The 251025-nt window shown below is 40.9% G+C and overlaps 22 protein-coding genes and 1 long non-coding RNA gene across 29 annotated transcripts; 11 read left to right on the top strand and 12 right to left on the bottom strand.

Annotated features, from left to right (window-relative positions):
- Positions 1–10066: 10066 nt before the first annotated feature.
- rpl13a (ribosomal protein L13a) lies at positions 10067–13118 on the bottom strand (the record flags this gene model as incomplete). Its single annotated transcript, XM_079175244.1, is given in 8 exon segments — positions 10067–10324; positions 10719–10778; positions 10990–11075; positions 11628–11729; positions 11955–12020; positions 12292–12364; positions 13029–13085; positions 13089–13118. Coding segments are annotated over 8 exon segments (684 nt in total). The 3' UTR covers positions 10067–10114.
- A 3293-nt stretch (positions 13119–16411) lies between these two features.
- On the bottom strand, positions 16412–19386 carry LOC306707605. The gene is made up of 7 exons (XR_013767428.1): positions 19360–19386; positions 18732–18790; positions 18358–18443; positions 17814–17898; positions 17543–17602; positions 17174–17257; positions 16412–16961 (listed from the first exon to the last, which is right to left on the bottom strand). It is a non-coding gene; the product is annotated as an uncharacterized lncRNA (long non-coding RNA).
- A 2877-nt stretch (positions 19387–22263) lies between these two features.
- Positions 22264–23612, bottom strand: atp5if1b (ATP synthase inhibitory factor subunit 1b). Its single transcript, XM_079175053.1, has 3 exons — positions 23482–23612; positions 22797–22909; positions 22264–22578 (listed from the first exon to the last, which is right to left on the bottom strand). Exons 1-3 carry the CDS (start codon positions 23548–23550, stop codon positions 22437–22439), a joined length of 324 nt encoding a protein of 107 aa, XP_079031179.1. The 5' UTR covers positions 23551–23612; the 3' UTR covers positions 22264–22436.
- A 1175-nt stretch (positions 23613–24787) lies between these two features.
- Positions 24788–30725, bottom strand: zmpste24 (zinc metallopeptidase, STE24 homolog). The gene is made up of 9 exons (XM_079174542.1): positions 30325–30725; positions 29366–29512; positions 28930–29133; positions 27754–27906; positions 27499–27640; positions 27161–27330; positions 26654–26758; positions 26404–26547; positions 24788–26245 (listed from the first exon to the last, which is right to left on the bottom strand). Exons 1-9 carry the CDS (start codon positions 30430–30432, stop codon positions 26021–26023), a joined length of 1398 nt encoding a protein of 465 aa, XP_079030668.1. The 5' UTR covers positions 30433–30725; the 3' UTR covers positions 24788–26020.
- Positions 30726–31566: 841 nt separating this feature from the next.
- rlf (RLF zinc finger) lies at positions 31567–43854 on the bottom strand. 2 transcript variants are annotated; one of them, XM_079174882.1, is made up of 9 exons: positions 43674–43854; positions 41591–41745; positions 40669–40750; positions 39465–39600; positions 39142–39344; positions 37609–37745; positions 37360–37501; positions 33995–36712; positions 31567–33880 (listed from the first exon to the last, which is right to left on the bottom strand). In XM_079174882.1, the coding sequence occupies exons 1-9, from the start codon at positions 43851–43853 to the stop codon at positions 32093–32095; spliced, it is 5541 nt and encodes a 1846-aa protein (XP_079031008.1). In that variant the 5' UTR covers position 43854; the 3' UTR covers positions 31567–32092. The 2 variants fall into 2 exon arrangements, with proteins under 2 accessions (XP_079031008.1, XP_079031007.1); XM_079174881.1 differs by having other exon boundaries at positions 31567–36712.
- Positions 43855–44454: 600 nt separating this feature from the next.
- On the top strand, positions 44455–46313 carry znf593 (zinc finger protein 593). The gene is made up of 4 exons (XM_079174883.1): positions 44455–44508; positions 44694–44901; positions 45642–45704; positions 45857–46313. The coding sequence occupies exons 2-4, from the start codon at positions 44702–44704 to the stop codon at positions 45981–45983; spliced, it is 390 nt and encodes a 129-aa protein (XP_079031009.1). The 5' UTR covers positions 44455–44508; positions 44694–44701; the 3' UTR covers positions 45984–46313.
- A 983-nt stretch (positions 46314–47296) lies between these two features.
- selenon (selenoprotein N) lies at positions 47297–179645 on the top strand. The gene is made up of 13 exons (XM_079175373.1): positions 47297–47589; positions 48329–48446; positions 48558–48688; positions 48932–49144; positions 49224–49348; positions 50096–50233; positions 50320–50401; positions 50975–51163; positions 51252–51357; positions 51854–51966; positions 52074–52175; positions 52395–53834; positions 179630–179645. The coding sequence occupies exons 1-12, from the start codon at positions 47401–47403 to the stop codon at positions 52560–52562; spliced, it is 1674 nt and encodes a 557-aa protein (XP_079031499.1). The 5' UTR covers positions 47297–47400; the 3' UTR covers positions 52563–53834; positions 179630–179645.
- On the bottom strand, positions 53926–66812 carry LOC306706964 (oxidation resistance protein 1). 2 transcript variants are annotated; one of them, XM_079174225.1, is made up of 16 exons: positions 66736–66812; positions 65832–66045; positions 64271–64467; positions 63959–64038; positions 62493–62639; positions 61903–62067; positions 59920–60051; positions 59647–59831; positions 59170–59552; positions 58911–59070; positions 57701–57890; positions 56539–56655; positions 55470–55622; positions 55272–55367; positions 55086–55159; positions 53926–54979 (listed from the first exon to the last, which is right to left on the bottom strand). In XM_079174225.1, exons 2-16 carry the CDS (start codon positions 65930–65932, stop codon positions 54844–54846), a joined length of 2316 nt encoding a protein of 771 aa, XP_079030351.1. In that variant the 5' UTR covers positions 65933–66045; positions 66736–66812; the 3' UTR covers positions 53926–54843. The 2 variants fall into 2 exon arrangements, with proteins under 2 accessions (XP_079030351.1, XP_079030350.1); XM_079174224.1 differs by having other exon boundaries at positions 61903–62070.
- mtfr1l (mitochondrial fission regulator 1-like) lies at positions 67384–72417 on the top strand. 3 transcript variants are annotated; one of them, XM_079175379.1, is made up of 8 exons: positions 67384–67491; positions 68274–68387; positions 68551–68658; positions 68767–68876; positions 69131–69342; positions 69740–70109; positions 70248–70411; positions 70996–72417. In XM_079175379.1, the coding sequence occupies exons 2-7, from the start codon at positions 68373–68375 to the stop codon at positions 70363–70365; spliced, it is 933 nt and encodes a 310-aa protein (XP_079031505.1). In that variant the 5' UTR covers positions 67384–67491; positions 68274–68372; the 3' UTR covers positions 70366–70411; positions 70996–72417. The 3 variants fall into 3 exon arrangements, with proteins under 3 accessions (XP_079031505.1, XP_079031504.1, XP_079031506.1); XM_079175378.1 differs by having other exon boundaries at positions 70248–72417; XM_079175380.1 differs by having other exon boundaries at positions 68572–68658; positions 70248–72417.
- Positions 83060–108440, top strand: stac (SH3 and cysteine rich domain). The gene is made up of 13 exons (XM_079174193.1): positions 83060–83155; positions 83286–83500; positions 84772–84804; positions 86379–86700; positions 93799–93932; positions 97130–97211; positions 97422–97528; positions 98328–98409; positions 99535–99602; positions 102692–102789; positions 105156–105207; positions 105712–105849; positions 107052–108440. The coding sequence occupies exons 2-13, from the start codon at positions 83387–83389 to the stop codon at positions 107148–107150; spliced, it is 1329 nt and encodes a 442-aa protein (XP_079030319.1). The 5' UTR covers positions 83060–83155; positions 83286–83386; the 3' UTR covers positions 107151–108440.
- Positions 114833–116459, top strand: gnly (granulysin). Its single transcript, XM_079174279.1, has 5 exons — positions 114833–114918; positions 115001–115086; positions 115674–115751; positions 115849–116003; positions 116249–116459. The coding sequence occupies exons 1-5, from the start codon at positions 114870–114872 to the stop codon at positions 116319–116321; spliced, it is 441 nt and encodes a 146-aa protein (XP_079030405.1). The 5' UTR covers positions 114833–114869; the 3' UTR covers positions 116322–116459.
- tonsl (tonsoku-like, DNA repair protein) lies at positions 117277–127324 on the bottom strand. Its single transcript, XM_079174240.1, has 28 exons — positions 127149–127324; positions 126971–127066; positions 126227–126369; positions 125882–126065; positions 125633–125762; positions 125315–125486; positions 125070–125184; positions 124825–124976; positions 124551–124703; positions 124325–124450; positions 123953–124151; positions 123788–123843; positions 123582–123671; positions 123302–123374; positions 123045–123208; positions 122689–122812; positions 122333–122574; positions 121498–121984; positions 121206–121399; positions 120813–120919; positions 120467–120623; positions 120294–120372; positions 119896–120203; positions 119476–119647; positions 118632–118807; positions 118403–118476; positions 117984–118117; positions 117277–117779 (listed from the first exon to the last, which is right to left on the bottom strand). The coding sequence occupies exons 1-28, from the start codon at positions 127171–127173 to the stop codon at positions 117580–117582; spliced, it is 4332 nt and encodes a 1443-aa protein (XP_079030366.1). The 5' UTR covers positions 127174–127324; the 3' UTR covers positions 117277–117579.
- LOC306707816 (gamma-aminobutyric acid receptor subunit rho-1-like) lies at positions 130129–141728 on the top strand (the record flags this gene model as incomplete). Its single annotated transcript, XM_079175449.1, has 10 exons — positions 130129–130235; positions 135601–135651; positions 135739–135845; positions 136737–136804; positions 137471–137694; positions 138383–138465; positions 138857–138997; positions 139452–139604; positions 139995–140191; positions 141426–141728. 10 exons carry the CDS (start codon positions 130129–130131, stop codon positions 141726–141728), a joined length of 1434 nt encoding a protein of 477 aa, XP_079031575.1.
- LOC306707730 (peptidase M20 domain-containing protein 2-like) lies at positions 144956–148438 on the bottom strand (the record flags this gene model as incomplete). Its single annotated transcript, XM_079175313.1, has 7 exons — positions 147974–148438; positions 146762–146910; positions 146514–146656; positions 146049–146203; positions 145598–145724; positions 145301–145408; positions 144956–145131 (listed from the first exon to the last, which is right to left on the bottom strand). The coding sequence occupies exons 1-7, from the start codon at positions 148382–148384 to the stop codon at positions 144956–144958; spliced, it is 1269 nt and encodes a 422-aa protein (XP_079031439.1). The 5' UTR covers positions 148385–148438.
- On the top strand, positions 166582–168012 carry LOC306707599 (cannabinoid receptor type 1B-like; the record flags this gene model as incomplete). The annotated part of the gene is made up of 1 exon (XM_079175114.1): positions 166582–168012. One exon carries the CDS (start codon positions 166582–166584, stop codon positions 168010–168012), a length of 1431 nt encoding a protein of 476 aa, XP_079031240.1.
- LOC306707213 (akirin-2-like) lies at positions 169699–172142 on the top strand. Its single transcript, XM_079174593.1, has 6 exons — positions 169699–169849; positions 170181–170354; positions 170481–170624; positions 170739–170888; positions 171301–171372; positions 171516–172142. The coding sequence occupies exons 2-6, from the start codon at positions 170183–170185 to the stop codon at positions 171524–171526; spliced, it is 549 nt and encodes a 182-aa protein (XP_079030719.1). The 5' UTR covers positions 169699–169849; positions 170181–170182; the 3' UTR covers positions 171527–172142.
- orc3 (origin recognition complex, subunit 3) lies at positions 172582–178439 on the bottom strand (the record flags this gene model as incomplete). The annotated part of the gene is made up of 20 exons (XM_079174141.1): positions 178324–178439; positions 178138–178195; positions 177960–178057; positions 177397–177535; positions 177192–177296; positions 176932–177098; positions 176713–176852; positions 176467–176626; positions 175438–175551; positions 175213–175346; positions 174915–174978; positions 174697–174813; positions 174499–174578; positions 174016–174149; positions 173778–173872; positions 173566–173663; positions 173336–173477; positions 173139–173255; positions 172792–172871; positions 172582–172687 (listed from the first exon to the last, which is right to left on the bottom strand). The coding sequence occupies exons 1-20, from the start codon at positions 178345–178347 to the stop codon at positions 172582–172584; spliced, it is 2172 nt and encodes a 723-aa protein (XP_079030267.1). The 5' UTR covers positions 178348–178439.
- Positions 179515–191414, bottom strand: znf292a (zinc finger protein 292a; the record flags this gene model as incomplete). The annotated part of the gene is made up of 8 exons (XM_079175372.1): positions 179515–186036; positions 186185–186326; positions 186734–186870; positions 187253–187455; positions 187602–187737; positions 188083–188161; positions 189070–189224; positions 191265–191414. 8 exons carry the CDS (start codon positions 191412–191414, stop codon positions 179893–179895), a joined length of 7146 nt encoding a protein of 2381 aa, XP_079031498.1. The 3' UTR covers positions 179515–179892.
- Positions 191415–192758: 1344 nt separating this feature from the next.
- Positions 192759–194064, bottom strand: cga (glycoprotein hormones, alpha polypeptide; the record flags this gene model as incomplete). The annotated part of the gene is made up of 3 exons (XM_079175250.1): positions 192759–192827; positions 193576–193778; positions 193971–194064. 3 exons carry the CDS (start codon positions 194062–194064, stop codon positions 192759–192761), a joined length of 366 nt encoding a protein of 121 aa, XP_079031376.1.
- A 5092-nt stretch (positions 194065–199156) lies between these two features.
- On the top strand, positions 199157–207214 carry LOC306707772 (heterogeneous nuclear ribonucleoprotein Q-like). 3 transcript variants are annotated; one of them, XM_079175374.1, is made up of 13 exons: positions 199163–199281; positions 200380–200458; positions 201035–201194; positions 202161–202279; positions 202521–202628; positions 202884–202997; positions 203212–203388; positions 203520–203655; positions 204045–204250; positions 204347–204496; positions 204598–204719; positions 204832–205160; positions 205702–207214. In XM_079175374.1, the coding sequence occupies exons 3-13, from the start codon at positions 201047–201049 to the stop codon at positions 205728–205730; spliced, it is 1638 nt and encodes a 545-aa protein (XP_079031500.1). In that variant the 5' UTR covers positions 199163–199281; positions 200380–200458; positions 201035–201046; the 3' UTR covers positions 205731–207214. The 3 variants fall into 3 exon arrangements, with proteins under 3 accessions (XP_079031501.1, XP_079031500.1, XP_079031502.1); XM_079175375.1 differs by lacking the exon at positions 200380–200458 and having other exon boundaries at positions 199157–199281; XM_079175376.1 differs by lacking the exons at positions 199163–199281; positions 200380–200458 and having other exon boundaries at positions 200469–201194.
- A 1498-nt stretch (positions 207215–208712) lies between these two features.
- LOC306707607 (sorting nexin-14-like) lies at positions 208713–222808 on the top strand. Its single transcript, XM_079175120.1, has 29 exons — positions 208713–208829; positions 209136–209209; positions 209640–209718; positions 209814–209857; positions 209968–210055; positions 210144–210228; positions 210311–210467; positions 210647–210722; positions 210977–211021; positions 211166–211246; positions 211468–211582; positions 211939–212094; positions 212209–212333; positions 213055–213113; positions 213631–213657; positions 214497–214643; positions 215360–215492; positions 217097–217283; positions 217659–217742; positions 218017–218117; positions 219459–219570; positions 219758–219798; positions 220011–220130; positions 220435–220558; positions 220832–220996; positions 221093–221188; positions 221326–221417; positions 221863–221919; positions 222681–222808. The coding sequence occupies exons 1-29, from the start codon at positions 208722–208724 to the stop codon at positions 222720–222722; spliced, it is 2820 nt and encodes a 939-aa protein (XP_079031246.1). The 5' UTR covers positions 208713–208721; the 3' UTR covers positions 222723–222808.
- Positions 222199–229176, bottom strand: LOC306707297 (snake venom 5'-nucleotidase-like; the record flags this gene model as incomplete). The annotated part of the gene is made up of 9 exons (XM_079174690.1): positions 222199–223624; positions 224941–225141; positions 225507–225656; positions 225761–225869; positions 226128–226282; positions 227640–227837; positions 228080–228268; positions 228460–228682; positions 228838–229176. 9 exons carry the CDS (start codon positions 229174–229176, stop codon positions 223461–223463), a joined length of 1728 nt encoding a protein of 575 aa, XP_079030816.1. The 3' UTR covers positions 222199–223460.
- A 7909-nt stretch (positions 229177–237085) lies between these two features.
- htr1b (5-hydroxytryptamine (serotonin) receptor 1B) lies at positions 237086–238219 on the top strand (the record flags this gene model as incomplete). The annotated part of the gene is made up of 1 exon (XM_079174486.1): positions 237086–238219. One exon carries the CDS (start codon positions 237086–237088, stop codon positions 238217–238219), a length of 1134 nt encoding a protein of 377 aa, XP_079030612.1.
- Positions 238220–251025: the final 12806 nt, after the last annotated feature.

Consider the following 251025-nt stretch of genomic DNA (forward strand, 5'->3'; position numbering starts at 1 on the left):
ACACGAAAGAAAATTAATCTTATCTGGAAACTTGCTAACATTTTCATATATATTTAAGTTACACCATATTTTGTGGAAAACCTTGACAAAGGGACCATATTCTCACAAAATCCACTGAACAGTGAAAATCTGTACTTCCATTCAGGGGAAAAGCAAATACTGTGTAACGATTTGATGTGTGGAGGTAATTGGCTTGCTCAATAACTCACTCACTCACTCGCATAGTTCCAATTACCTTTTGAACACTTCAAATATCTTTTTGTCTTTGCCTTTTGCTCACACTCTCTGTGTCTCTCTTCATCATAACAAAAAAGTACAGAGTGTGTCGCTACTCTGCAAACATAATACTGGGTTTTTAATGAGGTTTGAAGCGACCAGTAGAACAACTTAGACACCATCATCAAAGAATAAAGGAGAAAGAAAAGAAGGTAAGAAAGAATATGAGGGAAAGCATGTTAGGTTGCTTGTTTGTTTTGTTTAAAATCAATATCTTGACTTACTTATTTTATACCCTGTCAAAGACAATCAGTGGTCAAACAAACAGGACTTTTACACGGGGGACCAGCGTTCGTGAAACTAAAAGTAAAGTGATTTTTACTGATGTCGCATGATGCTAGGTCACTGACTCACATGGCGTTACTTCCCTAGCTTGAGTTACATTACAAGTGTTGCTGTTTTTTAAAACTCTAACAAAGCTGCTATGTTTCCTAAACCTAACCGCCATCGTTAACCACGTGTTACAACGTTAATCGCGACCATTTCATAATGTTAACCACATGCAACCCTTCTGCGTCTAGATACTGCATAAAAGGCGGCCCCCTGGGGGCTTCTGCCCAAGCGGCACAATGTGACGAGTAGGGATTAGTTCACATTGACTACGAACACAAGGACAACATTAGATTATCCTCAGGTCAATGTGTCCACACCATCCTTGCTGTAACAGGGAATGATCAGAAGAGCAGTTATACTGTTGTCTCTGTCCATTCTTTTTCTACCCCAGTGTCAAATGGTATGACTTTCAACCCTTTTTTCTCAGTGTTTTAATCATTAAAAATAAGGAACAGCAGAAAAGAGGATAAATGGGACGAAGAGAACTGAAGTGAGAGGAAAAACAGAAGGTCTTACAGGCTGTTGCGAGACAAGCTCTATGCTTATTGGAGAATTGATTGATGGAGGTAAAGCCAGAACAAGGAAAAAGCAGAGTCCCTTGTGACTGTACTGCAGTACACACTGGCGATAGAGACGCTATTCTTTTTGGACAATCATGAATGATTGTGAAAGAGAGGCTTCATTATGACTGGAGTGTGTTACAGGAGAGAAAATCAATACTGAATGCACCACTCAGTGAGTGTCTATTACTGATTATCACGACCAATTTACAATTCTCGGAGCGCTCTGTCGCCCTTCCTTATAGATATCATGTTCCTATTTGTTAGAATCAAGGAAAAATAAACTGGAAAACATACTTTCAAAATCATATTTGCCAGCTTGCAGTTGGGTATGTGGGAGGATAGCTAGCGCCTTGCTCCGAGTACAAGGCTGCACCGCTGTTCTCGAAAAACAGCCTCATTAGAGATGTTCATCACTGTGTGGGTTTCTCTATTTAAACGTCTCCCTTTGCCTCTGTATGTGTCATCTAAGATTCCCCGACAATTTTTTGCAGTGAACGAAAATAAAAACCCAGTTTGTCAACTGCTTGAAGTCAGTTAAACTCTTCTCATTTAACCACGAAAGCTCTCGCTGCTATTTTTGGTTTGTCAATGAAATGTGCCTCTTCTCCTCTGGTGCCTGAGCATCTAATGTAATTAAAATCCCATACAGGATTTAAATACAGATACAGCTCACTGTCTAGTGAGCTTTTTAATGCCTTAAAAATCACAGTTAAACAGCAGTTAGAGCGTCTTTAGCTTCAGTGAAGTGATATACACTTGCGTCATTATTAGACACTCACAGCAACGGACAAAGTGAGTTATTTTGTGAACACAGAAAAAATTACAACTCCCATAATAAAAAAATGGTCTCGTCTCTTCTGCTGCACCATGATTTATCAGCCTATAAAGGGAAATGCTTTTGGGAAACGTGGTTCATAAAAGGCTAATAAACAAATATATTTATTTTATCTATTAAACATCTATATAAGATACTTGTTTTAAACACCGCCATTATCTAAAGATATGAAGCAAACCATACAACATGTTGTTGAGAAGATTTAAGATTTTTAGATGTTAGCGTGTTAACAAATGTCAGTGGGATTTTGATATTGCTCTGTTTCCTACCCACACCACCGGTCAAGTGTGCTTCTATACTGCACTAGTGCACTGCTTGTTCGTAGCGGCTTCCAGCAGTATAAGTGAACTGCAGTCAATGGGCGCTTTTCATTTGTTTATTTAAAATGTATTCATATTAAACATGCCGATGTCCAAATTGCACCAAATTTGACATTGGCACTCCCTCGGATCTCCAACAACCACCGAGTGTGACTTTGATCGGATGAACGGTTCTTGAGATAAGTGAAGAACGTACAGACAGAGATTCTTTGCTGTTAGGTGATGGGCTGGGGTTGGTTTTCATGATCACAATAATAGGATATATTTATATGACTGCCCCCAAATTGAAGATGTGTTATCGAAAATATTAGTATGATTTACAGGAAAAGAGAAAGATTTTGAAATAAAATACTACATATTAGCATTTAACAACAAATACATTATTATAAATGAAATATAAATTTCATTTCAGTGTGTCTTGAAATAGCTTGAGGGATCCTTTCAGCAATTTTGTAATATATAAGCCACATGTAGTATATTCAACACCTGCACACAAATTATTTTCCTACGACCATCTGCTGGCAGCATCCATCACACACTTGGGATGTTATGCAAATGGTATGCTTCAAATGGTGTTGAGTGTTTTAGGGAGTGAACTTCTTTCAACTCCAGCTTTCAGAAGAAGTCTAACTCTTAATACTGACAGTATAAGCATAAGGACGGTATATAGACAACACAGAAGGACAACTGAAGTCCATATCCATCCAGCGGACACAGATATGAGCTGCTTGAGCGCAAAGCAGATGGCTGGAAGTTATGAGGAAGATCATTATATTTGCTGTGGCTTATTATGACCTTGGTGAACAGGGAGTGTATATAAAGAGCTGTTGAGGGTATTGCGTGCCCTGGCAGTGGTGGATAACCAGTACACTCAGGGGGATTTGTACATTGACAGATTTCTTTAGAGCAATTCCATATCTTGCTCATATTCCCAAGTGTGTGCATATATGCTGATTAGTTGGGGGGTAGGAGGGGATGACTGCATATTTGTGTTCGTTGTTCATCCCACAATTCCCTCAAGACTGTTTTTATGTACCGTCTGAAAATCTTGTATGTGCAAAAGCTGTACTTCTGTGTTGACTCTCCTCAGCTGGTCTGCACAACATTTGATCTGAACAATGGTGGGGTTTCTCGAGTGGGTAAGGACATGTATTGGTGTGAAATGTGTTCCCTGACATCAACAGCCCCACTCTGTATCTCTCATTACAGGTAATTTCACACACAGCCTCTTCAAAACTGCAACAACAACAAAAGAATGTTTACAGTCCACACTGAGCAGGGTTCAGATCGATTAATTAGCGGTGGAATTTGTTCTGGATGCGCTCCATCGGTCGGGGTGGTTCATGTGTGTATACGTTTTTTTTGCTCGGAGGTGGATGACTGCGTCTGAAGCCTTAATGGGTCATGTGCTGTGCTGCTGAGAGGTCTGCTGTGCGGTAGGACCAACACATTCCTAAGTACGTGTTCAAATGCCAGTTTTAAAGCCCTGTTCGTGCTGAAAGAGACTGAAGTAGGCAGCAAGAATGCCTCCCAGATGCGTGTTGAAAGAAGCATTAACTCCACGTGAAATGCTTTCGTTTCGCGTAGCTCCAGGGTAAATGCCTTCTCATTTCAAGATCAACCATTTAAGGCGCTGTTTTACAGAATATACCAGGGTATTTATTTGAGGAAAACTCATTAAATGCATCAATTGCTTTAGATGTAATATCGTTATATATATATATATTGCCTCTTTGTTTGTGGGTGTAAACAGAAAGCTGCCCTTTATATACCAAACCAAGAATCAATATGCAGCAATTGTTTACTGTACCACAGAGACCAATAATGAAAAAATACCCTTTTGTCCTTCAACTTTAATAATCCTGCTCTTTACACTCCTGTGGAAAATCAGGTTGCATAATCAGTGGAGCAGCAGAGCAACTCGTGAGCCTCCCAAATAATCAAATGTTTACAAATGATGAGGAATTCAGAGACAATTCAGGCCACATTCTCCTTTTATGCTTATTCCAATATTGCTGAATTGAGAAAGCCATTCCTTATACTTATTGCATTCTCATTCATTGTGTCATTAATGATCTTGTCTTTTCTCTCGTTTATCTTTGTTCTTGTGTCTGTATGTGACTTGATATGATGTCAGCTAAAACTTTGAATCATTCAGCATCCATTTTTTGTGTTTTACCTTCTAAAACTGATTCATTTTCATTTTCTTTGTCACATACATGTATGTGTGTATGTATGTCATATTTCTTTGGATTTCTGTCTGTTGCAGTTCTTTAATTTGTGAAAGAGAGGGTTAAAGCTGCCCACAAGGCTTCTTGTGATATCTATTCTTTTCTGGGGTAAACCCCATTGAATTCTAATATAATGTTAAGTGATAGATGAATTCAAAAACATAATGTATCTAATAATTCTTAGTTTAACTCATTTAACTCACAGTCAACCTATTTACAATATTAGACGCCCAGAGGCAGTAAAATCAATGTCCAAATGAGAGTTGCAACACTCAAAAAGCTGCTAAATTGCCTTAAGAAAATAGCCCATACTTAATGATGAAGAAGAAAACTGCATCCACGTCATTGATAAACATAATTAACATGATAATAGATAAATAGCACCAAAGACCTCAGAAATTACCAGTGAATTGAATCAATATCTGTGTGAGAAAGACTCCACATTGGGAACTTCACAAAGCTGCTTTCTTATGTGAGGCGACCCTGGAATAAAGAGAATAAAAGCAGGAGCCTTGAGCAACGGAGAAAAAAGTAATATAGTACAATAACTTATATTTCCTTTTTCCACAATCATAAAGGGTTTACATTCATGTTGGAGGAAACAATCACACGGGAGTCAGTCCGATCACTCCACTGTTCAAATACAGTATATGAGACTATTTTTCAGGACAAGGTACACTCGGACTATTATGCGGCACCGTGTGTTCCCATACCCCAAGATGATAATGTGTTTCAAACTTCAGCGTTTCATACCCACCAGGATGAACTCAAGGGTCAATCATCACATATAGAGAAGAGAAGTATTTGTCAAGTTCATTTACATGCTGCTCAGAGAAAGTGATAGTGTATTACACACGATGTGATTTGTTTTTATCATGCGTCCCCCATAAGACACGTGTGCGTGTCTGTTCAACCAGACGAAACGCTGGTTTCGGACATCTGCAGCTCCTGAAGATTTGAATTTTGTTTAAGGACACCCGGGTGTGTACACACATTGGATGCCACAGAGAGTAGAAAGGCCAACTTTCCCTTGTCGTTGGTTATGAGCTTATGTGACCGTTGTATTGCGTGTGCGCTTGCGTCCGAGGTGTTTCATTACAATGAACGTGATAAAGGTCCCTGTGATTGGTCGTTCCCAGATCTCCATTTCTGAATCCAATCGGTGCCTCTGCGAGCCCAATTGCAGTCTCTCACCGCAGCAGTCTTGTCTGAATTGTACAGCTGCTCTTATCTATAAATGGATGTAATGACGTCAGCATGACTGAATGAATCGAGTTGCACTGCTGTCATTCTAAATCAATTCAATTCCACTCAGAGGTCAGTGAATATAAACAAGGCGGGGACGTGCCTTACTCCATCGCATGCTTATAAAAATGCATTACAGTGCTGCACAAGTGCATACATCATGTAAAGAGGTTGTTTGAAAGGTACTCATGACCTGCCATCAACGGCTCTGAAAAATGTGTGTTTGTCTATAATGAAGGGATAAGCAATCTCGTCTTCACATTTTTCAACATATGTAGGTGCATAATGTTTGTGTATACGATGATTCCCAACCGAGGGTCTAGTATCCCAGTTACTTCTTCACTTGCCAGAGGGTGTATATATTAAAATATATTGTAATAGTGCAGATAAACATGATTAAACCAACATTGTCAATTCAATGGTATGGAAAAAATATTGTGAAACAGTATCCACTTTGATATAATCAGTGTTATTACATAAAATTCAGTTTAAAATAATTTCAAATGCAATTTCTTTTTTTTAAAGGAAGGAACCACAGATCATTTTAAAGAGGTGTTATTTGTGAAGAGTTTAGGTCAGTGCAACGTCACAACAAGGAAATATAATAGACCCTTTAGACATCATGATTGATCATCATTATATGAAGGCTAAAGATAAGAATATGACCAAAGACTGTACCTCAGCGACCAGTTTTGCAGTTTTTGTTTTGCAGATTTATGGATGCCGGAAGTTTGCTTCTCAGTCAGGTCTGTCATTTTCTGGATTTTCTCCAAGGTATTATTTGTGTGACCAAACTCCAACTCTTTTGCCTCGTTATCTTTTTGTTATACTTTCTCAAAGCCAGTCTTCGAGATAGAATAAATTTGTTCCCATTCAAGGGTGACATCAGCAGAGACCGGAAAAACTTTACTCTGACTGTGGAAAAGAGCGAGTCAGCTCGTCTGTGGCACTTCTTTATAGACCCACACACAGACATTTTGCATATTTTCATGAGGAATAAATTAGGTATGATGTTCAAACTGTGCACCCCGATGTGCTCCTCTTCGCTAATCTGATTTTAAAGCTATCTTTGGTACCATAATGGCTCAAGAGCATAAGCTTGAGACAGACTCTGTAGTAATGAGACATTGCTGAAACATCAAATAAAGGCTTAAAATCTAATCAGCTCATGCTGGCATGTGGGAAATCCTTTACATCTTCCTCATTACTCACACCTTTATGTTTAGAATGCACACTGTGGTAACCTGCATCAGATGTGGTATAATCTTTCAGGTGTGTCACAACAAGAGCAGCTAAATAAAGGTTAGTGTGGTTAGGCTAAAATGAAGAGACCTGAAAGTTAAAATGAGTCTTTGCTAAGAAATCTGTATATATTTTTGGGGGGTTCTGATGTGTAGGCCACTTCTACTTGATTACCCAAGAACAAATCTAAATGTTCTTTTCTTTTTTTGCCACGATAGTGTTCGACTACACACATTAGTCCCTTTGCGTCGCGATTCAAATCACAGAATAACAGGAGCTGTCACTGTGGGTTTTGACAGCCTTGAAAGAAATACAGCTAGATTAGCCCCTCTTTGTATAATATGCTATAGGGCAAACACAGTGTGTGGGAGCTGCCAAAGACTCAGCAGGTGTTGATATAAACATGAATGACTGTAACATCTGTTATGATGAGTGGTAATATTAGCAAGCTAGGCTAATTAGCCTATTCTTAGCCTAGCTTGCTAGCTTTTCTGAGTGAATTACAGACTGCACGAGCACATGTCTTTATATTACATATGTAAATATTGAATGTTGTGAAGGAACAGTCTTCAACTGCTGACAGTAGATTGTCAGCACTACGGGCTTGCTGGAAGACAGATGCTGTTTCTACTAATATGAACTAATATGTCAAATTTGAAAAATATGCATCATTATATTTGATATATCCTTCAAGTTTCAGTTTGGCTTTTAATCTCATCCAAATATGTATCTCCCACACAGATGGGACGCTCCCATTCTGGAACTGAACACCAAACACCGGCCAGTCAAAGGACGAGGAAGAGGAGGAAGAGGAGGAAGAGGAGGGGGAGAACGTCTCTAGCCTATGATTTGTTGGAGCCCATAACAGGCTGGGCCCGCGGGACCAGTTTCAGACAATCATGGTCTTTTCAGCCTGTCTCAGATTGTGTGATTAGAGAGCCATCTACTGAAAGCATCATCCAGAAATCTCATTTTTGGAGCCGTCACAGTGATTTCTCCATCTGTTTGCTGAAGACACAGCTTCCCTCCTTAACGCAGGTAGACAGGCGTCAGATTGGCCTCCCTCCTGATCCTAAGTGGGCCTTTCTTTTAGAAAGGGCATGTGTATTTATATAGTATGTGTATATCGACACAGAAAGAGGAGAGACAAACATAGAAAGTATGGGATGTCTTGCCAGCTTTGGATAATACATTAAATCCTCCATACAACATAGGCTTTCATCAGAAGATAGCCAACGTTTCGCCTCAGTTGGTGTCACTCAAAATGAGAAATGCCATATGACATAAACACAATGCCCACACATGCGCAACTAATTACTTTAAGACATCGCAAGATGCTTGGAGGAAGTGCAGAGGCAGGCGCATCGTGAGGTTTTTGTTGAAGGATGTCTTTCAAGCGTTCGTCTCAGTATCAGAATCCAACTTTAACCAATAGATATAATAGGATACATGCTGGGTCTGAATGCGTCATGTTCTGATATATTAAAAAATTCTTCACACATCTTCTATGGTGTCAAAATGAGATTAAGAGGAAAGAGCAAAAAATGGAAAGCGAGGAGGCGACCTCAGAATACAGATCACCATTTTGAAAAGAAGTCTTCAGAGTTTATTGGGATAACATACTGAGCAGTTATGAGGATTGACAGTCAAAAGTCTAATTATCTCAACGAGGAGTTTTACACATCCAAGAAAGAATTCGCTTTTTTTTGGAGGGTAATCCCTAAAACATATTATTGTACATGTAAACACATGTAAAGTCCACATCATCAGAATTGTGTTTTTAATTATTGAACTCATTCATTTTTAAACAGGTTCTTGGAGGATTGCATCATATTTCTAATTTCAAAAGTACACACTTTTCTGACAGGGATCAATCAGTAGAAATAAAAAAATGTTTTTTGCTTGAACTCCTCAGTGCAGGAGAAAAACAGTAATCTGTATTAGTTTCTTTAATTTAGTGCTTTTGTAATCAAATTATAAAACACTCGATTCATTTTTCATTTTCTTTTTTTAATCATTACTTTGAAGACTTCCTATCATGATCCCACCACATGAAGTTAAGTGTAACACTGCTCCCTGCTGGTAGGAAGGTTCAACCGCAGTAGGAAAGATGAGTTCAGTTCATCGTGTCAGCTAATTTTGATAAAACTCTACATTTGTCATTATCTTGTCAACTGTCTTTAATGTCTTGTCATCTGTAAAATAAAACAATGCAGCAACCGTGTAATAACTGCAAAGGTAAATATACATTGAACTCCCATAATCCTGTTCTCACGTTACACTACATCTGTAGCAGATGGTGAAACTATTGAAATTGATTGGCCCAGATGGCAAATACTTAGATCGAGATAAAGAGGAAACAATATTTATCAGTAATCAGACTCAAAGCTCCTAAAAGCAGCAGGTAATGAATCTCATATTTTATTGGTATTTCAAAAAAATCCTATATGGTTACTCGAGATTCAGTCGACATTTTATTGCAATCATTTGAAGCGTCAGATTTCTTAAAGAGTGGCTCTCACAGCTGAGAACTTACTTGCAGCCTTGAGAATTCAGTATTCAGTGAATCATTTTATTTCTGAAGAACATTAAACCCTCTCATGCCTGAAACAATTATGTTCACACATCTCATGGTGTAAGGTTTCAGTCAAGCTCCTCAGAGGATGCCTCTGAGCTGATAAGACTATAAACTAATTAATTCATTTGCCAAGAGAGCAGAAATAAAATATTGTTCAGCCAAGTCTGGAAATATGAAGCATCTTTCCAATTACATGCCCGATAAGGTTTAGAGTGACTGAAGTGCTGCAGGGTCTCCAAAGTAATGCTGTACATTACACACTTTAATTATTCAAACCCACGCATGTGTGATGTGATCATCGCTCTTAATGCTTTGTATCTTAATTGCAGGACAACTCAGTCATAAGTGTTATACATTTCTTAAGTGTAACTAAACTGCATGGCAATTCAACTTTAATTCAACTAAAGTGCCATTTTTTAGCAAAGAGAAATAAGAAATCAATACGCTTTTTATAAACATTTATTCATCTTTATTGGCCAAAGACAACCAGCTCAAACAAGGACTCCATATTGTTTCAGAACGTCTGTGTATTTTGTGATTTTACTCTCGACGTTCTTCTCAGCCACCTTGGTCAGCTTGATCAGTGTCTTTTTCTTGCCGTAGCGGAGCTTCGCCTTCTCCTTTCTCTTCTCCTCCAGGGTGGCTGTGATGGCCTGGTACTTCCAGCCGACCTCATGTGCCAGACGCCCAAGGAGGGCGAACTGAGAAAGAAAGTGTCAGAGTCAGTAAGTGGCACTGGCAGGTCTAAATTTAATACAGCAGATATTTCTAAAAGTTAAAGGGGATAGGAATTCCACACAACACCACATTCTTTGATGTTGAATTTAAAAAGTTTACATTCAAAGCTTTAATATATAAAAAGGCACAACTTTTATCTAACTCAACTCCGAAAAGTTTGTCATCAATAGATGATCAGCTTCGGGATAAGGTTTTCATCACCGTCAAGAAAGAACCGTTGTGGCAGGTAAGTTCAAGCAGGTAAGTTCAGGCAGGTAAGTTCTGTACATATTTGGAAAATCTACATTTCAAATTAAAGTGTGTCCCCCAAAACCATCTTTATTAAGTCAGCACTGAAATCAGTTATATGAGGCTCACCTTGCGAGTGGGTTTCAGACGCACTATCTTAAGAGCAGCTGGAACAACCATGCGCTTCCTCTGTGGAACAAAAGACAAAATCAGACAAAGAAGAAAACTGCGTGTGTAGCCACTGATAGGACAGCATGTCTCAGATTATCGCCGTCTTTTCAGTGGGTATTCAAATAAGGCTGGTAAGGGAAATTGGTAACATCACCGACAGCAGAGTTTAACATGTAAGGGCCAAACAGGGATATATTGTGGCCCTTTGAGGTTGATGTAGAGTCATTACCTTGTCATAGGGCGGGGGGATCCCGTCAAACACCTTCATCCTCTCAAGAGCAGCCTGTCCTCTCTTGGTTTTGTGGGGCAGCATACCTGTTCGCAGAGGAATACGTGTAAGTTCAATACATTTTCAAATAGCAACAATTGCAGTTGTATCAAAACTCTAATTTGTCCGAGCACAAATGTCCCTGCTCAACTCAGCAATCAGATCCGCAAAGTTTCTCATCAAAAGATCAGTTTCGCGATAAAGTGCTCATCACTGTCGAGCAAAGAACTTGTGCCGGTTCAAATTAATCTCTATACACTCGATACAACACAACAACTCAGTATGATTTCAATCCAACACTGGTCATTGTTGAGTTCTCTTTAGGGCCCACTACTAGACTAATAGGGGATTTTAGCCACATTACCGGAATAATAAATATTTCATGGTTCATGTTAAATGAAATGCTCGTTCTACTTGCAGTCTACACTTAAAGAGCATTTTTCACTTATCTTGAACTGAGCTCTGCAAAGAACGTTTGAGCACAATCTACAGAGTGATGGTAAATTACATTTACACTATATATATATGTATGCCACATGCTCTGTAAGAATCTTTTGTCAGTATTGCAATAATTTAATTTCCATGTGTGACCATCTCACCTCTTACAGTCCTCCAGAAGATCCTGCTGGGGGCTCTGAAGTGGAACGGTCCACGAGAGGGGTTGGTGTTCATCCTCTTACGCAGGAAGGCCAGGTACTTCACTGTAGAGGGGCGCATAATAGAGACATTTAATCTGAGTTACAAATACTTTAAGGCACTAGGCAGTGGCTGCCATTACTTTAGTATGCAATGTCTCAGATGGTAGTGCATGTAAGGTTGTCTCATGGTCATTGAAACTCGAATAACAGTGTTAAAACATCACTGACAAGCATAACAATACGGAACAATGAAAGAAGCTTTATTTAACTGGCATGTACCCTACTTACGTTTGTTGCGGTAGAAGTTTCCAGAAATGTTGATTCCTTCACATCTCACCACCACCACTTTGTGTCCTAAAAGACGACATTAGTTCAGCGTTTGGACATCAAATAAATCCAGTCATGTTGGTGATAACTGTCATCCCGTCTCAGATGGTAGTGCATGTGAGTTTTCTCATGGTCGTTAAACTCAAGCAAAGCTGTAAATGTATCATCATAGACTTCTGAGAATATTGTGATGCTCAGTTTTTTTATTCAGTATTCACATGGCCAGTATACATGGCTTTAGCAAAAACTGTTAATCACATATTAACGTTCCACCCAAATATTAATATTTAAAACTTACCGAGCAGAACCTGTTTGGCCACAATGGCAGCAAGCCGGCCCAGAAGGTGGCCCCTGCCATCAATTAGCAGAACCTGCAGGTTATAAAGAAAGAAAAGTTTAACTGTACAGTTTGTTTTTTTCACATAACGTTAGCTTTCCTTTCAACTTAATTGGCAACATTGCTTAAATCAGACGGGTGCTTCACACTGTTGCTCAAGTTTCGGTCATATTTACTACAGCACGCACATTTAAAGCAATTAAACGTTGAAGGACTTTGAGAAAAGCGTGTTTCCTACATGAGCATTTTAATAACTGCCACATGGAACTTGCCGATGAGGACATAGCATTAGCTTAGCATCGACGTAACAGCACGACACGTTAGCTATTCTCATTATTAACGAGGTTACCGAGCTTGAGCAAACTCGTTCAACAAAATGGTTAAAAGGAAAGCTTTACAGTTAATAATACATTAGCGCGTACATCACCCAGACCTGAACGTCATCAAGACACAAGTTTAAGCTAGCATGCTAACGACGTTGGCTCGCTAGGGAGGCTGCCATGATGAAGGCATGTACTCAGCTTCCACGAGCCGTCTCAAACATGTCTTTAAATCTAGTCTTAGGAGTAACACCGAAATAAACTAAGACAACACCAATAAGTACCGTAGTTATCACCTCTAAATTATCTATAAATTACAGGTTTCAACCTCCACTAAATAGCATAAAAATACATTATGATTCCGAAGCGGTTGCACACCTTATTGAACCGGTCCGCCATGACGTGCGAAAAGAAAGACAGACGGGGTTGCCCGTGCTAAAAGGCAGGGGTAGACGGAAGTGACGACATTTATATTGCTTTCTCGTGGGAAGTATGGACAAACGTTCCACCGCCGCCGTTCGTATGGAGGGAGAAGTTTACATACAATATACCATATTTTTTATTCATACAAATTTGATGCTCTATTGATTCCCAACTGATAATTTATACTTTTCACAATTCTTAATTTGTGTTTTCAGATTTAAACCTGGACCGTTGGTGAATCGAGTTGTTCATGCTTGCCAATATTGTGCTACACTGCTTTCACACTTTCGAGGTGGTGCTTTGTTTCTTGTTGGCCATGAACTGTAGGTTCTCATGGGTTCTACACTGACAGGTTTCACGATCAGCCTCTGTGGGCACCACAAAACAATGGTCTCACGGTGCAGAAATCAAGAATAGGAGACCTGATGTTCATTTTCTGAACGGTGCAGATTTTTCATTGTGTTTTACATTGAGTGACAGTTTGCTTTCTTACTGTTGTCATACGGCTGACGTCATCCTTTAAAAAGAAAGCCTTTACTTTCTCTTTGCATTCAGCAGGTAATCTGTTGCTTGCCTTCCTTTCCAAGGTTATGAGCCCTCCACTTGGTCTGTGACCTCGCTTCTTTGAAACGCCCAGAGTCACTTGTGCAGCCCTCTGCAGCCTGTATTTCTTTAAAATGTGTCCAATTGTTATTTTGCAATAATGTGTTTCTCTCGTTCCTTGTTTGTTTTTTTTTGTTTTTTTATTCCTGATGTCCTCAATTATTGATCCCTGCAATAACAACCTTCTCCTAATGGTGTTCTTAACTGTTTGATTGCGCAGCAGTCCATCCACTATAGAACGTGGCGACCGCTGGTACCTCTTCTTGTATTTTATTTTATTTTTTATTTTCCTTCTCCAACAAGGCCTTTAGTTGTTCAATTTCCTTCTGCAGCCTCCTTCTCCCACGCCTGACGTTCCTCCGTCCAACAATATATTGTTACAATTTACAATCAATCTAACAGATATTTGGTTCTGTAACCGCTCTACTACCTTTCTACCTTATTATTGTAAAACCATCCCTTTCTTAACCCCCTAAGCTCCCCTAACCCTAAACCTTATGTATTCATTATTTTATATCTGTATGTATATATATGTATGTATATATATATATATATATATATAGATAGATATATCATTGCGCTCCCTGTGTCATGTTGATTTGCTTTACTTAACAGTGGCATCTAAAATAATTATAAAATATTATCATGAAAAAGGTTAGAAATTATATTGTATCTTTAAAGGCAGGGTTGGTTATCTTCAAAAACATTTGATAATTTTGTTTAAATTTAATTTAAACGTTACATCCTGACAGTTAATGCTCTGACCAATAATCTGATATCTGTGTCTGTCTCAGGACTGTAAGAAGCTCGTCCGATCATTTCATTCAGCTCGTATATAATGATTGGACGGCTACCTGACCTGTTCCTGCCTCCGTGTTCTCATTGATCGTATTTAATTATATATATATATACTGTACATACTGTATATACACTCACCGGCCCCTTTATTAGGTACACCTTGCTAGTATCGGGATGGACCCCCTTTTGCCTTCAGAACTGCCTTAATTTTTCGTAGCATAAATTCAACAAGGTGTAAGAAACATTCCTCAGAGATTTTGGTCCATGTTGACGTGACAGCATCACGCAGTTGCTGCAGATTTGTCGGCTGCACATCCATGATGCGAATCTCCCGTTCCACCACATCCCCAAGGTGCTCTATTGGATTGAGATGTGGTGACTGTGGAGGCCATTGGAGTACAGTCAACTCATCGTCATGTTCAAGAAACCAGTTTGAGACGATTTGAGCTTTGTGACACGGTGCATTATCCTGCTGGAAGTAGCCATCAGAAGATGGGTCCACTGTGGTCATAAAGGGATGGACATGGTCAGCAACAATACTCAGGTAGGCCGTGGCGTTTAAACGATGCTCAATTGGTACTACGGGGCCCAAAGTGTGCCAAGAAAATATTCCCCACACCATTACACCACCAGCCTGAACTGTTGATAAAAGGCAGGATGGATCCATGCTTTCATGTTTACACCAAATTCTGACCCTACCATTTGAATGCCGCAGCTGAAATCAAGACTCATCAGACCAGGCAACGTTTTTCCAATCTTCTATTGTCCAATTTTGGTGAGCCTGTGTGAATTGTAGCCTCAGTTTCCTGTTAGCTGACAGGAGTGGCACCCGGTGTGGTCTTCTGCTTCAAAGTCCGACGTGTTGTGTGTTCAGAGATGATATTCTGCATACCTTGGTTGTAACGAGTGGTTATTTTAGTTACTGTTGCCTTTCTATCATCTCAATTCACTCTGCCCATTCTCCTGATTTCTGACAAGGCATTTTCGTCCACACAACTGCCGCTCACTGGATATTTTCTCTTTTTCGGACCATTCTCTGTAAACCCTAGAGATGGTTGTGTGTGGAAATCCCAGTAGGTTAGCAGTTTTTGCAAGACTCAGACCAGACCGTCTGGCACAAACAACCATGCCACGTTCAAAGTCACTTAAATCCCCTTTCTTCCCCATTCTGATGCTCGGTGATGAACTTCAGCAAGTCATCTTCACGTCTAGATGCCTAATGCATTGAGTTGCTACCATGTGATTGGCTGATTAGCTATTTGTGTTAAGTAATTTAACAGGTGTGCCTAATAGTGTCCGGTGAGTGTATATATAGTATGATTAGACGGCTACCTGACCGGATCCAAATTCATACATATTTAAATATAATATAAAAGACTTAAACGATACAAAAACATTTTCACTGCCATAAAGGTCAGTTGAGGTCCTCTTGATGAAATGTGTTTACTGTTGTGCACTTTAATTTTATAATAAAAATACCATAGTTAGTTGCGCCACCCGGACATTTAAGAACATTGAAATTATTCGACAAAGGTGTATACTGATCTGTTAAACGGTTTGTGAAATTGTTTATTTGAAAGAATAAAATCATGCCATTAAAACTTTTTTTTTTTTAATAGTTTATACATTTGCTTGGACGGTGGCGTCGCAGGACATTTTCTGGGTTTGAGATGCCAAAACAAAATGATTTGAATGTTCTGGAAATGTAGTCAAACAACTTTTATTGAATGACATGAATTGATAAAATTTTAAAAGGAAATAATGAAGTCAGACACTAAAATATGGACATCATGTCATTGACCCACATGCCAGATCACATGAGTGATATTAAACCCATTATTGAAAATGGTCTTGTAAGACCTAAATGATGTAGCAATGCTCAGTCATGTTTAGATACACAAGATTACTTTTTATTTAAAATAAAACCATGTAAGGAATGCGTTGAAGAATTTTATTCAATGCAGTAAAGACAGTACACATTCACATCGTATTCCATTACTCCAACTCATTTAAGTTACACATGTACAGGTATGGTCGGAACCGTATCAGCAAACATATGCTTCAGAAAAAAACAAACAATTTCCCCGCAGTGTGTAAAAAATGACATCTAAACTAAAATGAAATATTCTGTACTGCTCATGAGTCCATCATCTGAATAAAAACAGAGTCACTCACATTTGTTTCACCATGTCTAAGCATCGACATAGTTCCTTTGCAAAATTGAGAATTTGCATTGATGACTAGATTAACATTTTTACTCTTGATTAACCACTTTATAAGCAGACTGTTATCAAACTCAACTCTGATCAGCTTCGGGATAAATTTTTCATCACCGTCAAGAAAGAACTGTTGCAGCAGGTACATTTAAGCACCTGTACATATTTGCAAATTCTACAATTCAAATTAAAGTGTGTCCCGCAAAATCATCTTTGGAGTCGGTATCAGACGCACAATCTTAAGAGCAGCTGGAACAACCATGTGCTTCCTCTGTGGAAGAAAAGACAAAAATCAGACAAAGAAGAAAACGGCGTGTGTAGCCACTGATAGGACAGCATGTCTCAGATTATCGCCGTCTTTACAGTGGGTATTCAAATAAGGCTGGTAAGGGAAATTGGTAACATCACAGACAGCAGAGTTTAACATGTAAGGGCCAAACAGGGATATATTGTGGCCCTTTGTGGTTGATGTAGATTCATCACCTTGTCATAGGGCGGGGGGATCCCGTCAAACATAGTCAGCCTCTCAAGAGCAGCCTGTCCTCTCAGTTTTGTGGGGCAGCATACCTGTTAGCAGAGGAATATGTGTAAGTTCAATACATTTTCAAATAACAGTTTTCTTAAAACTGTAATTTGTCCAAGCACAAATGTACATCCCTTCTCAACTCAGCAATCAGATCCGAAAAGTTTCTCATCAAAAAATGATCAGTTTCGGTATAAAGTGCTCATCACTGTCGAGATCTAACAGTTGCGGCAGGTAAATTTAGGCGTCTGTCCATATTCAAATCAATGCATGTCCCCCAAAAATCATATACATTAAGTCAGCACTGAAAACAGTTATTTGAGGCTCACCTTGCGAGTGGGTTTCAGACGCACAATCTTAAGAGCAGCAGGAACAACCAAGCGCTTCCTCTGTGGAACAAAAGATAAAATCAGACAAAGAAGAAAACTGCGTGTGTAGCCACTGATAGGACAGCATGTCTCAGATTATCGCCGTCTTTTCAGTGGGTATTCAAATAAGGCTGGTAAGGGAAATTGGTAACATCACAGACAGTGGAGTTTAACATGTAAGGGCCAAACAGGGATATATTGTGGCCCTTTGTGGTTGCTGTAGATTCATCACCTTGTCATAGGGCGGGGGGGATCCCGTCAAACACAGTCAGTCTCTGAAGAGCAGCCTGTCCTCTTGGTTTTGTGGGGCAGCATACCTGTTAGGAGAGGGAATACATGTAAAGTCAATACATTTTCAAATAATTGCAGTTTATTAAAAACTAAATGTACATCCCTGCTCAACTCAGCAATCAGATCCGAAAAGTTTCTCATCAAAAAATGATCAGTTTCGGTATAAAGTGCTCATCACTGTCGAGCCAAGAACTTGTGCCGGTTCAATTTAATCTCGCCAATTCAACACTGATCATTGTTGGCTTCTCTTTAAGGCCCACTACTAGACCACTAGGGCATTTTAGCCACATTTTTGCAAAGCACTTTCACATTACCTAAAAAAAGAATTTAATGAATCATGTAAAATTGAATGCTCGTTCTATGTGCAGTCTATATGCAAGATAATTTGACCACTATCTACAGAGTGATTATAAGTGCCACATGCTCTGTAAGAATGTTTGGTCAGTATTGCAATAATTTAATGTCCTTACGAGTGTCAAACTCACCTCTTAGTCTCTTCAAGGAGCGCTGAAGTGGTACGGTCCACAAGAGGGGTTGGTGTTCATCTTTCACAGGAAGGCCAGGTACTTTACTGTAGAGGGGCGCATAATGAGACATTTAATCTGAGTTACAAGATACTTTTAGGCACCAGCAGCCATTACTTTAGTATGCAATGTCTCAGATGGTAGTGCATGTGAGTTTTCTCATGGTCGTTAAACTCAAGCAAAGCTGTAAATTTATCATCATTGACAGACTGAGGCAACACAGCAGCTTCTGAGAATACTGTGCTGCCCAGTTTTATTTAGTATTCACATGGCCAGTATACATGGCTTTAGCAAAAACCGTTTACAACTTTCACATATTAATATTTAAAACGTACCCAGCAGAACCCGTTTAGCCACAAGGGCAGCAAGTCGGCCCAGAATCAAGTAGCAGAACCTGCAGGTTTAAAAGAAAGATTTAACTGTACAGTTGTTTCATATACCGTTAGCTTTCCTTTCAACTTAATAGGTAACAGAATGCACATTTAAAGCAATTACATGTTAAAGGACTTTGAGAAACGAATCTATCCTACATGAACATTTTAATAACTGCCACATGGAACTTCCCGATGAGGACATAGCATTAGCTTAGCATCAACATAAAAACACGATACGTTAGCTAGTGTCATTAATAAGATAACGAGGCTGAGCACAAACAAAACAAAAAAACTTTACAATTATTACATTAGTGCGTATATCAGCCAGACCTAAACTTCATCAAAACACAAGTTTAAGCTAGCATGCTAACGACGTTGGCTCGCTAGGGAGGCTGCCATGATGAAGGCATGTACTCAGCTCCCACGAGCCGTCGCAAACATGCCTTGAAATCTAGTTTTAGGAGTAACACCGAAATAAACAACACCAATAAGTACCGAAGTTATCACCTCTAAATTATCTATAAATTACCGGGTTAAACTTCCACTAAATAGCAAAATAAGACGTTATGATTCCGCAGCGGTTGCACACCTTGTTGAGCTGGTCCTCCATGATGCGCGGAAAGAAAGACGGACGGGGTTGCGCGTATTTAAAGGAAGCGGTAGACGGAAGTGACGACATTTATATTTCTTACTCGTTGGAAGTATGGACAAACTTTCCACCTCCTCCGTTTGTATGAAGGGAGAAGTTGACTTACATTAAACCATCATTTAAACATAATAATTTGATGCTCTATTGATTCCCAACTGATAATTTATATATTCAAATTTATTTCCAGACACATGAGTCCATATAGCAAAAACAAAAAAAAAAATCTAAATACAATACAATACGAGGACACCAAGACGCAGGTATAATCATTGCAGTTCAAAAGTCACTCGTGGTTAAAAAACATACAGACATTTGTCTGTATGTTTTGTTTCCAAAAACAAGAAGAATACCTTGTATCACTCTGTGTTGGCTCAGTTAAGGCCTTTATGATTACATTTTTTGATTCAGTCAATCGACAATTAAATTGAATTCCTCAACACAGCATGATAGGTGGGAACATTCCGAGTCACACACATATTACTAGCACTTGTCCATCTTGGAGGCATCATTAAATGCCACCTGAATCTTTTTCATTTTTGCTTTACTATAACCACCGCAAGTGGGCTGTATTCAGTGGAGTACAGTAGGCTCTAAAGAGAGCTGTTTTAACATCATCTGTACACATGTGAAATTTATGTGCCAGCATGCTTGTGCATACAGTTTGCAACACTGTCGCTGCACATCGTCATCATCACTTAGGTCATTCCTGATGATGTGACCCAATTATCTCATTTTGTGCACCACATTTAGCTCTTGGCCTGCCATATAAAACGAAGGAAAATGTAGCTTCTGATCCTCCTTGGTTTTAGCAATCATGATAACACTCTTTTTAAAGCTGAATTTAATGTCATACTGCACACCATAACGTGAGCAGACTCTGAGCAATTGCTGTAAACCAGCGCTATAGGAGACAGGACCACTAAGTCATCAGTGTACATCAGATGGTTAATAAGACTTTCCCCCACCATACAGCCTGTCTTACACTCTTCTAACCTTTTAGAGAGATCATCCATATATAGATTGAAAAGAACAGGTGGCATATTCCACCTTGTCGGACCCCATTGGTTACTAGGAAGGGTGCAGATACACTTTTATCCCATCTAGCTCGCATGGTTTGATGCGAATACCAAAAGTGCAAAATCCAAATCAAATAGAGAGGGACCTCTTGCTCTAGTTTGACAAACAATTTCAAATGAACTGGTCAAAAGCTTTAGATCCATCCAGGAAACACATACATATTGTAGTGTTATGTATCCTATACTTTCATATATACATATGTCTGTACTATGTTTATTTAAAAACAAACAAATTGATTGTCAGTGGTTATCATGTATTCTTGTAGCCTATCTAAGATAATTCGTTCTAATACTTTAGAAAGTACGCTAGCAGGAGCAATTGGTCTGTAATTTTCAATGCTGGATATTTTACTGGTTTTACCTTTGATTACTGGCATTAATAAAACAGTCGGCATAGAGTCAGGAAGTACGACAGGCTTCAACAATCCAGAAAAACACAGAGCAAGTAACACTGGAAATCTATGGCTAGCATGCTTCAGCTGTTCTGCTGTTATCTTGTCAAGGCCACATGCTTTGTTCACTGCCAATTTCTCAATGGCATACAACACTTCATCAGGTCTAATAAACACACCACCATTATTCGGAACATCACCAACATTAAATTCATCGCTGTTAACACTGTTAAAAATATCCCTATAATGTTTACTCCACAATACTTTCCGAACCAGTGGCCCCATCAATATTGGATGGCAAGGGCATCTTAATGTTATTGGCAACCTTAAATCACAGACATTATAACTTGGACCTTTGGTGAAACGAAATGTTAATGCTTGCCAATATTGGGCTAAAATAAATACTTGTACGGGCTTTTGCTGAAATGAGGAAACGACTTTCCTTGTCTTGGGTCATGTATTTATAGACCATGCACACTGGAGTTATACTTCTGTGTGATTTATTTAGTTCGGAAATCCAGTGTATGTGACCTTTGAGCTTCAAGGACAGATTACTACTCCAGGGCCCTCACTGGCCCCATATTCACTATGCAAGTTAGTTTGTAGTTATTTGATTACATTGATATTTGGTTTGCGGTAACCTCCACTAAAGCAGAATTATGAACTGAAATGACACACAATCACATATTCACAAAATATGTGATTTCAACCCAGTAGGGCTGTGTGTCAAAACCAACATGGTGCATATTCCTAAATATTCCCCAATATCAGTTATTATATACTTTTGACCATAATTCATTATTGACCAATACATTCATATGATTTTTTTACCTGCAACTAATGAATAATCACATTATCAGTTAATATGACAATTATTTAAACTGTTAATTGGTCATTTATGAAATGTGTATGAAATTATGAAAAATTGTAATCCCAGAGCCCACGGAGAAGTCTTCAGATTGCTTCTTTGTCTGACCAACAGTCCATAACCTTAAATATATTTAATGTGCATCAACATAAAACAGTAAAAAGCAGCAAAGTTGAAATTAGAGAATGTTTGGTAATGGTCCATAATAAATTACTAAAACAAGTAATTCATTATCAAAACCATTGCATTTCCTGTTGATCAACTAATCGTCAGAGCACTAAATGATAGAGCTACCAATGCCATTTACATTTGCAAATGTATTTACACATCACACAAGGAAATACGTTGATGAAGTTGTTGCCATGTGAAGCATTACAATATTTTGTTTTCTTCACTTTGGTGTTTTGCATGCAACATACATCACACTGTTCCACCGACTACCAAAAAGGGAAAAGGCTTGAAGAAGTTGTACAACTTGATTCATAGCATGCCATGGAAACACGAATCACTCTATGAACGGTTTTAATTTAATTTAACTCTCAAGCATTTACAGAACAATTACCCATAAATTCATGACCGTCCTGATGACACAGTGCATGCAACAATCTGAGTAAGTATAAGATGTCTGGCTGGGTAGGTGAGCATACTGAAACTTCCCTCCCCCCCCCCAGAGGGTTTCACTCAGTCGTCGTGCTTCAACTTCCGGATCTTTCCCTTGTGGCGGTCGATCTCGCGTTGCATACGTTCAATCTCCTTCTTGTGGTGGTCAATTTCCTCCTGGTGATGCTGCTTCAATGCAGCCAGCTGCTCCTGCTCCTTACGCCTGATGTGCAGATGGACAGATTAAGTGGTGGGTGACAACAGAGGAGCAAAAGGATAAAGAGTGTGAGAAAAGAGAGGGAGGGAACAGAGAGTGGACAAAGAGACAGAAGGAGAAATTAGGTCAGTAAGAGAAGATCTTAATAAACAGACACTTATACGGTTGGTATACAGAGCTATTTTAATCCGCATTTTGTTGCCGTAAAAGAAAGAAATGCATACTTAAAGTACATCTCCTCCTCAGCCGCCTGCTTCTTCCCCATGGCTCCACCTGCCTCTCTGATGGAGCCTCCACCACCACCACCCTTTCCTGCACCTTTACCCAGCTCACCCAGCTGAAACAGGGCAGGGACAAGTTTAGTACAGGAACAAATGCTCTGTAGAGATCATTTTAAGAGACAGCAGCTTCAAATTACACAATTACAAAGATGATTTCTTCCGTGGGGGTTGTTAACAAGACTTGCCTGTGTGATATTAAGGCAGAAGCAGTTGGACCATGAAAATGACCCTATTTTAAAAGGTCAGTAGCACAGGATTCTTTGTTTACTAATAATAGAGGCACTAGGAACAGACCAGAAACTGTTTGTGTAACAATGCAAACACATCAGAGGACAAAAACAAATAATAGAACTGGATTCCTTTCCAGATAAGGTAGTTTAACACAGCTACTGGTGTTTTATTTAGACAATTCTTGCTATGATTTAAAATAATCCTTCGTAATTGAGGGCATTGTTGTAAATCGGTCCCTGAATTGCATTAGCTGCAAAAGTCTTCTGACCTACAATCATGTCACCAACAGTTGTTTCCCTACTTGTCAGGCAAGCTTTCAATTAGCTGAGATTATTAGGCTAATTAATTTAAAACGGTTCCCACACAGCAGTACAACGCTCAAATGTACTTATTTTACCTGGTCGGACGACATTCTCAGTTGTGAGGTGACAAAACTCCTGATGCTAGGCCTCAAAAACCTCGCCATGTTTAATGCTCACGTGTGAAAACACTTCTGACAGTTATTTGCTGGGGCTCGTGTCCTTGTCCTCAAAATACGCCACAGGACGGCGCCATTATTTGCCAGACAGGGGGAGGGCGACACCAGCAATAAGTGGGTCTAAGAGGATATTGAGGCAAGCAACAATTCATATATTACCATACATACACCATGTAACCAAATACATTTTAATATCAGTAACAAGTCATTTAATATAGTGTAAGGGAAACCACTGGGTCCCTTTTTCGAAATGGTATGGTCTCAAAAGTGGTCCAGCTGGTTTCCGTACGTCCGCACTGATGACATCACGTTTATTTTAACGTTTAATTTTTTTTTTATTAGCACGTAGATTTGACCAAATATGACCATAAACAGATCTAAAATGTTCCTGTTTTCTTAAAGCAACCAATATATTAAAACCACTGAATCATCCGTTTATATGAATGAATGTCTCTAACCTATATATAGTTTTATGGATACTTAGTTCTTTTAATTTGTCAACAATAAATTCTTCTTTTTGTCTACATTACGATACTAATAACTGTCACGGACTTTGTTTTTATTTCTTCATTATGTTCATTATTCGTTGTAATTACATTTTCAAATAAAGTTGTGGGGACAAAAGAAAAACCCCCAAAAGAAAAAGAAAAACCTTGGATTTTGAAAAAATTATGTTTAAAGCATATGTTGTAATTAAAGTTAAATATTAGAACGCTACAATGAATTCATGAAAAATAATTTCAGTTCACAGGCCTAAAAGGTGGATGAGCCTTAAGTGGCACAATTAGTGCATTCATTTAAAAGTATATGCCATATCACATGATTATTGACATTAAACTAAGATTCATCATTTAGCTCATTTAGTGAGAGACTGTGTTCCAGCAACAGTTAAGATTTTTTTAACAAACACCTTTAGATGTGGTTTTTAGACTTAGCATCTTTCTGACGTCAATCATGCTTCATATGGCATTTTCTGGTGTTATTTATTCTTTGTAATGTGTTTTTTGTCTGTTGTGCACTGTGGACTGTGTCCATTGTTGTCTGTATGAGTTTCCCCACTGGGGATTAATAAACTTCTCTGATCTAATCTAATCAAGGCGTAGACCTATTACTGAAAATGGTCTTGTAAGACCTAAATGATGTAGCAATGCCCTGTCATGTTTAGATACACAAGATTACTTTTTATTTTAACTATTTAAAAAAGGAAACAATCAGGAATGCTTTGAAGGATTTTATTCAATGCAGTAAAGACAGTATGCAGTTCCCTCCCTGAACAAACCAAACACTGGCTTATGTGGTGAAAGGAACCTCGCGGACCCCCTTTCCCCCCCAAGTCCCCTTAAAGACTTTGCTTGCCAGGCAACTCTGGGCTCACTCCGGCGCAAAACCAAGAGAAGAAACTAAAACACAGCATCAACTTAAAATTTCAAACCACATTCAACAGTTTTCACAATTCACATCGTACTCCATTACTCGAACTCATTTAAGTTACATATGTACAGGTATGGTCGGAACCCTATCGGCAAACATATGCTTTAGAAAAAATAAAACAATTTCCCCGCAGTGCGTGTAAAAAATGATGTCTAACCTAAACTTAAATTAAATATTCTGCACTGCTCTGTTCATAATGCGTCCGTCATCTGAACAAAAACAGATAATCAGAGGCACTCACATTTGTTTCACCATGACTAAGCATCTACATAGTTCCTTTGCAAAATCGAGAATTTGCGTTGATGACTAGATTAACGTTTTTACTCTTGAGCTTGCCCGCAGGTAACTATTAAAGAAGCTACGGCCGCACTTGAGACAAATCCAATTGTGGCCTGTGTATTTGCAAAAAACATTGTCTCGAGTATGTTTGTAGTTTTCATATCCGTTTGTTTTTCAAATCCACAATAAATAAAATCTCAGAATTCTGTAGGACTTTAACAGTTGGATGTCATGAACACATCACAACAGAAACACATCAGTCTGTAAGTTAAATTTCAGGTTTTAGAATTAAAGTCTTTTTTTTGTATTTTAAAAAGGAAATGTAAATAAATTATACAGAAATAGAATCATTTCAGAAACTAAACCTTCAGGTCAATCTGCAAAATGTGACCTGTGCTCCAACAATAGTTTTTGCTAAACGCACATTGCCCAGCTGTATTGCTCTCAGCAAGTGCATATTAGGTGTCTCTATAGAAAGAGTGCAGACATAAGTTCAGGCTTAAGATATTTTTTTTAGGCTGGCTTGTGCTGATATGTTTTGGTTTTGTTTGAAACAAAGTTTCAAAAGGGAACAAAACAGAAATTAGGGCAAGTAGAGAAATGACTAAAACAACATTGGGTGGGGTGGGTTCGGGTGGGGCGAGCGGGCAGATGGTTAGAAAAAGGCCAGGGTGCATCACAGGGCCAGGAGCGGTCTGCGGAGGCCCTTTGGAGGAGGCAGCAGTCGGCCCTCCCCCTTCCAGCCCCATCAGTCCTGCTTGATGCTGCCCAGTGCCCTGAGGCGCTCCAGCAGGGGAGGGTGGGAATAGTGCCACATGGAGAACAACCAGTCAGCCACGGGGAAGCCCAGGTTGTCCTTGTTGAGCTTGATGAGGGCAGAGCAGAGCTCGGAGGCTTTGCCCATGCCGCGTGCAAAAGCATCTGCCTGGAACTCGAACCTGCGACTCAGGACCGTGAGACAGAAGGACAGGAGCTGCGAAGAAAAATTATATAAAAATCTAAATTTGCAAGGACCTCTTTTTATGAAACTATATATATATATATATATATATATATATATATATATATATATATAAAAAACTCAACAGCTCACAAATGGATGGAAACAATGTAAATATATGCCACACTCACCTCATTGTACGGGGAGAAGATGAACTGGAAGATAATCATCAAGCCTATTAATGTGGGTTGGCTGTCATTGAAGCCAAAAGCTACAAACAGCTCCTTGCGTCCGATCAGAACAGCAAACAGGGAGAAGCACAAGAAGGAATTCATCTGCAGAAACAACAGAGTCAGCAGATGTTATTTGCATATCAACGGATGTGTAATCAGGCCAACTTGTAATCTTGGTGCCAAAACAATTATGAAGAAAATGAGTCACCTGACTGATGACGATATTCTTGACCATGTGGCCGAGCTTCCAGTGGCCGAGCTCATGACCCAGGACAGCAAGGATCTCAGAGTTGTTGCATCCTTGTTTCTTGTTCTGCAAAAGTAAATGTAAGGGAACAACTGTTCAGACATTACAACCATATGACTGCCAGGTCACAGGTATCCCTACAACAGGCAGATTCAACATTAATAGCTATACGTGCTGTTGACTCAGCGTTAATGGTGAATGTAGTCGATTGATACAATAACTTCCTCAGTGTGCACTTCATTGAGAGAGAAAGCAGAGACTCTTTGCTTGCATTGCATGACAAATATTGGATGGAGACGTTCAAAGAGACGATGCATGTTGATTAGTTTGGGTGCTGTTATACAAAAACACCAAGTACTGTCAACGAAAACCAACAATTCCTAAAAACACTTTACAAGGCATGTACAGAGCCCTGGTTCGTAAGAGTGCAATAAGAACTGTTCTGAATAAAGTTCATGGATATGTAACCTTGGCTTTGGATTCGTTGGACGCGTCCTCTCTCTCCGGCTGCTCGGGCTGTGGCTCTCCAGACTTGTTGAGCGGCGAGTAGTCTTCCAGCAGGGTGTCAAACAGTACAATGCGTTTGTTCTTGAAGAACCCATAGAAGTATGCATTGCTGTGTGACGAACGCTTAGAACCTGGATACAGATAAAAAAACATTCAGGACAATTTAAGAGCGGTTTAGAAATATTCATCTGAAAAACTAAATATATTTATAATGTGATAATGACAAGTTCTCAAAGAAGAACATGCAACTTTGATGATTTAACAGGTATGTAGCTTGAGATGAAGTTGTTTTACTTTACCTTCAACTACATAGACCTTAGTGAGGGGGAAGCTGATACTCTTGGACATGGACTCAATGTCCGTCTTCAGCTCGCCTTCTGGCAAAGGAGCAAACTTGTCAAACAGGGGAGCAATGTAGTCCGCATAGATTGTGACAAGCACCTGAGAACACAGGAGAAGAGGATTGAGGAGTTTTTAGGACCAAACAACCAGCCAAAGTGCAATTACAGAGTGAGTCCTTCATGACAGAAGAACACGAGTTGAACCCCACTAACCAGAGAAACAGCCAGGGTGAAGAGCCAGGCATAGATGAAGAAGTAGTCTCCACCAATCTTGATGATGTAGAGGAGCAGCGAGGTGACGGGCAGCAGGATACACTGGGTCACGATGAACTTCTTTACAGCATCCTTAAGGAAGAACCCCAACGTCTGAGAGGAGCACAAGACATTCATATTAAAAAGGCAAAAGGTGGAGAATAGAAAAAGATGTGTGTGCATTTGAATGCGTGACTGTAAAAAGTTTTGAGTTTAGTTCCCGGAGAAAGCTGCTTGAATTCATATCAGTCACAATCACTTATAATGGTGAGAAGCGTTCAGTTAAAAATAATGACGTCCTATCGCATTATTTCCTCTTTGCTCTCCATCTGCATGCTTTTTATGCTTTTTATACTTCCACTACAGTGTTTCCCCTACCATTATGTTAGGGGCCCCCCCAACGGGCCCTCCTGCCCCCCCTTGAAGGTCTAGTTAATTTTGTTTAATTTTATTTTCTATATCGCGCCAGATCACAACAGAAGTCATTAAGGTTCCTTTCCTATAGAACAGGTCTATACCTTGTTCTTTTATTAAACAAACTCTCCCACCAGCGGATGTGGTGAAGATGCAAAAGCCCCCCGCCAAGGGCCAGTATCCGGTTTTGACCCAGCTTGGCCGCCGGAGGGGAAATACTCTTACTGGCTGTACACGACTGATCTTAGTAAGTAAGTAAGTAAGTAAGTAAATACATTACATACATACACACGTAAATAAATACATATAAAGAGGCTCTGGGAGCCCAGAAAGTTACACTGCAGTGACAAAATTGTCATCAAAAGAAATGTTCCGATGGTTAGTTCAAATAATTGTTCAGGTGTTGTATTGACTGCTGTCATTAAAAGAAACACATGAACACCATGAGTCCTTTAAGTGTCTGTGACGGTGTGTGCCCCCCCCCAAAAAAAGCTGTAAACCAAGGGGAAACACTGCACTATTCATTGTTACAGATAAAACACAACTTCCATTGCAGCTTTGGAGTTCATAAGAGGATGATAGTGCGACACATCTCAAACACATGTTGGTTCCAATACATTATAGCTGATGAAACCAAGATGATTGCAGCTGCTGCTCTTCTTCCTGAGGAAGGAAACTACAAACATTTAACAACCACATGTCAGGCCTACAGAGTCAGTGTACCTGCTGGTTAAAGCCATGCTTCTCCTCGATGACGAACGTGTTGTACACACTCCAGGGAAGTCCAGTAAAGGCACTGAACAGGGTGGCAAGCGTCAGAAACACGAGCGACTGAGTGATCTCGTACTCTGAACCAAAGCCTACGCGAATCATCACAGAACCAGCAACGTCCCACAGAAATGGGATTCCACCCAGGAGCAGGATCAACTGAAACATGTTAGCATAAGCCCATTACATATCAAATCAAACACGGGGCATTAACATAAATAGTGAAAATTGGTGACATAAACAATACCCCTTACATAAACAATCCATTCTATGTCCATTTGAAGTGGCATAAGTTACGCACAGCTCACATATATTAAACACATCCCCAGTGACTGACTGTGAGAGTACAAGTCAAGCGATCGATGGCGTTTTATTTAAATGGTTGTATTACCGTCCCCTCAGTCTCAGAATAGAGTCCAGACCAGAAGCTGAAGTTGCTTTTATCCAGCTGATACAGACGCGACTTCTCAAATGTTTCAGAATCCATGATCTTCCAGAGTTCCTGTGGCACACTTGTTGTCGATCTGTATGTCCTCCTCTGTGAAAAGGGACGAGATCAGCACCAACGTTACACATCAGTTTGTTTATACTGTTAGCTCAAGATACAGATTAGAGACCAAAGGGACATCATGAGGAAAAATAATGTAAAATGACCTCAACGAATATCCAATCTTCTTCTTAATCTTTCTTGATTTTATACAGATATATGCTCCATTTAATCTATTTGCATATATTTTTTAAATACTTTTAATGCTAATTTATCAACACATAAAATCCCACGTTTTGAATTAACTAGTTTCTTTGATGGGTTAATTTATGTTGAATTCATTACCATCTAATATTACTTTGGGAAATACACTAAATTAAGCAAATTGCAAATAATTACTGCTTTTTTTTCAAATTTAAAATGAATTCATCAAACTGCACTTTTGATTCAGGCTGCCACAATATCCTGTTTCTTGGGGAAATACACCCAACTCAGGAAACCACTCCAAATATGCCATTTTATTGTGTCTTCACCAAACTTGGCAAAGAAAAGACTTAAATTACATAATTCAGAACGTGTAGTGTTTCAACGTGTATTGTAGTAGAAACATACATGTCTGCCAACATCTGTCTACTTAACTCACAACACGGATTTCATATAAAAAAGGTGAAATATTACCAAAGAGAAGTTTGGCAGAGGAAATGTTATTCGTTGTCATAGAGAAATGACATTGCAAAAAAACATTGCTGATCATTGGTGAACTGACAATGTGTAAGTTGATCTTGTATAGTCACAGTACATTTACACAGGCTCGTGCACAGGCTAGCTACAAAGCAGGAACTTTGAGTGTGACGCTGTCTTACCTGTCTGTAAGAAAGGTAAGCTTCCCATAGATACACCGTCCACGAGAATCCCAAAACAGCATAAAATATCTGCTTCTCCACCGGCAGGTCCAGTATATGTTCAACCATCTTTGCTCTGCCTTTGCTCTATGTTGTTGGAGCAGGGCTGACTTAGCTCGCAGGCTAACGATGAGGTTAACGTCACCTAGCCTGACTGCTAGTTTTAGGCTAGCAGCTATTTAGCTTCCACTCTACACACAAACAAACAGAGACAACTTTAAAGTTGAATAAAGGATACACTGTTTCCACGTTACATCGACAGATACCGACTCAAAGTGCAAACTATGACATCCATACATCCAGTTTCCATTCCTAAATTAAGTCTTTTACAGCTATCATTCCATTCATGCGAGATGCGAATCTGACGGCGAGGTGCGTCAACAAATTCTGCCCCTGTGGAAACGACTACTACAGCTTTAGTTCCGCCACTCATTTATTGTCGTTACACATTTGTAAGTTAACCACAAGTGTTAATACGAACTCATATGAGCAGATAGGCAAAATACATTTTTGTTTGATACATGGACTTTTATTTTCGGTGTTACCCAAAACGTTAAAAGACGTTATCCAGAGTCTTGTCGAATAAATCAAACAAGAGAAGAGTAAACGAGTAGGTGTAGTCGCAATCCACTGATACATGTAAATTGCTTAACTTCTCTTGGGACTGAACCACCAGATAAACGGTTGGTGTTTTGAGAGCAAGTGTGGCAGAAGTCGTTCACTGTTCAAGGCCTCGATCGTTTGGAAAAAAAAAAGATCCATGTTGAAGGTCAGTGAAGGCTATTATTACCGCCCCTAGAAAACAATCAATGCAAAAGAGAAAGAAATAACCTGCAAGGAGCCTGACCTTAACTGAAAGGTTAATGTGTGTGTGTGTGTGTGCGTTGGTATCTTATCAGAGACACTGCAGATGATGTGAAATCAATCTCCCACTGTGTACAATATTGCACTGCATGGCTCCAGATGTTATATGTGAAACTTTAATTCAACACAGATACACTTCTCTGATAATAGCACCTCATTGTGTACCATTAATAGTAAATACTATATTCCAGGCAGTGGAATAACAGACACACACCACACATGATATTAAATTAATTTAAGTGTATTTTAGCAAACAGCTCTTACAATGCCATTCCACAGAGACTTTGTATATATAAAAAAAAACAAGTCACTTACACAATTCAGAGAGTAAAAGGGCTTTATATTGGTTTCCACATGTATTTATTTAAAAAGTATGTCAACATCTGTCCACTGCATCCCAACACTCATTTCATATAAACTGAAGTGGAAAACAACCAAACATATTCCTCACTATTTCTTTAGTAAGGACATGATTTTTTTTTGTTTTGAAAGTCACATTTTTACACAATTGAGAAGGCCTTGCAATACGGTACTGACCATTTCTAACAATCTGAAAATCTGTACATCATCTTGGGTAACTACAGTATATACACTTGTGATCATGATGAGTGAACATAACAGGTGTTATCTGAATGCTCTCATTTAACAGACGTCTAAAAAAACAATCCACTTGGATTCAATGTGCACCGTTTAAGCTTGTTTGTATCTTAATGCTAATAACATTTCTATTGATTATTCAGTTTGGCAACTTAAAAAACAAACAAACAGCCAATACTAATATTTTGGGAGAAAGAAAAATACTGGTACAGATTGTGAAAATACAAAGTAATTTGACATAGCTATGTTAACAAGGTGCTCAGGTAAACTAACTTCCAAGAAGCAGTTTGCTGCTGTTGGTGTCTGATGGGAAGAGGTCTGGCAGGGTGGTGCTGCACACCGGCCTCCCCAGGACCACCACAGGTCTGAGGTACTGAAGCTGCTTAATAGCCAGGTCCCCACACCCAGCCAGGGCTTTGTCCAAGATGGACTTCAAGTTTAGGATTGATGTGAAGTCTCCCGTCATAGCGTGGGGCTTCAGCAGCGGGGAATGAGTGCGCCTGCTGCGGGTGTGAGAGATTCCCAGCTGGTTGTTCTCCTTAACGGAACAACCGCGTCTGAAAGAGTCTCGCCGTTTCCCCGACACAGCGTTTTTGTCTTTCGGGCTCGTCTCTTGTATGAACCTCAGGAACGAGGACTCGAAGCCAGTCGGCTTGTAGGCGGCGGTGTCGAAAGGGCTCGGAGAGGGGCTACGAGGCTGAGTGTCTTTCAAGATCGCAGGTGGTTCGGACAATTCGTTTTTCCGTTTTAACGGCTGGCGAACAGGAGGTGGGGGCAACGGAGCCGAACCGTTCGACATTTTACCGCCGTCCTTGGTGCTCGACACGTCCTGGAAGCCCTCCTCGGCAGTGAAGCGCAGTGAGCACGGTGGGGAGAGGTCAACGGTGAGGGGACGAAGAAGAGGTTTGATTTTATCCAGACTTAACCTCTCCTCCGCTTTCTGACTGTTCTGCGGCGCTGCAGCCGTGTCTTCAGGGTGCCCACCGGTGCTCGGCTCGCCGTAGAGCACCTCATCCGCACCAACAAGGACGCCGTTTCTCTCAACAGGTGGTGGCTCCTCCTCTTCCTCCTCCTCTGCGAACCCCAGCTGATCGTGATTAGCCTCCTCCTGTGGGTCTGCCTTGATGGAGTGTAAGCTCATGGGTGCAGGCAGCCCCCCTGTGTTTTCTGGCTCCGCCTGATACTCCATCTTGCGAACTCCATTGGGGGAACACGCTGCCGTGACCGTTGGCCTGGCCGACTTCCTCTGAATCAATTCCTCCAGCTGCTCGGCGTTAAAAACCAGCTCCCCTCCGTTCCTAGTAAGATATTCCCGCCGCATGCGGTGAACCCTCAGGTAGTGACGCTCCAAGCTCTTCAAGTACGTGACGACAGAATCGCAGTCCTGGACCATGCACGGGTAGGCCACGCGCATGCAGCGATCTTGGCACATCTGCAGTGCTTCTTCATGAGACCTGAAGACATAACGGATGTGACGACTGCTTCTGTCTCTCTTTTTTGCTCCTGACACCTCACCGTTCTCCTCCACAGCCGCCTCCTCCTCGCCCATTTCCTCTGACTGGGGGGTCACTTCGGGCGTTGGACTCGATCCCTCCGCCTGCATGGCGGCTGAACCGGGTTCTTCTTTCGAAGGACTCTGTGGTGCGACGATGAGCTTCTTTTGGCATCCAGTTATTGACTTTTTGTGAGTGCTCTGCAGACGTACCACCAGCGAATCGTAGTACTCGCAGTGACTATAAAGTGTGTGTTTCTTAAGTGCATCATTGTGGCTGAACACTCTTGTACATCCTTCAAAGTTGCACCTGACTAGCTCCGGTGGCTGCGAGTGTGAATCCCGAGTGTGACGCACAAGGCTGCTTTTCAGGTGGTAGGAAGCGTTGCAGTTGGCAAAGTGACACTTGTACTGGGGCTGAGGTTCATCGGAGTTCGGGAGAGGCCTCTTCTTGGCGGGCTCTTTTCGGACTTCTGGACCAGGATGCGCGTCAAAATCTTTTTCCAACAGGAGCTGAGAGCGATTGTAATGATGGATCAGCTGGAGGTGGCGTACCAGGCCTCCCTGGGTGGAAAAAGCAGCGTCACAGTTTTTTGCTACACAATGAAAGGGTTTACTGAATTTATCCAATATATAGCAGAGATTACTTTTGGCTACCAGACGCCTCGTAGTTCTGACCTGTTGTGTGCTCGTCTCCTCACTCTCTGCCTTCTGCTCGGTGTCCTTCTCCTTCCCTTCTGCTTCGTCCTCTCCTTCCTCCTCAGACGGAGAACGATTGTCAAGGTTTAGTCCATTTTCGCTGACCGCGGTTGAGTTTTTTTTCTCCGGTTGGCGTTGCAACTTGGGGATCTCTTTCTTCCATACTTCCGCCAAGTGCTGAGATGTATGTTTTTTAGATGCACAGCTCATTTTGTCCACCAAAGTCCCAGTCAGTTTATGTATCTGAATATAGTGAGCCCTCAACACATGTTTTTCTCTGTGACCCTTGGAACAAAGGTGGCACACGAAAGGCTTAAAAGACGTTGTTTTCAAAGAAGTCATCCATCTGGCCTGCTCTACAGTGCGGCCATGTTGGGTGTTATAGTGCCGCTGCAAGCTGTAACTCTGAGCCGTCCTGAAGCCGCAATCTTTCACCTCACAGACATAAGGCTTAGCAGAGGCTAATGATTGAACGCCGTCTTCTTCATCGTCCGATGTCGCTTGTTCAGTTTTGACTTTGACCGTCTCCTCAGGAGGGGGCTTCTTCTGAATCAACACAACCGGAGGCTTTGCCATGATGGCCTGATGAAGAGATATCTGGGATGCGGTGGACTCTGGGTTGGACTGCTCGCTTTTCACACTGTGAGGCGACGAAGAATTCAGGTCCAGTTTACTGAGCCCAACAAGGATCCCACTCAGAGCGTCGTTTTCAGTTTGAAGGCCTAAAGAGTTTGTTTCATTATTGTCGGGGTGAGTGGCGTCTTTGCTTTCTTTGGCAGCCTCCATGGGTTCTAACTCCTCTTTTCCCTTCTCCTTACTGTCCGGCTCAGTTTCAGTCTTTATCCCTTTGGACTTGGAGCCCCGCTCTTTGTCGTGCTTGTGCTCTTTGTTCTCCAGTTTCAGGTGTTCTGGGTGGGCACATTTAAGATGTCTCTGGACATCTCTGGCTCTGGAGAAAGTCATGCCACACTTCTCAAAACCACAGGTGAACTTACTTCCATCAAAACACACGGCAACTAAGGTCACCGTGGCTTTGGGCTCCTTGCTGTCAGGTGTTTGCAAAGATGAGGCACGACTTTCTGGAGAAGCACTTGGGTCTTCTCCATTCTCAGTCTCCTCTGCATCGACGGACTTATTAGGGCGGATTGTTGCTTCAGTAACCGCCTTGTGAAGTTTCCGCTTCGCCTTCCTCTGAGCCTCAAAGTCTGCTTCGGAGAAGGTGATGTTGTGCGTGGATAAATGCTTCACGAATTCTTTTTTGGATAAATAGTATTTCCTACATTCGGCGCTAGAGCAGGTAAACGCTGCGTCTCTGAAATGCTGCGCTTCGTGGTGATAAATCTGTCCCAGGTCGGAGCAGGTGACGTAACAGTCTTTGAGGCCACACTGGTAGCTCAGGTGGTAGCCGTGGACCTGTTTGTGTGTGACAAGTTCATTGGAAGTCCTAAACTGAGCGCCGCAGCCCATAACCGCACACGTGTAAGGCCGATCGCCGTAGTGAACTCTTCGATGTTTGCGGTGATGATATGCGGAGACAAAATGGCGTCTACAAAAAACACACTTCTCCCGCTGGTCTCTCACCTGATGAAAATGTTTCACATCGTCGTCGCCGTTGTGCTCCGACTTTAAATGGACATACAAGTACTTGGAATGTTTAAAAGTCCGAGTGCACGCGGTGCCTGGACACGGGTACTCGTCCCGGTTCTGCACACTGAAGTGCTGGTCGATGTATTCGAACGTCACATGCTCGTCATTGTCCACGTTCTTCTCCTTCACCGTTTTGGCTTGTTGCACGATGTGTTGCAGCACTTCTGGATCATGTGTGGATTTGTAATACTGCATTAAGGAAGGGTCAACGGTGATCTCACCTGGTTCTATATCTATATCATCGTCCTCGTCCGCCCGCCTCTGCCCGTCCTCTTTCTTTATGTTGTTTTGGTTACGGTGCGTTTCACTCTGCACGTGGTCTCTCAGGTGAGGAACGAGATCCTTTCTGCGCCTGAACTTTCCCAGACACAGCGGGCAGGGGTGGCTGTTGTCCTCCGCGTGTCTTTTGGAGTGGTGAATGATTTGGGCGTCGGTGACCGACCTCTTACAAATCTGACAGCAGAACCTGTGTTTCTTTGTCTCCGATTGGCCCGGGATTTCTGCCGAGTCAGAAGATTGCTTGTTATCAAGCTGCTCATGACCGTCAACACTTCCATTTATCCTCATTTCATGCTCAGATTCTACTTTCACTGTGACTCCCCGTGGCTCATGTTGTTTAACCTTCTCTTTTTGGTCTACTACCACCTCCTCTTCTTCTTCTTCTTCCCCCTCGGACTCCGGCATCAACCCCAGCAGGGAGATGCAGTGACACTTGAGAGTTTTCCAGTCCCAGAATTCCGGGTCAAAGGGCCAGTATGCTTTCAGAGCGAGTAGCAGCTCGCAGCGTAGCGAGTTGGGAATGACCTCGTTTTCCTGGTCGTACTTTTGGTCGGGGCGTAAGTAAAGCACCCGAAGGGACCCGAAGACGTCCTGGCTGGGGCCGAGCAGGAACTCCGTGAGCAGGCAGGCACGCAATACTTCAAGGTCCACTGGAAGTAGGCAGGACACCGTCTGTAAGACGGAGATCCTGGATTCTGAGTCATCCTGCTTCGGAAGTTGAAGGGCTTTGACACAAAGTTCTACTGCGGCAGGTACCCCCATCGCCTCCGTCTGAAAATAAAAGGGATATATTATTAGAATTAGTCTCTTTAAATAATCATTGGGTATCTTTTTTTTTTTTTTAAATCACACACTGTTTAACATTCATCCCAAAATGATCAACACATTCTGTGCGGAACTTCGCTCTATATGCAGGTTCACACCTTTAAAATGCAGATAATCTATTGTGAAGACAGTTAGTTTTCAGACTCCCTTTCCACCTTTTTATGCCTCCCTTGTCATAAAACCCAAACATGCGTCAAACAGCAAATACTTGAATGTGTGCAATTTGTGTGTCATTTTCTAAAATAGTTATCAGACTGATATCTTGACATCTTCAGATGTGGTGGAAACACAAACAGAAAGTGCTTGATAAGAAAGCTTTTAGTTCCTGTGGCTCCTCCTGTGGTCTCATCTTGTGCTAGAGACAATTCTCTCTGACCAATCAGCTCACTTGGAACCTCAATCGAGTTGGTACCAAAAGTTATATTCGTACCATCCACAATTTTTGCAAAGGGAAACGCAAAAATAACCGTTGTGCTGAGTAGCGGACTGACCTGACCTGGACAGCCTGGTGGAAACGCGGCCTGACCGGTTCAAAGGGAACCTCATATAACCAAAGCACCGAGTCAAACAGACAGCATGGCTGATGGGCTCACCTCTGTCTGAATGACGCGGACCAAGCAAAGCAAATGGTGGACGGTTTTGGCAATGGCACCTAGCTGAAGGCATCGTTCCAGAAGAGACATCGACGAGGGGTCGATCCTCTTCTGAAGCTTACTCCACAACAGAGTCAACTCCCTTTGGGTGGAAAAAATAAGAAAATAAAGTTATTTTCAACTGTTTTTTTTCTTAAAACTATACCCAAATTAATTACATAATGGACTTTACATGCAGTCACTACTCACCAGGAGCAGTAAAGGCTCTGCTGCTGGAGCTGCTGTGTCAGGAAAGTTGTGCACAAGATGAAGGCGGTGTTCTCCTCCCCCTCCGTCTCCAAATTACACGTGATCTCCAGCACATCCTTACAGTCAAGTCTGGATATCTGTTCAGGGAGGAAACACAATGCTGACAGCTTAGAAAACAACAGGACAGACAACACACCCAAAATACAGATGACAGCAGCGCAATTCTCCAACGTTATTCAAGATTCTTCACAATGTTAAGTAGAAAGGACAATATTTAAACAATAAACAACGTCTTATATTTTGTGCATGTTAATGGTTCCCAAAATGATTAAAATACTATAAACAAGTGTGTAGTAAAGGTAACACAAAAAACAATGTAGTGAGGTATTAAGATAAATACGCAGACTAAATACAATATTAAAGCTTTTATATGTAGATATGTATTTAACTCTTTATAATTCAATATATTGGTCTATTATATGCTTTAAAAGTAAGGAAAGGTTAGAATACGGTGTTGACGTGTGATCCTTTAACAGCTCTGAAAGCACAATCATTTAAAACTGGACAAACAAGGTTTTTAACTGACAGCGTGACAGCATACCGAGAGATGTGGGGGAGTGGAGACAAGACGTCAGTACAGAGGCGAGACCACACCTTGAGTCAAAGGAGAACTACTGCCTCACAAGTATCTCTGGTTTAAACAAATAAAGCAGTGGTGATGCTGAGCCTCAGTCTAAAGACCTCTTAAGCCTTTTTAACAGAAACCTCCATTTGCATGGGAATTTGGGACTCTATTTTTGGAGACGGTGCATTATATAAATAGACACCATTTGAATATATATTTTTAAAAGATTTGACTCACAAATATGTCCACATTTGAATAATATCAATGTTATATTACCTGTAACAAACTAATGTCCCCTTGCAGGATGAATAAAGTATCTATCCATCTATCTAGAGAGAGAATTACCGTTCCTGTGGGTGTGTGTGTGGGTGTGACTCCTGACAATAGATGCTGCTTCATCTGGACTCCGACAGAGTCTGACAGCCTGCTGAAACCCCTCAACACATCCTGCCAGAACCATGTGTCTCTTCGTGCATGTTGAGCAGAAGACATTTCAGCCAGTTAACCGTCACTTTGAACCGTTTAGACCTCTCACGCGATCTAGATCGCAAAATGTAGCGAGCAGCTTTCACAGCCAACTCAGTGTGTGGATCCATTTCTCTTTGTTTCAACTCAGCTGAGCTTCGCTAAAAAAAAGTCCCCTCTGGTTGGAAGTCAGTGTTTTAAATCCTTCAGATTGGTTTGGCAACTCGCCACAGACAGTACATACTGTCATCATACTACTGTGGAAGCTAAGCTCTAAACAGCGCCCACATAAGTAGCTGGCAGAAACATTTAATCACAGTTATCAAAACTTGACAAAAAGGAGGCTCAAATGTATGACTCTGCTAAAAGAGCATCACACCAATAACTGAAGGTCTAGTGCAAGTATTCCTCTCCCGGTTCACAAACACAAGGTGTTGGAATACCTCCGTGATGGCCTCTTCATTGGGCAGCAGGTGACAAAGCAGGGAGACAAATGTTTGACGAAAGGTAGCTTGGTTGGAGATGACGCTGCATTCGGTGCACGCTTTGGCCAGCACCACCGCCTTGGCCACTTCACCCATCTTCTCCAGGTGCTTCACCCGCATCTCCATGAAGCCCTCGCCCTCCAAGCTGATGTATGCATCCACTGGCGACAGAACGCAAAGATCTGATTAGCAGATGACCATGACACGGCCAACGTGACAATAAGCGCTAAAAAAGGTAAAGTAGCCATGTCCGAATGAAACGAGTGAACTATGTTCCAAACCTTCTTCGAGGTTGGTGGGCTGGCCGGTGAGCAGAGATGTAAGGACGGGGTTGCTCCACGCTCCTCCCTCTCCTGTGATCTGGAGTAAAGCTTGGAGGTCTGTGCTTCCATACTGTAGCAAGGTATCATGGGCAATCTGCAGTGGACACACAAACAATGTTAGAGCTAAATACAACTATTTGTTTCGCTCCTTCTACAAAATTAGACAAATAATCAAAAAAAAACCGAATACATTAAGCCATATTTTGTTTCTCTGCGTCTCTTACAGAGACCGTTTTACTTCCTCATTGATTCCGTCCGTGCTCGTATCAAAGGTTTACTTTATGGCACAATCAAAATCCTGTTTCAATAATTTGTTACTCCGGACTATCTGAAGCTACCGCTTTTATGTGTTGTCAGACATTTCTTTGAACATTTTTTTTGTCATCACATTCAAGTATTACACAGCATCGAGTCACTCTCAGCTCAGACGAACATCTCTGCATGTCCTTTTTGAGAGTGGACGATGTTTGTTTGTAGAAACATAAAACACTGCGACTCTGTGCACACAGACATCTGTCATGTTATATTATTTGAGATTATATGTTAATATTTCTGAGTGAGCACGATCGTAGTGCAGCTGTAAAATGTAGTTGTAAATTGAGTTTGTTTTTTAAACAGGCTGTGTGAAGTCTGAATGTGTGTTAACAGGATTTCGTTAACTGTTTAAATCTACTACATTTGAAGCTGAAATAAAGCCACTAAATGCCGTTGAGCCAAGATCCAAATAGATGCTGACAAAAATGCAACATTTTCTTATTTGAAATGAGATCAAACTATGTAGTTCTTGTGGATAATAGGCCAATATTAGCACTGTGCTTTATCTGTTACAGGGACTCAGAATGGCACAACCTAACAGCAAATAACAGTATATTTTTCAAAACCTATATTCATTAGATTAATGTCCGTGTGGCAATGAGTTCACGTGGCTCTTCATACCAAGGATAAGTTAGATGTTATAAACACTGGTGGTTTAGACTCAACAGAAATGAAACACCGCAATCTGCACCAGCTCGGGGCAGTTTGTCCTCAGCCGGCTATCAGAAGGCTTTTGATAACACCTGCTGAGACCCGAACTAACTTTTTTCTTTACACCACATTATTTTTCCTCGAGGAAAAGTCTGCAACCCATCAGCAGACAGTGTTTTGAAATAAGGTCCTCTACCTGAACAGAGTGGTGGAACTGAACCCAGGCTTCAAACGGGATTTCATTCTCAGGCACTGACAGCAGCAGTTCAAAACAGCTCCTACAAGAAATGACAACAAGATTACAGTCATTTCTATTCATTATGATCATTCCGGAGAGTGTTATTCCTAACCCATGAAAAAAGAAAAAGTGCATCTATGAAGTCTGGACATATTAATCTGATACTACCTAAACGTCTGGTGGTGCAACAAAGTGTTCTCTAGCTCTGTATCAACGTTTCAGAAGAGTCAACGTCACATACCCAAACATTAAATATGTCAAAAAGGATTGTTTGAAAAAGGAATGAACAGTGGCGAAATGTTTTTTAGGCTGCATCTATACTTTTCACAGCTGTCCCCAGTAGTTAAATTTAACCATTACACGGCAACTATTAAAAGATCCTTCATGTACGACTTTGTATTCAGCTTAAAAACACTAAAACAACCAACGTTCCTCACGGCAAAACATCTGCATATGTTAGGAGGGTGATGTCAGCAGTAGTGTGGGCTCAGCGATGAACCAATAGACATTATGAATCTCTGGACGACTGTATCGGTAAATAATCATTTGCCGCATGAACCCTTCAATGTACAACAAGAATCACGTCTAACCAGGAGTAACAATCCATCACTGTCAGTATGTGCATGTGAAGAGCAGAACTGTCTATTATCCAGATAAGTGAAAGGTTCAGAGCAAATTATTACTACATTAGGTAAACTAATAATTGTAGGCTGGTGTTGCCAGGCTATTAAAGACTGAATAAAGACAATCTTTTATCCTTAAATCCAGATGGTGCACAATTAAAGGGCTCCACAACACAAACTGCTAAGTATGCACAAAAGATAAACAATACTCGCTACGATTAATATGCTTTTTATTGGATCCATTGTTCAGTACTCACAAAGCTAGCCTCTTCAAAACGAGGGCCACTCTGTCCGACTCTGCGGTGAGGTGAGATCGGGCCGCAGCGAAACAGTTTATGGACAGACAGTAGACCTCCAGAAGAGGCAGACCATGCTCCATGGAGTTCCTGCTCCCAGCATAGTGCATCAGTGCCTACAAAACAAACAACAATGTAAACAATGAGGAAAAACAGTTATGGTAAAAGTAAAATACTCTCAAAAACGCAGTGAGATCAGGTGAGCGAGACATCTGTCTGGATAAACAGGGCTTCTCCACCTGAGGGAGAAACCAGTCTGCAGCTGATTGATCCCAGCTGACACTCAGTCTGGTGTGAGATGCTGCTGATTGGGCCTGAGGGGACTCGACTGTACAGCATGTGACACACCTGCACCTTCAATAGCGAGCGAACATGCACGAAGACTACTCACGTACACAAACACAACATTTAAAAATCTGTTACAGATCATGAGAAATAGTACAGTACACAAAATGTAACAAGGAGCACAATGTTGTTTGTAGTAAATATTGTCTCAACTGTCCCTAAATGCAGAAGAGTCCACATGTGTCCCCTGTTCGGAGCCTGCTGCATCACACATTAAATCATCATCACTATCAATGTCCCAGGAGTCCCGTTTCCTCGCTGGTTGCTGCTCGTGTCTACAGAGGCACTACATGAACTCCCTTCAGTCTAAATATATGGTGCCCTCTCAAAGGGAGCCAGGAATAAGGCCTCGACCCTGGAGACCCGAGTCAGTGTGCTAATTACATCCAGACTACTTCCGACTTCAGCAGAAAATGAATACAACACAAACAACAAACACATTTATCCAAGTCAGTAAACAATAAGATGTGTCCATTTAAATAGTTATTGCTGTAGAGATTCATTTCTAGCATGACTCCAGTGTATGACTGTACAGAGAAAGTTACACTAGATATTTTATATTTCTTTGTTTATATCACTGCCAGATATAAATCTAAGCTGCTGTATGTACTGAATGAACTGTGTGTCCATGCATATACTGTAAATATCCTACTACGCCATTCATATAAAGCAACATTAGTCATTCATCATGAGAGCAAAATAACCAATCCACTTGTTGTGTTAGTATATCTCCACTTCAGCAACAACACACTGTCCAGGAAATTACAAAGTGAGAGTTATCGCAGTAGAGATCAATATCTCTTTCAATGAGTGCATATTCATGGAGGAGAAGTATCAGTTTAGGCAAACTTAATATCCTTTAAACAACATCCACCATCCTAACAACTACCACAGTGAGCTGGCTAATGAATAACTATTATCTACTATCAACTTTGGCTCGTGACCAAGTTTTATTGGAAGACACATACATAGCCTTGAGCAGTGGGAATGAAGGAGCTTTGTTTAATAAATCAGGTAACGGTACCAGAGGTGGAAATCAAGGTACTTCCCCTATTTTCAACGGGAATTTGTTTTGACACTACTCATGTTATGATATTAAAGAATAAGAACGTCTCCATTGTTATCAAGACAAGAATCATGTCAGATCCACAACATTAACACTATACCATTTGACACGGTGACTAAAGCTAGAGAATGCAAATGATTTGGTAACAACTTCTGAAAATTACCAAAATGCCCCTTTTTCCATTTGCATAACGTTACGCCGCAACTAGCGAGTACATTTGGATAAACATGCCGCCCCGCCCCACACACATGCAATCACGCATGATGTACAAACTATGTCATGTGTAAACAAGCATCCGTCAGGTTTATGACAGTGTGTTTTGAAATAAGACGAGGCTACTCGAGTTAACATTATTTCACTTAGCTTACCGTAATAACTTCAATCATAATATATTACTCATCTGACAATGTAACGCTGCATTATCATTAGCCCAATGCTATTGAGTTATAGTGTTGAAGCGTGATATTACACGCATACACGAATATTAATAAAAACACACAGTGCAATAGCTCCACGGGTGTAGACCAACCCTAAACGTCGCAGATTAGCTGCGATAAAAACACAACCCCGGGTGAGCTAACGCTAAGCTAACGTGAAGCTAACGGTAGCTTCGGTGCTGCTTGTGTACATTACCTGACAGAAGTTGTCGCAGTACTCCGTGGAAGATGCCACGGATATCTCCTGTTGCCTGAGCACGTCTTCAAAGGCTCTTAGTGTGGCCAGCAGGGTTTCCATTGCAACCAGAGTGTCATCGGCCGTGTCCAGGGCCCGGTCGCTCCATTCGTGCTCCGGTTCGACATTACTCTCCGCCATCTTCGCTCTCCGCCACGGCGCGTATGCAGTGCAGTCTGACGCCGCCTTCAAGTGCTGTTGGAATATTTTATATGTGTCAGTTGAACTTCGCTCAAACATAATGGGGAAAGGGGGCGACTTATAGAACTGGTTGTGTTGAGTTTATTTGTATTATGTGTTGTTTAGTAAACGCAACCCATGGTCCGTAAACAACCATATACACTTCTGTTACATATTTATTTCTAACCATAACAACACCTACATTGGAAAATAACAAAGAAAGAAACTTAAACTAAGAAAATAAACTTACTTAATAGCTCCATATACATTATTGCACTCAGCAAACGTGTGCAAATCAGTTTAAACAAACACGATATAACTGTAAAAGGGTCTTCCTAATTTAACGCTTTTTCACTCACTACCTAATTGAATATAAGAGTGACGAAACATAAAGAGTAGGCTTACGCAAATGGTAATGTGTGTATTGTGTGGTTTAATTTCAACATTAATGGTGTTTACTACTCATATTTCATGATTATAGCACTACCATGTTTATTTTCTTTTTATTGTCTTGTTTACCAAATAGTGGTGTTTGGCGCCCCCTGCAGTAATATGTTGTTTTTACTTCCCTTGACCCGGAAGTACAATTCAGTCCTCTCGGCCACGCGTGTGAAAGGTAAGGAAAGCTAATATACGAAGGTGTTTTTAAGGAAATCTGCTGTATCAACTTGTTTTCTCGAGCTGATCATTTCTGATGGCCACACATTGTACTCCACAAGACCTGATGTAATGGCGTAAAACAGCAATTTCGAGTTTAAAACGTCTACATTGGCTGATATCTGGATGTTTTCTGCTAACCAGGATCTACCATGGGGAAGTCCAGACAAACGGGAAACCACAGTAGTGACAAAAAGAAGCACATTGCAAAGACATGGAAGACCAAACGCAGGACTAAAGACCTGGACCAGATCCACGCAGACATGAAGCCCGAGATAGCAGCCAAGCTGCTACGTCAGGAGGTGGACATCGATGTGACGGGATGTGCGCAACACTACTGCTTACACTGCGCGTAAGTTGAGATGCATTTGTCTTAAAAGAGAGGTTGAATAGAGTCGTTTCCTAAGTTGACTGACATTAGGTGTTCCCTTGTTGCACTGATTCTTATCTGTAACAACAAATGATCAGGATAAGTCTTGTTATTGGTCATTTAGTCTCATCAGTGCAAACTGTAGATGAGCTGAACTGACCAATGGTGGAGGGAGTACTCTTTTACTGAAGTAAAAGTATTATTATCTCAGTTTTAATTTACTCTGCTCCAAGTAAAAGTGCTGCATTCAAAGTATTAATAATCTTAATGTACTGAAAGTACTCATTATGCAGATTGGCATGAAATAATGTAATTATTAGACGTTAATTACTGACACATTAGTGTGTAAGCATCACATTTTGCAGCTGGTAACGGTGGGGCTGATTTTAACTACCTTAGATACTGCAGGGTATTACTGCAGGGTTGCTTAATCCGCAAAAATACATCATAGTTTATTAATTAATTTATGTTTTGTATTGATAAGCAGAATAACAAGAAGCACAGATATTGGACATCTGGAAACGGACAGAATGTTATGCAGATTCTGAAAAAAACTCAGCTTGTTTCTGTGTGACTGGTTGCGATTTGTTGTGTCTTATCTCTGTTATTTTTTCTCCTGCTGTGCTCAAGACCCATTGAGATTACCTGATTTATTTTAAAGGTTATAATAAAACTATATGTTGCAGTTATCTTTTAACACTGTCACACTTCATGTCTTGCAGGAGATATTTCGTGGACATGAGATCCCTGAAAGAGCACTTCAAAACTAAAGTGCACAAAAGACGGTAAGGCACCATATTTCACCCATGCATTCTTGTATTATACACTCACGTTTCTTAGCTGAAAATGGTTTACCTCATTTCTGTCCCCCATAACTGTGCAGTGGCCAAGTATCCCTGCGATCTTCAGAGATTCCCTCTTCTGTTTCTCTATCCAGGTTGAAACAGCTCAGAGAGGAGCCCTACACACAGGCAGAGGCAGATAGAGCAGCGGGTATGGGCTCCTACATTGCTGCAAAAAAAGTTGAAGTGAAGACACAGACTGTGGAAGAGGACATGGACTGAAAGCTGCTTACTTGAACCAATAGACTGATCGATTACATTTACAGAAGCATTTACAGAATAGATAATGCTTATATTACCTCTTGCTGTCACAAATGTTGAGTGCATCATTACATGTTGTTTTTGTGACACACTTCATTTGTCTGAGTCTTTTCAGCTGTTAGACATCTGGCTATCAAAAGAATAAGGAAAGGCTTATCTTAATCTGGTTAATGTAATGCAACATGTGCCTAAATATTGAGTATTTGTGGAATGCTAATAAGCTATAACATAGTCGATTTTGATTGCATTCATATGGGACTACAAAGTTTGATTAAAGCATTGTTTCCTCAGTTTTTGTGTACATGACTCCTGTCCACCCTGTGCTCATAACTTGAAATTAAGGGTCACACATAGACTTAATTTTAAGGGATCACAAACTAAAAAAAGGTTGGGACCAACAGGGTTAAAGATAATTTAGTTGGAGGCCTTGGGTCCATGTTTTGTAATAGGCAACATCACATGTATGGATATATTAATTTAGCATTGTAATGGTCAAACACATGCCAGATAACGACAGCAGTCTAAATCTATCTTGGAATTTGTATTGCATATGGCTGATATACTCTGTTTATGCCCTTATTTCTCCAGTAAATATGACATTGTTATTGTCACTCTAACATAACACGGCTAACATGGATGTGTTGAAATTCTAAAGGCTAGTCAAACAGAAACAGAGCCTTTACTTCCACTGGTAAACATGAAACTACAAAAATAATGGCAGTGTGCATTGGCAGAGAAACATATAATTGAGGCTTTTAGCAGACATTCCTGGGATGAACAATATAACACTGCCACTTTAAATGTGGCTTCTGTGCCAGTAACTGTCACGAAGTTAGAGGGAATGTAAACAAAAACTTCCGGTTAGCACTTTCAAAGTAATGTCATCGACGTTGAAACGTCAGAAAGCGGGAAAGTTAAGGAGTATGCCCGGCCCAAAACCAACGTTTAAGTCCTTTATTTCCAAAAAGATTGCAAAGTTGTGACCTAAGCGATACAATGTGTGATAATCTGGGAATTTAACCGTTGAATCACGGCGTTCAGTGTGCGGAGTAAAGCATAGGGCTTTTATTTTGAACCCATATCCGGGGGTTCATCCTGGCTATATTGCCATCACTTGATCGCTTGACTCTTTTTAACCACATCCATATGGTTCTAGATTAGATGTGGGAAATAAGAAATCTGTGCTGCTAGCTAACATTTCACAGCTGTTGCCAGCGACTGCAACGGCCGGAACAGACGCGCGGTCCCCGGTTACATGATAACAGAAGTTCCGCTAGATTCTGAACACTTTACGGAGAAAGTATATTCCTGCTGGTTGGTTTTTTTTTTTACGTTTTGGACCATGTCCTCGTCCAAATAGCCGCGTTGGCGGTCGAGGATGGCCGCAGACGTGGATAAAACAATCCCCGAGGATGAGAGCAAAATGTCACAGCGGAATGGGCATCTGAGTCCGGGCTCTGGATCCTGGATCTCCTGGGGGATCTGGACGCTGCTCATAGTCGCCGCTGTCCCTCTTCTCGCCTTCGGGATCAAGTCTTATCAAGATGCCCAGCTCCTCCAACGTCATGTGAGATCTACATCTGTGATAACATTACACACGTCTTATAATGTAGCAGGGATCTTAACTTGTAAAACAACTGAAAGAAATAAAGATGCTCAGAAACCTTAAATTAATTGTAAAATGCATGTCTGTATTAATAGAAAGTTTGCATTAATTAACCTTTAAGATACGTTATATGACCTATATTACTGTAACACTACTGTAGGCATATTTAGTTGTTATATTTCAATGCTATTCTCCTAAAAAGGTGTGTTCACAGTCACTATTTGTTGCCACAAAACACCACATCTGCAGTTTTCCACCCATGGTGTTTTATTAGGGGAGGTGGATGTGAGTCACAGCTGGTGAAACTCAACCCCTTGTGTAAATCCGCTCTTGTTTGGTTACAGAGGGTCTCCAAACTGTTCTTGTTCTTCCCTCCCCCCCTCTCCCTCCATTGTACAGGCGCCAGTAGGCACACATCAGTCAGACAAAACACATGCTCAGAATCTGTGGCCTCTGGGCTGATCTTTATTCAGGACACTGCTGAGGTTGAATGAGGGACAAAACACTATTATAACACGGATATATTTGATAGTACTCTTAAACGTAAGACCATGCATCTGACAGCGTTTTAATTTCCCCAAATATCTGTGTTTTATGTGATGAGACGGCTCATTGTCCTATTTTTGATGATGCGTCAAAAATCCCTGAAGCATGTGAAATCACAATAATGATCCGTCTAACGCATATGCTCCTGCAATAGGAGGAGAGTGTTCGAACCCTGGGTGCAGAGGGCCTTTTTCTTTTCTCCTCCCTGGATACCAACCATGATCTTTACCTCAGTCCGGAGGAGTTTAAACCTATCGTTGAGAAACTCACAGGTACACCACGTTCTCATTTATTCAATACCCTTTTCCTCTTTCATCAACAAAAGCCTCACGTCTCACTGGTCACACATAACCCCCCCTGTGACCCTTATGGCTTCCTCGCAGGAATCACACCCCCGGTGGATTTTGAGGAGGAAGTGACCCACGACCCCAATGGAGAGACTTTGACGTTGGAGGCCAAAATGCAGCCTCTGCTGCTCGACTCCATGACAAAGAGCAAAGATGGTTTCCTCGGGGTAAGACGAGGCCAAACTGTTCTCTCTCTTAACGACTGGATAGTAATCACGGATGAGTCTGCATCAGGGGTTTTAAATATAGTCACACATTTACTGGGTTTATAATCCAAGCAAGAATTGAATCAATAATGAAATAACAGATAATTCACTTGTAATCATCTTAGATTGATTCCATTTTTTAAAGAAGCAGATCTTCTAATTTTGATGCACTGATTGATTGTTTTGTGCCTCTTGGTCTTGCAGGTGTCTCACAGCTCTCTGAGTGGGCTGCGCTCATGGAAGAGCCCAGCAGTGCCTTTTTCCTCCTTCTCTGCCACCCAGTTTAGGGCCCTCTTGCCCCCAAAGAACAAGGTGGGAGTGGGTGACACGTGGTGGGTGATTCCTAGCGAGCTCAACATCTTCACTGGGTACCTGCCCAACAATCGCTACCACCCTCCCTCACCGAAGGGCAAAGAGGTATCCTGAAAACTAATCGTTGTTTCGAGACTTGTGACAATCCGGCTGCATATTGATAGCTGTTCTTCTCCTGCTGCAGGTTCTCATCCACTCCTTGTTGAGTATGTTCCACCCGCGGCCCTTCATCAAATCACGCTTTGCTCCTCAGGGCGCAATCGCCTGCATTCGCGCCAGCAACGACTTTTATTATGACATTGTGTTCAGGTGAGAAGCAATTTAGGAGGAGACATAAAAGGCCATAGAGGTGCTTATTCTCATTTTAGCCCATTAGCTACATTATGCATACTTCACATTAGTGCTGGCTAATATCCAGAACATATTATACTTTTTAATGTAGTCCCTGGCAGGCAGCCACTGCTTTCAGTTTAAAATCAGCATGCTCAGCCTGAGTGCACTTTACTTTGTTGTCAATGTTACATTAGTATTGCGTGCTAATGCAGTTTGGAGTACTTTGTTCCTGTATGTTTTGAAAGCTTTTCGTGAGATTTTTAGAGTCAGCTGCTGGAGAGCAACTTTTTTTAAATGCAAGAAACTTCCAGATCCACACTGCATGCTGAAGTTCATGTTTGAGTGTTCTTTTTTTTGGTTTAACTTTCTGACAACTTGCAATGTTTTTTAGCTGCAGATTCAAATACCAGATGTCCGAATTTGAAGGCGTTTTAAAACAGTTCTCTCTCACAACTGCATTTCCATGTGACAGTGATGTAACATTAGCAAACAGAAAGCTGTTTATGAAGCCTATAACTGCCTGGGAAGTTTGGAATCAATCTAAAACGGGTGGTTTGTTCTGGAAAATGGTCAGCAGTAATGTTAAGTATAACGTTATATTCACATCAAATGGCTGGGTTGGTCTTTTATAAGGTTCCACCAAAGTCTTCCTGTTACACATTGACAGAATACATGTTGTCTCGCGGTACAAACTCAACTCCTCGTTCTGTTCTCTCTCTGCAGGATTCATGCAGAATTTCAGCTCAACGACGTTCCGGACTTTCCCTTCTGGTTCACCCCGGGGAAGTTCACCGGCCACGTTGTTCTCTCTAAAGATGCATCTCATGTCCGTAACTTTCACCTCTACGTCCCCAACGACAGGTAAATCCTCCAAACACGCAACGGTTACCTTTGTGCACGCAGTCCCCACTCAGTGTTATTTAGCTTTATATCCTGTTGTGTGTCAGGTCTCTGAATGTGGACATGGAGTGGCTGTACGGGGCCAGCGAGAGCAGCAACATGGAGGTGGACATCGGATATCTGCCACAGGTACAGCTGCAGTGATTCATTGACACTTCAGAACGCACTAGTGTCTCTACTTCTTTATTTATGTGATATCCCAGCACTTCCCGATTTAGTTCTAGGTCGTTAAGGCAGTTAAAAACTCATTCAGCACAATTGCTCTCCCATTGGGTGTCTTGTTTCAGGATTTCTGTCTCTTTAAATGTTCCCTGTCACTGTTTCGACTTATTATTCTCATCACAGTGTTTGAGAGCAACTACTCTTAAATTACTTTTTGTTTTTGGTTATTAAACCTGTTAAGGAGCATTAGGTTAGAGTCCCATATCCTTTTAACTTCAATTAGTCCTCTACATATTTAAAGTATACTTGTATATAATATTTCCATGCCTCGTTAGGCCATTTTCCCTTTTTCTGTTTGGACTTCTGCCAAAGACATATCGTATTTCACAGATGATGAATGGACTAATTTCCCCAGAAATATATCAAAGATTACAAAATCATTTCTCAGAGAAAGAATGTCACAGCCTAAAATATGTAATAATAAAACAAAAAGATTATATTAGAGATAGCTTGTATAAAAAGTTCTGAATGTGTTCACAGTTGGAGCTACAGTCCACGGGCCCGTCCACTCCCTCCATCATCATGGATGAGTCGGGCAACATCATCGACAATCGAGACGGCGGCGATGAGCCGATCCAGTTCGTCTTCGAGGACATCCACTGGACCTCAGAGATAAGTCTGCAAGAAGCCACCCGACGCCTCGAGGTCGCCCTCTACCCCTTCAAGAAGGTAACCATCCATGAAGCATTTCATCAAGACACGTTAAAACTCTGTGGTTTCACAACTTTGACATTGTCCTCCTCTTACTCCCTCCCAGGTGTCCTACCTGCCTTTCTCAGAAGCCTTCGAGCGAGCTGAAGCAGAAAATAAACTGGTGCATTCCATTCTGCTTTGGGGGGCGTTAGACGACCAGTCCTGCTGAGGTGAGATCATTAACATGGAGCTGATTTCACAGCATTGTACGTCATTGCTAGTATGGACTACATCCAAACAATGACATGCATTTATAGAAGAGATGCATTTTTTCAGGCAGGGGTTTCCACAAGCTGGGAGCCTGGTGGGGAAATATGGAGTTACTGTAGTCTCCAGTCAGTAGGAACATCTTCACTATTTCTTAGAAGCCTCTTATTAAATCAATTTAGTATGAGTGAAGATTAGCTCAAATCTGCCATATTATGTTGAATTCACAAGTAATGAAACGCATACTTCATCTTTAATTCAATACACCCGGCGGCTTTGTGGCTGCAGCCTTATTTGGTCTGGTGTAACCAGGAACCTGTGGTGGTTCATGTTGGTTCATGTTCAGTAAAGATTGCCATATAGCTTACAATACTGACTCACTCTGCCGACTCTAGGACTCTTACGTTAGTTAATATTTTGAACTTTTTCAACATCTGTCTCCCCTCCTCACCTCTGTAGGTTCGGGGCGAACTCTCCGGGAGACAGTCCTGGAAAGTTCGCCCGTCCTGGCCCTGCTCAACCAGAGCTTCATAAGCAGCTGGTCTCTGGTCAGAGAGCTGGAGAACATGCAGGTTTGAGCAGTTACACGCCGAGAAACTCAGCCAGTGATTAGTCGACTGCAAAAAAAAAAAAAGTTTCATTCTCCATTTACAGTTTCAAATGTTCTGCTTTTAAACAGGCTGATGAGGAGAACCCTGTGTTGAGTGAAAAGGCCCGGTTACACCTGGAGAAGTACAACTTCCCTGTGGAGATGATGGTGGCGCTGCCCAATGGAACTATTGTAAATATTTTACCCTTTTATCAGCATGCAACTTATGAAACATTCAGGGCTCAGAAACACTCTCGCTGTCATTTAATTTATGCAAGGATAATGGTGGTTAAAATCATTGTTTTAATCTTTAATTTAAAAGACGGAATGCCTTTCTGCTGGTAGTCACATTTTCAGTGTGGTAAAAAGTCAGATTTCAAACTTGCATCTACTTCCTGTGTTTGGCTTTAGGTCCACCACATCAATGCCAACTTCTTCCTGGACCAGACGGCCATGAAACCAGAGGAGGAAGGAGCAACTTTCAGCTTCTCTGGTGGGTTTGAGGACCCCTCTACATCCACTTATATCAGCTTCCTCAAGGAGGGGTTGGAGAAAGCCAAGGAGTACCTGGCACAGTAATTTGTGTGTGCGATAGAGCGTGAGAGACCACGAGGGAGGAAACGATCGTCATTCCTCTGGTTAATGATCAAAGATAAGGAAAAGCCTCCAGCAATTATGTAGAGAAGCTTTCTCATCAGTGTTGGCGGCTGAAAAATGCGTCCTTTTTGTTGCTATTTATTTGGGCGTCTCTCTCGTCATATCCAGTGACAAACATAACAGGGAAATATTGCTTCTCAAACCTAATGATACTGTCAATATTGTATACTTTACTGAGATACTAAGCAGTAACAGATATGTTAACACATTTAGATCAGCTCTCTGTAGCTGCTGATTCAAGTTTATATAAAATGTAGACAGAAGCTCATCATAATCCACCGAAAATCCTATATTTCTTCTTTTACATCCCAGTGTCTCATGTGCAATATTTAATGACTTGAGTGTGGTTTCCTGCTGCTGAGCGTACCCAGAAGCAGGGCGGGGGCTGGTGCAGATGTTGCCTTTAGTTGTGTTTCAGCAGTTTGTGAAGACGTTGCCTGAAAGCTCTCTTCTGGGCCGGGCGACGCCTGATGTTATTGCTGAGGCTGCTGGAGGGAACACCCCTCTCTGACTCAGGGGACAAAAGCAGCAGGAAAAACTAAACTGGGCGGCTGTGGCACATAAAACTATTAATTCTGTTTGTTTAATTTTTAAACCAAATGTTAAATATTTGGAAGAATTGTATTTTTTCTTTTGAGGAAGTTGTAACCACACCAAAGAGCATTGTTTTAAATATGTACAGGAGCTGGCCTGCAGCTAGAACAGCTGTCGAGGTTCATATTTATAGAACTAAATGGAACCAAATGCTGTACTGCTGTACTGTCCGTTTTAAGGGTCCAGTCAAAACAATGTATCTGCTCATGTCTTTAGCTAGACGAGAGGAAATCCTTGATGTTTTCAGAAAATAAAAGGTAACAATCTGGATCTACCATTAGCTATTTTTTCACAATGTGTCTCATTTTCACTTTTCACTTTTTTTCACAAACAATGTTTCCTCTTCAGGTCCTAGTCTCTGTTTCTATGGTGAAAGTCCTGAGCACAGGGATCAACAAAAGTAATTTTAAATAGTAACAGTGAAATGTAATAACCGAGTAACATTAAGTCTGATTGTGACTTTGTGAAAGTTCGTACACGGTCCTCTACATGTGAAACATCTGACTGATTGGAGCCTTTAGGGTGGAAACACTTATTCTGTAACATACCAGTGCCATTTGTTTCCACGAAGGTGAAATAATTAAAATGTTTTGTTATTTTGTACAAACTGAATTGTGTGTTTTTTTTGGCAACACAGCTGCACAGTTAGACAACAAATCATGCAAGCCCTTTTAGATGTTTAAATGTTCACTTTGTGCTGATTTTATTTACTAATCTATAATACTGTACAATGTAAGCAAAGTGGATTTGCTTTGTTCGAGCATGGAGCAAGTTATGGATACAGTTGAATTGAGACAACATTGCGTAAATTCAAAGCTTTTTCTGTCACGTCCAGAAACCACAGCGGTGAATGAGTCAGCACTTGAAATGAAAAGAGTTCAGAATAGTCATGAATGAGACTCTATGATCCATTACAAGTACAGTTTCAATTGAAAAGCTTTTCTTTAAGTGGAGCTCCAAGTATGTGCACATGATTAATTCCAGTATTTATTTATGCCGTCTATGACACTAACTGATGAAAACCCATAAAAATGATCGGTGTCCGATGACAGGAGCGCGTGTGTGTGTGTGTGTGTGTGTGTGTGTGTGTGTGTGTGTGTGCAGTTTGGTTTTCAATAGAGAAATCTATTCATAAGAAGACAAATGTGCGTTTTAAACTTCCAGCATTAACTGAGCACAGTTATATGAAAGCTTTACAGACGGGTGTACCGTCATGTTCACATGATAAATGATGAGATATCATGAAGCTACTCATTCACATTCAGAGCAAAGTGCAGTTTCTGAGACTCACTTCTGGGACTCAAAAGAATCCAATTCAGGTCTACTCAGTTCACAGTTTTTCTGCCAAACCAACAATGAAACAGTCCACCATTAAACCCCCACTCCGGGAGATCGGGTTGCCTTGTTCAGTTCAGTTCAGTAAAATCCTCAGCACTTAATCACACGGATAAATCCAGCAGTTTGTAATAGTTTTTTTTTTTTTTTTACATGGATGTTACCATGAAATGAATGAGTGGCTGTATTTGTTTCTACTCGGTGATACAGTAAATGCAGTCTTGATAAAGCTGATCAGTGGCAACGCGAGTCAAAGAGAAACTCCGCGACCTTTTCAGGTGAACGTCCACACCTCCAGCTCCATGACCCGGAAGTCGTTGGTTTCTGAGAGGCAACAGTTGTTGAAAGTGTAGCAGGGGCTGCTGCGACCCAGGTACAGATTCTCATCCACCCAAAGACCAAAGTGACCGCTGTGGAAAAAGAGACATGGAGTCGTAAAGGAAATGAAATGACTGAAATGCCGATCCAGTTTCCTTTTTCTCCAGACAAAATAGAAAGGAAGTTGTAATGCATTACCTGCCTCCACCAATAGCAAAGGAGTCCAAGTCTCCTTTAATAAAAAAGGAGTTCTCTCCAGTCCATCTGAAGCACTACAGAGAAAAAGGCAGAATCAATCACCACAAAACGTTCGTATGTTATTGTGAAAAACTGGCTAAACTAACAACAGAACCACTCTGTAGGGCTGACTGTTAGGCGCCTCACCTTGAAGCGAGGATGCAACATGAAGAGGAACGTTTCTCCTGTGCCGTAGAACGTCTCACTGGGCCTCAGAGGGTGAGAGAGGAAGGCCCCGAATATCTGATGAAGAAAGGTCACGAGAGACAGCAACAAGACACAATAAATTAAAAGACATTACAACATCCAAAATTAATATTAGAGGAAACGTGCTGTGTTTTTTACCTCATCGAGTGCGTCCTTGATGACAACAAGCACAGGGGAGTCCGTGGCACTGAGTTTCCTGTAGAGGGACTTGAGGCTGGCACCGTGACGGGACGTACTGTAAGTCAGCTGCCAGCTGTAGCCAACTGTCCTCGGAGGAAGCTCCTTACAGAGCTGAGAGAAGATTAAAGGAGGAAGGAAGGAGCACCATTATGAACAGCGCCAGATGCTGAGATCTAAATCTGTGCAGCAATCAGTGTACTCTTCTACTCTGGCTCTTCTGAATGCATCCAAGTGTAGCTTTGAGCACAAGTGTTTACAAAATGGAGATCTACTTATCTCGAAATTAAAACAAGCTGCACCACACAAACTAGTTATTACATAGAAGTTAGTCAAATATTCACATCTCCTAACTCCCAAAGTGTAGCTAACTGTTTGCAAACTGAACAGCAGACTGAACCAACTGACAAAACTCTCTTGTTAATCTTTAAGCTGTATGAAGTGAAGGACATATGGATCATAGTCGGGTAAAAGTAAATATTCTGATTTTATGTCATTTAAACATGCCTAGAATGTTTAATAAGCTGGACAGATTTCACTTAGAATGTCTAAAACATTACAACATACCTTAAACAGATCTCTAGTGTGCAGGAATACAACACATATTTCCCCTTGTATGCACACATATATAAAACAAAGTCATACCCACATTTACAAACTACTGGCATTTAAGCTTAGTATCACTTCAAACGGTTTTATTTTTATGTTACATATTTATGTTACAGCCGGTAATGTTGCGGTTACTCGATTTATACATTACTAAAGTCTCAAAGTACCATTGAAGTCACAATTAGTCATCTCTTTTGCAGTTCATTATTAATATTTGGTAATTGTTGAAAGTAAGAAAGTGGTCTCAGGAGAAATATCAGAAAGTTTTGACGGTGCAACGTGATTTAGACGATCACAGTTACTAAGACACAAACTTAGTGTTGGATTTACAAAGAGCTGGTGCATGTGTGTGATGAGTTTGTGTATATTGCTGTATGTGTGTGAGTGTGTGTGTGTGTGTGTGTGTGTGTATGTGACCCACCTCTCTGACATGTGAAGCCTCTAAAATGTGGCTGCTCTCTACGATATCATTGAGCCCGTCAGGGTCGCGGTCGATGACCAGCGTTGGCTTGTCCCCGCTCTCTTCCATCAACACCATCTGCAAAAAAACATTGATTAATTAAAAACAAAGAGAAGGGCTGAGCGTGTAACACTCCCACCCTAAGTTTGTGAAACTAATAAACAATGCGACCTAATTATAAGCATGACAATGCATCAGCTATGAGGGAGTGGGCCAACACAGGCAACAACAACCCCCCTAAAATGGCCAGGATTGGATATAATGGGTTGATGAAATCATGTAAATATTTATTATACATATATTGTTGGTATCTATATACTTACCCGTAGATGGTATGTCTGGGCTAATTAGAGTGACAAGGTGTATATAAGGAGCTCATTTTGTTTGGGGAGAGAGACTGGTGTGAACTTTGGTGTGATGTTAGAGTATAAAAATAAATGAAGCTTCATCTGAAACATCTTCTGGACTCCTGATCTGCTCATTTGCCTCCATGGCCGGTCGGGCATCCTAACACAAAGTACTCCTACTTCTGCCCTACTGGACACACTGGGGTGAGACGGCCCGCCCGAGGCACTTGAACCTCCCTTGAACCGGTTGTCACTAAACCTGGGTTGCGTAACAGACCTCTCACCAAACACTCATGAACGAGTACATTTTCCTCTGCAAGAACTGCAGCGTCAGTCAATTTTACAGCTTTCTGCCTCCTCAGATAAGTGGCAGCTCTCTCGGGCACACAGTTTTTAAACACCTTAAGATCTGCCAGAATTTGAGCCCCTTGTGCCGAGCACCATCGAGCAAACAATGACTCTTCCTCACGAGAAAACTCAAAATACGATTGAGATTCCTGCCTTCTCTATTTGCAAAACATTCTGCCGATAAGCCACCGGCACAAGCCCATATGCCTTCAAAATGCCAGCCTTGACCTGCTCATAATCAAGGCTAGTTTCAGTTCACTCTCTCTGGAGATTTGCTAGAGTCGTCCCAACAAGCTCAAAGAGATTTAAATATTAATCCACATCTTCCTCACAGATGACTGTCCACAGTCGTGGATACACTTGCCCCAAGGGCACCAATGTCCAAGGAATCAAAAACTGTCCCGTGAGACTGAAATGAACCTACTCACCTCCCAGTCGTCCCCCGAGCTGCGGTGCCTCTGGAACACCTCCTCGTCCCCTTCCTCTTCTTCTTCCTCTCTGTCCTCAATGAGTACAAACTCCTCTTCATCCCGGTCCGCCTCCCTCTCCTCCTCCCCTCCCTCAAGTATACACAAGTCTGGTCGACAGTGTGTAAGGTAGGCGTACAGTTCGTCAGAGCTGCAGGTGGAAAACAAAGCAGTCACTCAGACAAACAATCCCAACAGCTGCGTCAACAGAAGAGACATAAGCAGGAGGAGCTTTTGAATGCTTTTAATTAACGTTCATGAATATATTCTCAAATTAGAAATTCTACTTTAACTGAGGTAGAGTTTCTGATCTAAAAAGTAACTAGTAACTGAAGCTGTGAGTTAAATGAGGGGAAAGCACAATATTTAGAATATGTAAATAATACTCAAATGCAGTATATTACGTAACTGTGTTAGTTACCTCCCAACAGTGTTAAATAGTTACTTTTTGGATGCCATATTCACCCTTTCACTAACCTTTGTACTTTTACTGAAATGTTCAATGAATGACAAGAGAGTAGCAGTCAGAGAAAGTAAATATTCAACTGAAGCGATCAGCTTGAGCATCACAAGTAGACGGAGTGTGTTCATATCAGGCTGAAGTGGACAGGCGCTTCCGTTGAGCACAACACAGCCTGTGAACACTTTTGTACACAGTTGTTCTGTGGCTCTGGAGGAGCTTTCCAAAAAATGACCCAGATGATGTCATAGTGATGTCGTCGGGGTTATTTTAGCTTGGGCTTGAGACGTTAAATTCGTAACCAGAAAAGCTGAGGTAACAACTGGATATGTAGGGTTTGAATGAAGTTTGTATTTAATGGTGGGGGGGGGGATTCTGATGAAAAATGCCACCAGGTTGCATTGTGGGAAATGTAGGATTAAGTTTTAGGATACTAGAGGTGTCTCAGTCACAGTTGCAAAAGCTTTAATCTCACAATTATTCAAGTTTCAGATGAGAAACACCCACAACTAAAAATAAAGCACCAATGGTCAAAGATACTGATATGGGAAATGAGGAAAATATTCTGCTACACAAACAGCAGGTCAACTTGACGCTATGTGAAAGTAGCCTCAGCTCACTGGACTTAAAATTAGGCTCTAGTGAGTCCCCCAACTATGATATAAAATCTCTGGTCCATGTACATTTCTCTGTCATTAGTTACTGCAGTACCTCTCTTGTGAAAGGACAATCCAGGCATCCCTTCTAGGTAAAGGTTTTGACGACCCCAGCTGAAGGCCTCCTGCACCCTTTTTCTTTGCTGCAGACGGCTGAACCCGCAGCCGCACAAACATCAGACTCCCAGGATTTCCTGCCGATGACCTTTGAGGCACTGAAAGTAAACAGAGAGCAAGGGCTGACTCGTGGCGAAGAGAAATAGCAACAAAAACAATAAGCCATCTTTGAGACAGATCCCGATTCACATCCGTACCTGCAGTCCGACTCTTCTCAGAGGACGTCCCTGTTTCATCGGTGTGAAGCGGCTCCGTCTTCACTTTACTCACCGCCTCTTGACCTCCACAGCAGAAGGTTGCAGCACTGCTCAGGACAGCCCCACCCAGGTCGCCCTCAGACGCCTCCGACAGCACCTCCAGAGGGCTGCTATCGAGCTCCACCTCAGCCTCCGCCATGTCTCTGCTCTCGGCCTCCTCCTCCACCCCGGAGACCTCTTTGGTCAGGCTCAGAGCCAGACGGGACAAATCTGATGCAGCCACGGACACCCGAGCCGGGAGCGACTCCCCCTTTGGGTTTGGGAACCCGCCTGCTCGGCTTTTGGCGGTTTTTAAACTCTGGAAAATGTTCTTGCCTTTTCTCCTAATAACAAATGAATACAAAAATGCTTGTATTGCCTTTTCATGTAATCTGTGTGTGTGTGTGTGTGGTTGAGGAACAGTGAATCATTGCTGACCTCTGCTGGGACGTGTTGAATCGAACATGTGAGATGTCAGAGAAGAAGGAGACAGATGCCAGATTGTCAACAGAGCAGGACAGGAGGTATTCCTCACAGCCGTGTTCCTTCACCAGAGCATGTGTCTTACATGGGTCAAAGAAGATCTTGTTCGACGTCACCAACAGGATTCCTGAAACTACACCCTAACAGAGACAGAAAGGGATGATGTTAGCGTCCAGACGTCTGCTGCCGTAGAGAACTGAACCGGACAGAAGTGCTGTTCACACCGACCTTACGGTCTGTGATGTAGCGGCAGAACAGTTTGAGGTACCGCATGGCCTCTGGTCCCTCCCCCTGACAGCACTCTGGTGGCAGAGCCAATAAGCAGAGCTGTCCATCGGGCATCGGCACCGCCTCCACATCCTGTCAGCGTCACAAATCGTATCAGAGTTAACAACAATAAAATGTGCCTTTTTTTTTTTACTATTTTCTGAGATTTTATAGCCCAAATGATCAATCAATTAATGAAGAAAATAATCAGCAAATTAGTCAACAATGAAAACAATTGTTAGTTTCAGTCCTTGATACAATTTAAATATACAAAACAAGCTAGTAATACAACTGTAGCCCAGAAATTAATTTTCTTAATATATCTATCTCTTGTGCCTATTAATTCTTGTGACTTTTATTTATTCTAACATTGTATTGTTTACTGTTGTAATGTTTAGTCTTTATTTTGTCTGTGCTGTTTTTAATCTTGCTTTGTGAAGCACTTTGAGCTGCCTGATTTTATGAAAGGTGCTATTTAAATTAAGTTGAGTTCCATATGTATGTGCAGTAATGTTATACCACTAAAGCTAAAGTCAACTTCATTGTATTTCTGTAAATTGAGTCCTAGCACATCATTTTCAAATGTCAAAGTTTGTTGCTTGTTCGCTGTCTATATCATTTTGGAAACAACAAGATTCCTGTGTCGGCCCTCAGCGCTGTAATGTTGTGATGACTGTTTTGTAAATATTCCAAAAGCCCTACAGTCAATCCTGCACAAGTAAAAGTACAAAAGTATTATCAGCAAAATGGACCTTAATATCAAAGTAAAATGACTTATTATGCAATAAAATGTCCCCTGTAAGATACATTTTACTATATATTACATTATTAGATTATGAATATTGATGCATAAATGTATTTTATTTACAGTTAGGTAAGTTTAGTTTGCAGGTTCCCAACCTAGGGGTGGAGCCCCTCCTGAGAGTCATGAGATAATATGATAGGTCAGATAAGTAATATGGTAGAAAAGAAGAAAAATACAATGTTTTGCACACATTTTCTTTTACTTTCTCTAACCTTTACTTTTGTTGTGAAATAATGGATGAATTTGACCTCTTTGAACAGTTATTTACATGAAAGCATCTGAGAAGTTTAGAGGTGAAATCTCTTTAGTGAACTGATAACAACAGTCATGGTTTGTCTGTCCCTCTTCCTCTTTCCCACTGTGTTTCTGTGACACCCCCCCCCTTCCTTGTGTTTCTCGTTTTGTCCGCTGTTTGTCCTTCCTCTGCCTGTGGGTGTCTGTCTGGGCGTGGCACTCAATCTCTCTCCTGCTGCCAATCAACCTCCACATCAAGCTCCTGCTGTATATCTACGGCAGCACTACCTTCCAGTCTTCTGCCATATTATTCAGTATTTCAGCATGGTTCAATGGGGTTTAGTCTCTAATAGGCCCTTTTCACAGCAGCCTGTTTTGACATGTAACTGCAGGGTAAACACAGGCGTAATTGATAAAACTGATAAAGCTCCGATTCTATTTAGTGTCACAGCCGTTACAGTGAGCCAGCATGCCCAATACCAGGGCCCCAGCCCACCTAAATGGAACAGGGCCATAATTTATTTATTTAATCACACCTGTGTTTTCCCTGCAATTACATGTCAAAATGACTGCTGTGAAAAAGGGCCTAATAATCCTTGTGTCTGCCTGAATCCTGTGAATCCCTGTGTCTCAGGTTCATACTCTTGGCTGCCTCGCCCAATGCCTTGCCAGAGTGCTTTCCCTGCCCAGTTCCACCGCAGCCAGCCGCCTTTCACCCCTTATTTACTCTGATGAAGTTGCTTAAAGACTTTGTTCAAACCTGTGTCCGGATTCTGCTCTTGATTCCTAAATCCACTCAACTTGACAACAACTCAAACTCATTTTTTGAATGCATGTTTTTAGGCGCTCTTCACTTCAATTTGAAATGCAGAACATGCAGTAAAGGAAGATGTTTTTTTTCTTACCAGTAGTTTGTCATATTCTGCTTCTGGTGAGGGAGGCTGAGGTTGAGCAGCAAGTGTTTTCAAAGACTCTGGATCGGCCTCTCGCTTCGGTTTAGAATCTGAGTCCAGTTCTTGTTGAGACGATCCTTGACCAGTGGAAGTTTTTTTTCCCTTCGGGACGACCAGCTGCTTCAGAATGGAAGCCATGATAAGAATAGCTCTGACATTGAAATAGGCACAACTCTGTGACAGCAGTGACTACTTCCTCTTTATACAAGCCAGCATTTCCCCACCTCTCTTTGTTTGTAGTCAAATCTTAGCTCCATGTCACACATGAGGGTTGTGGATGAGGAGCTGGAGGCATAGTTTTACAGCTAAAGAAGAGTTTTCTGACAAGGATATGTTTTGTAGTGAGGTATTGATTTCCTGACTGGGTTAAAGATGAAGCACTTCCTTCCTAAAGCTAAATATTTGCAGCTGAAGTCATGAGACAGATGGGAAATGTTCTGCATATCCAGTCAGTAACAGCAGCAAAAAACCTGTTTAATATCTATCCTTTTCCACACGTAACATACACACAGTGCCATCACCTGCTTACGATGAACTCTTACCTCTCTAGGGACGAGGATAGCAGACGAGGAGGGTACATTTGAAGTGCAAACGGAGGGACGGTGACCAATTTTGCCCTCTTCTACTGAAGATGTGTCGTTACTGTTGAACTGAGATGAGACGCTGAACACCGTGTCCCCGGGGAGACCCTGAAACACAAACCAGATCTCAAGAAGCTATTCTTCACTCATGCACAGTATGGTCTTGCATCCATCTTTATGCATGCAGCAGTCTATGGAAGAACTCTTTCAGTTGTGCAGGAGCAAATCATATGGAAGAGCTCTAATAACAGCTACTTTAATATAATTACGGGCTCAGATACCCACTGCTATTTGTTTTGCAGGTCTCACGCTCCCACTCTAAATCAGTTCATGTTTCAATCTGATGTGAACCTTTATATCAAATAGATCATAGCTGGTGAGTTGAAGAGTTGAAACAGTGAAAATTCCACAACTGACATCCAATGACAGATGGACCCATCGACCTAAATTAGATTACTGGCTGCTAACAGATTATGACCACAGAGAAACTGTGTGATTTTAATGTGTCTGCGAGCATGTGGATGTATTTGGAGTGTGCGCTAAGGCATAAACGATGTGCTTGTGTGATCGTACATGTACTATATATGAATAAATGGATGAATATTATCTTAAACATGCACCCCTGAGACAACCAACAAACACAAGCTGCTCAATAGTTAAAAAAGGAGGATTTGCAGCTACTGTCAATCTCAACATACATTTGATGCAAAATACTTGAAGTTGAATAAACACTTCTCTGAAACAGCTTCAACAGAAACTGGACATTATAACCTTCATGAAGTTGAGATATACTGCAGGGCTGCTGTGTTAGAGTACATTACTTTTAGCTTGGTATACTTAATAAACTGGCGACAGAGAATACAGTATGTGCTTTACTCTTCAGCTCAGGAACTAGGAACTAAGGAACACTTAGTTCTAAGCATTAACGCCCTTTCCACGTTCATGATAAATACAGGGATTATCTCAGGCAGACAGACAAAAAAATCCAAAATCCAAAAAACTTGCTTTCATATTTAGCAGCTCAGCAGAAAAATATAAAAAAAAACAGCAGACAAATACCTTTGAATAAACATCTGAATCTACATTCCTCCGTCTGTATTTGTTGTAGAGGCTCTGAAAGAGACTCTGCTTTCCCATGGTGTTCGGGAACGTCTCTGACAGCTCTGACGCTCAACTCTGAACCTTGGACGCTCTTTATCAAACTTGTTCATGACCATAAATTGTGAAACCAATCACCAGCCGCAAAAGGCTTGCTCTAGCATACCTCATCAGATGATCTATAGATGCAGCAATAATTCCATCATCTGTCTGTCACTTCCCAACTTCCCAAATTTATGTCTCACTTGTTCCCACGAGCTGTGTTCCTCAAAACACGCAAGAAGTACAATAGTCTGTGACAAAGTCAAAAACAAAAACATGTGACTCACCCTGCTGCTTGTGCAGTCATCTGACGGCCCTCTCATATGCTCTTGCTTCACTGCAGTATTGTTATGGTCCCATGAAGTCTCTGTGAGAGGAAAAAAAAATCATGAGCTCCAATGCCTTATCGCAGGATACACTTCAGCTCATTTCCCTGTATGAAAATAACTTTATGCAAAGACTTGAAATTGCCAACAGACTCAGTATGAGTGTGATAAAATGTAAAATTCAAACTAGAAATCATCCTGCATGTTGCCTCTACTGAATGCAAACCGTCTGTTCCCTGCCCAGGGGATAGGTATCAAACACTGTAAGCGCACCTTGCAGGTAGTACTGTCGCAGTTTGGGGTTTCTGATGTGGGGGGTGTGGTTGAGAGGCCGGCTCACGGTGGGTTGGTGCTGACGCTGGCCGCTGGCTGCGGGCTCCTGCATCACTCGCGCCTGAGGTTGAGTCTCCCAGGGCCGCTTAGCAAACTGTGGAGGCTGAGAGACACCAGGAGGAAGCTTGGAACCCAGCCTGAGAAAGAGCAGAAAAGAAAAAACAGATTATAATCACGCTATACTTAAGAAGGTTACACGTCTGCTGAATGTATTCTAAAAAACACTGAGAGTATGTTATAAACTAACTAAGGTAGAAAAATTCCCCCTGAAACTGAATTTGCATTTGGGTGGTAACTAACTATTATTATCATTATTACATTATCATTCTTAATTCGTCTGCTTTGTTCATTTATTTTTATTTTTTATCAATCAATTAATCTTTTAGTCTAAAAAAGGTTCCCAAGTTCACCGAACCCAAAGTTCTTTAAATTCATTGGATCATTTACATGTTTTCCAAAAACTGCTGCCGCAAAGCTCTTGACTGTTGTTCCTCAAAAACTTCTCATGTGACTCCAATCTTGATTCCTTGTAACTTTCCATCCAACTAGTATTGACTTTATGTCGCACACAGCCATATATCATAACATCTCCTCTTGTTCCAGTACATCACTGTATTATTGCACTGGGATAGCGTGGTGATAGTATCATAGGATTTATGTCTTTATTCAGTGTCTATAAAGCAGCTGCTAGAGTTCTACATTTGTGTCATGATCTCTGTTACAGGTTCAAACTCACAAATGGATGTGAGTACTCATTTTCTCAATTCATCAATTATTTCTTGGTCTGTAAAATAAAATAGTCACTAAATAGTGAAAAATGGCTATCACAGTACTATGAAACCCAGGGTGGCATCTTCAAAGTGCTTAGTATGTCTAACAAGTGGAAACCCAAAAGATATTTAATATAGTATCATACAAAGACAGGAAGGCCAAATTCAAAGGTCCTCTTACTTGTGTTTGTAGCTTTCCACCAAATCACATTTAATTCATTAGGTTTCCATTATTTCTTGAGTTCAAGATTGAATTGCCACGCTGACACATACATATTTCAGGATGGATTCCCCTTTAATAGCAGAGATTGAGGGATTTATTTGTTTTAAGAATTTGAAGTGTGATTGACTGAACAGAGCAGCGCCCACAGTCTGATCAGAGTTATTTATAGGGGGAGTGGGTGTCGTTTGCGCAATGGATAGTTCCTGTTGTAGCTCTCCCCCACATGATGCTCTTTGATGGAGCGTGGAGTCCTTCAGTGACAGAGGATGAAACCAGCTGATGAAAATGTGCATTTTGTGCCAAACAAGCATTGCTATTTGTATCGTAGTCTGGCATGACACATTCTTCATGTTTACCGTGACATGTTACCCTTTTTATGAGAATAATGAAAGACTGAATTGTATCGTGCTTAAATCTGAGAAGCAAATGCCAGCCAAACTCGTCACATGTCTGCTTAGAGCTTTCCCCTTGTTTTCTCTCCAGTAATCCACGTATTTAGAGGCCTGACCTGGTCTTGACGTTGCCAAAGTAGCTGGTCCTGGTCTTGTCCCTCTGGGGCTCATGGTCCATGGCTCCTTGAGTTTCCGGCATCCTCACGGACTGAGCCATTTCCTGTCTTTCTTTAGTCTGACGCTGGCACTGGTTGCAGAGGGATGAGGGACTCAGCAGGCATCCTTCCTCCTCCTTTTATTCCTCATGCCTACCTTGTGCCCCAGTTACACCTAGAAGACAGGAAGTCATATGACGTGGTATCATTTTACAAATATCTAGGCAGTGGGGGGGAGAAGGGATGGTAAAACTTCTACCTGCAGCCACATGACCGCATAAAGAAGTGAGCTATACATCTCGCAGGGTAATGGAGCCAGGTTGTCAATTAATCCATAGAATCAGTGTGTGTGTTTACAATCAATTAATGATTGCTGACTAGGTACAGTTTACACTTCCCAATAGCTTAATATTTCTGTAATAATGTCTGATATTACACATAGCCCTAGGTTGCTTTAAAATGGATAACAGACTGTACTTTAGCTCTTAGCAGCGCACAGCTCTGTTTAGACATGACCTAAGACTAAGTTTCTATGAGCACATATAGGAATGCATTCCGGCTGCATTCCTGTTTCGGCATCTCATCCGGCATTACAATTGCTCACACCCTGTTGTCTCTGAACTAACAGCAACATGCTGTTGTCCTGCGTCCTTCACATGATTATACCCATATGGTCATATGATTAAAGGGACCACGGGCTGCTTCCTGTTAATGCTGGGCGTGCAATAACCACCGTGAAGTAAGCATTTTAGACGACATCGCAGAATGATCGAGTCTGCTGCAGAAGAAAATATGACATCAGCGGCTCAACAGAGATGAAGAATTCATGGCAGCATCATGTGAACTGAGCAGTATATTTACAGACCTGTGCCTTGCCCAGGGATGGAGACGGGTGGCGGTCATATGAGCGTGTCCTCATATTGCAGTGTTGTGATATCACTGCAGACAACAGTTACAAGTTCAATATTCAAGCTCCGCCCAGTCAAGATGCATCCCGGTCGGTCTGCTGACAGCAGTGAAGGCGGAAGTGGTTGGGAGTGAAACATCTTGAGTTATATACACTCTATGTTGAGGACCTCTTCTCTTTTATTTACTTATTCTTAAGTTATTCATTTGTTTGTATCAGTTTGGATACTGTGCACTTTCTTTATCTATTATCAGATGTTTTTTTCCATTGTGAAATATTTCTCATGTAATGTGCCTTGTTGTTTTCCATCAAATCGTTTTCTAGTATCTATCTATCTATCTATCAATTACAGAATAAAAAAGTGCTTCTTCGACACGTAGAAGTCCACAGAAGTTGGGTAATTTAAGGGGTTTACAAGCATAGAAATTGAGATCGTAATAGATATTTATTTTGTTCCATTAAAATGTGTTATTTACGGTTTAGTATTCATCATGTAGTAGCTGCTCACCTCCACCTCTGGGGGGCGCTGTTGTACAGGTTGAGATTAAGGAAGCTCACGGGGCTCCAGCCAATCAGATCACAGGAAAGGGAGGAACAGGTTTTCCGGCCTGATGAGCGAAAACACACAACTCCAAGCTGAAAGACGAAGAGGAGAAGCGGCTTCTCGTGAATAATTGAACCGCTTAGCGTTCCCATTTGCGGGCATAATCTAACGTAAGTTGCGCTCTTTGCATCGTTGGTTGCATGTTCGTGAGGGAAATGGAGACACGTTGAAAAATAGGGATGTTAGGGTCCGTTGAGGGTCAACCGGCGGTCCGTTATTGGTGCCGCTAAAGCTAGCTAACGGTCACTGTGTGTCTTGACACCCGTAACGTTAGCTACCGACTAACGTCTCGGTTAACTGAGCAAAGGTATGCACAAACCACCGCACTAAAGCTTTCTGTCGATCATCGTTCTCCTTCAACGGTGTCGTTGGTCAAAGCAGCCTGTAGCGGCACCGTCGATTCAATTAAAGCTAACGCTAGCTATGTTAGCACGGATTATTGTTACCCTGCTCATTAATGTTTATGTAGCCGTAGTAGTCACGATGAGGTGACAACATGTTACCAACACTGGTTAGAGTTGGTTTGCCAAACATTGGCTAATCATTTAATGTTATTAAAAATGTGAACTAACCATTTGCTTTTAATTTGGACACGTATGTTTCATGCTTTTTGTAGCTAGGCCATGTTTGTTGTGAAGCCTACCTATTTATTGTCCAGTACTCAGGCCTCTCTAATTTATAATGATAATGTATAACAACAACATGCTGTATCTGTCCACCTCATGCATTTTACCATACAAAAGGTTACCTGCAATCAGTCATCAAAAACATATTTAAGTTTTGCAACGCTTAGTTATAATTTGTAAGCAACTTCCTTTATGTTGTGGGTGAAATAATGCAGTGTTGTTTCTCTCAACAGATGCTCTAACTAATCACTAATTTATATCCCAAGGGTTGGCAGTCGCCGTGACATGGCATCAGTCCTCTGAACTGCTCTGTGGTCAGCCACCGTCAGCACCGAGCATTGGTGTGCAACTGAACCGTCACCATCATGGAAACAGATGCAGTACGTTTGCTTCATTGGCTGTTAATGATGTCTTTTTAACACTGTTTAACTTAACACTGCCTTTCTCAGGCATGACTGCATTTATGCAAATTGTAGACGAAGAGAATGGCATTAAATACTTTGTGTCGAGACTGTGTTTTTTTTTTAAATGTATGCTTTACAGGAAGTTATTCCTATCTGGCAGAATAAGCCTCATGGATCCACCCGCAGTGTTGTGAGAAGAATAGGTTCCACTCTGCCACTCAGACCTCCACAGAGGGCGTGTTTCCAGGTAAATATCCCCTCCTAGAAGTCCTGCATGTCATTTTTCAATACTATTCCCCTTTTTGTAGTAGAAATGCTTGTAAATGCAACATTAACTTGTGTACTTGTGCATCAGGAACTACCAGGCATGCCCAGTCTTCGGCCTATGGATGGCCCCATTGTTCCTACCTTGGCCGACATAGCCTGGATTGTCGCAGATGAAGAAGAGACATATGCCAGAGTGCGGTAAATATCCAGTCACGCCCTAAGAGACGACCACTAAGGTTATGGAGTAGTGCCAAGTAACTGATCTATAACTGCATTATTCCATACTCTCTGAGCTGTAGAGTACAGCCCAAAGAAATGCAGTGCACTATTCAAGTCTACGCTGATTCGGTAAAGGAAAAGAGAGACATGAGATAACCTACTTCAAAAGCCGGACTCGGGTAGAATATAAATGAAGGTACAGTAACGCTTATCGCCCACTCTTCTCTTTCCAGGAGTGACAGTCGACCTCTGAAACACGAATGGCGGCCCACGCCTCTCCTGGTGCTCCACAGGAACTCATCTGTACCCAACTTCCGCCGTGAGGGCAAAAGGATGGAGGGGCTGAAGAAGCCTGGGGTGACGGCGCTAAACCGGACTACCGCCCTGCAGGACGAGCTCAGCAGACTCCGGGCTCAGATCGCCAAGATTGTGGCAACTGATTCTGGTAGGTAAACCGATAATTAAAGTGTACCCACAGCATAGATTTGTCCACTGCAGATCTTGAACTTATAATCTAAGTGATAAAAGACTCAGGGACATGAGAACTGGTTTCACACTTAATTTAACACACGTTATTGATACTTCAGACCATGATACCTGTTTCACCGCTGAGCTACTGTCTTTGTGTCACTGTGATCCTTTTGATAATCTCTACGGTTCAGTGGCAGTTGTGTGTCACTCATTGAACATTTCAACAGTTGTCACAGAAAGCTTGTCTTAAAGATTTAAAATAAAATAAATTCAGATCAGCTCTGTCTGTTTCTCTCGACACTGTCCAACGCAAGCTTCATAAAACAACCACAGACTCTTTTTCTCTTCGCTACTCTTCTTCTCTCCTTCAGGCTCCAACCCAGAGACCCCTGACCTGCTCTCCCCCGACGACACAAGCATGAGCTTCTCCATGGCACCTTTCGAGACGGTGCCCTACCAGCCGGCCGCCGCAGCCGCCGCTTCCTTCGTCATCAGTGATGTCACGGAGGAGGAGGAGGAAGAAGAGGAGGAGGAAGACGTGGTCTCTGTGGTGTCGGAGCTCGTCCCCGACCCTCTGCCGCCTATTTCCATGACGGCATCGGCCACCTTTGACCTGGACAGACCCAGCATGGACTTCCGGGAGGCGGAGGAGGATACGGTGTCGCTATCAAAGTCTACCAGCTTTGCTGACGTTATGGACATCTTGAAGGACATGAACCGCATGAAGATGAGCAAGGACAGGTAAGAGTTGTCAGTTGGACTTTTAATATTTGTCTTATAAAGTCATGTTTGCCATACAGACACGAGAGTGGTATCCGTCTTCTAATTTCACAATATTCAAATATTTCTTGATGAATCTAACGTTGTGTATCATTGCAGGTACAACAGAGGCTGTACGTCCCTCAGAGAGGAGGACTCCGCTTCTCTAATTTCAGAAGCTCTGAGGAAAAAGTTCGTCCTGAAGGAAGAAGATACCGACGCTGTGAAACGGAAGTAGCCCCCCATCGCGTGTTTATCATCAATACCCGATCCCGCTGCTCCATGTAAGTCAGGACAGGGTTGTGGAAAGTAGTTTTTTTTTTTTTAATATTTTGTATATTGAGCCCTTGAAGGCATGTGGTATGTTATCATTGGTAATGTGTTCAGTGGCAGAATGTTTTGGCTCACTTGTGGGTTCTTAGTAGTTGTTTATTTTCTCTCATTATTTTGGGCCTTTGCTTGTGAAATGTGTACCCACGGAGCCACAACTTTGCTCCTCAGGCACAAGGCGACAGCTGTCGGCCAGAGCGAGAACAAAACACTCAATATCTGCTGGTGCAGTGAGGCGGATCCGCCAACTCTTTAACAATAATCTCATATTGTATCCAGTTTATTTCAACGCTTTCATATTAAATTAATTTTGAATAAGTTCTCAACGTACTCTGTGTCTGGGCTATTTAGATGTTAAAGGACATTGTGGAGGGGCTGATATCCAAACAAACATAACGTTTTTTGGACTTAAATTCAGGAATGTCTCTTTTTTAAAAAAGCCCTTTATCCATCCAGCTATAAAGACAAGTCTTTGTTCCTTTATCATTTTTCACAGAAGAGACGCAAATAAACAATCTTTTTTTTTTTGCTTTTTCAGCGTCAAGAAGCCCTCTAGCATACTTGAAAATATTTGATCTACAAATGAAACGGATCTCCTGTACAAGCAGAAATGTACTGTATCGTATCACATTGTGTGTGTGTGTGGAAAACGTCAGATCTTTGCTGTTGATGTTTGCATCACAGGTGTGACTTTGCGAATGTGCACAGCATCGTGTACACGGCGTTGCTTGCTCCACTGCACCTCTTATGCCTGTCCTCTTGTTTGTGATTAATATACAGATTGATAGTCACCGAACCACAGGACTGATTTTGAAACCCAAACTGAAAGGAGAATATATATATAAATGAGTTAACTGTGCGGTGTGAAGATCAACGGAAGTGCGTGAATGAAATGTGCATCGTTGTTTGTCGTCATCTGTGTTTCCAGTAAAGGCGATGACAGACACAAGCTTATACAGGTCTTTTTAGACACACATTTCCTGTTTTCCAACCCGTGTACATTAACAGTACCAGCTGAAACAACCTTTTTTATGATGCAACATTATAGAGCATTCTGCCTGCAGAGTTTTGCTCGTGTGAGTCTCGATGATAACGATGAGTATTCTTGTCGACGCCTTACCGCGGATCTGTTGCCTGTTCCAAAGCCTGATATTTATCCCTTATTAGTTCACGTGCCATTGGTTTGTTTGACCAGCCCACCCCTCATTGCTTGCCCTTTGCTAAATGTGCCCTCCATCCTCATCTTTATTTAGATTCCCATGTTTTCCTCTCACAAACAAACCAGTTGTGTGTGTGTGTGTGTGTGTGTGTGTGTGTGTGTGTGTGTGTGTGTGTGTGTGTGTGTGTGTGTGTGTGTGTGTGTGTGTGTGTGTGTGTGTGTGTGTGTGTGTGTGTGGTGCTAATGCTGAATCTTTGTTTAAAATAACCCCGAACAAGCAAGTACTTGCTCTTAAGTCACTTTTACCTCCACATGTCACTCTGTTTTCTTCATCCGTCACGTTTATGCATGCATGACTGGGAGTCCTTTCGTGTAGTTTTGCAGTGTGAAAAGATAAGTGTGTGTCGCTGTATGCAGTGGAGTTAAAGTGTGTTCTGTCCTGCTAGAGTCTGCCTTCAACGTGTCCGAGGGGATCTTCTCAATAGTTAATTTCCTCATTAAACAGAATGAAGTATAAAGTGGCTGGATGAGAAAACTACTATATGCAAGTTTAAATATATTAACCGTGTGTCTTTACCTACGATGTTAAACCTTACACAGCATACTCTGCCAACTGCTTCATAGTCCTGCTAATAAATAGAGGATTTAGTTCATGAGGGGTTTCCACAGAGAATTTTTGACTTTGTTTCTCTTGACTTTTCACCATTTCACTTGTGCAGGGTTGAACCTACCACCACCTCATGTATGTTTATTTTATTTTGTCATATTAGGACTTGTAAATAAAGATTGTTTTGAAACGGACCATGTTGTGTCCTTGGGAACGGTTCATTTGTCTTTGCAGTGCCAATTATCACCACATGGGGACACTGCAGGTCAACGAAAATAACATTTGCTTTTATTCATTTGTTTCCATAATAGAGTACTGAGCAACTTACAATGCGTGTGATCAACTTTTGAAATTTGATACAAACGTGTTTTCTGTCTGACTGGGATTATTAGAAGCGGTATAGAAAGTATGATGGGGATAAAGGCTTTTACTGAGTTTAATTATTGTTAACCCACATTCTCTCCCATGACGATCTGGCCCTGTAGTGAGTCACAGTCTATTTTCTGTGAGAGTCCTTGGCCTACTTTTTCACTCTTTACCTTCCACAATGGACTACCTATTTGAGCTACAGGGAGCTGTCTGTGGAGAGCTCAATTAATAGAGCTCAGCGTCTTTTAACGAGGCTTCGGTAAACCTATAAATCCAGGCCTTCAGTTCAAAGTGACATTGGCACATTTTCATCACTACGAATATTTTTCACAGCAGATTATTACACATGTGTATGAGAAGTTTCTGGAGGTTCCCGAGCTGCTGAAAGGCCTCTCACACTTGGTGGCTATATTGTTGTTCTGTAAAAATTACAGTTAAATTAGAAGGAAACAGTGTGCTGTAAATTGAAAAAATATAATTTGACCCATCCACCTCGTCTCCCAACCTATGTGTTTTTTATTGTTTATTAAACTATATGTCATCGTACTCCTGGATCATTTTCTCTGAGCGTCTAAATATGACACTGCATGAATTTACATTGTACTCACTTGAAATCGCGGTGCGTCTCACTCACTCAACGCCCTGTGTTTGGGAAGAGGCTGAACAGACTGACATTAGAGCCACACCTCTATGGCTAAGAAAAACCATTAACAATTTCTGTATTGTTATTGTATCTCATTGTTTGAACATTTAAAAAGGAATTAAATCAGGCGAATTTGTGAAGTTTTGACTTTAGACTTGACTCACTAATATTTGAGACTTACTTTGTCCCACCTGGTGATGTGTCTCTTCAAGTGTCTCCACCATGTGCGCAGTCACTCCAGTCGAGTTCCCGCTCTGTGATAAGTGGCAGTGAAGCAGCAAACACGCCGACGGGTAGAGTATCTGTCACACTGACTGGTCAGCGTGGCCGCTCCATCTCCCTGAGCCTCAGAGCTTTTTTTTTTATCAATGTCTCCTTATGTTGCTGGAAACTCTTCACAAGGAGACACATACATTTCCCTCCATGTCCTCGATGTTTTCCAATGCTGCCCGGAGACTGCCAGGTTTCAAGCCCATTTGTTACTTTCAGGGGCAATACGATCAAAGGAATTGCTTTTTGGTTTCCCTTCGTGGAGGGAGAATTTGTCTTGTGTCTTAGAAGTTTTGCTCTGGACAGAAACAGTGTTAGGGTTTGTGGTTTTGATTAATCTGCCTGACAAATGTTTTCGAGCGAGGCTGCAGCAAGGGGGTTCAATTGTGAAGCTACAGATGAGCTGAAGAGAAACCAGGGGAGCACAGGATCACTCTATCACTCTCAAAGAGCAGGTGTTACAGGAAACATGTCACCGTAGGAAGCCTATTATTTATTGGCACCCTTCTGGGAGTGACAGGAAATGCCTTCATTCACAGTTCACATCTTAAAATGCTGCGTTAGCATTTTCTGATTCAAAGTGAGAGTTGAAATTGCACGGAAATGGTTTTTCATCATCAAAGAGAAGCAACTGAACAAAGTCTTATTTAGGAAACACAAATGTGTTTTTCCAAGATAATATTTTTAGCTTTCCAGATAACAAGATAAAAAAATGAATCACCGGTGAAATATTTTCAGGCAGAAACTTTGAATCTATACTGATGCCGGATTGAAACCACTAGTTTTCATGACCTTTTATTTTATTTGTGCATTTGAACAACATGTTATTTATCATTTCCCTTCATAAACAAGTTGCATGCATCACAGTACTGTATTTAAAATAGATATTTCCAAACATTCCCAAATGTTTTTTATTGTGTTGCTCGTGTTGTAGATTGAGACGACATTGATGAAATGTTGAAAACGTTTGCCTTTATATAATATATCTATTTTTCAACATTTAATCTGTGACCTCTGCTGATTTTTTTTTAACCTCACAGACATAGAAACCGCTCTGACCATATCTCAATGTTGAATTAATACATTTTTATATCTGGGTACAAGTTTAGAGTTAGTTTCCCCAGTGTGGTTATGAAGTTGTGCTTTTTTTTGGCATAAATAAAGGTTTTATAGACTGAATGGCCTTCAGCTTGGGAAGAGGAAATACCAGAGGGAGAGTGCTCTGAGCTTCATGATGATTACACCAGCTCCCAAACTCCTGTCCTCCTCATCATCCACATGCGATGAAGAGAACCCGAGAGCCTAGAGCTGCCCTGATCACCCAGAATACAACTCATCATGCTCTCCATTTGACCAACAAATGGCCATCATAATATGCTGACTGCTGCAGCAAGTTGTCAAGTGTTCACAGCTAAATGTTTCTGGTTTGACTCAAGACGAAGTTGAAAACTTGGGCCGGACATTTCTATAGTTTCAGAAATATTATCAAAAAATCTCAGAATGTGTAAAAACGTGACAGCTTGTGTGTGTTTGTCTTTGTGTTGAGATTGAGTGTCATCTCCCATGTTGTATCGTAGCAACAACCAGCTGAATGAAGCCGAGACTGAGTGGATGACAAGAGGGTCTGGGGGAACGCAAGCGATGCATCTGCTGCTCTCCCTCCCCCCAACACCCGCCCACCACCCATCCCTCCCCCACTGTCACCCACGCATCCGTCCGCGTCATCAAGACACAAAACTAACACTTATGACTCACAACAGGAACAGCGCCACAAGAGCGTCTGCTGCTCCATTGAATTCACCCTGTTGTTTCTATTTTAGGACCTTTGTAGTGTTTCTGTCTTATTAGTGGGTTTGCCCTCTAAACAGGATTGCTTTGTGATGCAAAGTAAATTGCGTCCATAAGTGGAGCTGCTGATGGCACCTAAGTGCAGCGTTACTCTGCCTCTCACTGGAAACCTGTTGCTGCTATTTTTAGTGCTTTTAAGACCAACATGTTTCCTGTTAAGCAGATTCAAATATCTATAATTCAAACATGAGATATGAAATGAAAACTTTAATTTAGCTCAATCTGCTTTCCTTAATCCTAACACTGCACGTTAATGAAATACAGTATAGTTTTAAATTTGGGGAAATATACTTATTTGCTTCCTTGCTGATAATTTGATTAGAAAATCAAAACCCCTCTCAACGTCCAACAGCATAAAGACTGAACATGGAAACAGCTGACTAGCCCTGTAACAAAGTAACAAAACCCACAGCACCTCTAAAGCTAAAAGATTAATATACTTTTTCTCGTTTCGAGTGTACAAATGACATATTGTGTTTTCACGTGGGGCTATTTCTTGACCGGGAACAATGCCTCTGCTCTTAATGCTAACCTAAGCTAATAAACCTTTGTCAATAGCCTTATATTCAAATGACAAACATGAGAGTGGTATCAATCCTCTTATCTAACTATAGCAAGAAATATCCTGTTATGCCTTTAGTTCACAATACACGACTTTAGCCCTGAGTTTTTGTTTCCAAGACAAAGTGTATTTTGGGGATTCCTCGAGGTAAAAGATCTTGTAGAGTGTGACCCCTGTTGCCGGTCATGTAGTGTGAAAACCACAGCAACTTTCTAGATTCCCTATTACAAGACAGCACGTTCGATCTGACGGTTTTATAAAAACGTGTGGTGGGAAGTTGGCTTTAACAGTGGCCTCCAAAATGTACAAGTTTACAGGATGGAAGAAGTGATAAATGGGAAAAAAATAGACACAAAAGTGAACGGCGTAATGACGAGGGATTCCAGATGAGGCTGATGGGATCTGTATTAGGACTGCACAGCACCCAGATACCTGCGGTGTGTTCATATCCATCATTTTACTTCCTTAATTGGAGCAAGTTATCACCCTGGCCTTGTTTCAGACTGCCAGCTCCTCATGGGTGGCAACATGGCGTTCATCAGCTATAGGAAAATACCCGAATAGCCTCAAGAAAATGATCAAGGAAAGAAAAATGATCCCAGGTTCATGGCAGTGTTGAAGAAATTCACCCAAAAAGAGGGAGACGAAGAAAATATGCTCCTTTCCTCATCTCTCTCTCTCTTTTCCCTCAGCTCAGAGTCACGATTTGATAAGAAATGGATAAGAACCAGTTTGTGAGTCAGATGGTACCCCAGTACCATGGCCTATGTGTCAGCCATTCATAAATGATGCAGTTTTTCTAGAAAAAAACAAAATGACAGAGGCCAATATGCTCTCCAAGTACTGTAAATACATTTGTGAAACACTATTTATATATAGTGGTTCAATCAGATAGTGGATTTCAAGAGTGCTGTTTTCAGCTGACACTGGTGATTAAATAAACAAGACCGGTGTTGCTAAGTATTATCATTTTTGTTGGGTGATTATTTCTAAGCTGATGAGCTTTGTCAATTAATTGAAACATCTTTATCCCATTTTGATAATTTACCCAAATATGACCAACAAACTATGGACCCACGAGCAATCTTTGATGTCTCCACGGCCAGATTAACCTGCCTGCTGTGAGCCCTGTTTCAACACAACATTTCAGTTTATCGCGCTTTAGCTGTGAATATTACCAAATAAAACTGTGATTAGTCAAATAACCACAAGTGCTACAAAGACAAAAAAAAAGCCATTCTTGATTTGGGGTAATTGGTTTAAAACCACCAGATGCATCAAATTCCAACATTATAGGTAAATCTGGAATGTGGTGCTTGAATGGTTCCAACCAGAGATGAAACAACTGGTGCCAAATATATGATTAAAACCGATATGATTAAAGGCAAGACCAGAATATAAAAACAGCATAGAGTCTTCATCATTTGCACATTTCCCTCCAAGGCCTGTGGTTGTGGTTGATTTCGTCCCTATTGCATCCGACTGGCAGCGCTCAAAACACTCGAGGAATGTCCTTAGGCCAATAATACGTATCTCCAGAAAAGTGTAAATGTATACTGTATAAGTCAAAGACAGGAAAGAAACAGAGAGATTACTAACCAGCTCCCACGTTACCACAGGAATTGGCAAAGCAACCAGTAAAGCCGAGCTATCGCCATGTTTTATTGGGATTAACAGCACAGTTGGATCCCGTCTTTAATACATCAGATTGCTTGGCTGAAGCGATCCGTGGTATGAATAAAACAGCTCACTTCAGGCAAACTGTATGAAGACAAGACTGGTGGTCCGACATCAATTGAATGTGTATTGAAGTATGCAGCCAGTGATGAAATTTGAGTTAAAATACAACAGTCAGATGACGGCTTTTGATCCAGTATTCTTCATGTCTAGTTGCCTCATTCATACGACCTCAAAATTATATATATTATATATTATAAATGACATCGTAATGAATATATAGTTTTACATTTATATATAATGTATCATATATATATATGATGTAATCTTTTTCTTCTGTCAACCAATAACCAAGAATAAATTGATCCTGTGCAGTTTATTTCTCTGTGCCATTGATCTCCAATAAAATATTATATTTCTTCTCCTCAATCAACACAGACAGAAGTTTAGTTTGAGTCAATCGCATGTATAATACATACGTTTTACTATACATGTTCTATAAATCTTATTTATAGAGTAGATGAGTAGTTAACGTTAAAGTCTTCTTTCAACTGACAGTTTCATGATGGTAGTTGATGATAGTTTTTCTTTTTAACCCTTTAGTCACCAGTAATGCAAAATGTATTTTACAACACATATAGAGTATTTAAAGGCCTTCTTCTCAGACTCTGAGCCAGAAATCTCCACTTCAGTAGCACTTACATACACCAAACTTTCCAGTTTCAATGCTCTATATATTCTGAAGGTTTTTACAGAGGGGTTTGTTCATACAACATCCAGAACCTCATTTATACATGTCATTTAGTACATGTTATTCCTAAAAACATGTCACTTTTTAAAAAAGTGAAACTTGATTCCTTGTACAGGCACATAAGGAATTTAAGGAATTTGTGTTTATTTTGCAAAATATGTTGTGACCACTAACAATTGCCAATCGTGCCACATGTTCAAAAATAAAACTAGCAAAAGCAAACCCTCTGTAGGTCTGACATAAGGTCAACCTGTCTGAAACGTGATGCTCCCAGCGAGGCAGAGGATCAGCTGCTGTTCTGTGCTGTTTTTAGCCTCTGCTGTCTCATTTGTTCTGACCAGCTGGAGACCCGTTACAGGGTCATAGGGGTGTCAGCATTGTGTCATATGGAGCAAGAACGATGCTCCAATCTGAACAGCTGCACTCACTTACTCTCACTGTCCAATGAGATAAATGGACAGTGTTTAACATGTCAGTTCTACACCTTTGAAATTCTGAAGATTCATGAATCAGTCGAGACATGCTGAGAAAAAGTTAGCATTTCCTAATCTTTAGAGTGTTAATATCAACCTGCAATGTTCACACACACATTTCAATTATGGTGATTTTGGGAAATACACATAGTCGCATTCCTTTGTTGAGAAGGTCATATGATGAGATGGCTCTATCTGAAGATAACAAAATCCACCTTAAAAGTTCTTTAATTAACACATTATGTCTCATCTGATTAATTTGTTACTGGCTGCTGGCTGTAGCTTTTATATTTTTCTTCATCAACTATAACTCTTGGTAAGAAAACTTAATAATTAAATAAGTGTATTTACCAAATTATAAAAACTTTTACGTATCCGGTGAAGCTACGCTCACTGCAGTGATCCAACAATAGTGTAAATATTTTGATTCATGAGAAATTTTAATTTTTAAAAAGATTTCTTTTGGGGCTGTTTTACCATTATTGGACATCTGACAGTGTAGATGAGGACACACAACATGTTACAGCCATATCAATCAACACCATTCTCAGGTGTGTTGGGCCATTGGATACCCATAATTTAACTTTTTATCTCTAAAGTGAAATCTCTCTCCCTCAAACACACACACACACACACACACACACACACACACACACACACACACACACACACACACACACACACACACACACACACACACACAGCATACTTCTGTCACTCATTACTCGTGTACCCTGCAGAGACTAGGATGTCTCATAATAAGATGGGCTAATTAGCTTTGGTTCTTAGGGAATCCATTTGCCCATTACTGTAACACATGCTGGGATGTGTGTGTGTGTGTGTGTGTGTATAATGTCAGGCTGGGTCATTGGTAATTGCTAACATTTTTAGATGTCAGGCGTTAAAGGGCAATCGCTACCACTTAATATAGTTTTACGCTTTATACACATCCATCACTTTGCAGGACATACGATCAAAGTTTTCATTATCGTGCTTCATCTATTTGCTGTTTGCTCTGAAATCATTCCATCGACAAACAGAAATGTTTTGCAATGCCTTATGAACCATATCAATTATAAAACTGCTGCAGTGTTAAATTAGAAAGCTCCATGGCACAGAAGCTCCACTGATACAATAAGAATTACAATAACCTCCCAAAGTAGAAAGTTACCTTCTCATCAATTTCCAATGGAGTTGATAAAAAGTACAATCATACGTTAGCTATATGACTTTTGCCATGAATGTGATACCGCTGATGGCAGAAACTGATGCGATCATCATGTGTGTGAGCAGGAAACTTCCCTCCAATAGCTGGCTGACAGGTTGAGTCTCCCAGAGCAGCTGAGAACCAACCACAAAGATGCATCATGTGGAGTTTGGCACATGCAAGCAAGCTTATAACCATTATGATTTAGAAACAAATCATCCTCAATTACTACAACTTTCATCACTCCTGAATCCAGTTTGATTAATTCCAACCAGCAACAACTCAGACAGCTGGAGATCTTTCTGAACTTCCAAAGACAGAAATAAGCTCCAGTGACGTTTTTTTCTCTCTTTTTTTAAATCAATGCAACACCTTTACTTGTGAAATCATTACATATGCAGCAAGATATTCAAACAACCATTTACAACTCTGTGGAAGCGACCTGCAAACAGCTGGTGAAGCATTTACTGCAGAGCATTATTCACACAAAGACACATATTTCAGCACATCCTAATATACACGACCTCATCAACAAGTCTGCCAACACACGTGCACATCCGAGCGTGATCCTGACAACGTCATGGATAACTGCACAAAATAGACATTGTTGTTTTATTTTATGTGACATTTATACATTATTATTGACATCATCGATAATCAGTTTCAGCTCCTGCTTGAATATGAAAACAATAACAAGTTTTAGATTAATAAATCATTATAGAATAGACAACTTCTTCACAGTCTGCACTCAATTCCACTGGTGAAGATTTCGATCTTATGATCTGTTTGGTTTAACATTTCTGTGGCAATCAGACTTTCAAAAAAAATACCTGCAGGCATTTACATGTTTAATCATCATATTCCCTGAGAAAGTGACTACATTTCTAAGAAATGCATGAAAACAACCAGAGCAGGTTGTAGAAACAAAACAGAAAGCTGTTTCTGGAAAGTTTGACAAAGATCCTCCAAACGGAAATGTCTGCTGGAATGGAATGTACTTTCTGATATAATCTGCTAAACATTTCAAATATTTTTTTTTTTACAGACAGGTAAACAACAGGACATACTTTAAAGTTAGAACAAATGGAGGAGGTCACACTGGTGGCTTTAAGACTTCTATTGTATATAAACGTACATAATTATTATTAATAATTCCATAAAAAGACATTGCTGAAACCTCCCACTTGGAATACTTAACCACTATCGCTCCAATCCTCTGTCCTAATCTCCTCCATCGCTCCGTCTTCCCCTCTCGTCTTTCCATATGATGGGCCAGCGGCTGAGGATATTAGAATGTTCTCGCTCAGGCTGTCATCCCCTCCTTTCACACCTAGCTCTCTCTCTTCTGCCTTCCTGGCACCACTGTTCATGCATTTCTGCTGACATGATTCACAGGAACCACACGCACACACCACGTGGACATACATGCACAAATGCAACATTGACTCATGTTCTGGTAGTCTGGCTCTCTGACTGACTCGGGGGATTTTCTTATGCACTCTCCAGGTGGTGGGCTTCCGAGTGAATGCGTACAACCTCAGCTCATTTGTGATCTCAATTCAAAACCAGCCTTAGAAAACTCAAAAGGTGCCCTGTGACAAATTAAAAAGTCCAAGGCAGACCCAACTAGTGAGAATAATTTAGACAACATTTTCAACAGGTATAAGCATGACAGCTCACTCTTGGCCTTTGAGTTAGTAGTTTGAAAAAAACAACAAATCCCATAAAAAGGTTCACTTTTTTCCCCAGTCTTCTCTCTCAGAATACACTGTGGGTTAATACAACCTCACCCAAGCCTTCTGAACTATAAGCAGGGTAAACAACCTGTAGCTTAAATGACATCACTGATTTACTGTAGATATATACACAGGCCATCACCCATACATCTGCGCTTCATTCACTCCACCTCTCTTTCTCTGATTTATGGCTCTCTAACACTAAATGCATCATCAGCCCCTGAATACTTGTCAGTCAGGTGATGCTTTTTGATGATGCTGTAAATGGTAGTGAGCTTGTTAATCACAAGTGGCCGAGGAGTGTTAAATTAATAGATACAACATAATCTGACAAAATGATTCTAACAAAAAGACCCAAAATGATTATTCTTTAGATTATACAAGCTGTAAGTCTCGAGTCGGGGGATGTAGCTGAGTTTTTGAGGGGGGAACCCCTTCTGATTTCTAGCAGAAACTGAGCTGGATGTGTGGACTCACTTCTTGGGACTGTGTTGGTGTTTGCATTCCTGTCAGAGTGAGGAGGCTGCAGTCTGGCGCCTGCCTCGTTCCTCCCGCAATATAACTTCAAGGACATCACATCACAGGGGGGCCTTCAGGAGGCAGCGTGATGTATCTCTACAGCGGGCATCACATCCAATCTGAGGCCGGTGAGACGCCTCATATTTCAAGTGTCATAATAGTGTTTGTGTCCTAAAGAATGGCTTGTTGATGTGTTAATATATATATTTGACAGTGGCTGACTCTTGAGTCTCTTGAGAAAATGTCAACACATAGCCTACACCTTCCAGTATATTTATGAATTAAATAATAATCTGACGTTTTGGAGAATATGCCTTCTTCATTTTCTTGCTGAGAGAAAGCAAGGTGAGAACATTTATAACAATCATTTACAATGGTGTCAATCTTCTTACCTAGATAACCTTTTGACAAGAAAGCCAATACGTATATTTTCCCAAATGTCAAAATATTATTATTATAATTGATAGTTTGTGTTACTTTCTTACTTTTGTACCTAGAACTTTATATTTTCTATAAATTGTCTTTTGGGGTTCTATTCTCTCTAGATTTGTTTTTAGTCTTTTGGTTTGTTGTCGTTTTACTTTGTAGTGTATCAATTTGACCATATGGGTGTTTTACACTGAGCGTGTCTTCCATCTGAATTTTGGCAGGACAGAGCCGTTTGTGTCACATCTCTCCTCCTTCCACATCCTTCCCTCCCTTGCTCGCTTACAGCTCTCCTCCCATCAGAGTATTGGCAGTGTGTGGAGCGCAGCGTGGACTCGTGGAAATGTCTTGGCGGCATTACGCACGACGACACGATAAACGCGAAAGCCTCATTTAGAAGGACAGGGCACTTTCAAGCTGAACTGGACTGGCTTTCAACTTTTCATTTTGGGTGAGCACTTATTTCCCAGCCTCTTCAAAACGTTTTTTCTCATCTTCTCATTACGGCGGATGGAACTCGGATCTCTCCCTTCGCGACAGCAGCAGTGGGGCTGAATGACTTCCACTTTTCTTATCCGCAGGTCACGGTGACTAGAGGAATGGAAAATATGTAAAGAGCTTTGGGGGAAAACAAACTCTACAGAGCAACAGTTTTTTTTTTAAAAGATCGCAAAAAGAGAGGATGATCCCACCGGCCAACATGATTCAGGACGAAAGTGGGGGCAAAGAGGACGAACAGGACCAGAATGAGACACCCAAATCCCCGTCGGCGAAAGCCAGCCAGCAGGAAACCAAGGTAGGACTGTCCTGTTGTTATTTATTCTTCATCAAAACCCCCTCAGATAGACGGATAGACTGTGGGATCCGTACTGTTCATTAGTACAATAACTATTATTAATAGAGCTGGGCAAACAAACTCTTAACACTGAAATCGACTCAACAGGGACCAGCTCCCAAAAAGAAAAACATGCATGTAAACTATGTTTTTTTTTTTTTATATCAATGACTCAGACTGATCACCCTTTTAAAACAGCGTCATGAGCCTAAACTGAATACCTTTAGGGAAAATACCATACCAGCTGTACAAATAGGACAGAGAGAAACCCGTTTAAAGTGCCATGAAGGATCACTGACTCATTATTAGTATAACAGACCTCAGCGTGTAAGAATACCATTAGAATAACATCATGATAATGTACCATATAAGAAAAAAACCTTTAGATAAATCAGGTTAAACACACACTCTTTTTATGACTTTAGTATACATATAGTGTGTGTGTGTGTTTTCTCTAGGGAAGAGGCCACAACCTATAACTAATAGGGATTTATGGTATTTCAATTAATTGTTTTGCGAGATCAATGACGGTGGAACGGCTTTTTAAAGCTCTTGATGAACCTAAAAACATGTTCACAGTGTGCTGTAGTGGTAAAAGAAGTAATATGGTGTTACTGTTATGTGTATATTAATAAATAAGTGCAATATGGTATTGTTATTTCAACTCGTGGTTGAGTGGAAAGGAGGCTGTGCGATAGAGATCCACAGTTCCTGCCTCAGGCTTTTTGCCATCTATGTCGGTCACATGTTACTCAGACTACTACAACTTGCAGTAGAATATTGGACTATAGTCATCATGCTAGTTAATGGCTACATCAGTCCCGAAGCGCATATGAAGGACAGATGAGACACATACTTTATCTTTATTATTTTCGAAATTACGGTTTGTGAAATTCAGAGAAAAAGTTGAAGCTTTCACCACGATCATAGAGATGCCCTCCTCTTTGTATTGTGTCTTTTATAGCTTGTGCATGTGAGCTCTTGCTTTGGCACATCTGGTCACTATGTATTTCAAGAGAGTCCTGGCTGACATTTCACACAAAGTCTCTGCCAAACAACCACACTCCTTTCCAATATCTCACTTTATTAGAACACATCCCAACAAAAAACGTGATTATAGAATTGTTTAATCATCCTTACAGACAGTACAAGTAGAATGAGTTCCACAATAGGCTGAACACATGTTCCACCATCAAGTGAAGCTTTGTTTGTGTTTTTATTCCTCCTTTAAGAATACTGTGAGGCCTGAACATCACAAGCGCAAGGTGAGCCTCCACTCTTGTGTAAACTGTAGCGCACTGCTGATTGTAGTCCATTGTAACATAACAGCATACCTGCATGTACATAAAGATAAAGAAAAGTTGTTTTGCGTTACAACTTGTACTGCTCTTTAAGGTAGATCACTTTGGTGACATCCATGCCACATAAGGTTTCATCCACCATCACTCATGTTTCTAGAGGGCACTCTTTGTTTAGAGACTGCATCATTAACTTTATTTATTAACAATGATTTGATATATCAGCTTATGCCTGGCTTTTATAGCCCGCATTAACCCTCTCTGCTTCGGATAGAACTCAGCTCCCACCGATTCGGTGCCATCAAACACAGCATGAGCTCCTCAATGCATGCACACATTGCCTCACTTTGTTTATTTAATATAGTTGTTTTTTTTAAGTTTAGATATATAAAACCACCTTACAGGAAAGATGTATAGTATCATTTACCATTACAGCCTTTTAAAATAACACATGCAGAATGTCCAGACAAAAATTGCTTATGTATATCATTTACTTATCAAGACCTAACTGTGTTAACATTATTGTTATGTGTTACCACCAACATTACTTTTCAGGGTGTGTAAAGGCCATGCAAGTGAAGAACTACAAGAGGTTGCAGTAGAATATATGTGTGCTGTCTGCTGTGCATTCCTGTGTGTGGGTGGTAATGGGAGAGAAAGGGTCCAAATTGATTTTTTCCAGAGTGACCCGTACAATTGATTGATCTTCACCATACCAAAGCTTCAATGATAAGCTGTAATTGTTCAGGCATTTTAGCCAACAACATCATCAGCTAACAATGTGTGTTTGTTTTTTCCCTTATTTGTATTGTATAGTTTAAGTCTGGGGTTTCATGTTAGTATCTCAACTCAAAATCTGTTATAATGTTATATATAAACTGTGTCAGTGTGTACATGACACATACTTTGGAACAAACATAGAAGAGGACGGACTGTGTGTTAAGATATAATAGATCCTTAGGAGTCCTTCCTTACCCATCAGTCACATGAAACATGATATAATTCTTCAATCAGAGACCTGCAGTCACACACCAGCCAGAAACCAGAACCATAAAATCACTCAATAGAGTAGCTTAGAGATTCTTTATTGCGTGTTTGAGCCCAGGATTAAGTTGGTTTCACGGAGGAGGAAGTACACACTGAGAGGTTAAATGAGGGGCTGTCAGTGTGGAGTGTTATGAATAGCATTACTGTAAAAGAGGAGCCTAAGGAGATTGATAGAGGCTGCAGCCAGTAATGGCAGCACAGCGTGTGAGAAATAGTGTTGATGTGATGCATTGCTCTAACCAGCAAATCACATTACCTTCCAGGTAGGGAATCTCAAAGGGTTTTAATTGCGCAGTGATAAGTTGCCCCTCTCAATGGTCTTTTATCAGCCATCGGACACTGAGATATTTGCCTGAAGGTTTTAGAGACTAAGTTTGTAATTTATTTAGGTTATCACAGGAATTGATTTACGCCACTGAATTATTCTATGTCCTCTGTCATCCTCTCCCCCTTGCTCCATTTTACTTCAACTTTTTTTTAAATCTCTTTTTCAGCTGCAGAGACTCAAGCGCTCCTTATCCTTCAAGACCAAGAGCATCCGCAGCAAGAGCGCGGACAACTTCTTCCGAACGAGCAACGACAACAAGACGGAGCTTCTCTCGGATGTGAGCAGCAGCACGGGCCATCTCTGCAACATCGGGATGGCCCCGCCGCACACCATTCCTCCGGTCCCTCCAGCCATCCCCTCTGCACCTCCACCCACATCGCGCTCCCAGTTACGCAACCCGCTGCAGGTAGACTCGGCAGGACACTGCTTCATGGAGCACATCTTCAAGAAACCCACGTTCTGTGACGTCTGCAACCACATGATCGTAGGTATGGTTACAATGCCGCCCTCCTTCATTAGTGTGATCGGAACATACCAAAACAAAGAGACAGTGACAAGATCAGAGGAGAAAGCAAGGTAATAAAAAAAGTCCTGCACATTATCTAAGGAACGTTGCAATCACAGCATTGAGAATAACCTTTTCATAATGAGACCTTCATCAGATAACCTGATGGAAGGTATTAGAAAACTTTTCTGTCATCAGAATCAAAATAATCGAGTAATGAATATGCAATAATATGCACATATGGTATGGACACAGCAGGATGTAAGTGGTTTTCGTCTCCTAAAGCACCTACTTTTGTTTTAATTTGCTAACGTTTTTTTATTCAGAATGAACACACAAGCCATATGTATTGGAACACTCTCCGACATTTAGGCACCTGACAGTGAGCATCCAACCGGACCTGCTGACGTGACCAAAGTGTCTCAGTCGTCCTTTTTTTCCGCACGCTGAGCCAGTTCCCTCCATCTGTCCGCTGGGGTGTCAGATAGCCAACAACAGTGCCAGCTCCTCTCCCTGTTCTCCCCTCGCCAGATGTTTCCGGTTTCTCTGGTTGCTCCCCTCCTTGTTAACCATCAGTACTGAGGGACCACTTAGTCTTTATATCTCAGGGCCTCTGCAGCACAATAATGACATGGGCTGCCCGTACCATCTGCTCAACAATCCCCTGATTTCATATTTGGTAGCTTGTATACAGCATGTGTGTATATACAGTATACTGGAGTAACACCAGCGCTGTATCAGTTTGCCAGTCTTTGATTTTCTTTGCATAATTGAAATCATTTAGCTTTGTCCCGTGTACCTTAGTCTGAGCTTTAGATCTCCCTCTTTTAACCGTACAAAAGCAAATTCAACAGACCCTTTAAAGTTCTTAGTTGGGAGATTGAGTCAAAACTCAATTCTAGACTTTGTTTGAAATAAACATGTCTTTCTACAGAGTAAAAATATAACTTTTTAACACATTGATTTTGGACGTTGTATTTATAGCGAGTTTTAGCTCCTTGTTTTGTTTTTAAGGGCCACAACTTTACCATTTTAGTTCACTCTCACCGCTCTCATTAACGTTGTTTCCAGCCTCAGCAGCCAGCTCTGTCCACCACCAAACAGCAGACAGACAACATTACAACTACTGATGAACAGAGTGGAGCTTTTAGCAGCTAAAGAGAGACAGATATTTCACCTTTCATTATCTGCAGGATCCGAAATAAGCCACTGTTTCTTGACAAATTCGCAATGTCAACTTTAAAGTTGATAATGTGTCAGTGTTGTGCTTACAGCTGATTTTCGCTGCTCCGAAGTGGCCAAAAAAATCAGTTAATGCTGGTTTTTATGTTCGTTGGTAAAACCTGTACACTTCCAAGTTTACAGACAAGCACATTTGTTACCTCGGGTATCTGTGTTTCTCACCGTTGTTGATCGAATGAGGTGTTCCATCACATTTGACCTCCCCGCCACACCAGGTGACTACGAGAAACAGAGATAGATGCAGTTCAGAGGCTTGATACAATTCTTCAAGAAGCAAACATTTCTTTTCATTCCCCATTAGGATGGAAGACACGAACAAATCTACTTGCTATCAGTTTTGGTATTGGTCATCAGAAATTCATACTGGCTTTAATACTACTCAAGTAAAACTAAAGTTCAGCTCACCATAAAACATATTTCTACATATTTATGACCACTGTTTCTTTACACTAGTCTGTTGGTGTGGCCAGTGAGCCTTGAATGGGCCTCTGGTGGTCTGTTGATAATGAAAGTATGATGTCAGGCCTCCCTGGCTCTGAGCCCCTCTGGTCCACTCATGAAAAAAGATGCTGCCCTCTTCTTCATTTGTCCTGCTTTAATGAGAACACAGCAGAGAGACAGAGAGTAGAGGTGGTTTTTCTCTGTGTGTTTGTGTGTGTGTGTGTGTGTGTGTGTGTGTGTGTGTGTGTGTGTGTGTGTGTGTGTAATGAGCTTCGTTGGTGCTGTCAAAGTCTGACTCTGTGTCTCAGAGTCAAAGGGCAGCACACAGGAGAGAGAGAGAGATACATAGTTGTGGTAGAGGGGCTCGAACTGATAATACAAGCATACTATGATTATTAAATCATAATGCCCAGACATTAGCTGCATGTTTATGGAGTTAAAATAGTGCAGTAATTGTTGACCAGTGTTTTATAACATTGATGAAGGTGGACAAGATTGTGCTAAGTGGAAGATACTTGTAATTGAATGAATGTTAGTGCACAGCAAACTAAATAGTGTGCACAAAACCACTTTGTTGGTTCTCTCAAGTACAAAATAACTGTTTTAAATACAGATTTTCATTTGTTCATCCTGTTGATAAAACCAAATAAAATATAGAAATACACCACTGAAAATAAATGAAAATAATATAATATTTTTGGATTTCTATTCAGTATAATTTAAAAGAAAAATGTTGTGTGTGATATCTGGAATGTTTGTTTGTTTAACTTTACGTAATAAACACAAGTTGAAAAGATAAATAATATAGTATAGAATCTGATATGGAGTTCTTTAATTGGATTCAATTAAATATACACTCGTTTTACCTCAAGGGGCAATCTCATAATTAATGTCACTATTTGAGTCAAAAGGGTTTTCAATTCGTAACGCACCCTAATACATAGATTAATACCAATATGCTAATATTGCAAAAGGCAGCCTAGAAACATTAAACACCCACCTTATTCCTATTTGAGGATCCTTTATTGTATTGTATAAAAGCCTGTACAAATTAATTGTGTCATCCATAACCAAAATGACTGAATTATATTAAAGTGCTCACTGACTCATTCATTAGGTGTACTAGATGAAGCAGAGCTAGATTATAAATATTTGATAGAGCAATAAATATATTACCAGTTTTTTTCTAGGCGCTCATCTTTGTTTTGAAACCTCTTGTTTATAGGAGACTAGCTCATACACTATGCTCAGTTGAACAGGATAGTAAAAACAGTCAAGATGTTTTATTCATTTATTTATTTTCTAACTAAGATCAAGGTCAACACTTCATCTGTTTGACTCTGCTTTGTCACAAGATACAAATAAGAGGAGACTCCTTTTAGGAAAAAGTGTCATCATTGTTATTAGGTCATAAAGTTAAGCACAGCTGCACCCAACTTAGCCGACTAATCAGCCGGAGTAATTGCAAACACCTGTGTGGGTGGAGAGAGCCTTTAAGAAGAAGAAGTTAAGAGTACTATTGCAACTTAACTAAAAGGTGTATTCAGTGTGCCTGTCTCGCCACATTTTCCTCTATTTATGCCGAGGTTACTCTCGCTGCTATTGTGTTTCACTTCATTACACGGGCTAAGTGCTATGTGCAGTGTTCAGCTTTTGTCCATAAAAGCAAGTGTCTTTATTGTGAGGCTCACAGTGAATTTGTTTCACTGGAACATAAAAATGCTCTGATAGAGTACAGGCTGATGATGAGATATTGATTCCAGGTCTTTGCAGCAAATGGCTTATTTAATAAATGTCTACATGAGTGAATGGGAGAGTTCCCTGTGGCTGACAGAGTGTAAAATATAATTATTAGGGCAGTCTTTTAAGTAACAAATTCCACACAAAGAGCTTGTAGGACTATACTTTGTACAGTATACAGTATGATGAATATATGCAGATGGAGAATACAGAAATGTAAGCTTCTATTACAAAGTATTACAAATTAGTATCACTGTCAGTCAGTAATCACGGATATCCTGCATCAACATTTAGGGATTAGGCAGAGATTTACTTACACAATCCCTTAAATGCCTCAAATCAAGGCATCTAAATTCCTGGATTAATTAATCAGACAAGTTGATATTCACCACGAGTGAGAAAGTAATCTCACTTGATTAACATGCACTAATCTGTGCTATGAAATCCCTGAGATACACATGACAGGTTTGGTGGGCCCTAGGGAGAAATAAATCTGAGGGGTGAGAGGTCAAGGTGGGGTAGCAGACAGATATGACTGTGATGCTAACTGCTTCTCGCTGCATTATAACACACGGTGCACAAACATGTCAGACAAACACACACTTACTGTGAAAGAGGTGTATACTAGCGGGTGTCAGTAGTGTTTTCTCTCTTTCTGTCACACAAGCTACAACAGCCGTGTGTTGTGACGACCTTGCACTTCCACTGATACCCCATTGATATATTTTCCGTGTTACAACTAACAGCCGACATTGTCTGCCATGTCTTGGAAATTTCTATTAGGGTTAGGATTATTAAAATGTAGGAAAGAATGTCAAACTGCATGGGCGCCAGCGTGGAAAATGTCGGCTGAAAAGAGCCCGTTCATAAAAAGATAAAAGAAAGTGACATGCTGGCGGCAGGGTTCACATGGTGAACATTATACCTGCAAAATATCAGCTTGTCGCCATTGTGAAAATGTTAGCATGTAGTTCTAACTGTAGTCTCACAGAGATGCTAGCATGATTGAAGACTTGTAGCCTACGTTTCAATGGCAATCCCTGATCTCAGATGGACACATAACAAACAGCTATACTCCACCTTTGTATTCACCATTCTAGGCCTTAGTTCCCCATCTCTAGATAGGTAAATGGGATATTATGTGGTTTAAAAAAAAAAATCCAATGGCCGTGGGAGAAACTAATTAAAGTATGTGAATTAGCCAAGGGCTGCTGCTCAGGTCAGTGTTTTGGAGGAGCTTAATAAGAACAGGAGGTGGAGGAGTTTTTGTCATGATGAAGGTTATTTGCACGAAAATTCAGGAGGCGTGAAGTAAGAACAGTGGCTTAATGGATCAATGTGTGGCTGTTGTAAAGAGATTGTGCAGCGTGAGAGAGATACTGGAAGGAGTAAGATTGGCAAATTAAGGAAGAAAGACTGTGTGGGAAAGAAAATGTAGGCAAGAGGTATGGGAACTCTGGAAGGAGTCTTGTCCTTTACTGTTGTATAAATGAAGAATGGATTAAAAGCAGAGTAGCCAAGAAAGAGCAAATGCCACAGAGAGCCACTCACTTTCTTCACAGCTGTAATGTCCTGGCCTCCTCTCCAAGCCTGGAGGAAAAAGCACCTAAACACACACACATGCCACTAACGTCATTACCCAGCCATTACTGAAGAAAGTCGACAATGTCAGTTTCTTGTATCAGCCTGCGGAAACACAGTGGTTTGTTCCCTTCGTAGCTGTTACGAGTTAACATGGAGTTATCTCATTATTCCTCCATGTTGGAGTGAGTAAGCCCAAACAAGCCAATCAACAATTCACAGACGCAGACAAGAACTTGAGTCACGGTGTCTTAAAGACGACTTAGAATGAAACTCACAAGTCTTCATTGAACATCATCAGTCGATCTGGGGCTGACTGTTGAGAGGTTCAGGCCAGGATCACATTTCTCTCGGTTTCCATCTCAGGCAGTCAGGCTCAGCCAAGCAACACAAGAGCTTAAAATGGGGAATATAGATCCAGTTTTCCACCCATTACTGAACCTGTCACTGCTGCCGAGCTCCAGATAGCCGCGACACCAGTTCACATTGCAGCACGTGAAGGGCAAGCAGAGATTTTGTTCCCCCTGTTGGCTAAGTAAACTACACGAAGGGCTTTGTACCTTAAGTACACAGTGTCTTGTGTTTGCTGTCTTGTTCGGGGATCAGGTGTTCTGCTTGGTTTCATAGTTACAGTGTTATCTCTGCTCACTAAACTCAATATGCTGCAGTCGAGATTGAAATGCTGACAGTATGTGCTTGCCACAATGCCCATTCACAATGCACAAAGAAACTGTACAACACTTGACAATTGCGAACAACGTTGATAATCTTTCAGTGATGATTGCTCTCTGATTGTCCCCTCTGCGCTCTTAGCGCATACGGATGAAGATCGATGAATCCCTTTGCACGTCAGAATTTTCAAATGCATGCATGCAGAGTGTAGGCCAGGCCAGGGCTCATGCTCGTTGACTGATCAATAAAGAGCTGGAGGTGCATATCTGCCAGACTACAACTAATAACAGCACTGGGACTTGTTAACACTGTCGTCTCTTGTTAATGTGGAATGACTGATACTCCACTGCTGGCTGCAAGTGGTGTTTTTGTTTGTCCTGTTATGTGTAACATGATAATGGTTTAGAGATAAGTCTTCTTAGGAACCCTTCTTTCATTTTATCTTTTGTGAGGATGTATCATTTGAAACGTCAAAATGACATAATTTCACATTTTTATATATTTGGTCTTATACCGCACTCTTCCTCGGTCCAGTAACAGCTGGCTCTTAGCCTAAGTCAAAGTCAGTCAGTCAGCCAAACGTATTGTTACATTTATCAATACTTGGTGTTTTAAGTTCCGGCCACATCACTCCCTCCAAGCATTGAACAATTGCTAAAATTTGATTAAATATAAGATGACCAGTGAAAAGCTGGATTTTCCTCCAGGGAAATTACTCTCCCCGTTTACTACCCAATCATGGCAGTTTTACACACTTACTGCATGCTGAACCTGCCCATTCATCTCTCACCCTTTTGTTGTGTTTCATTCTGTCTCACAAACACACACAATGACAGAGCCCCAGCCCAGTGATCCCCATTAAAGATTGCATTGATGCAATGTGTTGTGGTTGCCATGTGAGCTTTTATTCTCTGCCAACACCTTTCTCTTTACAATCTCACATCTCCACAATGTCTTGTCTCCTCATCTATCTCTCTGTCCATATTCATTTGTTGCTCATTCACACACCTCTGTGCATTAATGCGTGCAAGCATGCTGGATGTTTGCTGTTGCAGTGTTGCATAACTTTGGCTGGCAGATAAGTCAGATTAATCTTCATTTATTCCAGCAACTGTGAGCCTCACACATGCAGCAGTTTGAAATGGGTTATCATGGTGTTGATAGCACCTGCTCAATTACAGTCAGTTTGTTTTAAATGGATTTGCAGAAATGCACATCATGTGTCACGTTTGCAAAATGTTGTCCCATGTCTCTTCGCAGGTTTCCCCCAGTGCATAAAGCCTAGGCTACGAATGAGCGCGTAAAGACAATTCTTCGACATGTAGTTTCCTGTTCACGTAGGGACACCATTTGAATCCAGTTCCTGCAGGACATATGTGAACCTTTTGCCTCTTTTTCATATCAGGCACAACAGCCAAGCATGTGGTGTTCCTGGCGGGAAACACGGCAAAGCATGGCCTCCGCTGCAAAGCCTGCAAGATGAGCCTACATCACAAATGTGAGCATGGAGTGGGACAGCAGCGCTGCATGGGCAAACTGGTAAGATGCATGACACCAAATAATACAGACACAAAGACATAATATAGACAGTACATGTTTCTCTTTGCTATCAACAGTTTGGGAGCATATAATTACTATGTCAGTATGATAGAAACCAAAACAGACATATTGAAATTGGCTTTCTGACCGTTTCCCACTAGAATGTGCTTATTCAGAAATCACACTTTATGTGCGAGTGTGCTGGTACATCTGTCACCGTCCATCCTCTTCATCATCCTCATAATCGTTATATCATCAGTCTGTCCGTCTAAGTGTTAGATAATAGCAATGTAACTCACTGTTTACAAAAATGCTGACCTCCTCCCCTCTGTTAAGTTCTGCCGGGCTGCTGTCAGCATAAACCATTGAATCAGAATCAATACGATCGCCCCGAAGCAACTTCATTACCTCTGTTGAAGATGTCACATGTCAGAGTGTTATGATGTGTTTGGCATTTCACTGTCCCAGCCTCGATGTCTGCTTTTTAATATGCGAGTCGAGCATTTGGGTTGTTTGTGAAATAAGGAGGTGTAAAATAATATTTGGAACAATTATCACATCGTTAATTATTCAATTTCAGCTTTTGAATCACTAGCTGAGGCAATGCGATTGTGAAAACCTTTCAGTATCACAACAATGGGAAAGTTGGCGGTATTGATCGGTGATCAGCTACTGATTTTAAATGTGCTTACGTGTTGACATAAAGAACTCATTGAGTAGGGGGAATTTATTTAATAGTTATTTGCTACAGTCAATGAGTCTTTTCAGTGTTATTACCTCATGACCATGATCTGTAATAACCTCCTCACTTAAAAATCATCAACTGAGAGATCAAGCCTCGCTATCATCATTGTATATCATTTTCCCTCCCAGCAACAGACTTTCTTGGGGCCTCTCCTCATTTCTGGGTGACGATAATGGAAATTGTGGGCTATTATGTGATTCACAATCATCACCGTCTCACATCATAATGTGAATCTGCAGTGTAATGAGACCATTTGGTTTTGGACTTGGTCTGTTGGGAAGGGCTGAGCGTTTTCACTGGGGAGGATCCAGTTACACCAGCGAAGGCCAGCTCCAAGAACGTCTTTTTTTTTACTTTGATGGCAGTCCAGCAAACTGGCAGTCAGGACTGAACTGGGACTCTTTAGTCATTCAGCACACATCCCACACTGAGGAGAAAGAGATTGTAACACTGTCAGGGCATATTATGTGTGATTTCCTACCTTGTCTTACCTTGTTCCCCACAGTATTTGGCTACACCTCTATTGAGAAAATGTGGCTGGAATTAGTTAAGGCCCTGTGACCTCTCTCCACTAGATGCCTGAGGGATGAGGCTTGAAGATGTGATCGGCTCTTAGGAGTGGAAAATGAGGTTGAGAGGTCAATAGATAAAAAGGGAAGTTCTCCCAGTGGAGTACAGCTCTAAATTCAACTTACTCCAAACTTGGAGACTTCAGCAGCCATGCTTGTTTCTCTTGGCTTGAGAACTCTTTAGCATAGAAATCAAGTAACCTTATGCTCTGCATCTTTATAAACCATGAAACCAGTGTTTCTCCATTTGTTCACTAGGTTTCTGTACTTATTGAAACAATGACAATAGATTCATAACACATAGTTTAGAAATGGTGGTATTAACAGTCAGGCCTGTGTGGTTCAGCTATTTGGTTACATAACATTACTTCACCTTTAGCTTTGGCAACAATCAGCTAATGATGCTAATGTTTTATGATTTTCAAAGACTGTGGAGGAATAGTTTGGTTTTCAGTGAAATTTTGAAACTTAACTGGAATCAAACACACAAGGTTTTTATGGTTGTGTGTTCATTTTGGTTGATATTGGTTGTAGGTCACTACGCTGACCATTCACTAAAATAAGTTGCTTTAGCTTCTCCTGACACACAGTTATGGTTTAGATTCAGTCTTTACAACTCCAGTAACAGTTTTTCCATTTTCCAGTTTGCAGCCACAGCTTCATCCAGATTCCTTTGTGTTTCCTTGGTGCCCTGTGTATACGACACAAGTTTGATTCAGTGTTTGACAGAGACGAGATCAGTGAAAACATTCACCATATGCATGTTCTCTCCCAATATTTAAAAGCGTTTGGATGAATCTCTCAATATATGTGAGATCAAACAGCAGCAACAGTCAAAATGTGGAATGGGGAAACACACCTTTAAGCGTTTATAAAGATTGATTGCAGCTTTAAGTGTAATGCATAACCATGGCAGATGAACAAGAATGTATAAATGACCATCCTAAACTCTTTGATGTGTGGATGGGTGCTAAATCCTCAAAATCAAAACTCATGAAGAAGACAGCTCAGCATTCACAGATTCAGGCAGATATTTTTTTCCCTAAAATGCAAACTGATAACAGTGTTTTTGTACAACTTTCGTATGGTTGTAACATTATTCTGCGCTGCCTGAAACAGCTGTGCATGAATAAATAATTTAAGTGGAGTTCTCTTCTCCCAGAGACTTTTTAATGAACAGAAAAAAGCATATTGTGAATTAAAGACACATTAGAACAAACGGATAAAAAGCAGTCCTATGAGATGTAGGTCTCCAACGCTGGACAAATAATTATCGAGGACAATCTCCGGAAAAAAAGAAAATGCCAAAAAGCTGAAGATATATAAATGATTCATCACCCAATGATTGAGGCGTCTTTCAATCTCCTGTCTTTCTTCTTTACTTAAGAAGGATTCAAAACAGATGGGGAAGTATTGATTGGATAGGATTCAGGTTGGTAATGGATATATAAATGATAAATGTTTTAGGGCCTTCGGAGATGGAGGGAGGACATGATGAATAAAGATAAATTAAGACAGTGACTTTAATACCATTTTTTTCCGATCAGGTACATGTCAGTGGAGCACCTGACCTCCAACACATTTTCTACTCCTGTTGTCCACGTTCAACTCTGTATGTAACAAATCAGTTAATATGTATGATGGCCATGCACGATTTAAAACTGTAGTCCTATTTTTTCATTCGAATAATAATTCGATGTCTGTTTAACATTAACAACAGTGATGTCCGACACCCAGAGTGGCAGAACTTTATCTCTGTCAGTTGTGCTCAGAAACGTCAGACTAAAGAGAGTTGGGTGCAGTATTTCAGTGTCAGGGTGCTGTGGGGCTGCATATTGATTTCTCCGTCACTTAGCTCTCTTTTTCCCCTCTCTGTCTTTCAGCCAAAAGGCTTTCGACGTTACTACAGCTCTCCATTACTGATCCAGGAACAGTATGGCTGCATCAAAGAAGTCATGCCCATCGGTGAGCAGCTTACATCTCCATAACAATTTCAACTTTGTGTGGGATGACATGCTCTTGATCAAAAGCTGCACTACACTCATCTAGAACCACTTATCCACTTGAGCTGTTTTACAAGATGTACCTGTTTTTTATCGTGTTGTAAAGCACCACATGGCTAACTTAACAAAGCTTAACATTTGTTTACCATCACGTCTTCATTCTTTTCTAAAGCCTGTGGCAACAAGGTGGACCCTGTGTACGAGGCCTTGAGGTTTGGGACGTCGCTGGCACAAAAGGCCAAGAGGGCCAGTGGCTCTGAGTCTCCAAACAGAAACTCGGTAATAAAAGGATAATTTATCATGTTTGGTTAGTGTTTGTTTTTACCCTGTCGACACAAAATATTCGGTCCCGAAAACTTTCTGTTTTATTTATCTTATTTCCTATCTCAATATTTTCCATCATGCACATACAGTGTATCACAATCCAGTCAATATATTATACTTGTTATGTTTTGTCCAACTGCAACAGACATACTGTAGCTGATGGTCTAAATAGATAACTGCCACTGCAGGGCTGTAAACACTACCAATAAAGGCAGTCTGGTGCAGGCAGTAATGAAGGGAGACGTCGGGGTAAACACTCATGTTACAACTCTGAAGATGGACTGGACCGATTGTAGTGTACAGCTACACTCTCCAGCCTCCTTTCTGTCCCTGTGTAATACACAAGGAAATCTGTTTTTCATAGCTTATCACTTTTAATGTAATCTAAACTGTGTTTGCGGTCTGGATACGTCTCTGTATGATGACAAGTGAAAGCTGTTGGGTTTGGGCCTTCCTGTCCTGTACAGCTGTTAGTGAATGGACATGTGTGTCGGTGGAGGCTCACAGAGACAATGTGATCTCAACAGGGGTTATGATAATAGTTTCCAAATGCAGACTTAAGAGCAGCATGTTTGCTACACTGCAGTTTCCTGCAAAACAGCTGTTTAGACTGTGAAAGTGACTGAATATTTAGGTATTTTAAACTGAATTACTGAATTGAATCTCTGTCTCTCTGTCTTTATATCTCTCTATCTACCTAATCTGTTGTATCTCTTCTATCTGCACTCTAATCATCTTTGAATGACCTCTGCAGACCAGTGACTTGGATAAGGTTCCAGAGGAAGTGGTGGCTCACAGCAGTAGGCAGGAGCTGTCGAGAAAACACAGCGATGATGGTGAGTGTCTTTAGCGGTACAATGTGTGCATCTGGATTACGGCCGTGTAGTGACACAGGGGAAAAAAACACACTGCCATTGCTCTTGCCACAAGAGAGTCTGAGAAAGTTGCAACATCGAATTTTCCTCCACTGAACCATCAAAGATTCGTTTTCCACTATGTCCTCTATTTGCTTGCTCGCTCTGACCCTGCTATAGAATAGCCTTTAGAAAAAGGCCAAAGAAACATGTAGCTGAGTTTTTTCATCTTAACAATGGTCTCTGTAGTGAAGGGCAAGGCACTGACCCTTTACAATCTGGAACATTCACTGAGCGGTGAAGTGCACCAAGGAACTCCCTTGTATTTGAAAATGCTATTTGGAGCGTGGATACAATGCTGCTGAACAATTTCCTTCAGAAAGCAGCACCTAGCCCAACCAAAAGAGAGATTAATATGTTCTTAGCCTGGGCCATGTGTATATATACAACTGATATAAGTAGAAACTATACAAAACTATACGAGAATGAGCAAGAGCAAATAAAGACAAACTTGCGAGGTAGTGACAAGTTAGATTGACAAGTTACACGATAAAGTCTAGTATGTTAGCAGTGTAGACCAGAATAATATGTACTGTGATTATGTAACGATACTTTGTGTTGTCTGTATTAATGTAGCAAATAGAACTATACTATAGTATATGATGTGGTAAAACAGTATGCGATATTGACATGGTATATATGAATTATGGTAGCAATAATAATAGCCATAATAATACATTATTGTATAATATATTATAGTATACTGCATGAATATACATAATATAATATGCTGCAGCAGTATAACAGGATTGATGACTCTGATTTAGTGCCACCAAGCTAGTGTTTCCAGCTGCAGACGAGCTATCTCACCGGTTAATTGCTATGAAATTTGTCTTTTTGATTTCGTAGTAATTAATCATGCAAAAAGATTATCAAGGTTCTTAAAGTAGCAAAGAATCAGAATGTTTTTCTGTGTCCGGCATATAATCTAACAAACATGGCAGCTTTTAGAGGCTGCAAACAGGGCTTTAGACACATTATCTTGTTTATTTAAATGGTTGTTGATATCTTTTAGGAATTAGTTACTTTGTTTATTTTATCTTTCAGTTTTCACAGTTATTGAGAATGGGACAGATTATTACCTCCAGCCAGAAAGAAAACCTGACGATCTGCTGGTAAGAAACTAATCTATTATTATTATTTATTATGTAATTGTATTACATAATAAATATCTAATTCTGTCAACTGTGTGTGAGCGAGTACATTATAGATGCCTGAGCAGTACTGTTCTTCTAACGTACACCTGTATTTGAGTAATGTCAGCAAATCAGACTGAATTGAATTGAAAGGAAATAAGATTGATTCAAATGTATCCTTGCTTCCTTACTCTGGTGATATTTAATTATCTTGTGTAAAGGCTTTTTACAGTAAGGTATCTATTCTAGTGTAGGACCTCTTTATAGGTTGGCCTCTTTTGACAAAAATATAATCCCAGTAAATATGAATAGCATGTGTACACAATATTTGAGAATTATCAGATGAAAATGGCAAAGTGTGAATTTTATGAGCAAAATATTCCAACAGTTGTAGAAAAAACACACACAATGAATTCTGTCCCTCCAAACAACATGTGGGCCTTTCATTTATGTCAAATGCAAATATCAGCACATTTTGAGGTCAATATTTTTCCAGATAAAATTAGTAAATAAAAAGGTGTTAAGCAAAAAAAGAAACTGGAAGAATAAGAAAAAGAAAACTGAATGTACCGAATATTATTTTAGAGGAATGGCAAGCTTAAACTGTACTGGCAGCAACTTTTCACACTGATTATGTTATTATGTTATTATGTTATTCTGCAGCTCAGAGTCTTACAGTAACGTGTATTATTGGTGCACTCTGAAGCCCTCAGACTTTGTCCACTGACCAGTGCCTGAACTCTTTGTGGTCTCTCTGAGAACTGATACCCAGCCAGTCCGTTCTGTGTCCATTAAGCACGCTGCACTTTGCCCTTGGCCTCCATCGTCACTGCTGAATTTCCCAGGACTCTGAGGGAAAACTTCTCTTCCTGCTGAAACAAATCATACCCGATTTGACAGGACCACTGGCCTGCACTAATAGAGAGAAGCCTTGACCTTTTGGTTTGGATCTGCAGCTCTGTGCTTCTGTTCTGATTCTCTACAGCGAAGATGCGGTGCTGATGGTGCACAATTCACGCTAGTGAGAGGAAAAAGGTGATAACCCTCTGTGAATATCTTGGCACCCCCTGCAGAGTAACGATGAATATTTCATGAGCAGATTTCAAAACGTCTCTTTTCCTTTCTATCTTCCATGATGGGGTTTATCGTATAAATGCTATTTGTTTCCATCTCCTATGTGCAGCCATCTATTGTGTTTACTTTTATAGTTGAACATGTTTATCTCCATTGTCAACAATGGAAAAGGACCACAGATACTTGGGACAAACACAAAAATGAACAAATAACCATACAAGGCAAAAAAAACACACACACATGCACACACCTATCTTCTGCAATACAATCTAGCAGTCCAGCCGTCCATTTCGGGGAAGAGACCTGAAGTGCATTGTGCTGTGTTATCAGGCTGGACCGAGCACAGCTGGCAACAGGCTGTTTGTCTGTCAGCCGACAGGTCCATTAGCTCAGGCTGGCGGACAGACAGATGGAGGCTCTGCAGGGTAATGAGCAGAGAAAAACGCTCGAAAACAGCTCCAATTTGAGATGAGAGGCTCACACGCACAAATGGAACACATGCAGTCACACACAGGATCCCCCATCTGTTCACGCTTTTCAGGTTTTGTGTTAAACAACCTGAGATCAATTGACAGTAAAATAGTCTGGCTCATGCTGTGATTTCTTTTCGGTTGGATTCTCTGTTTGGGAAGTTTGATTTTGTTGTTGGTGGCGTTTTTTGCTTTTTGTTTTGTTTGTCTGTTCATTTGAGCCAGCTTCTGCTTATCCAAAGAAACTTCTGTTGCTATTGCAGGAAATGTAAAATGTGTAACTTCCAACAGCTCTTGAAGCTTCACTAATCATTATTTTGATAAAACAGTGGATCAAATGACCATGTGCAGCGACTAGTTAGTGTTCATAATAAAGCAGTTTGCTGCTATATAGCAAGATATTCTCTGAATATTGGACTTGCAATCGTCAGGTGGCCAGAAACATGACTCCAAATTACAGCTACAATTGCTCTGTGTTTGCTGGACATGTAATGTTATGACACATTCATCATAAAAAAGGTTTTTAAAGTGATAATATGTCAAAGTTGTGTTCACGTGTTACTGTAGATTCAAAGGAATGAGCACTGCTCTTCCATTTCCTTTTTTTTAGTTTTTCCTTCACCACACTGTCCCTCACTTTAAATACTGCCTTCTTTTACAATAGCTCAGTCACAAAGTTATCTCAACCTGCCCGACCTCTCGCTCAGTGTTTTAGGCTCCCACAGCATCAAAAGCCTCTCAAGGCAGTGAGCAGCTCTTAGTTAGCGGCAATGGATTGCCGCTGCTTGATGTTGTTGTTTTCACCCAGAGGCCACAAAGGCAGTTTGCCTCGCGGCTGCTTTCATCCATCAGGCACATTGCCTGTCCACATGGAGGATGCTCGGAGAGCCCCAAAAGACCAGAAACACTTCTCTTCATTAACTACACCGTGCCACAAAGACAGACATTAGTGTATCTTAAAAAGTCATTCTCATATCTTTTGGCAAAAAAACGCCCAGGCATTGTGCGGGGACAAGTTATCATTTGAAAGGATTTCAGGGACACAGCAGGCAGGATTCAGACTCAAGGTATTAGTGATGATACAAGAAGACGCCCACCAGCTTTGTGAGCAGGTGTGAAGAGCCCCAGAATGGCGGCTCATCTCCCTGATAATTGTCCTAACACCTCTCTGACAACTTCCTCTCCACCCACACCCCTGTCCTGTTTTAACTTCCTGAGCGTTGAAAACCCGATCCTGGTTCTCCCACTCGTGTTGACGGTGGATTAAGAGGAACAGATTGCAGAACAACTTAAGCTGCTCCCCGTTCCAGCAGTGTGTTCTGTAAACAAGGGCTTCTCCTGCCTATGTGAATGCCAAAAGACTATTTTGAGATACGAGAAAATTGACAATAGAGAATATGTTTTTTTTTGTATGTGTGACTATAAGCTTTGTTTAAATTGTCCGCAATGTTTTCCTTTTCCCAAGAGACTTCTTCAAAACCAAATCTGTGTGTTCATGTCTTTCCACGTTTGTGTCTTGTCTAGTTGGAGCAGAGCCAACTACAGAAGGATGTCCTTAAACTCAACACCTATGTGGCCTTGTTCAGCTTCACTCCCCAAGACAGCCATGACCTGGACATGAGGTTAGTTTACACACGGCACATCCAGCACACGGACCGAATCTCATGTGACTTGTTTACAAGATGGACTCCTTTAGTCGCCTTAACAATAATAAACTTCATGTAGGTGTTGCACCTGCAGTTTGCAGTTGCTCTAAACTTGCCTTGTATGCTCTGCAGCACACATGTGATTTTGCAAAAACAAAACCCCAAAAAATGGTGAGATGCAATCCTACTGTACATTATGCTGGTATACAGCCATACAATGCAAGAGCGAGGCACACAATCACAAACACACAAAGTACACGTGTACACATAGTGTTTAACTTATGTTGGTAAATAAGATGACATGCTGGTGAAGAGCTGTCTACTCTTAGTCAACATTCATCTGTTTTTTAAAGCCAAGAAATTCTGTTTTCTTTTAATTACTGTGTCTGTGTTTTATCTTATGTAATCAGTGTATTAAGTCAAAAATTAAAAGAATAGATTTAGAACATGAACTAATTAGCTTCCTCTTTGTAGGTAATGGTCCTCAAAGATTAATTTCTCTGGAGTGGCCTCATTAATAGTACCTGTGTGTGTGTGTGTGTGTGTGTGTGTGTGTGTGTGTGTGTGTGTGTGTGTGTGTGTCATAATGGTCTATTATTAATATCAGTCAATCTCATGTATTCTTGGATTTATCATGAGAGTCTTTGGAAAGTCTATTTATATGAGGCATACACAGTGTACCAGTGGCTAAGCGGGGATATATTATTTTTGAATGCTGGTAAAAAAACAAACATATTTTACTTTGGTTAAAAGTTTTGGCCGTTGTAACACCGAGTTCATCTGAGTACATCTGGAATTTCTTACAGCATCAACACTTACACAAAAAAATTCAGTAAGTTCCGAGAAGCTATGCAGAGTTTGTTTGTATGTACTCATTAAATAAGAAAACACCTTATTTTATACAGTCTATGGCAACACCGCAAACCCAGCAGTGAGGGTAACCATCTAGCATAGAGTACATATTGGACACATTTAATCTGTAGTATGGACTTGGGTCTGTGTTATTATCTCCAATACAATCTGAAACTCAGGCTACAGATCGCATCCCATTCGTTCACCATGCTTGAGTGGGCCTCACCTGTAACATGCTTAGAAATAAGCCCTCAAGAACTGAGTATTCATCATGAGCAGTCCTTCAGCCTAAGTATCCATTTGCTCCTGGTTCTCTTCGAGGATTTGAGGATATGAGAGCGCACTTGTTCTCTCCCTCTTTCTCCTTCACACACACACACACACATACAGGGATATGTCTAGAAAAACTTCCATCGTCGGCATAATTTATCATTCATTGACTCCTCCTCTTGGACTCCCTGTCCACTGATACAAATTCTAAATTCACCAAGTTTTGTTTCAAATGTATTTCTCTTATGAAAAATGTTTTTCTATTCTGGGTTTCGCTGCAGACAGTAATCAACACATGAAACGCTTAGACATAAAGCACAAATTATGGGAGAAATAGAATCTTTAATCAAAAGGTTCAGTTTTCATTTTAAGCGAGAAAATCCGGTTTGTGATTAGTTTTAGTCGCAGCCACATGCTCTGATTACCTGATTACTTTCGGCTATGTGGTGATTGTAATGATGATGAGTTCTGCACTTTTAGAATACAGAATTTGGAAACCCACTCTTCCTTTTTGTTATTTAATAGACAATCATTTTACCAATCATTTTTTGTCACTTTCATGGCTCTCGTTTTCAGAATTTACTTGATTTGAAAGCACAGTACTTCTAGGATATGCTCATACGGTACATTTCCTGTTATTCTTTAAAACAGCATGTGTCTACTTTGTTTTCATCTTAGAAGTTTTTACAATGGCAGGTGCTGTGCTGTTTCTCACCTACAATAAAGAATGTTTTCTGAGTCATGGGGATTATACCAAGCAAAGGACAGTCAGGGCTGTAACTGAACCACAAGAGGAAGAAAAAAGGGAAATTGCGTAAAACAACATTTGACTCAACTGTGTGGCCCTTTTGATTTTTATTGGTAAAATTAGCCAAACTATGACAGATGCTAGTGATTATAGTACATGCGGCAATGGGGTAAAATGAGTCATTAGTTTCCTGGACAAAGAAGAATTACTCACATCAAACAGGATTAAGGTGTATTCAATAAAAAAAACCCACAAACGCCTTCTCTAATGCTTGACTATATGGCATAGGCGTATAAAAGGGCATCTTAAAGAGATCAAGTGGATAAGTAAAGCTCTTCTCATTGTCAACACGTACATTAACTTTTAGGTGTTGCTTAGTTCACCCTCTGTTAAGCCCTGTACCTTCCTGCTTACTGTTGCTATAAACATGGTTTCTTGAGTATTTTGTCCTTTGCTTTGCTCTATAATGCAGAGCGGGAGACCGAATCTTGTTGGCTGATGACTCCAATGATGACTGGTGGAAGGTAGGTACGAAACCGACATATTACCCCACATAAAAAAGATGGATTGATAAATTACAGGAAGTCGAGCTGTAAATTATAGGAGCGAGGCAACAGGCTGCCTCGGGACACAACTGCATGACAGATAAATTAGGGAGACAAAAGGGCCAAACCGTGACTGCACAGAGGCAGCCGGCTGCCACCAGACCATGAAGAAAGTCATCACGCATTTTAACTCTGTTCTTGCTCTCTACAGGCTGTGGATAAACAAAGACATCTGGCCTGGTCTCTGAACAGTGATACTTTACCTGATTTAACACATGCATACAGTACAATGCATAAGTACTGAAAGTAAAGACATATACAGTATATCTTCTTCATGTCTGATCAGCTATATATAAGTTAGTATGATACAAAATAAAACTTCATACATGTACTGTGACCGACCCCCAGTTTGTAATCCTCTTATGTATTGTGCAACTCGAACATGTGTCAGCTGTTTTCATGTTTGTTGATTTTTTTTTCCAGGGGGTAATTGAGGACAGGATCGGTTTCTTCCCAGCAGCCTTTGCTCATCAGCTGCGGGTTGAGGACCAAGTGTTCAGGTGTAGCAGGACGTTCATTGGCTGTAAAGAACAAGGCCAGATCACCCTGAAGGAGGGACAGGTACTGTACAAACCTTGATGATGAAGATGATGATGATGAGGATGATTATAGGCAGATGAGTGATATTTTAAGTGAAAAGTCTATATTCTAAATCATCCCGCCCCATTATTATGGGTTTTCTGTGTCAATGTCTGCATCTGCAACGACTTGTTGTAGAATTTAATCACATTCAAAATAAAGACAACTTGTGTAGAATGCTTTGTAAATCTAAATTTAATTATGCTTTCTTGCTTTTAAATTCTTTTAAAGGTTTTTCACAAACGTTTTGTGAATAAACGCCTTTCAAAAACCTGAAAATACCTGACAATCACAAGGGCTAATAACAAGGACTTAGTAAGACCAAACATTAGCAAGCTTCATCACACGAGCGACCTCTTCATCATGGGTTGGAGAAGCAATGACAATGAACATTAAAACGTCCACCTGTGTCTAATTCATGATGGCACCCCAGCCATTAGAGCACATCCGATTCACATTAGCCAGCAGCTCTTTAGCCATCTTATTACCCTCTTGCAGCTCCCACGTTGCCTCTCACCTCCGGCGACTCTACCCTCGCATGTGCTTATTTACTGGAAAGCTCGACTGGAGTTGGCTGACAGAGAATCCTTCCAAGGAATTACCATTAGATGAGCATTTTGGGTATATTGGCTGTACTTAGATACTTTTTCCACAATGCTTTCCAGGGCATGTTGGAACTCATTGGAGACTTAAAGCAAGAAACCCCCAGTGGAGACGAAACCACCAAAAACAAGATGAGTCTGTGACCCGCTGCTTTTCTTTTCCTGTCACACAAACCCAGGGGAAGATATTGAGAGTACTCAGAGTGAGCATGAAAATACAATATGTTCTGGTCCATCATGAGGGTCAATGACTGAGAAAAAGATCACTTAATTAGTGACGAAAAAGAACATCAGAACATCCCAAACCTAATAATGACCACATAATCATAGCCAGATTATCAACAGGCATGATTGCAACTATAGCACCTTTACTGGACTTTAAATGTCTCACTCACATAGGCAACTTAGAACGAATCCGTGCGTACGTGTTGTTCTTGCATGAGGCCCATTGTGTCAATCAAACACTCACGTATATTGAAATATTCCATCTAATGTTTTGTACCATGTTTAACTGCAATTGTCAACTTTACGTTCTATTCTTTGTAGTTTTCAGATTAAAGTAAGTATCATTTTTTCCCTCAGATCTGTGTGAGCAGTGAGGGCGAACGCAGCGGCTTTCTCCGAGTGGCGAGTGGAAAGAAGAGAGGCTTCGTGCCCTGTGACGTTCTGGAAATCATCTGAGACAAACAGACAAATGAGAGAGAGAGAGAGAGAGAGAGAGAGAGAGAGAGAGAGAGAGAGAGAGAGAGAGAGAGAGAGAGAGAGGTAGGATCAGTCATCTGGAGGTCAGAGGAGGAGGGAACTGAACCTGCAAAATGGCTACAAGAAACCAGTGAGGGCGTTCGCCTCATCAGACATTTGGAGTTGGACGATGGTTTTGTCAATGAGAACTCCACTTTGTAGCAGGTCAGCGTGTCAGTACCTTCATTACTCCCTCTCAGCACAGACACAGACCGTTTGTTGTTAGCAGAGGGACATGAGATTTCACTGGATTTGATTTAATTTATAGAGCCAATGTGTGTGTTTCTTTTCCCTTTCGTTTTATTCCGCTACGAGCTGTTTATTTTTTTTAAAGGGGAAACTGCTGTCTGGCTGTTGAAGCCAAAGAAAAGGAAACAAGCACTTACTGCAATGATTATTTTTCAAGGTTACAGCATATACAATGGCATTCCTCTTGCAAATAGTTTAGTTTCTCATGCTTTTACATTATGTTCCAAGAAAAAGTTGAGCTTTTAATGCAAATTTCATTCCAATAGACTCCAAAATGTCTGATTATTGTGGACACAATCCTTTAATGTCAGAAGATGATGAAAACATTAGATCAGAATAAACGATGAAAGAAGAACATTTACTTCCTTTGAAGCCTCAAATCTCCCTTAAAATCCATCAACAAATATAAATATATTTTCCTGTCCTAAGACAGAAAAGAAAAAGGTTCGTGTTTGAGTATTTTCAGAGGAGTTTGACACATTCAAAGACTTGTCAGCCTCACATTCCAAAGGTTTAGAATCAGAAACAAAGATTAAAGAGGAATTAAAATCTGTGTTTCAGTGGACACAAAATGTAACGTGTTGCAGTGTGTCCAATCTATTAGATTGTATTAGATTTATCTTTTAAGGCTTCTCTTTAATTTAATTTTCTCTATTTTAAGTTGTTTTTTGTCAAAGATTTTGCAGCTTTGTTGCTATAAAAGTGAACGAAAAGGAAGGAATGCTCTGTGAACACATGATGGCACCTGTCAGACAATGACACATGTTAGAAAATGATACATTTCTAGTTTGCATGTTGACTTTAAATGTGATCACTCTCATGCGTTTTTTTTTTCTCTTTCTCAGCACAGACAGTTCTGAACAGCACTTGCTGTACAGATTCCACTTACGTGCGTTTATGGAGAGGTGTTGCATCATAGTAGATATAGTATATCTCTTGAAGGTTGTTCTGCACTGAAACTTGGCTTTATTGAATGTCCAATAACTCCACATTGTATATACTGTACATACAAAATTAAAATGTCTTCTTTATCACAACAACCGTAAGTGTATTATGATGTTTTTTGTCTCCCTTCTTCTCTTCTTTTGGCAACAAAGAGTGACTGCAATTATAAAAACATATGCTTAATATTTCATATATCTCATCCTACGTCTCTCAGAAGGATTCCTAAATCTCTCTCCTCTCTTGGGCATGAATTACCTATCAATAATAAGCTCATCATTCACTCAAGGCCCCTAGAAAATAATGCAATTATGCATATTATGATGTTATTTAGTTGACAGAGAAAACAACTGGATTGTGACTGAGTTATTCACAGTGCATAAAGACCCAAAAGCATTTTCGCAGGAAAAAAAAGACCAAAGTGGGGAGAAGACAAGTAAAACATTTAGCTGTAATGCACAGAGATGCACAACGATTCCTTTGTCTCAGTTTTCACATCAGTCCCAATCGCTCAATGCTAAATTGTATACTTCCAATTCTGAACTGAGAAGCACATGAAACCTTGATGCCTTCTCGATCAGGCAGCCACTATGGAATAACGCTGTCAAAATTCATCAAAATAGCATCTTGAATTCCACTGATAGCATTTCCTTTGTTATTATGATCCTGTATGCTGATACACGGCATTATTAATGTACTAGAGCCCATCCTGAAGCCAGTAGGGCTCAAAAAGGAAGACTGCAGCTGTCTGAATTATCCAAATAAATAATACAAAAATGGTAATATCAGCCAAAACATATCTCTATTTGAGATAGACAATTCATTCTTGAACTTGTCAAGCTAAATTGTTATGCAAACATGGCTGATGAGTCCTAGAAGTGGTCAGAGTATTGATTGTATATTTTTACTGTACAGTTTTGTGCCACACACAAAAGATAAGATCAATCAATCCATCAACCAAATGGAAACAGTTTCTACAGAACAAAGGAGTAGGTGGAGCTTGTTTTGTCACTATACTGTATCTGTTTTGTTGCACATTCAGACGCTTTGCAGTCTCACTAATTCAGGTTTGTACAAAGTAATTTGCTCACATGCTCTCTGCTCAATGCAAAACCTTAAAAAAAAAAACTGTGAAGTGCTGTTTCCTTTTATGACTTATCTTTATCTCAGGACACTTTATCATCTCACCATCTCACAGTTGAGTAAGCCTTGCTGATTTTACCCTTTTGATCTGCGAGACCTCCTGACCACAGTCTGCACCCTGCATGCCACCACGAGAGAGTCTGGTTCAAACTCCAGAGGCTTTAGCAGCTCCGTTAAACAACTGTTTGCATGTTTAAATTGTCTCTTGAGGCACAGCAAAACTATAGAAGTTGAGACAATCACAGACACTTTGCTATTTCAGAGTTTGCCCATTTTCCTGTTCTATGTCTGTGTAATGACAAATCCCAGGCCCAGGTCTCACATACTTGACTTTGACTCTAGCACCACTTGTTGGTTCATTAGAGTAATGGCAACATCCGGTTACCTGAGCGCAGGGGTATTCAATTAAAATTACAAAAGGTCCGGATTGAGAAAATCTCCTCGGGCAAAGGTCCGGAACATTACAATAATATCTAACTTGCGCTATTTAGTGCCATATATATACATATATATATATATATATATATATATATATATATATGTATATATATTCAAGAAGCCTAGTAGTAGTAACAACGTGTCTGTGTGGTCAACAACTGTCAAATCAAATAAAGAAAGTACACATCAATTATATTTGAACAATTATTATTGTGTTTTCAAATGTAACTGGATGGATTATAAATAATACATATAAATACATAAATACATGTTCTCATTTCAAGTAAAATAAGGGCTGGATTAAAGAATAACTGACATAACAGAAAGCTTTTGAAAAATTTGCATCTTAAAATAAAGTAATTCATTTCAGAAAAATGAATTTCACTGAATTGCTCTGCAGCTTTCAATTCAGTTCATTCAGGTGTGAAGTGATGTCAATCAAAAATCAATATTATATTTTTCTCATCTTCTAAAAAGTTCTAAAAAGTTTTGTGCCACACACAAAAGAATCAAAATCCATCAACCAAATGGAAACAGTTTATACAGAACTAAGGAGTAGGTGGAGCTTGTTTTGTCACTATACTGTATCTGTTTTGTTGCACATTCAGACGCTTTGCAGTCTCACTAATTCAGGTTTGTACAAAGTAATTTGCTCACATGCTCTCTGCTCAATGCAAAACTTTAAAAAAAAAAACTGTGAAGTGCTGTTTCCTTTTATGACTTATCTTTATCTCAGGACACTTTATCATCTCACCATCTCACAGTTGAGTAAGCCTTGCTGATTTTACCCTTTTGATCTGATAAACTAGTGTGCATGGACTTTATCTGTGGTAAATAAACCACTTGTTTCTGCTCTATTCCTCTCTGTCATCATCATTGTAGGACAGTGAATTAATGTGTTAGGATTCTGATCATACTGGGCTCTTAGGTTTATTTTCACGGTCTCTGAACATGTGAGACACACTGGCTTTAAACTGCCCGTGGGAAGAATTAACCTATAAGAGTCTGTTCATTAATGATTAAATACTCTGGTCAGGAAACTTGTCAAAATACCCATTTTTGATTGGCTGAGCTGCATCACGTGATGTGATTTACAACGCATTGGTCGGCGTGTGTCTTGCACCGCTGAACAAGGCTGAAAAAGATTCGCCGGTTAAAATAGAAGCGCTCCGTCAAAAATAAAATCGGTTTTCGGTCCTGGGTCCGGATACAACGGCGCCTGGGTCCGGAACCCGGACCGCCTATTAGTGACCCCTGCCTGAGAGCTTGTTGAACAAGAGCAGCAGCCTCTGAACTAGTGAGACACAAAATAAGTAACACCTGTGACTTTGGAAATTACACCCCTGACACCCGGCCCGCCACGTCATTTTTGTCTTTTGTCACTTCTGGTCCCATGACAGTAGGACTCGAGGACAAATTATCTCTCGGCAAAAGCTCAACTTAAAACTGCAATAATCAATATTTGTATACAAATAATGGATTTAAGTGACCCACAGATTATTATCACCCAATTCTGCAGTTCCTCTCTACTCTACAGAGCATTATGGCATCTTCCATCTCATGGATTTGGTTGTAGGCCTACGCCCCACAACTTTACTGTTTTACACTCTAAAAACCCACTGTACACCTGCTCAGCACCACACAGCAGACAGACACAGCTATAGCCACTAGCTAGTGAACATTGTTCAGCATTTGGAAGTTAAAGTTTCCCTCTGGAGTTGGTAGAGACCAAAAGCAGAGCTAAAAGAGAGTGAATTAGACTTACATGTGTCAGGTGGCCAGAAACAAGAGTCCAAATGAACTCTAATGTTGCTTCATGGATGCTTGATGTGTAGCTAAATAGGCAATTGTTTGCCAACACATAACAACTTTATAAGGTGGTAATGTGTTTTTTTTTACAGCTTGCTGCAATGCCCTCAAGAAGACCCACCCAAAAAGAAAAAAATCAATAAATGCCGGTTAAAAAAAAACTAATTCCTGGTCAATATAGTGCAAAATACGTTGATAATAGGAACAATGATGTCATAGAGTTTTAAACTGTTAAAGGGAAAATGCAGGATATTTCAGCAGGTGTTTCTATATATAAAAAGTGACACACAATACGTATTTATCTACTTAATTAAACAATGACATTTTTCTTATTGTGAGTAAGAAAGACTGCATGGGTTAACTGTGAGTGTTATGATTGAGTGTGAAACAGGAAGAAACACACTTACAGTTGTTAGTGGTTTCACTTTTAACTGCAAACTAAAAGAGAAAACAAACTCCATTCTGAAAATGCCCCTGTTCACATTTTAGCTGGAACCCTCAGCTGCACATGTGGACAAAACAGCAAGTAGCAACGTGTGGTCCTCCAAAGTTAACTGAACTGCAGCAGTTTTCTAATGCCATGTTGTTTTCTTACTTAGTGGAACCATGAATTGTTAATAGCACATGTGGGCGAAGAAAACACCTAACCTGCTCCACAGCTGCGGTGGGACCAAGGTTACATGAAGCTGAATTTATGCTCCGTCGCGTGTTTGCAGAGGAGTTGAAACGTAACTGGTCACTTGATATTGGAGCTTCTGTGGTCTTTCAATAATATTCTTCTGCAGTTGCAGCTCAGTTTGCACAGTGCGGTTTGCAAGTTTCAAGTCCCTGACAGCTGATTTCATAAGGCATATATTATAATGAATACAGGCCAGTGGTCGGCTTTGAACACTGTGGTACACTTTTGGAAATCACTGGCAGCACCGTAAAGTCGTTTAGTCTTGTAGAAAAACAAATACATGCACACAATTATTTCAAGGGGAAGAGAAACAGAGATTTTAGTGATTATGATTGATTTTTCCGTTATAAAAAATGTCTCATTCCCAAAGTGTCTCATGTGCAGCATTACCAAAAAACATCTAATGACTGCACTTTACACATGTTAATAATACACATTTACTAGTTTGAAACCATTTATGAGATTGGGTGTACTTGGTGCTGAATTAGATTTTAAAATATGACTCAAAGAGCCATATAGACAACTCTGATGAAACAGAGTGCAGAGCTATTCTCCTGCTCTCTACAAATAAAAGCGACATCATTCATTGAAAACTGTTTTTCTTTCAGCGGTTGTTAATTTGTGGAAGTCTCTAACGGTCAAAACTGAAGAGGAGAATTTTCCACTCACACATTTGAAATATGATGTAGTGGAGAGAGCAAACCTCGGTACAGAGGAGGTGAGAAACTGTGACACACACACACACACACACACACACAACCTGACGAACATCTTCTTTTTCAGCAAAAACCCAGCGACAAGTCTGACCTTTCATTTTGTTCAACATATTGTCTATTCTTATATAAATATAAGAAAAATGATGTAGGTGCATAAAAATGTACAACTCTTTAGTGATAATGGTTCTCACAATATTGTTATAGAACTCAATATTTAACAACAGGAAACACAACAAAGCTAATATAGTGAGAAAATAAATACTCTTGTCTGGGTTGGTCTGTATAATGTTCCTCTTTTTCACAGATGTTATCCATTGCGGCCGCAAATCTTAGTGTGTGACAAATAAAAGCACCTGTCTTCACATGCAACACAACTGACAGTAAAACCACACACAAATTACACAATAATGCACGTTTAGCATTAACACCGGAAAGTGGAGAATTGCAAAATGTTCTTGAATGAAATGACAAAGATACGCAGGATTCGGAAAAACCTTGAGACTCTTCCATAGTTAACATGGACTGTGTAAATACCAGTCCACCTGCAACCGTCTATACGATTAAACACAAAATAAATAAAGTCAGAATTTTGAAATATTCCTTTAATTTAATTTCCATTCATTAATTCATTATTTTAATACAATCAAGCTTGTATGAAAGTTTGTTTTTAGGACACTAAATGATATAATGTTACAAAACAGCATGTTCCTTCTCACAATAATCTCTAGTGTTTGCCTTGCATCATTCGGATGAGTTTGAATGCTGGATGGGTTTCTTTATGCTACAATAGGCTAAAGTTAGCACGTTTGTCACAGTAAGAATGGAAGCATATGCTCAAAGCATGTGTGATCACAGCCTCACAGAGCTGTTACGATGGCCGTCGACTTTTAGGAAACCTCAAAGCTCAAAATGTAATTTGTAAGGAACCATGTACAATATTAAACATTAATGTTACCATCTGCAATCCCTTGGCAGGTCACAAATTACAATAAACGAAGAATGAAAATCAATCAAAATATTGAAAAGTTTTTCATGGTCAAATTCTCAACATCATGTGTTGGCGGGCAACACACATGAACTGCTCAATGACCTTTTTGGTTCAGTTTGGAAATAAAAATGTTGGTCTTCATACAGATGAAAGATTAGATTGTTGTGCAACCAGTGTGTGAAATACAGGGGGTCTCTGGAGGACCGAGACCCCCTGAAAGCCTCAATAGCAACATTTTGAGGGGTTTCTAAAATCACAAGACAAATAGTTTGTCACTTGTAATCGCCACTGAAATGTATTTTAAAGGCGTACTAATGCCAGCAAAACACGTTTTCACAAATATAATCAGTGAGCGCAAGAGACGTTATTTTGCGGGACCCCCAGATTGACAGCAGGCATTTCGCACTTCTATGGGTGCTGCACAAAATGTATTTTCATGCCAAAGAGTGAGTGCATTGACTGGAAGACATGTGTCTATATGAGTGGGAGGTGAGAAGAAGGTTTCGTGTGATTGTGGTCTCAACAAAACCACTTAAAAGTTAGACACGAACTGCTGGTTGTGATTTGAATTTCCGTCTCCGGGGGCTTGCGTGAGAGTTGTTCTGCAGCCCCTCTCACCTCTGTTGTGTATAAAAGGTGCTATCACCACACACACACACACACACACACTCAGAGATCACCGCTCACTGCCAGCAATGGAAACATCTTCAGTCCTCCTTGTGTGCATTCTGGTGACATGTTCAGGTGAGCTGATGTCTTTTTGATGGTAACATTGTCTTTATCATGTGAAGTGTTCTTCACCATTGTCTGCTTTGTCTCTTCACAGTTTGGACAGTCCACGGGAGAAGCTTCAAAGTCACCATTGATGATCAGAAGCAGGTGGAAGTGGAAATCTCCGTGAATGCCGGCAAGGTAATGTGGCTGTTTTAAACACTCCGTTAGTCTGCATTCATCTTCAAATATGTCAAAATTTGATGTGATCCACAAAGCGTCACTTGCCTATTTGGTATGTCTCTGTAGACTGTGTAACTGTTAACCAACTTTAACCCTGACTGTATTTCTCAGACTTCTCTCAAACTTATGATCAATGATGATGGAAGTGCTCAGATGTTTAGCTTAAGAAAAAGAACCACTGCAACAAGTCAAAATACAGAAGCAGAATGTAATCAAAGTATGAAATGTCATTATAGGATTGTTAATACTGATGCATCATAAGTGGTATTTTACTGTTGTAGCTGGTCAAGGTGGAGCTAGTTTTAATTACTTTACATACACTTTGGTACAGTGGTGCACAACCTTGTTAAGGCCCCTCCATAGATCACAAGATAAATCTGAGGGTTAGTGTAAAAAATAATCTGCAAACACTTAAAATTGCCCCTAATGAAACCATTTATTTTTGTATTTACTGCTTATGTAACACTTTTCCATCACTGAAAGTATTACTTTTAGGACTCATCCCTTTGCTCAGTATTCAAAGTATGTGTCACTTTCATCTGCAGCTTCCAGGTGTGTGCTGGGCGTGCAAGTGGGCTTTAAAGAAGGTGAAGAAAGTCATCGGACCGAATGCCACTGTAGAGGTAACATACAGTCTAAAAGTCTGACAGCTCAGTGAGCAGGATGATCTAGTTGGTGCTTTGTGTTATGAACAATAATGATCATCTTCTTCTCTCACAGAGCCTGACATTGAAGTTGAAGTCCATCTGCAAGGAAATTGGCCTCTTAAAACCTCTGTGCAACAAATTTGTGAAGACACACCTCGCAGAATTAATTGAGGAGCTCACTACTACGGACGATGTGAGGACGATCTGTGTCAACACTGGAGCCTGCAAGTGAGTTACTGGCCCGCCATTATATTATTAACTAACCACATAATGTAAATATAGTGTATCTTCACAAAGCCCTTCCACAATAATTATTATTCTGCTATTACAACAATTCATAAATGCTATTTTTTGAACCCTGAAAATGAGCATAATAGGCCTTTAAGTAAATCATTTCAATACATTTTTCTCCACTGATTGTTACATTTTAATCATTTTGTATCTTTCCCTGTTTTTCTGATGTGTCTCTTTAGGCCAAAGGAGTTGTTGGACCTCTTTTATCCAATGGACGAGGAGTCATCAATTGAAACTAATGAATATCGCTAATGTCGTATGCATGAACAATAATTAAGATGCACTTAATTTGTTTGACTGATACTCCGCGCATAAAAAGTATATGATCAAGAATCTCTTTCAGGGTTCTTTCTACTTTGCAATGTCTGTAACGTCTATTTCTCTTTCTGTGCACAGATGATCAATAAATGTTTGCATTTCAAATTTTCAAGAATATTCTTTGTCGGCCGAGACACTGTGTCAATCCAGACATCTTCACCCTTAACCCTTGTTAAAAGTCACATTTTAATGCATGCATCTGAATGGTTTTGAGAAAATGTAGAAAAAAACTGGGCTTTGAAACTTCTTGTTCTACAATTCTAGTGTTTTTGTGGCGAAGCTTCTCAGATAGTTTCTATACTTGAACTCCACTTTTACAAACAATAGCAACTGTAAAATGCATTCAGCACTAGATGCATTTTATTTCATCAGCAAATTAAAAAAAAGGGAGGGGTGAATTTAAACTGCACCTTATGGCATCCAGTCTGTGTGTAGCTTTTAAACAAGCAACCATTGCCCACTAACCTTCCTCTGCACCAAAGCAATGAAAAGGAGAAACAAAAAACATACTTGAAGTTGGTGTTAAATAGGTCATACAGGCCGGAATACAGGTGAACATGTAAGAGCCAAATGTCTTGAGGACAGCACTGTCCTATCACAGCTCATTAGCCTCATCAAACAGCAGGTCATCCTCACCTCTCCCACAGGTTCAGTGTTGAAACTTTGCACCAGCCATGAGATGACACACTTAGCAGGGTTGTGTGTGAGGGTACAGCAGGTTTTATGTTCAATCGGTTTTCGATATTGTCAAACAAATGAGTTAAATGTGTTGCTGTTCAGGATTTATATAAACCAGAAAGAATCCCTTCATAGAGATGAACAAACAAAAGCCTCATGAGTCACTTTAATTGTTTTTTTTAAATTTTAAATCATACAATCCAGTGGGTGCGTTACGACACAAACACACTAACATAACAAACTTAAGACTTTGACAGACACACATAAATAAGGAGTACAAAATAGAAACACATAAACCATTCACACAGAATGTCCGTGGATGCCATGTCACTGGCAGTTTGCTCCTTTCGAAGATTTAAGATCTCAGCCTCAAGCGATCGCTGCTAACAGAGCAGACCCTTTACGGAATAGCACCCTTATCATACAAGTTGTGTGTTGATGTTTTCAGATGGATCAAAATCCAGCGATTAACGATCAGCCATTGTGTCTCCGACACATTTCACTTTTCCCCTCTTCACGAGGAGGTGCCAGCAGAGAGCAGACACTTGCTGTTTCGGTCAATGAAGTGTCCACGGGACCGACTCGTGTCCCAGCTCTGCTTTAAGGCCTGCCGGTCCAGCTTGTTGAGTCCCTGAGAGCAAAGACGGAGGTCCTTGACCAGCTCTGACAAGCCATCCAGACCTGCACTGTCCCAGGGGCCGGACACCTCACAACCTGTGGGAGACGCAACAAGGAGCTCGTATTAACTCACAAATTATGATACAGAAGGACAATAAAAAATACAATTAATTTAGTTTTCCAGCAAATTAAATTTGAACAATATTCACATTTTATAATCTTCAATAACCCCTTTGAACCTGCCAGTTTAAATATGTAGCGGTCATGTTAGGCTCAATACACACAAATACACATTGGTACCTTGAAGGTTTAGAAGGGTCAGAGGTCGACAAGCCTCTCTGAGTGAGATCAGGACGTTGTAAAGTGCTGCTGAGGTAACAGACGGATTTCCTGACAGGTTCAGACTCACCAGAGTCGGACATGAAGGCAGGCACCTGGGAGGAGAAACCAAAAACTTGAATAGAGAAACTGATGATTGCAGACAGAGGCAAACAAAGGATGACAGACCAAACCACAGAAATCCTAAATTAAAGATAGTTCACAGTGAAAAGGAGGCCTTTGGCTTTGTGTTAATGTACGAGGCATGAAATGAATCCAATCATAATTCTGAACACATGTTCACAGACGTTTTGGCAGCATACTTCAAAAACGTGATTACACTGTAATTATGATTAAAGTTATGCATGTCCTCACAGAAAAATGCAGGGGCACACACTCACCTGGCCAAGGTGGCTACACTGCTGTCCGTCAACCCGTTTGCTGCCAGACTCAGGTGGGTCAGTGAACACTCATCCTAGCACAAAGACCAATGATTTGATTTGATTGTATTGTACCGACGTTACACTTAAAGCTCTCAAGTGTTCCACACATGAATGATGGCTGTGTATTAAATAGTTTGTGTGCAGAGTACCGAACGTGATTTAAGTGTGTGTGTGTGTGTGTGTGTACCTGCGACAGGATTTTGCTGAGGTGTTCCAGCGCCGGGTAATCAGCCGGACCCCTGCAGACAGCAGACAGGTCCAGGTGTGTGAGACAGTGGAGAGGCAGAGTCTTTAACACTAGCTCAAAGCCAGTGGAGCCCAGTGCATTGTGGGATAGACACACTGATTTCAGGTGGCCGGTTCCTGAAAGATCAAAAAGGATATTAATCTATTTATCGATATATAAAAAATAAACCAAAACATCTTTCTTTCAAGCTGAAGGAGATTATATGGTGGTTCCTTGTACATGAATAATACTATAATATCAGCCTTTGTCATTTCTAGCAAATTAAAAAACACGACACTTCTTGATTATTAAATCTCTCAAAAAAACGGTTTGATTAACAGAGGACACTCATGTTGAGAGCTTTATGGATTCTGCTTATCACACACTACAAGCTCTAATTTAAAACCTATTGAAGCACACACAACTATATCCATCCCATTAAGCAACCTGGTAAACTCTGACTCTGCCTGTTTAAGTAAACTCTGACTCTGCCTGTTAAGCCTCTTTCACACATGCCATGCAAATGCTGGAATAGATGGGGCAAGGGAGAGACCAGCAGACGACGGTAATGCAACACTTATGGATGCCGATCCCCATAAAACTCAATAGAAGAAGAAGATGGGGGAAGTCCGGATGTGTGTGTACGTTATTTTCAGGAACATGACGGGTGAGGACCTTTGAAAGCATTGGCGTAAATGCGAAACTAACAACAGGTCGCGGAATCAAATACGTCCATCGGACGTAACGTGTTTTGGGCTTATCCCTACAATGTTACTCATTCACAACACAGTCTTTAGACCGTCACCTGTCAGAGCGTTGGCCAGCAGCAGTCGATGCTGCTGTAGGAAGCGGGCGGTGAGGCCACAGGCCTGCAGAGACAGCTTGGCTAACAGAGGGCAGCAGGACAGCAGACAGGACAGGGTCTCGGACACACCGTCCCCCAGCTGGTTCATGCTGAGGTCAAGCTCCTCCAGGCACTGTACGAGGAAACAAACACAAACAGCATTTTGTTGGTAGTACTGAATCCAACAGCAGCACGTCTTTCCACTACTGTTTATAATCCACAGATCTCGCTGTGAACAGATTGCTGCAGGACTTTTAAAAATTTTAATTTTTCAGTGCTTTGTTGGAGGCAAAATCGCTGCACAATAAAACAGAAACTATCTGCAAGGATAAGAGTAAAAAGAGTGAGCAAAACAAAAACTCATCCAGCCTGGCTCTTTACCGGAAACGCAGGATGACTGTGTCCCTTTAAAGCATTTATTGCCTTCTCCAGCCCTTCCCCTGTAATGCTGTTGGCAGAAATGTCCAACAGGCGAAGCCGAGGCATGGTGATTGTAGTGGCAACCAGATCGGGAAGAAGGTTGTCATCGAGACGGTTGCCGGAAATATGCAGCTCGGTGAGGCTGCCCTGCAGTTTTAGGGCGCGAAGGAGCGGGTTGAGGGAGGAGGCCGGCAAGCTGAGGCCGCAAACCGACACAGAGGAGCTCCCGTCCTGCACCTCACACAGCCGGGTGACACGCTTGTTCTCATCTGCAGGGAGACAAACAGATGCTCCAGGACGGGTTATCAAAATATGTGTGTGTGTGTCTGTGTTTGTGGGCATTTGTGTGTGTTGCTCACCCACTGCCAGGCTGTTACAGGCTTTCTTATAGCGCTGAGGGAGAGGAGGAAGATCCCAGGAGGAAACTTCAGCCAGAACCTACAACAGAACACAACACACGTTTATATTTCTATGAAAATAAGTCATATTAAAAAGATACCTTTCTTAAAGCCAGCCCTCAAACTGGCCTTACCTCTTCATTGGTGTGTAGGACGGCCAGCAGCAGGTCCTGCGGGGAGAGCAGAGCACCTTCCTTCTGCAGCGAGAGGCGAGGCAGGAGGCCACATTTCTGGTAATAACGCTGAGCGGCCTGCTCACACAGCCACGACACGGTGCAGGAGTCTGCCTCACTGGAACACAGAGGAGTGAGGATATGGATCAAAAAACAGGCAAACATTTTAAATCCGCAAAAATACATTACTGGTGTCTTTTAAATCACTTCTTAAAACCCATTTTTACAGACTGGCTTTTATGTGATGTCGTCGCTTTACTGCTTTATTTTGTATTATTATTCATTAAAAAGTTACATATTCACCCACCTTTGTGGAACTGGGATGAGGAAAACATCCTCCTGAACTCTGACCCTCATTCTGATCGGTGGAGGCAGTGATCTCGGCATGGGAGCAGCAAAACTTTGAGCTGGAAGCTGAAATAAATGGACAAATAAAAACATACACATTCGCAAAAAAAGATTGGAAATCAGATCCAGATTAGAATCTGCAAATGCTGAAACTGTGCATTGTGACTCGTGCAAAGTTACGATGTAAAATAAACGGTCAGTTTAGATCCACGCTGAAGATGATTTTTCTTCTCGTCCAGAAGGTGTTGTCCGTCTGCCTGACTCCGTGTGAATTGTATTTTTCTATAGTGGAACTGACTCCATCTCTCACTCATCAGAACACAGGGTTTGATCCAGAGATTTCTTTTCTCACCTGCATGATTGTTTGTGGCCGTGGTGGCGTTTCGGGTCTTACGTCCTCATCGTCTGTGACTGTGGGGCTGTGTGACCTGTTCACCTCTCGTCTGCCCAACCTGACCATCCCGGGCATCTGAGTCATTTTGACCTGGTGAGGCTTCGGAGAGCTGTTCTTTTTCACAGAGAGACTCCTGCTGGAGAACGAAGGAACTGCAGAACATGAAAGAAAAGGGGAGCATAATGACGGTAAAAAATAAGCAAAGAAATGAAGAGGAAAATAAAATGAGACAAAAGAGTGAAGTCATTACCTCGGCAGGCTGTGTCAGAGTTTAAGAGCCTGTTTTGGCCTCTTGCAGATGAGGACACGGCTGCGTCCTCCCCTCTCAGCTCACTCTGATCCACTCCAAGCCTCCTCTTCTTCTTCGGCTGGATTTCCCCCAAATCATCCTCCAGCCAGTCTTCAGCCAGATACTCCTCCTCGGGAACCAGGGCTGATTTGTTGCTGGATGAAACAGCTGGTGTGCTGGAGAACTGAGGCTGGGACAGACCCTGGAGAAGAGTTTTGGCGCTGCCTAAGCCTCGAATGGCACTGTGGTACTCCTCTCGGGCAAAGACAGATGGCGCGGGAGCCTCCCTGAGACTTTCTAGACCGGAGTTGGGGATCGGGTTGGTTTCCCTGTTTGCGGGGACTTCCTTTTGACTCGGGGCTGCTGGGAAACTGCGTCGAGGGCGGACGGCATGGAGAGGACTCAGCTGGCAGTCAGAGTCGTTGTCTTCTGAGGAGCTGCTGTTATTCTAAGGACGACATACATACAAATCACGAACAGTACTTGTAGATCTAAAGAATTCAGTCTCAGTAGCAGGGTTTCTGCAGGGCCAACCAAGTTAATCCAAGACTTTTTCACATAGAATGCTATTTAATACCTGTTTCACCTCTGATGGCCTAAACGGATGTATTTATATATCAGATAATTATTTTCAGTACATACAGACAGTTACTCCAGGATTAAACAGCCTCTTGTAGCACAACTTTTAGTTTGAAAAGCTGTATAAAGTCTCCTGACAGGTCGTAATCAGATACAAAAACATCATAGTATTAAGTATTTCTATCGTCATATAAAAGAGGCATTTGGCAGACATTACCCCGTACAAGACCGCAGCCTCTGTTCCTCTGGCTCTGTGCCGCTGTGATGAGCCGTTGCTCTTCCACCGTTTGGGGCTGGCAGGTACTGCCTTCACCTCTGAGCTCCTGCTGGTCCGGGGCCTGTCTTGGCTGGAGGAACAGCCCCTTTCAGAGGACAGCAGCGGCTCGGAGAACTCAGCATCAAACAGCTGGCTGTCCTGCAGCTCTTCAAAAGCCTTGGCTGGGGCCGGAGCAGCGGGCACTGTGTTAGACAGAGATAGGTGGGTGGGGGGGGGGGGAAACAAAACTGTGTCTGAAAGGATATTTTAAAAAGGCAAACCGAGGCTAAACTGTTGCGATGATGCAAAGGCCTCACCTCCCCCTGCAAGAGCCTTCCTTAGCAGTCTCTCTGTAGCGATGCACTCCTGCTTGGTGTCCTTGTCCAACTCTCTGCTGTACGTCCTCTGCCAATGGCGCAGGGTGTCCATGGCGGTGTGATCCTGACAGAGGATGGTGGAAGCATGAGACAGACGTTAAGACCCATCGGAACAGGTTTGGTTGGTTGGGACCCCGTTATCAGCGGTAATAACGCAACGCAGAGGGGCGGCAACTATTTCGCCCAGAAGGACACACGAACAGGGACTCACACGCACGTGCGAACGGCCGGAATACCAAAAACAAGCAAGAGAGAGGCTCGGATCACAACACACACACACACACACACACACACACCTTAGAGTTGCGTTGGGTGACAGAAGCCCCTCGTTCCACCAAGAGTCTTGCAACTGTGAAATTGCCACAAGAGAGGGCGTCGTGTAGAGGTGTCACTCCATCACATGAGGGTCCACCAGGATCATTAATGTTAGCGCCGTGCTCCAGAAGCACAGCCACAATGTCTGCATGAGAGAAAGGGTTGCTCTTTTTTTAATTTTTTTTTATAAAAGCAACATTTAAACCAGGTTATATTAAGTCAATATGAAATCAGTTACCATAGTGGCCGTGGTTGCAGGCCTCATGAAGAGGAGTCCAGCCACAATAGTCTCTTGGGTTCACTGGGTGACCCTGACATACAGACAAGCAGAGCATCGCTAATCATCACACCATCCAGGTTGTCTTTTTTTGGTAAGATATTTTACTGTTAACTGAGGATTTAACTGCCATTTGTCTGGATGACAGTTTTGTCTTAATTTAACTTTTTGGGCCACATTTAACATAAAACAAAAGTGCATTATTTCTTGAAGCAAAAATTACAAATGTTGTTTTTCTCACCTGTTCCACCAGATACTGGACCTGCTTCAGGTTTCCGTCAATACAAGCCCTGTGCAGAGTCGTCTCGCCCTTCTCGTTCCTCTTGTTCCACTGAAGTAGGAAAACAGATGCAAAAAGAGCAGATGGTAAAACACTGAAGAGGGAGGACACATAATACAAAGATCAGATGATTGCTGGGGAAAATGACAACGGATGTAATCACTCACCCTTCCCGTCTTCCTCCTTCCTGACACCATCTTGTCATAGCCTTCCAAATCATCATCTAGAAACCACATGAAAAGTCATACGAGACACACATAAACAAAACGGAAACATATAATAACTTTGGGAAATAGTATAATTTGTCTAGAGAGACAGAATGCCAGTTCTACCTGAGTCTGAGAGAACGACATCGCTGTCATCCAGAGGTTCACTGTTGTCCATCTCCTCCTCTTCATCGTCCTCACCATCACTCCCATCTGGACTCCAGCCCTCAGCAGCACACAGCTCCCGCAGCCTCGCCTCCGTGTCGTCAATCTTTGGCGAGGCGTGTCGTCTCTGCGACGCCAGCCAGAGCCTCAGCGCGCGTTTCTGTTGGCGAGAGGAGAGCGTCTTCACACAGTATCTGCTTTTAGAACCTTTAGAAAGCATCATTCTTTAAACATGGCATATGGATTGGCAGCTATTAAAAGGGCAACTGTGTATGTATCAGCCTTTCAAATCCAGTTTGACTTCCCAACTTCCAGCTGCTCATTTCAGCTCACCTGTAGTCTGGTCTGGCCAGACTTCTGAGCGCAGAGTGAGGCCGCGCTGTAGCTGCCGTCTACTTCCTCAAAGCCACAGCCGCTCTCCTCCTGAGCTGTTGCGATGTTCAACCAGGTGCTATACTCCTGATATAGACACAAACAAGCGATTAAAGTGCGTAATAAAGAGAGTAATGTTGGATGAAGATACATATACAGTATATATATACGTATAGTACATGTATACCTCAGTAGCGCTGCCCTGTCGTAAGGCCAGCTCCTGTCTGTAGTGCTCCACTGCCTTGCTGTGCTGCCTCAGGTCTGTGTAGGTCGCAGCCAGGGACACATGGATGACAGCCAGCTCCCTCGCAGGCTTTCCCAAAACTTCAGCGCCCTTTAACTGCAACACATAGAAATCACAACTTAACATAACTCATTATATTCGGTGAATAAACTTGACTGGGGAGAGGTTCAAATGCAGCCATGTTGGGTGCTAAAGTAAACACTAAAATGTTCTTTACCTGAGCTTGATACGCATCCAGAGCTTTGCTGTAGCAGCCGATCTTACAGTAAAGGTCCCCCAGCTGCTCTGCCAGCCCCACGGCCTGATGGGAGCTCAGTCCTTTGCCCTGGTCCTCCCCCAACTCTTCCTCCAATTTACAACCCTGGTCCGCTATAAAATTCAAACAAACCACGACATCAACGCAGCTATCTTTGTGAAAAAAAAACACACAAATAATCGACAAGACAGAGGGGATAAACAAACCATATTTAAAAGCTTTCTTCACTGTTTGCCTGTCCAGTGGCTGCTGGGAACCCAGAGAGACGGCTTTCTTCAGAGATCGTCTAGCTGCTACAAAATCAGGCAGAGACAGCTGCACCTGTGGATGAATGTCATGCAGATGCACTGGTTACAAAATGTACAGCCGCAACAATAAGAAAATGGGTGCTTGGTTGAAAATGCAATTTGACTATTTTTGCTAAAGCTTTCTCACGACTGGGTTTTTGTACCTTGCCAATGCAGTGAAAGCACTCGCTCTCACTGAACTTGTCTTTGATCTTCCTCGCACACTCTTTGGCCTGTTGAAGGCAGCGCACAGCATTAGACTGCTGACCGTGACGGAAGTAAATGTTGCCCAGGTTAAAGTTTGCACGGTAGAGATCCTCCAGCAGATGACTCTTCCTTTACAGGACAAGAATGCAGAGAGCAGAATTAACAATAGTTTATGGTAATCTTGTGGTTTATGGTTGTACACGGTCAGTGAAGAGTGCGAAAAAATTAAACTTTTTTTTCAATTTTTACATTATTATCGTTTCGGATGTTCTTACTCTGCAATGAAGACACTTCGTCTGATAAACTCGCTGCAACGTTTGTGTTCCCCTAGATGGTCACAGACCAGACCAAGATTGAGGAAGAGGCGTGCCTTCATCTCTCTAATCTCTCGCTCTGGCACAGTCCCTGGAAGAAAGAAAAACATTGGAACAGACAAACGTTACAAAAACTATGGGCGCTAGATCATTTGATAGGCTCCATAAAAACCCTGAGGATAAAAACAAGCAAATAAAAACAGTGCAGACCTTCAAGAAGGTCATCCACGATGGCCAGGCTCTTCCTGAAGGCCTCCTCCGCTTGCTCCAAACTGTTCCTCGATTGGTCCGATTCATAACGGAAGAGGTAGGTTCGACCAATAGTGGCGAGGGCCCTTTGCTCCTCGGCATGATCTCTGACAGAGCGAGCTAGGTCCAGGTGACATCGCTGGTGCTAAAGAAGAAAAATACAAACGACCCCTTAAATGCTTTTTTGAAGCGCTTTTAATATGAGCCGGCACGCTTGTATCACTGCAGTACTAACCTAAATAGTTTTAAGTATTGGTTTAATGGCCACAAAAAGGCATTCTGTATAAGGCAGACCAATCTACTCACTTTCAGAGCAGCTTCAATGTTTCCCATCTCTGCGTAGCATTCTCCTATCTTACGATGGGCCACAGCTCGTCCAATCACATCGTTTAGCACCTCAGAGAGAGACAACTCCTGCTGGTGCTCCCTGATGGCCGCCTCATAATCACCTGAGATGCACAAAAAAACAGGAGGGAGGATGGATGAGTAGATTAGGAACAGGACACAGTAATGTCGGAGCTGCACTTTACATTACTGGAAATCGTTATATGTTGGGTTTTTGTGATAAGTGCATAGGGACACAAGAAATGATTGCAGACTGATTAGGACTAAAATAAAAGACAACTGAATTGATTAAACTACTAGTAGCAGTTTAATTATTTAAGAGGCAGCAGAAGAAGAAGACAGTGGTGTGTAGGACTATAAAGCTTACGCAGATAAGAAAACTGCTGATTGAAAACAACTTAAAACTCAACAGAATGGCCAATATTATGTGACGGTATTGTGAATAAATTGACGTTTAGTTTGTAAATTAGGAGTTGTGTCTAGTAAAATAACCTTGATGTGTATTTATGAGCATTTATACTAAGTATAATCAGCATTATTTAGACACATCACTGCTATCAACTCTGTTTCAAAACTCTATGTCTACATCACATCATTATGCCTTTATTATATATAATAAATGCAATCTGCACAGATTCCTGTTACTGTGGTACATTTCTTAATTCAACAGTACATTGCATATTGTGACTATTATGAACCACTTACCACTCCTGGACAGCAGTTCTCCCAGCTGATTGCAGATGGTTGCTTCCTCTCGTAGATTGTTGCTGTTCTGCACTTTGCTCTTTGCTTTCTGCAGCTCTAAAGAGAAATCCCACATTGAGCAGATCCCACAACAACATGGTAAACAAACAAAGCAAAAACGTGCTTAATCAAGACTTACGTTTTATCTCCCGTGAGGAGCTCATCTTGATTCGGCACTGATGGGTAAAAGCTGTGTTAGCTAACCACAACGCAACGCCATCCGCATTAGCTTAGCTATCTGGGTGACACCCAACTGGCAAATTAAAAACAACTTTCTTTTAATTTATTTTTACTTATACTTGCGTTTGCATGTCAATTAATGTCCTCGTTGTAATTGTATTTATCCGATCGTGTTCAACATGTCATCAAACAGCGCTACCTGGAAAACATGTCAGTAAACATCTTTATACTTCAGCTATCAGTCCTCTGTAAACTTTACAATGGCCCGCCAGTATTGCGCGAGCCAATGACGACACTGTATTCAGTCAGTGTGCTATCCCCCGATCATTGCCTCTCAGGCACAAATCCCGTCTGGCTCAATAGGATTATAAAATGTTGTGTTCGACACTGCCCTCAACCTTTACCATCGCTATAACTTAGCACTTAATAATAACCTATATGATTTGTAAACGTGTCTGTGGATGGTGTACTGCAGACAACTGAGTGTGTCTGTCTGACAGACTAAACTCAGGGCAGAGGAACAACATTTCTCATATGACTACCGTTCATTGGCTAACGCCAGAGCGTGACGTAGTTCTACATGGAAACAAAGAGACGGGTTAGTTCAGGAGAAACCTTCTGGTGACTTGATGTGACAGTTTGACAACTGGTGATTGTCGATGCACTCAAATCCCACACACACAAAGCTATGGTACAAAAATTTAGGAGTATAATAAAGTTTTGTGAGGGAAACAACGCATACAGACGTAACAAAGGGCCCAGGGGCTCGTGTTGATGAGTAGCTGGTGCCTGTTTCCTGGTCGAACTCTTCTTTATGTGGGCCAAGCGAAGTCACTTCGGTCAGAAAGGTTAGGAGTGACATTACTTCCGGAGCCAGTTTTGACCTAAATTATCACATAAACCCGATGTCACTGTTGGCTCGACCATTATGCTGTAGCAAGGGAGATAATGAGATCTGTTTTGTGTATAGGTAATAGTAAATATGCTTCCATTCTGCTAGGGAGATAAAAATAGATATATTGTATTATTTGAATTGGTAGGAAAACATATTGAAATACCTCATAATCCTGACAGGATAGGTTATTTCCGAGCTGAATTTGCAATATTTATCAAACATGTTTTTCATGTTAATAAATGTAAAGATACACGCTTCACTCTCTTCTTCTATGAAATATCATGAACGCCTGCTAGATATACAAGACAAACTGAAACATCTGCACAGCGCGTCTCCTGCAGAACATTTTACTTACCATTAAATAATAAGCACATCTTATTCTGCATTAGATATTATTTCCTGCAGAAGGCACGGTGTACTGACTTGTTTTAGTTTCTTGTGTGTTCATGTTAAAAAGTAAATATTGCCCGATATGACATTCTCAGAATTCTTTCAAGCTCAAATATTGATATCGATCAAAGTGTAACTGCCACTAGTGTAATAATCAGTTTTTTGCTGCCAACTAGTGGTAACGGCATGCCTTTTCCTTTGCCTTGAGTTACCCTTTAAAAATCCAGTATCAGTCAGGCTCTAATACTTACTGTGACTTAGTAAACACACAATCATAAGATGTAGTGAGTTAGATGCAGCAAGTTAATTATGAAGTTGTTAGACAGAATTCTGTTCTATGTCCTACTTATGAAAATATTCTGGAGAGGTTTTTATTTAATTCCTTATCTAATTATATTTTAACACCACTGCACAATAACAAAGAGATCTGTGTATGAATCATACATTGTTTGTTAGTTTGTGTAATTTGGTAGCTGTTATTTGCTCGGTCAGCAGGACTCAAATCCGCAAATCTGAAACACAAACAATGCCTAACGTTACTTACATCAATTTTCAGATTGACGTCCATGGAGATAACCCAAATTCATGATCTTATAATCCAACTGTTCAGACTGAAAAAAGGAGGCCACATGGCTGGTGACGCGCTGAGACGTTTTCTTTTTTTATTGGCTTATGCAGATTGACAGCACGCCTTGACAGACAAATAGTGGTGCAGTGTCTAGTGCGTTGATAAACTGAAAATGCACCCGTTAATTCTCCTCTTGAGTTTGTTAAAGCAGCTTGATAGGTGTGTGATGATCAGTCTGCTGTAACCAAATGCATGTAGTCCTGTATTTATTATTCATCAATCATCTGACAAAAACAGAGGAACAAAGCATTGTTGAAAATGATTAAGCAAATATTAAAATTCTGTTGCTTTAATGGCTTAATATTCCATATTATATATCCTCTAAATTATGTATTTCTAGGTCTATTTTGTGAAGAATTCAGTTGGATTTGCCAACACATCAACCTGTGTAATGATGCTTTCTTTTTTTTTGGAGCATCCAAAAATATTCCCCTGAGAAAAAAACAGTAGACAGACACGAAAATAAATCCACATTCAGAAAACCCTACATTCACAGACGAGGCAGAGATTTATTTTGACATGCCAGACACAAGACTCCTGCATCAGAAGGAGCCGAGAAGCCTTTCACATCAGACAAAGAGCTCCCTCTCAGCCTCTGTGAGTCTGCATCTCTAAACCGTTGACCTTACAAATGAGTGCGCCGCATCATTGTGAGAATTGGTGTTTCTGGGCGGTGCGAAGTGGAGAAGAGCACATCAGAGTGCAGGATATCTGAGCAGAGCAGAGCACAGAGAGGCAGGCACATCCGCCGCTGGAGGGATCAAATCTGTACCATCTGACGCTCAAGGATTTATGGGTTTAGTCAAAATTGCTTTTCCCACTGTGGAGATTAAGCACCGTAGGATGTTTTCCACTCAGGCCGTAGAATAGCTCAGTGTGGCTGCTGCTGCTGCTGCTGTTTTTCCTCCCTCTTATCGGCTCCAGCGCTGGAGAAGGGAATGCCTCAGCAAGGCAGAGTGCTCCGAACCCTTGAGGGGAGCAGATTCTGACTGACAGGAGAGGTCCGTCCTCTGGGGAATGTGAACCATGCAGGTGGATGCTGTCCTTGTTCTCTTCTGTGTTTGGCTCGCAGGTGCAGCTGGGAGGATGGCCCAGTCGAGGGGTCACAAGCTGGAGACCTACAAGCAGAGCAGGTAATGTCAAAGGACTCACTAGCACTGGAATGTGTGTTTCTATTGTCTCGACGGTATGTACGACAGTTTTAAATGGAACATTTATTGCACGTGTTCTTTTTTTTTAAAGCTCTGTTCCCCGTAATGGCTTCAGTGTGTTCTGATAGATGTTTTTTGAGGTTTACACAATGTTGTCCAGTGTTTCCTGTGTCACCTGTGCTGAACCCATACCCTTCTGAAAACAGACTCATTCAGATGGCAGATTGGAGAGCGGAGAGAGAGGGAGACCTAAATCCCCACATCTATTTATGCACTACTCGTGAATGGTGTGTTCTCTTGCCCCACAAATGCTGCAGGCCAGTTATTGACTGTTTTCCCCGCTGGCAGCAGAAACCAATGTCATTTCCAGGTTACTATTTAGGCTAATTGCTGCCTTGTTAATGCGTCCAGTGGATTAGATGTTTTAGTCGGCGACTGAACTCGATCTGGGAATCGTTAAAGCACCCTAAATTCTACACATTATCGATTGAGTTGGCTTCAACATGGGAAGGGATTGAAATAGAAAGGTTTTTATATGTTTGTTAATCAAATGTTTTATCACTGCTGTTCAGTGCAGGGAGCAGTTTGTGGAGGGGCAGTCTGACACATCTCTGGTGGAAGAAATGTCACATTTGCACTACAAAACAAGCTATTGGCTTCTTAGTCTTTTTGTAGTCACATCAGAAATGCTGATAACTTGATGCTGGTTATTTCAAATTGATTAATGATTCAGTTAAATTTGGGGCACATAATCAAATAAGAGAAATTAATATTTTGTGTATAAATATTTTTAGGAAGGTGAATGCTTAACTACATGGCAAAATTGTCAGAAAAAATTATTTCTGAATCATCATAATATTAAATACAGGTATGAACAAATTATTTTCACAATTGATGAATCTGCTGATTATTTCCCCGAATAATCTTTTGGTTTATAAAACATAAGAAAAGAAAAACATGCCTTTCGCAAGTTCCCAGTACCAAAAGTGACATCTTACAATGCCGTGTTCAGTCCCCAACCAGAAGATATTCAATGCATTATCATATAAGACAAAGAAAACCAGCAAATATTCACATTTAAGAAGCCGGAAACAGTGATTGTTTGTCATTTTTGATTAAAATGGAATTGATGATATGAACAAAATGTATTGATTGTAAAAATGATTATCTGTCAAAGGACTAATTACTTCAACTCTAATGATAATATTACATGTTATATCACGACTGTTAAGTGTAGGGAGCCGTATGTGGAGCTGCCGTTTCACATATTGCAGCGTAAGAAATCTGGCTTTTACTCTACAAAACAAAATGAAGCTTCTTAGTCTGACGGACATTAGAAATGCAAATGTGATCATTTCAGTGAGTCAGTTACATTTGGTGCACAGTTTGAAGCATAAAGAACATCTGCAAGGTATTCAAAAGATGAACGTTTACATGCTCAATTAAATTGTCAGAATGAATATAAATAACACCCTCACGTGTTTTTGAACACCTGTCAAGTGCTGTGAGCAGAGAAATAACTCAGTGAGGCTGCAACTAATGATTATTGTCATTACCGATAAATCTATTGATTTTTTGTTGTTAATAAAATGTCAGAATTGTTTTGAAAATGCCCTTCACATTTTGCTAAAGCCCAAATGGATGTCTTCAAATATCTTGTTTTATTCGAACAACAGTACAAAACCCAAAGTTATTTAATTTACTGTCATAAAAGACAGAGAAAAGCAACACTTTTTGACATTTGATAAGATGGAACCAGCAAATGTTTTCTGTTGTCAAAATAGTTGCTGATTCATTTTGTCAATCTAAATGATTAATCGACTAATCTTTTCAGCTCTAGTACGAAGTCGGCGCTTTGAAACTCTTCCTGAGAGCAATATGGTAACATTTGCATTCATCTGACACATAAAAAATAAGCAGAAAACCCATAAATAAAAAGCATGGATTGGACTCTTTTCCACCATCTATATCTACAAATTCAAATATTCTCTTGTAGCAAATATCAGCAAATAGCTCAACTGTATCCTGAGGTCCTCCAGTGAGACGTGATAAGATTTTCCCAAGCAGGCAAAGAGCGCCGTACGCTTCATGGTGCAATCTGCGTTAAATAATTTGCATCCACTTAATATACTCAACAAACCCTGTCAAATCATCCCTCTGCCTTTAGATACAGTCTCACGTTTCATGCTGTAACCGTTGTTATTCATAGAACAGAGGAGACGTCAAACAGCATTACACTATCAAGATAAATGTGTTCGACGTTACATACTTGCTGGTTCTTAAGTACGTCACGTCAAACTGTCAGAGCGCTTGACAGGGCAAATCGGATATTATTGAATATACATTATGTTAAAGGGTTCAAGCTGTCTTCTTACATCCAAACACTCCTCATTCAAAGTGATCATCACAGCCCTAAGGTGGTTAAGATGATCATTAAGTAGAAGAGGAGCACAATCGTAATCATCTGTGGGAAATCTTCAAAAGACAGAAAGCACAAGTGGCTCAAAGCTGCATTGTAATCTCAGAGCACCAGTGTTGCCTTGTTATCAAATCTGTTTTTTTTACCCCAACCAGTTAAGAGTCCTCTCACGTTATGTCGCTCTGCTGACACACAGGCTGAGAATACAAATCAAATGTAACTATTTCATTCCTATTCCAGCAGGAGAGGGGGGAAAAAAAATCTCCAACGAGAAGAAGTCAAACATTTCCTGTCCCTGTTTCTCATCACACCCCTCCTCTTCTCTCGGAGTGTGAAATTGGGAAAGCGGCTGGATGCTGCTGGCATGTGTAGTGGGAGTTTTCACTATATTACTTACAATTTCCCTTTTTTTCGCTGCCGTGAGAAGGAAGCAGAGAGGGGGATAAGTGTATGGATAGCAGACTCCCACACAAGAAAACATCTGAGGAGAAAACCCTCATGAGGTTTGAAGGATCATTTTTAGTGGTGGCTTGATGATTATTGAGACATACAAACACATTCGGATGAAAAAAGAATCAACATGCTTCTGTTTTTTCTGATCTCCCTATACATTTGCTTTTTTCACACCTGCACATAAACAATCTAAAGCAGTGGTTTTGGTGACTGAGAGCCTATTAAGGGAGCCCAGCGTTGAGGGCCACACAAATTGAGGTTCAGGACCTTTTCACCAAGCCGACCCACACAAACTCTCCATCATTTAGCGGCTTACCGCGCTCAGCAGTTTTGTGAGATTCCACATGGTTTTCTTGTGTTTTACAGCCTCAATACTTTTCACAAGATTTGTCAAGACTGACTGTTGCGTAGATAACCCACGTTCAGCTGTTCAACTTTATGTTTGTGCTCTTCACCGGTGAACCTTTCGTGGGATTAGCTATTGGTCTCATAATGGCATTAAAGATTTTTATTTCGATATATATATATACAACAATGGGCTATAACAAGCAGAGTAGGCTACCAGTTGCTGTCTTAGCTTTCTGACTATATGAAATCATGATTCATATGTAAAGGTGTAGAATTGTAAATCAATTGTTACATTCATTTTATTCATACAAAACAATGAATATGGCTGTTATTAGTACTCACAGATGTAAATCTAGCAGTTTGTGGAAGACTCCGAATGACGCCCAATGAATGCACGAGCAGAGTGTGTGCAGGCAGGCAGGTAGACAGGCAGGTAGACAGGCAGGTAGCCTGGCCAAGCAGATTGGACGGTTACAGTCGGTGGAGGTTTTTTTTGGCAGAGCATTTGATTTATTGATTGCTGTGGGGATTTTTGGGAATTTCAACAAATATAACAAACCTTTTTTGAAGAACAATAGCAACCCCAACTGCAAGTGAAACTGTCAATGCCACAGGGTATGAGTAAAGGTCTTGCATTCAAAATCTCAAGTCCAACCAACTTGTTTGGTAGCTAATGTTGGAGTAAAAGGTGTAAGGTAGCATGAAATGGAAATACTCAAAGAAAGCACAAGTACCTCAAAATTGTACTTAACTTCTAAGTTACTTTCCACCACCATGCTTGTAGGAAAATAAGTCTGAAAATACATAAAATCAAAACATTAAACCCTCTTCATCTGTTATAGCCTACTCAGGCAGCCTATATACTTTAATTCCCTTTTTTCTGCCACGCTATCTGCATACATTAATGTGTCCAGAATGATCGGAGTAATCTGGCCCATCAAACGCTGTTGCAGCCGCCGCAGTGGTGTGTGCATGCAGGTCCTAGCCGCAGAGCAGAAACAGCGAGCAGACAGGCGGTCTGCTGTGTGGCGTAGGCAGGCAGAGGGGGATTGGAGATGCATTCCTGCCAAGAGGATTAGGAACCAGCTGCTGGATGGACACAGACGAGTAGCACCCATTGCCCATCAGAGCTCTGCAGCCAGAGAAACCCTCTTCTTACCGTTTCATTTTGCACGATATTTTTCTTCTGCATTCGTGAACACCATTCATCTCCCCCCCACCCCCCCTCTATCTCTCTCTCTCTTCCTCTGTGGTATTTCCTTAATGCATGTCTGTGGTTGTCACAGGGATTTGTCCCTGTCTGTCACAGCATGCTCTACTCCAATAATCCATTTTAGGGTTTTAGGGAAATCTTTCTTTCTCTGTTCGTGAACTGAAAAGGCTTCCTAAAAGACAAGTATAAGGAGGCAGCACTCCTTAAAAGTGACACCAGAGCTGCTTCCTCTCAATAAGATGTGAAGAGGAAATGCTCTTTTGTCCTTTGTGCGATTTGTGGATGAAATGTGTTATTTAACCGGATGTACACCTTCATAGGAAGTGAGAAGTATCAAAACAAAACAAAGAAAAGGCCAAAGTTTTGTCCATTATTGTCCCCACTCTAAAACATGTACATTTATGAGCACAATCATTTCTTTCTCAATTAAAGCAACAGGTAATGATTTTAATGATTAATTTATCTGCAGATTACTTTCTCATTTAATTGATATCATCTTTAAGTAATAGTTTTAAATCTACAGTGGAAATAGTGAACAGTGACTCGTATAGTTTCTCATAGATCAAGATTTAAGTTGCTTGTTTTTTTCCAACCAACAGCCCCAAACTCAAAGATATTAAGTTTAACATCGTAACATATAGAACTGACGGATCTAAACATTTAATCATTTTGTCAATAAAAAATAGCGATTATAATTTCCCACAGTCCAAGTTGACGTCTTAAGATATCTGGTTTTGATCAGCCAACAGTCCAAAGCCTAAAGATATTCTGTTTACTATCACCTACAACAAAGAAAAGACACAAATCCAATTTGATTTGACTCTAAAATCTCAGCAAGCTCAACTACTTTGTATAATGTTGCTGCCATGTGACGGATGTTCTCTTCTTTTTCTTTACTGTCGTGAACGTATCAGGTCGCGAAGAGAGACCATGATGGATGGAGGTGGAGGTGAAAAACCTGGAAAGTGAGTTTTTTCAAAATCTTTAATTTGAACAGTATCAGAGTTCTTTTGATTCTTTGGCGAATTAATTTGGACTTTTTTGTTTTACAGCCCAATCTACAAACGAAGTCCAGACATGACAAAATCTCTCGTGACAAAATCTGAGCAGCTCCTGAGAATTGACGACCACGATTTCACCATGAGGCCAGCGTTTGGAGGTCAGAAAATGAATCTTACTTCAGTGCTTTTAAATGAAAGGGTTTTATTCGTAGCTCAAAGTGTTCAGTGCATGCTGTAGAGGCTGCATGCTCAGGAAAAGATCCGTGCAGCGTTCGTTGGTTCGGGCCAAATGGTCCCAGGAGCATTAAGCTCTTGGAGATCTTAATGCTTAATGATGAATCAATGCAATCTGTGCTGGGGTTTCCAGTTGCAGCTCAGTTCTTTACATCACGCAAGTGTTAATTCACGACTTTTGCATCATCATCACTGTGTATTACAGTGATTCGATGTCAGAAAGATTTTATTTTATTTTTTTATTGTAATGAAGTATACATTCATAATCCTTTTAGCTGTTTTTATCTTTTTATTCCTCATTTAAAAAACACGAGAGCTGTATTTAAGTACAAAACAAATCAGCCGTGACACGTGCTGTTTTTATCAGACCCCGACTTCTTTTAATCACACGATAATCTGCTGCTGAAAACACACCAAGTGACCTGCAGAATCCTTTAGCTGTGTTTGATTTCCAACATCAAGTGTGTCTCAGCTGGAAGTGGAAAAGAGAGCTAGATTTCATCCATCGCTGCATCATCTTTGATCCATTATTGTGACCTAATTGTGTTTTTGTACTATTAGTGGATGATGATGCAGAGTAGAAAGGATGAAATAGGTCAAAATTAGAATCCGAGCCAGACCGACACAGTCAGCACGCAGTTGCTGCTCTATATTTGTGTGAGTCATTGTTCTTTTTGGAAACATGAATTTCAAAACAAAAGATTTAAACAGTCTCTGTTGGCCACCTCCAAAATCAGGCAGAGCTCAACAAGCTTCTAAGCGGAGACAAAACACATTTCTTCATACATTTCTGACATGAGTCTATTTTCTTTTAGGTCCTCCAATTCCCGTTGGAGTGGATGTTCAGGTAGAAAGTCTGGACACCATCTCCGAGGTGGATATGGTAAGTATGAAATAGCCTGTTGGTATCATTTTTAGAATGATGCAGTACAGATTACAATGTAAAACACCGTACTTTTATTTCACTTCATTCATTTGACAGAGTTGCTAAGATTTGTAAGATTTTACATTACCTACATATGATAATAAAACACAATAGAATGTAAAACTATTGATTCATATTAGCCATCTGTTTGGCTTGTGAATAAAAAACATTGTCTAGTTGGGGCACAGTTATTTGTCACATTTCAGACAATTCCACCGAATGTCTCCGATGGTATCAAATCATCCAATATTGCACAAAAACAGAAAGATTAGAGAAAAGTCTAAAAAATGAGCACAAATGTGGATATAAGTCCTGTAGTTTTTATTCTCTCCTTCATCATTAATCATCTCACAACCCCACAGATTCAACTTGAGCCCCTGTGGAGGGGCTTAACCCATAACCTAAACAACCTAACTGTATATAAAGTAGATAAACGACGTCCCCGTCACATCCACTACTTTTACTTTCAAACTTATGCTCATAATACTGCACTTTCATTTCAGTAAGATTTTAAATGCAAGTAAATCATGCAAGTAAAAACTTGTAATGGAGTATTGTACATTGTTGTATTGTTACTTGTACTTTAGTAAAGCATTTGAGCACCAGCTTCTTTTCTTCGTGCAGGACTTTACCATGACACTGTACCTGCGTCACTACTGGAAGGACGAGCGGCTGTCGTTCCCAAGCACCAACAACCAGAGCATGACCTTTGACAGTCGCCTGGCGAAGAAGATTTGGGTTCCTGACATGTTCTTCGTCCACTCCAAGCGCTCTTTTATCCACGACACCACCACCGATAACGTCATGCTGAGGGTCTACCCCGACGGCAACGTCCTCTACAGCCTCAGGTAAACACATGGACAGGAGCCTTAACTTAGCCAAGGAGGACTAAGTCACACAAGGAGATCCAGATCCTTCCACAAGCAGTTTGTATATCTATAAAAAATACATTTTAAGATCAAGATATTGGTCATTCATCACTAAAATAGAAAAGCTTTTTTACAACAACATACCACATAGAAAGCTCAAATAGCAGTAATTAGAAATGCTAAAGGTCATCACTGATTGGCTTTGATGATTTTCACAGCAGGTGATGCATTTTGTGGAATAATAACATTTCTGTGTCATTTGCTAATTTGCAATCAGTGTAGCAAGCAAATGTGACAGCATCAAGTTATCAGAGAATGACAAATGTGTGACTTTTGTCAATTCACTGCAGGGACTTCGTAACTGCTATTTAATCAGGCAATATATATATATATATATATGAACATGTTAAATACAAAGAACGTGTGAAGGCTACGTGATGGGTGGAATTGGGGGGAAAGGGGAGGTGAAACATCACTGCTAGAATAAAATAACATACAAAAAACAATACAATCCCTGCAATAAAAAACAATTCTTCTTCTATTTCTTTTGTTTTGGGTCGACTAACATAGCAGCCAATATCCAGAAATTTGTAAATGTACCATTGCCGTTACTTGAGGAAGCTGAATTACAGTGTTTTCCTTTGGGTCGCTGCTGTTTTCCCTGCAGAATCACTGTCACCGCCATGTGCAACATGGACCTCAGTCGCTTCCCTCTGGACACTCAAACCTGCTCGCTGGAGATCGAGAGCTGTAAGTAGAAATGGAAAAAAATGATTCATGTTTCCCAGAGTATCGTTTCCGACCTCGCCTCTAGCACCATCATAGTGACAAATATTTCACTTATATAGGCTACTGAGTTCATACACACCTTTTTACCATTTCCATTTTGTTGATACTATATGAGCTTTTCTATGGCGCTCTCTCCTTGTTGCCAAAATGTTAAGCTTGCGCACCAGATATCTCATAAAATCTATCATGCCATAATATGCCGATACCTATTCCCGTCAGTGGTGCTTTGGAATTGTCGTCTTGTTAAATCGTCACACATCTTGATCACACTAACATCCAACAATGTTCGTGCTAAATCTGTCCTGATTTGGTTTGTTCCAGATTTGCTCACTTCTACTTCTTTCCCCTTCAGATGCGTACACAGACGACGACCTGATGTTGTACTGGAAGAAAGGCAACGAATCCCTGAACACGGACGAAAGAATATCCCTGTCCCAGTTCCTCATTCAGAAATTTCACACCACCACCAAGCTGGCTTTCTACAGCAGCACAGGTACTGTAATCCACAAGCACTTCTTATACAGTAAACTGAACTGATTATGCAAATGAGGCAAATGTGTGCATCATGCATGGAAAATCTAGATCACAATTTAATTACACCTTCAATGAATATGATTTTATTTTATAAGCCTTTTCCAACTAAAGGATCAAGTCCTTTGAACGTCACACCAAGAAGAATGTACTAATATTTAATCCTTACAGTGAAACAAAGTGAATCAAACTATTGCCAACCACTTGTAAGCTGCTGGAAAGCCACTGTGACCGCCCTGCAGCCTTCTTATAACCACATGTCACTTTCTCGCTCCCAAGAGCAACCTCGAGCACAAAAAGGATTTCGTGTCTTATCTCTCCCTGCCACATTAGCTGGGAACCTCGGCTTCGAGTGTTTGCACAGTGTATCGGCAGCTAACATATGACAAAGTGATGGTGATATTTCTTCTTCCCAGGCTGGTACAATCGTTTGTACATCCACTTCACCCTGCGGCGCCACATCTTCTTCTTCCTGCTGCAGACCTACTTCCCTGCTACTCTGATGGTCATGCTGTCTTGGGTGTCCTTCTGGATTGACCGCAGGGCCGTCCCTGCCAGGGTGCCACTAGGTAGGATGGTTTCCTTTACAGGGCACGGCCCCAGCAAAGAAATATAGCTTTGCAAAAAGATGATTTAGTTCGAGAATTAAAAACTCAAACCGGGTAACATAGAGCAGTGGTTCCCGACCTGCAGGTTGTTGTGTATTGAGTAAGTCATTCAATAAGTCGGTCATATAATATCATTTGTGTTCCCGATGAAGTGGGAGAGCAATTACAAAACGTTCCTACAGTGATAAATTAGTGGATCAGATTAAAAAACAAGTACACAAATAAAAAAAATGATTACAGCAGTACAAAATGAAACAAAATTACATTTCCCCACGCAGCCCTTTCTATGATGTTTAGCATTGAGTTTTAGCTTAACTAGCACGACTAAACTGTTTGCGTTTTTCACTCCAGGCATCACCACAGTGCTGACCATGTCCACCATCATTACCGGGGTCAACGCCTCCATGCCGCGGGTCTCTTACATCAAGGCAGTGGACATTTACCTCTGGGTCAGTTTTGTCTTCGTCTTCCTGTCGGTGATAGAGTATGCGGCAGTCAACTACCTCTCCACCGTACAGGAGAGGAAAGAGAGGAAACTGAGGGAGAGAGTAAGTGTTATTTAATGTGACTTCTCTTTGTGGTTGTTCATCGCCTGCAGCTAAAAACACAGTTAACCTCGGAAATGTTGATTTACAACATTTGAATAACAGTAAAAACAGCTTTATTCTTACCGAGTGATGAAATCACATTTCCACTCATTCTCTTACTTTTTTAGTTTTGCAATAAAAATAAGCAATCAAACATTGTGATGTTTTCATAAATTATGAATTACGACCTATTGACTGTGAAACAAACATTTTGGTCTTGTTTAATGCTGTTTTTTCCCTGAGTTAATCCTCGCCGCATAGATTTGGATCTGTGCAGAGGACATCATGACTGTTACAGTTCTAAGTGGTTCAACCCTTTAACAACCACCCCATGTTTACGGTTTGAGTCGTATATTCCCCAATGCATTGTTAGTTTTTCTTGGAAGCGTGCACATTTTCAGTGTTACTCCTGTATTTTAAAATGTGACCACCCTGACCAGACATGCAAGAGTCTACATGATCAATACTTAAGTTCATATACTAATGTAAAATGTGTCCCACGGGTAAAACAGGAGTTGTTAAATGTTAGAAGTCAATTAAAACTACTTCATGCTCAAAAAATCTAATCCAAATTTACCATATGATTTAAATCCCCCTATGGGAATATTTTAATTCCCTTAAACTGTTAACTGATAGAACTCTAGTTACACCATGTAATAGCTGCAGATAGGATTTTCTCATTAAAAGTAAGGAAGGAGACCGCTGAAGTGAAATGAAACAGACACATTAATAGCTCTCTCTAAGTCAACACAGGACAAGGCTGACCTGAATTTTCATTAAAATATTTTACACATTAATATATTTCTAAACTGGTAGAAACATGGATTAATGCGCATTTCCAATAAACAGATAAATATTTTTCTAAATTGACTCACTTTAAATTGGTCCCGAGGCTATGGCAAATTATTTCTGGGACTACAGCTTGTGCACTATATTACTATTCTTCATCTGCCAAATGCTGCAGCATATGGAGCCAAATTGCCCACGTAGCCCGAGGAACATTTCTAGCACAAACATCCTTCCATAAATGTTTCATGCAGAAGTTATTTAAAGGCTACATGCGTGCAGCAACATGCTAAACATTTAACAATCTAATGTATTTATAATCTTGTTTTAATTTATGGCTTTACAGAAAACAGTGTTTACAATAAACACAAAGTGTAACAATTACTTTATCTCCTTTATACCGCTCTAGCTGCCGTGTACATGCGGCATTGGCAACCCAGACGACATGATGAACGACCCCCAGATCACTGGCTACGGGTCCATGGATGTCAACAACACAGGGAATTATGGGATGCCAGAGAACGGCGGTCGCCAGGATCGAATGTTGGCCCAGGTTTCCCTGAACGACCCGCAGATCACAGGCCAGGTTAAGCCATCCAGAGGCTACGTGAACGTCTGGATAGACACCCACGCCATAGACAAGTACTCAAGGGTTTTGTTCCCTGGTGCGTACATCCTCTTTAACATCATCTATTGGTCCATCTACTCGTAACCCGGGATGAAGAAGTAGACTCGAGGAGCTTGGCTCGATTGGGAAAGAGCAAGAAAAAAACAAAAACATTGCATGTGATGCTTTTCAGACAGAGAAACTGCATTTAAGATGCATGGGGACCTTTGGCAGATTGGTGACCATTGCCTTCTCGACCCAGCCACTTAAAACTTGAAGAGTTTATAAATGAGTTACTGACAAACAGGACAATCATTGTTGTCGCTGGTTTTGTCAATGGATCAAATCGATGTGGTTTCATATTGTACCTATAACGCTGTTGGTGGAAAGATTGGACTGACTGCACAGAGAGATATTATGCTGTGACTCTGACCATATTTCAAAACCGAAAATGAGAACTGAAAACGGATTTCTGACACTGCCAGGGTACGGACAGATCCCTTCTTCTTTGCATATGAACTATACTTGACAATCAATGGTAAACTTAAAGTACTTTAATAGTTTGGCTTATTTGCTTTCTGGTGGAAAGTTAGATAAGACATGAGAGTGGTGTCAATCCTCGTATCTGACAAAATAAATCAGCACCATTTCCCAAAATGTGGGACTGTTTCTTTAAAAAACTTGCTGATCTGATTATTCTTAAAATCAGATTTTTCTTTTGCAGCACAGAACGAGTCAGTATGTGTTACATTTTACTTGTGATCTTTGTATCAGTGCGATTGTTTAGCTCTCAAGCTACTTACTGCTTTGCATTTGTGATCTGATAAAGCAAAAATAATGCTGTCTATTAAAAACACAAAAATATATGTTAAGTAAATCCCAAACACTGATTATGGTATTGACTTTTTAAAAATGTCCCTTTTTCTTCTTTTATTGATACAACTGAATCTCATCTCCTCTGTTTGGTGTTGTGGGGCTTTGAGGTTCACTGTGACCTGTTAGTTGCTAGTTTTATCGTCCTTTTCAGCTTAAAACAACTTTATACACATGTTAAATTAAACTCTGGAAAAATGTTATATATATATATGGGGAAAATGTTTAATAAACGTTTTGTTTTCTGAATATGGGAAAATTATTTGAGCAGAGCTTAGGTGCTGAACAACACCAATACTGTACATTTTACATCTCCATGTAATACATTTAGGATGTACAAATATAAATGGATTGAAATGCATGGCTGAATATTGCTTTTTCTGAATATTGCTTCTGCAGACATCAATTAAAATCTGCTAAAACATTCTGGAAAGACCTCTGAAGTCTCGGTGCCAAATGTTCCTCCTATGTTCCTACTCTCTGACACAGAATATTGAAACAGTGCCGGAGAATAAGCTTTCACAGTTGTCAGACATTGGATTGCCGCCATGCTGCAGGGTCGCTCTTCTTTCTACAGCACAGGTCTGATTGCTGTTGAGCTTTCATACCAAATCATATAAACTGCATATTCTGTAATACCATTATCTGCTCACATGTGTCGTGAAGGGATAGGTTAAGCCAATTTTCAGATTTCTCCCAGCCAATTGTGTGGATTAAGTTGAAGAACGTTTCTTCCTTTTTTTAAACTTTTCTTTGCGTCAAAGTAATGTCCCAAAGGGAACGTTGACAACTCAACCTTTGTGCACCATCATCCTTCAAAAAAAAAGAAAACTTGAACAAAGGCATCCCTGCAGATGAAAGACATGAAAAGGATCAAGCATGAAAAAGATGCACAGAACCTGCTGTGCCACCACATCTGTGACCTCTCAAGGGAAGCCAAAGTTTTGAATCGACCTGTGTGCTGGTGAAGGCATGCCTGGAAATCTAAATTAACGAAAAGATCATGAGTGGCAATTACATATAATTATAAAGAAAGGAATCTCGGTCTGTCTGTGTATGTCTGTATTTGGGCTAGTTCTCGCATATCTCAAGAATCCGATCTACTCCACACTTGGTGGTTGTATTCCTGGGGACCAAAGGGAATGCTCTGTCAAAATTTCACGCGACACATTCAATATTAATAAAAAAATAAACAAGTGCTCTGATTAGCAGCAGGGGCAGGCTTCAGGGCTCTGCAGACTGAGTCCAGTGTGTCGTCTGCAGCTGGCCTTTGTCGATCGCAGCTCTGCAGTTCACTTTTGCTGCTGAATACGTGTCATGGATGCTGACTAATTAAAGTTACGACCGCACTCTTCTTCATCTCCCTGGTGTCAACACGACCGGATAGCCAACTGAAAGCACAATTGAAGCAGAGTGCATTCACCGATGTTTCTGACCGTTGAGTAATCCACGGCTTGGGTGTGTTTTTCACCCGTGAGTAAGACGGTCTTTTACAGGGGAAATACAGATACTAACTCATAACATTATTAATGTTACTGCTAGCGAAATACCTCTGCTCATTAAATCCAAGCTCTACTTTAGAACTGCGGTGGTTATGTCACAGAAAGTGCTAATTCTGCTAAAATTACCTCCGCTAAGTGTATTTCACCAATGTTTTTAACCGCAGGTAACAGCAACTTGTGAGTGCGTTTGTCAAATGTGGATTCAGCGATCTGGGAGCCCGAGGCAAACGGCGTCTTGCTTTACTTTTCACCCATTCTCTAACTGGGAATGTTGATATTTGCAATAGAAGAAGTAGGCCAACTCAAAACTTTTTTTTCCGAATTAAAACTATTGGCTATTCTCACCACAATTTACTTAACTATGTTCAAGGAGGAGCTTTTAATATGATGCTGGATAGTGTAATGAATTATAATAATATGCAACATAAATTGTAACATTTCTCTATCAGGTAATGCAGTGCTACTGTTTTCCTCTGAAGTAGAAGTACACAGTAAGTATACAGTTGAATTGCATATTTTTAAGTGGTTTTTGTAAGTCATTTTGGGGTACAATGAGTTAGAATAGTGACACAATTCAATACTTTTCATATTTATCTAAATAACAATAGGTGGTGCTTGGCCACTATATTTAAAATATTGGCATTGATCATTTACTAAATTATCATTTCATTGTGCAAACGTAACTATTTTTCCAGTTCCTGGCACCACACAACCTATATAACGGGTACCCATGTTGATAGTGAACCTCGGAAACCTAATGACAGAGGTATTTGAGATACTCAGAGAGGCCCTGTTGTCGAAAACATTACACACCACACGAGTTGTAGTTTTACGGCTCCGTCCTTCAACCGTAAACATACAAACTGTTGAAATGTGCTCTTGAGTTAAAGCCCAACACAACCCTTAATAAATTATCAGCTATAAAATGTCCTATAATCATTACTAAATGAATTGTATTTATGGAGCTGTCAAAGCTGTATTGCTGCCTTTTAGTTGTTTCTCCTGTTTGAGTTTGGCCAGGCTGAAGTCCTCCCTCACTTGCCTCAGCAGAACAGGGCAGCACACTACATCCACAGCTGTCATAGCCAGAGCTTTGGCTGTCCTCAGGGTGAACAACTGGGCCTTTTCAGCTCCTGGCACAGGGGAAAGAGCAGAGGAGGAAAATAAAGCATCGAAGCAAATAGAAACTTAACAGACAAACCGAGTGACCTGGAAAGAGTCTGAAATCGTCTGATCGTAGTACAATCCAATTTCATCACAAGAAAAACAACATCTGTTCCCAATGGACACGCGCTGCCGTACCTGCTGCTTCGGTGTATTCCTCGGTGTGGTTAAACGCGTCGGTGCCGATGTAGAAGAAAGGGTGGATACCGGGGACTATGAATGATACGTTGCCAAAGTCTGTAGAACCTGCCAAATAATTATAAATACACTGTGATGACGATTCTTTGTTAATTAAGTGAACAACAACAAAAACAATCTGTGGAAAAAAACACAAGTTCTGCTGTTTTCTCCACATTTCTTCTGCACAAAGCAGGTAAAGAAAGATATTCTTAAGTGTAAATAATGTAGGTTTCTGTAATATTTATCTTCACATACCAGAGAAGTTGTCTGACTGCTCTTGAAACTGAATCCCCAAAGCTTTTCCATTATTTTCATACAGTTTTGCCAGTGTGGCATTAGGCAGAATGTTATAATAGCCATGGCTTGGGTAGATTATCTCCACCTGAAGGAAACACAAGTATGCAGTCATTCATAAAACGAAGGGTGCAACGACTAAAGATTACTATAACACATCAACACAATACGGAGCCCCATGCATGCTCTGCAATGTGAGTTTAACCTGCCTGAAGCAAGTGCGGACGTAGGAGAAAAGCAGCCTGAAGAGAACGGTGAATTATGTTACAGAAGAACAACACTCGGAGCATAATAACAGGGCTTATGTAACGGAAGAGTCAACTCCAACGTTGCATTGCTCAGCTATATCAACGTAGTCTGTTTGTTCTCGCAGCGCTGCTAGAGGGAAGACAATATTTTGAGGCAAGCTTACTCGGCAGCCGGTGGCAACAGCAGCTGCCCTGAAGCAAGCCTCCGCTTTGGCCTTCAGGTCACAAAGATCCTTAACCTGCGGCGTGCGCAGATAATAATTTAACTCAGTGTAGACGGGGATAATGTTGGGCTTCTCCCCTCCATGTTTGATGATGCCTGTAGTGGAGACATATAGAAACAATAGAGGATAAGATGGGATGCATCCATAACACTGAACTATTCCACATTTCATCTAGGTTATATTGTCATTTCTGATTACCATTAGAGGTAAAAGACAAACAATCCCTCTACATTTCAAAAGGCAAATGAAAATATGTAATACTTGGAAAAATTGCCCTACATAGAGTTTAAATTTTCAAGGACTTCTCGTCCGTGCTGGTTTAAGCAATAAATGGACTTTGAGATGAGGTTGTTTTTGAATGAACTTTGAAGCTCAGCTGATCACAGTTTCTGCCCGTTCCCTCACCGTGAAGCCTCCACTCCGGCTTGAGTTGCTGTCTGAGTGCAGAGAGATTGTTGTAGGCCAGCACAGCAGCATCCAGAGCGTTTATTCCCTCCCAAGGGTATGCAGAGGCATGAGATGCCTTCCCGTGGTACTTCACTGACACCCTGTGTAACATCAACACAGCGGCTTAAGGGTGATCTGAATTACGTAGAGGTTAAAAGGACACAGAACACGTTGTAATTCCATAAATGCTGTAAACAGGAACTTACTCATCGAGTGCAACGCAGGGCAGGAATGACGCATCTCGCTGAGCTGGGTGAGCCATGAAGACGAGGTCGACGTCAGCGAAGGCTCCTGCCTTCATCAAGTCAATCTTTCCTCCTATATCTTCCTCTGCAGGAGTTCCCAAAACTGTTATCTGGTATAAAAAGTGTTTCATTTAGTCATTTGACATCATCATGTTGACAGCTCATGTGTGTCAGTCCGTCTCACTGGACAAATAAGTCACAAATAAGGTGGACGTTCACTCTTGACATGGAAACAGTGGTTTTAACTCAAGGTCCACTTACTAGCTTTTGCAGAGTGCACTAAATTCAGAGTATACCGTTCCTCTTAGTGGATGGAGTTTGCTTCAAACGCAACTAAAGACCGCCATCTTTAAGCAGAGACAGGGGTTACACATCTCTTCCTTTCAAACAGGACCACATGTCTTCACCACACCTCAGCCATCTCCTAAACAACTGACTCAGCAAACACCCGTCAACTGAGGAAGACTGCAAGATACAGTTGAAAGCCCCAAAAAGACAGAAAAACTTGAATCAGAATCATCTGAATATGCCAAGTATGCGTGCACCATACAACAAGGAAGATGACTCTGCAAAGCCGATTGTTTTTTTCTGGAGCTTTCAACTGTATCTTGCAGTCTTCCTCAGTTGATGGGTTTTGTAATATGTTTATGTTTTGGTCATATTACACATGTCACATAGTTTATTCTGTTATGTTTTACACACACTTTTGTACAAATGAAAAGTAATACAATCATATTAATAATCACAACAGTTGTTAACTTTTCAGAGTAATTACTGGAAGTGCAAATGTTGCTTGTTAGTGGACTCTCAGAATATAGGCATGTCATTGGGATGTTGAAAAATATAAAAGATTAAGGAATACATTTTAAAAAATGTATATCTTCCTATTAGAAAACCTCTTGTGGCCAAGTTATGCATCAACGCATCTTGTTCTCATTCGGTCATCTATGAAATAAATACATTTATGTAGAATAAACATATGTTCTACTATTATATGGGCAGTAAAATGTAATTTGCTCGGGGGTTTCTTGCTGCTGTCTTTCATTGCTTGAGAGAACAACGTTATTCTTCAGAGGTGTTGACAGAAGAAGTTATGGAGATTTGAAATCATTAAAATAAATGTTTGACTTCTGGCTGTTTGTTGATGCATTAAACCTACAGTTACCTATTTACCTTCACTGGTTGAGGGAGTTCCGTCCGGATCTCTAAAGCAGCTTTCAGCCCCAGAGCGGCGGCAGCTCCCACCTCCGCTATCAGGTTGTGACCGCACGCGTGCCCGATACCCGGAAGCGCGTCGTACTCGCACAGGAACCCCACATTCAGCACCGGCTCTCCCTCCCCGCCGCCGCCGCCGCCGCCGACCGGTCCCCAGCTGGCCCGGAATGCGGTCGCTAATCTGTAGTGAGCTTCGACCGTCCACGTGTCGTCCCGAGAGAAGAAGCGGACCAGCCGGTCGTGCGCGTGTGTCTCGTTACCGGCGAGTTCAGGACGGCTCCAAATGTCCCGATTTAAGCTGTGCAGCTCGTCTTTATGTCTGTCTATGCACCGCTGCACGGCGTCTTTCCCCTGCTGTGGTGTCTCCATGTCAGCTCCCCGTGCAGTGAGGGGAGGTGGGGAGCTCCTGAAATAAACTACCTTGCGTGACACGTGGTTCTGCTTTTGGATGAATAATTGTTTTAGTTAACTCTGCCTGACACTTTAGTGTCGGGGGTGCAGAAGTGATCTGTTATCCCGGAAACATATTTGCACCGTTCAGACAACCAGAGAGTGGATGGACCCGGAAGTCGTTTTACATAAACGTGCATTTGAAAGCTTTGTTAATCTGGGTCGGTACCTATGGTCAGTACTAGATTGACCCAGACCTGGGTACCACGACTGACCCAGTATTTTTCACTATTTTTTACCATACTGCTTAGAAGTGTCATCTATAACAGTATATCATAATGCATTTGTTTATTTATATACTGTGTTAACAATCTTAGTCTACAACTTAACTAAATCTGTCACATAAATGTAGTGGAATAAAAAGTACAATATTAAAGTGGTACATTTTAGAAGCAGCATAGAGGAACATAAAATGTAAATATTTTAAGTACAACGACCTAAAAATTGTACTAATGAACTGTACTTGAATACTTGTTACATTCCACCATTGCCTGAAATAAATCATAAATAAAAAAATGTTATAATAGGTTATAGAGTCCAGTTGGTAACTGTATTTTGGAGGCTGCTGTTGAACATAACCCTTGACAAACCAAAGTACATTTTTTCAATGTTAGTCAAATCAAATTGATGCTTCTCCACTGTGTTTGACTTTATCAAGATTAATCACAAGCCCTCTATCAGGCCCATGTGCTGTGCTGTATCCAATGACAGTAAATGTAGGCTGAGACTAAAATCCATCTGTTACCACACTAGAGGGAACCAGAGTGACACACTTTGATAGAAGGCTCCTTCTGCACAGGGTTCTGCATTTCATTAGCAGTGAAAATAAATCTGTATTCTGCTGTGTTTCACATTTTAACCTTGGAGATTTGAATGAATAGAAAAACCTTCACAATATTCTATTACTATTCTATGTATTAATTAAATGATTGCCTTCAGCTACCCGTATAACTGTACACATGCAGCAATCAAACAATGCTGCCTTGCTGAGGAGGGACTAACTGAGAGCCCTGTAAAATAAGGTCAATTAGCGCTGAATGAATAAAGACAAAGCTCCGCAGCTGTCACACCCAGTGAGTGTATGTGTGTGTGTGTGAGAGAAAGAGCAGGTGTACTTAGATGTGTTTTTCTGTCTGTATTTGAGTTGGAGGTTAATTGGGGGCAGTTGTCAGTCACAGGAGGAGACATGTTGAACAGCGCTGAGCAAGCTGACATCTGACATGGCCTGTCTGTCAGCTTACTTTACGCCCCGCCGGTGATGCCGACACTCCATTGTGTATCAATTAAGTGACATCGAAGGGAGGCATCCATGTGTCACTCCATTGTCTTATTCAGGGAGTTGCATTGTGAGCATGTGCTTAATTTCACATGATTACGCATGTTTTGAAGCAGTGCTTCCACAAAAACCAGCGATTTGTTGCGTAAATGTTAATTTAAGACTGTTTTTATTTATTGCAAGATAACTGCCTCAAATAGTGCATCACATAGATTGTGATGATAAAATAGTTGCAGGAAGAAAGCCCTGCAGACAAAAGTAAAAGCGATTGCATCCCCTGAGTGATGCAATAAATAAAACCTTGCATGTCACTCTAAGCTCATGATACATGTGTTAACACGGGTTACATTTTTCAAGCAGCACAGATATTTTAAGTTGAGCCACATGGCATCACACCCTGCCGGAGTGATGCATGAGTTGTGATATATGTGTCACAACAGCAGGAAGGCTGGTTTTGACAAGCACAGTGGATGTGCTACCAATGACAGTATTCAGTCTCTGAAATGGGAGATGAAGCAAACAACAGGCTTTGCTTGGGTGTGTTTGCGTGTCTGTGGCCACATCACAGAGTGTGGTCCACATATTAATGTGTTTGTGCCTCTGCTCTAGCCTCCATGTATGGAAGCCCAAGCTAGAAAAAAAGAATAAAATGAAAATGCATGGTAAGAATATATTCTTTTTAATTATAATTATTGTTTTGACGAAGAGAGTTAGGGTGACCATTTGTACAGCAACAGTTTCAACCTATTGATAGTCTGATATTGGACATCATGGCGTAACAACCCCCCAATTCAATATTGTTGCACCAAGCTAATCTTTTGCCCATCAGTTGTGTTACTGATACAACATTCTTTACTGTATGGCACTTTAAGAAGTGTTTTCCAGGAATGCTTTGAATAAACTCATCTGAGTCCCTTCTGCCTGAAATACATGTACCAGTTGCCCAAAATTGCATATGCGGTTATGTGTGAAACCAGATAAAGATGGAACAAAACCTGTGAGCTTTAACCTGGTAGTACATTTTCTCCTTGCAACTCATCACTGTTACATTCAAATTGCATTTAGAGGCCAGTAAAAACAACAACATACACACAGGGAAGTCTGAAAAAATAGTTTGGGAACCTCTGTTGTAGCCATTAACTGCAAGTCATGTATACTTTACATTACAGCTAACTATTGTGCAAACCATGTGCTGCTGTGTTTTAAAAACCTACTAATTTATGAACAAGACATTTTGATACACCTTGAGCATTTTTATTTTTTTAATGAAACCTTGTCATCTTCGTTCTTTTCCCTTCATAAATTGGCTACCATATCAGCCTCAACTGTATCCGTTCATTTCCTTTCCAACAGACAAATATGAACCCTGACAAGTCATTGATGAGCCTGATTTTAAACATGAGGTTCCAGCTGACTGAAGGAAACTGACAACGTGTCAGTCGTGCTTGCTCTGTCAGCGTCACTACTTAACCAAATGCACCCTGAGAGGACTCCCCTGGAAATCCAGCCTTCAACGTTCAATATCGCACAGCTAGCTGCTTGGTAGTTGGAAAATATCACCCGAGGGCCTCCGAAACATGAGCCTGCATGTGTGTGGGTACATGTGCTACTCGACAGTCCCGTTTCTGTCATTAATGTCACATCAGTGCACACAGTGTGCCTCTGCGTTCTGCGAGCTGGAATACATTAACACCTCGGTTTAGCAAGTCGTCCTGCATCGTCAGGCGGTGGAGTGGGGGTGGAATGGTGCCGCACAACATTTGTTCTTGTTTTTGTGATGGTTTATGATTGAGTTTAGGTTCAGACTGCTCTCTGAATCATGTAAACCGCCATAAACAACTATTTTACACACTGTCAGGGCATGTGAATTCTAGTAAACAGTAGCTTACTGAGAGCCGTAATCCACATTGTCCATATTATTGTCTTTGTTGATTGTAAATTAAACAGTTTATAGCTGCTTCAAGTCATTTCCAGTAAATACAAGCTTATACATTTGGTGTTCCTAACACCCTTGTAAGAAAAAATCCTGTGGCACACTGATAGTAACACGATTTCTCATCTCGGGTTGCAACAGACAGGAAGTGATTTGTTTGTAATGGATGGAGGATGAAGTTAATAGTCTGCATAGGCAGGAGAAGCCATGATTGCTCTGCAGAAAAAGAAAGGAGCACAAAATACAATGGTAGATGTGGATGAAGAGCTGTCATAGCGATATCCACACAGTGCAAAGACATCACAGTGCAAAGGGGACATGTCTCATTAAAATACAAAACCTAGAACACATTTTCCCTGTCTTCAGTCTGAATCGTATGTTTTCTTGTCTGTCTGCGCAGCTAGCGGTGCCCTTTCTTTGTGCGACAATGTTGAAAAGGCTGCTGTCTGCCCCCATAACATCAACCTTTGTGGGCAGTGTGTAGAACAGTGGGAGTGCGAGGAGTCCCTCCTTCGGAGGGGCTGCAGTCAGACAGCAGGGTGTGTGCAAAGTGGAGCTGAAGTGCCGACTTGAACTCTTACTAAATTGCTGTGCTGGAGGGCCTTTTATGATTACAGCAAATAAATAAGTGGTACGAAATCTGAAATGCTATTATTCCTCAAATTACACTTACTGCACATCAAGCAGATACATCTATATTATGGTTTTCTTTTAAGTTACCCCTCTTTTAACATCAGTAACAGGAAGCTGTCGTTGAAAAGGAGGAGACTTGTTGAAAATAATTGCTAAGCCCAGAGACCAGTTGACATATTGATTGTGCAGAACAGACCACAGCGTAGCCTGATTTTCACAGGACCCACATGTATTGCGTTTGAAAGGTTTCATACTCTCCTTGGTGCACTATAAGCTGAATGTCTTCATTCCCTCTGAGTTCCTGAGGGGGAAGGATTCATTTCAGTGTTCTGCTCCAGAGGAGGGAAGAAACACCTCCGTCTCTTCAGAGGATACCCCAGCTCTGAAAATTGCCACAAGCACAAACCATTTAAATAAAACATTGACTGGTTAGATGCCAGACAACAGGGGGGGGGGAGAGAGGACTGTGGGATCAATTAGGGTTCAGTGTTTGTCTCTAATAGTGAAAAGGTCTGAGACAACACAAGAGAAATATCAGTTTTTTTCAACCCTTTCAAAGGGGCATGAGGGAAACCGCTGCGTCAGAATAAACCAGGTTCGACAGTCTTTGTGAAGCAAAACACAAGAGGAGGTGCTGTTGAGGAGATACAGGCAGATAAAGATGAGCCTGCACAGGGCGGTTTTACCACGAGAGTCATTAAGACAAAAGAAAAACAATACAACTAATAAGACAGTGATTGTGACAATATTCAGAATTTGAGATGGCTCATATAAACATCATATTCCTTTTGGGTATTTCGAATTAGGTCTTATTCCGAAAGGAGCAATTAAGACGTGTGGGGTTTGCTGATATTATTCAGGTTTTAGGAGCATTCTTTGTGTATAGAGCACATTTGGAATATGGGTCTCAATAGGTTTTTATTTACGACACTTTTGCGACACACAACCTCTGTCCTGTTTTAGACCGTCTCTGTGCGTTGGACACAAACCAACTAGCCAATAGTTTGCAAAGTTGGAGTAGAAATGCATGCCCAAAAGAAAAGCCCACATTTGTAGTCATAAGGACAAATACACCTATTTTAAGCATTATGAAGGACTTGGATATCAACAGGTTTTTGTATATGCGTAAATATCGCAGTGCCACCTTCTCAAGATGCAAAATGGCAGAAGCAGCTCCTGCCATTTCACTTTTCCATATTTTGACATGATAAACGACAGCTGTGTTTGACCACATGTACCTCATGTTGGCGCTAAAGGAAAAAATGTAGGCTCCCCCAAAGTAATTAGGATTTATCCTCTGGGGACCATAAAGGTCTGTACAATCAAACTAACAGTTGTTAATAAAACCATGTATTCATATTTTTTTTATTTCAAAGAAAAGATTCACAGTGTGCACTAGTTTTCTAAAGACCATAAATCTCATAGAGTACATATCTTTCGCCTTTACAAATGAATGCTTTCCCTCCCTGTGTGTATGCCTGAGCACTCTCTCTCTCTCTCTCTCTCTCTCTGCATGTCCTTCCATCTCTTCACATTCTTGAGCCAGCCATCACGTCAGAGAGAAAGCTTGAGTGTTAATTGGAAGCTCTCCCACGGGAACTTGTAGGCGTCTTCCTTGTCCTCTGTGTTTATCGGCTAATGTGATTGCCACGGCTCTCTCGGATTCATAGCTACTCCTGAATAATGAACATGCTTAGTATTCCTTTCAGACTCTTGTGACCTGTTGTGCGTGAATGATACTTTAGCACTGAACAAATTTGTCCCCAGCTGACATAACTGGATTTATTGTTCTACAACAGACACAGTGGAATGTTGTTTTTCTGATGGATGCTCTGTTGTAGGGTTAAATGGAACCAGCTTTGATGTGTGCCCTCTTCTGACACTACTAGTAATGTGTTCACAAATGTGTTTTTCTTGCAGAGAAGTAGATGAAAGATTGATACCACTCTCATGTCTGCATAGTAAATAATATCTGACCTCATATTTTCCAAAATGTTCCTTTTAAATGAGCTCAGTAATGGCTGATCTTGATAATAATATTATACTGGGAAGCACAAGATTAATATTTGAGACTGAGCTCACTGTAAGACGACAGTACACATTGTGTAGTTGGTGTTTTAACCTCAATCTCATCGATCACGCTCTTTTGATTGGCTCAGTGGTGTGATTTGCATTTGACTGTAACGGTTAATTGATTAATTCCCTCGACAAAGATTTTTATAATATATTTCTTGCTGCCTGCGGGTCCAGAGGTTATATTTCTGAAGCTGAAAAGTGAAATCTGTGCATGCATGAATTACACCAATAGCTAAAGTGAGATAATGTGGGCTCATGAAATTGCTTTTGTCTAATTGGATTTCATCAAAGATTGGTGTCACAAGAGGCTAATCCGCACAAGACTTTTTAATTTGTTTTGTAACGTTTGATGGGGAATACACCTGATGTGTGTGAGTGATATGGTGTTATCAACTGAGAAATTAATCTTATTGTTATTTTCAAACAGCATGAATCAATTACATTTTCCAAACAGACCATGATTTTAATATGCACTCCACACCCCTGGTATTGATTTTTCACCCTACAAGCATGATTTCAGTTTTTATGAAGTTCATTTATAGATTTTGAATTTTGAGTTAGAATTACACCGATGTAATTATAGGTGGTCAGAAAATGTCTCAGTATCATAACGGCTTTAAATGATTAATAATGCTGTTCAAATTGCGATAGATTACCTGAAGTGTAATAAAGATGAAGACAACAATAATTAAAATATAAGTTCCTGCAGCTGTAATTTACACAAAGTCTCACTCAACAGCCATTTGATTACTCTCTCAGCCCTAAACAATCAGACAATCATCATGCAGGATGTGAAGAAAGGGTTACTCACCACGGGACACCGTTTACAGCCTGATTAAAATGGGAGGCAGCAGTTTCAAATATGGAGCCTGTTGCGAAAAGAGTTTCCTGCTTTACAATCACTGATTATCCCTCCAAAAAAATAGCGTAATAACAGCTTGCTTTAACAAAAACTAAAAACAACAACACCACAAAATGTGTCCAGTTAAGACCCTCATCTATTTTCCTCTTGGCTCATTTATCATCTTTTTTTATGTTCTCTCTATTATTTGTATCCGCTTTGTTGTAGAGGTATTTTCGCGGGATGTTCTTGGTAGGTTGGTTTCCCGTAGCATGGAAACGTGCAAAGTCAGGAAATTGTCTGCTTATGTCTTATGTGTCATCGGATTAACTGTGCATTATTTACAACAGTATTGCCTGTTATTGTTCACAATGAGCCCCTATACTGTTGTTCAGCACCACAGTGAGGTCATATTTCCTCTTGCAAAAACTTTGGTTTAAAGTGCAAGATCCGAGATTGGTTTCATTTCGATTGCCTCTCAACGGCTCTTTGCGGCACATTGCTAACGGCGCTAACAATGCAAACAGTGTTTACCTGAGGGTAACCGGAGGCAAGGACGCTGTTGGTCAGGACTGCATTTTCAACTTTAACACACTCACATGGAACTAAAAGCATGCGCGGGCGATCAGCAGATAATTACAATACTGACACTGCATTCTATTGCCATCCTTTGTAAAATCGACCTTGCATCTGCGACTAAATAACAGATGGTCATCTTTGTATTCTGGTGCAGTGAACATTCTTGTGTGGGGTTGTTTCTATCTTTTTTTTTTTAGATAATTGCATTTTGCATTTTTAGGAGGCTGTCTCACATTTCTTGTTTGCTTTCAGCTTCAAGGTAAAACAACTTACAAAACAAAATAGAGAGCAACAGAACAGAACGGTGATGCTTAACACGACCTTTCATTACACCACTACTTCCCCTGTATCTTTTCAATATCACTGAGGCTATTTTTCAGGAGAGAGTTAGGTGTCCAATTGTTGGATGTATTACTGTTGGCATATCTGTTAGTTTGTATTTTACCAACACAAAAAAAAACTCTTTGGGAGAAATCGAATGTAATTTTGATACAAATAGAAGCATTGTTGATGCTAGCAGGGCATGCAAAGTCACGCAGGCACAAATAAAAAAAAAGAGGAGGACAGGAAGAGGACAGGAAGCTTTTGAAGCTTTTTTTGTAGATGCTTCTGATATTTTCTGAAAATGACAGACATACTTTATCCTTTGATACGTCAACAGTGCCTTTTTGAACAGAACCAGATGGCTGTTCGGACAGTAATGACACCTCAAAGACAAGGTGAAAAACAAATCGCTACTAATATATTTACGTCTTCAAATGATTATAGCCAAAACCTTTCGGCTTTAATAATGTAATATCAGGCTGTCTGTCCCAAGCTCCCAAAGCTCATACATCAAAGAAGTAATCTAGACACCTCCTCTGACGCCACAGACCACTAACTCTCTCTCTCTCTCTCTCTCTCTCTCTCTCTCTCTCACTCTCTCTCTCTCACACACACACACACACACACACACACACACACACAGACTTGGCAAAGCAAACTGTGAAATGCGCAGAAAGCCTCACATTCAGTGAATCCGAATTTGGGAATCATTAGAAAATGAAATTGATAAAATGCTGATTTCTTTGTAGGAACAGGTGTTGTTGCGTGACACGTCATCAATCAATCAAAACTTAACAATGAACTCACAACTCTGGTGGTCATGATCTTTGACCTCATACACAAACATGTATTTGAGAAAGACTGATGAGGGTTGAACCTGCGTGAACCCAAAACTGGTTGAAACCGCTGAGCCGAAACTGATATAACACGTTTGCTAATGTTACTCATATTCTGAAAAGAGGTGCAAGAAACCTGCAAATACAAATCGGGCAAAGAGTGTATTTATATTTGAGAACCATGTTTTGTGTGACTTATAATACAAATGAAAGGATAAATGGGCCACAGAGCTCCATTGTTAGAAAAACAACAATGAAACACAAAGTTCCACTGTGTGACATTTTATTTTAACACAATGAACATGGGTACTGTTACCTGGATTTTATTCCACGTGATGCTGCTCACCAGAGCACCAAATATCTTTCTGAAAATAGTCCCCAACTAATTTACTCCTGTTGGCTGAATTCAACGTTTCTTTAAAACCAGAAGTGTCTTTTTGACTGCTTGGGGGCCAGTTTTGAAGTTTTAGTTTTAAAATATAGACAAAAGCAGCTTTTAAAATTGAAAGCATGGCGAGTTCAGCATGAAAAAAGAAGGCTTGGAGGAGAGAGCCACAGACCAGCTGGATAGTACCGAGAGAATGATGAATGCATTGTTGCTTTCTTTTTCTCCTCATTGGATTGGTTGTATGAATACTAACCACTGCTGGAGATTTAGAACCATGTTCCTATAAAAGTTCATACTGAGATATTGGGATACATGTTTATGGGAGCACGTTTTTAAAGCAGTGAGTCATCCTGACCCTTTGATGAAACCACACGGACTGATACAATGGCAAACATAAAAATTTGATCTGTCACTCTCATGTTCCCCTAAAAAAAAAAGCTACAGGCACACAGCATCAATAAGGAGAGAAGAAGCAGTCGAGCCTGAAGCATCACAACAAGCCTGACGTGTTGATAGACTCAAATAACAACAGAACCCGAACATGACACGTTCATCATCCACAGCCTTTCAAATACGCTATCATCACACCAACTTTGGATTACTTCTTTTGTGTTGTCTCAAAGTCCCTGCAGAGTTAAACACACAAATGTACACACACACACACACACACACACACACACACACACACACACACACACACACACACACACACACACACACACACACACACACACACGAACACACACGCTCGCTGGTGTAAGCCGGGCGACCTTGTGCAGTTATGGCGCAGCAGTGTCTCCATGGTGATGCACCTGAAATGCTTACAAAGACAGGGTACAGTTTATATAATCCTCTCAGCTTGTAAATCAGAAAGAAGATGGTTCATCGTTGTTGTCTAGACACAGAAGCGTTGTTTTCTGCAGGTCTTCACTGTTATTACTTGAGGGATGGATGAGAATACATACAAATATCAATGCAAGAAAAAAAACAAATCAGTGAAAGGAAAGAAACATTTTAATTTTCAAGCAGCCTGAAAGATATTCATTCCATTTGGCAAAAGTGCACTGCAGACAAATTACATTTTAGAACCAGGGGAGAATAGTAAAATTGCTAAAATAAAAAAAAAGGCTCCTAAAACTTAATATGTATTGCTGATACTTGTTCTGTAATGCAGGGCTGTCTTAGTGCATAATATCCACAGATGATTCAAGGTTTAGCCATATACGTGTAAGTCTGAAGTCAATCAGGCCACAAGCTGTGAAGTGATAAGAAGTGGGGGGGGTTGTATAGGTACGAAGTGAAGGAATCGTCACCGCTCGCCAAGTTCAGCATGATGGCGGATGGCCAGCCGGGCTGTTTATGCTCTGCAGCCGTCAATCTATTTTCCAGCCCAGATGGCTGTGATTGCTGTAGGAGGGGGAGATATGAGCTCTACCTGACGGGGATTATCATCAAATCTGTCTTCATGGGCTATTACTTTGTAAAAATCTGCGTCTTTACAGACACGTTTACACAGATAGCGTATTTTGGTGATAATCTGCTCATGTTCAACTGTTGACCCTGCAATACACCAGGACATGAGGAAAATGTCAATAATACACAAACAATCTCACAATAAGCAATCTTTATAGACCTGCATGCATTAGCTGCATCCATGACACTACAATAAACTAAGACACAAATGCTGGATGTGTCAGTCCTAGAGCCTCCCACAACGCTCTTGATTTATTTGTTAACATTGATGATTTTGTGGGCAGTTACAAAATTGCATAAAAATTCCTGATAGTTTTGAAATACTTTCCTTAGATGTTTCCAGGAGAGAAGTACATGAATGTAACTTGTAACTATGTGTACATGTCGGGATGCAAGGAGCAGCACAGGCAGGTACGTCCCAATGCAGACTCAGACTCAGGCTGATTCAAGGAAAATACTTTCATTCAATCATTTAATAAAGCAAAGAAACGTACAAACCAAGAGTCCAAGACAGGTCACAGAGACTATATACACAAGGAAAGGAGTAAGATAAGGAGGGAGAGGTGACAACAGGGCTGGTGAAGAACAGGTGAAAGCAGTAAGGGTGAGGCAGACAATCACACAGGGGGGAAACAAACAAAGGCAGCAAGTTAAAAAAAGATCCAAGAGGAGAAGGACTTTTAGAATAAAATAGGAAACAAACTACAACCAAAATCCCAGGACCGTGACAGAATAGTTGGTACACTTCTAAAGAGTTTATTCCAATGAAATGCTAAGCTAGAACAACCAAGAGTCTTTTACTCAGAACATAGCAGGGCCGCAGAATGTCCAAAGAGTGATAAACGGGAAAGCATGAAATTGAACTTTTAGATTTAAAGTAAGAGTAAAGATTTCAGTAATAAATAAATGATGTGATGATGATAAAATAGCATTCTTGTCTCTACATTTCCATATTATTAGTACCCTTACATTTTACTGCTCTCAATAAATTATTCAGAAATAAAGGACCGGTAAAATATATACCCACTCACTTCATGCATTTACGTGCACTCTGATTAAACTGGTGCGATTTTCTGCCGCGGTGGTCTTTCTGTGATGGTGTACCAGATACTTGACCTGATTTGGATGTTTCACTTGTACAATACAATGTAAGGTATCTTGTCACAGCAATTAAATGCCATTGAGAGTTAAAATGTCATCTGTCACTAATGTTCATCTTTGACCCAAGCCTTTTATGAAGAAGGTCTTGGCATACAGTATCTGCTATTGCCCTCATGACCCTGATACTTTGTTCCACCTCCTGTGGATATGCTGCATTGCCCAGAAGATTGTGCTTGAATAAAACATTTTTGGATCAAAGGGTTTTCATAATTGAGTGCACAATAAATCTAAAATTATCTATTTGCCAGACACGCTTTTAAGTATGAAAGTGGGCAGGCAGAAAGTTCGAGGGAGAATGACAAATATTAAAAGAAGAGAAGAAAAACTTTTATCAGCATCAGATGGAGCCTTTTTTTTCCCTTTATTAGTCAATTCAGATTTTGTTCTCTCAATGCTGATGAGTTCACACACAACCCACATCCTACCAACAGTCAATACAACAGTAATGCCTCATGTTCAAGTGAATGCAAAACACTTGCTAACATCCAACGACCAACTAAGTCAACCTGCTCTTTACTGCTTACCACAAATGCATTTGGACAATGTCTATACTAGACTTGAAATATCTCGCTTTTCCTGCAAAATGCAAGCAAATGCATGCTCGCACCAGAACAGAAGCATATTTTAATGATAAACCTTTATGCTGCATTTAAATTCCTCTGACTGCAGTGAATTCAGTGAGCACAATTTAAATAAAGGCAATGTAGATGCTATTACCTTGCGCTAATCGAGGAACACAGTAAAAAATATCCCAGATCAATTTTAAACCCTTTGTTCTTTAATGTCGGCTTGTTTGTGTTGGAGTCTCTTCGTCTTGTGATGAAGCTAAAAGCTGATACACAAAGTAACTCTGTGATGAAAGAACTTCCTCTAGGATGTGAGCACACTCTGAAATCATTTGCTGGATGCATTTGCCAGTAATGGGTGAATAACCATGATGGAGTGAGCAGAATGAGAATGGATGAGTACTGTGGTGGGTATGAACCATTTCCATGCACGTGGTCTGAAGCTCAAACTGTGATACCTGAATATGATGCAAAATAGGAGTGTTAGCCCGACCACTGTGCTGCACTCTGAATATCATCCAGTCTGTAATGCATAACTTTTACATTTTTGTACAATAAATATCTATCTATAATTAATTTGATTGTTTCATTGACCCTACATTAGTAATGTTTAGTGATTACCAACGTCACTTTAATTCCTCATTCAGTATTTTGTGAAGAAAGGAAGCCACTGTGTCCAAGCCCTCTTTCACATTACTGTATCACCAGAAATCTGTAGAGTAAACCAGCAGTACATTATTTGAAATAAGGATGTAAAGGAGCTTATCAATATTTTATACCACCATTGGATCACATGCCATGATTTGTATTCCCCTCAGCTAGAGTGTTTTCGCATCTTTCAGCTCATAGTTTGGGTTTTTGGAAACTTTATTGTTTTGGTTCACTCTCAAGCAACGAATGGCAGACAAAGTTTGACATAGGTTGGTGAACATAGCGGAGCATTTAGTAGCTAATGAGCCACATATGTCCCTCAGAGCTAAAAGGAGACTACATATTGCACTTAAATTCATCGAGTGGCCAGAGACATGACTCAAATAAAAGCTTATGTCGTTCCTTATCTGCTGGATGTCAAAATAGGCAATTGTCAAACAAGCCATATCAACCCAAACGTGATAAAATGTCAAAGTTGTGTTCACGGCTTGTTTCCAAAGCCCTCAAGTGGCCAAAAGACCAGTTATTGCAGGTTTGAATACTTAATTAAACGACTGACGTTAAAGTATTTCAAATACTAAATGTTAGCATCAATTAAGATGTGTATAAAAGGAACGAGGGGGCGAACAGCTAAAAATACATTTCATTTCACAACTCTTCTTCCTCATGACAGAAAAGGGCCATGTGATTGGAGGTGACTGTTGGTCTCATGGCAGTCAGGTCCATTCGGGGTTCTCGTCAGTCTCTGCAGCTCTGCAGCTGGACGTAGGGCAAATGAATTATTCTCTGGCTCTGAATCAGCCAATGACAATGCAAGGTGATTCCAAAACATGCTCTTACTATTTGGGGTTTGTTCCTTTGAAGCCACAGGGCTACTAACGTAGGTACCAAATCACTCTTCCTCCTGAAAACGAGAAATAACACTGAGAAAAACAGTTCAGCTGGGCTGTGATTTGTAGCTCTGCTGCCTGAGTAATTCATCTGTGCCCATAGCGTTCATTTGCATAGTGTTTGCGCAAGTGAGCACTCACTGAACCACCTGCTAAATCTTTGTGATTACCACTGTGTTCTACTGAGATAGCCTAAAAAAGGTCTTTATGTGATTAAATGGTGCATGAAGGGGATTCTACCCTCTGACCATTACGCTGTTAGTCTGTCTATTCTAAGAAAATCCACCACTTCTGCAACAGGAAGTCACGCATTTCCACTGATCGGGGCAAAAAAGAAATGTATTGAACATTGACAATCTATATTTTTGTATCATGCCGGTTTTGGTGTTTTGATGCAGACAGTAAAAAATTCAGTCACAGAAGGTATGAAGTAACAACTTTTTCATCCTCTCTGCTGTGCGTTTATTCACTGCAAGGACGATCTGTCCTGATAATGTGATGGAGGATAGAAACATTGTGGGGATCTTCCGTACTCAACATCCTCCCTGTTTATTCCTCTGATGTTGTTTCCTGGGTGAGGAGTCGTTTGTTCAATTAGAAGTGTTAAAAATACATCAGCATATCCCTGTGATTTGCCTTATGAAGCCAAGTTGATACATATAAATTGTTTGATGAAGGGGTTAATGAGGATCAGACAGCTGATGACTTAAAGGATAAAGGAAATGATGCACATGAGAAACATGTAAAACGATATTGAATACATTTAGTAAACACTATATTTGTGTCTCTTTCTTTTTGCTGAAATTATCTGAATTCAGATTGGCTACAGTATGAAGTGTCTCCAGCTGGGGAGGAACAGAATATAGAAGTGGCAGTTTAGGCAACTGTCAATGTTCAGCCACAACCTCCTCCCCTTCTCTATTTGTGCATCTTTTCCTCCTCACCCGCCCTCCCTCCGTCTCTCTCTCTCCCCACTCTCTCCCATCTTCCAACCCTTCGATACAAACACATCAGAGACTGCTTCAGTCTCGTCTTGTAACATGCTGCGTGTGTAAAACACTTCTTGTGCCCTGAGTTCACAAAATAAGTAAAGAACGGTCTTGTGCAATAGCTTAAACAAAATCGGATAAAAATGTACTTTAATTCACATGTTTTTGCGTGCAAGTATATTTATTGAATGTGTCTATTTTGGAGGAATCGAGCCTGTGTGGAGTCAAAGTAATGATTTTATAATGAAGGCAGCCACTCAAATAACAACTGACTGTAAGTGGAGAAGGATCAATATTAACTGAGATGCATTATGGTGCTTTTCGTGAGGAATACTGCTAAAAATCAATCACTGTAAATCACTTGCAATATTCACCACCAAGACAGATGGACGTGAAACAACAGCGGCAGCCTCCCATAACTGCAGGGCCCACATGGTGGAAGAGGATTTAGACAAATTGAACTTCTACGAATCGCTGTAACAGTCGTGTTGGGGCCTTTTGTCATCGCACACAGCTTTGTCTTTGAAATCTCTCCCTCGCTCACTGATGCCTTGGTGAGAATGACACTGAAATATTGATGATAATTATTGTGATGAATGCGGATTGCAATACCCTCCCCCTGCTTCGAGAGATAATAGATGCAGCTTTCAAGCCAATACCGCATTAAAACTTTATCCTGATGAAAAGAAAGATGCCAATGGACTATGAAACAGTCGATTTACACATATCTAAATGAAATTCCACAATCAACAGTCGTTAACGAGACATTTCACTCACTTTGTCTGAGTAAACTACCTTCATGTTGGACGTACTGCTCTGCCACAAGTAATCAATAGCTGCTTGAATCTGCTTCAAACGCAGCATAACAAGTGTTCAGTAATTAGTTGGATGACTCCTCAGCCTCTTCTGTTCTGCCAAAACTGGATGCACTGGCATCATGTGCGCAGTCTTTCATTGTTTTCCCATGATGTTGCATCGCCAAATGTCATGTATTTTCCACAACAAGATACATGTAATTTGGGAGATAGCTCTGCCGGGAGTGCAGAGTGGAAATAATTGCCCAGCTGCGCAGGACAGGAAAAGGACTCTTAATAGTGTGCATGTGACCCCTAACTGTAGTAAAAGAAAATTGATTAATGGTGGAGGAAATTCAATGAGGACTTTTAATAGCACTGTGGCTTTTTAATTGCACTAAAATGACACTGTACAGTGTCTTTTTTTAAATTCTACTATGAGATCACTGTAACATTCATATTAGAGAAGCGGTTATGGAAGAGGTATTCACATCTTTTACTTCATTAAAATCCTAAACTACAATGTAAAGATACTACGTGACAAGTTAAAGTATCAGCAATATTACTCTTTTCTGAGTGATATTATGATGTTTCATATTACTGGTGTATTTTTACTGATGCATAATAAAGAGCATGTTAATGTTGTCACGTTAGAGCTATTTGTAACAATACACTTTTGGTATAGTGCATCATAAACTCATCATATCATTTGTATTTAAATTATTGATGTGTGAAGTAATATAGTTGCCACGTCAATATAGTGGAGTAGCATTAAATGGAAAATAAAGCATAAGTAACTTAAAAAGTACAATTTGTGAGTAAATGTACTCAGTTACTATCCACCACTGTCCAAAAAGGATCATTGTTGGGCTGCGATAGTCAATTTGTAGATCAATAATAAATCCAATTGATTTTCAAATGCTCTATATCTGTGATTGATTTAGACAGTACTTTTAACACAGCCCTGCCCCTCCCAAATCCAAAATAAGTTTATTTGTATTTCTGTCATTGGATATCTATAATATTTTGTTTTTAAAAGATCGAACAGGGAGTTAAACTGTATTTCTTAGTTTGTCACTTCAGTGGTTTTTAGAACATCTCACCAAAGGACTGCAGTTGAGAATGAACCAGCTGGCTAACGCTGGCACATTTACAGAAATGTTGATTCATGTGTGATGTTCTTACAAATGAAGAAATCAGATAAAACTGACATCTAAGTGACCCAAAACATTAATAATGTGACTGTGTGGGATTACATACTGTACATTTATTTGACTGTGGATGACAAAATAAGTATGTATTCATGCATAGCCCATACATCATACAGACCATAAAATATGTCCTTGTTTGGTGTATAAAAATAAAAAAAGACTTAGAATTGTGGCAAATAGAAGGGTATTTCAAAATATTGGGTTTTAATCAGGAGCAAAAGGGCATTAAAAGAGAAATGGTCGATATTGCAATTATTATTATTATTATTGATAATAATATTATAATTGGGACACTGAACTATGAAACACATGAGACGAAGGCTGGTTTTCATGTGTTGCCAGCAGCAGCTGTTTTGCTCTTGTATAAATACGTGCGGATGATGCTCAGGGATGCACTTTCGACAGCGCTCAAACACCTCAGACCACGTGACCAGCAGCGCACAAAAAGGAGCCTTTACACCGCCCGCTTGCACAAACACACACACTCTCTCTCTCTCTCTCTCTACCAGCTGCCTGCCCGACTTCACTGTATTTGACATTGTCAGCAAACGATAATTCCCCCGGCAAATCAGAAAAACAACAACAATTGTAATTTCTCACTCTCGCTTCCAGTTATTTGAGGAGTTGCTGCAACTGTTGGTGAAGAGAGTGAAGACAACAGACTGGTTTACTCCCAGTTTAATTTTTTTTTTAAAAATCGTCATGGATCGTGGAAAGATGTTTGTTCTTACAAAATCAAGGTACGTTTTTTTTGCGCTAATTTGTTATTTCTATTTTAATTTCTTTGTCAGTGGTTATTTTTTTATTATTTGTATTATTGACCAATATATTCGCCGAGCTTTGATCCCAAATGGTTTTAGACACAACGTAAAATATGTTTCTTTAAACGCATTTCATTCTCAACGGGCCATGTCTCGTTCAATTGTTAGCAAGCACTGTTTCTGCTCTTTGTCTTGTTCATGCAAACTTAACTGTTGATAATTGATATCATCATTACTGGCATCAAAATGTAAATGGTTCATTGGACAGATATGTGTAATCTTTATCTTGTTTCTCCCTTGATGCCTAATTAATCCAATGATTATTCTTAATGACCTGCTTTAATTAATAAGAAAGCCTGTCTGTCCTACATACTTAATGCAATGATTTCCCCTGAGGCTGCAAAGGTTTGTCATCAACTGTTCAGTTTCCCACTATTGTCTGGGATGCATCTGTTCTAGAGTCAGCTGGCTGATAGGAATATTCCCCCAGTATCTCCCAGCAACTAAGATATTTTCTACTTTAATAACCATTGTTACTTCATGTATTCAAATATTTTAATATAGATCTATAATTGTTATGTCATAAGATGTATTAAGTAATGTAATGGATAAAGTATCGTATTCCTTATAGAAAAAAAATCTAATTTTTTCTTCATAGACGTCCTTTTGCATGGATCTAATGCTGTTACACCGCACTCCTCTCCACTGAGCATCTCTACAGCCACAAACCAGCCATGAAGCTGGCTTTGGACAGGATAGCAGGCACCACCATGAGTATATTAACAACAGGTGTCCAGTATCTCGGCTCCAACGACGCCAGCTATGGCGACACCTCCATTGACTCGACTCTAATCAAGAACCGAATCCACTTTGAGAAGCCTCACTCTGCCTCGATTAGTAACTCTTTCCCCGGACTCGTCCCTGTAAATAAGGAGGTCATTTTCAGCGGCCTCGCTCCCATTTTCCCCACCAACGTATCAGACTTTCTGTTGAACAATGCCACATCTGTGGGGAGTGGAGGGGCAACACAGTGTGGGGAGGACATGGTGGACAACATGGAGTGTTTTATGATTCTGACTCCCAGTCAGCAGCTTGCAGTCGCCATCTTGGCGCTCACCCTGGGAACATTTACAGTGCTGGAGAACCTCATGGTGCTGTGTGTGATCCTACACTCCCAGACGCTTCGATCTCGGCCTTCCTACCACTTCATAGGCAGCCTGGCTGTGGCTGATCTGATCGGCAGCATCATTTTTGTCTACAGCTTCCTGGATTTCCATGTCCTCCACAGGAAGGACAGCCCCAATGTTTTCCTGTTCAAGCTGGCCGGGGTCATCGCCTCCTTCACCGCCTCTGTAGGCAGTCTGTTTCTCACTGCGATCGACCGCTACATCTCCATCCACAGGCCAATGGCGTACAAACGCATCGTCACGAAGACTAAAGCAGTCATTGCCTTCAGTGTGATGTGGGCCATCTCTATCGTCTTCTCTCTGCTGCCGCTGCTGGGGTGGAACTGCAAGCGTCTCAACTCTGTCTGCTCTGACATTTTTCCTCTAATCGACCAGAAGTACTTGATGTTCTGGATCGGGATGACAAGCATCTTGGTCCTTTTCATTATCTACGCCTACATGTTCATCCTCTGGAAATCCCACCACCATGCTGTCCGCATGCTGAGCCGCAGCTCCCAAAGAAGTGTGATTGTCTACACTGCAGAGGGGACTAAAGTGCAGACGGTGAGGCCCGAGCAGGCCCGGATGGACCTCCGCCTGGCTAAAACCCTGGTTCTGATCCTGGTGGCCCTTATCATCTGTTGGGGCCCACTTCTAGCCATCATGGTTTATGACCTCTTTGGGAAGGTGAATGACTTCATCAAGACTGTGTTTGCCTTTTGCAGCATGCTCACTCTGCTCAACTCCACCGTGAACCCTGTGATCTACGCCATGAGGAGCAAGGACCTGCGCAGGGCCTTCCTCAACATCTGCCATGTGTGCTGGGGAGCGACGCAACCTCTGGACAACAGCGCCGAGAGTGACTGGAACAGCAGGAGTGTGAGAGGCGCAGCAGGCGGGGCGGGGAAAGATGGAGCCGGCTGTGGAAAGCCTCGAGTAAAAGTAGCCCAGGTTACCGTTTCTGGATTGACTGAGACTTCTACTGCAGAGCCGGTCTAAAAGAGAAGCTGCCTTGCTCTGATACGACTGTGAAGTTATTGTAGAATAGTCCCAATCCTCATAGTGCACTGCTCTGTAACTGTGAAATGTGCCAAAAAAATGACTTAGATGCAGAACTGAATAACAAGTTTCTGTTGCTTTCAAGCTGAAATCTGTAATTATTATTAGTGTTATTATAGCTGTATGGTGGAGTGCAATGAAACTCTAAAAACTGTGCATTATCTCTTTACTCTGTTATTGAAACATGATTTGTTACGTTGCACAGGTCTGATGATGATGATGCCAATTGGATCAAATGTTTATCAGTAAACCATATAGTGGTATTCACAAGAACCAGTTTGGTTCTGCATCAGCCGTTACAAACCCAACGCGCTGCTCTGTCACCTTTGCTGTCGTTTGAATATGCATTAAGTTACAGATTTCAGCTTCAAGGTAGACAAATATGGCGTTCCATTTTGTTCTTTGTTTTTTCACATAACATCATAGTGGCATTAATGCAAGGTGAAACTGTGTCTACCTTCATGCAACATGTCAGTTTTGAATGACAGCACACTGCTTGTAAGTAAAGTTAGCATCCCATCAGTGATTTGAAATCAGCTATTGATGAAGACCATAATATTGTGAAATTTATTGTAATTTTACTTTATTTATTGCATATTTGTTAAACTATTACTTTGCAACGCAAAATGGTGAGTCAAACTTTGAAATATGAACAGCTTTTTGATCAAATCAAAACTTTATTCTGTCGTGATTTGAGAATGTAACATACTTGCTTATAACGTGTGCTTGTGAAACAGTTACAGCATTTTCTGAGGAGCTACACTTTGGTATTTCCGTGAAGCATCCATTGTGCCATTGTGTCTCATAACAGTGTGTATAAGCAGAGACATGAGTTCAATAAATATATGAAATTTGTCTATTTTTATCATAATTTTGTCAACATATCAGGTGCCCTTTTTTTCCAATAAAACAATGAATTATCAGCAAAACATCACATCCGCACCTGCGGCAAATATTATGAGAGTATGTGACTATGTGTTTATAGCTGTAGGCCAGACCTTTTTGGCTTGTTTGATTTGATTAGATGAAACTTAATTGATGAGATTAGATGAAACTTAATTGCACAGAGTACAAGCACTGAGACAGCGATGTGTGTTTTAGCATCAACCAGAAGTGCATAAAGCAGTGAAGTGCAGAGTAATGTACAAATCTATAGTGGTAATATATATAATAAGCAGCAGGCTAAGGGGTGGATATGAATACGCCAAGATAGATTCAGTATTAAGGAATAAGTACAGGTTGTGGCAATTATTTGTGACCCCGCTTAAGCAATCTGTGTTGTTTCTTCATGTCAGAAATGGTCATAATGTTTTTTATGTAACACTGCCCTCCTGTGGAGACATAAGAGACACCAGTCATCCATTGTCTTTATTATTTCCCATGTACTGATCATACTGATGGTGTTACAGCGTAACGAGGCTAAAATATAACTAAGTTAAAATAAACACGAGCATTGTTGACGATGTAGGGAGCCTGCATCAAGGAGGTTGTAACGAGGACGACGTTAACCTTCCATTTCTCATTATTTACTGTTTAAACTACATGACCCAGAATGCCTTGTGGCGCATCTCGCATGTGACGTCACAAGCCAGAGAAGCCGACAGCCCACAGCCCCATATCAAAAACAAGCAGCTAAGTTGCGTTGGCTAGCTCCCCTCTATAACGGCAGACAGTTGGCCCGCAGCCGGCGGATCGTCACCTCAACTTTTGGGAAGCAACTTTTAGAACAACACGAGTTGTTGATCGCAGTTTGACGGACTAACTGTCCACCCTAAAGGTAAGAAGCAGTTTTATTCAAATGTACACCGGAGCGCACTGTTCTACCAACGGTAGCCAAAGCTAACGTTAGCTTTGTTTTCTTTTTGATTATTTGCTAGCAAAGCACAGCTAGCGTTAGCTTGCTAGCAAATATTTAAAAAGCCTCAGCTGCGCAGTATGGTTAGCATGTATTGCTGAGCGAAGGAATCTGGTTTTAGCAGAACAATTCACACTATAATTAGCAAGGCGTGTTAAAGAATAGCTTTGGTTAGCAACTTAACAGATGTTATCGCTTCATTAATGCTCTGTTTCGTTGTTTTGCACCCCCCCCTCTTTTTCAAACCCTGCAGTCATGGCGTGTGGAGCCACCCTGAAGAGGACCATGGATTTCGATCCTCTGATGAGTCCCACGTCCCCTAAAAGACGAAGATGTATCCCCGTGTCCCACTCGTCCTCATCCCCTAGGAAGTACCTTAGCATGGAGCCCTCGCCATTTGGGGAATCGTCGTCAAGGCTCAGTGCAGGTAATGTTACCAGTGTTGGGTACCAGGGGCTGGAGAGGCATTGGCAACACGTTGAACCACACTAGCAGAAAACGGATAAGCTTACCTCTCTCTGTCTTTCATTTTTACTTTCTTTTGTCCCACTAGAACAAATCCTCAACAGCATCAAGCAGGAGTACAAACGCATTCAAAAGAGGAAGCATCTAGATGCAGGCTACCAACAGCCAGAGTGCTGCTATTCTCCAGAGTCCCCATCCCAGTCGTCTACTATGAATGTTTCCAGCATGCCAGGTCGGTAGAGTGACACACTGCATACAGGAGAGACACACGTGACATGTACTCAGGCCACTAGAAATACCATACAAGCCATGATAATTAGTTTTTTTGTTTGTTTGATTTGCACAGGAACGTCCTCTGGAGGCGTTTCTCCTACTAGAAAAGAACAGCCATTATTCACCCTCAGACAAGTTGGAATGATCTGTGAACGCCTGCTGAAAGAAAAGGAAGAGAAGGTGCGGGAGGAGTACGAGGAGACCATGACTTCAAAACTGGCAGGTTGGTGCACATTGAGCAAGTTGTTATGATGGTCAACTTTCTTTAAATTGATTATTGCACTTATCTTTGCATCACTATTATAGTTTTATTTTGATTGTAAAAAAAGTATCAGCATACTAAATTCATAATTAAATCTATGAAATATCAATTTCTAATTGCCTACGTCATGCCTTGAAGTTATTACATTACTGTGTATAAAGTAAACAAAGCAAGCAAATCCTCAAAATTGTGACATAACAGGCAAATGTTTTCTTTGCTTTTTTCACTTCACAAAGCCAGCTTTGATTCCTGACCACAAGTGTGTGTGATCTGTATCATAGTTAAGATTTAACCTTGAAGACTAATTCCAATAATGTACGTAAGTCTTCCCACTTTGTTGCACAATAGTAATTCTTCTATCTGGTCATTTCAGAACAATATGACACCTTTGTGAAGTTCACACATGATCAGTTGATGCGACGATTCGGCGAGCAACCTGCAAGCTGTGAGTTCTTCCATTTCATCATTTCCACATTCCCGCCTCACTGGCAATACTTTGCGAGAAAAGTCTTGGATGTCTCTTTGAGCTCCGCCTTCTGAAGTTTAAAGTCTGGTTTTTGTATTTCGTTTCATCTCCCTCTTCACCAGATGTTTCCTGAGTGTGGCCCAGAAATCTTTTGCAAGACGTGTCTTGCTGCAAGCTATCATGTGATATCTCAAGAAAGAAGAAAAGAAAAAAAAGCTCATCATTGTAAGAGATTCAGTTTAGCTAGTTTAAATGAAACTTTTCTTACTGTGCCATATTTCTGTCTTTGGGCAAAGGTTTATATGAAGCTGTTGTCAGTTGTTACCACTCTGTTGTTAGCAACTAGGTGCTTCCTTATGTAAATGAATGGACCCTATCTCTACCAGTGGCCTATGTTCCTCCTGCTGTACGTGTACCTACAGTTATCTCACTTTTGTAATGATTCCCAGCATTCCAGGCTTTGTCACTTGTTTTCTGTTTGTTACATGTAAATATGATAAAGCAGTGCAAGAGTTTTACTTAAGGTTTGCTGGTCAATCTGAGAGGAAGGGGAAGAAACGGCAGAACAGAGCGAATGTGTTGGCAGTTTGTCCTCTGTTCATTGCTTTTTAAATTGAGCATAAAGTGGGCTAATTGGATTTTTTATTTTGTTCTCCCTACCAGTGTTTTATTTATTTTGACTTGTTTTGCTGGTATTACTTTGAAACCAATGTACTTATTGGAAAAAATAAAACATCTTAAGAGTTCAATTGTTTTGATGCATGTTAAGACATTTCTATGGTACCGGTGTGTTTTTTCGTTAACTGATCTTGTCTTTTTGTAAGAAAATTGGATCAAATTAGGTCCATTACACCACAAGTTGTCTGTCAATTAACTTCTATGCATCCGTATTTGAGCTGTGCCTTCAGTACAGGAACGTTTGCTCAGCCTTTCTGAGATAAGTGTCTGGAGACTCTTATCACTGCAGGTACTACTGTAAACATCTTGTGTACACAGCACCCGATGTGATCTCTGTACTATATCATAGATGTTTCCCTTAATACACAGCAATGAGTAACAATAAACATGGCACCATGATTATCAGATGCTACTCGCATATATTTTATTAGAGGCAACAATACAAAATATAAATCCACATTAGGTTTCTTCTAGGAGCTTGAATGACGGGAGACTGATGTGGTTTGTTGGTCAGCAGCCGCCCCAGCTGAGTCGAGCCACGTGGTCGGTCTTCTGTTTGGTGGACTTAATGAAGCCCAGAAATTCGAGCTCAGACACGGCTCGGATAAAACGGGCGCTGGAGAACATGCTAAGGAACACAAGCTCTGTTGTGGATTATACATTTTGTCAGTTAAAATGGTGGGAAAAAAATATTTGTAGATGAAGTTAGAGGAAGGATACTGTTTGACATCATCCACTTTCCCAAAGTCATCAGAATCTGGTTCAATCCCCTCGGCAGCAGAAACCACAGTGGCATACGCCTGAAAACAAATAAACAGGTTCTCTTTCATGTCAGTATCTGGTCATTCTGGACCGATAATCAATTCGTAGATCAATAATGTGAAACATTGATCCTTGAGATCAATAATGACTCAAGAGAATGAAAAACAAAGTTTGGAGGGCAGACGGTGTTGAGACTAAATGGACCGCTGTATAAACCTCTCGTTTTTTTCCTTAAAAAGACGTTGGTTGGTGTAGATGAATTACCTCATCAGACAAATATCACATTATTTTGTAGACAAACTAACCTCCAGCCAGTCGTAGAGGTTTATCAGCCTGCCGCACTCCAGGTGGAGTTTGTACACGATGCAGATATCAGGAGCAGCATTAGAGACGACCCCATCCTCGGTCTTTAGGCGCTCATTCTGGAAGAAGAAGAAGAGGCTCCGATGAGTACTTCCATTGCTCATGTTAAGAGAGCTGAAACACGTGATAAGACGTGTACCTGGAGGTAATAGATGGGACTGTTGAGTGCAGCCTGAATGGAGGTGCGAGGTGTTGCGTTCAGGTGGCGTCTCACAGTGGCAGAAGAAGTGTAGTAGCAGACTTCATTCAGCGTCTGAGACTCTGGGGGAGACAGGTGGCTCCTATGTGGGAGGGAGGGAGGATGAATTTCTATTATGCAATTAAATAATTGTACGAAAATCAGCAGTGCAAGAAGGTAATATGTCTGACTTCACTAAGCTGTCGATAAACTCCAGAGCTTCATTTCGCAGAACCTCGAACGGACTCAGTTTTTTGGATCTCCGAGACTCGTTCATCTCCAGCAGCGTCTAGAACACGAGAGAACAACAGTCAGTTTAGGAATCAAAGACATCAGCGAGGTGGAATATCTGTTCACAGAAATGCTGTGAAGATAACATTCATCTTAAAGCCATAAAAAAAACCTTCTGCAGCTGGAACAGATCGGTTTTCTTTTGAAGATTTTTCAGTGGAGAGGTGATAATGTCTTCCACGCTGGGGGGAGGTTCAGCCGCTCCTGCTATTAAGAACACGGGGAAGATAACTTCAAGGAGTGTTGCATGTTCATTAACTAAAGTAATAATTATTAGAGAACAGAAACTATCCCAGGGTGAGCGCAAAATGAGGGAGTGGAAGAATCTCTGCTTCATTGTGACTACTTACTGTCCAACTGCTTCAATCTGTGGAGCATGTCTTCCAGCTGGACAAGAGCGCTCTTCATCTTCTTTGACTTGGCAGACTGCAGAGTCTCCTCACACCTCTGTAGCAAAGCAATCAGCTGATCTTTAGCCAGCATCCTGGAGGGAAAAGCACAGGAGGTGAACAAATTAGTGGCTAACGTCAGACCGGGATGTTTGTGGACTGACGTCTGGTTTGTTCACAATCAAAGCCCGTGTGAAAGGCACAGTTCTGTATTACTATATATATTAATGGCCATTTGGCCACCAGGAGGAGCAACAATAATACAAAAACCCTTCAATATGTTGTCATCTAGTAGTAAGTACAAGAACTGTACTGTATATGACTACGAATGAGACATGGTTATGATAACGCATCACAACTGGAGCACTTCATCTTATAACAGTCTACAGCGAGGAATGATTCTGGTCCATTCGTTGGTCCGACTGGTTAAATATCCATACTTACTTCAGAAGCTTCATGGCTGACTGGTAGTCTTCATTCTCCCATATGTTCTTCTCCAGACATATTAAATGCAGCTCTCTGATCTGTAACACACAGACAATGCTGTGATACATCAAAGCACTTTGGAAAAACAACAACCTGACACCGTTACTTCATTTTCAAACCTTTGCAATGTACTCTTCTAAAGCCGTCATTTCTTGCCTGTTTTCCGAGGGGATACCGAGGTAATGACGAGGTCAGAGTGTGGAGACATCTCAGGATGGGATAATAGTCCTTGTGATATTTGCGAAGGTCCTTTATCAGCTTCTGACACACCTCCTTAAAAAAAGAAAAAAGAAAAAACATAAGCGTTTGCATCCAGGTATGCGCACTCGTTATTGGCTAATGCGTCAGTAGAAGAGATAAAACAAAGAATGTACCTTTAAATGAGTATCATCCGTCAACAGGTGCTCTTGTTCCTGAGGTTCCTGCTTCTCTGCATACCTGGAGAAACACAGGTTAGACTTGATTTAAAGGCTTCGTTTTACAGTTGAAAAGGTAAACCGAACAACAAGCTACCGACCCACATGAAAAACATAAAGTTACTTGTGTTTTCACTGCTTGCAGCCAAACTAAATGGTATATTTACACAGCGTAATGACAAGTCCACTTTGAGTCGATGCACATGTGAAAACCAATTGTATATGTGTGTGTATGCGTGTGTGTGTGTGTGTGTACCTCTTGAACGACTGCAGCTGCCTGACCCTCTCCAAGTCTTGGTGACCAAGCTGCATCACATTGAGCAGAGCCGCCTTCTTCTTACAGCACAGCACACTGAGAGGCTGAGAGTGGAAGTGCTCCAGCAGGGCCAGCTGCACCGAGACGGAGCACAAAGTTTGTTTAGCACATCTGAATCAGTCAGTCAGTCACCGGATGACGCATTTTAAAAAGGCGACTCTGTACCTGAATGCCCTTGATGAAGTTTCTCACGGAGAAATCGTGGTAGAGGAAGATGCTGATCAGCACCTGCAACACTTTACCGTTCAGCTTAAAAGGGAACTGATGTGTGAGGATCAACTGGAAACAGAGACAAGACAAAAAAATCTAAAAATTTGATTGAAAAAACAAGCAACTTAGCCACTGTAATGGATTTCATTTTATGGTGCAGTGGATCATAAATACTATTGTGTCAATCGCCTATATCTGAGAAGCCAAATCCAGATGACATACTGCAAAACATTTAAGCATAATACATGTTGGAGCCATTTCATTATTTTGTTGTTATTTGTGTATGTATTTTTGTTGGCACTCAGCACCAGGTGTCTCGGTGAAGGGATGTAGGTAGCAGGTGTGCGTCAGTGTCAGGTGATGCACCAGGAAGAGACAAGTTTATGTTTAAATCACAGCAAGAGAGAGACTTCAGGAGGAATGTCTGCTTTTGATCAAAACAATAAAAGTAACCTCAACTGAAAATCATGACTGGACATTGAACGTCATGGCTGAGTTACAATCCGACTGAAATGGTGAATCAGTGGCCTTTTGATGAAAGCTTTGTTTTTGAGATAGATACACACACCAGGCGAACCGGTTACGGTGTGACACTCAGGAAGACGTCTATACAGTCCTGAGCAGAGGTCTAATCTGTTATAGTAAAGAATAGCAGAAAGGATGTAGATGTTGTGCTTCACAAAGCAAAAAAAAGGTTATATACCTGCAGAAGTAGAGTTCATTTGAAAAATACATGAAAAACTTGTTTCAGTGTTATTCAATACTCAGTATTTTACAGTGTAGTGACTGCACGAGTACCTCAAATATGACAGATTTTTAACAGCAAATGCAGGAAAACCACCTTAATAGTACGATATTGGATGGAAGATTGGCAAATGTATTGATTGTAATGATTCAATGAAATATATAATAAGCTCATAACATGATGTAACTTTCCACCATGTTTCCTGAATGCATGTACTGTGTGCGAGAGTGAAACACTACCTTGTCTATGACTGTGGCCAGGTGCTGTGTGCAGGAGAGGGACTGGAAGAGCTCTATACACAGCAGGGAGGACACCGAGTGGGGCAGCATGTGCTGGATGGTGCTGGGCGACGTGGCGATACCGAAGATGAACATCAGCGGAAGACGTTCAATGTACCGGCTGTGGAATGAAGAACATGTTCATGGAAATTGTAACAAAATAAACAAGGAAACAGTGACGTTCTTCAGCTCAACGTTTCTAGTTACCTGCAGATGAGTATAAAGTCCTGAAGAACTTTTGGGTTGAAAGCCTCAAAATCTTTGAAAATAATCACAACAGGCGGCTGCTGCGGATCATCTCTGACAGCAGAACTACGCTTCTTTCCAGGAGTGCCAGTGTTGGATTTCTGAAATGCAAATTATTTTTTATGCACCTAAATTTACAAATGCTAACCAACGTCCTTTAGTTCTGCTTTATGGTCCCACCTTTGTATTTGTATTGTACCACACACAGAGTGTACTGAGGGAGCAGTGCACACTGTTGTTGAGCCGCGCACTAGTCTGCTCGGCCTCCTCCTCTTCCTCCTCATCATCCACGGTCACAACGGTGTCCATTAACCTCTCCAGGACCCTCTTCATCAAGTGCTTCAACGCTGAAATGATAAATGCAAACAAACATAAGGGCTTGAAAGCAGAAACTGTAATGATGGACGAATATTTTAAAAGATACATTTCAAGTGCCTGACCTCCGCACTCTTTGGCCTTCACAGAGGCCACATGAGGAGAGACAGACTGCTGCAGCAGGTCAGACAGACTCTGGAAGGTCATGTCATGGTCCGGGACATTCACACCTACGGAGGATATCAAAAAGGACAAATTCCAGTATTATAAATTGGCCATTTGGATAATCAATAAGCAAAATCTCAGAGGCAACTGCCTCTTAAAACATACCGAGCACGAGAGCCGCCGTGGGGATCTCACTGGCCCTCATCTGTGAGGCCCAGTCACTGTGCTGGCGAGTGGAAGAGCACTTCCTCGTGAAGTCCAGCAAGCTGTCCAAGATGTTCCTGTTGAGTTCGTCCTGTAGAGCCTCACGCACAGCAGAACATATATTGGTTAAAAGTTTTATCTACCAAATTCATAAGTTGTTTATGAGACCCTGTTGAGGCCTAACACTGTAAGGCTATTGTTTTACATCACTGTTGAGCCATGTCATAGCAGGGTGAACACAGGTGGAATTGATTAAACGGTCATTCTGGTCCACCTAAATGCAACAGGGCGATAATTAATGTGAATAATGACACCTGTGTTTACCCTGCAATGACATGTCAAGATGGCTGCTGTGAAAAAGTGCCCACTAGGGAGGTATGTCCCGTTTTTGTCAACACATGTGGTTGTTTTTGTGACACCACCATATTTGAGATGAAAGATATTTTCTGAATGGATTCACCTCACACTATTAACTTTTACTGACGTTTCATTGTTGAGCAGCAGGGTTGAATATCTGTTCTTACCTCTGTGTCAGTTTTAATTTCGTCCCACAGGTCATGACAGAGTCTGAATCGTAGTTCACTGTTCTCAGCATCTTCACAGCCACGGATGAAATGATCCTCTGTGGAGAGAAAGTGCAAACAACGTGAGTGCAACATATCACGCTAGGGAGCTTTTAGTTGAAACATGAACATAACTCACTCAGACTGAGCGTGGTCTTCGTCTTCTTCTTAGCACTTGGCTTGAAAACAAAGCAGCCCTGAAAATATCAACGGACACACGTTACAAACGGTGAACTATGAACTCAAACACAGACACTAGACTTTGACATGTTGTGTCAGGTTTAAGAATCTTAACGTTACATGCAACGTTATAATATCACGTTACCTTAGACACAGATGACGTAGACATCTTTGTCTACGTGTAACGGCTCTTGTATTTTTAGGAGAGCGCTGCCGTCCGGATAACAGTGAAATATGTCTTTATGGAATTCTGCCTGTGCGGTATTTAACAAACCAGCGGCTACTTCCCGCCAATGTGACGTTTACGGAAAATGTTGTGTTCAGCTGATAAACGGTCACGTGCGTGTGTTCATAGCTGAGCTTGCTCAAGTTTTAAGTTATCAGGCATGTTTTTAAAGCTGTAATGAATACATCTATACATCTAATACAACCTTAAAGATATTAGCATGATTTTTGTTAACCTACGTTATTATTTAACTTAGTTTTAACTGCGGTGGAGTTTTTTTAAACAGTGCTGGTCTTGAACACCCCCGATCCTTACAGAATCCCTGGTTTCCCTGTGGAGGTCTCTGCCTGCAGGTCCAAATCTGTCCTGTTGCAGTGTTTAATGTTCATTTTTAGAGATGACGAGCATGTACAAATGATGCTCCCTAACACTACTAATAACGTAATTATATATACAATAGTATAAGTAATAGTATTTCATTTTAAAGATTTCTATCAGGATGCAAAGTCTATTTAGCATGTTTTTAGTTATAATTATAACACGAGCCTTTTTTTTGGCTCTTTTTAAAAAAAATATTAACTATCTTTAGTTAGCATTATGCATATTGTATACTGTTGGGTGTCTGTACCTCTATACTTACACCATGTCAAACATCTTTTTATCTTTATGTTAACAAAAATGTTTTTACTTTGATTTGAAGTGTTTTGAATAGAAAATGCTCTGGTGAAATAATTTAATCGTATACATTTCTGGTGGTTCCTATGCAGATGACAAAAATAAAAAACGAAATGGTACAAAAAAGGCATTTATTTGTATGCAAATTAAGTCCAGTAAATGTGTAATTTGTGTTAGGAAACTCAGCAGACAAGAAGATTGTATTTAAATGATCTTACTCTAACGTTTTGTCTGAAATTCAACAATGATCAAGCTTATTATGACATGCTGGGTATTATTTTTCTATTTTCCATATATGAAAAACTGTGCATTAAATCCAGAAAGAATATGTATACATATATATATAAACTGCAACACAAAAACGTCTGCAGGCAATATTTTACAAAAAGAAACAGTAACATTTTATTGAACACTTTGTGGAAGACATGTAAATATTACAGATAGGTCTACTAGTGTTGAAAAAGGATGAAATAAATACAAACATAACTTGAAATCCCATAGGGATATATAAAAACATAGTTTTTCTTTAAAAGTCTCCATTTAGCAAAAGGAAAAAAAAAAAAAACATCTTCAGTACTAAGCATAAATACAAACATGTTTCTAAAATCTATGCCCTATAGATTACCTGGTTATTATAACTAACATACATACTTAAAATCATCCAAGACATTTTTTCATTAAGTACAAAATAGGCCATTTCATCATTAACTGCGACCATTACTGTTACCAGTTGGAAATCTGATGCATTAACAAACCATTCCGCAGCATAACTTCTCAAATCCTGAGTGAGATCGAGTTGAAAACAAAGTATCGCTATGATCCGCTATAAAGCCACTTTTTTATTATGACTATGGGCTTCATGTCTTGAAGCTGTTTTAGCAAAAGATCAGCACCGTCTGAAAATGTTTTATCGACGACAATCTTGACATTGCTCACTGATTTGAGATTAAGGGGATTTCTGAAGTCTACCAGATTCTCACAGCCTGTTATTTTACCTTTCATTGCAGATTTCTGTCTGTGAGTTTGTTGTCTTTTGGACGGCAGTTCAGCACTAGATTTGTCATTTAATTTGCGTTTGGAAGAGTGGGTTGACTCTGAGGTTTCCAAGAACTTAAGGAAAGAGTCCTCAAGTCCTAAAGGCTTGAAAGACCCCGGCATAACCCCGTCGTCGCGTTGTTCTTGGGCTGTAGGGGTCCCAGGATTTGAGTTCTCTCTTGAACTGTTAACAGTCGAACGAGTCCTCAGGGTCTGCATCCTCTCCAGACACGCAGGTGTAGGATGAGCAGGCTTTCTGGGACGGCCTCTTTTAGTTCCCCCTTCTGTCCCGGTGGAAGCTTGCGATTCTGCACTATCGTCGTTGGACAGCTTGCTGTCGTCATGGCCTATTCGATCCTCCAGCTCATCGGATTTCTGGTCACTGGCCTTTTCGCCGTCATCTGCCTCCGTCTCCTCGGAAGATGAGCTTGACGCGCCCTCAGATTTGCTTGAATCTTTGAATCTGGAGCGCGAGTACTTTTTGCAGAAAATGAACTGGCTCCTGTGGTCTTCAATGTATCTCTCTGTGAGACCGTGAGTCGTGTAATGCTTAAATATACTTCTCTCAGCCCGCTCCACTGCATCGCAGCCTATTATCATGCATGGGTACTGCAGTGCAGACTTCTTGGTGCACATGGCTGATGCCTCTTCATGTGACTTTAGTGTCGGCTTTCCAAAACTAGTCCAGTGTTCGATGGACTTCCCATCTTTCTTTTTAGTGTTTTTCTTCTTCACTTTGAACTTGCTTTCAACATTTTCTTTCCCATTAGCCCCCGGGAAGAGCGCCATTGATTTAGTCCGCCTTCCGTCAGTTGTTTTGGGATCATAAACATACTCGTGCTTCTTTATTAGGTGACGCAGGAGGTTTGATTTCGTAGTGTAAACGCGATCGCATTCCTCAAACTCACACCTGAAAGTTTGATCGACTAAGCCGCTCTCGGAGATGGCGATTTCCTTGTGGTAATTCTTAATGTGCTCAATGTACTTTTCCACGGAGTTGAAGGGGATAGCGCACTCCGGCCGGTCACAGTTGAACGTCCCTATAGACATGCTGGCCATCATGGCGGTGGCTTTGTCCCGACTGAACTTGTGGAGTAAGAGGTAATGCTGCACTAGCCTTGTGATTCCCATGAACACCCGTGAGCAGTTTTTCACCTGACACCTGACTTCATCGTCTTTGTCGATGCTCTGATGGCTCTCCTGTCCATTTTCAACACTCGTGTTCTCGGTGTCGGGTTCGGGTTTGCTCGTGGGCAGGGATGACTGATGCATGGCCCTGTAATGCAGAATCAAATTTTGCTGGATGGTGAATGCGGCAGTGCATCCTTCATGAACACAGCGATATGGTCTATATGGACTGTAGGCGTTGTCTGTTTCACACATTTTGAGGCTCAGCCTTTTCTGAGCTTTCTCTTTCCTCTGGGATTCATCCTTCGTTGGTGTGTTTTTGGAGCTGCTGGGTTTCTCTGGGGAGGATGAAGCAGATGCACTCGAAGGGCTGGACATCGGCTCCTTGACTTTGCTAAACGACGCATCTGATCGTCCGTGCTGCTTCTTTGTTTTGCCAACCGGGCTGAGTTTCTCTTGTGCGCCGAATTTCTGCTTCACATCTGGACTCTTGTTTACAACAGCCACTTTAGGTTGCTCTGGGGCTCCTTCGTGAACCGATGGTTCCACCTCACAGAACGACCTCTCAGTCATGTAGTGTTGAGGTGGTGGTAGTTGTGCGACAATTGATACCTCAGGCACGAAGCTCTCTCTAACCGCATCTCCAGGTGAAGTGATTTGAGGAACTTGTGGATTGTTCTCATTGTCTGTTTGAGATGCAATTGCAATGTCAAGCGGTTCTTGTTTGATGAAAGGTAATACCACTGCCGACTGTGCTGTGTGACTGGTGTTAGCATCAGTGGTCGCACGGCTAATAAACACGTCATCTTTGTTCAGTCTGAATGCGCGCCTGTTTCGAGCACTGATCTTTAGCTTCTGGATGTCGGTCTTTGACAATCGGTGGACTTTTTCATAGTGAATTCTCAAACCTGTCGTTCTCGTGAATGTCTTGGGGCAAATCTGACAAGGATAGGGAGAGAGTTTGGATGGGGTTTTTTTCAGATCTTCTATCATTTCATGAGAGTAATCGTGCATTTTAGATAAGTGTTTGAATAACGCCTCCTTCGTCATGAATGAGTACTCGCACTCATCCTGGTCACATTTAAAAGGTTTGGAGATCTTTTCAAGGGGCTTGTCATCACTTTTACTCGGTATCTTACTCTTTTCAATGCCCTGGGCTGTATCACGTTGACTGGCATTTTGCTCCAACAACAGAGCACTCCGCATCTTCACTTGTGCAGCCTCGATCAAATCCAACTTTTGGAAGGCATGTGAAATTTCCATCAAGTGATCCTCTTGGTGATGTCCAGCGAGGGCTGGATTAGCCAACTCTCCGGCCTTCTGTTGCTGGTTTTCAGGGGAAACGCAAATGGAGTTTGAATAGTCCATTATATTTGTATTTTGCGGCTCCTGTTTCAACACCATGGGTGAAGTCAAAGTGGTCAGGCTAGAAGATTCCTGTGAGAAATCCCCATTTGACATGTTGAATATTGCTCCGTTATTATCAGGGACACTGGGGTCATTGAGAAAATCAAGAAAAGATGACGGCAGATCAGCGGTTAGGTCGATTTCATCTACAGGTCTGCACTGTGAGCGTTTGGATAAGTGACCTCCGAGAGACTTGGTGCTCGTGAACTCTCTGAAGCACCTCCTGCAGATGACTTTGCCATCCTTGATGATGGCTGGCCATTTGGTTCTCTTGCTCAACCTGCCGCGTTTTCCTTTCTGAATGTCGGGATCACAGGCCTTCTCGTCTGCCGGGGCGGCCTCGCAGTCCGCACTGGGACAGTCCTCTTCGTAAGGGAAATCTGTGTGAGTGACACTGTTTGGACTGAGCATGCCGTCCACAGAGTTGTCCATCTGTTCATAACAAGGAGTGGACACATTCTCTGTTTTGATTATTTCATGTGGAGCTTTTAACGCAACTTGGGCCTCTGGGCTCAGACATTTTATGGGAATATCGACTGACGAGTCTTGAGTAAGACAAGAGTTTTCACTCTGGGCATATGGAGTGTGGTAACCTCCATCAGGGAGGCTATCAAATGTTGAGAGACTGTTTCCATTATCTAACTGGCTAGTCACACTGCCACTGCTTTTCCCCACATCCACGCGGTCTCCACTGCCCTCTGGATGCATTAGTCCATACTGATGCCCTCCGTTATGTATTTGCCCTCCATTGTCAAGCATCAGAGAACTGGACACGTACTGAGACATCAAACTTGAAACTGAAGGAGCGTGTGACGCAGAGGGCCCATGTGTAGCTGCCATTGAATGATCTCTATCAGGTGGGAGGGATGCTGTGGTTTGATAGGCGTCTGCCTGCCATTGAGGATAGCTCCGAGGGGGGTACTCATTGACGTTGAAGGCATCTGGATAGGAGTTATTCAGAGGTGAAGACCATGACTGTGACATGTCTGACTGCATCATTTCGGAAGGATTATTTGAGTTTCCCCACGATGGGTACACTGTGGGGTTCACCATTGGAGTGATAGGCACAGGCTCCATTGATCCAGGATAACACTGGGCAGGTGAGGTTGAAGATCCCATTGAGTAATCCATTTGCTGCATCCCAGGTTTGTTGCATAGTTTTCCCGGCTGATTTGACGGCCTGTTACCCTGGTTCTGAGACGGACTTGGTGAAGCGGGCCCACTTGGTGCCTTTTTTGATGTAATTTTGGCCACTTTGTTATATTTCTTTGCCAATTTCCAATCTTCAAATATTTCCGGGTGTTGCTTCTTCACATGCCGTGACAGACTTTTGTTTGTACTGTATGCCCTTGTGCAGTCATTATACGGGCAGCAATGCAGGTTCTCGTCATTGCCGGCAGTTACAGCAGGCGAGCTGGAAGGATATCCTTGCAGTGAACAAGGAATTTCGGTCTTGATTTGACTTGAAGAAATTATTTGTGGAATCGCTTTTGTGAGTTCATTGCCTTGTACATTATTAAGCCCCTCTCCCTGTTGACTCGCCAAAGGGTTTGTTGCACTCGGTACAGGATTTGCTGGAGGGATCTCACCTTGCCCAGCAACCTTAGGGTGTGCAGGAGGAGCCTCCGGTGTGGGTTTCGCATCGGAAGGTGCTGGAGTGGGGTTTGTTAGCGGAGTGTAGCATTTCTCTGGTTCTGTGATTTCACCATCTTCCGCAGAATTCAGCATGCTTTCAATAGAGTGTTTCACTCTCACAGGAAGAGGTTCTTTAGCAAGCTCAGCTAATCCGCACGGTGATGAGTCTGACTTTGATGCCTCCATCATGTATTCACTTGCATTAATCCTTTCAATGCAGACAACTTCAGGACAGGTGTTTTCATTGCTCTGGGTGCCCTCGGGTGGTGGTTCTACTTTCAAAGTATCAGGAGGGTTTTGGTTTGGGATGGGCAAACTGTTCACTGCATTGTTTGTACTATGAATCTCTTGGTGGGACAAGAACTGAGACTGTGAGTAGAATATTTTGCCACAGTTTTCTGTTTGGCAGGTGTACGTAAGGTAATGCTGAGCCTCGTGATCATACAACAGGTAGGCCTCACTGAAAACCTGGCCACAGTTGGGGAACATGCACTGGGCCTTAAATTCAGGATGTGTTTTTCGATGCATTAGAAGCTCAGAATTGGAGTTAAAGTTGGCCTTGCAATCCAACTGTATGCAGATGTACGGCTTGCTGCCACAGTGCATCTGCAAATGATCATTAAGGTGTCTGACGTTTACAAATTGCCTTCTGCAATACTGGCACACCACTTTCTGTTTTTGTATCTCTAAAAACCTCATGGCCTCTTCGTCGTCCTTGTGAGATCTGACGTGAGCCATGAGGTTGCGGAAAAACTTGAAAGCCTTGGAACAGTTTTTGACAGGACAGAAACAGTCTTGACTTATGTGTGTGTCCGATGTAGTTTGTTCTATCTTAACAGCAGACGCCAATTGGTCGCCAATATGAGATTCAATTTTAACAGGACTAAAGTTCACCTTGGCAGCAACTTTTGACATTTTTGATGGACTTTTAGGGGACTGAGGTGGCTTGGTTACCTTCCTAGCAGCTTTCATCGCGGCTAGTCTCTCTTTGCAAGATTGCTTTACATGGGATGCTACATGTGGCTCTAAAATCTCCCTAGTTTCAAAACTGTCAGCACAAATTGGACAAAGATACACTCCGTCTTTGAAGTGCTTCTGCGCATGGCGAACAATTCTGTGACCCAAGAACTCCTTGTCACACAAAACACAATACTGCATGTAGGCTCGCCAATTTCTGAACCGGGCCGACACAAAACCCTGCTCCCGAAGTTTTTTAGCTTCTCTGTTTTTCTCTCTTTCATCCGTGATTTCATTGAGTTCATTTGTAGTGGTTAGCAGAAAATCCTCCAAGTCTCTGTATTCAGGGAGTTTGCCAAGTGCACTTTCCACCTCCTGGTCATCTGTGTCATTGAGCGTGTCAATAGATGACACAATAGCTGCCTCCTCTCCCATCAGTGCCAAACAGTTGCGTTTCAGTGTTTTCCAGTCCCAGAACTCTGGATCAAAAGGCCACTGTGTCTTGAAGGCCAGCAGTAACTCGCAACGTAATGAATTGGGCACTGGTAGACTCTCGTCCTCCTCTGGCTTTTGGTCTGGTTCGTTGTACAGTGACTCCACGGCATAATATGAGTCAACGGTAGGCTGGAGGAGGAACTCTGTCAACTGGCATGCACGCTTAACCTCTAGATCAGTTGGCAAGAGGCAGGAAATGGTCTTGCACATGGTGGACTTGCTATCTTTATGGTCACTGGATGTCATTTTCAGAGCTTGAATGCACATTTCCACGCACACTGGAAGCCCCACCTCTCCAACCTACGGAAATAAAAAAGAAAGGTAAATGCCAAGGGGTTTATTTTCAGGCCCAATTAACAGATCTAGTTTCACATGAGTCATCGTTGCTGTGAATGGTTATGTGTACTGGTTCAGCTATCAGCTACAAATGTATAGACATTTCTCTTACCTCGTTTTGGATTACTTTGATTAGGAACAGAATATGACAGAGGCTTCTACAGAGAAGAGCCATCGCTTTGCTGTGTCCAAGAAATGCATCGGATGACGACTCTAAACGCATAAGTAGCTTACTCCAGAACAGTGTGAGTTCCCTGCAAAACATCACAAACACAACCGTTAGAAACAACTAACAATTATTTTCATTACTGATGAATCTTTTGACTATTTTTCCGATTACTAATATTGAAAAATATGTGAATTGAGATTACAGATGACCACAAATCTAAAGGTGTACTGCATAGTTTTAACTTCAACTGTTGCTGTATTAAAGAGTGCGAGTCATTCATTCACAGGTGGCCTATCTTTCCTCAAGTACTAAACACAGAGTCTGCCTCTGCAATGTGCTCAACAGTGAGGGTCTTTGTGCATATGATTGTGAGAGATTGCTTTAGGTTGGATACAAGTCAAATGCATTATGTATTTTCTGCATGACCACTGTGTTCCTGAGAGTAATTGTGTAAGTGCTCCACGACTATTTGAAACAATCAGAAACACTCACCAGGCACAATAAACATCTCCTTGAAGTAGCTGTCGCTTGAGAAAGGCTGAACATAAGCAGAGAGCTCCTTTCTCGTCTCCCTCTGACTCCAAGTTGCAGATCATTTCGAGAGCATCTTTACAGTCTATTGATGCAATCTGTTAGGAATAAAGAGAGAAAAGAAAATCAAAGAAACTGTAAATTTAAATTAAATCCAATGACCATCTGTCACATCTGACAACACTGCTGGGATAGTTTGTGATAAAGAATAAAACAAATGTTGAGTGTTTGCTTGTTTGATTCAAGTTCAGTTCAGTTTTTTGAAAATAACAGTCCGTCTTCAGTCCAATTGTTGGTTTGTTTAAATGATCATGTCACACAAAAATCATTTAAGACTTAAAAATAGCCGACAATTTCTGTTTGCAGATTGGTAAGATAAGATAGAACACCACTGATCACAGCTTTTGAGCACTTGTTCAAACGGTAAACGTAATGACTTTGTGTGTACAAGTAACAGTGTTACTGTGAGTCATCTCTTACCTCGTCCATTAGCTGCTCCTGACTTTTTGTCATGCAGATACAAAGCAAGTAGGTTTGCTTGAAGTTTCCTTTTCCTTCATATCCCGGATACTCTGAGCACATTTTTGCGAGTACAGCAGCTTTATCAACACTGTCCACTTTGATTAGATGCTTTATTCTCATATTCAGAAGCGTAGCACCTTCCAACTCAAGATACTCATGAACTATGAAAGAACAAAGTCAAAAAAGATGGAGGCAAAGGGTAAGAAACTGCACACAAGTATAATCCACACATTTAACAATTATAATTTCATGCAACTACAGCTGTACAAGTCGGCGCGGTGCATCCTCAAAGCCAATAAGAACTGACCTTGCTCAGTTTGAGGGATTTGATTGGACAGGATGCTGCTTAGTGTGTTGTTGGACCAGACGCCGTCCTGTTGCGCTAGAATTGAGAGCAGGCAGAGCTGTGTGCTCCCACTTTCTTGCAAGAGGCTGTGTGCCAACTGCAACAGAAGATAAATAAAGATGTAGTAACCTCATTACTAAAACCTCAGTGAGTCATACATACCGTTAGACAGTCTACATTCTAAAATAACTGTTCAAACAAAGTTACTGTAGCGAACGTGTCGCCATGCAACAGTTTACATTTCTTGAAAAGCAGCAGTGAACAAAACATTTCATGAAATGTCCTACGTGTCAAGACATTCCCACAGATCCAAACATTTAGCTCATATGTTTTTATTACCATTCAATGATGAGCTAAACCAAATGCATTCTAATAACCAAACAACTTTCATTGCTTATCACTGCAGAGATAAGCCTCAGGAACAGTCCCTGAAAATACTGACCTTCATGGAGGACTGAAACCCCTCCCATAAGGCACCAGGGACATGCTGGGGCATCAAGAGCAGCAGCTCCGCACAGCTCCTGCGAATCCAACACAGTTATTTGTTAAAGCCACATTTAGGTCAAGGCTGTGCACACACTCCCAAAATTAAGGAGAGACGTACAAGAATAACTATTCACGAAGTGTCGGGCTGTAAAGTCAGTGTGGCATTTTGGAAATATAATAAAGATGACGAACGGGAAAAATAGGGGAGTCAATCAACAGCAGTGAGATACTTTAGTTGCACGGATCGATGTAGGTGTAGGTGTTATTAATTAGTCCCTGTTGTTTTTCATATGGTAGTAATGGAAAAACAGCTCAAAGTGGGCAGATCAGTAATTGATCAATAATTTATCCCCAAAAAAGTAACAACCTTGACATTATTAATACTTGCGTCTGTATTTGTGTGAGCAAAGTATAGTCTGTAGCTCATCCCAAATATGTCAAAGCTCCCAAAGAGCTAGCCTACATTTCTACTCCAATTACAGCCTCAAGGACTTTGCCTTCAAAGTACTTTTAGAGCACATTGTGTGAAAAGCGGACTAGTTCCTGTAAAAGTATTTCAAAACTTTAAATTTCAAAATTTACTTGGGGTTTGGGTGTGTTTTTGTTTTATTCTTATTGTCAAATATTGTGCATCTTTCGTGGGAGATTGCTGTCCGTCTTTGCATTCCCCATTGAGGAGCCAGCCGAAGACAAAACTACATCAGTGAAACTGCAGAGCAAATGTTTATTGTCATGTGCACATCCAAAACCAGTAACCCATTCTTTGCCACATCTACTTACACTACTACAGGAAAGACTTAATGGAGATGGTTTCCCATTATGTGTCATTAATGTGTAACTGATATCAAGTTCAGAAGGAAGATGCCGTTAGAAAGAATAAGAAAAATACAGGATTATGGGAAATCTTATTTCCAGTAACACCCATGTCAGAGTTCCTACTCACAGTGCTAACTTTTCAAGTAGGAGTGGCACGTTTTCACATTCGGAGGAGAGACAGGAATTAGCCTTAGCAAAGCTGAGGATGGCCACAGTGTAGACCTCCAGTAAAGGCAGTGGATCCTCATCGGTTTTCCAACGGCCAGCATTTTCCACAAGGACCTGGGAAACAGAAAAAAACTATAATTACAATAAAGGCACTGATGGAGTGATTTTTTTTTTTTTATAAGGCATCCTAGTATATTATAGCAAGGTAAAAAAATATCTGGATAATGGAAATCATGTTGGTAAAATCAAACGGTGTATTTAAATCCCAAATATATTTATTTAACACTAAAAAAATGTGTCCATCAAGCAAAACATGCAGAATATTCTCTGTTTCCAGCTTTTCAAATGTGAGAATTGATACTTTCCTCGATTTTATAATCATTTCAAATGATATATTTATTTTTTTTGCCAACTGTCTGGGGAAAAAAATATTTGGAGACATTACCTTTCACACTGGAAAAAATGGCAAATCATAATTGATAGGCACTGTTCACTATTGTCTTATATTTAGTAAATAATCAATTAAACTGGCAGATTTATCAATAATGAAAATAACATTTAGGGTTTCAGGCCTATGCTTATTTTTATCATTACAGATGTTTATACTTTCTAAACTCAGCAGTTGTGTAATTACATATAGGCACATAATGCTTAGTGACACTCCTCGACCAATAAAAAAGAGCCGAGAAGACTTGAGGACAAAATGTATGCTTCATAATCATGACCGTATAAAAATCAAACGTGTTTAGTGAGAAAAGAACGACATAATTATTCTGTTCTGCATACAAAGATGTGATGGCAATTTAGATTACATGTAAAAAAAAAAGTCAACTTTTAAATTTGTGCTTTAATTTCAAAAAGCCACAACTAACTTTTTAGATGAAGGAAAAAAAGCCATACCCTCACAAACTATCAAGGAAGTAAAACAAATCCTGTTATTATACACTGATTACATAACACAGCCGAGATATAGACACCTAAGACAACAAAGCACCAAAGTTGTGTGTGGCTTGGCTGACTTTGGCATCCTCCCCTTTCTTCCCTTATGACCCAGCTCGAGTAACGCCTCACCTTCATCAATGAAAACTCCCTCCATTTCTCACACACACTCGCACACATATTCATAGACATCCATTAATGCCTCCATCATGACCTAACTGATCAAAACCACAGCATGCAGCCCGGGGCTCGTCACCTTTTTTTGCTGAAATAACGGTTAAGTTCAATGAATTCCTGCGTAAATGCGATATAGAAAACAAACCAATAACCAAAAACGAATTTGGTGCAATGAGAGCGACCCTTTGCTGTCTCAGTAGGATGTCAGCTAAATGGAGACCTCGCATGATATTTTCGTGGCCAGGGCAAATTAATGAGGAGGATGTGTAATGGAGTCAGTGACCACTGCCACACTTTCCCTTTTTAAATCACTGCCTCGGTCAGCTGCAGGCGGATCGCTCGCTCTAACATTGGCATCAATCTAACACATTTAGCCGGTGCTGGCTATATCGCTGTAATAAACATTGATGTGGTTCGCTGGATTAATTAGTGCAAAAGGCCTAGGCTAGCACCTTGGAAAAAAAATCATTGATCTTTCCGTACAATAAAACAGCTTTACCAAAGTAACCCCCTTTCTACACCCAGCGAAAACCTAAACCAGCAAGGAGATGCAAGCGTTATAAAGTTTGAATGGTATTTTCTACGATGAATGCAGACGTATAATTCAGTGCATATCAATGCAATCGCCCTGAAAAATCTCGCTAACGTAGCTACCCATTTTTTTTTTTTTTTTGCACAGCATGACCACTGCACAGGGCAGGGGGACCCTGCATACCAGCTAGCAACATTCATCTGCCATTAGCTATCTGGCCTGGAAAATACGAGTAATACATGCACGGCGCGCACACACTGGTGTGACTTGTCGCCGCGCGGATGGTGAGACTTTGCAAATAAGTTCATGCCACGGACAAACATCCTTGAAAGAATGGCTGAAAATCACGGAGGAGTTTTTTTCCCCATCTTGAAATGCCAGAAAAAGCTAGCCAGGCAGCTAGCTCCTTAGCTACATTGTTGTAGCAAACGTAGACGCGCATCCTCGGCCAGGAAGCCAGAGGGGCTGCAGGCTGCCCGGGATGAGCTGCAGGAGAACGGGCTAACCTGGCAAAACTCCTGGCAGAAATGCAGAGAGGCTTCCAACGGAGACTGCGAGCTCTCTTTCAAAGCTGTGGTCAGACCCTGGAACCGCTCTCGGAGCTCCTCGAGAGCTTTCCGTGTGTCATATTCCTTCTCTGTCTCCCCCTCCGCCATCTTCACAACAATCACGACCGCGTACGCACAGATGTTACGCTGCCAGACCCGCACACGCACGCGCACGCAGAGGGGGGAAGGGAGAGCACACAGTGTGCTCCACATACACATACCCCTGATGTCAACAAAGCATCCATGGCCTTACAGTGATTACACTCTGCACACAGACTGGACGTGAAATGTTTACTTAACAGCTAGTCTAAGAAGGATTGGACCGCTGGATGCCCCTGACTCCATGCTATTACCATCCACGCAAAGACCTCCAGGCACAGCATCCTCAGACGAACAACCTCCAACATGAGGCAAAATCTATTATATTTTCACCCACGTTTTATTCAATATCTCCAAGGTACGATATTCTTGTCTTCGCCCAGAGTAGTCACATAAGTGCACTCAAGGATCAGCTTCAACAACATCCCTGATGTGCAGTGTGACTTTGTCAGGGACTCTTCAGCAGGGCACGTGTCTTCTCACAAGCGTCAGTCAGTTGAAAGATGGCTGGTTAATCACCGGGCCTAAAAGGCAGCATGTAACTTAGCATGTTGCTCGATAAGTGGCGTTAATGCATTCATGATTATGTTTGTATATTATAAGGAGCATTAAAAAAAGCTTTTAAAGAGTGAGGCAGTGATACCCCTGGTTATTATATAGTACCTACAATGAATTCTTGCTAAATGCTAAAATTATTTCCACAAAAATAAACTGATTGGTTTGCCTACATTTCTACACATCACCATCTAAACACACTATAAATGAATTAAGCATTTAGTTTAAAAATGATTTGAACTCTGAAGCACTGAGTTTTTTTGTCATATCACACAATCTCTAGCAGATGAGATTTTCTCAGGTTAAAATCACCATAACTTTTTCCTTTTTTGGGGCTTTTCAATGAATTCTCTCTGATGATGGCTTAAATATCAGTTCTGTGCAGCTACTTGATATATATTTTGGCTTCCACTTCTGATTGGAGAATCAGATTTGCCATGGCGCAATCCTGTTATCAACCTAAAAGCCAAATGTCCCTTTCAGACAGTTACCTGTGTTACTATTCCTCACATTTAGTTGCTTTAACACACACACACACCACAATCCCATGAATTTCACTGTAAGAGACGTTCATGAAAATGCAACATCTGGGTTGCACATTTTAATTGCTTTTCAATCTACAATGAATACATCTATCAATGCAAATATAGGCAAATTACACAAACACACAATTGCTACAAAAATATGATCTGGCATCATGTGAACAGACATTTAAAACACAAATGAACTTGTGCAAATTAAAAGAAACACAATTCATTGCCAAGCTGAGCGCTGCAGAAGGGTCTCCGGTTCCTGTCTTCATATCTTGTGAAAATAGCAGGTGCTGCAGTGGCACTCTGTGTGGTTTCTCACCCGTATGTTGTCTCTCTGAAAGAGACACAGATGAGAAGGAAGACACAAGAGTGATTATTAACAAAGTCAATCAGATCAAAATGCTGTTTTTAGCAGTGTGAGCAGTCAAAATATTCTGAACAACAGAACCCCAGAATTAAACTGCAAACCAAATTAAATCTAAACATCTGGAGAATTAATAAAAGTTCTTCGGGTCCTTTTGAATGTAAAAAATATTTATGTATATCTGTGTACACATATCTGAACCATCTGAGAAGTTTGAGGGTAAATATCTCTTTGGTGGAACTGCAAACAACTAATAGATCTCTAAAACATGGCAAGGGGCCCAAAGTACACACTGCTTTATTTTAAAACGAAACCACTGGTTTATTCTTTAGCAATACAATGTTAGCGTGTCTTTTCTGTTTTACAGTAGAAGAATAAAGCATACAATTGAATTATTTAAGTTACACCTCACAATTGTACTCGATTAAATGTACTTTCCACAACTGCGGACTGAACATGACCAAAGCCACTGAAATATCCCCAAACTAATCTGAACAAAAATCTAAAAACTATAGATCTATAAAATAGAATTTAGACTAAAAGTACAACAATAATATTCTAGACTATTTCCAACATGGAGCATTTTGTTTCAGAGTATTTCATCTGCAGATTTGGGGAACATATTTAGTCAGCATAGGTCTAAAGTTTCCCACTTAAACTCATTTCCATTGGCACACCATTTACAGAAAAGTTTGCCTGACAAATCTTTTGTCTGTACCTTTAATTGGACCTCGTAGCTGTGCTTTGCGACACAGCATGTTGCCTCCGAGGTGATGTTCTTTGGGATCGTCATTGTCTTCATGGCCTTGAGGGGTGTTGGGTACGCTCTGGAGAAGCAGCAGCCCATGCACTGGTAGATCGGTAGATGTTCCTTCGAGGAGAACAATTTGTTCCTGCTCAGTGTGCACTCCCCACAGCCCACTGGAGAAAGACGAGACAGTTGATCATCTTGTTATACAGGGACATTTCAGATCTAAAGTTAAAAACACAGTGTACAATCTTTGTGAATAGAGATGAATTAAAACAAATTGTGGCTAATTTACTGAAGTAAATCCTTGGTTTGTGTACTAGATTTCAGAGGAGAGTACTATTTGTATTAAAATGACATCTTACTGTTTGGTAATTCAAGGTTGGGGTAAGAATCTGCAACGTAAATAAGAAAAGACAACAGAAGAAGAGACAGTCCAGCTGATTTCACTGAGCCCATGGTGGTTATAGTAGTTATCTAATGATACAGAGACAAAAGAAAATGGTCAATCAATGGTCTTTTGCATCGAAGCATGAGTAACTCAGAGATAGAGTATTACCGTGTTGAAAGAAAGTTCCTTCTTCATCGTGCATCTGTGCAGGAGGGCTTTTTATTGAGGACTTCTGCTTCCCTTCAGCGCCGTTTTATATCGCGTCCCTCAGTCTGGGGCCACTTCCTGGATTAGGTGAAACCTACCAACCTTATCAACGATCTCAGTGACTCACTGGCCACTTTGCTACCTTTCTCATAATCCCTTTAAAGGACACAATGATGAGAACAAATCAGGGAAAGTCAAAACATAATTCCATCAACCTTCCATCCTGACTATGGATGCTGCATGTAATCCCTGGGATTTTCTTAACTGGGGGATGTTATTATTTGTCATGTCACAGCAAAGGGAGGGTCATTAGTTGAGTTTCGGTTTAATGCAGAAAGACCAATTGTTGGCTGTAAGTGCATAAAAGTAAAAGTTTTCATTATAAAGAGTGTAAAAGTGCGATGCTGAAATGTTTAAAGCAACGTCTTCACTCAGTTGTTGGATCCATTTGTCTCTTCAGTGTTCATAATGGCATAACTTCCTTATATTGTCAATATTCTTATATTATATTTCCCATGACAATGACCTGTATTTTCCTTCCATTTTCAAACATTCATTGCCCCAATTTATTCATTGGTAATCGATTGTTCAAAACAATTATGATAATTGATACATTGTCAAATTTGTTTTTTACCCAAAAAAAGGTGAAACCTGTCAAACATCCTGTGGTTCCAGCTTCTCAAATGTGGTAATTTGCTTATTTTCTTCGTCATATATGAATCTAACTTGAATATGGTTTGGTTTTGGACTTTTGGTCAGACAAAACAAGACATTTGATGATGTGATTTTTCACAATGCTTTGATATTTCATAGACTAAACAATGAATCAGTTAATTGCAATCTTTATGAAAGTTATTGTTTTAATGTTATGCATGCCCTACATGCAGTTTGACGTTGGATACTGCAGATATATTATGTAATACATAATACTGCCCTGTTATCTGATCACTGACTTTTAAACTGGAACGCTGCCATGCATCTTGTTTCTTAACAAATATCATTAAAACAAATATTGATAATAAATCTAAATGAACTTCAATAAAACATCACAGCATTAATTTATTTTGGGTGTATTCTTTTCATCCATAGTTTTATATTAAGGCAAAACTCTTTTGGATGGAAGAAGTTATGAATAAATGGAAAGATATCTGATAGTTGTTGAGGAGTCTCCATCTGTCCGCCTCCCACATCCGAAATGTCAAGGATGAATATGAATTTATTTTGCATTTCATCTGTCTGTTTACTTAAGTATCCATGTCCTGTGTCCTTGGTTGTGCTGGTGATAAATCCGTGGCCTACGAGTCCTAATTCAATAAGCGTTGAAGACGAGATGTTTCAAATCACAGAGATGTTTAAAGCAGGTTTTTGGCTTCTATCGCAGCATTCATAACATTGTATTTTAGATAATAATGTAAAAACTACTAATAAATGGAATTCATAACCACCAATATTTTGGGCATATGCATGTACGTTTATTAACAACAAACAAAATGTACTGTCAATCAAATATACCCTCGTAACATTATTTGAGTACATTGGCCTATTTACTACTGAAAAATAAACATTCAGGCATAAAAATAGAATCTCAAACATCAACCGATAAAAATGAGTAAAATCACATACGCCAGCATCTGACACGTTTTCATCATTATCTTTTATAAAAATCACACTTGGCTATTTGCAGAAGTGTCTAAAATAATCATGGAGCTGACTGATGAATTAGTTGAGCTGGGTAAGTCTGTTTAAGACGTACGAGAGATGAGATGTTATAAGAAATATGAGACACCCGAAAAGAGTGCTGCTGTACATCAAAGCCCGGCAACAGTTCACTGACAAGAAAGGCAACCAGCACAGAGGATTAGTTTGAGGACATGTGCAACTTCCGTCTCCTGAATTCTCGCATTGGCCTGCTTCATGGCCGCCTGATTTATGAAACAAGGAGTGGTGCTGAGTTTCTTATGCTCTGTGTGAGGCACATTGATCTGGCTGGATGAGGATGAGAATCACAGAGATGTGGAAAACCCCAGTTGTAGAGTAAATTGTGCAGCCTACACAAGGCACGCTCGGTGAAACACTAGTCCGATTTTTTGTCAGGGGCTCCGGTGTCGACGCTGTCACTGTTGCTGTAGAGGAGAGAGCATGGGTGACAGTGAGGTTAGCAGGTCATGTCTCAGACAGGCTCAATTCAAAGCCATGGTGATCTAGATGCTATTGATAAGTCAGGGAAAACAAACAACAACTGAATGAACCAGCGGCGACCTGTAGTTTTCTTGGCTATGACACAAATGAGGATATTTGATGGAGCAGTAAAGAGAATGATGATTGAAATCAAATCCAAGCATGTTAACAGGCTCATTACCAAAACCGAGGGCTGACTGAAACTAGTCATTAGATGAAAAATGTTTTAAAGCCGAGAATCGCAGGCTGACTTTGGGATATTTAAAGTATATTTGGTACCAGAAGATGCCGATTTGCTTGCCGTTGCAAATTTTAGAATGTTGCACTCCGAACCAGAGCAAAAATTCACCCATCAATCTTATTTGCTGCATCAATACTAAATCATTTTCTTCTGAAATATTATATAATATATTTTTTCTCGAAGCAAAGCACCATTTTGATGGAATATAACTGTAAGAATGTATCTGAGTAAATACACAGCGTGCAGGTGGCCATACATATATATCCTCTATACATCAGTGCAAAGATGGTGCATCGCTAAAAGGAATACAAAAGACTGAAAGGGATGAACTGAGGTTTTGCTAAGTTGTTTAGGAGCCACATCATTTTGCTTGGTGAACTCTCTCCACACGGTGGCATGAGAGATCTGTAATAGGCCTGTAGGTACAACTATGGCTATTTATCTCATTCAAGAGCCATAAAATAGTGGCTCTGCTGCATCAGAGGGACCAACAGAAACAAAGCAGACATTGTCAGAGACAGACTAACATAACCATAATGTTTCATCCTTCTTATATACAGTCTATAGTTTTCATAGCATGCTTAAGATGGCCACATTAACGAAATAAAAAAAGAACAGCAATACACAAAAACCTACCATGTAGTCGGTGTTAAAGAGGCAATATTAATGTCAATAAAGAGCTTGTCAACATTGTTATTGTGATATGATCAAATGTACCCACTGAAACTAATGATTTTAACCTAAATTATATCATGGAGCTCTTTTTACATTATTATCTTAGTAATACCGCTGTGAATATTAGCTGACTTCAGAAACTGGATCTTCATTTGACTTTTTATAGCAAAATGTTCTCAGTTTTGGCTAATCCCTGAAAACGTACAGACGACCTCTTCCACAGTCTTAGCACCTGCTGCATGTTGTCATAAAGCTGAATACAAAACTTTATGAACCAATTGTATTGTTCTCAAATATCTGTCTGAGCTTTGTTTGTTCTCTGAGGAGTCTTCACGGACATGAGCAATAAACATATTGTAGACCCATAAAAACTACACTTGTAGAGTCTGCAACAACCTGTGGATAAGACATGGAAGACGAAGCTTATTAGCAAAGTGTTTCTGGAAGTATTGAATACTTTTGACAATACTGACCTTTGTTATGCTTTGCCATTGTCCTTATCAAAATGTTTGTTTGTTGGGTAAGTTGTATATAACATTATTACTGATTGGGAATATGCAACAGGAAATCATTATGTTGCTCTTTTCCTCAACAGCTGCGTAAGTTATTCCTCAAAATATTCCAGCCCTCATCATCCAGCCATCCAATCCATCATTAATGTCCTACCTGTGGGAGTCGTTGGAGTCAGTTACCTGCTAAAGTTTTATTATTTCAGCCATGAGCCAAACATTAAATCCATGATTCACTCTAGCTGTGATGAAAATAGCAGATATAGCCAAATCCCAAATTCATACTCTGCATTGTATTGCCACTGCAATGCATTTGTATTTAAAACAATTGTCATGGATCAACACTGACACAAGTACTTTCCATTGCTCATAGAAAGTCATGTATCAACCTTGACTGTCCAAACATGCACCCAGAAATTGTCATAAAAAGATAACACAACATGGAATTTGACTAGTTTTTTTACTTGCAATGGACTCTCACTTTCAACCCCATCGTAAGATATTGAGAACAAATTGTTTACAAACTGGATTTTCTACAACAAACATAGACGCAAGTAACGACTTTTAAATCGGATTGTAATGCACAAACAAAAACAAGAACAACTTTTCTTTCCTATGATAATGTTGCAGATAATCTTGGTTACCAAACCAATACAAATGGCTACGTAGTTTGGCATAAATAAACATAAAATGTCTCTGCTGTATCAAACAAATAATCATTTAGGTTTCTATATACTCTGACCGGTTCTTTTGTTCATGGAGCAGAAGAGTGTTTAATCAATGGGAAGAGTGACACAGTGTGGTGGAAAGTGGGATCACCCTGCCTGCTTCCAGCCAAGCACTCTGCTGAAATATTGTCAGAGCTGGTCTGTTAATGTCACACATCTTGTTTTAGAATTGAATATATGAGGACTGGCATTTGGTACAATTTTACACAAAAATACTAATCATCTCTAAAATGAGTTATTGTTATTATTATTAGTAGTGGTAGTAGTATTGGTGGTGGAAGATTATCAGTAAATTATTAATAATAGGCTAATTTATTTCATTGTTATACTTCTTTGTTTTATTTCATTGGTGTTTACTTATACATTTGAGTTCAATGTTTTGTTTCTGTACCAAATCTTTTTACTGTTCTATTAGTCAGCACTCCTAACTAACCCCTTACAAAAGCAGTACTGCTGTTGTCGTGAAATTACTCTTCGTTAGCGGTCGTTAGTAGTTATGATGGATGCTTTGAATGACCTGCTGCTCCTCTGTGAAATGCATACAAGGCAAGCCCGTGCAGGGCTGTCCAAGAAACCCCTTCGACGAGACAAAACTCGAGGCGTGAACGTGGCAGCCATTTTACATCATCAAGAGTGAATGACTGAAGCCGGATCAGTGCCGGGAGTTTTACACTTTTTCTGTCTTTTAAATATCACATTTATCTTCCTAAATAATCAACACCATACACGTTGGTGATCCAGCGGCAGGTAGGGCGAATGCTACTATTTGGTCACGTTATTGTTGCTTAATGTATTGCTAAAAAGTCTGAATCGTGCGGGTGCTGTTTCAAACAATGTGGAAACTGGTGTTGGTTGGGAACGACTTCTCCAGACCGGCTTTTTGAAAATGGACTCTTCCTATCTGGCGGCACGTTGACAAACCACGCAACTAGCAGTCTAAACCTCTAGGCCTCGGTGAATGTAATTGCTTACAAAAGCTACACTTTCGTCAATAGCTGAAGTCCTTACTGGCAAATGTCCTAACAATGGCCTCACTGAAATTCCGTTCGAATTAGCATGCTAGCTTAAGCTAGCCTATTTTGACAGATCATAGAATTGACATGCTCATTGTCATCGTGTGCTAACAGCAGCTAGCTGGTTAAAGCCTGCTATCTTAGCAATAAATTGCTTTCCCGCGTAACCACTGTACCAACGGACGAACCACTTCCCTACTGGTTTATGACATTTAATGCAGACGCACTCGTAGAAAAAGCATATTAGCGCGTCATGTTATTGTGACGGTTCATGGTTAACTCGATAGCTCTAACGTTAGCTGTGCTAACTAGCCCGCTAGCTAGCTAGCTAGCCTCAACGTGTGCGAGCCAGTCCCCGCTGACGTTAAATATAACGTTACCATACACATCTTTTGAAAATAATTTATTCAGGTTTTTTTTAACGGTTCAAATTTAAAAACCCAAGATTAATTTGCACGCTACGTTCACGTTATGGTTACTTTTAACGTTGCAGAAACGTTTTTAACCACTGAAAGCACGTGCTTGGCGATATGAGTTTGATTAGCAGACGCTGCAATGTGTCGGTTGTGTGATATATTTAAGCCCATATTGGCTAAAGGGCAACGTTAGCGAAGTTATTGAGAGGCCGAAGCAGAAGATTGCTGTCCACGTTTTGCTCAGTCCAGCGTTGGCGGATATATTAGTGTGCTCAGAGCAGTTAGATCGGTGTTTGCCTCGGTATCTGTCGATTCAAAACAAACAAAATGATTTTTAATTTAACTTAGTGTCACAATATGTGCTGCCAAAGTGTCAAACATAAATGCTAAAGGGTGCATACTTGCTCTTTGGTCAGCTACCGGAAACTGGGTCTCACTCTCGGATGGAACACGTGTATCAGCTATCTAGCCTGTGCTGAAGTCAGCAGTGAGAAGGTAAGTTAACATGTAATTTAGAGCCCAAAGCAGACAAGGCGTCTGCACCAGCAGTGACCAAGAGGACTGCGATACAGCCCATAACAAGTGAACTTGGCACCATTTGCACAAACTTCTGAACCCAGAACAAATCAGAATGGGGGAAAAAAACTGCCACATGGGCACAAACTCGGTCGTTAAACCATTTTTAAAAGATGTCATTCAATAGATTCTTGCGGTAATTTTCGGTATGTGGATTGTCTGTCTTGCTTGCAATGTTCAAACATCTGTCAACTGCCTATACAGGTTTCTGGGTTTCTACCTCATGCAAGCTGAAAGCTGCAAGTCTTATGTCAGAATAGTGAAACGTCTACCGACTGTACAGGACCACACGACTATAATAACTTGTTTTGTACACAGCGACACCCCTGTTTATTGTTAGTTTGTGCTTATTAATACAAAAGACACTCTGTATCCAAGATTAGAAATGGTAAAAACATTATTTTTCCTGACTAGTCTGAGACTTTGCACTCTTCTGAACACATCCCAAGTCTTGCCCTTGACCCAGGATTAATTTGGCTCATTGCATTTACACAGATTTCTGGAGACATGGCCACAGAACATATTAATGGAAATGGTCCAGAAGAACCAATGGACACCTCTGCTGCAGTTACCCATTCTGAGCACTTCCAGACTTTATTAGAAGCTGGTTTACCACAGAAAGTTGCTGAAAAACTAGATGAAATTTACATAGCAGGTAAGGCACAAAGAATATACTTGCATATTCAAATATGCAATTTTTTTTGTTTATCAATTTCTTGCATGTACTGTCATTTTATCACCTTTTTGAATGGGGGAATTGGGATCACGAAGCAACTTTTTGTGGTTTCCTACCAAAATGGGTACTGCAGTGCTACAAAATATAAAATTACACATTACCAATGTGAAAATGTGTAAATGATTGCAGCATTTGCATTCCCAACATGGTTGCATGATCACTGGTGTCAGGGCAAATTAATTGTCCTCTCCCTGGGAGTGTCTTGGTAAGCCCGTCCAGTCTCTCCATTCATTTCCATGACGTTTCTCCGCATCCCATAAAATAATTGCAGATGGATAAACTGGTGTAAGTATGTCAGTCACAGCTTAGATATCTGTTGCTTTGGTTAGATCTTTACCAGTCTGGGGTGAGCTGCAGTGCAAAGTTTTGGGGTCATTTCAGGACTTAGTTTGTTCGGTCAGATTTGAAAAAATTCTTGGTCTGGCCTTTTCAGCCAGATGGAAGCGAGACAGAAACAATGGCGGCAGCTGTCTGGTGTGTGGCTGCCTTGGACAGGTGACGGCCCCTCCATGGAGGAGAATGCAGACCAGCTCATTAGAAACTCCCAGCTACAGTATAGAGGGGAACTAGCATATCAAGTTGCATTGTCACATCTGTTGTGATTAGTTCTGCAAAAACTTGCTGGTTGGAGAGTAAAGTGCAGCCTGACTACTGAATACAGCACTATTAGATTAGCCTGCTCCTCCCTTCCAATTGTAGTGATCATTATCCATTACACAATTTAAAAGATTTGTTATGCAAAAATAACTCATGCAAATATTTCTCTTTAGTCCTTTCAGTTGTACTTACATGACACGGTAGTAATCAAGTAAGTAAGTACGGACTTCCTCAGCCTGGTTAGTAGCTCACTGTTTCTCCCTCTGTCTGTCCCCCCCCCTCCTCCAGGTTTGGTGTCACATAGTGACTTAGATGATCGAGCGATTGAGGCTCTGAAAGAATTCAACGAGGAAGGTGCTCTGCAAGTCCTTTTGCAATTTAAGGACAGCGACCTCTCACATGTTCAGGTATGCGTGTGGGTTGTTTAGATAACCTTTATAATTTCTGATGTCTTCATACAAAGTGGATGATTGTCCTCTGTGCAGTGTGATGCATCATGGCATGTAGTAAAATATCCCTTAGCTGTCATTATCTACAAGACAGATTATTCATTTTGTGTGGAACTAAGAATCAGAAGTTGTCCTAATTATCATGACACATTTAATGGACATAATTCTAGTATTTAATAGTTTCTCTTCCTTCTTTCAGAACAAAAGTGCCTTTCTTTGTGGCGTGATGAAGACGTACAGACAGAGAGAGAAACAAGGGACCAAAGTGTCAGACACCAATAAAGGACCAGATGAAGCCAAAATCAAAGTGAGAACTAATCCTGAATTTAATTAATTGTGTCCGATTTAATGCTTGGGACAAAATATGCTGATGCAATGCTTATAATTTATTTCTTTAACCAGCATGCTGTTTGAATAAAGGACACATTTTAAATAAGGATGTTTTGCATGGCTTTTAATGTGCTTCATCTACTGTGGAACTTGTTTGTTTTTTTAATTTAAATTTTTATCTATGACTGTCAAACAGCACTCTCCTCTCTTTTCCATGTTTTGTTATGATCAGGCTTTGCTGGAGAGAACTGGCTACACACTTGATGTAACAACAGGCCAGAGGAAGTATGGAGGGCCCCCACCAGAGTCTGCTCACTCAGGGGCCCAGCCCACCATCGGTACAGAGGTACAGAACATGTCTTCTTTAAAGTTGCACTATTATGCACATATGGTGTCTTAATGATGACAATCTTTTATTATCTGTAGTAACCTCGGTTACACTGATGTTTTACCGCTAAGACCTGAATGGACACCTTTTTCCTAAATGCCGTCTATGTTTTAACCTCACATGACAAGTCACAGAGTGGCTCTTATAGTGTCCTTTCCTCTCAACCTGACAGATATTTGTAGGCAAAATTCCCAGAGACCTCTTTGAGGACGAGCTGGTTCCGCTGTTTGAGAAAGCCGGCCCCATCTGGGATTTGCGCCTGATGATGGATCCTCTTAGTGGCCTGAACAGAGGATATGCCTTTGTCACTTTCTGCACTAAAGATGCTGCACAGCAGGCGGTCAAATTGGTATGTTTACTCTCCTGAAAGAGGGAGGGTCTGATGGAATTGTTGGTTAAATTGCAGACAGTAGTTTTAGTCAACAAGTAAGCTAAGTTTTTGTTTCTTCCTCTCTAATGACGTCCTCCGTTCTTCCACAGTGCAACAACAATGAAATTCGACCGGGTAAACACATCGGCGTGTGCATCTCTGTGGCCAATAATAGACTGTTTGTTGGCTCGATCCCCAAGAGTAAAACAAAAGAGCAGATTGTTGAAGAATTTGCAAAAGTCACAGGTGAGTCTGCATCATCCTTTGATTTACCTTTCTGAATAATATTTAGTGAAATATTAATTCTACAGCTTTTATTTTGATATTATCTACTTTTTGCCTGTTTGACAATGTTGATTAGATTTGCTGTGCATTTAAGATCTGCAATGAAAGAAGCTTTGACAATTAGTTTCAAGCATTTCCTGTTCATGTCCAAATGATGACCTTTTATGTACTATGCTGGAGTGACTCACGTCACCATGATGGTTTACCGCTAAGATCTGACTGGACACCAAACAGAAAGGCAGATTGACGTCACTAGTTTGGTAGTTCATTGATCTGTGATTTCAGTTGAATAAAGCCATTTAACCGTTGCTGCCTTTTCTCCACCTCTTCCCCGTTTCTCGTCTCTACAGAGGGTCTAAATGATGTCATATTGTACCACCAGCCAGACGACAAGAAGAAGAATCGGGGCTTTTGCTTCCTCGAGTATGAAGACCACAAGACGGCAGCTCAGGCCCGCCGCCGACTGATGAGCGGAAAGGTGAAGGTGTGGGGAAACGTGGTCACCGTGGAGTGGGCCGACCCAATCGAGGACCCAGACCCCGAGGTCATGGCCAAGGTAAGACTCGGGGCCAGAGGTTGTTGGTCGCATAACGTTTACTTTCTATGACCGTCTGCTACAATTGTATTAGAACCTTTTGTTTTCCATTACCAGGTCAAGGTGCTGTTTGTGAGGAACTTGGCGAGCACCGTTACAGAAGAGATACTTGAAAAGTCCTTCAGTCAGTTTGGCAAGCTGGAGCGGGTGAAAAAATTGAAAGACTATGCCTTCATCCACTTCGAGGAAAGAGATGGTGCTGTGAAGGTATGGAAGAAGACACCTGCCACTGGACTGACATGCATCAGCTTAATCTTTAATCTGTTGTTTTTGCAGTGAAAACATACTTTCATTGATACGTTTCACAGGCTTTGGCTGATCTCAACGGCAAAGACCTCGAGGGAGAGCACATTGAAATAGTCTTCGCCAAGCCCCCCGACCAGAAGAGGAAAGAGCGCAAAGCCCAGAGACAAGCTGCTAAAACACACATGTAAGAGGGAACAATGCAACTCAAACCTGTGACCGTCACTCATGCAGTCAGCACATTTTAATTTTGATATTAAGCAGAATGCAGCGTTTACGTTGAGTCTATCATCTTTCAGGTATGATGAATACTATTATTACGGGCCTCCCCACATGCCCCCACCCACGAGAGGCAGAGGCCGAGGCGGGAGGGGAGGCTATTCTTACCCCCCCGACTATTATGGCTATGAAGACTATTACGATTACTATGGATACGACTACCACAACTACCGGGGCGGTTACGATGACCCGTACTACGGGTATGACGACTTCCAGGGGTCTGGGAGAGTACGAGGAGCTAGGGGAGGAGTCCGTGGTGGTGGTGCCAGCCAGACCAGGGGCCGCGGTGGCGTCACACCGAGGGGCCGAGTGGGCTTCTCCCAGCGAGGAGCCCCTGGAACAAGCAGAGGTAACTTTAATTTGTTTGATTCAAATTAAAGAAGTCACACAGATAATTACTGCTCACTTGTGGAAAATGCCGTGCCACGTGGCTCAGTTTATTTTCAGTAAGTCTTGAATGTCACAGGAAAAAGGACGACTGAGCTCAGTGTTGGCGTCGACATAGTTTCTATCTGTGGGTCAGGTGAAGGGGTGTAGTAGATTAGCAGCTGAGGATGACCTACAGAGCAGGTATTGATCGTCTCAATGATTTTGTTAGTAATTATAAGACTGCACTTGAACTTAAGTTAGACCTGCTTATTGGCCTCATAACTAATCCCTGGCAGGTGTCATCTTTCAGAGCAGCCAGCCAGTTTGTTTGCCAGCAGACGAAGGTCATTCACAACATACTATACTTCTAAGGAGGCTAGCTGAGCCCCATCCTAGTGGCAAAACACTGTCTTCAGTCTAAGTTTTGTGGAGTTTCCTTGGTCCATCAGTGTGCAACATGGATGTCTGGATTTTCTTTTCAAAATTCTGTACTAATTTTATCTTTCCTCTCATTGGACCAGCAGGGAAACGGGGCCGAGGGCGTTCCTGACCTGTCACTGTGGCTACTGACTTGATGTGTGGGCTTACACCGTTAGCTGCAATGGATGTTGACACAAAAAAAGAGCACGGCAAAAAGGTCCAATGATATTCCAGCCTTACAGAAGAAGCATCTCCCCTCCCCATGTTTTTTTTATTTTCATTTGTTTCTAAAACTGCCACCTTAAAAAGATGACTGGAGGATTCTAAATACTCTCCACAACCTCTTTGCCCCGAGCCCCTGTACCCAGCCCTGGTTTACAGGGCACTATGTATTGCCCTTACAATCTACCCCTTCCCTGTCCCTGAACATGCCATTTTTAAATAATTATTGAAGAAATTGCACTTTTTTAAGTTCTTGGGTTTGAAGTGGCTCAAAGGAGCTTGATGCTATTGTATATTTTTGTGCTAATCGCAATTTTTACTGTCGGAATATCCATGTTCTTAATCGTTTGATCTGGATGTTTGACAGAGAACATTTGCAGGTTTTTAGGGTGTACCCACCTGGCATGGATAAGTCAGGCATTCCAGGAAAGTGGTTCTTTTCAGAACTTGTCTTTAAAGGGTTGGTTGACTACCTCAGTACAGAGGACTAAACTACCCGGCCTGTACTGTAAATAGGGAAACTATATTGATGAAAGCAGGGCTTGTTTTCATACAAAATATGCACAAGAGCTGGAGCGCAAAAACAATGTACTTAATGTAATATAGTCATTTTAGCTGCAGCTCTGACACTGCAAACAGTCAAACTGGGCATGCAAAACAATCTCATGTGATGAGTCTGAACAAGCCCTGCTTTTATCCTATTTTGAACTGAATTAGCCGCCTTGCTTCTTCAGAGTATGTAGTTACTGGTTGTATAGTTTTTCGGATAAAATGTTACTTTTGTAAAGGCTTCAACATCACAGGCATCCAACTGCCTTTGATTTAAAAAAAAAAAAAAATTAAAAAATAATAAAGCCCTGCAGTGTCCCTTTTGTGCCACTGTATTATTCCAGTGGGTTGGTTTTATATTGATGCCAATGGATTTTCTAACAACGTCAAAATCATGTAAAACAACCTAATCCAGTTCGTCATCATATAAGATCATGTTAATCTTGAATGATCCCTTCCCAGCTCCAAGACGGCAACTTTGTGAAAGATATTTCGGGTTAATCTTGATGGATGACTGAATTGCCATATTGCCCCGTCAGTGAGCATGTGTGCCTGTCATAGGCTGGTGAGGGATCATAGACACACAGTGGTAGAAGGGATGCTGCAGTGAAGGATTTCTACTTCCCGGGTATAGCAAAAAGGAAACTGCTCTTCAATCCCAGTTTTCTACAGTTAACTCCCTCAATAAAATCATTACAACCACCTTTTGAAAAAAAGATGTTAGCAGTTTTAAACTATTGTTGGTGGCCAACAACGTTTTTTGCATTCCTGCAAATAAATTGTTTTATACTGTAAAATGGAGGTGAGTGTAACTTATTTTTGTAATAAAGTTTTTGATTTCTATCTGTGTCTTAGTCTTTGGATAAAATCTCAATGCGATGCAAATGCTTTGTGCAAGATGTGCTACTTTTATTTTTTGGCTTACAAAGGATAATACATATAAAGCACGCGTTATATCAGGCTTTGGCTAACTGAACAGACCAATATGTGTTTTCTTATTTATTATATGAAACGATAAAGACTTGTGATCACACATTTCTACAGCACAGTTCCACTTCAAGTTTCCCAGAAAGCCAAACATCATGCACAACCGTGGCCCTGAAACTCAAAACTATATTGAGTATTATTTAATTACACCTGCCATGACATTATCAGACCATTATTTTTATGTTTTGCTTAATTTCAACCGGTTTCTATCACCACCTCATACACAGTTCTGCCCAACACTGTAACGTAATCATCAGGTAACGACAGCAATGATACTGATGTGACTCACGTGCGAGTGCAGCTGAACTAATTAGCCTGCTGACGTTAGTGGGCTAATTGGCGGCTAATGTAGTTATTGATAACAACGCGAATGCACGTCGTCTAACAATATAATTAATTGACATGGTTGAAGAAAAGCCACTTCCTCTTCGGTCTCGTCTCTTAAATTTGGGACCTCAAACGTGTATTCGGGCTTATTTATTTGAGGTAACGTGTAACGTCAGCTGATATAACGTCACTTGTTTGTCTGTAAACTAACGTTATAGTATATAGCCAGTACGTTGTGAGCGCAGCGGAGGTGACATCACGCGTCTCCAGCGCTGACAGCGTTGCCCCTCAAATAGACATTCATGACAGCTACAGAGCACCGCAGCCGTTAGCACAGCATCGGCGTTTTAGCACAGCCTGTACACGGACGTTGCGGTGCAATTACCTCTAATCCTGCTGTGGTGCACAGCTGTGCGCGGACACCTCGCCCTCTCCTATAAACAAGGCAACCTGCGCATTTATTCTGCAAATTCATGATGGTGTCGCTGATGGACTACAATGAAAACTGGCCCTTAACATCCACCGTACATTTACAGTAAGTGCTGGAGTCGATGGATACAAAAACACTACAAGCAGCTTGGTATGTAAACTGAATAAACAGCATACAGTTACACGATTCTGAACTGTGTCGCTGTCATGTATCGCTGCTGCACGCCGTTATTTATTCGTAGACAGTGGCTACATGCTGCCTTCTGTATTTTGCAGTAATATGCAATAGGCTACATGTGAAGAGGCTCCCCAAGGCGACGAAGATGGGATGCATCAGGGCTTGTCTGCAGAAAATAAGACGCACGGTGAAGCTGGAGCGGTTCAGAGAGCTGGGTCGACAGTATCCAGTCTTCTGCTTTCTGCTGCTGGTCCTGCTGCTGTCCACTGTGCTTTTAAACAGGCAAGGAGGCCAAAACAGTGGTTATTACTCCCATCAATGTCACTTCATATATAACATCACTGACATATATTCCCTCTATATCCTAAAATGTATTTTTTTCAGTCAATGGCCTTATTTTTCTTCTGTTTTGACAGGTATATACACATTATGATGGTGTTTTGGTCCTTTTTGGCCGGAGTCGCCACTTTCTACTGCTCTTTGGGACCCGAGTCTCTGCTGCCCAATGTCTTGGTCTCCATCAAACCAAAAGACAAGGTACTACTAAAAGCAAGAGTTGCTGAATAGAGTAATCTGATACTGACAAAAATGCAATGTCACAGCAGTCATCATAACAATTTGAAAATATAATTGTGTCTTTTAATGCTTTCTAAATAATACTTTGTATTGATTTCTGAAGACATTTTGGATATGAATTGAGCTTTTTAATTGATTGGACACAAAGTTCGCTATGATTAAGGCACTTCTGCGGCTGCAGTGAATGATGGGAAATATTAGTATTATTCTAGTTTACTTGTATAGCATACCACTGTAAGTCCACAGTATCTTAACTTTCTCTTGCAGTTATACCAACAGGAGCTGTTTCCACTGGGCCACAGCTGTGCTGTTTGTGGAAAAATCAAATGCAAAAGGCACAGGTGAGATATCTGGTTATGTTGTGTTTCAGTGGTAGTCGAAGGAAGTGGCTGCAGTGTGTTGTATTACAACCTTATCATTTGTGTCAACATGCTGAGAAGGTAAAGTCCTAATGCTGACACGAAAAAGGGCACTCCATAGGTAATCTCTGGGACTTTGTACATTATGCTGCATATCTATGCCAGTAAAGGACAGGATACAATACAGTTAGTCATTCATTTAGAAGCAGACAGTAAAGTAAACTGTAGAAAAGAGTCATCTGGATTAATTAAAGATACTCTTTATATAATTCTGCCTTCATCAATAATACACTGTTGTTTATCATCAAGTTATGGAAGATGTTACACTGTCCTCTAGTGGTCAGAAAGTATTCTCATGGTTTTCTCTGTATAATAAATACTGTGATACTTTTGTTTTTTCAATTACTGACAGAGCGACTTTATTACTGGAAAACTATCAACCATGGCTTGACCTGAAAGTTCCTTCTAAGGTGGATGCTTCTCTTTCAGAGGTAATGCGTGCATGGATTAAACATGTTTTTAAAGTTATCGTTAAATAAATAGACACAATTATCTCATAGTCCAGTTCTGTTTTATTGTTCTCAAGATTCTGGAGCTGGTTCTGGAAAATTTTGTGTATCCTTGGTATAGGTAAGCCATTTTCTGTATTTCTTTTTTTTTTATCATGTCAGAATCCAAAGTGAGCCGCTATAATGTGTTAAATGTAGTAATAGATGTGACGGTGCAGTGTTTCCTTTCAGAGACATCACGGATGATGAAGCGTTTGTTGACGAGCTCAGAGTGACTTTGCGCTTCTTTGCGGCTGTCTTGGTCCGCCGAACCCAGAAGGTGACGCTTTTGACTGCATGGAGTTCAAATCTTGGGATGCTGATTGACTGAACATGAATTATTTTTAAATCAAATTTTCCCCGCTCAGGTGGAAGTGGCATCCCTCATCACACAAAAGCTTCTCAAAGTTTCCATGAAGCACATTGAAATAATAAGCAAAGCCAGACAGAAAGGTATTGCTCATATGCGTCACCCACCAAGTCTTTTCTATGTTTTCGCCATAAAAAGCAAACGATAAACGTCTCCCCTCTGCAGTAAAGAACGCAGAGTATCTTCAACAAGCCGCCCTGGAGGAATACGGCCCTGACCTCCACGTAGCCCTTCGCAGTCGCAGAGACGAGCTCCTCTACCTCAGGAAGCTCACTGAGATGCTCTTCCCCTACATTCTGCCGCCCAAGGCTACGGACTGCAGGTAACTCAGCGCTGTGACAATAGAAGCAGTGCGGCACGAAACATCACAGCCTTGACGTACATAATTGTCCCCCAAAGAGAAAGTCTGACAGCATTGACGCTATACAAACGTAAATACAGATCAGTCTTTACTCTCTCATTTTCTTATTTCCTGCTGCCTTATCTCTTCACCTCTCTCAGATCTCTTACTCTCCTGATAAGAGAAGTATTGGCTGGTTCTGTCTTCCTTCCTTCACTGGACTACTTGGCTGATCCTGTGAGTGTAGACACATTTAAGGGCAGATTTTCTGAATCCCAAACTGTTGTGACTTGAAATCGTCTTCCGATGCAGTTTGTCAGTCTCGCACTATATTTGATTTGTATTCAGTAAGCATGTCTGCTCACATTATTTACCATGAGCACACAAATGGTGGACAAAGATGGTCTTTTTCAGAACATCAAAAGTGCTTCTACATTTTGTGAGCTTACTGGCTGCTTCTTCTTCTTCTTCTTCTTTTTTTTTTATTTCAGGACACAGTGAATCATTTACTTTTGATATTTATCGACAACTCCCCTGTAAGTATATGTTGAATTGTGAACTTTTGTGCACAGACCGTTCCATTTACAATCTGTGCATTAAAACATATTGCTGCAGAGTGTGTAGGTAATTCATGGGTGAATAAGACAAACAGGTTTTCAATATACTTTTTGTCCCCCGAGCCTGAAGAAGCTACAGAGCCCTCTTCAACGCTGGTTCCTTTCCTGCAAAAGTACTCTGATATTCGCAGCAGGAAGCCCTCTGTGAGTGAAAACATACAAGTAGCACCTTCTCAACAAGCCACTATATACTGCATGTTATGATGTGATACTGTCATCACAACACGCAGACTTTAAGTGTGTTTTAGCCTGGTATATCAGGTCTCACTGAGCTCAACACGAAGGTGGAAGGACTGTTTATAAGAGCCCTGCCTTTGTTAACTGTGGTTTCCGTTCTCTCTTCGACCACTGTTCTCTCTCACCAGGTGCTGAAGTTGGAGTTGAAAGAAATCAGGGAACAGCAAGACCTTCTCTTCCGTTTCATGAACTTCCTGAAGCAAGAAGGGGCTGTTCATGTGCTCCAGTTCTGTCTCGCAGTCGGTAAGCATGTCCCGAACCTTTTTAAGATGGTTTCAAAAGATACATTGGCTGCACTTACATGCATGGAATAACCCAGCCACCACCACAGGGACAAATAAAATAAAAACATTCTAAACTTGTAAATGCTCTTCAAATCTTCATAATTGATATAACTTAGGCAAAGTAGGTGTCCTGTTTCTCCTTTTTTTTGGTTTAATTACCTGTAATTTGTAGTGGTAGTAAAGTCAACTATTGACTCTACAGCAGATAAATCTAAAAGAAGCAGCCCGACTCTCACCTCTCAGCCTCACACGGTCAGTCTGAAAGCATCAGCAAAACTCACTAAAGACTGATGTTTGACTCTTTTAACTTCTCAGAGGAGTTCAACGACAGGATACTGTGCCCCGAGCTGTCTGACACAGAGAAGATGATGCTTCATGAGGAGGTGAAGAAGATCTATGAGACGTACTGTTTGGACGAGAGCGTTGACAAGATCCGCTTCGACCCCTTCATAGTGGAAGAAATACGCAACAGTATGTCAATCACTGCAATTACAATTTCTCAAAGAAGGGCATATAATTACCGACTTGAGGAAGTGTGTATGCGATGAACATGTGTGCGTTCTTTGTTGTTGTTGAAATTCCCAGTTGCAGAGGGCCCATATGCAGAGGTGGTGAAACTGCAGACCATGAGGTGTTTGTTCGAAGCCTATGAGCACGTCCTGTCCCTCCTGGAGAATGTCTTCACCCCCATGTTCTGTCACAGTGATGAGGTTAGCGTCTACGCCACCAAATAAATCACCCCACTCACTGTCACCCAGCTTGACAACACATGCCCGAGGCTCAGCCCGATTAATGAATGCCCTCGTTCATATCTGCGTTGCGTCTGTCTGTCATGCTCCTGGTTTCTAATTACAGTCCTTTCAAAATCTGGTTGTGCTAGCACAGACTGAATGTTAATGTCCCTCTACCATTTGAATTTTGGTTGTGTCAGATTTATCAAAAAAACGGGTCTGCCAAATGCTGGAAATAGAGTGGATTTGGAATTTACTGATTCTCTTGCGCTATCCTCTTCCGATCTCTCAGCCACCAACCACTATCGGCCGTGTCATCAATACCAGACGCGCAACTGGCCAATGAGCCGACGCTGGCATTATGCCAAGCTGCCAAGCCGGATTTCACCCCTCAGAGCTGTTTCATTGAATACAGCTGGGTGGACCAGTGCTCGGCCATTGTCCACAGCAGGCCACTGCCTTGCATGAATAGTGTGTCTGGAAAATAATAATATTACTTGATATGTTGTTGCCGCTGCTGTTCCTGCTCCAAAAATAAACAGTGCAGTCATTATTATTATTAAGGAATAAAGAGGTCACTTGATTCATACATATTTTCCTTGAACGTTGTTTATACTGTTCCCGAATTAGTATATGCTGTGTTTGATTGACCTGACATGTACATACCTTTTTTATTGGCTCTTTGCGTGTCCTTTTCCAGTACTTCCGCCAGCTTCTGAGAGGGGCAGAGTCTCCTGCCAGGAATTCCAGGATGAGCAGGTAGGTTTCATATTACCAATATTTGTGTTTTTGTGTAACAATATAAGCTTAACCATAATGTTTACCAGTATTTGCAGTACTTAGTATAATTAGTATTTGACACACGGTACACATTACTTTTGATGATCTAATTTCGTTAAAACAGAATTAGATCGCTGTATCGTCACCCACATTCAACCCAAGTTCCTTTAATCTCTCTGGATTTCAATGATGATTTATCAAACTTTTTTTTAATGTTCACAACTCTCTGCATCCCAATAGCCGTTTGCAGTATGAAGGCAGAATATAGTCAGTGCCAGCTGCATCAATCTGAATTCACTTAAAGTTTTGTCTTAATGCAGCCTAAAAAAAGCTGTAAATCCGCAATAAATGAGTTTTTTCACTATACAGTAGTAAAGTTAGATAAGAAGTGAAGTGACCTGAGCCCAGGGAATCGACTGTCATGTTTCTATCACGGGGTGCGGTGTGTATGTGGCCATGAGGCCCTGCCACTAACTCCTTGTGCATATTGTTCCAGAAATAGCCTCAGTTTGGATGACATTCGGTGAGTATAAGGCATCGGTGTGCTGATCAAAACAGTGGCTGGCTGAGCAGTGCTGCTGCACGCAAGATACAACCGACACTTCATTCTTGCCTGACTCGTCTACAGAGAAACATGTTGCCTTTTTAACAAATTCACTGTGCTCTGAGCCCCCTGCAATCAGGGCTTCAGTTCATTGAGCACTAGACGATAATATGACAATGATATATCATTTTTTTGCTAATCTAATGTCACCCATAAATACGTGTTTTATTTGGTGCCTGTGCTGTAAGTGCAAATGAGAGAAGAATGAAAAAAGTGACCTTAATCAGCTAATCATAGCATGAGTCATTATTTATCATTTGTTTTTCAAGCTAATCAAGAGTGTTGCTGCTAAACACATGCAATATAAAATCGTAGTTACGAAAGGTTAAGGCTTAACCTTTGGTATTATTTTCAAACTTAGGTTTGCTCGATTCCAAAATGACAGAATTAAACATCTGAGGAACTTCAGGAGGGATGTTGGTTGATTTTTATGTTTTAGTTTTTCACCTGGTTAAGAAAGCAATCTTTTTATGAAGGCAGCTTTCAAAGCAGCATGAATTATTCCACTTAAAGAAGACCGACTCACTGGCACTCCATTCGTGTACAAGCCTCAACTCCTTCCATGTCTGCAATTCAGTAACCCTTCCACTCTGCCCGTCTGTCCGCCTGTTACTCCATCTATGTATTGCTACCACCGTGCTGTGTCTGTGACTGTATGTCCAATCTGATTCTGTAACCACCATACTGCCTGCCCTGGTATGATCCGCGGTCCTCTCCCGCCACTTGCCTGTGGGGACGTGACCTTGTTCTGCTTATAGTTCCTGGGACTGGAGCCCCGAGTCCCCGTCCTCACTGTTCACCGCCTCTGGCAGCTCTTCACCTGCATCCTTTAACTCCCTCCATGCCCAGCCCACGTTCACAACTTTCCCATACGGCTCGCTATCCCACCGCCACTCATCACCCAAGTAAGTCGGGCTCCATCTGTGTGTCACAGGTCGCTCAGTGTGATGTCATGCTGTCCACCTTCCCCTACGTGACCCCCCCCCCCCCCCCCCCAGTCCCAGCCAGACGCCTGCATGGTGGGACCGATGCATGGAATCCTGTTTTTATTTGCCATGTGTCCTTCCTCCAACTTTGTTGTGTTGTTTAGGCTGAAGACTTGCCTGTTGTTTTTCCACAAAGCAGTGACTTTTCAATGTTCAATTTCTCGTGTATTGGGTACATCACCCTGTGTCATTATGGGGATTTTTATTTCACTTAATCGAAGAGGCATTCACACACGGCACCTGTGATGTTGTGTGCCGTCTCTGGTTGACTAGTAGCTGATCATACAATCTATTTTTAAATCATTCAAATTTGTGCTCCCCGTCAAACTAGACATCTGTTCATGAAATCACTGTGGTGTCGTGTGTTTTGCTTTTGGCCCCGCCGCACTTTAACAACAAACCAGGCATTTCATTGTGAGATGGCTGTGACGTGACATTGTGGGTTTGGCTACCGTAGCTTTTTCTCCCCGTTGTACAGTCATGATACCGATGCAGTACGTTGCTTCTTGTTTTCGCCTCCTGTCCGCTGCGGTTCCTTCCATGTCTCATTTCTCTCAAGCTGCATGCGCTTTGCTGAAGCCATGCACATCTCCTCCATTACACATTGTTTAATAACCTCCCTGTTTGGCCTGTAGGAACACATCAAAGAGGGGCGAGTCCTTTGGGATCAGCCGCATCGGCAGTAAGATCAAGGGAGTGTTCAAGAGCACAACAATGGAGGGAGCCATGCTGCCATCCTATGGCCTGGTGGAGGGAGAGGACGATATGGTGAGGCTGATCTAAAATATTCACTCATTTTTAGGTTATTTAAAGTTTTTTTTTTTTAATAATGCTAACACGATGATTGTTTAGATTTAAACACAAATCAAATTGTCCTGCATGTGTTCATTCTTTCCGATGTCTCTGATTCATGTCAACTTTAAAGCAAACAAAAAGTAATTACAAATATTAAGGGAAAAAAAAGCTCTCCTCTTCAACAGTGGTTCTCAACTTTTTGTAACTTAAGGCCCTCTTCTGTTAAACAATTTCTGAGGACCACCTTCCCAAATAACCAACAAATCATGACAAAAACTGTGAACTGTGCTTTAAATATGTGTTCTGCCACTGTCACCCGTAATGACCAAAATAAATATTCTGCTCACCCTCACTCATCACTACCTGCCATAATGAATCCAACTTTAATGTATTCAGGGTCCTATTTCCTCAACACGTGCTTTGGAGCTTTTAGTGACACAAAGTTGTCCAACATCACTTTTTCTTTTCAAAAAATAATCCATTTTGTGTCACTATATCCGTGGGAACGTTGGTTAGCTAACTGTGGCAAAACATGTCTACCTGATGATGTGTTGTGATTTGGTGGTGATATTAAAACGTAAAAAGTATTCTAACCATTTAGCAGTATCTCCGTGGCCCACTAGATGGCACTCTGAGGCCCACCAATGGGCCCGGGCCCAGTGGGTGAGAATAGCTGCTCTACACCAACACTAGTTACCACTTGGCAGTGTTGGGGAGTAAAGAGAGGAAAGACAAACTGCTCACCTAATATGCCTCCCATGAGTTAACTCAAGAGTTTTCCGTGTTCATGATATCAGAGGTTTTAGTCTTGGATCACTGCTCTCCGGATTCCCAAGACATTTGCATGATTCCAGAGAGTGATTGCGCTCTTCTCAAGAGCTAGTTGAACTTAAATGCTCCTAGTACTTCCCAGAAGTTATTACCTTTTTGTAAATACATTTACAACTTTACAGTATCTAGCCATCTAAAGCTCCACTGAAGCTCTTTCATTCTAATCACTTGCTTGTCTGCACAGCGTGAGTTTGCATGCTCAATTTACAAAAGGTTGTGTGGATTTCAAGGAGCAAGTATTTCCCCATGAAAACACACAGGAGAGTCATGACACTCGCTAACCAGAGTGTTTTGTTATCACAAACTGTTTTACACATATAGGAAAATCCACACATGTACATACGTAATGACCTGTCTTCCACAGCTTGTGCAGTAACACAGGACCTGTTAGCTGAATGTCTGGAAAAGCTTCTTCCTGTAGTGTAAGGGGATGTGCTGTGTTTGCTTTTGCATTTCCTTTATTTGTGACCGAGTCCCAGAGGACCTTGTTGTTCTTCCCCTTCATAGTAAATTTGATTGGTGTACACTGAATCTTAAATGAGTTACAAAGTTCAAACAGATGAACACTCTTGAGTTGTAATTCAGAACAAAATAAACAAAAAATCAGAAATCAGAGAATTCAAAAGTGACCCAGCACTGTTCACAGTATTCTGCACCTTAACAGTAGCAGTTATGACCATGACCTAGTTCTTCTGAAGACACTTGCTCTACCTGACCGTAACCTCTCTCACTTACCTCCATTGAAGGTGGAGGAAGCCATGATGGTGCTGGAAGATGACACCCCCATGGAGGCAGCATCCACCCCGAGCACCCCCCGAAACCTCTCGGCCTGGAACATCACCATCCCGTACATTGATTTCTACGACGACGATGTGAAGAGGGAGAGGATTCCTGTGTTCTGCATCGATGTAGAACGCAACGACCGGAAGACAGGTGAGGCTCACCAGACTCATCCTCGCTGTCATCTGAGAGGGGTCCTTCTGCTGGCTGCATGGCGTTTTAGAAGGGGCTGTGGTGTCATTTTCTGTCTGATGTAGTTTTGCATTCAGATTAAGAATTTGACCAATAAAGTGTGAAAGTACTGTAAGTTCTTGTTCAAGCGTACGTATTACACAAATGGCGTTCAATCAGTGAGCTTTAGGGGTGGTAGGTAAGATTTTAGTTTTCTTTGGACAGAACTTGTTCACTTGTTGCTCAAACAAATTGACAAAAATCAAAACATAAGAGTAAAATATAAGTGACTACCTCTCGCTGCCTGTCTAACGTATTAATCTTAATGTATGGTGTTCTTGTTTGTGTTTTCTGCAGTGGGACATGAGACTGAGCACTGGTCCGTGTACAGAAGATATCTGGAGTTCTATGTCTTTGAATCAAAGCTCACTGAGTTTCACGGTAAGGCTTCTGTTCGCATTAAAGGGCCTGTGCACTATCTCTTTTTTCATTTATTGTCATGGAAAGAATTTCCCACCCAAATGTTCTCACAGATTCCAGAGGATTCACACAACGTTACCTCCATGTGAACCTCAGCTTTAGGGGTCATGTATGTTTAATGGCCCTGTTGTATAATTTAGGAACTACTTTTGGAAACCATACAACTGTTATTTTCCCATCAAAGTAAAAGGAAGCTTCTTATTTTATTTCTTTCATTTCTTTCACATTTTTGTAGGCTCATTTCCAGATGCGCAGTTGCCTTCGAAGAGAATCCTCGGTCCCAAGAACTACGAGTTCCTCACATCAAAGCGGGAGGAGTTCCAGGAGTACCTTCAGGTAGATGTCTGAGAAGATAGGGTACTTAAGACTTACTGCATTTTAGTAGACATGTTTACAATTTACAGATTGTGTTTGATGGGTCAGGAGATGAGCCAGAATTGAACCACAAACTTCCTATTGGGTAATGTCCCAGTGCAGAGAGATGCAGAGTATCTAAACACACAGCTGTGAGTGCAATGAAAGTGATCTCAGACATTTTCAATGAGTCACATTTGAACATGTCTCACTTTCCCCTTAAACATCGGTCAATTTAAATGTGAAACAAGTTTCATGTCTTCTGCATATATACAGTAAGTTTTTAATGTCCTATAGAAAGTAGCACTCTGACAACTGACATTTTACCATTACGGTATTTGGTGTGTAAGTGTGGATTCATTTCTGTAATTTTTCTCAATTCCCCTTTTTTCTGGTCCAGAGAATCTCACACACGCACACATGTATAGTCACATCCTCAAACACACAAAGTGCTCCAGACAAATCTTTACACTCGCTGTATCTGGCTGCTGGCTCACGCAGCACTTGAGTGACCAGAAATTTGGAACAGTCTCAATTTTGGCGCATTTGTTCCAAGTACACCAACATATCCAGTTTCAGAAAATAACCTTTTAAAAGGGATCGTTATGAAATTGTGAAGAACAAATGGTACCGCATGTCAGGACCGTGGACTGGTTAAATTATCTTTCTGTTTCATTTGGCTGGGCAGCTGCAGCTGTTCAAAACACAGTTCAGTCTCTTGGTTGTAGTCCACTTTTCATAGCAGTGCATTCAAGGACCCTCTGACAAGATTTGAGACTTGGCTGTGAAACATTTATGCAGAAAAATGACCAAAATCACAACCTCTGCTGCAGACAAAATAACAAGACAAAGAGCTTACGGCTATGCTAGAAGCTGAGGCTGATGGGGATGTCATTAGTTTTGCAGCAATTTGGTCATAAACCAAAGAACTGGAAAAATACAAATTTGACCTCATGGTGGCCCTAGACAACAAAGAAAATGCAGATTGCCAAATGTAATTACAATTCACCCTGAGGGGGACATGAATGTCTATTCAAAATGTAATGTCAATCTTGTTGTTGAGACTGACAAACCAACACTGCCATCCCTAAAGTCAAGCCACTGGCATCGCTAAAAAGCAGTCAAGCAATTCACTGCGATAGAATACCGTATGTGGATATTTAGAGCATGCTGACAATAATGGACAGAAGAGGCTTCTTTGAGGAGTGGAAATTAATTAAAAACCCTATTATATATTCTGGAAAATGTTCGGCTATAATATAAATCTGTTGACAGCCACAGATAAGGTCCTCTGTTGTTTATTTGCATGTGTTTTTCTTGCAGAAACTTCTGCAGCACCCGGAGCTGAGTAACAGTCAGCTCCTCGCCGACTTCCTGTCCCCTTATAGTATGGAGTCTCAGTTCCTGGACAAGATGTTACCTGATGTGAACCTGGGTACAGTATGACTGTGACAAAGCACAGTGAGATGGATTATGTTTGGACAGCAGAGCATGTCAAACAGACAGTGAAAATGTTTGAACAGACCGACCTTGGGTTGCAGTGAAAAGATATTTGAGTTTCAGTCGGAGGCAAAATGTGACGGAACCATGCATCACTGAGATAAAGTATTTATGTTTCACAGGGAAAATCATTAAGTCAGTTCCCAGCAAACTGATAAAAGAGGTAAGAAAAATGCATTCCCATTGGTGTGAGTGTGTGGCCTGATTTATTTCTCTCTATCTCATCTTTCTACAATACAAATGGCAAATTTAAGCAGTCACTTCTGTATTTGTTTTTTTAGATCCTTAACAGTGCATTAAACATTTTTATACAAGTACCGAAGAGAAACTGACATTGTAATTTAGAGATATTGTATCCTGTGCTTTCTCTTTCAGAAAGGGCAGCATCTGGAGCATTTCATCCAGTCCTTCTTCAACTCCTGTGAATCTCCCAAACCCAAACCCAGCCGTCCTGAGCTCACGATCCTGAGCCCCACCTCGGAAAATGATAAAAAGGTGGGGGATTCAAATTGTGTAACTTCCTTCCTTTGACTTTATACTCAACCTTCTGGTCTATAAACCCACAATCCAATTGAGCTTTACAGTTCACTGTTTTAGAGAGTTTTCAGAACACAGTTATGGTTTGCATCTGCCGTTGTACATCACTGTAGGAAAAATCTAAACAGAAATTCCACATTTATCTCAGCAGGCTTTTGTCAGTCATTCAGATTAGAAAATGTTGTTGAAACAGGAAGTCAGGATTGTGATCTTATGGTTTTAAATTGGCTTCAGTCTGATGTAAATCCTAAAAATTCCCTAGCTCTTCAACGACCTCTTCAAAAACAACGCCAACCGATCAGAGATGACCGAGAAGAGACACAATCAGAACTGCTTCATGGAAATGATCAATGTTGAAGGGCTGTATGACTACTTAATGTTTTTGGGTAAGTGACTTCTCCTGGAGGGTTTATGAGCCGCTTCAACATATTTAGTATGTCACCACCATTACAGCAAAAACAAAAGCAGATGTCACATACACACAGTTTTATAACAGCAGCTATAGCTGCAAGTTAAACTAACATCATTAACCTTATGGGACATCTGCATTGGAGTTATGATAATTTCTTTATTATTATTATTTTACTTTATCTTTATTTATATAACACAAACAAAATAAAGCAGTGTTTTTACAGTAACACCATGCTTCCTTGTTTCAGGCCGAGTTGTCTTCCACATTCCTGACTGGCTGCACCACCTGTTAATGGCAGGCAGGATCCTGTTCAAGAACACCCTGGAAGCCTACACCGATTACTACCTTCAGCACAAACTGAACCAGGTGGTCCAGGAGCACCGGCTGGTCTCGCTCATCACCCTGCTAAGAGGTAAGTTGGGGGAAAAAGAAAAAAAATCAATATGTGTATTTTCCAAACATGCTAATTTAATGAGGTAAATGATTTACATAATTGTTGCCATTCTAGACACAGTTTTCTGTGAGAGCAGTCTACCCCGCTCCCCTCAAGACAAGCAGAGGAGGGCCAAGAAGACATTTGAGGAGATGATGACCTACATTCCAGGTAATCATTCAGTTCTTAAAGGCAGTGTTTTGTAATTTGTAGACAAAGTTACTGTTGACATTCTTAACTTAAAAGACAAATGTTCAGATTTGAGAACATTTGGATTCACAAGAAATTCACAAGCGACTTATCTTTAGACTATCTGGGGAAATGTATTGGAGAAGAGGCCAAGTATGAAGGGGTGCGTCTTCTCTTTGATGGACTGCAACAGCCAGTTCTCAACAAACAGGTACACACGGACACACTCACACGCACACAATATGTAAACCACTATTTTAGTTTTTCCAGTATGTTTGTACTTTACTGCTGGAATGCGTATCTTGTCCAGACAAAAAAGAAGACCTTTGTTTTTCTTGCATGTAGGAATCCAAAAAACGCAGGAAAGATGAATTGAAGTAAAGTGCCCACTACTTCCCAAACGCATACATCTATGCCAAAAATGTACTATTTAAACACTTTTGAACAGTTTGTAATCAAATGTTTTGCTGTTGTTAAATGTGGCCCCAATTTACTTCAATTCATCAAGAATCTTCTCCGTATTTGAATGGAGGCATGCGATAAAATCAATATTTTTCAAGAATTAAAGGTAACACAGGTTGACTAATTGATTTACAAACGGTAATTTTGTGGGTGAAGGATTCCTTTTAATGCTCCCTACTTTTGGCCTTCCTCAGTTGACTTATGTGCTGTTGGACATCGCCATTCAAGAACTTTTTCCTGAGCTAAACAAGGTAAACAGATGTTAGCCTTGGTTTCTAAAGAACATCGAGTCTGAACATCCACCCATCCAACCATGATCTATACTGGATTCCCCTTTGCAGGGTTGCAGGGAGAATCTGATGATATCTGACTCATGCCAAAATCCCTAAAAGTAGCTGCAGAGATATCGTATCATGGCATGAAGTTACATTTATTATTGTTTATCACTGTATTTTCTTTAGCAGAGTATTATTATAATAAAAGTATGTATTTATAACTCACTGCAGTTCAATTTTATTATACACTTTAAAGTGTTTACATTTCTGCATTTTTTTCTTATATGGAGTTTTGTTTTTCATCCAGACAAGACTTGTTGTTTATTTAATGTGTCTTACTATAAATCAGGAAGAAATGGCAAAGAGTTTGTGATTCCATAGATTCAAATCTTACCTTCTTTTATATTTGATTTTCTCAGTGCATATGTGATACTTCAGTTATGCATTGCAGTTTTTTTAAGTTTAAGTTAAAAACTAATTCAAGACGTATGTACATTGTTTGGATGTATTTGGGGCTGTTGAAATGTAACACTTTTTGATGTACAGTGTTAATGTTTTAATTAATACGATATTTTTTTCTACATCATCATTGCGTAATTAATAGCAGAATAATATTAACATGCATTGTATCATATTTAAATCTTCAAAAAGTCATACTTATATAATGGAACACCTATTTGACAACAAAGACCGTCTATTTTGTTGCTTAGGCTGCGTTTCTGTTTCTGTTTCCACAGCAGGTACAGAAGGAGGCCTCTGTGATGGCTCCATGGATGTAAAATGGACATCAGCTGTTATGCTTTCTAGGCATTAAACTAAAGCTGAAACGCTTGAAGAGACTTGTGTTGGTTTGGTTACCTGAAACTAACCTATAGATCACATGTACAGTATCTGACCTGGATATATGCCACAGCAAGAAGAGGAAACACAAGGCTTCTCTTGCTGTATGTATCATTTATTTTGCAAAATAAATTATAGAAACAAATGACAGTGTAAAGTCTTGACTATAAAAGCCAACAGTGTAAAAGTGTGCGTCTGTTCGACAGCTGCAGTTGACTGTCGTAAAAACTTTAAATGAATTCCTTTATAATCTACTATTTTAATGTTGAGCACATTGTAGTAAGGCCACAGATGTGAACTGCTATAAAACTACTGGAAACAAACAAAAACTATGGTTTATTATCTCACTAAAAAGTAGAATGTTGCCTTGCTGTTTTTAGGCTCTTTCATATCATTCAGTGGAAGCATTGTCTTGAATTTTAGACATTCATAGCAAATGCATTAATTGTTACATTCATGTTAGTAATATCCAACACATTTTTACCATTTTCATATTTGATTTGTTTAAGTTGTAAAATATTGCATACATGCTTGAAAGGTTATTAGAACTGACTGACTTTATCTACCCAGAGGTTGAACCTTGCAATCCTATTGTCCTTGAGTTAGCCTTGAAGGCAGCGAGATGGAAAGGCAGTCAACCAAGACCCAGAGGAGTTTACAAGCAGCCGTTCAGTTTATCACAGTTTCCCATTCAGGGACAGACATAAACTCAGCAGCAACAAACCGAGGCTGTGAGCTGTAAAGACAGCCGAGTTCCTGAACGTGATCCGACCTTCCACTGCTGGGTACACGCGCTTCATGGCCGAGATGTATTTGGAAAAAACAGAAATGTCCATGTCACCTGCAAGAGGCGGGAAAAGGACAACTTGGTTAGTATTTGATGATATTTTATTAATAGAATGTGATGTCCTTGTTGCCTGTTCCTAAAACCACCTGTTCTTTATTATAACAGTGGTATAAGATCTCTGAGACAGCTGCAGAGCAATTTTGAAAATATGCATCTGCTTTAAATAAAACATTCCCCCCACAAGTGCGTTTGAATAAGGTCACCAAGAGGCGACCTCTTAAAATGAGTGGAAGGACGATTTCCTATGACATGTGATCACTGATGGATAAATTGCACCCTGCTGTGTCGTGCTTATAAAACAGCTGCAGTCCTAATGTCCTTGCATCCATTTCAAGTGAGTGAAATACAGTGAGAGATTTAAATGAATATGAATGAGGGGAAGCTAATACAATTATATTATTAGGTTTTATTAATTGTAGCGCAGAAAGAAAATACAAAACCAAGACGGCTCTGAGGTTTTATTTAGGCTCAGCATTGCTTTGAGCTCGTGCTAACATCAGCATTTTAACATGCTACAATGCTAATGTTACGCAGGTGTTAACCATGCGCACCATCTTTGATTAGCGTGTTAGCATGCTAACATTCGATAAATGGCTTTTATTTATTTTTCCGTCTGGAGCCAAGTGGCAGAGCGACCGGCGACCAACAAATCGTCATCGCAATCTACTGAGCCGTGTCTGGGGTGGAAATTGCTTGGAAGACAACATCCTGCCTTTTATAACTTTAAATTTGAATGTGACATGAGGTGCCAGGTTTGAGAAATCTTAGCCAAAGAACCCGAATATTGCAGTGAGACAGTGAAAGGTGTGAATCTAGAATTCCTTCTAGACTATCATCGGAACACCTGGCACTCATGCCTCCCCTAAAACATAAACATATTTTAGCTGTCTATAACAGACGATGTTTGAATTTGACTTTATACACATATTCTTCTGGAGAGTCCATTCAGAGACATTTAAAAGTGGCCAGTGAGCACCTACCTGAAAGACTGACTAACATAATATATGATTGACTTGCTTAGAGTCCATTCCAACAGGAAGGAAACGTAGGATACATTACAGCCTATGAGTGAGCTTTTAAAGAATCAGTTATTTTTAATCAGTAACATTGGTCGGTAATTATAATCTCTTTTCTTAGCTATTAGATTTCTTCTTTTGAGAAATAGGCAGTGAAACATGTAAGCAAATTAAACTAGCTTCTTTCTGGCTGTCTTTATACATTAAAGTGACCTTATTTGCCATGTTAACAACATTTAATTAAAGGTAAATGCTCATCTTATCTTTGGTAATTGAACCACCTCTGCTGCCCACCTGTGTTATGCTTTAGTAACTCCTCCTTGATCATGGTAAAGCCATCACCTCCGCCCACCATGTATGAAGGCATGACCACAGTGTAATTCTTCTCCGGGTCTAACGGCTCGTACTTAGGCACACGGCACTCGGTGCAGAGCACGGACACAGACACTACGCGCTGGTTCACCGGTTTGGAGAGGTCGTACTGGACGTGAATGCCTAGAAATGTCCGAGAGAAAATAAGGAAATATTGTGTTTGCTTTGTTGTTCCCCAACGGACATCAGTAAAAAATAAAACCCTTAAAGGAATAGTTTGACATTTTGTGAAATATGTAAGAATCAGGTGAGAAGATTAATAACGCTCTCGTGGCTTTCAGTTGAATATAAAGCTAGCACTAGCAGCCAGTTAGCTTAGCATAAAGACTGGAAACATCTCCGTCCAAAGCTAACAAAAATGCCTACCAGTATCTTGTATTACTAGTACTACTCCTTTTAATACAAAATCAGAAAAACAGTAACCGTTAATATTACTTTAGGAGACACACGGGTGTTGGTGGAGGAGCAAAGGGAACCAGAAGACAGACCTGAGACTTGAAGAAATTCTCCAGACATGCTTCCATATCTGTGAATGGAGTGTTCGAATGCTTTCTTCACTGTCGATCCCTTTATCTGGACCAAGTCGACGGTTCCTCCAAAAGGCAAGACGGTGAGGATCTCCTCCATAGTTATAGAACCTAGATGGAAGGGCATATACTGATGCTTTATATAAAACAAAAATACAACTGCAGCCATTGCAAAATGGCCTTTGTAACCCAGTAATTCTGTAGAAAAAAAGTACCATTTTTGTGGCGCTCGTTTATGGCTGTCCTTACTGAGCCACTATTCAGCATACACATGCCCACGTGATTCCACTGCAGCCCACTTGAAAACCTTATATTGTGATAGATCTGAGAACAGAAGAAAAAGGGGGGGGGGGGGGTTATACAGCAGTCAAACTCTGTCAAACTCTACTTCTTGGAGCGAGTTGCTCTCCTGAGGTTGAATGACCTTTTGTCACTGTGCCTAAAGATTAGTTAAGTGGTATTTACATCCTCCAAACCTCCAAAATGTTTCTCTTTTGTCTCATAAACTGAACAGAGTGAAGGAGCAACTAAAGCTTTCTGAATGAACGAACAAATAAACTACAGGTTGCCTGTAATTATTACCATAGCATCACAGATCAGGTTTCCAAGGTTACACTCCCGAAATCGACACTCTTCAAACGTCCCATTGAGGTAGACTAAGGTCTGTCCTACATGCTGTGAGGAATAGTGAGCCAAGTTTTTCTTCCACTTCTCAATGTCAGCCAGGACATCCGGGTCTGAAAGAGTTACAAATTGAGTAAAGCTTGTGATTCATGAAAACGTGAGACTGGAATAATCGAGATTTTTAATGTATTATCTGCAAGTAGTAGTTTCAACAGCTGTGTGAACATCAAGATATTTAACCCTCCGCCCACACTTAGCAGGAGAGGGGAGAAACATACGAAAGGGTTGCTTGGGAGTCCTACCAACATTACACTCTGCAGATACATGCAACACAGTAGCTTACTGGAGGACAACATGAGCAACAGAAACAAAAGGATGACAGGCCTTGAGGCTCTGGAGCACATCCTTGATCACAACAGTGAAATAGAGGAGGATGTGTCTGAACATGAAGACCATCTTGAGGTCAATTCAGATTACAATGTTACTGATTATGAACCATCAGATGAGGAAACTGATATATCTGTTCCTCCAAGCGAGACATTTGTGTAAAAAAATTGTGAAATACAGTGTTCATCCTCACCCAACACACGTATACCGAAAATATTATAAAGACAGTGGCAACATGTATCAGCACAAAGCACACCGTGACGACATGTCACTCGTGTGCTGTGTAGACACACACACACACACACACACACACACACACACACACACACACACACACACACACACACACACACACACACACACACACACACAGACACACATACACCTTGTTCATTGTGTTCATATCTTGTTAATTTTTGTAAATGTCTGTTCCATAACACTATAAGTAAACATGAGTACAGTTTAATTTCAATAGAAATCCTCATGACTCATTTGGCTTGATTTTGAGTGAGCGGGTCAATATGACCCTGAACAGCAGAGGTGTCTCATCTCCATTTATCTACATCACCCCATGAAAAAAATAATGTTTCAAAATGTAAAAATAATTTAGAGAAAAATACATGTTATGGTAGACTAATCCAATTTACATCTAGGTTTTTCCAATGTACCTAAAAAATTGTTTTAACATGTATTTTTCATTAAAACGAGTGAGTTACCCTCATTGAACTATGATCTATGGAGGGGTGAATAACTTCATTCCACTAAATACTGATTGAATTGTTAGTAAGGGTGTTGGTGATGAGGTACAAACTATATTTATTAGGATTTTTTGGTTTCTGACAACTTTTGGATGATTAAACATGCACCGGGTCATATTGACCTGCGAACATCATGGCTGTACCTAAGAAACGAACATAACAGAAGGGTTAAGTAATATATATATTTTTTAAAATGTACAGATTCATTATTGATATACTTGCGCAAAGATAGATCTGGCTTAATGTCACATCAAGTCATTTTTAACATGATAAACATTTTTTTTAATGAAACAACAACAACTGAAAAGTCAAATATGGGCCATACCTTGAGGTATGCTGCTGTCCATTAGGATGGGGTTTCCAACAGCTTTTACCACATTCCCAGCTTTGTCAAACGTGACTTTTAAGTATCCAAGGTACTTCCCAAAGGCAAAGGCCTGGACCACCGGCACGTTCCTCCCATCGTCAGACCTCACCATGAAAGGGTACGGCCCTGCTGGCACTTCAGTGGATGGGGGCGATCCTGCCAAGACAGTTTGCAGTGCATTGTTTCTCACTTCCTGTTACAGTGAAAGCAAAACCATGCCTTTAATCTTATTCGATGCATCTATGAAGCACAGTTTAAGTATCTGAGCATAGTGTAAATGCTTAAAAACACCAACTTCTGTTGCTGAGTTGAAGAAAAACAGAAGTAGAAACTAGCTAAAACGACTCAGTTGGTCTTTTGTATACCTATGCCACTAGACCTGAATGGAATAAAATTACCAGTATAGAGGAATGTGTTGGTGTGTCCTCCAATAACAACGTCAACCCCTCTCACGCGTTTGGCGATGTCTTGATCAATGTCAAAGCCAGAGTGGCCCAGGGCGATGATCTTATTATAGCCCAAAGTTTCCAGCTTATCGACCTGAACCTGAAGTGCCTCCACCTCATCCTCGAACTTTAGGTGCTGGCCTAAAACACAGGGGGAAAATGTAAACTAGGGCTGAAAAGTAGAAAACACATCTGTAGCGAATCACAAACAGAAGAGACACACTACTTGATAGCCACTCCAGAGAGTGTCTTCTGTGCAGGCTAACTGTACACATGGACTGCAACATGTGCCAGTAACACTTCATGAATCAAACAACTTCTTATGGGTTTACCTGGCATGGATAAGAAGGGGGTCTCTGCAGAGGTGTAGCCGACCACAGCCACTCTCTCTGAGCCCACATTTATGACTGTGTAGGGCTGATAGTAGCCGCTGAGTTTTTCGGCCAGAGTCTGGTCAGGTTTTATGTTAGCACTCACCACAGAGCAATTTACCCTTTGGAGGAAGGGCTGGATCAGACCCTCCACTCCATTGTCAAACTCATGGTTTCCAAAAGCCTGAATTACAAAAGAGCATGCATTTTATTCACTAATAAACTCCAGGGATTTTATCAAATCAAAACTCTACAATTATACTATTATCTTATAGGAAAATGACAGCCAAACATCAACCGTATTTAGCTGTGTGGTTAAAAAAAAAAAAGAGTATTTACCATAGCATCATAACCGAGTTTGTTCATGAAGTGCGCTGCTTCGGCACCTTTATAGTAGTTGAACCAGACAGTTCCCTGAAACTGGTCTCCAGCATCCAGAAATAGCACGTTCTTCTCCTTTTCCCGGATCTCCTTCACTTTAGTGAACCTCCTGGCCACCCCAGCGAAGCAAGGCTCCCCGTCTGGACACTTCCCCGAGTCCTCGCTGGTCTCCTCGATCCGGGCATGGTTGTCGTTGGTGTGAAGCAGTGTCACCTCGAAAGTCGACACGGTGCCCGAACAGTTAAGAAAAAGGCAGAGCGTAGTCAAAAGAGCGCACCGAGGAGCCCAGAGCCGCATCGTGTCGTTGTGCGTAAAAACGCGCCAGTGACCAAGAAGGTATAGCACATAAACAAGGCGTTGGCCTTTCCCCTGAAGTAGGATGTGTTTAAGAACATATGGAGATTGGGGTCTCAATATTTGAAAAATCCCGTATGGAAAATTCGAAAACAAAATAGAAAGTAAGAGTACATGTAAAGGGTTTATTAGCTGTAGCCGACGAGTTCTTACATTGTTAATACAAACTATTCCTAAGCTGTTAATAAGAACAACTTTGAGGTTGCTTGGTTGTAAATACATTATAAATCATTTACTTATGATTCCAAACATATACAGATACCACAAACACTTTAAATCTGTTTTATTATTATTTGACTTTTATCCACTGAAGAACATTCTTGGGGAGAGGGACTCAACCTAGTATTTGACTTTAAAAAAAACAAGACCCTCCCCGGGTAATTCATATTTAGACCCTCCCTTTGACTTGGAAAAAATGTAAATATCCCTCCCCGAGTATCTCTGTCAAACCAAATATGTTAATGTGACAATAATTTGTTTAGGTCCTTTTCAACTGCTTCTAAAAATACTAAAAGCATGACGCAATCTTTAGAGAGATACTGAACTAACACCATAAAGAGACAAAAAGAAAGAGACAAGCTTGTAGGCAGACAGGCCTAATATAAGACAGTGTAACATTGTCATAGTCATAATAAGGTTTTTAACCTGCCAATATGCTTCCTTATTTGAAAGTGGTCCTAAAGTTACATACTTACGGTAAGTCAAAATGTTGACTCTAAAAAGTGGACTCTTCAAGTGTCATGTTTCAATGTGAATTTGAAATTTCATCTGTATTTCTTTAAATACATATATAAGAGAACTTGACAATCCATTCTGGGTATATTGGATAGAAAACATGGGAGTCACAGTAAATCAGATTTAGTATGTTATTTAGTCGCCTTAGACAAATCTTGTACAAAAGCATCTCTTCTCTTGCTTTTACTGAATATTTTCACGCAGCCTCTGACAAAAAGTAATAAAGATATAAAGTTATAAATTGACTAAGAAAGTCAATAATATTATTTGGTATCTCAAAATGTATATCTCAATGTTGTCTTAGTGCGTGATAATTCTAATTAGCAGCTCATAGTTTAGACTTTACGTCAGTATTCATTTTGTTTTCACCATCCCTCATTTTGCATGTATTTCATTTGGTATTTTCCCTGGGATATGGTTCCAGATGTGGAAAACCTCTCCTTTACACATTCTCCAGCATCTGATGTTATATGTGTTGCATTTATTAAGGGAGTTCTAAAGTTGAAGAGTTTCCTCTTTTTCATGAAGGAATGCATGAATCACCACACTATACAATCTGTAAAAGTGGCCTTACTGATCTGTCTTTTCTGTTGAATACAGCAACCCTCACCCAGCAGCACCCCTTAGTGGAGAGACGGGGACTAAAACACTAAAAGGTCAATCTTAAAGGTTACTCAAAGAGAAGCATTGAGACTCCCAAATGTTTTATCCTCATAAATGAAATATTCAAAATCTCTATTTAAAAAAGGTGTTTGGTGTATAACAGTCCACACAACTGCTGAAGGTTGCATCTGGTGCAGTTTGACACAGGAGTTGACACAGTTACACAGATGGCTTCGTACTCGTGAGGCCATAGTGTGAACACACACGCACACACACACACACGCACACACACACGCACACACACACACGCACACACACACAGACAGTGATATTGGGTTTCTCCAGCCTTTGAGGAACGCTGAACCTCCCTGTTCTCTTACTTCTCCTGTTTAGAGTTCAATGGGGCTAAAAGCACTTTATCGCATAGACCAAGACAACATTTTTATGTCAAGTAAACTTTAAGCAAATGCAGCTTTGATAAAGTGGGCTCACTTTCTTATATCCTTAAGAAGTCTTCATGGGAAGTGAGGCGAGAAGTGTTTACCCAATATATCATTTGTTCTTGCACTATCTTTCACGCTGTTCTTGACTGCAGCACTTCATTTCTAACATTTGTACAAGTACATTAACTACGTTTTGATATATATAATGTTTCTCCAGGATTATCCACAGCCTTGATTTTTCACATATTGCTGACAGGGTGATGGATTTCAGTGATGCTTGTTCCTGACTTCCACCCCGTGCCCGTCCTACTCAGTAACCCTTTTCTTTTCACACTCCACCAGGCATCACCCACACCAGAGATGATGTGTGCTATTAGCACTTGTCTGCCCACTCAGGAATAGTCTGGCCGCCTCCTCTCGCTATCACCCTCTGTCTCTTCCTTCACACAAACCTCACACATACAGTATATCAGTAAACACACAATCAGACAGCTTATACCTCCAGGAGCAGTAAATCAATCTCATGCTCACATAATCAAGTCCTATTCTCCTCATATCACAGAGGACCATATCAATTACAATGTTTGCAATCTATACCACCGGGTAATCTTCCTTTGATTGTTGAAATGAGGCCATCTGTGATACTGTAGCAGCATGCTGTGAATATTTAGAGAGTGAACGATGTGCATTATGCAACAGAACCTCAGTGACTGACACAATGGTATCACTCAGCATCATTGCCAGGCCTTAATAAATCAATGTTATGCTTCCCTTTTTCCTCCTCAGAGTGTGGCCCAGTTCCAGCTCTTAAAAATGCTGATAAAGCTCATAACTGTCTGCAGTTAGTCTCCCATCTGACCGTAGCAGTCTCCAAATGGACTCGGCCACTTCCACTCTAGCAAAAAGGAGTCTGACCGCAATGAAAACAGGCCTGCTACCAATCAGTCAGCCATCATCGCCACTTAGCTCATTTCCAGTCACAAGTTTTCTTCCAGGGAGTATAATCTGCCCTATATGGTGCACTTTTTCACCTCTCCTTCACGGTAGCTGTGTGCTGAAATGCGTGAGCAGCCCTGTGATGTGTGACCCACACAATATTCCCAGAAAGGGTCTCCCTAAAAATGGGGCTCAAACAGTGGCACAGTCTCCCTCCATATATGGTGGCAGTGGCACCAGCTCCTTTATATGATCATCACATTTTGGAAAGTTAGAACCCCAAAAAGCCTCCAGTTGTAAATAGAAGCCCATACCTCTCTCGATTCATTTTTAGCAGGGGGCCTTAGAGGGCTGATTGGCGGAGCAGAAGGCACCATATGCCATCAGACCAGGCTGTTGCACACTGCAGTGGGACGGGTTCTGCAGCTTAACATGTGTCCTATATTTGATTCCCCCATTGTACGCAGCCTTCAGATGGTAGAGGAAGTATTCAGATCCTGTGCTGAAGTAAATACTCCTTTAAAAATAAAAGTGCTGCATTAAAATGCCACTAAAGTAGTACATAAGTGTTAACTGCCAAATACATTTAAATATAGAAAGTAAAAGTAGTTGTTATGATCAGCAAGTGAGGACCCAGACACAGGGAGTGAGGTTTTAAGAGAATGGGACTTTTTCTCTTTTGTACACACTGCAGCTGCCCTAACACAGAAACACACTGTTGCAGTTTGCATTTAATTGGGACACCATACTTCCTCATTAAATTGCACCTCGAACTCAGACCATTTTGCTTACGTATCTGCTGAGCAGAGGATTGTGGTTCAGAACAGACAGAACGCATACAACCGGATGCAGTAGGACATCCTGGTATTTTTGCTTACAGCATATGACACAGTGGGATTCAATGCTGAGGTTGGAAGATGTAGATGTAGATGGGGGAATGAATGGAGGTATGTAGGAGGGAATGAGGATAGTGGAGGAGCGTCAGGGCGTGGAGGAAGAGGAGCGAGGTAGAGGTAAGGTTGTTGGTGATGCAGGCAGACTGGCTGCTATAGGTGGAGAAGAGAAAAAGGTAAATGACAAAGCACAAAAGCATGGCAAGGATAAGTTACAGTAGGAAATATCACTAGGAATGGCCTGAACACAAGTATCTATAACTAGAGTTGAAACAACAATCTAATGAGTGGCTGGAGAGCCGTAGTAGATATACTGTGGAGTTGATGGAAGGCAGCTGTGCTGACTGGACAGGTGAGGTGAATGAGCCGTAATCAGGAGCCGGGAGAGTGCCAGGAAGGGAGCCGCGACCACGCCACATACATCAGACAGGGGAAAGCAGGGGAGGAAGAGGGAAACACGAGAGAGAAACAGGTGCACGGCCGTGTCAGTTGTGTATTATGGAGATGGTCATTAAAATGCATTGATTTGTAAGCAGCAATTTAAAAGAGTAGTCTACTTCACTGTTTTAGCATTGCACGACTATAACTGAGACTCAATATGCAAACAGTTAAAAAAAAAGGATCGAAATCGTTGCAGCAGAATCAGAGATATCGTCTAATTTATTCCTCTTCCTTCTCAAAACCAGGTGTCTACATTACCCACAATGCAATTTGACTATACAGAGGCTACAGAGGTCTTGTAAACTCACTGCTTTCTAAATTTAGACCACCAGAATATTTTCATTTTCACCATCCTTTAACATTATATTTTAACTTTCTTGAAAGAATCTCTAGCATCTTAACTGTAATGCACATTCATTTTTAACCCTAAAATGAGAAAAAGATTGTATAAGGAAGTAAATTGTGAATAAACAGAGAAGTGTTTAACTATATTTTATCGTGAATGGCCTCAAACTATAGAGAACTAACCTATGAACAAACTGTCAGTGAGGTGTTTTAATATGCAGCCTTCAGATGCACGTCAGCTTGTAATGCGTCAAACAGGAAACTGATTCAATGCTTTTTAAATGCAGACTTCCTACAGCGACACAGCTGTACACATGAGATGCTTTTAGCTTCCAGGTTCCAAACATGGCTGACCTAGCTGCTCCGCTTCGTCATTTCTCCCGTTTATCATCACGTAAACACTTGGATGAGAAGGAGCCATTCCCTACAGTGATGGTTTTTGGTAGGTGGAGCGTGAGGGTTGATTCTCTTAACAAGGGATCTGCCCTGATTTTGGGTTTGCCCTATTTGGTCTCAGTCTCTCCAGCTGTTAAGGATAGAAATAGATGACCACACTAACTAAAAGGTCATTCCAAAGATGTGTTGAAAGTGGTGCTGATTAAACTTCAGTCAGAGACAATGTCATAGCGTAAATAAGTGAAGTGTTTGCCGAAACTCAGTCTAATCTTTTAATTTCTTGCTAATATAATTGTAAGTGACAAAACCACAGAGAATTATGACCCGACTCAGTAGTTTCTCTCTTTGTTGAGTTTTAACATCTTTCAACTCATTGTTTTGGTTTAGATTGAGTGGAACTCAACCTGGGAAACAATGCACTTTTCTAATCTCAGACATCCTATAATGCAGACCCACTACAGCTTATTTTCAATGCCAACTATTCCTGGCAAGAACTTGATCCATTTGGTAACCGACCGAACAGTTTTGTGCTTGCATACTCCTACTTGAATGCTCTGAACACCCATTTGTTTCAATATTCATGGAACATTCATCACATACCAAAATAAAATGGATTTGAAAAATCCACATCGTCCTGTGCTTGTAGGTGGTGTAATGTATCGCCTTCAAGGCTCGCTGGATACCTTATTACCTGACTAAAAATAGGACTTTTGGGGCCGGTGTGAGATTGGATGAAGCCAGCTACTGTGCTGTGCTGCAATGTGTTGTGTGATGAGGGGAGATAACAGAAACAGAGTCACAGAAATTGCCCCCATGCCGCTGATGCTGCTGCTGCCACTGAACTGGGTCACTCACACTGCAACCTTTTCACACAGGAAACTACAACTGAACATAGTATCAAATTAGGATGACAGAAAAGAGCATGTGTTTTTGTGCAAACTGTGGTAATGGTGGCCGTGTTGTGCCCAGTTCTGATGCATTAGCGGTCTTGGTCAGTCAAGGGGTACAATCGTGAACTCACAGGAAGGTCCGTTTCACTGAGTACTGCCTCACTACTACTCTCTGCTGAGCTCGGATACAGACAAATGTCTGTTGTTTGTCACTGTCACTGGAATTCAAGTGCAAAACACAGACAAACTTTACTAAAGTTTTTGTTGACTTGACAATTTGGGATGGTCAACGTGACCAAAACATACAATATAATCAAGTTAAAATGCAAGGTTCACGGCAGCTGTCTCCCCTCAAAAGCACATTGCTAATTTGACTTTCAAAGGTTTTTACGTTTATGATTTATGGATTATTTTAGTGTTTGAGTCAATAAACGAGTCTTTGTGTTTCCATGTGCATGAGGGCAAGTGTCAACTGCTTTTAAAGGGAAGATTAAATACAGGAAAACTTAATTGCAATTCACATGAATGCACTGTTACAGACATCAGTCAAAGACGTGCATCTGTATTCACTCAAAAAGCCTCTGATACTTCTATTCCAGGGTGACATTAACTAGACCGGCCCAGCAGCACACGTTGTTCAGAGACTCTGATGGTCTGCTACCTTGTCGTGCCGTAGATTGTTCAATAAAACTCCAACCACTCCAGATGAATGCATCGTTAATTTGCACCTCAGTGAGATACCTTCATGCTACATCAAACTCTAAATGATGCTTATCTGTTTGACACAAATGCTCTTTCCAGTTGTTTATTATTATGTGCTTGTCTGAAGTTCACAGCAAAAGTTAATGTAACTGCTGAGAACACTAGCAAGCAGAGCCATAGCCAAGAATGGTTTGGTAAACTTTATGGGCTCTTATTTCCGTATTTTCTATAAATCTAAATTTGACATGCTTTTCAGTCTTTCTCCCAACAGAATAGTGTAGAAGGCTTTAATTAATGCATATCCTGGTCAATGAACCAAATAAATGAAATAGTAAAAACTAAATTAATTAATAAGCAGTATGTAAACATATAAACAACACAAAGACAATATAATGCAGTTGTAAGTACATAAGTGTTATTAATAACAACTCCTCCTATGAGCACCCATAAGTCGAGGTCGTTGTATAAATAAGTAATGACTCACAATAGTATGGAATGTGTCACCTTAAGAGAAAACATAACTTTTGACAAAGACTTAGTAAACAATTACAATTTTCCTTAATGCTTTGTAAAACTACATTAGTGTGTTATAAACCATTTATTGAATGGTAATATACTCCTTATAAATGATATTATTATACATGTAATTATCATTTATTAATCCTTAACTAACATTAATAACAGGAGATTTGATGGCTCATTAAAAAGGTAGAAGGTTTTGATGCTTTATTAATGACTTGACTGTTAATGTCTCAATAATTAATAATGATAAAGTATCATCAACAAAACCATGAGTTACAACTTATAAACCCTGTATAAAGGCTGCCTTATTAGAAAGTGATAGCATGTTTTGCATTCTATGATATAAAAGACAGTATTTCATGTTTTTAACATGTGACAAATGAGACCCACTGGGCACTATGACCCAGCAGATAGCCTACTCTTCATAGAGAGAGAAAAAACAAGGCTGTGATGATCAGTGGTGCTTGTTGATGTCAGAGTCTGTATAAAACTGAGACTTAGGGTTGGCTCACCATTCAACCACAGGGGGTCTGGGGATAAACAGCTCTGGAGAACTTCTGCCCTACATGCGGATTATCTGTGACATCTTCCCAGATGTTGGGACATCAGAACGCTCTGCTCATCCTATTTATTCACACACACATTTTTTCCGTCTTATATTTTGTTTACAACAGTTGAGAAGTTTTCTTTTATGGCTACAAAAAGGAAAAGTTTGAATAGCGGGCAATGGATATTTGCTTCCACGATGTGGCATCTGCACATTCAAACCTGATGTAGCAGAAGAGAATGAGATTGAAAGGAATCTATTTGTATGTTTCAGACTAATTATGCCAGTTATCTGACTGGATGGCACGGTTAAGGAGACGTCCATCGGGAGGAAGGACACCCTAAATGTCAGACATCTTAGAGGGCGACGTCAAATATGAGGAAAAAGTGACTAAAAGTGATGGAGGGCTCCGATCAAGTCGAGCCAACTCCGCCGGTGAACACCACGAACAACAGTTTTATTACAGATTCATCAATTGTGCATGTCAGCGCAGAGAGTCTAGCTTCTCAGATCAGTCTGGCGGTGATTCTCTCCGTTATCACACTCGCCACCACTTTATCCAACGCGTTCGTCATAGCAACAATCTCCCAGTCGAAGAAATTGCAAACTCCTGCGAACTTTCTGATCGCCTCTCTGGCCATCACCGACCTGCTGGTGTCTATTCTGGTGATGCCCATTTGCGTCCTGTATACGGTCATCCACACCTGGACGCTGGGACAAATCGTGTGCGACATCTGGCTCTCCTCGGACATAACGTGTTGCACGGCGTCTATCCTGCACCTGTGCGTAATCGCTTTGGATAGGTTCTGGGCCATCACGGACGCGGTGGAGTACTCCAAAAAGCGCACGCCGGGGCGCGCAGCCGGGATGGTGGCCACTGCCTGGGTCATTGCTATCTCCATCTCCCTGCCACCTCTCTTCTGGAGGCAGGTGAAGGCGGATGAGCTGACCAGCTGCAGCGTCAACACGGATCACATTTTCTACACCATCTACTCCACCTTTGGGGCTTTCTACATCCCCACCTTGCTGCTTATTGTCCTCTACGGACGGATATACGTCGAGGCCCGGAAACGGATCCTCAAGCAGTCCCCGAAGAAGTTGGGGAAGAGACTCACCTCGGCGCACCTGGTCACCAACTCTCCTGGGTCCGTGGCTTCCACAACCTCTCTGCAGTGCGGGAGACACGACACCCCGTCCAGCGACACCGGGTCTTCAACAAGCGAGAACCAGGTGAAAGTGACGGTGTCAGATGCGCTTTTGGAGAAAAAGCGCATTTCAGCAGCCAGAGAGAGAAAAGCGACCAAGACTTTGGGGATAATCCTTGGTGCTTATATCGTTTGCTGGCTGCCGTTTTTCATTTACACATTGGTGGTGGCCACGTGTGACACATGTTTTAACCCCGAGTTATTTGACTTTTTCACGTGGTTGGGATATCTGAACTCTCTCATCAACCCCATCATATACACTATGTCCAATGAGGACTTCAAGAAAGCTTTCCATAAACTTGTGCGCTTCAGATGCTGCCGGTCGTAAACGAATGTTCCTTCAGTCTCCAATAAATAATATTTTTTGATATGGAAAATGTAAAAAAAGAGTATAAAGAGTAAAAAGAATATAGAATAGTAAGAGTGCAATAAACACTATAATTTCTGGGACTTGTAGACAAATGTAAAAAAAGTAAAAATTGATTTAAAACGACAACTTTAAGTAAATATATTAAGTAAATTGTTCAACATAATTGCCATGGATTTAAAGCTAAAACCAAGGCATGGCAACATGATATCATTATATAAAAAGCTTATTTTAATTATAAAACAAGATTATTTTGAAAGAGTGGCGGAGAAGAAATCCAACTTTACGCACCTCAGAAAATCACTAAAACGTGTCATAAAAGCTCCGCTTGAAGAGCAAATGTAATACATTGTAGGATAAATTCAGTGATGGGTTGTTAGCGTCTGTGTGGATTCCTGTTTGGATGGTATTTATTAGTGCGTATTCCCACGCGACTACTGACACATTAATGCGAGTAGCAGCAGAGATCATGTTGACATGATAAATCAAGAATATATATTTAAAAAAATAACCACCCAGGATCCTGTTTCTCATTATGTGTTACAATATGGAAGTTTAATTTTTTAAAACTACATCAATATATCTATGTATTCTGAGAAATTATACCAGTGGCACACGTTTTAATTATGGTCATGGGCTGCTCGCTGCCACCCTATGGTTGTCTTTTGTCATCTAAAGGCAGACTCATGCAGCTGAAAAAAAGAGAACAGATTCATATCAGTGTCAAACAAAGAAACTGCAGCTGATATTTACCCAGCAGCTGACAGCTGATCATAAGTTCAATTTTGCTGAACAAACACCACCTCGTTTTACTGTTTGTGTGTGTGTGTGTGTGTGTGTGTGTGTGTGTGTGTGTGTGTGTGTGTGTGGGTCTGTTTGCTGCTACATTAAATCTTTATCTACAGCATGTTATGTTCATGTGTGAAATGGTTTGCCACCTCCTGGCTGTTGAGACTGGCCTGCAGAGCTCCAAAACTAATGCTGAGGATTTGTCAGCATTATATGAAATAAAAGTATGTTGTTCTAGGAATGTATCTGTTCACATTCAGAGATGCTGTGCAATAAAGGCTTGAAAGTATTTTCTTTTGTTCTATGAGTGGGAGTTTTAATGCAGTTTTAATTAAAGACTCTTCAAAAGTTCTTCCAAATCAGCAGTAAAAGCATTTCTTTCATTATTTTTTGTTGAATGTTGCATGTTGAAAGCAGCACAGGTATTCTGACAGGCGACTTATAGTTTTGAAAAGTGTTACCTTGAAATGAAATGAGACTTTAGATTAATGCTCCCAGGGTATCACGGTGATGTCAAAATGAAATCCGACAACCTCTTGAGGCACTTGCAGAACGTGGCAGAGCATTAAACAATACAGATTAATTTGGATGAATGTGCGTCATTTCAGTTCCTCTTGACGGTCCTCTCAAATGTCACGGTCTGTTTTGGCCCTCCACCATCTTCCTGCCCTCTCCGTCTCTCTGCGGCCTTCCTGCAGACAGAGGAGGACACGGATTGCTTGGTGACCGTCTGTCACAGTTCAATAAGTCATGAGAGTGACAGCGGGCTATGCTCTTCTAGTGTACTTCACACACACAGAAAGGGCCACTCATATTGTCAACACACATGCAAACACACACGCTTTTCCATATATGAATTTTCATATGACTCGTCATGCATGAAAGATGAGTGCACCTGAGTAGGCATTCAAAGTGTTTGCTGGATTCTCTGCATCAGTTAACAACAAGTTGAAAGACTGACAAAATTGAATCTCATGATATTTATAAAATATATATATCTTTCCCCAGGAGTATTAGACTTAAAACGTCTGTTGTACAATGAGCAATGACAAGCCCTTTGGATTTTAAGTTACAGGTTCCAACTCCTTGCAGATCATCCACGCATGTAAACAGGAGCTCCTGAACATAATTATAAAGTTTGTGTTTAATTATCTGCGTAAAGAAAGGTTATTGAGAAAAGCATTTGTAAAGACTCACAAGAAACACATTTTCCCTCAATGACACTACACAATAACGGGGACACGATTCACAGCTGTGCTTGACCTCCTTCATAATGAGTTCATATTTTTTTCTGCTTAAAGAAGGTGGATTGGGGTGTGCACATCCCGTTGCAGGGCAAAAATAAAACCCAGCAAACGAAGGAAAAGGAGAGGGTGTCTGCACTCTAAAAGTTTCAAGCTCACAAAATCTTAATGCAATGTTTTGACCTATACGGTCTAAGGTAACGTCAGGAAAACATCCGTCTGAGAAAGAACAATGTTCACAGACTCACAATACATAATGTAACATGTTAGCAAACTGTAGCCCATATCGGCCAAATGTGATGCACAGGTTATTGCCATTAAAGAGAAGAGAGGAAAAAACGGGTACAATGTTGAGATTATACATAAGACCCAAATTAGTAAGTGGTCTCCATTGCTTGTTTGTTTCTAAGAACAAAACCTGTTACTCTACCTATGGGTGCCGACAGGAGGAGCTATAGTTGTTGACAAATACACCATAGTATAATTTATTAAAGGTTTATAGATGCTAAGTTATGGTGGACTTTAAGTTACATGTAAACAGATCTTGGTGGTTGGAGTTCCCCTTACATTTTTTTTAACTCCATGTCATTACACAAACAGGATAGCACTGGTGTCCATACTGTAGATGTCACACAGTTCGTCTAAATGCATGCAGAGATTGATAGCTGATCCATTATGAAGCAGCTAAATCTTTAATGCCGAGAGACTGTTGATGTTTAGCAAGAGGGTTTATGATTTTGTGTATCCAAAGTATTGCATGGCTCATATAGGTGCCACTGCTTTACGTCCAGCTGTAAAACAGCACACATTATCCTTTTGTTGACATGGGATGATTGCTTTGTGCGAGCGAATACATTAACTCGACAACCACTTTTTTTTCTATTAGCTGAATGTTCTGCATTACTGGTTTGCCACAGGTCTGCTGTGGAGTGAAGGACATTGCTGATGTAACAGCTAGTGAGGCTGAACACATGGATAATGAACCTATAAAATATTCTGTCACTGAATGTAGTTTTGGTGAACAGCTTTATTGTTTCACCCTTTCTGGTTGAAGAAGGCTCGGAGCATTCATCGCCTGAAAAATGGAGGCACAAGGGCCCATCTGCTTTTGATGAATTACCGTACCAAGGTGACAACAATTGGCCTTTGACAGCAAGAAAAACGAGTCGGCAAGGCCCCTAATAGGCAACGCGAGGAGGTAAGGAGATTGAGGGTGAATGACAATTAGATATCAGTTTTCTGACATTCTTAGTCTGACGCCAATTCACTTGTACACAGCAAACATGCTGTTGTGGCAATATGTGGCTTTTTATCAATTACATCTACTTTTAAAAGTATTTTGGTATAAATAAGAGCCAGTATGGTTTTCTTGTAAAAAGGTACCTTTTGTGATTTATTTTTCTTTCATATAGTTTTGCACATTATCGTGTGATTTTCAAATCTTGGCCATTGAATTACGGTTACGGTCTTTCAGGAACAGCCCTCTATGGCTAAACCCATCCACTTGCACTTGTAGGCATGTTAATTGCACAGACATATCAGACAATACATTGTGGAAATGTATCTTATAAAAAAACAATTGTTATCCTTACCAATTGGCAGAACCATAACTCTATCTACTTTCATCAATACCTAGCGATAACAACAAGATATAGAGCTACAATTGGTTAGTGGAGTCAAATGTGGAGCAATTCACTGTCTTATTTATACACACAAACACTAAACACACCTCAGCTCATGTGTGGATGAGGTTTTCACTGAGAAGTGCACACTGTGTGCTACTGTGAATGTGTGTGTGTGTTAAATCACAGCCTTTAGTCATGTGTGTTCTTTCCGTGCTTCACAGCGGATCCATTGCCACAAGCAGTTTCAACGAAGTAGGTTAGTTTAAAGGCTCACAGCACTTTACATTAGCCTCTCCTCCAGCTCATATGTCTAATAATATCTTTCTCTGAATCATAAAATGGGATTTCCCTGCAAACCAAATAGCAGGTACGCTGTGTTTGCCCTTTGCTAGAAAATTCAAAAAATTGAGTAAAATAATCTCACCATGTGGCTGACTGGGTTTACACCTGTGGGACTGTCACTATTGGGGCTTGGTGAATCTATCACACTTAACATCAATTGTGGCCTGACAAGCAATATATCACCAAATTAGGCAGCTATATGTAGTGGTGGTAGAGGACGTGTGTATGCTGCTAAATGATCCATCCATACTGCATGTGCATTAAGGGCTCTCAATTAATTACCAGAGAGAGAGAGATGGCTGTGCTCTGTTTTCCTGCATGTTGGTCTTTCGATCCTGCAAACAAGTCTTATACAGTATTTCTTAAAAACCTGACATTTTGGAGATACAATGCTTTCACTTGGCAGCACTTGGATTATTGCATATCATGCATTTTCACAGAATCAGAAATTCTTCATCACCTAGTAGCAAATGTACATTATTTTGATGGTGGAGATGCTCAGATGCTGAGATTTATAGTGTCAAAATATACTTTAGAGCTGGCAAACTACACACACACACACACACACACACACACACACACTGTAATGTTGTTACTCTATATGCCCCTCCAGTGGGAAATACTTATAATGCCCTAAAAGTAAGGGATTAAAACATTAAAATTAATTTCCAAATAAAGTTGAATGAAAATAATTTGGTAAGGTAAGTCAGTTGTATAAATAGTTAAAATAAACAATATTAGAGTAAACTGATAATAAGTGCACAGGTTGTGACTTTAGTTTCAGCAATTCTGGTTGCTGTAGGTACCAGTCATCAGTCAGTGTCACCTGCCAGAATTGGTCAGAGGTCAGGATGAAGCCGGTCGTAAAACAAAAAACAAAGAGGAAACATGCAGAGGGAAGGAAAAAGAGAGCTAGGTCGAGTAAAAGATGGAAAAATAGTAGCAGGCACCAACATGGATGTTTCTTAAATCAATGTATGTTAATAAGCCTGAACATTTGTGTTTGTTTGTATGTTCACACAAGCCTGAAATCGCGTAGCAGTCAGCCGCAAAGCTAGCTTGCTACACAAGTGGATTGGTAGAAACAGTTTGCAGCAGTTTGCTTAAGATACCAAGTGTGACAAGTGAAAAAAATGAAAAAAATGAAAAATATTCTGGAGTCAAACTTTCTGAATCTCAATGTCAATAAAACTGAAGTCATTTTATTTGGACTAAGCATTTAACCAACATCATCGTGGCCCTTTGACCTCTACTGTTTAATCATTCAATTCAGGATTTCAGTGAGACAAATAAATCAATGAGGTAGGTAAATGATGCTTAGTGTTTGATAACAATGAACCAAATGTCTCTTTATTGTTCAATTGTTATTATTTATTGTCTTGTGATCAACACATGCTACTCTTCCATGTAGGGATGTTTGGTTCTTAAATGAAATAAAAATAACAAGTAAACACAAGATGTTTATAACTAGGTTGCAAATTAACCATCAACATCAGAAGAAATAAACATAATTAAATACATCTGTATCAATAGATAATTAACAAAGGCACAGGTTAATATGACTATATACATATAGAAGGTTGTCTGTGGTTGACTTGCGCTTTAGAGGTGCTGGTAGGTGGATTTTCCCCTGTTCACAGTCTTTATGACTGAGATATTATTCCAAAACACATAAATTCCATAAAGCAACAAGACACACCCAAATTCGGTCTAATGTGGCACACAAAGTTAAACCTAAGAGAGGAAACTAAGCTGTTGTCCAATAATGAGCTGGCGGTTAGTTAGTTGTCATGTTCTTGGCTGCACTGGAGATGCCCCTGCTCAGAGGTCAAGCGCACTAAACTTTATTCAGTCCTCGTTAAAGTGCAGAGACCTCTACAACAGAGAAGATAGCATTTCAACACAAGGTCATTTTTACTTCTCTGTATATCTCACCTTCTTTTTCTCCAGCAGTTTCCTAAGTGACCGTTGCACATACAGTCACACGCAAGTGATTTTTTGAGTCATAACTATTTGGCCACACTAATGGGACACTTTTTTCAGACGAACAATTCCTGCTATAATAAAGCAACACATAATATAAACATCACACATGGATGGATTTCTGTTTCATTAAGAGCCGTGAAGAATATAAATGAGGTTTTTAGCTCACCTCGGGGATAATTTACATATTGTCTATTAACCTTTTGATATTAAGCATGAGACGGTGCATTGAGACGGAAACACGGCTAGCATGTTTGTAATTTCCCATTTTCACAAGCAATAACAACACAAAATGTCACTGAAGCTATTAGCATGAAATTTGCCTGACTCCACCTAATTCAGCCCTTTTTTTCCTCGTCTACAAAGCCCCGAGCTTCTTGTCACTCTACGAAGTGACGTTCTCCTCACGTACCCCCCTCTTACCTCGACCTCGCTTTAAAACAAGCTTCCTGCCCACGTCACTCATTTTAACACAGGTTGAGTGTTTAGGTTCAGGATCAGGAATAAGTTACCTTAAGTATGCTAATCTTAACCTTAAACATTCACCACCAAACTTTTAGTTTGTTGATCCGCTTTCGTAATAGGACAGGGTGGGACAGAGAGGCTCTAAAGCTGTCACACAATTCCTGGGATGAAAGGGGAAGAGCGACATTTATTTTTCTTCCCAGCACAAGAGCAATGCGTCCACACTTTTCAAAACAATGCTTCAAGGTGACCAATGCCGAGCGTATCTTCCCCTTCAAGGAAATCCAGTTCTCCCCAGCTCAGGCAGAATTCAATTATACTGCCCTACAAAGCCAAAATGCAGCAACACATTTTTTCAAAACTAAGTTGAGACCACAATCTGACTGGTTGACATTTACTTTGCAATCGGTCTATAGATTTTTCTTTCATGTCATAGAAATGTATGAATTTAAAGAAAACATCATGTCAGTTATGTAGATGCAACAAAACAGCTAAAACCAAACTACTCACACTTAAAGCAACGGAGTCACATCCAGTTAGCATTGAATAAATCTGAATTTACTCACTTCTGCCCTCAAACTGGTTCCTGAAGTTGAAATATATATATTTTAATTTAAACTTAAATCCATTTAGATGTTAAATAAAAAATGATGTATAAATGATTTAACTATAAACTGCCTCTAATCAATTACCCTCAAATTATGGATTTATTGACATAGTTTCCACTTAATGTATTCATTCTATTGGTATTGAAATAAGTTTCTCGGTGGCAAACCTTCTTTGAATTATAGTGTTCAATGCAGAAAACGGAATTTTATGGCAGCTGATGAAGTCTTTTTGCATTTGATTCCCCTTTTGTAAGTGTGCAATGGGATTTATTTAAAATTCTCTTGACATTTAATGTAATACAACACAATGAAATGTATGTTCTATATGTCTCCGTCAAGGCAAAAAATAACTGTGTGACATTGCTGGAGCTGCAGCTGTAGAAGGAAGTTGTAATATTGACCCTTTTCTGAGCGATGTAGTCCATTTCTTTCGGCCTGGATCAAATCATGTGAATTGAGTCTGTTTTCCTGCAGCTATGCCATGTGGTGCCAACTGAATGGACTCGTCATCATTAAATGAAGCATGACTTATAGCTGTCAGTGTGAGATCATATGGAAATTGTGCATCTGTTGAGGCAAGTGCAGCTGCATGGACTCACAGCCGCAATAAAGCTGGAGTTCACACTGTGATGACTGTGACTGAACCAGAGATTTCACAACCCACCCGACCACCACCTCCAATTTTCTTCATCGTAATATAACAGTGTCTTCTGCGGGTGTGCATAAAATAAGTCGGGTTTATTTACTATCCATCTGCAGGTTGCATATACAGGTCAACTATCTCTCATTCCCAAAGTTATCCCTACCAGATGCCGCAGCATCATAAATTGCGTGTCTCACTTTGGAGGTGCAGGTCACCCCATATTAGAATGAGGCGATCTCACTTTGCAGAGAAAACTCATTTCAGCCCAATTTACCGGCAGGGGTGGTGTCCTGGGGGGTCGGAGGTGTTACCAGCCTCACTGCAATCGTAACTGGCCGACCTTGGCGCTCCTCCGTAACACATTTACTGACTATGACTGGCGACTAGGTAATCGATTTGTCATTACTGAAATAGGCAGGATGAACAGGTTGGCCGAGAAGAAATGACCTAAAGTGGAGTAGAAGCGTGGATGTATTAAGAGCACTGGATACAGCACTGGAAGCGGGCTCCCGTTCATTCCTATGAAGGTTGCTCAGTGGCACATGGAGCCAAAGCGGCTTGACTGCCGAGTGATACAAATCTGGATTTGGCAATTAGTGCATTTTACAAATTGTAGGATTTAATGATTTACAGACGTCTCTTTCCCAATGTAAGTCTATGGGTAAAAGTCTTTAGTTTGGGCCCAATGGCATTGTAAGTCCACGTTTTGGCCACGAGGACAATTGGCTTCAAAGCCCAGCACTCTCCCTGAGGGCTTGAGTTGAAGTAGTGTTGCATATCTTGAAACAGTTTGAGGTTAACTTGTGACTACTTCTGTGACGCCTGATTGAAAGGTTCCGGTCACTCTCCAAACCTCACGACTGGTAAGACCAACAGCTTTGACCACCAAAAACGCAGATGAGCAAGATTGGTCAACTTAGTCAAAAGCTAAATTAAAAAAAGGTCTCTTTTCATCACAAAGCTTGAGGCTCTCTGTGGATAATCAGCATGCTTCGATGAAACGTGGTTTAAATGTTCAGTGAGAGGTTACGACGTAGGGCACGGTTATTTTTGCACTCTGACAGGTTCGAGTGTTTCTCCGCTTAACTGCAGTTTTCCATAAATGAGGAATTCCACGTTTGCCGTTTCATTTTTCAGAATTTAAATGCGGGGAGAACGCTGAGCACCTTCAGACAAAGCGGGAGCTCTGTACTCTCAGTGAAGCCGCCCTGACATGATTAACAATGTCTGATCCACTTACTCTCAAAGTAAGCACACAAACAGGCAAACGCACACGTGAACAAAAGTGCAGAAAACCTTCATGGCGTTATATCTTGTATATGCTACATCGTCTGCTTTGGCTAATGTAAAAAATACGAGTGTATAACATCAGTCAAGATCCACGGGGACATGTCAGTAATACATGTGTCGGCCTGCGGTTGAGGTATTTTTGACAGGATTATATTCTGTGGTTTCTGTGCTGCCGTGGGCTGTTAGCTGGTGTAGATTAATATGTCCGGGACGCAAATGCATCCCTGATGGGCTGTCAATTGACCTGACCTCCTTCTCTGCTTCTCACCTCCTTTGTTCCCCTGCCATGCAGTGCCGTTTCTCCAGGTTCATCAAACTATTTTTTCCATCTTCTCCTCCCTCCATGTCTGCCTCTCGCTCTGCCTCTCCTCCATCATCATGCCTTACTCTTGTCTTTCTCAGCCTCCCTCCCACTCTTGCCCTCCATCACTGTCTCTCATGCTGCTTTACTCCATTCCCACCGGATAAAATGAACCCCGCCCATGGGGAACATGATAAACAGGCTCCATTTCAATGGAGACCAGGAGTCACGGATCCATCTTCTTTCTACCAGCATAGGAGCGCAGTCTTTTAACTCCACTTCAGCTCGGACAGCTGGAGGAAACCCTCCTGGGCATCGACACCGCCACATCTTACGCAGAGCAAAGACAAGAGCGATTCATCTTTACTTCCACCTGTCAACTATAGAGAGCTTTGGATAGAATTTCTCCCCATGGGCCTTTTTAGGCTCTAATTGCATGTAACATCTTTAATAGGTCATTTTGAAACTGATCTTAAATCTGCCTCAATCTCATATTTCATCACATGTATGATATGCAGATATCTCCTCAGAAGAGAGACACGACTTCAGTCATCAGTGTCCTTTCAGAACTGCAGCCTTTCAATATTTAATCTAATCAGTGATTGTTGTTCTCTACCCGCACGGTTGACGTCTCCCCCTATATGGTTTGTCCTTGTGCAACATTATCCTGTGAGCATTTTGGTGTTCCCTGTTGTTTTGAACAGGCTTATATTGTATGCCTCTTGATGAAGGTTTGATGTGATTTTGAGACCTATAAGTGAGTTTAGGGTCATGTAACATGCACATGGATACATTTAGATGAGAGTAGTGTTTCGTGAGGCAAATCAAAGCTGACCTGGCATTTGTCCAATAAAATGAATTATTTAGTTGAACTGTTTTCTGTTTTGTTCCTCGTCCCTGTATGTTTGTACTCTTAGATAACTAGTTCACAGCGACGCCCTTTTCTTAAATTATGTTCCTCTTCTAAAATGTGCAGAACAAGTGATAGTGAGGAAGTGTCGTGAATGGCAGGACCCTCATAATCATTTAAAGTTGTTAGCTCTCCACAAAACAGAATATATTGCATTCATTATTTACACTGAGACTACCTGCATGAAGAGTCATTTTCAGCTACTTTCCATTAAAGTGAAGAGTGCATTGTAGGAGGGAATTGACTGTTTACAGAGTCAGGCAGTCATTTAAAGTGCATGTTTAACAGTGTTTACTACAGACTAAATACTCTTTTCATAGTGTTGACAATTTTCCAAATCAAATCGTGGTGTGTATTACACCTTCCAGAGAACATTCTGTTTCCATTTAATTTATGTATGATATGAAAATCAGCTCTTAGACCTCAAAGTTGCACACTTTGCACTCCATCACAATCACCGTCGTGTCAGAATTGTTTTCGTAATCGTGCTGTAAACTAGGTGCAGTTTGACTGCATTACCTCAATAAGAATGTAACATTGACAACATAATGTGAACAGTGGGTTTTTAACACCTCAGGGAAATAATACAGAAGACATTTTGAGTTTTAAATACGTGATCATAGTTTTTATAACACCTGTGACAATCATTAGGCCATCAGAATATATGCATTTTTGAGTCCAGACATGGATCTTTGTTGCATTTCCTTCATTCTCTGTCAACTATTACCAACTCTATATGAAAGGACTGATGTATTTATCACACACACTCATATGTGCATCGTGAATCACCAGATTTCCATCAGCAATCTACTGTATAGTGAGAACGAAATACTGAAATGCATTGCTACAATGTTCCTGACAACGTCATCCTTTTTCAGCATGTACTTTCAGATTTTCACTTCACGTAATCCATCCACTGAAAATCCATTTATTCAACAGAAATAATTGATTTCCACATTTTCCTAAAATATGTCCTTTATCAAGTGTTAAGTAAAGGAAGTGGGTCATGCTTTTTAGTCAAAAGTAGCTTGGGAAATAAGAGGTTTATTTCTGAATTAGTTATTTGTGCATCTGCAGAGCCTGAATCTACTTTTCCTCCTCACTGACTTCAAACAGTTACGGCATTGCCTCCTGCCAGGACAGTTCAACTTTGAATGGGGAGCTATTAAACCTTCTGTGATGCACTCTAATACTGGATAGAATAAAACAGACTTGTCAGGGCAGTGCTGTAGGCAGGATTTTACAGACACTGAGTTCATGAATCACCCCAGTTCTTCCTCTACCCCTACATCTACAGTTAAGTGAATACATGTCATATGAAATATCAAAATAATTAAGTTTATTCCCTGTAAATATGAAGGTCTAAATGTCGTTTCAAACCCAACTCTGAACTGCCAGAAATAAGAGACCAGGGTTAGGCGCTGATGTTTATAACCACTGGCCACCAAGCACCTTAATTTGTTGGCCAAAGTACATTTTTGGTGGCTCAGATGTAAATCTTATGTAAAAGCGGAACAAGGAAGGCTCTGTTAAGCATACTGTAACTCAATGCGACCACTGTTAAAGTTAGCTGTTAGCTCTTTGTGCTACCCACCGGTGTCTGACAGCTAATGTTAAGGGATTAGCGAGTAGAAAGCATTTACTGCCGATTGCATCCCAAAGGAAACTCCTCATTCCAACTTCAGGAAAGAGACGTTCCTCTTCCATTGCAGCGCTTTCAAAGTGTGCAACAGGAATAAATACCATCTGGGCATCCGACAAAAGTTCAGTCGCACTGTGCAGCGCTGCCTCACTCCAATAGAAAATAATGCAATCAAACGGATTTTGAAGCTGACGCCCGCTCCCGTCACATTCAGTTAGGACACAGGCACCGTATTGACATTGAGGCACACAGTCTGATTCTCAATAGATACCTGATTACACTTGGTGGTCACAGGGGGCCACCTAAAGGGGATATTTGGTGGCCACAGCTTATTGTGGCCACGGGCCATGATTAATGGTTCAATCCACTTGCGCGGCATGACCTTAACCTTCCTGGAGGACAGGGCAAGATAGTTGAATTGCCTGCCCAAAGCAAACACATTATTTTAAAGTATCTCAGCCTCCACATCTCAGTGACACTGTATACTGTACAACCTGATGGTTATCCATGAATACATTTAACCAGAACTGACCTTTCCCATGTCCACACAGCATCAGTATGCGTGTTTACAGGTTCAAAGGCATCTCAAGTCACAGATGATGGACGACTAAGAACATCCTCTCGTATTCACTGCAGTACCAGGTCACAGGGTTGATGTTGGCACAGGCTCTTGGACTTCACATTGGCACTGCCACTTTCACTGCTGCAGGTCTAGTAGAGTGGATCACACCGATAATCAGCCCAGAGTGGATTTGCTACGACAAACATGACTCTAATATTAGACTGTAGCCCTGAGGCACTCGTCTTTCTCAGTTCTCCAAGAGAAGGTTAAAAGCTGGAACCTCACTTTAAATAAATAGAAGGTTTAAATTTGTTTGAATTTGTCTGAGGTAGGCCTATATCATTTCTACAATACAATAATATA

The sequence above is a fragment of the Pholis gunnellus genome, assembly GCF_910591455.1.
Source record: "Pholis gunnellus genome assembly, chromosome: 15".
Classification (NCBI taxonomy): domain Eukaryota; kingdom Metazoa; phylum Chordata; class Actinopteri; order Perciformes; family Pholidae; genus Pholis; species Pholis gunnellus.

Bases quoted from the DNA above. Each gene is read 5' to 3' on its own strand.
- gnly (XM_079174279.1), top strand. From the start codon at position 114,870: ATGGAAACATCTTCAGTCCTCCTTGTGTGCATTCTGGTGACATGTTCA. The intron at 115,752-115,848 runs GTAACATACAGT...CTTCTCTCACAG, and splicing joins GACCGAATGCCACTGTAGAG to AGCCTGACATTGAAGTTGAA. The intron at 116,004-116,248 runs GTGAGTTACTGG...GTGTCTCTTTAG, and splicing joins GTCAACACTGGAGCCTGCAA to GCCAAAGGAGTTGTTGGACC.
- mtfr1l (XM_079175378.1), top strand. The intron at 68,877-69,130 runs GTAAATATCCAG...TTCTCTTTCCAG, and splicing joins GAGACATATGCCAGAGTGCG to GAGTGACAGTCGACCTCTGA. The intron at 69,343-69,739 runs GTAGGTAAACCG...TCTCTCCTTCAG, and splicing joins GATTGTGGCAACTGATTCTG to GCTCCAACCCAGAGACCCCT.
- rlf (XM_079174881.1), bottom strand. From the start codon at position 43,853: ATGGCGGAGAGTAATGTCGAACCGGAGCACGAATGGAGCGACCGGGCC. The intron at 40,751-41,590 runs GTGAGTACTGAA...CATTTCTTGTAG, and splicing joins GTTTTGAAGAGGCTAGCTTT to GAGCTGTTTTGAACTGCTGC. The intron at 39,345-39,464 runs GTTTGGAACATA...TTCTGTCGCCAG, and splicing joins GCCCACCAACCTCGAAGAAG to TGGATGCATACATCAGCTTG.
- stac (XM_079174193.1), top strand. From the start codon at position 83,387: ATGATCCCACCGGCCAACATGATTCAGGACGAAAGTGGGGGCAAAGAG. The intron at 93,933-97,129 runs GTAAGATGCATG...TCTGTCTTTCAG, and splicing joins AGCGCTGCATGGGCAAACTG to CCAAAAGGCTTTCGACGTTA. The intron at 105,208-105,711 runs GTAGGTACGAAA...TTTTTTTTCCAG, and splicing joins CCAATGATGACTGGTGGAAG to GGGGTAATTGAGGACAGGAT.
- LOC306707607 (XM_079175120.1), top strand. From the start codon at position 208,722: ATGATGGTGTTTTGGTCCTTTTTGGCCGGAGTCGCCACTTTCTACTGC. The intron at 212,334-213,054 runs GTTAGCGTCTAC...GTCCTTTTCCAG, and splicing joins TGTTCTGTCACAGTGATGAG to TACTTCCGCCAGCTTCTGAG. The intron at 213,658-214,496 runs GTGAGTATAAGG...TTCTGCTTATAG, and splicing joins CTCAGTTTGGATGACATTCG to TTCCTGGGACTGGAGCCCCG.
- zmpste24 (XM_079174542.1), bottom strand. From the start codon at position 30,432: ATGGTTGAACATATACTGGACCTGCCGGTGGAGAAGCAGATATTTTAT. The intron at 29,134-29,365 runs GTAATACAACCA...AACATGTTTCAG, and splicing joins ATTCTGAGACTGAGGGGACG to TTGATCCTGCTCCTGGGTGG. The intron at 26,548-26,653 runs GTGACTCATTTT...TTGTTTCTGCAG, and splicing joins AGAATATCGTCATCAGTCAG to ATGAATTCCTTCTTGTGCTT.
- atp5if1b (XM_079175053.1), bottom strand. From the start codon at position 23,550: ATGGCGAGGTTTTTGAGGCCTAGCATCAGGAGTTTTGTCACCTCACAA. The intron at 22,910-23,481 runs GTAAAATAAGTA...GCCCTGTTTCAG, and splicing joins TGAGAATGTCGTCCGACCAG to CTGGGTGAGCTGGGTAAAGG. The intron at 22,579-22,796 runs GTATGCATTTCT...TCTGCACATCAG, and splicing joins GAGGAGGAGATGTACTTTAA to GCGTAAGGAGCAGGAGCAGC.
- tonsl (XM_079174240.1), bottom strand. From the start codon at position 127,173: ATGAGCTCCTCACGGGAGATAAAAC. The intron at 125,487-125,632 runs GTAAGAACATCC...TGTCCTGTAAAG, and splicing joins CGAAGTGTCTTCATTGCAGA to GAAGAGTCATCTGCTGGAGG. The intron at 118,808-119,475 runs GTGACGGTCTAA...TTGATCTTTCAG, and splicing joins GCTGGCCAACGCTCTGACAG to GAACCGGCCACCTGAAATCA.
- LOC306707213 (XM_079174593.1), top strand. From the start codon at position 170,183: ATGGCGTGTGGAGCCACCCTGAAGAGGACCATGGATTTCGATCCTCTG. The intron at 170,625-170,738 runs GTCGGTAGAGTG...TGATTTGCACAG, and splicing joins GAATGTTTCCAGCATGCCAG to GAACGTCCTCTGGAGGCGTT. The intron at 170,889-171,300 runs GTTGGTGCACAT...TGGTCATTTCAG, and splicing joins CATGACTTCAAAACTGGCAG to AACAATATGACACCTTTGTG.
- znf593 (XM_079174883.1), top strand. From the start codon at position 44,702: ATGGGGAAGTCCAGACAAACGGGAAACCACAGTAGTGACAAAAAGAAG. The intron at 44,902-45,641 runs GTAAGTTGAGAT...CATGTCTTGCAG, and splicing joins CACTACTGCTTACACTGCGC to GAGATATTTCGTGGACATGA. The intron at 45,705-45,856 runs GTAAGGCACCAT...TTCTCTATCCAG, and splicing joins ACTAAAGTGCACAAAAGACG to GTTGAAACAGCTCAGAGAGG.
- LOC306706964 (XM_079174224.1), bottom strand. From the start codon at position 65,932: ATGGCTCAGTCCGTGAGGATGCCGGAAACTCAAGGAGCCATGGACCAT. The intron at 62,640-63,958 runs GTGAGTCACATG...TTTGTGTTTCAG, and splicing joins ATGACTGCACAAGCAGCAGG to GGTCTCCCCGGGGACACGGT. The intron at 57,891-58,910 runs GTACTGCAGTAA...TTCCACCTGCAG, and splicing joins ATTGTCCTTTCACAAGAGAG to CTCTGACGAACTGTACGCCT.
- LOC306707772 (XM_079175375.1), top strand. From the start codon at position 201,047: ATGGCCACAGAACATATTAATGGAAATGGTCCAGAAGAACCAATGGAC. The intron at 203,389-203,519 runs GTATGTTTACTC...GTTCTTCCACAG, and splicing joins CACAGCAGGCGGTCAAATTG to TGCAACAACAATGAAATTCG. The intron at 203,656-204,044 runs GTGAGTCTGCAT...TCGTCTCTACAG, and splicing joins AGAATTTGCAAAAGTCACAG to AGGGTCTAAATGATGTCATA.